Here is a 240,955-nt window from a genome sequence, read left to right as displayed (position 1 = left end):
TCTTAAGGAAGGGGAAATAGCCAGAGAATGGGAAGCTCCTTGAAGTTCAGAGGAATTCTACAAGTTTCCCAAACCGGACTGCCTGCCCAGAGTTTACCCATGATCTTGAGTGGTCAAGGACATTCCTCTTGTTAACCCCTCAAGTTGTTTTTATTTTATTTTTTTTTTTTCATATAAAAATCCCTCAAGTTGTTTTTAATAATCAAGGCATGATCCAAACATTAGGAGCCAAGTGACTCCCAGGTGCAACCTTTCAGCCTGTGACCTGCCTTGCTATATTACATTACTTAGACAAGGAAAATTAACAAGATGAGTGCAAAGAAGGGGAGACAGTCGTGTGAGTTACTTTTGAAAAAGCTTATGTAGAAATCGAAGAAAGATAAGTTGGCTGGAGGGCACTGTGAAGTAAAGAATGGATTTCTTTCTTTTTTTTTTTTTTTCTTTTTTTAGACTGAGAGAGGTTTAGGTATGTTGACACACTGGAGGAGAGATCTCCCCTCATTCCAAAGCTTTGATTCTTTCATCTGGGGGGAAAAGGGAGAGGTTTCTATGGAGATTAAAATTAAATGAAAATCAAATGCATGGTGGTGGCATTTATACCACAAAGCCCTTTACACATGCTAATTATTTTAACTATCATCATCTAGCGTTTGTACAGATGAGTAAGCCCTGGTCACAGCTGTTCTGTCTCAGGTTTTTCTACCCTATATGATGGGCTATGAGGTGGAGATGGGCTCTTGAGTAGATAGAGCAAAGACCAGGGACAGGCTAATAGTGATGTGACTTGTGTCTTTCATGCTTGCATTTTTGGGAAGTGGTGTGTGCACGAGTATGTGTGTTTTACTAGATACAGTGAGTTGCCATTATATTATCTAACTTGCCCTGTATTCTTATTTTAAAATTCTTACTTAAAAAATGGACACATTTCAGATCCAACATATCTCTAAAAAGTTTAAATGTAGGGAAAACATTTTTAGAAACTAAAAATACTCTCCTTGAGATGCAAGAGATGTACAAATAGGATTATAAACATGAGGATGCCTGGGTGGCTCAGCGGTTGATCTTCTGCCTTCCAGCTCAGGGTGTGATGCTGGAGTCCTGGGGATCGAGTCCCACATCGGGCTCCCTACATGGAGCCTGTTTCTCCCTCTGCCTATGCCTCTGTTTCTCTCTCTTTCTCTGGATGTTTCTCATGAATAAATAAACATCTTTAAAAAAGAAGATTATAAACATGGATTTATGCTTAGATAAAGAAGCAGTTTCCTATGAAACGCCGGGACACCTGCACCCCGATGTTCCTAGCAGCAATGTCCACAATAGCCAAACTGTGGAAGGAGCCTCGGTGTCCATCGAATGATGAATGGATAAAGAAGCTGTGGTCTATGTATACAATGGAATATTACTCAGCCATTAGAAACGATGAATACCCATCATTTGCTTCGACGTGGATGGAACTGGAGGGTATTATGCTGAGTGAAGTAACTCACTCGGAGAAGGACAAACATTGTATGGTCTCATTCATTTGGGGAATATAAATAATAGTGAAAGGGAATATAAGGGAAGGGAGAAGAAATGTGTGGGAAATATCAGAAAGGGAGACAGAACGTAAAGACTGCTAACTCTGGGAAACGAACTAGGGGTGGTGGAAGGGGAGGAGGGCGGGGGGTGGGGGTGAGTGGGTGACGGGCACTGAGGGGGACACTTGACGGGATGAGCACTGGGTGTTATTCTGTATGTTGGTAAATTGAACACCAATAAAAATTATTTTATTAAAAAAAAAAAGAAAGAAAGAGAAGAAAAAGAAAAAAATAAAAAGACCATGACACTGAAAAACAAACGTTTAAAAAAAAAAAAAAAAAAGAAGAAGCAGTTTCCTAAAAGTTACCTCATGTCAATCCACAGCTTTGTAAAAAGGCTCAACACTTTATATCATTTCTGGCTATTTGCAGAATGGCATTATAATTGTGCTTTGATACACATTTAGCAACTGCAACCATGATTCCTGTTTTCTAATTGGCTACAGTGTGCACATACTTTTACAGAGTAATTTCCATCAGCTCTACACAGCATGATATACACAAGCGAATCAGTGAAGTCTTTATTCCTTAATTATTTGCTTTGCAGTTTTGCTTTGAACCATGCCACCTCTATTCCTGTAGAGTAAAGATACCCTGCAGATTCCGCTCCCACATTTCCTCTCCCTTTCCCACCTGGCTTTCCAACCTTAAGACGATTTATGTCTTCATTTCTGAGTGCATCTCTGCCTATCCCTTACCATCCCTCCCTCATCCCTTATTCTGTCCTCCTCCTCCCCTGGCCCCTTTCTGTCTCTACCTTTTATTACTGGCAACACTGTAGGCCATCCCATAGCATGTTCCTTCATGCATTACATGAACTGATTTGTTAAGGGCATTGAACAGAACGATGTGGTGTCATTTTCTAAGAACAAGCAGCCACTTTTTACAAAGAGCTGTACTGAGATAAAATGTATATACTGTTAAGTTCACACATCTAAAGTATACAGTTCAATGAGTTTTAGTATATAGTGTTGTGCATCCATCACCTTAATCAATGTTAGAACATTTTCATTATCTCAAAAGAAACTTGTACCAGTTAGCACTCACCATCTCCACTCTTCCACCCCACCCTTTTGCTCTCCCTAATTCTAGGCAGCCACTAATCTACTTTCTGTTTCTATGGATTTGCCTACACTAAACATGTTATATAAATGAGATCACAAAATAGATGGCCTTTTGTGACTGGTTTCTTTCACCTAACAAAATGTTTTTGAGGTTCAACCATATGGTAGTATGTATCTGTACTTAATTTCTTTTTATTACCAAAGAGCATTCCACCATATGGCTATATCACGTTTTGTTTATCCTTTCATCGGCTGGCATGCATTTGGGTTATTTCCTTTTTTTATTATGTGAATAAAGCCATGAACATTCACGTACAAGTTTTTGTGAGGACATAAGTTTTCATTTCTCTTCGGTAGATAACTAGGATTGGAATTGTGGGGTCATATGGCAACTCTATTTTTAGCATTTAGAAGGACTGTCAAACCATTTTCCAAAGTGGCTACACCATTTTGCTTTCCCATCAGCAGTGTATGAGTTCAATTTCTCCACATCCTCACCAAAAACTTATTTTCTGCCTTTTTTTATTTAGCCATTTTAGCGGGTGAAATTGCATTTCCCTAATAATTTTCTGTGTGATTATTAGCCATTTGTATATTTTCTTTGGAAAAAATGTCTATTATAACTACCCATCTTTAAATTGGATTGTCTTTTTATTATTAAATTTATTATTAAATTTAAGAGTTTTAAATATCCTAGGTACAATTTCCTTATCAGATTTATGATTTGGAAATATTTTTTCTCATTCCCTGGGCTGTCCTCTCAGCTTTCTTCATTGTATGTGCCCTCTGAACACCATAGTTTTTAATTTCGATAAAGTTCAACATATCAATCTTTTATTTTATGTCTTGTGCTGTTGGTGTTTATCTAAGAAATCACCGCCCAACCCAAAGTCACAAAGACTTACTCTGAAGTTTTCCTCTAAAAGTCTTATAGTTTTGGGGTGCCTGCCCAGTGGCTTAAGTGTCTGCCTTTGGCTCAGGTCATGATCTCAGGGTCCTGGGATGGAGCCCACATAGGGCTCCTTGCTCAGGGGGAGTCTGCTTCTCCCTCTCCATCAGTCCCTCCCCCTGCTGGTGCTCTCTCTTGCACCCCCTCTGTCTCTCTCATTCTCTCTCTCAAATAAATAAATAAATAATCTTTTTTTTTTTTAAAGTCTTATAGTTTTAGCTGCTACATCTAGGTCTATGATCCATTTTTAGTTAATTTTTGTGTATGATGTTTATTAGAGGTCCAAATTAGTTTTTTTGCTTGTGGATATTCAGTTGTCCCAGCACCATTTGTTGAAAAGGCACCCCAAAACTATAAGACTTTGAGAGGAAAACTTCAGAGTAAGTCTTTTCCTATTGAATTTTCTTGGTCTCTTTGTCAAAAATCAACTGACTATAATTGCCAGGGCTCATTTTTAGATTCTTAAATCTGTTCTATCGATCCCAATGTTTATCTTTGTGCCAGTACCACACTGTCTTGATTGCTGTCGTCTTTCAACATGAATCTACTAACTTTGTTCATTTCCAAGATTGTCTGGCTATTCTGAGTTTCTTGCATTTCCATATGAAATTTAGGAGCAGCAGCAGTTGACAAACTGGTCCTGGAATCCATAAGAGTGCCTCTGTCCTTAATAAATCACGAAAACATTTTCTTCCATACTTAGCATGAAATTGGATAAGGAGGACTTTGGAGTTGTAGGAAGCAAGGGGATCCTTTGACAGGGGACCCAAACGGATGGGGGAGGGGAGCAAATGAGTCAAAAAGTTTGTGAACTTCCCACCCTGGTGAGAGGAATGTTTGTTCAGGGGAGGCAGTTTGATCTAGCACCAGGGGACATTGTGAAAAGATAATTGAAATTGTGAAGTCCATTGATGTCCCCAGAAGAAAAAAAAAGGGTCTCGGTCAGCAGTATTGTTAGTTTGTTGATTCTTACAGAAGAAGATTCTCATCTAACTAAAGGAAGCAGCTGGCCCTTTCTCAGGGCTGTAAGACCCTGAGGGGGGAAAAAATGAAGAAAAAAAAAATGAAGAAATCCCTCCTTGTCTTTTCTTACCTCTGTGGCCAGCACTCAACTTTGTCTATCTTTGTTACCCTTCCCCTTTACTAGTTCCCCAAAAGGGGAGGGCGGAGAGGGAGAAAAAGAAGAAAATCATAGTGGGAGAGAGGGTGAGAGGTGCTAAGGATAGGAAAGGAATTCCGGAACATTTAAAATGAAGGATCTTTCAGGTCCTGCTGGTGGAGCCTAGGAAAGAAGATGACAATATGTAGCAAGAGGAATAAAGACGATCCCATTCTTTGGCTCAGTGATCTGGCTCTTGTAGTTTACCCTAAGGGAAGGAGATATGCAGAGTGCGAGTGGCAATGTTAATAAGAGGATCCTCTATTATGTGCCGGCTGGGTTAGCCTCAACCTCCACTATAAATGCTGTCGGACACCACAGCACGCTCACAGTAGGCTTCATACTGGCCCCACTGTCAACATATACCCTGCTCATTGTATCCTCTACTACCCCGGGTCCTGGTCACATCGTCTCCCACCTGAATTATTGCTGTGGCCTCTCAACTCGTCTTTCTGCTTTTGCCTTGCCTCCCATCCCCCAGTCTACTGTCAACACAGTAGTCCTAGGGACCCTTTAGAAAGGGAGAACAGTTCAGGGCTCTACTCACAAGCTTCCACGGCTGCCTCCTCATTCAGGAGAAAAGCTGATGTTTTTGTTGGTCCCAGGCCCTACTTCTTCTGGCCCCCATTACTCTCTAACTTCATCTTATACTACTTTCCCTCTTGCACCCTCCACTCAGGCTGTACAGTCTTCCTAACTCTTTTTGAACACACCAGGCCTTCTGCTGCGTCAGTGACTTTGAACTCGCCCTTCCCTCTTCTCCCAGGTATCCATTTGGCTTGTTCCCTCACTACCTTCAGATCTGCTCAAATGTCACGGATGAGACTGACCATCACGTTTAAAATTGATGTCTTCCCCAACCCCTGGCTCCCAGCATTTCCTATTCCCTTTCCTTGTTTCATTCTCTACCTCTGCCCCTTGCACTTAACACCTTACCTGACATATTGATTTGGTCAATTCTCCCTGTAGAATTTGTGCTCCATGAGAGCAGGGATTCATGCATGCTGCTCACTGCCACATTGCAATAGCCTCAGAGTCTTGATTGTACCTGTACATGGAAAAGCTGTTTAATAAATATTTGTTGAATGAACTAATATGTTCACAAAAGTAATACTTATGAAAATGAGGTTGTACTTTTGAAACTACAAATATGTAAACTGTGGCATGCACAGTAGCCATGCAACATGGCATCATGCAGCCTAGAGGCTGCAAGATTGGAGAGATTTGAATTCAAATCCTGACTACCACTTTTGAGTTGTGTGACCTTGGTCAAGTGTGTTTAACCTCTTAGTTTCATTCTATGTGAAACAGGCATAATAATGCCTCCTCATGGTATTGTTGTGAAAATCCAACAACAAAAAATGTAGTGACTGCCTCTCACATAGTAGGTGCTCTAGGAACATTAAATCCCTCTCTTCTGAGGAAGAATGTATATCCAGTGGATGAGAACTGAATAGGAGCATATAAAAGTGGGAATAGTTAAATAGGGTGCTTAAAAATGCTTATAAACATTTTCTTTCTGTTTTCTGTTCCTCCCTATGCATGAAAAGAAAGAGTGGCAGATGGGAGGAAGGTTCTTCCAGTTATCTCCTGGGTTCTGGCTTCACCTCTGATACTTACAAGGTATGTGACACTAAGCAAGTCCTAACCTATCTGTGCCTGTTTCCTTATTTAAATGATGAAGAAGTTGAGTTTGGTAACTTTTAGTGCTTTCCAGGCTTAAATTCCGTAATTCAAATAGGCAGGCCATTCTTACCTGGCTTTGCCCTGCTTCAGCCCAGTCTTACTCAAATGTGAAGTCCAGATGTTTCTAATCTTAGGCATAAAAGACTCGATTCTTTGGTTTTCAGAGGCCAAAAGAAACTGGAAAGTTTAGGAAAAGCTTTAAGCAGATGAAATTTCCTTCTCTCTGACTCCTAAACAGCCGCATTCATACTGTTCAAACTTAAGAAAACAAGAAAAGCAAAGCAGAGCAAATATGCACCTTTGGGTTTGAATCAACTATGTGAAGCTTTAAGCCATGAAGGAAAGTGTACGTGTGGTTTTTGTTTTTTTGTTTTTTGTTTTATTTTTTTTTTTAGGCAACAACCAAAAAGGAGACGTCAGCAGTTCTCAACTTGTAACTGTAACCTTGTACCCGTGTGGCTCTGAGCCCAGGGAGGAGGCAGTGGCTGGAGACTCCCTGCTCTGGAAAGCTAGCGGTTTTGTTTTCTTCTGGTTGCCACCCTGAGGCAGAGGAGAGGAGGATGTTTGGGTTTGCAGGCCGCCTGGCCACTGTCAGCAAGTTTGCAACCCTGGCCTCACTTCCCTGAAGCTGGGGGTTGGGGGGGGGGTCAGCTGCCCTGGCCTCCCTCCAATAAAGGAGCCGTAGAGGATTCAAATACCCCTTCCGTTGCAAGGCTCTGACTTTACCCTGAAAACTGACGATCTCATCTGGGAAGGGTCAGTTTAAAAAAATGACCGAATGGCCCAAAATAAACAGAGGGAACAACCACAACAAAAACTTTCTCTGCAATGTTTCCTTATAATTACTGGCCCAGCCCACCAGAACTCTGGCGGGAGTCCCCGTCCACTGTCACTGTGGCCCCCACATGGCCTTGTCTGAGTGAACCCCAGCTGACCCGAGCAGTACCCTGCCCTGTTCGCCAGCCCTGCTCCAGCACCTTCCTCGGACAGCAGGGAGAGTCCAGACTGCAGCATGTTTTGAGGATGGAGTTTGGGAACAGTCAATAGAAGTACAGCTCATTTACTAGGATCCCTAAGAGACGAGTAAACTCAGCTTAAATGATGTGTCCAAATTCAGAGAGTAAGTGTGGGGCAAAATGGGCCTCCTTATTCTTTACCTGGTGCTCTTTCCAGATTCATACACTGTTGTAGAGGGATCCAACATAGGGGGGTTAACTTTAAAGTTCTGTTTCTCCACCTTTTCTTTCCAACCAAATCCTACTTTGTTGACCAGGGCTGTTTCAAAAAGCGTATTTTGAATTTTGACTTGAGGACAATGACTAAATCTTACACAATGTGTAATGGTACCTTGTGTGCACCTCAGAGTTTGTGTTACCTAGTTGCCCCCTAGAGCAGCACTGTGAGGTTAGCAGTAAGCAGAGTGGGTAAGGTATGGGCTTAGTTTCCATGCCTGCAAAATGGGAACGGAAATGGCATCTACTTCATTGTGTTGTCATGAGGATTTCATGGAACAATACATGTAACGCACAATGAAAATCCCAGCAAATGTTAGAAATTGTTAATATCCCAGGAGCCTTTTTTTTAAAAAAAAAAGGTTTTATTTATTTATTTGAGAGAGAGCAAGAGATAGTACCAGTGGGGCAGGGCAGAGGGAGAGGGAGAAGCAGGCTCCCCCCTGAGCAGGAAGCTCAATGGAGGACTCAATCCCAGGACCCTGGGATATGCCAAGGGCAGACACTTAACCAACTGAGCCACTATCCTAGAAAGCATTTATTATTCCTTTTTATAGATGAGAAAATTGAGGCTCAGAGAAGCTGAGGGACTGTAGTCATACAATTGGTTAGTTCAAGAGAGTCAGGATTCTGCTCAGTGTCCTGGCTCCATATCCAGGGCACTTGCTGCTCCTCTGTTGATAGTGTGGATAGTCAAAGGTGGTTCTGTGCCATGTGTCAGGCATGTCTGCCCCTGGCATCATGGGATGACATGTTTTTGTTAAGCTCTTACATGCCTGAGGTGCTGGGAAATGGATGCTTCAGAGGTGATGGAGGCTCTCATGTGCAGCCTTTTTATCAAGCAGTCACTGTACAAACACCAGTCAAGGAACCGAAGTGTGAACTAATCCCTGGCTCAAGTTGGACTCAGAAGCAAAGTCAGAAGCCTTTGAATATTCTCACCTTTCCTTTCTTTTTGCAAGGCTTCCATGAGGCTCTAAGAATATTCTGCTTACTCTGATATGAGAGCCCTCTTCACACTCTCCTGTGTTACAGTATTTTGGGGTATCCATCTGGTTCCCCTGTCGGAACTGTGCTCATGGGGGCCAAAGATGAAACACTGAGGTGTGGGAAGAAAATATGTGAGCACTTGTTTTTATTACTCTTTAAGATTCTAAGAAAATTAAGCTTTACCAATGCTTAAAAATCAGTACAGTAGAGCTTGTATAATTTTTAATAAATATACAGTTGTTGGGAATGTGAGTTTTTTTATGGAGTAGCATGATGAAGAGTTTGGAGCAATTGTTCTAGAAAGTAAGCTTCTAGAGGGCAAGAAATATATCTAGTTCTGATTTGTATCTGATCCTCATTATCTAGCATTAAATGACCATTCCCCAAATAAGTGAATTTAGCAACTATATGAACTTGTCTTTCTTTGTTTCTTCTGGTCCTTTCATTATCCATCTATATCTTGTTCAATATTTTGCCAAGATATGAGCAAGTAATAAACCCATGTTTAAGAAATAAAGAATACAAATTGCCATGAGAAAATTAGAAAGTGTAAGACTGGTAGTCCCAAAAAAGAGTTAATGGGATATTACTCAGCCATCAAAAAGAATGAAATCTTGCCATTTGCAACAACGTGGATGGAGCTAGAGAGTATAATGCTAAATGAAATAATAAGTCAGTCTGAGAAAGACAAATACCATATGATTTCACTCATATATAGAATTTAAGAAACAAAGCAAATGAACAAAGGGGGAAAAAAGAGACCAATCAAAAAACAGACTCTCTTGGGTGCCTGGGTGGCTCAGTCGGTTAAGCATCTGACTCTTGGTTTCGGCTCAGGTCATGATCTCAGTGTGGTGAGATTGAGCTCTGCATTGGGCTCTGCACTGGGCATGGAGTCTGCTTCAGATTCTCTCTCTCCCTCTGTCCCCTCTTTTTCTAAAACAAAACAAAACAAATGAATTAATGAAACTCATAATTCTAGAGAATAATTAGATGGTTACCAGAGGGGTGGTGGGGTTGGGTGGGTGAAATAGGTGAAGGGGATTCAGAGATCTCCTGGATAATCTCCTAGTGCCTATCTTGATGAGCACTAATATATGGAAGTGTTGAATCACTAAATCGTACACCAGAAACTAATGTAACACTGTAGTTTAAAAAAAAAAAAAACACTGTAGGTTAGCTACACCGGAATTAAAATTTAAAAAGAAAAAGAGTTAAAGGAGGTTAATAAGGCATTCATGAAGCAGGCAAAAGTAGGCAGACCTCATGGGCATAAAGTCAGGCATGGAGCACCAGCATTGCTGTCTGAGAAATCAAGTGTGCTCTGAACATCTGAGTGTTTTCAAAGTGAGCACTGCCCCCGACCTTCCTCTTAAAGTTGCAGAAAGGAACACAGTGCAATGAACAAGGGTCTTAGAGAAAGATGTACCAGCTCAATTACTCTCATGGCTTGGTGACCTAGGGTGAAGCCCCTAACCACCTGTTTTCCCCAGCCCCACCCCAGAAAATAGTTCTTGACCTGAAAATGAGGTTGGATTAGATGATTTTGGAGGTCCCTTCATGCTTTGAAATGGCCCTGAATATAGATGAAGTTGGTAGTCGACAGTGCTGGAGGTTCTAGCAGCAGGGAGGGGCATCCAGACTTGGGGTGTCCACTGTCCCAGCAGCATTCACATGGTGTCTTCATGCACTGTTCTGCAGCATAACTCTAGAAGTCCTTTCTGGCCAGCCTCTAAACCTGGGTTTCCAGTCCTTCTGAAAGGCTTGTGAACCATTCAATACCCCTTAATAAATTCATCTTCTGCTTCAATTAATCAGAGTTTGTTTCTGTTGTTTGCAACCAGTGCATCCATTATTTTTCTAAAACATGCACTTTGTTGAAAAAGAAAAAGTGAAAAACAATATTTAGGACAGAAACAATAGCAACACCATCTCCTTCCCTTTCTTACCTCTTCTTGAGCCACTTTGCTTCTCTAGAGGTAGCCATAGTTGATAGTTTCTTACATATCCCTCCAGAGACATTCTCTGTCAATGTATCCAAGAAAAGATACTTTAAAGACCACCATGCAGACCAGTGGGGTCATTCTCTGGGAGTAGTTCCTTATCCTGCTCCTAAGCCTAATATATGTTGGAGGCAATTCCATAAATATAAAGGTGCCTTATTCTTTCTAATGGCTGCTTAGTATTTCATTGAATGAAGATTCTGTAATTAATGTAGCCAGTCTTCTGCTGTAAACATTTGGATTGCTTATGGTTTTTATGGCTACCAAAAAAAAAAAAAAAGGCTGTAATGAATATCCTTAAAATTTGCCTTCAATATGTCTTAATGCCCAGAGCAAACATAGTCATAGGACAGATTTTTGGTAGTGAAGTTGTTGAGTTAAAGGGTATAACTTTTATTTTTAAATTTTTAAAAAGATTTTATTTATTTATTTATTTATTTATTTATTTATTTATTTATTTGAGAGAAAGAGAATGATAGGGAAAGCACGAGCAGGAGCAGAGGCAGAGGCAGAGGGAGAAGCAGACTCTCTGCTGAGCAGGGAGACCGACTTGGCATTCGATCCCAGGGCCCTGGGACCATGACCTGAGCCAAAGTAGATGCTTAACCAATTGAGCCACCTAGGCTCCCCAAAGGGTATAACTTTTACGTTTTGGACAGATAGTACCAAATCATAATACAAAGAGACTTCACCAAATTTTAATCCTACTAAAAATGTCTTAGTTTCCCTGTCTTCCTTATCCTCACTTCATCAATTTGTATTATGAAATTTTGATAATTTTGTCATTCTGGTAGGTGAAAAATGGTTTCTAGTTTTAGTGTTAATTCATTAAACCATTCATTAATTGTTTTCAATTGGATTTTGATCTGTTTTTAATTCTTTTGTAAGAACTCCAGACTTTAAGAAAACTGTATCTTTTTCATATTTGTTGCAAATATTTTTTTTGATTTGTATTTGGTCATCTGACATTATTTATTTGATTTTGTTTTGGGTCTTGCAGAAGTCTTTAATTTTCACAAAGTCACATTTGTCTATATTTTTCTTATTGCTTCTGAACTTGCTTAGAATGGCTTTTGGATGGGAAGCTTTGCACGGTCTCAACATTGAACATGTTAATTTAGAGAAACAACACTTGAGACTTCTGGTTAAAGAGAACAGATTAAACACACACATTGTGATCCATTCCCTCCTAGAACTTAACCCAAAATTAAGTTTTGATGAAATAATATATTCACAAACCAAAAAGGTGTAAAAAGGCACAGAGCAAAAAGGTTTCCCTCATCCATGTCTCCCATTGGCCTGGGTCCCATCGTCTTCCTGTCCATTAGTAAGCTTTGTCACTAGTTTGTTATGTGTGTATCCAGAGTTTCTTTATGCATATGTAAGAAAACAAGAATTGAAGTAAGTGGATTTTTTAAAAGGCTAAACCTATAAGGACAAAGAGAATATGAAAAGGATAAGAGCAGGATAATTTTAAAAACCGGAATGTAGATGAATGCTTGGCAACTGAAACAAGAGATCTAAGTGAGGTGAATTAATTCTAAGCCAGCAGATGAGAAAGCTAGTGTCACTTGCTTTACACTTCAGAATTCTCCACATGCTCAGCAATTTGTGGCACTAGATACTTTGGTATTTTGTGTATAAGGCTGTGGTTAAAAACACTACGACAAGTTGAAAGTCAGTTCAAGAAAAAAGGGGTCCCCAGACCCCCTCTTCCCTTTGCATCTGTCAAGTGGACTGCTCGTTCGCCAGTGACCAAAGAATGGAGCTAAGACAAAGGGAGAACCAAGCATAGTTGTGTGAAGGATAATATACTGAAGAAAAAAGGAGATTACTTACAGACCCCCTGTATTCTTCCTTTACATAGGTTGTAACGCTGACATCCAGTCTGGAGATTTTCTTGGAACCCAACACATTGGGGAGAAATGCCCTAAAGATAATTTGGAAGTGGCAGCATCTTTGAGAGAAAAAGAAAAATGCAGGGCTCTATCGCAGGACCCTGGGATCATGGCCTGAGCCAAAGGCAGATGCTTAACTGCCTGAGCCACCCAGCAGTCCCAAGTCTATCACTTTCTAAGCACAGCAAAACAGCTGTGGGAATGAGGCCTCCTGAAAGCACACTTAGTCCCACCTTCTCTTCTCATCTTCCATGTCTACCCACTGGATCCCTCTCCACAGCCTAGAAAAATGCTCAAAAATACCCCCATCTAAAAGAAAAATAAACAAAGCAATTCTCCTTTTAACCAATTGCCCCCATTTTCTCTTCTCCTTCATCATAATGCTTCTGAAAAGAATATATGCTAACTTCCTCCTCTTCCTTTACTTCCTCCCCGCGTGCTACTTTTTGACCCTGTGCAATCTACCTTTCACTCTGACCAGCACGGCAACTCAGACGACTTTTCTGCTATCAAATCCATTGGTCCTGTTTAGATCTCATCTTTCTCTCTGAATCCTCCTATCACCCACCAGCCATGTCACTCTTCTTCCTGGTGTTCATACCTCTCTCACCTTGTCTTTGCCTCTGCCGTGTGGCCCCTTGGCAGGATAGGCATCCACAGAGATTCCCTGACTCCCTTACAAGATTTGGTATCTGCCTCGGTCTCCAGCCTCAGGTGTGCCCTGTCCCGCTTGCTCACTACACTCCCATCACACTCAGGTTCCACTCAGTTCCTCTTAGACACTCAGCTCTAGTTGCCTTCAGGCTGATTCCCTCTACCTGGGACCCTCTTCTCTGACCCACACCCCAGCACTCTGGCTATTTCCGACTTGACTTTCAGATTTCAGTGCCACCCAGGCACTCCTCATATCACCTCATTTTTATTCTCATGGCAACTCTGTGAATAGGTACTATATTATTAGGTCCACTTTCGGCTGAGGAAACTGAAACTTAGAGAGACTGAGTAATAATGCCCAAGATCTTACAGAAACATGAGAGTCAGAGCTAGAATTTGAAAATACATTTCTCTGACTCTGTGGGACTTTTTATTTACCATATTGTAGGGCTTCCTAGTTGACAGATCTTCTACATTCACCTTCCCAAACTTTCCTCCCCCTCATTCCCTCTCTTCTGTCTCTCTGCAGCTCTTCCAGGCAGGATGATGGTATGGGGCAGGCAGCTGAGGAGGTCCTGGCAGCTTTTCTTTTCTAACACCTGTTTCGGAGAAGTACTCAGAAAATCTGTGAGGTAGGCAAACTATGATGGTGGTCAATGTTCTCATAGTTCTCCTGCCCTTTCTATATGCTCTTTCTATTTCTTGCCTTCACCCATGGCTTTGATCGCTCCGCAGTGTGATGTCCTACTCAGGCCTTCCACCCTGCCCACATATGCCCTAGGCAACTTCCAGTCCCTTTCCCTGACAAAAATGTACCTGGCACAGAAAAATGATCACAACAGAAAAGGAACTGATAAAAAACAATAGAGATGAAATATTGTATAAATAGTTGTTAAGGTTTGAACTGTGTTCTTCCCACCCCACTTCATATGTTAGAGTCCTAACCCCCAGTACCCCGGAGTGAGACCTTATTTAGAAATAGGGCCCTGTAGGGGCACCTGGATGGCTCAGTGGTTGAGCGTCTGCCTTTGGCTCAGGTTGTGACCCCGGGGTCCTGGGATTGAGTCCTGCATCAGGGTCCCCACAGGGAGTCTGCTTCTCCCTCTGCCTGTGTCTCTGCCTCTCTCTCTCTCTCTCTCTCATGAATAAATAAAAGTCTTTAAAAAAAGAAATAGGGTCTCTGTAAATATAATTATTGAAGTTAAGATGAGGTCATGATGGAGTAGGGTGGGTCCCTAATCCAATACAACTGTTGTCCTTATAAAAATAATGTCATGTGGAGAGAGAGGAATGCATGCAGACAGAAGAGCAGCTGAAGATGAAGGCAGAGATTGCAACAATGCAGCAGAAGCCAAGGAATGGCAAAGATGGCCAGAAAAACCACCTGAGGCCAGGGGAGGGGCCTGGAACACGTTCTCCCTCGCAGCCCTCAGGAGAACAAATCCAGCAGACAGACACCTTGATCTCAGACTTCTAGCTTCCAGAACTGGAGATAATCAATTCCTATTGTTTAAGCCACTCCATTTGTGGTGCATTACTGTGTTGTGGCAGCCCTAGCAAACTAATAAAAGGAGTATGATCCCAATTTTGTAAAACAGAACAAACCCCATATATGTTATAGATTATTCTCTCTCTCTCTCTCTCTCACACGCACACACACACACACACACACACACACACACAATGAAAAGAAGTATATAAAAAAAGCAAACAGTGGCTCTATGGGGTGGGTGGGTGATGGGTAATTTTGCTTTGTACTTTTCTCTGCACCTTTGGGTTTTTTCTCAGTTCTCTTATATCCCTACAAATGTGAGCAAAACCAGAAGGGGAATTTCAGACAGGGAGCATGTACTGGATTACCCAATTTAGAATGTGGCCCAGGTACAAAGAAAGTAACATGGAAGAAAAAAACCCAAAATTATTAATAAATTAATAATAGTTATGTTACAAGTAATAGGATTTTGGATTTTTTTTCTTATTCTCTATTTCCCTAAACATTTTCATGTAATGGAAAAGTACTTTTATAATTAAGAAACAGGCTTACAAAGATAAGGTAAGAGGCAGAATGAGTAACAAAGTTTGACACATTTCTAGGCTTCAGTTTCCTGATCTGGAATTTGAAAATAGCCATACCAATCCTCCAGCATTGTTGTGAGGTGTAAGGTGCCTAGCATGCCTGGCTGCCGGTCAGTTGGTGTCCCTAGAGGAGGGAGAGCAGCTCTAAAGAAGTAAATAGCCTGTGTTCTCCTATCTCTCCTTAGAGGATAGCTCAGTTCTTACAAGAAGGCTTCGCCCTGGCTGCTAAGCAGGGCATGTGGATGCTGCTTGGCACTGGCATCTGTGTGTGGTACGTGTGGATGTGGAGAGGGGGCTGGCACATGGGCACTGGCTGGAAAGGCGACGGAAAGCAAGCGAGATTGGAAGGTTGATTGGAGAAAGATTGGTTAAATGAAGGTAGCTTGATCTGTTTGGAGTAACATTTCTTCGTTTGGGGTGGGAATCTTATGGGGCAACTGGAAAGGAATGAGGAACCACGAGAAAGTAGAAAACACAGCCAGGAAGCCAAAAAATTCCCTCTGGTCAGAATAAAGGGATGCCCTGCCTCCTCATTTCTTTGCTGAAAACCCTCCAGGAATGGAATGGGTAATGTAACTTAATATGATAACTTCCCATAGCCTATGGGAAAACATTCTTTCCTGAGGAGCAGTGTTCCCCAAACATCTCTCCTTCTGGCCATATCTGTGTTAAGGTGTTCTTTTCTGGAGAGTGTCTAGGCAGAGACTACCAGAACATTTAGCCTTGCCTCTGACTTACCTCAACAGGAGAGTTCAATTCAATTGAATCTGGCCATTTGTGACTACAAATTATTCCTTGCTCTCCAAAAATTCTGGGCTGCTTTGCTTTTTTGTGGTCAGCTATACCTTCTCCTACCCCCATCTTTTCTTTTTAAGATTTTATTTATTTATTCATGAGAGACACAGAGAAAGAGGCAGAAACATAGACAGAGGGAGAAGCAGGCTCCCTTTGGGGAACCCAATGCCCAACTCCATCCCAGGACCCCAGGATCACAACCTGAGCCAAAGGCAGAAAGCCAAAGGCACCCCTTGTATCCCCTTCTTAAACCCCAGCAACTAGGGAAGAACTGTGTCCCCACAAATGATATTCACTATCCTTTCCTTTATGGGAGGTCACTGATTGCCCTCCCCCCATCATCCCTAATGCCAAAATCTACATGTCTCCTTTCATTTTATATCTGCTAGTTATGTAGCAGATTATATTAAATGAATCTTATATATTAAAGATTATATTTAATATAATTTTTATATATTTAATATAATATTAAATAGTGAAAAGAAGAGAACACAAGAATTGCATGTAAATTATGATTCTGGCTATGTAAAAACAAAAAATATATATACACATGTACAAAGAAAATAGCGTGGAAGAAAAAACCCAAAATTATTAATAAATTAATAATGGTTGTGTTACGAGTACTAGGATTTTGGATTTTTTCTTATTCTCTATTTCCCTAAAAATTTTCATGTAATGGAAAAAATACTTTTAGGGACACCTGGCTGGCTGAGTGGTTGAGCATCTGCCTTTGGCTCAGGACGTGATCCCAGGGTCTGGGGAATGAGTCCCACATCAGGCTCCCTGCAGGGAGCCTGCCTCTCTGTGTCTCTCATGAATAAATAAAATCTTTAAAAAACAAAAGTAAAACAAAACCAACGGTTCTTGGGGCGCCTAAGTGGCTTAGTAGTTAAGTGTCTACCTTCCATTCAGGTTATGGTTTCAGGGTCCTAGGATGGAGTTCCACGTCACATTCCCTGCTCAGCGGGGGAATCTGCTTCTCCCTTTCTGTGTCTCTCATGAATGGATGAATAAAATCCTTTAAAAAAATACTTTTATAATTAAGAACAGACTTACAAAGATAAGGTAAGAGGCAGAATGAGTAACAAAACTTGATAAAATAAATAAAACAAGTAATCTAGTTGTAGATAAGGTTTCCTGGAAGTAAATATACATAGTTCTTAGCCCAATGTGTATTAACTGATGGAGAAATAAAACCGCTGAATGCTTATGGAAGACATTTAACCACGTGTCACCCTTGTCTACTCTAAGAATGACCCAAAGGAAGAACAGCATGGGACTTCAGACTTGTTGGGCATTTGAGGTAATCTGAGGGGCTGGGAGTCCAGGCACATTAGAGGTTTGGGAGCTGCAGGGAGACTGTGTAGACTTCACCAAATGTGGGGGTTTCCGGGAAGTGCTTCAAGCATGACATAGTGAGGCTCTGATACTGTTTATTTTTAGAAGTCCTGTTGAGAGGAGTATCTTTCACCTCTCACTAAATTAACCGTGCTCCTTGGAACCATGGACATCTTTCTGCTGTAGCAGCAATAGGATCAAAGCACGTGTTTAGAACAAGAAGTGAAAAACACCAGATGTGAGCAAAACCACAAGGGGAATTTCAGACAGGCAGCATGCACCGGATTACCCAATTTGGAATGTGGCCCAGGTCCCAGGACAGACAGACCCTCTTAGGATCAGGCTGGAGAGACAGAGGTTATTGATCCTGATTTAAGCCAAATGCCGCTAACTTGACCTGTGACCTTGCTCAAGCCAATGACTTCCTCCAAACCACTTTCACTGTCTGTAAACTGGAAGGAGTGGCTCATTTTCTCTCAGGAAGAGCTAATGGAAACCATGCTAAAAACTAGAGATACAGAATGAGGCATGCTCTTGAAAACTGATGGCAGATTACATAGGAGGACATTAAATATCACACCATATACATGCTTACGGTGTGTAGATATAAATATTTTGTGGGAAGGATATGAGTAAAGAAACCATGGGATTAAAGATTGTGTCACAATTCACAGAGTCAGTAACTGGAGGGGGTGTGACAGGATATATGTTTTCCTTCACCCGTAGCTCTTTAGCTCTCCTGGGGTCACCCCAGATCTAGACAAAAGCATACTACCTAGTACAGACTGCTAAGTAAATGTCAATATAGAATAGAGCTGAAACTTCAAATTGCAGTTTTCTTTACCACTTACTTGTACGCAACCTTGGATAAGTTACTCCACAATTTTATATCTTGGTTTCCTCATCTGTAAAGTGACTATAATACTAACGTCTACCTCGAAGAGGTTGTGAAGATTAAATAAAGTAATACATCTAAAGAGCTCAGAAGAGGGCTGCGTGGGTCATATTTGCTCTTTAAAAATTATTCTTATCATTTTTTATAATATTTGCTCTTATTATGTCCCCAAGCCTTCAGTATGGACCTAAAGGCTCTCTGCATTTCTTCATTTTGTCTCAGTTTCCTCATCCAAATGTTTCCCACATTCTTGTTCCATTCAAGAATATTTCCTGCTTGTCTTATTCATCTACATAGTTCACTGCTCCCACTGGGCTTTAACCCAGCCTTACTCACCCCCTACAAAAGCCATTAATTTATTCCTATTCCTACTGGCTTTAAGTCAGTCTCTAAGCTGACCCCCCTTCCCCGCCAGAAATCTATGAAGCATCACTAAGTCCTCTGTTCGTCCCCTCTTGAGCTCTCTTAACCAGGGGAGGTGCCCCACTAAAGATTAAAAAGTGTGTTTCACTCATTTTTAACAGAACTAGTTGCCAACTATGGCAGTCACAGTATAGAACAGGGAGTCACCTTAGAATCACTAAGTATGGCCATATTCAGGAATCATGGGCATAGTGACCTCCCCACCCCCACCCCCTGACCCTTTGGTGAGAAGTTGTCACTGGAGAGGAAGAGAGATGTTGTACTAGGTCCAGGAAGACAGATGCTGGAATTCATCCTAGTACTCATGTACTCCAGAAGTGGCTGCATATGAGAATAGGGAAAAGGAAAAAATAAACTGAAGAGCGAGGGTTATGATATTTTGGGCCATTGGAAGATGATGGGGCACTGCGGAGTGGAGTATTATATCGGGGAATCACTTTTATTAGAGTGCCAATGAGAATGGGCTCTACTTTGGCACACATGGAGCAGCAGAGAGAGGACCCAGCCACCACAGCCCTTCCCTGGACATCTTTGTCACCAGCTCTAGCATCATTCCTTCCCACGAGTGTCCTTGCTGCCCCCAACCATCAAGTTTGATTATGTGATCACTGTTATTGTTATTACCACTCTCAACTTCAAATCACTTAGCCTTTTCTTCATCCCTCCACCATATCGTTCTCTACGATGTTTTTATGACAAGATCAGAGGGATCCCTAAAGATGATTTGATTCCAGAGAAATGTTTGAGCCCCTATTACACAAGCCTAAAATCCTAGGGAACACATAGATGAGTAAAACACGGTTACTGCTCTCAGGGAGCTCATATCAGGATATCACATGGTTTAGGTGGGTTTGCTAACTAACAATCCAGCGATGGCCTAGCTTCCCCTAATTATCTTCCCTATTGACCCTTCGAGTCACGTTCATTTACTTAACACGCATTTATTAAGCACCAACTATGTGCTAGGCACTGGGCTAGCCTTAGGATGCCACAACAAATAAAACAAACATCATCCTTATCTTTAGAGAGCATAACTACAATGTAAAAGAATTAGGCTCAATGATCTACATGGTTGACTACAGAAGGAATAGGTAAGACTTTGTGTCCCTGTCTCTCCTCCCATACAGTGGGATGCACTCCACCCTACTTCCTTCTCCCAGTCATTATGCAGTGAAGTTACAGTTGAAGCATATTGTTATTTGAGTTGGACTTCAGGGGCACCTGGGAAGAGGAGGGAAAAGGACAAATCTCCACTACAACAATGCATAGCTGGTTACTCCATGTCCTGGGCTCCTTCCTCACCAATATTCTCATCATCTCTCTTCTCAGCAAGCATCTTTCTTACTACCTCCTGAGTCTGTATGGGTTAGAATCTTTCCAATATACAAATATGAAATATCTTTGGTTTGTTAATGAACAGTCTTCCATCATTGAAGGTAAAGTCAACTATATAAACATTAAGTTTCCAAGGAAGGTGGGGCACCTGGGTGGCTCAGTGGTTGAGCGTCTGTCTGCCTTTGGCTCAGAGCATGATCCCGGGGTCCTGGGATCCAGTCCCGTGAGGAGCTTGCTTCTCCCTCTATCTATGTCTCTGCCTCTCTCTGTGTGTCTCTCATGAACAAATAAATAAAATATTTAAAAAAAAAAAAGTTTCCAAGGAAGGAGAAGTGAAGGACTTCCAAGGAAATGTTTCCCTTATTGGAAGAGGCATGTAAGATGGAGGCAAGCATCAAATTTCTCTTGATGGCAATAAAACTACTTCTTAGAATGTTAGGAGGGCTAGCTAGTGTAAGAGTGACCAAATAAGGGATGTAATAAATCTCCTCAGGGCCACTGACTCTTCAGAATAAGACCCTAAAGAATGAGTCACTGTAACCAACTCAGCCAACTATTGACAAACTGTGCTATCAAAAGAGCATAATATTGGAATAGAAAAGAAGCATTATAGGTTGTATTGGATTACTAGGAGTACAAGTATAAAGTTTGGAATCAGGTGGTCCTAGTTTCAAATTTCAGTCCAGGTTCCTCTTTGCCACCCGAGCCTAGGGCAATTTATTTAGCTTTTAGCTTCCCCATCCCTTTATTTTCTCATTTGCAAAATACAGACAAAAATTCCTATTGAGAAGAGGGTTTTTTTTTTTTAAAGGACTATATAAGGTGACATAATTGAAGGCCCTTGGCACAGAGTAGTCACTCTGAAAATGCTCCTCTCTTCTTTTCATTTCACAGATTAAAAACCAAAGGCGAGGGCCCACGATGAACCAGTGTCATACCTGGACTAAAGCCCTGGCTTCCTGACTTCTCGTCTCACTGTCTTTCAGTTGTTTTCACAGTGGGAGCAAAGATAATTGAAAACACATTTATCTCTCTGGTTTTCTAAAGCTTGAGGGGGTTGACATTTTTAAAATGTAGGTGGGGTGAGAGGTGTAAAAAGCAGATTTACTTTGTTGAGTTCACATTGCTTGAGCACACACCTCACATGGTAGAGGGAAGTGGCAGGGCATAGCCAAGGAGGGATTAAAGATTGTGTTACATTAATCCACAAAGTAAATAACCCACATGTCTACAAGTGAGAGGGGGGTGTGACAGGGTGTCTTTTTGTTTCTCACCCTTTGGGTCTCCTTCAGGCCACCCTAGATCTAGGCTAGTTTTCAGGAGGTCCTATGTAAATCTTTCCTTCAGAGTTCTGAGTTTGCTAATGTGTGGATTTGGCAAGGAAGTGCAAATTAAAGTAGTCATGCATGAAAAATCACTTGTAACCTGCAAATTATTTCAGTATGGGATTGGCAATCCACGTGTTTGAGTAGAAAGAGCCCTGGGCCAGGGATGGGATGCCTGGCTCCCCTGGCACCACCACTAACTACCAAGGGGACCTAGAAGAGGAAGCCAACTTCTCTGGGCATCTGTGTTGTCATCTGTAAAATACCATCAAGTACTGAATGCAAAACAATGGCCACATTTTATTTTCCCTCACCCTTACAAGAAGGCCATGCGGTAGATAGTACTCTCTCCATATCAGAGGTGAAGAAATAGAGGCATAGAGATATTGCGATTTGCCCAGTGTCTTTCAGCTAGGGAGTAGTAGAATCTGATAGAGCTGGGTATTGAGCCCAGAATGTTCTCTTAACCTCTAAGACAGACTACCTATATCGGGAAGGGGAAAATGGATATTAAAGCTCAAAGCACTTTAATGAAGTTTAGACAAATGTTCATTACATCATTTACAGGGTATGTAATCCCTAGGCGGTGCCTGTGTTCAAGTCATTTTCAGCTCATTGACTTTCTTATTCATCGCTTCTCATCTGATCTGAGAGCATCAAACCACAGTTATTCTCTTTCACCTCATTTGTTTTGGTGTGAGGTCTCCTCCCACACTGGCCGCATTCGGGGGAGCCCGCACCACTTCTCGCGAAGTGGGAGAGTGTGAGTGTAGGAAGCCACTCTCACCCACACATAAGCTTGTACACAAATACCCCCGCACAGAAACACACGCGTATTCATGTTAGTTTGTTATACGCATCCATGGTTTGAGAAACTGACAGTTTAAGAATCTGTCCTTACGATGCCAGTGCATACACCAGGAATAAATAATGTCCCACTGTTGAGGTTTGGAGTGAGAAAACGCTGTGGTAAAGTAAAAGGAAGTAGAGACACACGTACTAAGGAGAATACCAAGAGACTCAGACCCATTGGCTTCAGCTCCAACCCTGAGTCCTGCAATAAGCTTATGAATTTCTGCCAGTGCATCTAGGCTCCTGAAAAGCCCTTACTCTTGGTGAGCAGTAAGCTTGACACAACCTCAGTGTCTCTTCGAGAACCGATTCTGAGCTTTTACTCAGGTATCTGTGTATGGGTTCCAGGCGGTGGTGGTCATCAGACTGTAAACTTGGGAGGTTCAGGGTCACATCGATGGGATTCTCTCTTCAGTGGTTTGCCATCACATGCAATTAGCAATTTCGTGATGACAACACTTCACTCTTTTTTTTTAATTTTTTAAAAATTTTTATTTATTTATGATAGTCACACAGAGAGAGAGAGAGAGAGGCAGAGACACAGGCAGAGGGAGAAGCAGGCTCCATGCACCGGGAGCCCGACGTGGGATTCGATCCCGGGTCTCCAGGATCGCGCCCTGGGCCAAAGGCAGGCGCTAAACCGCTGCGCCACCCAGGGATCCCCAACACTTCACTCTTGCCCCTGCTTTTTGTCTGGTTTGCTCAGGAGACAGATACAAATGAATTTATTTATTACATGTGTACTTATCAAACACCACGATGAAGCCATTTCATTTTTGCATTAACCCTTAATGGTGACAGAGCACATTCATGATTAGGATCACACTCAGACTCCCAAGAGTCCTTTGGAATAAAATTATTACCTACTTCATGATGTTCGTGAGGATTAAATGCAATCCACTGCAAAAAGCACTTAGCGCTGGGGGCTGGCACAAAGTAAACATTATTAAATGTTCCTATTAGCATGACTATAGACATGATTAAGTATTATTGGCCCTGTTTACTGATGAGGAGCCACAGCTCAGGGAAGCTAAGTCATTTGCTTACGTTGTAGAGTTGAATGGTAGAATTCAGTTAAAAATCGAAATCTTCAGGTTCTAAGGCCATTTTAGGAAATTATCAGTTGAGATTGCAATCATAGAAGGAAGAAAGCGGAGCCTCAAAGAGCTTACATGACAGGTTTTATGGTTGGTGAGTAGGCAAAAGCGTTTAGGGAGAAAGAACTGCTTAAGGGGGAGGGAGAGGCCCAAGTGACAGACCACAAGCAGCTGCATAATTCATTTTTACTTCCACAAATGCTGTCTTCCCTCTGTCTCCTCGCATACACCGTCCTCCTGCTGCCTTTCCCCTCTTCTCACCCCTTCGCCTGAACAATGGTCATGTGTCCAGGTTCAACCCAAACATCTCTTCAAGGAGGCTTTTCTGAGCCTGGTGTCGGTTTGTACCTTCTGATATCAGCATCCACAGCACCCTGACCTCTTTCAGGAATGCTAGTCTATTGTCTAGGACGTAAGCAATGAGAAGTCAACTTTATCTTCCTTGCCAGCTGACGCATCCTCAGCACCTTTACGGCGTCTGGCACACTTGTTAAATGCGGAGCAGATGTCAGCCAATATAAAGATGCGGAAGACTAAGGAAAAAAAGTGGGAAGACACGAATGAATGCGAACTTGAAATGCTTTCCCATTTTGCCACAGAATCACTCCTGTGTGGAGTAACGAACACAGGTGTTCATCCTGTAGGGCCCGTAGCTAGGCCGAGCCCCCTGCAGACGGAGGAAAGGGGGCTACGGATGAGCCCTTTCTCCCAAACTGCCTCGTAGGCGCGGAAGAGCCCCGGAGTCCCCGCTCCCTGCAGCTGCCTCCCCAGGAAGCGGTGTCGGGACTACAGGGATGGACCTGCCCAGCGCAGCAGGGAGGCAAGGAAGGGCTTCCGCGGGGGGGACGCATTTCTGACTCTGTCGTGTTGACAGTAAAAAGAGGCAGTGATGGAGCTTTTGGCAGGAGGTGTCCAGCCTTGGGGAGTCCTCGTGCGGCCCGGGCCGGCCTGTGGGCGGCGGCGCTGCGGGGAGGACCTGCCGGGCCTGGGGCCTCGGGCTCGCTAGGGCAGCGCCCGGGGAGGACGCGGGGGCGCAGCTCGGGCCAGGGTCGTTTTGTTTACGTTCCCACCTCGCAGCCCTGGGAAGCCCCGAGTTCCCACACTCATCGAGGCAGGAAGGTCGCCACGGACACCTCATCTGTCAGGGTCGCTGAGTAACTGCAGATAAGCAGCAGCTGCCCATCGCTGTCGGGGTGGCCTCCCAGACTGCGCGCCGCCGCCCAGGGCCCCGGGGTGCGCCGTGGGGAGGCCCCGCGGGAGTCGCGGGGAGGCGGGAGGTGCCTCGGGTCTGCCCAGAGCCGCTGCCCACCCGGCCCCGGACCCACCACCGCGGCCGAGCTCCGCGTCCTGTCCCAATGCTCCGCTGCGCTTTCTTTCTCACGTCGCTCTGACCACCAGCCGTGAAGAACGTAGAGCAGGTGTTTTTGTGTCCATTTTGCAGATGAGTAAACAGCCTCAGGATGTTGGGCAGACTCGCCCAGGTTCTCACAGCTAGTCACTGCACAGGCCTTTTGGCCACCTCCTTTTCGGTGGGTCTTTCTGTTACAAGAAGCCAACAGGGTAAGTTCCAGTTTTTGTCGCTGAAAAAGAGCTCTTGCTCCCAGGTTGAACCTGGCTTTTTTTTTTTTTTTTTTTTTTTTCCCCCTCAAAGAGTTTATTTATTTATTCATGAGAGACACGCAGAGAGGGGCAGAGACACAGGCAGAGGGAGAAGCAGGCTCCATGCAGGGAGCCCGATGTGGGCTCGATCCCAGGACTCCAGGATCACGCCCTGGGCGGAAAGCAGGCGCTCAACCACTGAGCCACCCAGGTGCCCCTTAACCTGGCTTTTAAACTGTCTTCCACTCAGGCTGGGGTGTCGTGGGAAACACTCTGATCTTGGAGTTTTGTTTTGTTTTTTTTTTAATTTTATTTATTTATTCATGAGAGACAGAGAGAGAGAGGCAGAGAGACACAGGCAGAGGGAGAAGCAGGCTCCCTGCAGGGAGCCTGACGTGGGACTTGACCCTGGGTCTCCAGGTCCTGGGTGGCTCAGTGGTTTGGCACCTGCCTTCAGCCTAGGCCCTGATGCTGGAGTCCCAGGACTGAAGGCGACACTAAACCGCTGAGCCACACGGGCTGCCCTGATCTTGGAGTTTTGAATCACGATTCCTCTTTCTTGCCAGCCATGTACTTTAGTAGCTGTGTGATTCTGAACTTGATTTCTCTGAATATTCACTTCCAGATGCATAAAACGGAGGTAAAGTCCGCTAAGTTGCAAAGTAAGAATAACAGTAAACACTGTTTTTTATATTCTAGACTCAGTTCTCAGTTCTAAGCACCTTATGTGCATTGGCTTGTTGAATTCTCAAACAAATCTGTTATTCCATATATGCTATTTCATTTCATTTTATAGATAATGATACAATGGCAGAAATAAAGAAACCTGCCTTGGGTGACACAGCAAACAAATAGCAGAGCCAGGATTCCAACCCAGGCTGTAGGACACCAGAGCCCAGTGCTTAACTGACTATGGCATGTTATACTGACTATGCCAGTTGTATTTACCATCTACAGTAGGTACTCAATCAATAGCTATTACTAGGAATTAGGACAGGATTGACTTGATTTATAAGCATAGTGCTAACTATCTGAACTAATTAGGTAAATCAAAAGGTTGTCCACTCAAAAATATCTTCAGTTTAACATGTCATGATTTCTAACTTCCCACCACTAGGGTGTCCCTTTGTGGCAGTGAAGACTCCTCCGGGACATTTTGGCAATATCGGGAGAAATTTTGGGTTGTCACAACTGTGGTAATGCTACTGGCATCTAATGGGTAAGGCAAGGTATGCGACTGAACATCCTACAATGCACAGGACGGTCCCTACGACAAAGAATTATCTGTTCCAATATGTCAACGTGTTGAACTTTAGAAACTGCTTTAGCATTGATGAAAGCAGTCTTGAAGGATCCTGTTAATATACACATTTGTCACATAGAATGGCAAAGTAATGCTCTGTTAAACATCTATTAATATGTTAACACAGTTCGATATATGCAATTATTTATTATTACCTATTGTTATTGTTACTGTTGTTGTTGCCAAACAAAGCAGATGTGCCCTAGAAATGCTCAGGCTGATTTAGGGCATGTGGTAGAGTTAGAAAATTGAGGCCGTTTTTTTCTGTCAAGCGATGTCACCAACCCCCAAATTGCTGACATTTCTTCCAATATGTTGAAGTAGGTCATAAATAAGCTCACAGCAATGCCATTTCCTTTCAGCATGCAACTCTCTGAATTCCTGATATCTCTTGGCTCAGTCAGCTCTTGTTTTAGTCACCGCCCCCCCCCCCCATTTACGTAAGTACCAAAGATGTATTTTTTTTAAGGTCTGATTTTGTTGGACCCTTCTGGAAACTCCTTTAGCTACTGACATCTTCAATATGGTAAAAATTTACTTTACCCATCAGAACTTTGGCCAAAAGATGAATCTTGGTACCTTATGCAAGTATGAAATATCTGTAGTGCTTGGCAGCACATCTGGATCTCTTACTTTGCTGGGGAACACTGTGCCTCACATCATTGTGACTCATTGATTTCCATATCATCATACATTAGCTTCAAAGACTCTATGAATAATCGGGAAAGGAGTTGTATCAGTTAATTTAGGCTAGGTTATGATGCAGTAACAAATGATCCCAATATCCTAATAACAAAAAAGATTTATTTCTTGTTCATATTGCATGTACAGCATAAATTGCTGCACTGTTTCATCTTTTTCATTCACAATTTAGGCTAAAGGAGCAGGCCCTATTTGGGACATGTGATGTCATAGCAGGGAAAAGAGCAATGATTGAATCATATGATGACTCTTACAACTTCCATTCTATTCTACTTACTTTCATTCTGTATTTACTTAATTGCTTACAACTACTCAGAACCGGCATATGTCATATATTCTTACATTCTACTGGCCAATGTAGATCAACAGCCAAGCCAGATATCAATGGGGCAAAGAGGTATATTCCTCCTATAGGCTTCATAGGCAGGGACAGCAAATATTCTCAATAATAATATCATCTATCACAGCAGTCTCTCTTTGCCACCAAAGTTATGAACTTCTTCAGAGGTCTTCAAGGTCTTAGCCTTGAATTGCTACCTTTTCAAGAGGTTTTTATTCAATATGTGGGGAAGAATATAAAGTGAAAGAGTTTAGGCAAAATATCAGATTATAATGACTGAGATGATGAGGGTCAGAGGTAAGTGATAAATGTTAAGGAAAGATAGTAGTCAAAAATGACTCGGGGATTCCATCTTGGGTGACTGATGAATAATAGTGCCAACAATTGAGAGTAGAGAAGGAGAGAAGGCTTAGAAGGAGAAAAGACCAGATTTGTTTTGATCCAGTGAACATGAGGTGTCTTTGGAACAACCATGCAGAAATCTATAGTAGACAGATGAATATATGGATGTGGCTCCTGAGAGAGTATGAGCTACAAAGATCTAAGATGGAACAGTATATAAGTATTAATAAATAATAGCTATTATGATTATGTTTATCAAGCAGTTACTATGTCAGGCACTGTGCAAAGCAATTTACATACATTTTCTTATTTAATTCTCATAACAGTCCTCAAGCTAGTTCGTGTTCTTTATCCTTATAATGTAGGTAAGTCTATTAAGCCTAAAGACGCTTAAAAAAAAACCCCAAATTTCTTTCAAGTCTCACAGCTAGGAAAAAAGGACCCAGGTTCTTTGTCTTCCCAACCTACATTTCAACTACTTATGCTTAGCTGGAACAATGATGGCAAATGAGAACACCCAGGTGCTATGGAAAGAAAGGAAGAGAAGGGCAATGGGTCAAGGGCAAGACTCTGAGAATATGAATACTTAAGGATCAGAAAGAAGAGCTCTTGAAGAAGGCAGAGAAGCTCTTGGAGAAAATCAGATTACAAAGCCTCAGAAGCCATATGTATAGAGTGTGAACCAAAAAGAGTTTCTAATAGTTAGGGACAGCTGAATAGTTAAATAGCAGGACTGGGAAAGGTTCACTGATGTTGACAGTTATGCCCAGTCCCTGACAATATGTCTAACTTCACGGAAGTATCTGTTACCAGTATATTCCTCACTTCGGATGCCAAGAATGAAAAATGAACCACTGTTGGCGAGTCACATGCTGACTTTGGAAACATCAACCTGTTGCTGGTTCACTCTTTTTGAACTCTGCCTCCAGAGACTGCTTTGACTTTTTGACCTGTTTGGGTAGTTCTTTGTTTCTGGGTCTTGGTGACCTGGATTTTAGACTCTGTACATATGTGTACTTGCCTGAGGTTCTGGACTATTCTCCCAGCTAAGAAAACCCAACCTTACACCACGTCCCTACTTTTGGTTACTATCTATTCCCATCTTGACAGAGTGAGGTTGAACACTGTCCCTCAATTCATAAGTCTGTGTGTCTTGCTAATTTTCTGCAACTTGGCTTCCAGAAAGGAAATGAGGATTTGTGGTCTCAGACAGTGGCCTCTATATCTGCTCTGCAGATGTGGCAACTTACTGTCAATGGGCTACTGGCTTTAAGATCATAGGATGCTGGTCAGACCTTGCCAAACCTTGCAATGCCTGTTGTTAGAGCAGGCTTTTTGTCTTCAGGTGAGCACCCCCCTCAGTTGCCATGCTTTTTAATCCAGCTCCAGCTATATATGGAGATATAAGATTTATATGTGGCCACAAGAAGACACTTATTAAATGAGATTTCTCATTTTTGCTCGGAAGGCAGGATGCTGGACAACTGTGCATCTGTGGCTGTGAGAAAGTTCCAGTGGGTCTATAGAGTGGCTCTTTACCTTTTCGTCCAAGGAGCAAGCCAACTACAACATTAGAGTGGGTGAGTAAACAAACCTGCCTCACTCTCAGAGACTTGAACTGAATGAACCTCTCTGAGGTGAGGGCACAAGAATCCTTTAGTATCCTTGCTCGTTGCCGTACGCTGGAGGTTGCACATATCCATCACCCTTCTTGACCCCACTTCCCCCGGCAAGTGTTATCAGATTTATTAAATAAAAATATAGAATACCCAGTTGAATTTGAATTTCAGATAAACAACAAATACATTTTTAGTATCAGTATATGCCACACAACATTTGGGGCATACTTATACAAAGATTCGTTGTTTATTGGAAATTCAAATTCAACTAAGTGTCCTATATTTTACCTGGCAACCCTATGGACCCCACAACATCCATAATCTGAAACTCAATAGGAATTCATAGACCTTGGGATCCAAAGGGCCTCTCCTTCTCCCAAGATGGTACTGGGGCACTTTATGAAAAAGAGAGACAGGAAATAGGTCTCTGCTAGGACTACTGGGGTCCTGACCCTGTCTGGACTTCTCATGCTCCAGGATCAGCTCTAGAGGTCCCTAAAATAAGACATTCTGAGTCTATAAATAAGCCTATAACCTTGTTTGCCTTTTATCAGCTGCATTTGGAATATGGCTTTCTAGAAGTGTTCAGAAAGTTTGGAGAGATCATGATGCCACTTGACCTGTGGTAGCACCAAATGATCGGTATCCTGCATGACTTTCTAGAGGAGGTTTTTATGCTTCCTGGACAATGTCTTAATATATCCTCAGACACCTCCACACATACCCTGCCAAACTTTGCCTCATATAATCCTCTAGCCCAGCAATCCTGGGATATCTGAGGCATTGGCACCTCCAAATCAGTCTTCAGACTATTCCAGTTTGCTGTAGCCAGGGGTCTATGACTCTGGAGTAAGAGATCCCCTGGTTACGTGAGGACACCTAGACATTCCAAAACATGCTTGGTAGCATTTTGTTCTTTTCTGTACAACTGACCTAGTAATGACCTCATAAAAAAAGAGAAGGATGGGCAGCCCGGGTGGCTCAGCGGTTTAGCGCCTGCCTTCAGCCCGGGCGAGATCCTGGAGACCCAGGATCAAGTCCCATGTTGGGCTCCCTGCATGGAGCCTGCTTCTCCCTCTGCCTGTGTCTCTGCCTCTCACTGTCTCTCATGAATAAATAAATGGAATTTAAAAAAGAAAAAAAAAGAGAAGGAAGTTGGAAGATGTGCTGAGCTAGACATTATTTTTTGGACAACTCAAGATTCCCTTTACCTCTGCTCCATTATAGCACCAGCAGGCCCTTTACTATGAGCTAGATATTCTTTTAAGGACTTTACTTATATTAACAAATTTAATGCTTATAATCACCATACAAAGCACCATTATTTTTTGCTGTTTTAGAGTTGAAGAAACTGAGACAAAGAGATAAAGTAATTTTTCTAAGGTCACACAGGTAAAAAAAAGTCACTCAGAAGTAGAAGCCAAGATTTGAATGTGGGCAATCCAGCTCCAGAGTCTGTCCTCTTAACCTGTGTGGCAACACTAGCCAGCCAACTCTAGTTTAACCTTACCCTGTTGGGACCAGTGCTCCAACATGATGGAGGGAGCCATCCAGCCGAGGAGGAGCCCTAGCCTGTCCAGTGTTATCCCTGTGGCTTACAAGATGTCTTCAAGGCCTGGGGGGGCCTAATGCATGATAGTCTGCATAGAGCTCAGTCCACAGTAGCCTGGAATAGCTAGTACCAACCTAGAAACTCAGCTTGTGCTATGCAAGGTGGCTTGCCTTATCTTATGAGCCTTGGGCGTTCTATGAAGCAACACATCCAGCAACAGGAACCACAGAGCAGATGGTCTATATTTTAAGATAGACCTTGGGTACAAGGGAGCAGCAGAGAGACTCAACCTTGGAAAATTCTGGCTTGAGTATTTGTCATTCAGTCCAAACTGTCTTTCAGACATCTGCATATGGTCCAAATCTACTGGGAGCAAAGCATAGAGATGTAAAATACTAGGAAGACCTCTATATGAGTACAGTGGTGCATAGCCCACTGGAAGGCCTGAATGCAGCATTAGCTTAGCCACCTCTCCGTTCTGCCACCAAAACACAAGCTGTGGCCTTGTCCGGCATGTATTCTGGTATGCTACCACGACAACACCTGGACCTTGAGCGAGAAGAAGCTGGGATTCCCAAAGAGCAGCTGTTATTGTCACTGCTGTAGACTGCTTTCAGAATTTGTTTCCCTACTTCCAGGACTGCATTTCTGTGCAACAGTAGTTTTCATCCTTACCATTTTCTTGTGTCCTTTTTCCCTTACAGTAGAGAGAACCTCGGAAGGGGTGTATGGAGCTGAAGGAAACTCAATGAGCATATGATGTTCTGGCTGGTCGCAGAATTCAAGAGGCTTGCCTATAGGATACCTCCCATTTTTCCCTAGCGTATTCATCCTATCTACTGAATGTGGAAGCTAAAGGACTGCTAATAATAAGAACCCCAGCAACAACAGCTATCATTTACTGAGCACTTACTCTGTGCCACTTATGGGGTTAAATGCTTTGCCTATATCTTCTGACTTCATCCTCACAATAATGCAATAAGGAGGATATGGTTTACCTCCAATCTATCGCTGAGAAAATTGCTTTGCCAAATAAGTAAATGGTAGAGCCAAATTTCCAACCCAGTTAACCGAAAGCCTGGCATTCAGCTGTTCTGCTCTCACTGTCATATATTGGTATTAGCTGACTTCCTCCGTGGCCTATCAGATTCTTTGATGCTTTTCTCTTCTAATTCTCCAGCCACTACCCCAATGACAAAGGAGGGAGAAGCATGAACTGTCTTCCTAAGAGGGAGTAGACTCTTTATGATACCACTACTAACCTCATCAACTGGGCTATGGGAAGAAGTGAGGGCATGAGGAATTGTTTTAATTTGGCCCTTTGAAACAGAGACCCTACTCGAAGTAATAAGGTGTTTGTTATAACTACTTTCCTATTTTGTTTGCTGTTCAATCCCAAACACCTAGAACCATGCCTTGCTAATAGTAGGTGCCCAACAAACATTAGCAAGGAAATACAGGAAGTTGGGGGTTGCTTGGTTTACACAGGAGCCTTAGTAAATCTGGGTAGCAGAAAAGTTGAACCAGATGACAGGATCTTCATAACACTGATGTACTATTTCTGAGCCACCCTTTGCAGTTTTCTTTCCTTCTACTTATTCCAACTAACAAATTCTGTTTACTATCCATGTATTTCTTCTATTGCACGATTGCTGCTTATTCATAAATTCTGCTTTCTTATCATACTGTTCTGCTTCCTCATAGATTTGGGTTGTATGACCCTCCACTGCCCTTACTTCAGTTTCCATGACTAACTGTCCTCATTATTTCCATGTTTCCCAATTCAAATCCTAGAAGAAGAGAATCTGATACACCAAATTCATCTCTTCCATTTGAGCCCTGATTTTTAGAGGGACAGCCTTAATGTCAGAAGCCAATCCCTGGTCCAATCAGGAGTCATCCTTGGGTAAAGAACAACCTAGCTCTGCTTCTCAGAGCAGGGGGCTGTGGGTGGGGCAGTTTCATCTTGAAGAGGAAGTTGGGTGTGGCAGGCACTTTGTTGACATATCCAGTATAGGAGTGCTCCTGGGAGCCCATCTCTCATCTCTGAGAAGTGACTTTGTAAGTTAAGACTTTTCATCAGGCATTCCCAGGAAAGCCAAGTCAAATGCAGCTGGTGACTTGCTGAGTTTGGAACTCCTCTTGGCCTGCCATCTCCTTGCACTCTTCCTTCTGGAACCACCTTGGTTTGTCAGCTTATTACTTGTTTGGAGTTGGCTTGTTTCTGGACTCTTTCTTCTGTTTAGGTGAGTTGGCTTACAACTAGACTGCTTGACTATTGGATATGGTGAGTGCTTCGATTCAAATCTGGTTCTGGATCATGCTTTTAGCTTGGACGTAAATTGCCTCACTTCTTGCTCCCTTGCCCCCTCCCTTCTACCCAAATTCATGGTGCTAGAAATTGTCATTTACCTGAGGGTGCCTTCCTTTCCCAGCCCACCAAAATATTCCTGAGGGAGTGACATTAAGAAATAGTTGGTGGCTTTGGTGAGAGCAATTTTAGAGGAATGGTCGGGGCAGAAACCAGACAGAAGCAAGTTGAGGAAGTGGAAATAGTGAGTATATGACTACTCTTCTGAGAAGTTTAGATGAAAAGGAGGGGAAGAAAACAGGTGTCAAGAGGGTTTTTAAAAATTATTATTATTTTCAGAATTTGCTTCTAATTATATAATACATAATTTTGTAACACATTTTGAAAAATTAAAATTATAAAGAATAAGTTTATAACTCCCCATAATTTACTACCTACAAAAAAAATTTACTACCTACATAACTATGATAGTTATTAATTTTTGAGCTCCTACTAAATAGAGGAATTCTGCTAATCACTTTATAAATAATGTTTCTATTTACTGTGTAACACAAAGTCCTAGCTGGGCCAGAATTAAGACAAATGTGTCTGTGATGCAGAGTAAGATAATATCCTTTCCCTTCAAGCAATCATTGGTATTCATTGATTTATAAGAGGGCTGAGAGGTTTGGTGGAAAAACTCAAATCCTTCAGTAGAGTTTTAGTCATGCATTGACATGTCCAGGGGGAGTTCCAGAGGTAGGCAGCTTACTGGCAGGTAGAGTGGGGCTCCCTGGGAGAGCATAGCCTGTTGAGGCAGGAGTCTGCAATGGTAAGGCTAGGCTTTAGTCCTGGAAGGTCATGGCCAGTCTGGCTGTCATGGGGTAAGGCCTAATTCAGCTTCCCTGTCTGTGTCTTCCCAGAAGAAAACAAAGAAGGGCCTCTGTGTAATAGAAAGAGTCATTTAGTGAAGTTCATAATGCCCTAGGGCCTATCACCCAGGGGGTAACTGGGTGTAGCATCTCCAGGAAGAGAGCTTTTCCTTTCTCACTTTGAAGGAAGATGTTGACAGGCATCACAGGGGTTATCCAGGCCCTTAATTTCCCACAAAACTGGCATCATGGGGCCAATCATAGTGGCAGAAAAAAGTTTTTACTCAATTTATAGAAAGGTAGTGGTACCTGACCTCTGTAACCTCAGTAACACTTTACCTTGAACATTAATTACACTGAAAAAAAAATGGACTCTCTTACTTCCTGTTTTTCAAAGCATCATTGATTAGGGGAACAATGCAGGGCTCTAAGTGAGGTACTGCTGTGGGCTTCTAGCTCAGTGTGGTGCTGCCAGAGCCAGAATCACGGCGTCCAGCTAAGCTGTGACAATAAATGGTTCAAGAACATCTGTGCACTGATGACACACTCAATGTCTTTGCACAAACACCTTCTCAATGAGACCACTCTACAAAAATGAACACCCTCTACCCTCACTGTCCCACCCCGCCCCCGCCCCCGCCCCGACGAGCCACCCCAGCCTTCTCTCCACAGCACTCATTACCATTTCACATACCTTAGTTTTTCTTATTTCTTCTCCTTTTTTTCTTTTTTTTGAGAGAGAGAGAGTATGTGAACAGAGGGGAGGGGCAGAGGGAGAGAAAGAATCTCAAGCAGACTCTACACTGAGCACACGTGGGGCTCAATCTCTGGACCCAGAGATCATGACCTGAGCTGAATCAAGAATTGGTACTTATCCAACTAAGCCACCCAGCACCCCTCCCTCTTCTTCTTTTAAAACAAATTATCCCTAGGGCAGCCCCGGTGGCGCAGCGGTTTAGCGCCGCCTGCGGCCCAGGGCGTGATCCTGGAGACCCTGGATCGAGTCCCACATAAGGCTCCTGCATGGAGCCTGCTTCTCCCTCTGCCTGTGTCTCTGCCTGTCTCTCTCTCTCTCTCTCTCTGAATGAATAAATAAATAAATCTTAAAAAAAAAAAGAAAAGAAAACAAAGTATCCCCTTTCCTATTCTAGGATGTAAACTCCGTAGAAGTAGTATCCAGGTGTTTATTGCTGTGTCCCTCAGAGCCTAGATCAGTGACTGGTGCAGAATATTCAATAAAAATATTCATTGAGAATTGGGCAGACCGGGTCGTTCAGTGGTTAAGCATCTGCCTTCCGCTCAGGGCGTGATCCCGGAGACCCAGGATCGAGTCCGACGTCCGGCTCCCCGCATGGAACCTGCTTCTCCCTCTGCCTGTGTCTCTGCCTCTCTCTGTGTCTCTCATGAATAAATAAATAAAATCTTTTAACTGTTTTAAGATTTTTTTAAATAAAATCTTTTAACTGTTTTAAGATTTTTTTAAATAAAATCTTTTAACTAATTTGATTTTTTTAAATAAAATCTTTTAACTATTTTAAGATTTTTTAAATAAAATCTTTTAACTATTTTAAGATTTTTTAAATAAAATCTTTTAACTATTTTAAGATTTTTTTAAATAAAATCTTTTAACTAATTTGATTTTTTTAAATAAAATCTTTTAACTGTTTTAAGATTTTTTTAAATAAAATCTTTTAACTAATTTGATTTTTTTAAATAAAATCTTTTAACTATTTTAAGATTTTTTAAATAAAATCTTTTAACTATTTTAAGATTTTTTAAATAAAATCTTTTAACTATTTTAAGATTTTTTTAAATAAAATCTTTTAACTATTTTAAGATTTTTTTAAAAGATTTTATTTATTTATTCATGAGAGACACACAGAGAGAGAGGCAGAGACACAGGCAGAGGGAGAAGCAGGTTCCCAGGACTCGATCCTGGGTCTCCGGGATCACGCCCTGAGCGGAAGGTAGATGCTTAACCACTGAGCCATCCAGACATCCCTATTTTAAGTTTGTTTTGTTTGTTTGTTTTTTAAAGATTTTATTTATTTATTCATGAGAGAGAGAGAGAGAGAGGCAGAGACACAGGCAGAGGGAGAAGCAGGCTCCATGCAGGGAGCCCGACATGGGACTCGATATCAGGTCTCCAGGATCAGGCCCTGGGCTGAAGGCAGCACTAAACCGCTGAGCCACGCGGGCTGCCCTCTATTTTAAGATTTTTAATTAGCATTTGAATTTATAGCCTGGGAGAATTTAGGATATTTGTTTACATTTATAACAAACTTGTAATATATGCACTATAATATGCCTATTTTATAGATGAAGAACGAATTAAAGCAAAAGCAACTTGCTCAGACCCTGTAAATAGGGAGGGCAAAGGCCTTATTAAAAACTGGGATAATGAGTAAGAAGACCATATAAGAGGTACTCCTATAGCTGAGGCAAAAATTAAAGAAAGCCTTAATCAATATGGTAGAAAGGGGATTGGAAAACAAAGGTATGGAAAGTAAAGAAACGGGCAGCCCAGGTGGCTCAGCACTTTAGCGCTGCCTTCAGCCCAGGGTGTGACCCTGGAGACCCGGGTTCGAGTCCCACGTCGGGCTCCCTGCATGGAGCCTGCTTCTCCCTCTGCCTGTCTCTCTCTCTCTGTGTCTCTCATGAATAAATAAGTAAAATATATTTAAAAAAAAGAAAGTAAAGAAACTGTGCCAATTGATAAGAAGCATGGGAGAGAATATTTAATACACTACTGGAAGGAGCCCATAAAATCAGATGAGGACAGGAAGATTCTTCTAAGAGGGGAGTAACTTCAGTTTCTTTCAGAAAGAGAAGATTGGCTAGTTGAAAAACAAAAAGAAACAGCCTGAGTAAAGTGAAGTCCTTGAAGCTTTGAGCAAATCCGTAAAAAATTATTTTAATGTGGATTTCATATTTGGATTTTAACTACAAAACAGATGAGAGTAAAATGACTTATGGTGAAAAGAGTCAAAGTTGAGTCATGACATGGAGAAGACTGTGGCAATCGTGTCCAAGGAATGAGTCAGAAAGCAGTGCAGAGCTTTGGGGAGAGGGGTTTCTCAACATTGGGACTCAGGGTTGTTAGTCAGCAGGTTCCTGGTCAATATAGACCCTTGAAACAGGCCTTGGTGGGATGCCTGGGTGGCTCAGTGGTTGAGCATCTGCCTTCGGCTCAGGGCGTGATCCTGGGTCTGGGGATAGAGTCCTGCATCCCTGCAAGGAGCCTGCTTCTCCCTCTGCCTGTGTCTCTGCCTCTCTCTCCGTGTGTCTCTCATGAATAAATAAATAAAATCTTAAAAAGAAAAGAAAGAAACAGCCTTTGGTTTAGGGAGAAGGAGCTATAGAACACAGATAAAGAAAGTCAGGCCACCCCCAACATCCCTCTCACCCCTGGCCCATTAGCTGGTGTTGTAGGCTACAATGTGATCCTCCCAGGGCTTTTGGAAGAGAAACTGGGACACATGACTGGATCAGGAGGGCCAGCCAGGACGGTTGGTCACACATGGTGAGAGATAGTTAGGGAAACTAAGGATTAATGAGTACAAGAAGCCTCTGGAGGATGAGTTCATCTCAAGTCACTGGATACTGGCTATTGGGGTAGCAGTCTATTGGTTCATTTGAGCAATATTTGCTGAATGTTCTTTATGTGCCAGGCACTGTGCCAGGCATTGGACTAGGTGCTGGGAATTGAAGTATGAATAAGCTATTTCCTGATTTCTATCCTCTCTCTTCTATGCTGGGCTTGATACTCTTTACTTATATTTGATAAATAAGTTAACTACTTTATGTCTCCTTAAAGTAATTTCTAGATATACAGTTATGACATTGTATGAGGGAGAGAGCTTTTGATTTCTAGTCCTAAAGCAAAAATGTGCCTAAATTGCTGGCCTTGATGATCACCTAAAACAAGCACATTTCAAATCAGCAGCAGAAGCAGCAAGAAAGGGAAGGCATGATCCCTTTCTCTTGGATTATAAGGGCAAACCATGAATCACAGTGGGGAAGCCACAGTAGAGTGTAAGGATTGTAAATCACTGCAAGAGTAGAGATCAGTGTGCAGATGTCTGGAGAGATGATCCCACCTGTTACCCTTTAAGACACAACACTTGGTAACTAAACTTATCAGGGCAAGCTGGCAATGAACTTCCCAAGTTGGTGTACGTGGCCCATTTCACTCAACCTGCAGGTAGGCCCACAAGATCAGTCCTGTTTTCCCAGGTAACAATCTTCCTTTCAATTAATGGAAGGAAATTGAAGAAACAGAACTGGTGTCATCAACAATCCTAGGCTGTTTACTTAATAGAATGGAGCTGAACACTCAATTTTTTGCCATTGTAAAATGTGTTTTCCCTGGTAACAATGTTACACACAATTAGAAGTTTTCTGTAATAGTTTCTCTAACTCTGTATATGTAGTTGACTATACTATAGCACCTCGCCCAGCATCTTTACTACAACTGGAACTCAAATTATATTAATTGAAAGAAAATGTTACACCAATAGAAAAAGGGGACAAGAGTAGGAAAATAAACAAAATGAGGGGCCTAACTGGAAGTTCATTTTTAAACTGTTTTAAATTTTGGCTATATGATTATAGGTATGTGTTCTAGCTGAAAAGATTTCAATCTCTGCTTTAATGTCAACAGTGAGGATTCCAGGAGACAGAAGACTTTAGGAGCCACTTTTAAAAGTTTCTTGATCAGTGGTCTCTATTATTTCAGTCTCAATCTTATACCCTATTCAAAATTTAGATCATCATTGCTAGAAAGAATTTTAAAGCAGAATCGATCAACATGATTCAATCTTAACATTTATTTTAAAGATTTTTATTTATTTATTCATGAAAGACACAGCAAGAGAGAGAGAGGCAGAGACATAGGCTGAGGGAGAAGCAGGCTCCGTGCAAGGAGCCTGATGTGGGACTCAATTCCAGATCCCGGGATCACACCCTAGGACAAAGGCAGACGCTTAACTGCTGAGCCACCCAGACGTCCCCACAGTCTTAACATTTATTTATTGCTTATTCTAATTCTTTTCTATTTTCTATTGCTTTCTTTTTCTTTTCTAATAATTTTGCAGGTACTAACTCATTCAAATCTCTTAAAACTCTATGGGATGGATATCATTGTTATTTCCATTTTACAGATGAGGAAATTGAGGCAGAGAGTAGGTAACTTGTCCTAGATCTCACAGCTAGTGAGCAACAAGAGTTCATGCCCAGGATTCATGCCCAGACAATCTGACTCTGGAGGCCATTCTTGCAGCCACCATGTTACATTGGCTCTGCAGAGTATCTCCAAGTAATTGATTTGTTAAAACAGCTCTTAGATGTTTAAATGTTTTGGATGATTACCTATTATTCTGGGAGGTTGTTAACCCTGTTTCTAAAAATGACAAGCTTAGTTTTAAAAATTATCTTTTTCTGCCCTCCTTTCTAAAAAACATAGTTGTTTGGATAGTAACCTTCTCAGAAACAAAAGAAGTGCAGTTACTTTTGTGAGAAAAAATGGCAGAGGACCATTTTCACATAAGCTGGGCCAGTATTGCAATATCTTGCTCTTAACAGGTATTAGTTCCCAGTATGCGAAGGCAACCTACACACCAATGAAAAAAAGATAAATTTATTTCTATGCACTAAAATTATATATGAAAAATGGTATCTTTCATTTTTCTTTTTTAAAAAAGATTTTATTTATTTATTTGAGAGAAAGAGAGCACAAGCAGAGCGGGGAGGGGGGAAAGGCAGAGGGAGAGGGAGAAGCAGGCTCCACACTGAGCAGGAAGCAGGGAACTGGACATGGGGCTGGACCTAGGATCCCAAGATCATGACCTGAGCCAAAGGCAGATGCTTAACCAACTGAGCCACCCAGGTGGCCCTCTTTCATTTTTCTTGTCTGCCATTTTTCTCATCAGTACATAATTTCCTCTCACTACTTCCAAATTTGATGTAAGACTAGCCTTTACACATTTGATACCCTTAGGGAAAACTAGGAAAAATAAATGGATGGGAAAGCATTCAGACATTATTTAATAATTTATGATAGTTTAACATTGCAGTAACTTTTATCATGCTCTTTTCTCCAGCTTCTGTGTCTATTATTAGGAGGAGAAACTTAACTCCAGCAAAAACATTTCTTCTTCCCATTATTATTTCTTGCATAGGGTACTAAAAATTGTCTTGTAGTCATCTCACTTTGGAGATAGGAAAGGAACAGCAAGTTCAGCCTGTATATTAGGAGTTTTTCTAAAGAATGTTATCTTGACTTTCTTAATGACATAAATTATACTCTGTTTAAATTTTAGATAGTATATTTTGGTTAGAAATTTGCTATGAATTTTAAAACTTGTTGTTGTGTCACGATGACCCAGCCAGAAGACTTTGATTCCTAAAGACTATTAATCTTATGCCCCCAAATATATTTCATATGCAGCTCAACAAAAGAAAATCAGATGTTCTTGATGGGTAAATGAACCAATGAGTATAAGCCTCTTTTTAAATAACAGCTTTAGATGCATTTTCTATTTAAGAACAATTCACGGATGTTTTGGACCAGTCAGGGACAAGAGGGCTGAGGCGTGGAGAAAGGAGCACTTCAGAAGGCGGAGAATAGAGGTGGGATTGCTACACTACGCATCTTGTTTGTGTACATGAGATCCCAAGCCCCCAATTCACCCTGTTAGCTTAGTCTCTAAGAACAAGCCAAGCAATGAAAACAGAGTCCTCACTTAGCTAAGTCAAAGCCCAAGGGGTTACTGGCCTCACAGGCTTCACCCGCCCACCTGGAGCATGAGAGTGTCTGTGAGAGAAGGGAAGGGTGGTGCCACCACTTTGTGTCCACCAAACTAATAAACACGCCTCTTTTCCTCTTCTAAAGGCTTCTTATAAAGAAGGTACAACTCAATTGAAGCATCTGTAGCTGGTTTATAAGCCACTCTATTAAATGACGCCCTGGCACAGATTTATCAGCCATATTTTAGGGTAGAAAGAAGCTCAGGAACATTGTTTATTATGAGAATATAGTCAAAGTGAGAATTTTTTTCTATTTATGAATAGTGTATCAAGAAATTGAGTAATTTGTGTATTTTGAGCTTAATATTAGACAGTAAATTACTTCTTAGGAATTAAGCTAATAAGACATTAAACCTTAAAATTAAAAAAAATCAAAATCTTTAATAAATTAAATTTAAATAACTATATTACAATATCAATGGTAGAAGTTTCCAAAGATCAAGGTAGAGAAATACAATTGAGGAAATTTGTTCTATAATTAAAAAAAAAAAAAACTCTAGGTAAATGACAGTAAAATTGTATCAGCAAAAAAAAAAAAAAACAAAACCAGGTATTTTATGAGAGTTGAAGGCTATTATAGTCCCATCAAGATAAAGATCAAAGAATAGAAAGACTAGGAGAAGCCTTTGTGTTTTGTTGTTGTTATATTTTCGTTAATAGAAATTGACTCTGTTGCTAGGATCCTGAATTTTAAATTATGGAACTCAGTATTACATTGATGAATTGGAAATGTCAGAGCACATTCTACTAAGTCAAAGAGATACAAAAATTATGAAAAGGATGTGGAGAATCTGATAGAGCTCTGTGTATTCTGCTAGGCTAATAACTAAAGGACTAACTAATTTGAAGTAGATAAAACCATTAGGTTTTCCTCAAGCTTCTAATGTTTTCAAAATGTATTTACCTTATCACTTAAAGACTTATAGTAATAATAATTTACGTTCTGACTCTTTTCCTTAAAAAAGGAACATACATTTGAGGACATAATTCTGCCCTTCTGCAACAGGAAGAACCTATTCTTTTACTGTGTGAATAATTTAACTAGAACCATTGCCCACTGTTCAGAGAGTGATTTATACAATCTTTGGCTCAACTTGAGCTTCATGGTGCACTAAGCTCTTGACATTCACCTCTATAAATTGGAGTCAGATTTGTTATTTGTATTGCCAAATATTGACTCAAACTTAAAAAAAAACTTCCTTATAGCATTACAGAATATAGAATAAAAGAGAACTGAAAGATGATCTTGAGTCAACCACCATTTTATAGATGAGGAAACTGAAGCACAGAGTGACTTGCTGATGTCGCATTAAGCCTGAGCCAGAGCTCAGTTGCCCTATCAGACTGGCACTGCAGCACCAACAACTATGTAGTCTCACATTGGTGAATGAGTATGTTTGGCACTGAGAAGATAAAAACGGAAGAGACATAATACTTAACATCAAGGAGCTCAAGATCGAATAGGAAAAAAAAAATGCATTATGCTGCACTCATTGTTTCTAGAATGATCTTTCTAAAAATACTAATTGGAACATTTTGTCTGTCCCTGCAGTGGCTCCTCTTTGCCTGTGAGGAAAATCCTCCTCCTTGTTCTCCAACTTCTTGTCTCACTGCATCTATGCTGAAGCCCAGATCAGACACAGAGGACCAATAGCTTCTCCCTAAACAGCACATTCTTTTTTTTGTCCTACCAGCCCTTTGCTTATGCTGTCCTCTACCTGCAAAGCCCTCCCCTCATCATTCTCCAGGAGGGTTGTCTCCTTTATAATCTATTTCTTTAGGTTACTGTCCTCCAATCTCCAAGCTCACAGTTAGAATTGACCCTTCCTGCCACTGTGTGCTGCCTGTACCTCTCCTACAGCACCTGTACCACTTGTAGTATTTTTTAAAAGATTTATTTATTTATTTATTTATTTATTTATTTATTTATTTATTTAAGAGAGGGAGCATGAGTGGGGGTGCAGAAGGAGAGGGAAAAGCAGACTCCCATTGAGCAGGGAGCTGGATGCAGGGCTTGATCCCAGGACCCTGAGATCATGACCTGAGCTGAATGTAGACATTTATCCAACTGAAACATCCAGGCATCCCTGTACTGTTTGTAACATTGACTTCTTAAAAGTAAAAATATATTTGCTATTTACACTTTTGTCTTCCTCTACTAATTGAAGGTAAGCTCTTTGACGGTAGGACCATCCATCTTCTTTGTACCGTTAGAACATTGGCCAGCATCTGGCTCATAAAAAGTCCATTGAAGAAACTACCCATAGAGGACCTTGCTAAGTATTATGGCAATGTGATGAAAGGTGTAGTGGTCGTGCTTGGAGGAGTCATCCCAGGGGAGAAAGCATAGGTGCCAAGTCTTAGATGATCAGTACCCCATCAAGGCAGAGAGCAGGGATTGGTTCCCACCTGATGGCAAGAATAGGAAGGTACAGAGGCCTGAGAAATGGTGGAAAAGGTGGCACTTTTGATACATGGTGAATCGTTAAACTAGATGAAAGTCATTTTGAAATGAAAGTCATTCAGGACCTGTGGAATTCCTTCCATTCAAAGAAAGGAATTTTTATTGTGTTACAAGGAGCAAAAGAAAGAAGAATGTCAATGAACATCAATATTCCAGAGTATGAATGATTTTATTTGCCTTTCAAGAGAAATGGCAATGCAGCAACTGAGGAGAGGTTGCTCTAGAAAAGGTGGGACTGGAATCTCTGAGTCTGGGTGTGACATTGTTGATCTGAGGGTTTGGAGAACTGAGAATGGTCCTGGGGAGAAGTGAGAGCACCTGAAGCAAGGCAGTGAAGGTGGAGACAAAGAGAATGATTGGGCAAGCACAGCAGTGTTGGAACAGTAAGTGGTGACTGGTTGAAGATGAAGAATGAGGGAAAGGGGGGAGTCAAGGATGCTTTCAAGCACTTATCTTGAATATTTAAATGGATGGCAGTATTCTGATATGGAATGCAGGAAGAAGAGGTTTTTGGAAAATAACATTAAGTTGAGTTTGGGACATTTGTGAGATACTTACATGAAGATGCTGAGAAAACGGTTGGAAATACGAGTTTTATCCTCAGGAAATCATGAGCATATCTAGTTGATTACTGAGTCCACAGGAGAAGATGAGATCATCACGAGATCATGAGAGGGAGGGAAGAAGGTCTAGGGTGAGGCCCTTGGGAAAGAAGGAGAGGAAGAAGGAGATTTTAAGGACTGAACTGCAATAGACCAAGAAGTAGGAACAAATCCCATGCGGAGTCATGGAAGCAGGAGGCAAAGAGAGTTTATTCACAGGGAAGAAAGAATTAATGGTGTCAAAACCAAAGGATAAGGATAAGGAGATTGAAAAAGAGTCCTCAGAGGACCGTAATATAAGGCTTTAGAAGACTGGCTGGGCTGGAGGGAGTCCAACATAAGCTGGCATAAGCATTGGGGCAGTGAATCAGGACAAAAGGCTCCTTCTGTTTCCTAGTCTCATCCAATTCATAAGGCTGAAGTTGAATTAAAGTAGGATTTATGCTAAACAGTTTCATTTATTTAGGGCTAGTGAAATTGAGGTGGTTGAGTCATCTCCACCAAGAACTTGATAAAGAACTGAAGAGCTTTCACATTTTCTTCTTTTTATGTGTAAGTTGGGAGTAGATTAAGGAAGTAGCTGATGAAAGAGGAAGAGGTAAAAGGAAAACACAGAAAAGAAGAGGAAATAAGTATGTACCAAATAGCAGTCCCAGAGCTTTTCATTTACTTACCTCCACATACTCTAGGGTCTATTCATAGGAAAACTATAGGTTAGCATGGCCAATATAGGTTTCAGCAGACAAGCAAGTAATGCAATCACCATATAATTTGCTCCAAATTCCTCAAATCTGTTTTACTAAGGGATTTAGTAAGTGTGGTGACTTGAAGTGTGTGCAGGTAGTGTTGAAATTGAAAGTATAGAAATCGAAAGGAAGTACTTAGACATTTTTAGAGCAAATAAAGAATGCTCTGACATACAAGCATATCATCAGCAGACTCATGTCACCAAGCAAGATATAGATAAGTTTGGGTGTTGTGGAATTCGCACAGGGAGTCACATGGATCATGACCCTGTGCACTAGTCATGTGCAGGAAGACCAGGTATCAGATCAACAGTTGGGAAATCTTTAAGAAGCACCTCCCTCCCAAAACAAAACAAAACAAAACAACCCCCTCCCCCCGCCCAACAAACAACAGATAGTATGAGAAGCACTGCATTAGATCACAACCCATTTGTGAGTCTTCTTATAGTTAGCTTGGGACAAGCTAGTTGACAGCTTGAACACACACCAAAAAATTTAGATATAAAGTCAGAGGAAATTAGAAGTCATTGTAGATGATGTGAATTAGTGCTAGAAATGTCCAAAGTTACCTTCTAAAAAGATCTTCTAGATTGAATGTGGACTAGTTTATTTTTTAAATTGTTTTGTTCATTATAATATCTCCAAGGTCTATGACAGTCCTTGGCACATGGTGGACACTAAATAAGTGTCTGTTGAATATTGAATTAGTTGTTCTGACTACAACATATAGAATTGAGGAAGAGAAAGGTTAGCATTAGAAATTGTGGCTAGGAGAATTTAAAGACTGTCTAAATATAGATTGATGAGACTAATCAGCCTACTGCACATAGGAATAAGGAAAATATGAATCTAAGAAATAATGAGAAATTCCTCCAATTTTCCCATCTCAGTAGGTAGCTTGGCTATCCACTAAGGTCCAATTCAAAAATTTGGGGCTATCTTTCAATCTTCCTTTTGTCTTTGTCCCCAGTATTGTGTCACTCTCTGAGTCTTAAAAATCTCTTTATTCTGACTTCTCCTATTTACACTGCTTTAGTCCAAGTTGTGGCACTTTCCCCAGGACATTTGCAATAGCTTCCTAAATAGTTACCCTGTCCTGGCCTGTTTGTTTGTTTCTTTCTTTCTTCTTTCTTTCTTTTTCTTTCTTTCTTTCTTTCTTTCTTTCTTTCTTTCTTTCTTTCTTTCTTTCTTTCTTTCTTCTTTCTTTCTTTCTTTCTCCCTCCCTCTCTTCCTCCCTCTCTCTCTTTCTTTCCTGAAGATTTTATTTATTTATTTGAGAGAGAGTGCATGCGCTTAAGAGAGCAAGAGAGCAAGAGCAGGGAGAGGAGCAGAGGGAGAGGGAGAAGCAGGATTCCCACTGAGCAGGGAGTCCCACTTGAGCTCAATCTCAGGACCCTGGGATCATGACCTGAGCTGAAAGAAGACACTTAACTGACTGAGCCCCTCAGGCACAGTCATCTGAGTCACCCTCATTCACCCTTTCTTTCAAATTTTAAAATCTGGTGTTTTTACTTTTTTGTTTAAAACACCTGAATGGCTCCTGACTTACCTTCTAAACTTAAGCAATACTTAAACTCCATGGTAGGGCAGCACCTTACAAGGTCCTATATCATCTGGCACTTGTGCCACATTCCAGTCTTTTCTTCTGGTCTTTGAACCTAAGCAACAACACTAAACTACTTATAACTCTAGCCCCAACGGTGTACATGCTAGTTAGTGCCTCTGTGCCTTTGCTTATGCTATTCCTTTTGCCTAGAATGCTCTCCACGCCTACATCCTGCCTACTGCTCCATCTGTGGTAGTTTCCTTTTACCGTGGTAATAAGCTACCACAAACTTAGTGGCTTAAAAATGACACAAATTTATTACTTTGCTTTTTTGGAAATCAGAAGTCTGAAATGAGTATCAGAGGCTAAAACCAAGGTGTTGGCAGGGCTGTATACCTTTTGGAGATTCTAGGAAACCATCTGTTCTTTGCTTTTTCTAGCTTCTTGAGGTCTCCTGTATTTTTTGGCTGGTGGCCATGTCAGTCCAACATATGCTCTCATTGTCACATCTTTTCTGCCTCAGACATTCCTGTCTCCCTTTTATATAAAGACACTTATGATTATCTCAAGTCTACCTGGATAATTTGTAATCTTTCCATCTTCCCTGAAGTTTTTTCTAATATTTTATCTATTTATTTGAGAGACAGCATGAGAGAGAGAGCATAAACAGGGGGAGGGGCAGAAGGAGAGGTAGAAGCAGACCCTCTGCTGAGCAAGAAGCCCCACGCAGGGCTCTATCCCAGGACCCCAGGATCATGACCTGAACCAAAGGCAGATACTTGACCAAATAAGCCACCCAGGCACCCCTTGTCTTCCCTGAATTTAATCACATATGCAAAGTTCCTATCACTAATCAGGAAACATATTCATAGATTTTAGGATGTGGGCGTATTTGGGAGCCATTATTCTACCTACTACACCATGCACCTCTAGTTGATCTCTTAAAACTCAGCTAAGATATCACTGTTTTTCTGAAGTGTCCTCTGCTAATCCTTCAACTCAGAGCCAGTCACTCTCTATTTTGTATCATATACATGCTACCATCACTGCGTGGATTAGCTTGTATTGCATATATTAATTTTTTGAACATGTCTATCTTGCTACTATACTTGAGCTCCTGAGGGAGCAGCTTATTTATCTTTGTATCACCAGCACAGTGCATAACATACAGGAAATATGAGCTATGTTTATTTTTAAAAAGATGAATGTGCTAGGCATTGTGTTGACCTGTCCCTATTTCGCCTCAAGTCACATGGGCTTTCTAATACTTCTCGATCATGCATTCCTTTCCATCCTCATCTCTCTATCTGTAATGCTCTTCTTTCAACTTTTCTGTTCTATGAATCCTTATTCATTCTTCAAGATACAAATTAAAAAAAATTATCCCCTGTTATGGCTTCTGTGATCTCAAGACTGAATTAATCATCTCCTCATTTGGGTTGCTAAAATATTTTGTAAATATCTGTATTTCATATCTCACATTGTGTTTTGCTTGGTTATATATACATCTGTTTCTCCACAAGGTATGCAAGGACCATATCTTATTTATACCAGTCCTAAGCACATAACAAGGGCTCAACAATATTTATTAAATTAATTGAACATGTGAACAAATGACCTTGGAGAGGATGGGCATGGAAGGCAACAGAAAAGAACCAAAGATAAAGCATGCCCTGGAGTAAAGGAAAGAAGGGAGAAAGAGACCAAGAAGACACTTGCAAAGCACATTCAGAAGACTCAGGGAAGCAGAGTGTGATGGAGACCAGAGTCAGAATGATTGACCTCTAATTAAAGAAGAGTGTGAGCAAAAGTACCAAATGCCACTGAGATGCTGACCTGGGACATCAATTAAAAAGGCTGTTGGACTTGACCTTTAAGAGATCCTAAAGGCTTTAGAAAGCACAGCTTTTTTTTTTTTTTTAATAATTGGAGTTCAATTTGCCAACATATAGCATAACACCCAGTGGGAAGCACAGCTTTGAGAGTGCTCAGAGCTATGGGTCTGTTCCTGTTTTTAGGTCAGGAGAGGATGGATCTCCAGAAGATAAATGACTTGAGGAAAAGGAAAACCAGATCTCCTGATGAATGCCTGAGGACATGAACACTACAGCACAGTTCTAGGTCAGGTTGAAAGGCTTGGTTGGTTCTTTTTTTTTTTTTTGTAGGTTCTTTTATCTGATACAGAAGATTCCAACTGGTAGGAGATATGGGTACTTCTCAAGAAATACAGGGACCAACTTGACATGTTCCCTTAAAATAACCAGAAATTTTCATCAATAGGGCACATTCAGCATGGCAGTCTAAGGACATTTAGAATTTAAGGAAAATGTCTAGTCTGGCTACAGATCTGAGAAGAATTTCCTTTCCACGCAGCTTTTCTGGATATTGGGATTTCCTATATGAGTCATTTTCTGACCTAGTGGACCAATATTCTCCACATCTCTGCCTGCCTTGAACCATGCTCTCTTGTTTTCTACCAAAACTGCCTTTTCTAACCTATGTCCTATTTGGCTAAAGTTTATGGCCAGCTGTTTGTCCTGACCCATACTAAGCTTAATCTAGACAAACTCTTACGCCTGCCATCTTCCTGGATTTTCTTCCCAAATGGATTTCATCTAGCTTTTTCTTCCATGATCTGTTTCTGTTGTGCTCTAAATCAATCTACTCTGGGCTGACAGGTCATTAATTCTCAATAGGAGTAAGAATGGTTCTTAGGAAAAAAAAAAAAAAAAAAAGAATGGTTCTTAGGGGATGAAAGACAAACTTAATTTTTTTTTTTTTAATGTATAAGGTCCACATTTAAACATAAAGAACACCAACTGATAAAACAATATGTCTGTGGAATTAAAACATCATGGAGGAGAGCAATTTTAAAATGTCTGAAAAGTCTTCTTAGGAGGGCAATAATGAAAAAAAAAGTTCAGAAGCATTATGTTAGATAATGAAGCTGAGATTCAAGCTATAAGAGGAACACAAGAAGAATGGATAGTGAGGCGCAGAGGCAGTCAAGGTTGGTTACTTGACTGAGTAGATCATGGAGAAGATTCCAACCTAACAAATAAATTTTGAGCATTTATTATGTGCTGTGAGCTATGTGAAATCCTTTCACATTTATTAGCAGGAAGCTTCTCCTTATTTGAGTCTCAGTGTACCTGTTTCTTACAGGAACAATGGCAACATTTTCCATTGAGATAGTAGCCCACCTACCTCCTTTCTGCTTCAGCACCTTTTATGCTAATCACACACTTGGAGGTAACTCCTCATTCACATTTTGCAACATAAGAGAATGAAAAACAGTTCAGCTTGTGTTTGTAGAAGCTCCTTTCATGGCAGCATTTCAACAGGTTGGGCAATTTAAAAGATGCAATTGTAATCATGACTAACTCATTAAGATGCTTGAGTGAAATCTGAACATCCTTAACCTACTTTTGAAAAGAGAGGCAAGGAAAATACAGGATTGGGAATAATCCAAGGAAAACAATTTCAAGTCTTTGAACAATAGATGGACTCTAAAACCTCCTTAGCTGGGCTTGAGGTAGGCTAGGACATGAAATAAAATATTGCTCAAAGGAAGCCCAGCAATCATTTGTATCTATTTGCTCTCCTAGAATATAACCTTTATTTGGTTGATTGTTTTGACTTTTAAAATATTCTTTGTTTTCTCATAGCATTCATTAAGAATTTATCACCTAGTCTTTGCATTTTATCTTTATTTATAGTCAGTTTGTCTATACTATATACTCATCTCCTGTGCTTGACTCCTAAGCTCTCCTCTCCTGCTTTCCCTCTCTTGTCATGAGTGCTGAAGCAGGGATGATGCTTGGGGTGGGAAGCTGACGGGGGAAGATGGATGAGCCACAGTGTCCACTTAGAATCCAGAGCAAACTCTTGGCAGCTTATCCGTGGTAAATCTTGTTTTCAGCTTCTTGTTGACTTTATCACCCACTTTGTGTGCTTAGCTCTCTGATGGATGTTATCGTCAGCTCCGTTTATTCACAATGCCAAGAGCACCAGTTGAAAAGAGAAATATTCAGGAAAACCTACTCTTTAAGTGTCAAGTTGACCAGAAAAAAAGAAACATCATTGTTTTATTGGATTTGGCATTGTTTTATAAATAAACAATCATTTATATTTTGTCAAAGTAGTTGTGCCTGTGGTCATGGTCTTATTCCTCCTTTTTGCTTGTACTCTGTGCTCCAGAAGGGAAAGAAGAAGGGAAGGGAAGATTTTTGAAACGTTTTAAGTGAAAGTCTGAACCACAGGTAAATGCATAACTTTAGGGGATAAGGAAGCGTGTCTGCTTAGGCGCCCACAATTGAAAGGGACCACTGACTACAAGGAGAATGGAGACAAGGGACACTGGTGGGTAATTAGACAGCTTTTCCATATCTGGGTCATATGTACACCATAGCCTCAATATATCTTTAAATTTTTGTAAATTCTTGGAACTTTGAATATATGCATTTGAACAATTCTTTCAATATAGTAGATATCTGCAGGCTGCCTTGGAAATAGGACACTCTGAACTTAATCCCTGCTGTGACATTGGCTGACTCTATAACTTACAGCCTTTTCATTTCTCCAAGAGGGCATAAATAATGGAAAGCATAGAGACGTTGGAACTGTTACAGTATGGATTCATCTATCCCTACCACTTATTAGCTTGTTGACTTTGGATAAGTTAACTTCTTTGAGCCTTGGTATCTTTATTTGCATGGCTTAAAAGAAAATTTTTTTAAAGTGTAGTTGACACACAATGTTACATCTTTATTTGCTAGATGGAGATAAAAGACACCTACCTTGCAGGAATGTTGTGAGTATCTAAGGGAATCATGTATGCAAAACACCTAGCACATACAAATCTCTGAAAAATGGCTACTTTCATAGGGATATCTGCACCCAGAAATGGGAAAAGGTTAGGCGACAAAAGGCCTGGGGGTTCTGAGCTCATTAGTTGCTAGATGTTTCCTTAACATTATGGTATCATTAGAGAATGAGGAGAATGCAACCTGGTCACATAGAAATCCAGGCCTGTTTTATTTCTGGTCACCACAGCCATCGGAATGTACAGAGGTAAAGCAGAAAGAGAGGGAGATGGGGAGAGAGAGAGGGAGGGAGGGAGAAGGAGAACAAGAGCAAGAGAAGAATGGAAAGGATCTGTTCTTCCCAAAGGCAGAGAATCTCCAGCATTCCTTTAGCAGTAGGACAGGAATAAAAGGTAAATAGTTGCCTGGTGGTGGTTTGCTCCCCAAGCCAGGCAACCAGAGTTTCCTGCTCAGTCTCTACAGATGTTGATCCTTAGCTCTGGATAAGTCCCTTGGAGAGTATTTCCCTGAAAACAAGAAAGGCAGCTGCATAACTGCCCAATCTGTGGAGCTGACAAACTGGTGTGTCATCAAAGAAAGAGAGAGTCATGCAAAATAAAAGACTGTGGTTCAACCTCTCAGTCAGAGAGTCAGGTGGCTATGAGGCGGCACGTTGACTCTTGCTCATTAATAAAGTTTGTCTTTATGTCCTCCCCCTCTTTGCCTGTCTGCCCACTGCTAGGCACTCACTGCCTACCTAAATCACTGCTTATCTATCAAGTGTGTCTTATGAACCCAACATTCATTCAACACATCTATATCAAATATCTTGTATGAGAATAACAAAAATAATAAATAGATTTTGACCACGCACTTGGGAAGGTCCCAATACCACAGTCATATGTTCAACTAATTGTTAAATCATATGTATAGTATGCAGAAATCAATGGCAGAAGGACTCAAGGAAAGACACAACAAATGTAAAGAAAGGTTCACAGAGGAGATGACATTTGGGCTAGGCCTTGGGCCAGGATTCCACTTATCAAGGGGAAGATGGGGTGGAGGAGGGAAGGGAGTAAGGCAATGCCAGGCAAAGGAAATACATGTGTAGCGGTGAAAAGCACATGAGCCCACAGTGCATCTGGGGACCAGCCTATTGTCTGATGTTCTTGGAACATAGGCTGTGCAACACAGGGGCAGGGAGAGGAGGTATATATGGCCAGATGCCAGGAGTTTTCTGTGTCAGCATATGGTGTCTGGGTGCTGACTACAGGGAATGGGACCCACTGGTGGGTTTAAAGTACAGAGTGATAGGATGATACTTAGATTTTGGACAGTCCTATGGGCTGCAGTGTAGTGAATATAGGTGAGCTGAAAGCTGGGAGATCAGTTGAGAAAAGCATCAATTGTGTCAAATGTGGAAAATGGTCAAGGAGAATAAGGACTGAGAAGGAGTTCATTGCATTTGGCATTTTAAGGTCTTTGGTGACACCTAAAAGTAATTTCGCTAGAATAATTTAAGCAGAAGCCAAATATCTAAGCCAGTGGTTCTCAAGCTGTTGTCTCCAGGCCAAAGGCATCAGCATCACCTGGGAACTTGCTAGAAATGCAAACTACCCAGCCTCATCCCATACCCCCTCACAAAATTCTGGGAGTAGAGTACCCTCTGGGTGATTCTGAGGCATGCCAAAGTTTGAGAACTACTGGCCTGGACAAATCTTTCGCCCTCTCTTCTCTAAGCTGTCCTTATCATGAACCAACTCTTCCAAAACTGAGCTGATGCCCTCAATACTCATCAATATCATGGTTTCTCAGCTATCCGAGTAAGTTCTTACCTTTGTCAGTTGTATGCTCTTACCAACTCTCTCTCTCTCTGTGTATACACACACACACACACACACACACACACACACACACACAATCTTTACCTGGCAAAATTGAACTCATTCTTCAAGGCCTAACTCAAATGCCATCTCCCTAGGAAGTCTGTCTAATTTTCTCCAGGCAGCCCTTCTGTGGATCCTTTCACACATATCTCTATTATTGCATTTATTCTATTGTGTTGTGTTGTTTGGTTTACTGTCTTCCCCACTAGATAGGAGCTCCTCAGGAGCAGGGACTGCCGTGTTCATCTCTATTTCCCCATTGTTTTTACATAGTAGATGCTCAATAAATGTAGAAACAGAAAGCTGTACTGCGTTGAGGAAGTAAGAAAAGCCAGGGAGAAACTACTGATTTAAGAGGTTTATGAGTGAAAGGAAAGAGAAATTTGTCTGAGCCTACAATTGAAAGCAATTGTGTATGTGCACACATGTGTGCATTAAGGCTGGAAGAGAATTGTTGGCCAAGAGGATTAAGCCTGTAGAGGGCAAGAAATGAATGACAGTCAAAGTGGGGGCAGATGGATAATGAATGGCAAGATGATTTGGAAAAGTCAGATGGGGATGAAATCAATGGCCAATGCAGAAGGATTAGCATTGCAATAAAGAAAAGACTTTTCTCTGAGATATATGGCAGGAAGGAAAGGTGGGAACATAAGAGCTGAGTTGTAAGGTTAAAGGAGACAGGTTGGGGGAGCCCTTTGTTGGTCTACCAGTATAGAAATGGGGAAGGCTAGGGACAATTTTACAGGGGAGGGGATATTTGACTTAGGAGATGTCTTTATTGAAGTGGGAAGTGAGGCCTTCTGATGGGGAGGAAAGAGGGAACAGAAAGAGGGAAAGAAGCCCAAGGAGAGTGGTAAAGGCCTGTGCATGCCTTAGAAGTAGGGGGTGGGGTATTGAGGTTAGAGAGCAGCAGTGGGGGGTGGGAGCCGTTCTTTGGTGCTGATGCATTATAGCTGCACCCATTCATTCCACTGTCTTTGGTAATGGAAGCAGTATGGGTGGAGTGTCTGCAGGGGCTGTCTCTGCCCTACGATGGGTAACTCTGGATACAGATCCCAATATCAACATAGAAATCATTTTAGTTCTACCTATCATCTATGCTGGAATGTGACACAGACAATAACAATATTACAGAGGACAACCATGTAGCAAGACAGGTAAAGATTTATGATATATGACTTAACTGAGAAAGCAGGATACAAACTATATGTATGTCATGATTACAACTATTTGAAAGGTATGCATGAACACCTGAACAAAAAACACCAAAATGTTATCAGCAATGCTATTATAGGGGATTTTTCCTTTAATTTTTAAATACATATACAGTTAAAAATATGGAAATAAATAGAATTGGTTCTTTCCCTACTGCCTTTGTCTTTCCATCAGGTATTTTCAGGAGAGATAATTTCAAAATAAGAAGTTGTAGTGTAGAGCCAACTTACAGAGTGCTTGAGCTTCTCTTATCTGAATGGCAGAGGCAGAGACATGAAATCCTTGAATTGCTCCAGGGTTGGAGGCTGGGAAGTAAGAGATTGGGCATCACGCTATAGGGGAGCACAAAGAAGGTGTGTGATCAAGCCCTTGTTTCAATAAACTTGGGAGATCAAGCCTACAATAAATGGTTAGTGGACAACCTATCCCATGCTCAGGTGAGGAGTCCAAACAATGGGTGGGATTGAATCTCTGAGGTAGCGAGACCTGTGGGCAGGCATACATACTTTTGCAAAGGTCACCTGTATGCCCCTGGAAGTGGTCAGATGGACCTGGGCTGTGCCATTGCTTAGCAGCTATGTGCTCTTGGGCAACCTCCCAGGCTTTGCTTTCTGCCTGTGACGTGGCAGTAATAATACGTACTGATAAGCTGGTTGGAGCTTTACAAACAATAATGCAGGTGAAGTGCCTAATACAGTGCCTAGCAGACAGTGCCCCATTAAGGTTTCCTGCCACTATCTTTATTAATGTGATTAATGATTATTATTCATCAATATTTATGACAGAACTGATTTGCACTGGGGGCACTTTTTCGTTCTTTGAAGGGAATTCAGGAAGGTGTCCTCAGCGTGCTTCTCTCTCACCTCCTGAGCGATGCTATGGGTTCACTCCAGGCCTTCAGGAGGGAAGAAGGAAATATGCAAGGAGGCACTCCACATTGGTTCTTGTTTTGCTAGTATTTGTGCTACTTCCCCCCTTCTAAACAGGTGCGTATTACTCCAGAGTACGCTTTTACCTTCCTCTCCCACTCTTCTGTTTTTCTTCTTTTCAGCTCTTCTTACTTCCCTTTTCTCCCCTAAACCCGAAGTGGTGGATGAGTAAGGAACTACACTATCTTTTGCATGTTCCAAGTTGGCTTTTTGAAAGTTGAAGGCTTTCTCTCAGTTGTAGCACTTTGAGTTTACATCAGTCTGTGTTCCTGCTACTCATCCCATCACTTACATAGAAAAGGTCTAAGCCTCCAACTGCTGCCTTTAGTAAATGCTTTCAAATGATAGTCGTTTGTGGACAGGCAAGCATTCCAGGCCATGAAAGTTCAATTAAGGAAGGCTCTTTTGAGATCACTGTATTTTGCAAAAGAAACCAACAGGGGTGTGAACTGTCCATAGGGCCCTTCTAGGCAACAAGGTGTATTTTCCAGGACTCAGATGTAGATCTTAACGTGGGAACCATTCTCTGTCCTGCTAGTATCTGTTCTTTTCTTGCTTAGATGTTTAATAAGTGGGATAAAAGGGGAAAAGTCAAAGTTTTGAAAGAGAAATGCTTAGACCAGTGGTTTGAGCAAAGAGAGCAGAGGAGTCATATCGCATTATTCTTAACAAAAATCAGAATGATTGAAAACAAAAAACACCTTCTGAATTCCAATTTTACGTTCTGTCCCACATTCATGAGTAATCATGACGTACTTTCAGCTTTATTGGAAACCCTATTTGTATATTTTCCAAGGTCATTACCTTCAGCAACAGATACTTGCTCTGAGCCCAACAATTACCACCTCTGTCTGCGCACATTACCACACATACACACCACTGATTTGTACTTTCGTATAAAATTATTCTTTCCCTTTTTAATTAGAATGCTTTCAGGAGCAAACCCTGTTGTTAAGGCCATGTATGCTTCCATTATAAATACCTGTTCCTAGCCATTAATTATCTCCTGATGAATTACTTAAGAAGATTTTTAAATATTTACTTTTAAAAGTGAGATTTCTTTTCCTTACTTGGGATACCCCCATCTTCATACTTAACCACTTTGAATTCCACATAATAAGAAAATGTTCCCTTTTCTTCTGCTTCAGGGGACTTAGATTTGATCTGTACTCAGTATGAAGGTTTTTTTTTCATACTTTAAGGTGGAAACTTTCTGTATTCCTGGACCTCACTGCTTAAGAATTTATTGGCTAATTGTGAGGGAAGAATATAAGAATGTTGGGTAGAAACAACTGAATAGTCTCTGAGAACAAATGCCTTAACATTTCATAAATATCTACAATTGCATAACCATTTTAGTGACTGAAGCACTGCGAGTCATCCAATAATATTGTGGTTTGATAATTACACAGTTGTGGATTGACACTGCTTTTGAACTGAGGAGACATCCCGGTGCATGCAGGCCAATCCTTTTTTGTGTCATTTTACATAAAGTGTATACATCCATTTAGTATTTGAACTGTAATACTTCCCAGGAGAAAATACTTCGAAATCTTTAAGTTAGGTAGTGCTAAGGTAAGCATTCCTGTACTAACTTTTCTGCTTATCTCATGGATAGTGAGAATTTTGGATTCCTAGTTAAGATACCATTCATCATGTAGTACATGCACATGAGGAACAATTCATTATACGAGGACTATTTTCTTAAATTTTCCTCTTCTTGACATCAATTAAATTGAAATAGCCACAGCCCTAAAAGGGCAACAATTTATCAAGAAGCCCAAATTATAATTTCTTATGTTATTTATACTCTAATCAGATGAGCAGAAACAATTAGTTGAAAAGTCTGATTGGCTCCTAAGTGTCAGAACTAGTTCGAAATTTGAGATTAGCTCCTGCCTTCTGGAACTTGTCCTCTGTTTGAATGAACCTGGTCGACCTCTCAGAATGTGGGTCTTTATTGTGCACTTACTCCATGTTCTATGCAGGATAGCCAACCACCATGGAGTTACAAACATGAACGAGAAACAGTTCCTGTGCTCAAGCTGTTTACAGTCCAGCTTTATAGGCCACCTCAGTTCATTTATATCTCGTAGGCTGGGGACAGGATGAAATGAAAGTGACCTTAGAATTAATCAGTGCTCTCTACTCTCCTACAAGCCCCATGCTTTATCTCTGTTGTAGTTATGTTACTCTGGTTATGTTGGCCTTCCTGAATGCACTGCAATCTCCAGAGAACAGGGGCTGGGTCTGATACATGTCTGTATTGCCAGAGTCAAGGATGCACTTTGCAGAGGGTGAGATCTCAAAAAAATGTGTTTAAATCAAAGAATATATTTGCTTGCTTGGACTTCCTAATTACACTGAGTCAGTTTGTTTTGTAGCAATATGGCAGACTTGACCAATAAATGGTGAGGCTGGTGGACCTCTGCTCAGAGGTGCCCACACTAAAGATGCTCTTGGATGTGCTTCATTACTGTTGTAGGAGGAGACAGTAGAATGAGACTGAATAAGTCAGAAACAGCAGGAGTTTTGTCTCAGATGTTATTAATTACTTACTTGACCTTGGGCAAGGCATTTAAACTCTATCTCAGTTTCTTCATCTGTGAAATGGGTATAATAATGACTAGCTTGGCTGTTTCCCATGACTGCTCTATGAATCAAATGAGATATTATACTTAAAAGTGTTCTGGAAAGCACCGTACAAATGCAAGGTATTATTTTGCAAATAACTCTTCCTTTTTAATTCTTGCTTCCACTAACGCTTTATCATGCATCTCTGGGTTCCTGAGTTATGTGCTGAGATGTGTGGAATAGCTCAAGCAAAGCCTGATACGTACCCTAGAATCTCTTCTTCAACATCCACAGCATTTAGCTGATTCAGCCTAAGATTTTCCAAAAGACCTAGACAGTTTTGCATCTCTCTCCCATTCATGTAGATATATATGCCCCTCATTCAGCATTTATTCAAAACATATAGTATGAGCACTTATGTGTACTACTGTGCTAGGAACCGGGGCAAAATGGACAACATAGGATTTCTGTCTTTGAGGAGTTTGGTAGTCTACTGGGTCTGAGAGAACAGACTTGGGAACAAATAAATGCCTAATTCAGCATTTGTTTTGGGAGGATATTTTACCTGTTTTTTTTTTAAAATTCTTTTTTCTTTATGATAGTCACACTAGGGAGAGAGAGAGAGGCAGAGACACAGGCAGAGGGAGAAGCAGGCTCCATGCACCAGGAGCCCGACGTGGGATTCGATCCCAGGTCTCCAGGATAGCGCCCTGGGCCAAAGGCAGGCGCCAAACCGCTGCGCCACCCAGGGATCCCTTTACCTGGGTTTTAATTAGTAAAGACATCTATGTATATTTTTAGTTTTGATGAAAATGAAAACTAGTGCTGGTCCTTATTCATGTTTTTCTACTGCTAGGGGTCTGTAGATTTTAATTGGGCCCCAGAGACTGAGGTTCTTCTGTTTATTTGTTTTCGGATGAAAGTTTGTGGGCTCCCATTTTTCTTTGATTCAGTAACATTACGAAACTTCAAGAAAAAGCAATAACTAATTAGTTATAGGATCACCTGAGTATTTTCTTGCCAATTTCTCCTATAAAGTAGGATTTGCTTTGATTAGAAGTATGGTCCTGGGAAAGACCATTCCCAAGTCCAGCTGAGTAATTAAACTGCTGAGTAGTTTGGGGCTGACATCTCCAGGCAGATTCTGGCATTTCATGTCTTCGGCTGCTGCTCAAGTTTTGAGACACCACCAACCACATGATCCCCTGTCTCCTGACAGTCACCTAACTGCACACGATGGAATTTCAGCATAGCTTTGGGGAGAGCTCAACAGGAGAGAGTGTATTTCAGTGCACTTCCATCCTGCTAATCAGTCAGGGTTCTAAAGTCATCAATAGTTGCCTGGCTGCTCCACCCGAACATAGCTTTCCCTCTTTCAGCTATATTAGTCGCTTGTCTGTTTTATCTACTCTACCAAACCTTCTTTTCCTTCTCTTGTATTTCCTATATCTGAGAATAGCTCATGATGCTTTAAAATACTGAGGCCATTGCTGATTCTTTGATCTACATTCCCTCTCTCATCTCAACAATTACTGGCCTTGGGAGCCAATGCCCATCTTTTCTGCATCCCCACAGCTCCTAAGTTCCTATTTTGCCAATATAGGGGACAGGCGCAGGTCTTTATTGTTTGCCTGCCTCTGTACTTGCTCCCCATGTCTGAAAAAGCCTTTAGACCTCTCAACATGAGAAACCTTTTCTTCCTTACCAGATTAATCTTTCCATTCTTCAGTTCTCAGTGCAGCTGTTGAGGTCTTCCGGGAAGCCTTCCCTGCCCATTCCTAGGCTAGGAAAGGACTCCTAGACTGTCAGCTGTGAACACACAACATTCTACTCGTCATACTGGATTTTCATTGTTGGTTACTGGTCTGTCTTTATTCCTCAGCTACTCACACAGCATTTGGCCTATGGCAATATTCACCAAAATGCTACCTGATGAGTCAGACTGCCTTGTTCTCCTCTTCAATTTTTGTCAACTCCAGTTTCCCCTTGATTTTCAGCTCCCATTTTGCTTTGACTATTTTATATCCATGGCTTCCTTCAAAAGATGTCTTTTAAAACACCTCTTTGATCATATCCTTCTGCTACTTTCATTCATAACATCTAATCTTTTTCCTCTTACCTGTGTGGGAATGTATGCAACATTTAAAATTATAACAAATTCAACCAAAGTTATATGTGAACATAGTAATTGTTTTTCTTAAAACAGTCACCTTGGGAAACTGCATACCTATTTTCATTAGTCATAGCCACAGTCAGTTCTGGAGACACTCTTTGGGGATAAGTATCTTCACATTTTTATGAATATATTTTAATAGTGACAAATCCAGTCTTTGCAGGTGATGTTTAAAATTTGTATAGAGCCAAGTCACCATGAACTATATTTAGTGAGTAAAGAGAATGCTCTAACTGGCAACTCTATGGGTCAACTACTAAAAAGTAATGTTATTATCATTCTCTGAACATATTTGCACAAGGGAAATTCCAAAGCTATTTTGACTGATGATGTTATTTTTGAAAAGAGTTTCTAGCATCCCAAGGTGACTAGTCTCAATAATAGTACTTGCTAATTTACTGAAAAGTACTTATTCAAATCCAGTTTGGAACTTCATAAGCCTCTAATCATACCGACTTGCACTTGTTTACTGTTATTTTACATTCTAGTTCAAAATATATTATGTGATAGACACTGGGAATAAATAAGGCCATGGCCTTTGCCCATAAGGTCTTCTCCGAATTGGTTGAGGAGACAGAAATATCAGCAGTCCTGTGTAAAAAAAAAAAAAGAAAAAGAGAGAGAGAGATATTTTAATAAGTTAAGAGCAGTACAGTGGAAAGACTGTCTGTTGAGGGGCAGGAATTTGTTACAGTGTCAGCAAAGCCTTCTCAGGACTGAAGTATTAATGATGATTAGAAGTTCACTAAGAGAAGGAGGGAAGGGGATGACAAGAGTCCTTCCAAACCAAGGGAACAGAAGGTATAGAGACTGAAATAAGAAGATATATTTTGGGGGTAATCTCAAATTGTTCAATACTGTTATGGTGTAAAGTTCACAATGGGGCAGAGAGGATGAAAGATGGGGCCTAGTGAAGTAGAGGCCTTCTATTTACTGCTTTTAAAAGTTTGGACTTTATCCTGTCAAGTAGGGAGGGAGAGGCTCTGTGGGTAGGATTTTCCTTCCCAGTAGGATTGTAAACTCTCACATCCAATTAGTTACATAGGTTTGCACACACACCACCCCCCCCCCCCCATTGTCTCAGATCCATCTCTTCCTTTCCATTCTGACATTTACCTCATTAGTTCAGGCCTTCATCTCCCCACGCCTGGAGTGTTTCACTAACTCCTGACTGGTCCTCAGATTCCAGTTCGCCTTTTGCTCCTGACAATCAATTTTACACAGGATTATCAGAGGAACTTTCCTTTCCATCAAGTCTCACCCCTGTTCAAAAGCCTTCAGTGATTTTCTATGATCTGAGAGATAACTACTCTTCCCCCCCCCCACCCCTTTCAGCTTGCCCTTTAAGATTTTACCAGTCTGGTCCCCACCCCCCTTCCCTCCTTGACTCCTGTCACTGCAAATAGTAGCAGAACTCACCTACTTATTCCCTTATCTGTACCTTTATTTTTATGGTGGCTATCCCCTGGAGTTTTACAACCACACAAATCTTTCTGCTTGTTTTGTTTTCAGCTCTTTTCTTTCACAATAGTAAGCCCACAGGTGCCCATGGAAGTATTTCCCACTCTCCTGCCCTGGAAGTAACCACTATCCTGCTTATATTCTATTACTCTATGTTGTGTGTCGTGCATCCATGGGTGGGATTTAGGTTGTTTCCAGTTGTCGGCTTTTACAGGGATTCAGAGTGTCATAGATGCTAATTGTCCGCTTTTTACAAACAATGTGACCACGAATATCTTAGCAAAACCTTCCCTGAATCCTGCAGGATTTCCCCTCAAAAGTAGCTTGTGCAGGGGCATCTGGGTTGAGCGTCCGCCTTTGGCTCAGGTCATGATTGAATCCCGGGGTCCTGGGATTGAATCCCGCCTCAGGCCTGCTTCTCCCTCTGCCCGTCTCTCCCTCTCTCTCTGTGTCTCTCATGAATACATAAATAAAATCTTAAAAAAAAAAAAACAAAAAACCAAAAAACTAGCTTGTGCATCCTGCATCTTCCGTATGATCCCTTTGTGCTGAGCACACTGCTAACTAAGAAGTATTTGCTGAACGAATGGATGGATGGATGCGCGGTGCAGCACGGCCCAGTCGACGGCCCGGTTCCTTTTCGGTGGGCTTTGGCCTGAGCCCCCACCCCGGGCCCTCCCTTGGCGGCGCTGGCCCTTCCTTCCCTGCCGCATTCCTGCAGGCGGCCGGGGGCGTGCAAGTGTGGGTGTGCGGGGGCGAGCCCCACGTCCCTGGACGACTCCGTCTCTCCGCGCAAGTTCACGACGGCCGCCCCGGCGTCTCAAGTTCAGGGGCCTCTCGGCGCCTCCCCCCGCCGAGGCCGGGCTGGCCGCGCGCCGACGAGCCAGGGCGCCCGGGGACCGCCGCGGGGGGAGAAGCGAGGGGAGAAGCGGAGGGTCCGGCGGCGGCCTCGGCGGAGATCCCTCCGCGCGCAGCCCGGGCCGGCGCTTCTTCCTGCGGGAAACCCCTGGGTGCCGCGGGCGGCGGGTCGGGCCCGGCGACAGGGGGCGGGGCTTGCGGGGAGGAGGCGGCCGAGGCGGAAGGACACACGAGGCTGCTTCGTCGCTCTGCCGAGAAAGTTTCAGCCGAACTTCGGGCGGCGGCTGAGCGGCGGCGGCGGCCCGGGAGCGGCAGGCGGGCGCGGCGGGGCGCGGGGGGCGCCGAGCGCCCGATCCTCGGCGCGCAGCGTGAGGCCGGGAGCCGCCGGAGCGGCGGGAGGAGAGGAGCGTGCGGGGGACCCTCTTTGGGGACCCCCTCCTCATGTGGATCTGCGCGGGCGGCGGCGGCGGCGGCGGCGGCGACCGAGAAGATGCCCGGCCTGAGCCCCGCTCGGCTGTGGGCGCTGCTGGCGCTCGGGCTGAGCTGCGCGGCCCCCGCGCGCGGTGAGTATGGGGCCGGGGTCGCTGTCCGCTGCGCCGAGCCACCTGGGGCGACCGTGCCCGCGCTCCCCACCCGCTTCCCGTCCTCCGCGCTGGGGAAGGCCGGGCCCCGAGGAGGCCCCTCGGTCCCCCGAGGTTGGACACCGCCGGGGCCGCCTCCTCCGCACTCCCCGCTGCCCCCACGCCCCTTGGCCGCCGGCCCCACTCACGCCTCCGCGGTGGAAGGGGGGCCGGGCCACGAGCCTTGAGACTCGCTCTCCAAGTTCTTGGGTTCGGGCAGTTGGGCTGTTGTGCCTTGTGGTTCCGCGTGTCCTGGGGCCGAGCAGCCCGAGACGACCCCCGCCCCCCCGGCCCCCCCGCCCCCCATCCCAGGCCGGGGACCGCAGATGGGCCGAGCAAAGGAATGCGGGCTCCGGCGTGCAGGGAGGGGGCAGGGCCTGGAGCGCAGCCGCTTACACCTTCCCTGCCAGCCGGAGGCACCCCCCGGGTGGGTGGGCTTGCTTCGGGCGGGGGCAGGGTCTCGTGGGGCGCCCGGGTCCTGACACCCCAGTCCCCGCTCTCGGTCGGTCCGCTGTGTTTTGCCGGAGTCTTTGAAAGGTGGAGGCAGGAGCCGTAGGGAGGCCGGTGTGGCTGCATGCGGAGCCACATGATTTAAAAATCTCAACTGCTGTTATTCTTTCCGAGGCGCTGAGCTCGGGCGCTGTTTGAGAGTCTGTGTTCGGCCCCAGGAATGTGGTGTGACGATCACCAACTCCTCCAACCTGGCAGCAGCGTTTGCTGCTCTTCTGGCGTGGTGGGGGTGGGGCAGGGGCGGGTGAGGAAAAGTGGATACGTCGATTCAAAGTGCTTCCTTGGAAAGCCTCTCTATGGTTGGATATTAGCAACCATCTTTCTGAACACGGTTGGACCAAGGAAAGGAAACCGAATCACGTCTTATGCATCCCACCCACGATCTTAGATTCCGAATTTCTTCAGACTGTTCAGTAGAAAGAGCGCGGCTTTTGCAGCCCTCTGCAATCCTGGGTTCAAATCCAGCTCTGCGGCATGAACTCACCAATCAAGTGAGAATGAAATTACCCAGCTAATAGGATTAATTAACAGAATGTATATTAAACCCATGGCAGGCAAAAGGTACTCAGAAAGTCCTTTCAGGGCAGGACCGTGCTTTATTTTTTATGAACTCTGCTTCCAGCGGGATGGTAGCTTGTGCATGTGATAGGGTCTTCTTTTCCTTCTTTTCCTTCTTTTCAGCTTCATCTGAAGGAAGATTTTACCTTTACTAACACACACACACACACACACACACACCACAAAACAAAAAAACAGCCGATCCAAGAGCTAAGTCTTTGCAAAGAAAAAGTTAAGAGTTTTAGAAACGTTTGCTCTTTGTTCATTGTTAACAGATAGTTGGCATGCCAATCACAGATGTTTAAACGAGAACAAGTTTTTTTTTTTTTTTTTTAAATCGCGGTACTGAGTTGTTTAGCACCAACCAGATCCGTCTTGGAAAGCTCACATCCCATGCACCTCTGTGTCCCTAAGAATTTCAGAAGTGGACCAGGAGGCTATGTGATGATGAACCAAAATCATTGTTTTGGAAGAGTTTAACAAAACAGGATGACATTTTTGCCTTTGATTTTTCTTTTGAGTGGAAAGCTTGACTGCAAGTGTAGATTTAGAATAAAAAGGAGTATAAACAGTGGGCTAGTCTGAGGATTACAATCCTTGGTTTCTACCATTAACTTGCTTTAGTAAATAACTTAATCTTCATGATCAGTAGTCTCCTTACCTATGAAAAGAACTAAAGAAGTGATCTCCTTTAGAGAGTTGCAGGGAATAATAAATATGATTGCAAGGCGATTTGCAAAATTAGGTGTTAAATGGTTAAGACTGATGTCAGAAATAGGATTTCTCTGGCAATGTAGGGCTTCTCACATTCTAGGACCTCAGTACATAGAATATCCTTTTCTATACTTCTATACTGATGAGGTATTGCTATTACCAGCTAGCTCTTAGGTGGACAAGTTGAGAGTTACCTCAGAGGACTAGATATGGGTATTTTTTTTAGGCAGGAGTTCTTCAGATACTAAACTACTGCAATAAAAGATATTTAAAAACCTGTTTTTTGGTACAAATCTTCAGTCTTTTCAGAGTCTAGCGGTGGAGGCTTCTTCAATCTTCTTAATCTGTTATCATTGTTTTTGTCAAAGTACTGCACTCTTTCAAATTTTTGAGTGTTCCTGTATTTGGAATTATGGCCAATTGTTAATTTAAATGTCACTTGAGTTTCTAAGGCAAGAAGCAGTCAACCCAGTTGTCATTGTCAAACAGCTATCCAAAACCACCTCTTGCTCCTTGTTTTCTTTTACTTTGCAATGGGAAGTGTTTTCCGGGTTTTGTAGCCTGCTAGATAATTTCTCAGCCGAATTCTCTTGCTTTATAAAAAAAAATCACAAAGAGGAATGTTTTTTCCCTTTCAGATGAAGATGAAGTTTAGACTATTTTCCTTTTTCTTTCTTGTTCTTTCTGTATTATTAGTCTCTTTTGCAGGGGCAGTGGGTGGGAGGAAGGAGAGTGATTATCTTTTGTCTCTCTTCTTTTTCCTGATGTTTTGTTTTTTAAAAATATTTATATACATCTCCTTGGCATCCCTCTGCACTATTCCCATACTACTGTGTCTTCCAGAGGCTTTCTGTGGTATCGAGGAGTAATTTCTGGTTTACCTGAATTGTATTTGCTGACTTCAGGACCTTTAGAAAATGTTTAAATTCAGTGGGATATGCTTGGATGCTTCAGAGCAGCCTTACAATACATTTTAAAAATATCACACCCACAGAAATTCTATTTTGCCCACAAAATTTGCATCAATCTAGTTCCCACTCTGATGCCATTCCTAGTGGTTCTCCTTACCCCGTCCCCTATGATAGAACAAAGCTCAATATCCTGGTTGCATCAAAATCAGCTGAGGCAACTCTTGGACTCAACACTCAGTGATTATGATACAGTAGGTCTGAGAATCTGTATTTTTCAAGGTTTATAGTAACTTGTTGGAACCCCACTGATAGTTCATTATTCTGTCTTCAACTGTGTATATGGGGATCTTTCCTTCTTAATTTTAATAATTGACAGAATTAATCTAACCTTAGTCAACTATTCCAGTATCAAATATTCCTCCACTGTCAAAGATTTTTTAAATCGTTAATATAAAAGCTATTGAGTATAATGCTATTTCTTCTTGTTCATCTGGACACAATGGGTCCCCATTGTCTCTTTAGAAGGGCTTCTTATATTTGAATGATATGTTATAAATCCTCTCCCTGATCCTTTTCTTCTGTGTTGTCTTTTTTTCAAGCTTCATTCATATATATAATTTTGGACTCCCTTTATTTGTCCTTAGTGGTTTTAGAGTAAAAAATCCTAAGCCATGATTTGAATGAAAATGTAAGAGATTTTACATTACCCTTATATTATGTTTCCACTTGTTATTTAAGTGCTTTCTTTCTTGACATCTCTACGTGGATGCCACAACTTGAACCTTTCATTTTCCTACTATTTTTCCTTATTCTCCTTCTTCTCCTTCTCTGCAAATGATTTGACACCAAAGGTTTTATTTTCTTCTACTCTTTTTTTAAAGATTTTATTTATTTATTCATGAGAGACACACAGAGAGAAGCAGAGACATAGGCAGAGGGAGAAGCAGGCTCCCTATGGGGAGCCCAATGTGGGATTCAATCCCATGACCCCAGGATCACCATTGGAGCCAAAGGCAGACCCTCAACCACTGAGCCACCCAGGCATCCCTGTTCTACTCTTCTATTTTTATTAGTCTAACATATGTATAATATTTTGGAAAGATCACTGGACTGGGAACCAGAAGACCATCATTCTCCTCCAGGTCTGTATTTGATTAGTAGTATAATCTTGTGGGAGGGATTTTGTGCCTCCATTTGCTCAGGTATGTTGTCCATAGTCACTGAGCCAATTAGAGTCAAGTAGAATTTCTCTCTTTTGGTCTGCAGTCCATGCCTCCTTCACACTCCACACCACTTCTGTCTTTTTACAAATGAACTCATGTACACGGAAACACTTAGAACATCCTCAAGTGCTTATTGTTAATATGTACTTCTTGAGGAAGAGAACTGTGTTTTCATTTATGTGTTTTTTTCTAGTATATTTACCCTGTACCTGGCACAGTGCCTTGGCATCTAATAGATACTTAATATTTGTTCAATTGAACAATTACTTTTAATTATTTTCCTTTTCTTTTTAAAAAGATTTTGTTTATTTATTCATGAGAGACATAGAGAGGCAAAGACATAGGCAGAGGGAGAAGCAGGCTTCCTGCAAGGAGCCTGATGTGGGACTTGATACCAGGATCCCAGGATTACAACTGAGCCAAAGGCAGATGCTCAACCACTGAGCCACCCAGGTACCCCACTTTTATTTTCTTATTCTGAACTACTATTGTACTCCAAGACAGTTATTTATTTATTTATTTATGATAGTATTTTCCAGATACATTGCTTATGTTACATTTGGGGAAAAAACAATTGTTTCCCTTCCCCTGAAGTTTGATTAAACTTGCCATTTTGAATTTGTGTGTGTGTGTGTGTGTGTGTGTGTGTGTGTGTGTATGTAGTTTCTTCTTTCTCTTTTTTTTTCTGATCACTTCTGCAAATCATAAAGGTCACTTTGACTTTGGAATTTAACCTCAAAGGCACTGGCATCCACCCCCTGCCTCTTACTTGAGCTGTTTCTACAGTTTCCTGTATTACTATATTATGAGACCAGCAATTTCTGTTATTTTGCTCAGAATTGCCACACTTTATTGTAATTTGGTCATTTGGGGGATTATTGGAATAGTTTTAAAATTAGAGTTAACTAAGTTTATGCTTGTTTTGATGATTTTTTTGAGTTTTTTTACATTATGAGCTGAATATTGCAAACTAGTATTAGACTAAGAGGATGCATACATTTAATAAAGTTTGTTTTTTTTCCTACCAGAGAAGTTCCCTAAAAACCACTACCACCAACAAAACTCTAAAGATGAGATGTGATAAATGAAACTTTGAGAGAACCATATAGTGCATGAGCTATCTCTGCAACACGATTTGCTCCTTGAGGGTAGACACTGTCACACACATCCCTTCTCTGGTACATAAAATTTGTCTGGCATATGCCAAACATGTAGAGTCATCCAAGCAGCAGGTTGGCTTTGTCACAGCACCTGTGACTCCTGCTCTGTCCTCCCCACCTTTGGGACATTCTAGAGAAGAGGCTGATGGTGATCAGGGGTGTGTCTTTATGCTCTTTTCTCCTTTGAAGAGAAGAGATCAGTTGAAAGCTGACCTCACCTACAGACATTTATGCTATCTCTTTTTGTTAATTAATGGGTAGCTGAAATTTTCCTCTTTGTTGACCTATGTGTTGGCAGAAACTTTAAAATTCATCTAGTCCTTCTATCCTTTCCTTACTGGATCTGCTCCTCTTACAACATCCTGGTCAAGAGGTAGCCTACCTTCTTTATGCTTTAACAACTCTTGTGGTATCTCCCTGCCTTTGGAGGCAGCTTCGTTCATCTCTGGACAACTCCGATTTTTAGAAAGATTTTCTTATATTCAGTTGTAATCTGTCTTCATATGACTTGTGCCCATCGGCATCTTCTCAGGAATTTCCCTTATAGAGTTCTGAGACCTGCGCGAGTGACAAGGATCCAAAGGGGCACTCTTTACTGAACTGTTACCTACACCTCCATAAAAGGTTAGACCTAGTAAGGAGCACAGAGATGATTCCATCTGGAGTGTTTTCCTGGAGATTCTGATTCAATGGGTCTGAATAGTAACTGGGAATGTGTATGTTTAAGAAATAGCCAGTTAATTTTTGTATTAGGGAAGTTTGGAATCATTGCAGAGTGAATCTGGAGAAATAGGATTTTTTGGTTTAATTTTTGTTTGTTTGTTTGTTCTATGATGGTACTTAGAGATAGGTTGCTTTGCCTGGGTCTTGTGATCATTTTTTACCCTTGAAAGTGCTTGCTTCTTGCTAAATGCCTAGCTTGCTGGGGGTTAGCTCTGATATCCCCAAAAGGCTAGTAAAGTTGTTTATTTTGTCTTAAAAAAATAATCTACAAACTGTTCAGAATCTTAGGGCTGCTGTGTATGTGTTGTGTGTGATTTGGCCTCCTTATCCCTTCATCAGAATGTTACCAGAGATGTTCCATGGTCTTTTTGGAGTCCACTAAGGAATTCTGTCCCTAGTCCTTGTGAATGACACTGCCTTTGAGGATGTCTGCTTTGTTAACCTATGAACACACATCTGGTGTCAGGGATTTCCTTCAGATATGTTAGCGCAAAAAGATTTAAAAGTCACTTATTTCAGGCAGTCCTGCCTTTGGGCTGTCTGGGCAAGTTGAAAAAGGAAGGAGAGTGAAGAAGGAACCTAGGATCTCTTGGGCAGAATAGAGCATTTTGTAAGAAGGGGCCCAGAAGTGCTCCTCTAATAAAGATGCTTAGTATTGCTGTCTTTTGTAGGAACTAGAAAGTGGCTTCAAATCTGAAAGGATAGGCTCTTGGCCTCTGGATGAGACAAACTGCAGTGTTCTTTTGTTAGGGGAAGGGGGTTTGCCGTAAATCTGTTCTTTTTGCCCTCCTCTCCTTTCTGAGGCAAACACCAGTTGTGTGGCAGAAAATACATTGTGACCTTAAAAAGAAGAGTAAAACCAAGAAGGGGCGGGTAATAAAAACCATAGCTTGGAGTGAGAAAAGTGAGGTAATCATTGTATTAATTTATTTATATGTGTAAATATGGAAGTTCTATATACAACTCTGGTAGGAACCCTAATTATTGGCTTTGAGATTTGTTATCTTTGTAGCTCTCCTGTCCCAGTCATGTATTAAGGAGGACTGTGGTATGTTGTTATCCTTAATTTGTGTGTTTCATCATGTGGTAGGGAGTAAAGGGTATTCTGCTTTGGTAGATGTGGGAATCATTGACCAAGCAGAAGATAGGGGCCTGCCCCCAAGGAGCAGACATCATCATGGAGATAAGACAGATGAGCACACAATTAGGAATATGAAATACAAGTCATTTAGGTCACTTATCTATGGTCTCAGAAAGCAGCTTCCTGCAGTCAGGGTGACTAAGAGCTGTAGGGTCTGGGGAAGTAAGCTGCAGGTCTATTAGGACACCCCTGCTGGGAGTCTGCTATTCTCCCCTTTCTCTTTTGTAATTTAGAAGTATCAAAACTTAACTTGGGGAAAAGATAAAGACCTCTTTGTCTATTAGGGGGTCTAAATGTAAATTTGGGACTGGTTGTGGTATGTATTATGTCTGTCAGTGGGTTTGTGGCAGAAGAGAGGGCTGTGTTTTTAGTCCTGGATGTCAGGCCTGATCTGGGATGAGTCAAGGTAGAGATACCTTCCTTCTTTGGAAGCTCTAGTTCTCAGTGGCAGTAGCTGAAGGAATTTCTTGTCATGGCCAGGCAGTGACAGAGGTTCAGTATGGACACACCCAGAGCTGCTGCCTCAGGTGGCATTGATTAATCACCCCCTCTGCTTGTCTTGGCAAAACCCTGTTCTACCAGCTCCTTAAAGTTTGTGTTTTACTAGATAATGACTGAACAAAGTCTTGGGGGTCATTTTACTGTCCCTTGCCACTCTTGAATGGCAGACCAGTTGCCGTGGTTCAGCTCTGGTACCCTTGGTCTTTGGCCGTTCAGCAAGGGGCCTTGGTCTTTCCTCCCCTTGACTGAAGCACCTTCCCTAGAGGTCTGCTTGAGGCAGTTTCTGGTCTTCAAGTCAGTTCCTCTCAGAATATTGGCGCCTAGGCAGTAACTCCAGTTCTTTGAACACATCAGCCAAACATCATGCCAAGATGGACTCATCGCTTCACAAAGACAGGTTGGATTTATGGGTGTTGCAGAACCTGTTTCTGTGTTAAGACTAGCTCCCCCACCCTTATATACATTTAATCATATGAAGAAAGCATCTGTGTATCTTACAAAGTAAGGAGAACATGACTATAATATTTTGATTAGAGTTGGATATCGCCCCCTTAATAATATGTTGTCTTTTAACAAGTAGCATCACTTTAAAATACAACTTTGCTTGCTGGATAAAGTGTTGTACAAGAAGCTGTGGTTACATTCTCAAGTATACTATCTTGTTCAGAGGCAGGTGCATTTTAAAATTGTTGTTTGCTTCTTTTTCATTTCTTTTTACTCTCATGTGTCTTGTGTTTTTTTTTTTTTTTAACGATTTTATTTATTTATTCATGAGAGACACAGAGAGAGAGAGAGAGAGAGAGGCAGAAACATAGGCAGAGGGAGAAGCAGGTTCCATGCAGGGAGCCTGATGTGGGACATGATCCCAGGACTCCAGGATCATGCCCTGGGCCGAAGGCAGGTGCTAAACTGCTGAGCCACCCAGGGATTCCTCTCATGTCTTTTGAGGAGATTCTGAAGTTTTTAAACCTTGAAGATTAAATAGTCTTTTTAAACTAGACCCTAAAAGGGAAAGGATTGCTAGACTGGCATATTTATTCAACATTCAAATAAGAATAATTGAATAGTGTTTATTCACTAATATTTTATGTTGAATTTCTGAATTTGAATATTCAGAAAACTAGATAGTGCTAATGTGTTAACTTCTCTAAATGGTAATTGTAATAAGCTGCAAAGAAATTAACTCTGCTTTCACATGCTTTTGTCTGTCCAGAAAGTGTTGAGACTCACTGAAGTTTGAGGATGTGTATATTTTGATTATGATATTTTATTATATTTTTCTTTGCTATGAACATGCTTTTATTTATTTGCTAGGTCTTCTTTAATTGGAGATGTTAAGGACATTTACTTAATTACATTTAAAGCACTTTCTAATCTTTATGAGGATTATTATAGGAAAAACATATTTTGTGAATCATGCAAGTCCTTGGTCGTATGTTAGTATTGAAAGTAAGTTACAATATTTCATGAATCCTATGACATACTTCCTAAGAGATTTAAGAAAAATGGTTATAACTAAAAACAAAGATTGTAATATTTTAAGGTAGGTTTACATAGTAACAATTAATTCTCACGTTATACCTAATTAACTTATACAAGATTTTTTTGGGGGGAGGGGAAGGTTACTTAAAAAGTAATTATATTTAAAAGTAGTTAAAGGCATTGACAAATCTAGAAAAGTGTGAGAAAAATATTCACAATCATACCACTGTTAATATTTTGGTGTACATCTTTTGGTCTTTTTTTTCTACCTTTAGTTTTAAAATGTTGATTCATAATATAAACACAATTTTCTGTACTTTCTTTGATGATTATGAATATTTTTCATATTTTCAAGCACTTTTTATAAATTTTTATTGATTAAATAATGTTCTTATTTTTTAAAAGACTTTTTAAAGGTTTATTTTAGGGGGAGGAGGGGCAGATGGGGAGGAGGAGAGTCTTAAGCAGACTCTGCACTGAGTGTGGAGCCTGATGCAGGGCTTGATCATATGACCTGAGCTGAAACCAAGAGTTGGGTGCTTAACTGACAGTGCCACCCAGGTGCCTCAATAATATTCTTATTAATAGGGTTATGATGTTTTGGCCATTCTTTGGTTTGGTTGCTTATTTAATTGGTTTCATTTTTTTTTTCTGTATAAATGATACTGATCCTCTTCATACAGAAAAAGACGTTCCTCATTAGGATTTTTCCTCATTAAGCTAGATTTGCAGAAGAAGAATTTCTATGTCAAAGAGTGATTTTAAAAAATAGGGATACAGAAGGTAAAAACAAACTGGAAAACATAAAAGAAAATTAAAATCTCCAATAATTCCATCACCTCCAACCAAAACCCATAGTTAATATTTTGATACATTCTAGACAGTTTTTTTTTCCTGTGTCTATCATTGCAATTGGGGGTTTTAGCATACGTATAGCTTTATCATCTGCTTCTGTACTACTTAAAATATTGTGAATATTTTCTTATATATATATGTTCTTTAAGAATATGAAAGGCTGCATATTGTTCTGTCTTAAGAATCAGCTATATATATAACTTAAACTGAAATCAATTCTTAGTTTCTAATTTTTTAAAAAAGATTTTATTTATTTGAGAGAAAGAGTGAGTGAGCATGAGCAGGGGGGAAGAGGCAGAGGGAGAAGCAGACTCCCTGCTGAGCAGGGAGCCCAGTTCAGGAGACCTGAGCCAGTGACAGATACTTAACCGACTGAGCCACCTAGGTGCTCCTCTAATTTTTTTCATAATTATAAATAATGTTACAATGAAATTCTTATATCTAAATTTTGGTAGGAATATTTATTTTGTTAACACTAAGCTCTCAGAAGTCAAGTTGTTGTGTCAAAGAATATGGACCTTTTTGTGACTCTGATACTGCCAAATTCTCTTCCATATAGTTTGACCAAGCTATACTTCCATCAGCAGAATATGAAACCGTCAGTGTTGCCAACTATGTTCAACAGTAGTTTTTATTTTTAAAGCTTTTAACCAATTTGATAAATGGTAAATGCTACCTGACCTTAATTTGCCTTTCTGATTACACAGTGATATTGAATCATTTTTCATATGGTCAATGGCCACTTCTTATTTACTTATTTTTATAAACTGTGTCTTTTACCCCTCAAGGCATTCATTTTTTGGTTACTGATTGAAAAAGCTATTTATATGAAAGATATTAGTCCTTTCTTTGTCTTAAATGTGTTTATGGACAAAAGTATTTATGGACAGGTTAAACTACGTAATATCAAATTGCTACAAATATATATGTATTTTTCTTCCAAATGTTTATTTAAATTCTAGTTAGTTAACATATAGTGTTATATTGGTTTCAGGAGTAGAATTCAGTGGTTCATCGCTTACATATAACACCCAGGGCTCATCATAACAAGTGCCCTCCTTAATTCCCATTACTCATTGCTACCAATATTGATATCAAAAACCATATATTTAATTAATTTTTTAATCCTTTGACTTATAATGAGCTTGGTCAGTTTTCTTTGTATTTGTTAACTGCTATTTTCTTTAGATACTTTAAAATTCTAATCTGACCAAGCTATCAGTTGTATGTGCTCAGGAAATGCACTTTAACATTTTATAAAAAGATACTAGAGGAAAACAGTAAATTCTGGAGCTAAATATGTGATTTTTGGTGGGTTGAGGGTAATCTGTCTATATCCTGTCTTCCTGGATAATCAAGATTTTTGAAGTATGTAACATCCCTGAAAGGCAGGACTAGTGCACTACTAAATCTGACATTTTGACCTAATTGACAGTTGTATTGTGGTCTAGCCAGTCAGTTTGGTCAGACAACAGGATGACTAAGATTCCCTCCCCTCTCTCCTCACCAAATTGATTAGTTGTGGGACAGAGCTGACTGAATCAACCTGTTGTTTTGGCACCCCATGGACACCACCTGTTTGTTCCATTTCTTCCTCTAGCCTCCTACTGCCCTAGTGCAGTGCTGTGTGCACAGTGGGTAGGAGATCAATGTTGTTGCTGAAGAATGTTGCAATAAAGAAGAGTAGACTGCTTGTTTTTCAAGCTTGTATGTTCTTAAGGTACCCTGCTGTTTTGGACATTAAGAGCTCCAGCTGAACTGTTGTATGTGGAAGCCCTGCAGGTCTTCAGTGTTTGATTCAGAGTAATTTCAAGCAATATGAATGCTTTCTTAAGTATCATTGGAATTTACTGGGCTGGTTGTTTGCCAGCTATTGCCATATTTAGCATGAAGAAACCTGGGGAACAGGGACATTTCTGACCAACCAAAGAAGGAAACCTTTCTCAAGTGGATTGGGACTCTTTTTTTTTTTTTTTTTAAGCTGTGGTTAAGAGAATGCCAGTTAGGAGTTTGGGTTTGTGTTCATTGGTCTTTGTTTCTATGCCCCATCCACAAAATTAATTTGAGTGGGAAAAGAGATTTGATAGTGAAGCTCTTTCTCACTCTGGAGTTTTAATACTGTTTCTAGGAGGAATTAGGGAATTCTTAAGCCTCCACTGAGAGGCTTAATCAGCAGGTGAAGCTGCTGATTAAAAACAAGGTAAAAAAAAAAAAAAAAAAAAAATAAAAAAAAAAAAGGTAAAAAAAAAAAAAAAAAAAAATAAAAACAAGGTAATGGGTATTTATTTATTCTCATCTTTCTTTTTCTTTTTTAAACGCTTTGACTCGCTCTTCATCTTTTATTAATTTTTAAAATATTTTTTAATTTATTTATGATAGTCACACACACACACACACACACACAGAGGCAGAGACACAGGCAGAGGGAGAAGCAGGCTCCATGCACCGGGAGCCTGACGTGGGATTCGATCCCGGGTCTCCAGGATCGCGCCCTGGGCCAAAGACAGGCGCCAAACCACTGCGCCACACAGGGATCCCCTATTCTCATCTTTCTTCTTGAAGGCTTGTTCATTTTCTGCTTTGTCATGGTCTGAATTTATTTTGGCCCAGTTCTTTTCTCCATCCTTCTTTTGGAACCATCAGCCTTCCCTCTATGGCTTAAAATTTCTCTGCCTGTTTTTCCATTTTAAAGATGAAGATAGTATTTGGAAGGATCAGTCAGTATAACTAACATACAACTCATTTTCATAAAGTAAAACAACCTCAACATTTACATAGCAATGTAGAGTTTACAGAACCTTCTTATATAATTACCTCCTTTAATCTTCACAAAACTTTGGTGGAAACTGAGCCTCAGTGGAATACTGGCTTGTATACCATTGTTTAGCTCTAGATAGTAAGTGACAGAGCTTGGACTTAAACTTGTGGTTTGACTTTTTAAACCTCAGGTTTTTTTTTTTTTTTTAACACTGTTGAATTCTTACTATGTGTCTGTCATTCTGCTAGGGCTTTACATATATTTCCTCATTTAATTTACATGGCTATCCTTTAGGGTAGACAGTATATAACCATTTTACAGATAAGGAAATTGGAACTTAGATTCATAGCTTTGGGTGTTGGGGTGAATAATGCAGCTAATGAATAATAGAGCCAGGATTCAAACCTCTATCTGGCTCCAGAGTCTCTGCAGTCAACTATGGCACTTTATGTACGTTCATACAGTTATCCTCACAGCAACCCTATGAGATGAGGAGTAGTAGGCTAAGTGGGGAAACTGAAGCTTATTAAATACCCAGGATAATGCAGTTAGTTAAGTGGTAGAGTTGAGATTTAAAGGTATGTCTATCTGTCTCAGAAATCCTTACTCATTCCAGCATACTAAAGATGCATGTTTTTATGGTATGTATAACTAAAAATTAGTTCATGAAACTGGCAGTTCTTTGAATGTAGAGGTCACCTATTAGGAATTCTTTGTATTTTCTGAATATAAAAGAAATGGATGGACATTAGTTGACGCATGGCCCTTGACTTACTTTAGTTGATTTGAGTTACTGAGGATTCAGTAAATTAATGTGTTTAATGTAATAATAATTCATAATACAATGCCTGGCACATAGTAAGAGTACAGTAAATAGTAATTGTTGGTGTTATTTTATGTTGCAGTATGGACCTTTTTGTTGCTTTCATTTTAATCAAAAGTGGATGAGTTAGGTAGAATATAAGAAACAGCACGGAGGATCATAGGGGAAGGGAGGGAAAACTGAGTGGGAAGAAATCAGAGGGAGACAAACCATGAGAGACTCTTTTTTTTTTTTTTTAAGACTTTATTTATTTATTCATGAGAGAGAAGCAGAGACACAGGCAGAGGGAGAAGCAGGCTCCATGCAGGGAGCCTGAGGCGGGACTTGCTCCCGGGACTCCAGGATCACACCCTGGGCTGAAGGCGGCGCTAAACCTCTGAGTCACCCGGGCTGCCCCCCTGAGAGACTCTTAACTCTGGGAAACAAACTGACGGTTGCTGGAGGGGCGGGGGTAGGGGATGGGGTAACCAGGTAATGGGCATTAAGGAGGGCATGTGTTGTGATGAGTACTGGGTGTTATATACAACCGATAAATTATTGAACATTACATCTGAAACTAATGGTGTTCTATATGTTGGCTAATGGAATTTCAATGAAAAAAAGAGTGGAATAAGTTATTTGGACCCTTGGTGAGAAATAGGAGCTTCACCTTTTCAGCATGTAGATTGTTCACTGGTTTTCAGTGATCCTGTTCATATTTAGGGGTACTCTATTGGAGTCTATTAATGGAGTGTATTTCTAAATTGAAGCAATTTTGTCTATTACACAAATTTCACTGATAGATGTTAACTTATTTCCCATTTTATTTATTTATTTATTTTTAAATATTTTATTTATTTATTCATGAGAGACACAGAGAGGGGCAGAGACATAGGTAGAGGGAGAGGCAGGGTCCATGTAGGGAGCCCCATGTGGGACTCGATCTCGAGACTGTAGGATCATGCTCTGAGCCAAAGGCAGACAGTAAACCACTGAGCCACCCAGGCGTCCCCCCATTATTTATTAATCAGACATTTGTGGTTGGATGTTATGCTTACTACAAAAACTGTGATTTTTCTGAGGTATATCTTTAAGGATAATATCAGGTCCAACTCCATTGTTCCCCAGTTTCATATGATATGGCAAATATCACATGCCATTCTGTGTCACCATGTGGAATACTAGTCTAAACCTAAAATATTTGATGTTTTAATTAGCCTTATAGCACTTTAATGGACTATCTCTCTTAGGCATTCTGAAATAATAGAAATATCCTATGGTCTTAACACCTTTAGAGGCTCCTGGAGATTTTGAGATTCCAGGTGTTTTATAGGTGGAGAAAACTAAAGCCCAAAGAAATGAGTGGCCAAAAGACCCAGAGCTAGGTCAAGGTTGGGGCCTGAATCCAAGCTCTTGTTTTCTAGTCAAGTGATCTTTCCTGTGCATTCACTACTCAAATGATCTATCAGTATGTCAACCACCTTTTTTTTTTTTTTTTTTGAGATCTGAAAAGGGAATAAAAGAGTGGAAGAGTAGGGGAGAGAAGGGGTGTGGCCATATTGAAAATGTCAGTGACAGCAAAGAAAATATTTGACTGTGAGCCCCTGCATGTCCCTTTGGACTTCTCTGTAGTGGTTAAGACAAGCCAGTGGGGCTGGTGTCATTAGTGATTCAGTAATGGATTAGCTAGGACTGGTGGAGTTACTTTCTCAGAAAAGGGTTTCGTATTTTTAACATTTGTTTCCCATGACAGTTTGCTTATTCTCAAGTTTTGGCAGCCTTGAGCAAATGGTTGTCAGGTTTTTTTTTTTTGTTTTGTTTTGTTTTAAGACAAAACTCAACATTTTATTTTGCTGATTTAGTAAACCGTATTCTACCTACCACTCCCTTCTGCTCCCTCTATAATTATTTCTAAGACTTTGTTTTTTGGTTGTGGGAATACTATGAAAGGTTTTCTTTTATGGTCTGAGATATTTATAATTATGTGTAAGCATACTGTTTACAGAAAATGTAAGTGGTGCATATGGTAACTCAAATACTCTTAAAACACTTAAAATATTTTCCAATAATTTAAATCTTTCCAAAAAAGCAGCTGGAGCCACTTATGGTAAAAGAGAGGAGGTGTACACTAAGGACAGCAGCATTCGAATATAATTAATATAGAAAGAAGTGAACGTTACTTTGGAGGAACTGAGAGTATATGCATGAGAGCAGATCGAGGCATGCCTCCTTATTAATAAAGTGAACAAAACAGACCAAAATCTCTGTCCCTATGGAGTTTATATGCAGTAACAATAGCTTTCCTATGTGAAGGGTTTATTATGTTGACAGATGCTTGACAGTACTTGGTGAAAGTACTTGACCTGTTTCCTTTGGTCCTTATAATAGGTGTTTGATTCCTATTTACTGAAAGGTTAAGGGATGGTCATCGACGCTACTCAGCTGATCATTGGTATAGGCTAGCAATTGGAACTTCTCTTGCTCAACTCCAGAGCTCACACACTTACACACTAAGTGACGCCATTGTCAATTTGGTGGAATCCTATGGTCACAGATAATGTAACTTTGGATATAATAATATTTTGTGTCCTAAACTGATTTAAGTTTTACCCTTACCATCGTCTTACTTCTGAATGAACATTTGCATAATATGGGAATTATTTAAACTTCAAAATTCCATTTTAAGGATTTGGAGTCCTTTCTAAATCTTTTTGGAAGTGGGGAGAATGGATTTATGTGTGTCATAATCCAAGAAAAGTTGTTTAGCATTTCTTTCCCTTTTATATCTTGATCCTAAAAGAAATTCTTTAGTAGATTAAGACCAGGAATGAATGGGGAGCTTTTTTTTTTTCTTAATAAAAAACATTTTGAAAGATCGAAAATGGCCATCCAGAGTCATATTTGTGCCAGCCTTTTCAATTACAGATAGCTTATTTTTTCCAGATAGCTTTTTCTTGACCTTGCACATGAGAATGTATTCTTATCGTTGAATTTTGAAAGGGATGTAAGAAACCATGTAAAACAATTGGAATGCTTCAGCTTATGAACAGTGGACATAGCCAATTACTGAAACTACCCAGTGCTAACCTATCTTGGCCTGGGAAGTGCATTTCTACACATATCATAGAAAAAGCACACATTTTTTCTTCTTTACGGTGAACTTTCTCTTTATTATTACCTCCTTTGTTACTGACAATCAAAAGTCATCTGTACTAATAGAAGAGAGAATGTGTCTGACACCAACAGACAATCCTATCTATTTTATTTTATTTTATTTTGTTTTGTTTTGTTTTATTTTATTTTATTTTATTTTATTTTATTTTATTTTATTAATCCCATCTATTTTAAAATACAGCCTGCACATGCATGCTCACACATGTGGGTCCTTTCAGATATGCTCGTCTCTCCTTAGAGTTTAGTTTTGTTAGTTGCCCATTGGATGTTGAAAGGGAAAATGCTCAGGGATATTAAGGATAATGAAAGAGATAAATGACAGTATAGGTTGATTGTTTTTTATTATCTTTTGGAATGACTTTAGATACCCTTTCCCACTACACTTTGATTTTTGCTTTAGCATAGCTGTTAGGTTTTTAGAACTACCTAGACCTGGCTCTGATTCTTAGTTAAGAATATTGGGCAAGCCCCTTAACTTCTCTAAGTCTCAGTTTCCTTATTTATGTAATGGGATTAATAGTAATACCTAACATGCAGGATTATTTGCAGGTATTAGAAACAACATATTTAATTGCATGGTTCTAGGCACAAAATAGACACTCAAGTGTGTGTGTGTGTGTGTGGGGGGGCAAAGTTTAAAACTTCATTGGCCTCATAGTAATTCCCCCCTTTGGAAGATATGATCTGAGAATTCTGTCTCTGATCCTTCCTATTTCAGTTTCTTTCAAGGATTTCCTTTTAGACTCTGCTTCATTACTAAGGCAGTGCATCACCTAAAGAGCAGACCAAAGCACTATTGTCTAGTAATTTCAAATTTGTAAATTAACCATGTAGATATTAAAAGCCTCCCTAACCTTTTGTCTGCTTAAGTTTGCAGCATCTTGCATCTGTCATCTCAGAAATAATTGATGCATAGAAAAAATTATTTAGTATTTCCAATTAAAGCTGGAGAACTCGTTTAATAAGGAGGATCTGTTTAGTTGTCTTATTTGTTTCCATCTTTCACTCCTGAGTCTTAATGGAAATCGGGTTTGAAATATTAGAAGCAGTTGGTTTTCAGCATTGGGAAAGCTTATCTAATCAGGCATGTGAAGTGGCCTATGTTGGATTTCTGTGCCAGAGAAGGCTAGAGGAGGTTGAGGAGATTATCACTCTTGCTTGTTATTCCTGAGCATTGTCGAGACACTGGGAGAGCAGTAGGAAATTAAAAAAAAAATGTTGAACTTAATTACACCAGTCCAATATACATCCTACCCCCATTTGGGCTGGTCTCATAACATAGGTGTATGTGAGCTAATTTGAATCATGTAATAGTTTGTCATTTCTGGGCTAGATGGTGAGGATTTCCTGTTTCACAGAATTTTGGATTGGGAGTTTTATATTAAATAGTGCTTTCTGGCGTTTAGTCACTTTTGTAAACATGATCTCACTTGAGCCACAAAGTTTTCTAAGGAGGGAGGGCTGGTGATAATTATTTTAGTTTTACACATGAGAATAGTAAGTCTCAAATAGCTCAAAGGAATTCCTCTAGATCGCATGGTGAATATGTGGCAAAGCTGGGATTAGAACTCAGGTTCTGATTTCTAGGGCAGTTCTTATTTCATTACACCACACTGCTTCCTGCATAATGTACCTAACTCTGAATTCTGTTCCCCAAGATAGGAAAGGATTCTCTTCCTTTCTGTTTGATTAGGTGTGTCAGAGCATGAGAGCAATGAAGCAGGAGTTGAGGATTCTTTCCCCAGATGATCAGTTAGCTTTTCCTAAAGCTCTTCTATGCCTGCAGTCACCAGTTGTTAACTGTTACCTAGACAGGATGTTGATCCAAAGTGAAATAGGCAGGAGAGAGTGGCTGACTCAGCTTAGCCCATTACAACTCCCATCCCTTCTGTCAATGGGTCTGTAATGTCATGTTCATTTATATGCATTTCATGTGCTCTTATGTCTATTTCTTAGTATTTTTCTCAGCTGTTTTTAATGTCTCAAGCCTTAGTTGTTCCTGAGTGGCCTGAAGTGACTTTCCTGTTCCTTAAAGTTTCCCTAAAATCTCTGAGGAGCAGGCAGCATGGGCTTCCCAACGTAATCTTATTTCGTAGCCCTTGGCAGTTCTTTCCTTAACTTAAGCAGAGTATAAATTGTGAATGCAGATAGGTGTGTCAGTATTGCACTGTCACTTATGTAAGTGCACTTTAGCATTTCTTCTTTCCTTTTAATCGAAATGAGGAAATAGAGAATGTTTTGTTATGGTAGCTTTACACATACACCCACGAGGAAATGCGTAGTTAGCTTCTGTGGGAAATGTAACTGATACATTTCAGGGAACAAAATACATGATGGCTAAGATTTTAAGTCTGCTAAATGTTAATAGGGAAAGAAAAAAACGATCATGCTCTCATATTGCACTTTAGTTTAGCTTATTAATTCTAAGGTCAATAATTTATAGGAGTCTGCCTTGTTTACATCTATTAGTATATGAAAGTATACTGTGCCTTTCCACAAGATGCATTTCACAAATTGTGCTTTTCATTCAAGGGAGCCATTTCAACAAATGCTTCCTTCAGGTGTACAGTGTAGGAAAGCTTTCACTGAGTGGCCAACTGGTTGAAGGTTTGACACTTCAATATCAACAAAATGTCAAGTGGACCATTTTGAACCCTTCAGCAATCCAGCTGGACATTTGGCCATGGCCTGTGGTCAGCTGAGAGCTTCCTGGATGAAGGCCACTATCATCTAGCCATGCACCTTTCTCACTAGGAAGTCTGGCATTGTATGTCCTGAGACCTGGGATTCCCCATTCTCCATCGTCCTGAGGAGACTTTTGATAACCCTGACAGCAGTGTTGCTCCTGAGGTACATAGCTTATTCAGAATGCATATAATTTCTTAATAGAAAATTGGTAATTGATTAGTTTTTCTTCATGACATGTTGAAATTAATAGACTTGTAACATTTACTGCATGCAGTAAAGGAGTATTTATGGTTTTGGTAAAGTGTTGAATTTCAAATTTGATAATTTAGAATTTGAATTAAACAAACATCCCTACTTTAAATGTGTGTGTGTGTGTGTGTGTGTGTGTGTGTGTGTGTATCTGTTTGTCTTTTGGGAGGAGGAATAAACCTTGGAACTGTTAAAAAATTTTTTCTTTTATCATGGTGCCCATTCTCAGTTGGCAGAGAATAGCTATCCAAATGTTGCTCAGGTCTAGTGCAAAGATTTAGGGAAGTTGTAACGAGTTTAATAACCATTTGTGGAGTGACATAGATGGACACACCCAATTACACAAGACCTGAGTCTGAGAACTGTTGATGTGCAATCATCCCATCAGCATCTGCTTGTCATTATCAACAACAATAATGGCTCAACTATTTCTTTGGGGCCACATGAAAAGACAATGTACCCATAGCAAAGGGTAACTCAGACCTGACAAAAACATAGCCCTCCCTAACCGTTTGTTCCCAAACTACTCTTTTTTTTTTTTTTTTTTTTTTTTTTAATTTATGATAGTTACACAGAGAGAGAGAGAGAGGCAGAGACACAGGCAGAGGGAGAAGCAGGCTCCATGCATCGGGAGCCCGACGTGGGATTCAATCCCGGGTCTCCAGGATAGCGCCCTGGGCCAAAGGCAGGCGCTAAACAGCTGCGCCACCCAGGGATCCCCCCAAACTACTCTTTAAACATATCCTCTTGTGAGGTTTTGAAGTATCTCACGTTGTGTCTTGTCATTCATTTTCTTTCTTAAAAATCATGTCTTTCTAGCTTAAATTTTTGCCCAAAACCATGAACGGCCAATGTATTATCCATGATTTTTCTAATCCATTTCTTTGTCATTGGAAAGCCTTCATGTCTCTGGCTTCATGCTGCTTTATGTGTACAGAGGTATCCAGTATCCTTTTTCATTTACATTTTTGTTACAACTGCTGTCAAATCACGTATGAGCACTTTCTAATATAAATCATTTTGATCACTGTGAGTGGGAGGGAGGGAATCAGTTCATAGGAATAAATTTGCATGTTGACAAGATAATATCTAATAGTTTTCAAAGCATTTTTAAAAAAGATTTTGTTTATTTATTCATGAGAGACACAGAGAGAAGGCAGAGACTGGCAGAGGGAGAAGCAGGTTCCCTGTAGGGAGCCGGATGTGGGACTGGAGATCCTGGAACTCCCGGATCACACTCTGAGCCCTGAGCCGAAGGCAGACTCTCAACTGCTGAGCTACCCAGGCATCCCTCAAAGCACTTTCAAGTGCATTATATCTTTCATAAGACCATGTATTCATTTCTGGAGACTGTGACAGAGACCCTCTGAGACCTATGCAAAAGTCACGCTGTCAAGTCCAGGGCTGGCTGGAGAATCAAAGCCAGGTCTTCTTTCTGTTCCTTAGTGTATAACTGGATCACCATTTTATTGGCAGAAATATGGAATCTTTTGGTTTTTAAAAGGTGCTTACTTGGCTTTGGAAGTTATGTTAGGAGTTCTTTCTAGAATGGAAAGAAGATATTTTCCAGCCTTTTGATAAAAAAAAAAATCATTGTGTTATCTCTAAATTTTATTAGAGTCTGCTGGCACTGCAGGGATTCTGACTAAGGTATCTTTTAGAAAATTAAGTTTTTTGTTTTTTGTTTTTTGAAAATTAAGGTTTTATAGAAATTAGCTTTCCTTGACTTTCTGAAGGAACAGACTTAATCTAGTGATGCAAATGTGTTCTTTGATTTATTAACACATTATAAACTTTAAATTTTGGAGATTTAATATTTGACTACCTTCTTTCTGAAGCTTGTGTTTGTGCACAAAATGGATGCTTAGCTAGTTCTCATTGATTTTGGCAAGTGGCCAAAATGCAAAATGAGTATTGGTAGAACAGGGCTGTACAATTTCATTGCCAAGGTTGCTGTGTGCAGACTGGCTGTGAGACCTGATTTATGTTTTGAGAACAAACGTAGATTTTTCAGAACTCACCCAGGAATTTTGGTGTGGGATAGTGTGTAAGCCCAGGGAATGCACTTAGGTGAGAGACCATTTAAGGAATAGGTTTTGTGTTCCTTCTAAGAGTTAGGCCTTGTGCTGAATGTTCGAGTAGTTGTTTCACAGGGTTTTGTTTTGTTTTGTTTGTCCAGTTTAGGCTGCTGGTGGTGAGCTAAGGAGAAGCAAAAGAGGAGAAGCCATTCTTGAGAACTTCCTTGGAGGTTGTAGCTGGCTCTAAAGAGTCTTGGTTGAACTAGATGAGTAACTAGTTCCTATGACTAATGAACTTTGCAGGAGTCCCTTTAGTTGCACATGTAGCTCCCTGGGATTGCTCTAAGATTCCACGCCATCACAGTTTGGAATAGTGGTTTTCAAACTCGAGTGGGCATTTGGAAGGTTTATTAGAACATAGATTCCTGGGCGCACGGCCCACCCCTCAAGTTTCTGATTTTGTAAGCCTAGGGTGGGACCTGATAATTCTCATTTCTGACAAGTTCCCAGATGCTGCTTCTGTTTTAGAAATTACACTTTGAGAACCATTGGCTTAGAGCAACATCAGGTGTTTTTTGGGGGCAAATGGAACTATGTAAGCTTGGCTGGGATCTTTTCACAGCTATTCCAGTGCACAGAGGTGAGCTTCCAGAGGTATTAATTAATTGATCCAACAAGTCTGTGAGTGTCTACTATGTGCCAGCCACTGTTATAGTTGTTAGGGAATACTGTGAAGAAAGCACACAAAAATCCCTTTGTTTGTGGAACTTCAGTGAGCATAGGCTGGGATTAACTTGATATCAGCCCTGCTGCTTATTGATGCTTGCAGGTGAGCCTGTTCCTTTTCTTAGCTCCCTTCTACATATTTTACTTTCTTTTGGAATCTTTGAACTTGGTAATAATGACATCAATATTAATCATTACCACAACTTTTTTTTGAGTGCTTGTTCTATGTCAGAAAAAGTGCAGTTAAGTGCTTTACGTTTATTATCCCATTTAATTTTTAGAACAGCCCTGATGTTTCCATTTCTATCTAAAAGATGAATTTTGAAAGGGTTGGTAACTCACCCAAGATTATATAGCTAGATGGAGCTAGATCTATCTGATTTCAAGGCCATGCTTTTTACTACTGTGCTGTAGTCCAGGGTTTTTAAACTGCAGACTGTGACCACTCGTGGGGTATAAAACAAGTTTGGTAGGTCTCAGACAGCACTTTGGGGGGGAAAATTGGAATTGAAAAGAAAATATCACATAGGATAAGCATTGCTTCTTGAAAGTTTTGTTTTTTTCTCTGTATATATGTGTAAATATTGAGTTCTGACTTAAAATATATTTCTTACTATAGATCACAGTAAAAAATGTTTACAAACTACTGCCTCATTGGCTGTGGAATAGGTTATCTAATCATCATTCTAAAAAAAAGAGATTAGAAAATTTAAGTCTTAGAAAAATAATTTTTCAAGGGCACAGAATAGTCAGTGGCAGTACCAAGACAAAGAAAGATGTTTGAGTTTTTAGCCCCTAGTCCACTGCTTCCTTTCTCACATCATGCTGCTTCCTTAAAAGTGTACTATATTGCCTGGGAATTGAGTGTTATCTTTTCACGTGATGGAAGTATGCTCTGGAACCTTTAGAGATGTTGACAAAACCTGAAAAGGGAAGTTGAATGTCCATGTGTTCTGGGTAGGTGAAAATTTTGCCTTGAAACCTCCAAAGCCTGCAGATAAAGATGTAACATTTCTCCCTTTAGTTCTGGTATACTTGATGGAGTGAGGGTAATGATATTAAGTAACAGTGCCAGGCTCTAAACATTTTTCGTATATTAACTTGTGTAATTACTAATTATTTTGACAGGGTAACCATGGCAGGGACATGAACTCGGTGGTTTGGAGTGAGAGAGGGCATCCTACCAGCATGAGTTAACACTTCTCTGTGCTGTCCCCAGTTCCTCATTTTGTTCTTGTTGCATTCAGGCCTATTTTCCTCATAGCCTGGCTTACCTAGGCCTGGTTTCAAATTCATTTCTTTCTTTCTTTTTTTCTCTATACACCTTCATTATATGGATAATTTAGGTTCCTAATACTTTTCCCCTTAAATCAGTACAGTGCATCAGGGGCAGGGTTGTGGATTGTCAACATGATCAGGTGGTGATATATGTTGGTCCCTCTAGAGAATGCTGCCCTAACACTTTATACCAGAGGACTTACAGTCTGTCCAGGAGTAATGGAAGATATTTGGAAATAACTTGTGAATGCTTACAAACCCTTCCAGCAAGTGCCCTTTAGTATCATACCAGTGGTCTATGAAAAAAAAAAAAAAAAATACCAGTGGTCTATGGAAGCTGAGGAAATACAAAGTCAAGGCCTTATCAGGAGTGAGAGAGGGATGGAAATTGGTGGCGAGGAGAGGCTAATACATTCTAGTTAAAAGAATGACGTGTAGAAGTAGGTAAGGATGGGAAGAAAACCTTAACTTGTGAATCATAAAATTCAAGTGAGAAGGATCCTAAAAGGCCTAGAGGAACGAGGTGCTTGGCTTTCTGTCAGATAGCTAGATAATAAGGAGTAGGCAGGGTACCTAGGTTATCATTCTGTGGCCCCTTTCCTTCTAAGTTCACCAGTGTTGTCTTCCAAAGCACCAGATTACAGGAAAGAGTAACAGTCAATTAACCCTAGAGTGAATGAAATAGAGGCACCAGGAACATGTACCAGGTTTATCTTTGCATTTTCTCCAGTTTCTTTGCATTTTCCCTCAAATGCTATGTACCCTCAGGGCTCTGTGTGTCCTAGTTTGTGAAATGCAGGGGTAAAGCAAGAACCTCCAGACTTTAATAAAATGTATGCCCCAAGAAAAAGTTTTTTTTTTAGCATGGACCCCTCCTTCACTAGGTAAATAAATATTTTCAAATTATATACATTACAACTATTAAACATGCATATATTAAGCTTTATCCTAGTAAAGCTTAATTATGTGTGTGTGTTTTTTAAAGATTTTATTTATTTATTCATGACACACACACACACACACACACACAGAGAGAGAGGTAGAGACACAGGCAGAGGGAGAAGCAGGCTCCATGCAGGGAGCTTGATGTGGGACTTGATCCTGGGACCCCGGGGATCACGCCCTGAGCCAAAGGCTGACTGACGCTCAACTGCTGAGCCACCCAGATATCCCAATTATGTGTGTTTTAAACTGTAAATGTGTAGCCGGTCTTAAAGTGCTTCTGGTGCCCCATGGGATAGTCTTGACCCCTCTGCTTCTAGGATACACACATTTCATTTTGAAGACCACTGGTCCAGAATGAAAATTGAAGAGTTTAATGTCAAAGCTATTGGCACTTTCATTAAATAGATTATATTTTACTCTCAATATTTCCAATGCCCCTCTGCAAAATAGTTTTTGAATGTAAGTTTTGAATTAAAAGGCTATCTTTCCAGAGGGTATTATGTCAGAATGGAGAATGTACATGAACTAAGTTGAATCTCTCCTTGAGAAAGAATGCTGGTTTTGATCTAAGGAAAATAAACAAGTCCCCCTCCCCCTCCTCTCTCTCTTTCCCCTTTTCTTTCTTTCTTTCTTTCTTTCTTTCTTTCTTTCTTTCTTTCTTTCTTTCTTCATTCATTCATTCATTCATTCATTCATTCATGGGAGACAAGGAGAGAGAGGCAGAGACATAGGCAGAGTGAGAAGCAGTCTCCCTGCAGGGAGCCTGATATGAGACTTGGGACTTGAAACCCCAACTTGTGGGATCACGACTTGTGGGATCACATCCTGAGCCGAAGGCAGATGCTCAACCACTGAGCCACCCAAGCATTCCCCCGGCCTTTTTCAGTTAAAAAAAAAAAAAAATTTACTTTTGTTTTTTTAAAGTGAACTCATGACTTGGAGATGGAGAGTCTCATGCTCCACAGACGGAGCCAGTTAGGCACCCCACGACTTTCCCTTTCTTAGTCTGTGTTGGTGCAAAACCCTTGTTTGATGTCATTACGATTTCTCCGCCATCACACTCCATATTAGGGCTTGGTAAATGTTTGCAATGATTTTAAAAAAAAATCTTCAGTCTTAACTGGAGAGCAAACCAGAAATGACAGAGCAATAGAATGGACAGTATACCACATTTGCTATGGAGCTGTTGGTGAATGTATTGGTACTATGCTAAAGTTGTTGATCTGTTGTAGGCCTTCTACAGTATCACCCAGAGTTGAGCAGGACTTATAATCAGAAGAAAATAAATTTGTTCATTTCATTTCAGGATTTAGAAGCCCAAGACTGTGGGAATTAGCTAAGACAAAGATACACTGAGTAAATGTGGTGAGAGATTATTTTGGTAATTAGATGAAATTAATTTTTGTAATGAAGTAAAAACGAATAACACATCATCATTTGTGGAGAGACTGCAGAGCAAATTAGAGAGACAGATAAAACTCATTTTGGCTATACAGCAGAGCCAAACTCAGGGACATATATTCTTTTTATACAGATATTTCCAAGTACTTTTTCCAGTTGTGAGGATGCAAATCATTACACTATTAGAACTGCTTGATTCATTACTGTTACTGGAAAAATGAGTTAAACCAAGCACATGTCCTACTGAGGGTGAGTCAACAGTGTCATTTTGACATAAGGAGGGACAGTACATTAAATGAGTTATTCCAAGTCCTGTGGTTTTCCTCCATCTGAGCAAAGACAGCTCTTGTTTCAGAAGTGGGGCTTATGTACAAAAAAAGAAGTTGCCTATTTCCTTTCTTTCTCAATTATAGCTAGTTTTCTTTTTGCCTGACACTTTTCAAAAATCCATTTTCTCCTTACATTGTATCCTAAGATTTTCTGAATTTTGATGGAGTATTTACTTATGAAAATATATTATTTATTATAAACCAATTGTATTTTAAAGTTTTAGTTCAAATTCATCTGCTAATTCATGGACCAGGATTGGTATATGGTATCAGATATCCTTTAAAAAATGTCATAAGAGAAACAGAAAAATAATCTATTTTAACATGTCATTATTTTTCTAAGTTTTTTAGTGACATGGACATGAAATAGGGTGGTTTTTATGGAACATTATACCAAACTGTAATGCTGAAATCTATCCTTTTGACTTTGGAAGAGTCTGGTGTTCTGAGACTTGTGGAAAAGTGACGCTGTGAGCTGTTTGAGGTTTCCTCAAATGGGATCCAATATGATTAAGGTTATGTGTCTGAATAGTTTATTCCTTGGTTTGGGAAGGTGAATTTTTGTCTTTTCTCACTCTCAGTTGATTCCTTTAATTGGGGAGAAGCAGACCAGATGAAGAAAATATTGTCTCTGATGGCATTCTTTGTTTACCAACATTAGTTATTATGTGCCTTCTCTGACTAGCAGGCCACACTTTTCCTGTTTAGAGGTTCAGTTTTCACTAACTTAACTGTAGATATGTTCTTCGGAGGAATGTGTTTCTGATCAGTTGAATTCTGGGTAGCTTGCTCAAATGATGATGAGTTGCTTACTTTTAATGGGATCACTGTTATTAAAAGTAAAATCTTGTCAACATAGGATGTTATTCTTATGATCTAGTTCCAATAATTTCCTTTTGCTTCTTGATGCTACTCTATATTGAAAAGAAATTATATCTAATTATAATTTTACAAAGGAAGAACTCTGTACAATTTCACCCATTCTTTTACTTCATATGGTAGTTTGTTTTTGTGTTTTTCCTGAGAAATGATACATAGCAGTATATTGAATCCTAGAGTTGGCAAGTTTTCAAAAGTGGGGTTCTTATGTCATGGAGTAAGAGTGATATTAATGAATGTCCTTGTTAGGGAATGTGCATGAAGAGTGGTTCTGAAATACAGCATTTGTGGCCCCTCTTATCCTAGGAACTTGGTTTTGTTTTTGACAAGCATGTGGTCATTAGATGGTCTTTGGCACAAATGTTTTTTATGTACATAGCCAGTATGTGGGTATTTATCTATGTAAGAATATTCTGTTATGGAGGTTTGCAGGTTTGGGTGATACCAGGTTTTTCTGACTGCATCTCAATAGATACAGTGAGTGGAAGTATCCTGGGCTGGTAGATAAAAGACTTGTATTCTGGTGCAGGTTCGGCCATCTTGACTTGAATGACTTTGGGCAAGTTCCTTATTTCTTTGACTTGCAGTTTCCTCTTCTGTAAATGATACTAGTACTAATTTGCATGCCTTACAGGGTTGTTGTAGAGATCAAATGAAATCATTTGTATGAAAATGTTTTGTAAACTATGAAGGTATTTTTACTGTAGCATTGCCTTTGGTCAGATTTCTCAGGAGTGAGAAGGTGAGAGTTGGGAGCTGACATTCTGATTTGTTTGGCCAGTGTTCACATTGGTCTTAGAACACCTGTAGGTTTGGGTGGGGGAACACAGATGGAAATCAGCTAAAAAGCCCTGCCCATTAGAAGCTGAGATGTTAATCCTAAATATGTGTTGCCAAGTCAATACCATCTCCCATCTTTAGGTAGAGCAGGTGCTTGTTACTCTCATTTTACTGGAGGGACATGACCAGCCAACTAACTTAGGATGTAACTGACTACTTTCTGAAATTCACATCATTAGAATTACTCCTTGGGGGTAAGATATTTTACTGTAGGAAAGTTGCTTATTTGGGTAAGTTATTTTCTGTGGCATTGAAAGAGCATGTACAGAAGCCCACTGTGTACAAATTTATAACCTTGTTCTACTTAGTTCAAAAGCCAGATCACATGAGAAGGAGGATATTTGGTTCACCTGACATATTTAATATAAAACTTAAAGTATTTGAGACTTTCTGTGGTAACTTTTATTTAGGCTTATAGCCAAAGTGATTACAATGCTTTGGTTTTCATATTTTCGATGAGGTAATGTGTACTTTGGTGGGGAGGAGGAGAAATGTTATTTAATCACCAGCATTATACTAATAACCACATTTGCTAAATCCTTTGTCCCTTTACTTGAACTCAGGGTTACTTGCTTTAATACTGGTTTTCCAAAGGACTTAATCCTGTTATAATACGATGAGGTGATGGTGGGAAGGACATTCCCACTGACCTGGAGTAGTGTAACTGGTAAAACTCCCTTTCTAAATCCCTCTTGTTCTACATGAATATCACTCCCATGTCCCCAGAGTGGAATGGATTTTTACTGAGGAGAGTATTTTAAGAGCGATAAACAAAAGAGATGAAAATATCTCCTCTGCCAGGTCTTTGTGACCTTAGAAAGCTAGAATAAACTATCATTTTGCAGATTTTATTTTTGTCTTCTTTTGTGGGACATTAGGGACTTGTTTATGTTCTCTTGGAGGGAGATAGAAAACTGGCCTGCTCCTTCAACAGTTTGGCTTTGAAAACATTTCCAAACATTTACCATATGCCTAGCATCATAGCTGGGTTGAAGCTAGGTAGAACAGACATGGATAGGTGTTGCTGAGTCCAAAATCTGCCTTTTGCTGGAACCCCTTTGGATTGCCAGGCAGGAGGAGTGACAGCAAGGTAGATGAAATGGGTGGTGGGTTAGGGCACCTGAATTTTTTTTTTTAATTCCTCTAGGAATTTATGACTCATTTATGAGAGTTGGGAAGACTAAACTCCAGAAAGCCAATACTCCTTATAGGATTTACCTCTCAGGTTTTAATTTAATATATTGAGGTTTAGATTATTTTGGGCTCTTTCTGAGGACTCCGGACTGAAGCTGAAACAAGGGAAGTCTCTTAGCCTCTTTAGAACTAAGAAAACCTTTGTCAAAGGCAGCATAAATTTTGGGTTTGCCAAATTAGGTGTTGCTGTAAATGGAGAAACCTAGATTTCCTTCCTGTTGGAAAACACAAACATGGAAAGCTCAACTTCTGATATGGTCATTTATTAATGCAGACAAAATTTTCTGTCTTTGCTGCCTTTCTTTGCTCATCCAGCAACAACTGGATGAACAAGAATGGCCATGCCCATTTGCAGTGTGCTGGGCTGTTTTTATTAAAATGACTGTTACAATTCCATAGAAATCTAAGTATTCTTGGAGATAAATTCTTACTTACATTCACAGTAAAAGAATGTGAGTAGTTGAAAGGTTTGAGTTGGAGGAGAGGAGTTTTAAAGAGGATTTTATTGAACATTGAAATTATCAGCTCTGCATCAAATATCTTTAAGTATACATCATTATTACTTTTTTCTGTTGACCCGGGAGCCCAAGTCGTGTTGGTGTGAGGTGGCATTGATCTGTGTTTGAACAAACAAGTGAAAAGAAGAGAGCAAATGAAAACAAAACGAAGTTAAAATTAAAGTTTGAAGCTATATTACATGTTTTCTTCCTTCAGTAGTTAGTAAAGATTTGATATGTTCCTAGTGTCAACCTTCCTGTACTCCAAAGTTGTTGTCCTAGACATGTTTTCTGCAAATGGGAAGTATTAATATACATTTACCATCTCCAGATTTAGACATTTTCTTCACAATGCTGGTTTCTGTGCTTATCTGGAATATTCTGGTTACAAGCCCAGAGTTTATGACCTTTTGAGCTCTTGGGTTTAGACAGTTTTCAGTGATGTGTGTGGGGGTTTTGCATTGAATATTGTCCACAAGTGAATAGGGATTTGGTTTTGGTTGATGGTTAGAACCTCTGTCATCTGGGTAATAACATAGAAGTAATCCAAGTGTTAGGACCTTAGCTTCTGCAAGCCCTGGCTTCAAAATAGTTAGCTATAATGTAGTGGTGCTTTATGCTGGACTCAGATTTTTTGTCATACAATGACAGTCTATGATGTTCTGGTTACTTGATTCTTGAGAGTAGCCTTGATTGCTACAACCAAAGTTCTTTAAAAAGACTGTGGGGAAGGATACTCATGAGAAAGTCTGGGGCTGTTCTCTGGATTTTCCCCATTTGTTTTTGGGAAGTCTCCTTGATTTTATTTATTTAAAGAATTTGATTTTATTTAAATTCAGTTAATTACATATAGTTTCAGAGGTAGAGTTCAGTGATTCATCAGTTGCATGTAACACCCGGTGCTCATTATATCATGTGCCCTCCTTAATTCCTTGATTTTATATAGTAACAATCTTAGGTTTTTCCATTTTTATTTTTAACATAATTTTGTCCCTTGTTCGTTCTTATTGGGGTCTGTCTCTAAATTAACAAACAATAGAATTTGTTTACTCCACTTAAAAAGTTTTTTTTTTTTTTTTTAAAGATTTATTTATTTGAAAAGAGCAAGCCAGCAAGAGACCCACAAGCAGGGGGAGAGGCAGAGGGAGAAGCAGACTCCCTGCTGAGCAGGGAGCCCAGTGCGGGTTGGGAGATTTGGGGGGTGAGGGGGTGAGGCTCAACTCCAGGACCCTGGGATCATGACCTGAGCGGAAGGCAGACCCTTAAACAACTGAGCCACCCAAGTACCCCACATTTAAAAAGTTTTCTGAACAATTTAAACTAAAAGAACACTTCATTTCTTTTGAGTGGGTAGCAAGAAGATTATATATATTTATAGAATTCTTTTCCAGCAAAGGCACTTAAAAGTATGTATTTAAAATTAAGAGCTTCTTAAAAAAATGAAGCTGTACTTAACACAATTGTCTTTAAAAAGCTTTAAAAAGGGAGCATTTACTAAGAGCACAGGAAATTAGTGACAGGCCGAATTTGTTTCTGATAGAACAGATATAGATCTAGAGGAGATAATAGAAGATAGAAGACAATTGAATATCACCTCAGATTGGCCTTTTTTACTTTTTTTTTTTAATTTTTATTTATTTATGATAGTCACAGAGAGAGAGAGAGAGAGGCAGAGACAGAGGCAGAGGGAGAAGCAGGCTCCATGCACTGGGAGCCCGACGTGGGATTCGATCCCAGGTCTCCAGGATCGCGCCCTGGGCCAAAGGCAGGCGCCAAACCGCTGCGCCACCCAGGGATCCCCAGATTGGCCTTTTTTGACCATTATATATACATATGTGTGCAGAGAATAATTTAACTTCTAGATATGATAGAGCTTCTTCCCCTCTTGGGTTTTATTATATTGAGATCTTGAAACTTTTGGATATAAAAATCCTGTAATCATTTTCGTGTTAGATACTTAATAGTGAAGAAATACATTGAGGTTATTTTGGAACAGATTGACCCTTACTTTTCTGTGGATGTGGACCAGTGAACCTTCTCATGGAGAAAATGGTATTGTATAATGGAAAAATACCATCTTAGCTTTCTATTCACTTAGAATTTTTAATACTATGTTTTCTGCATTTGCTGTTTAGATGAAATTACTTTGGCTTCTGTTCAACCCATTAATAAATTCTTACCATAATACACATGGATTTAGATTCATGGGGAAGACTGGGAGTGTGTATCTTTATGCAAATTTTAAGGCAGGAACTTCCAAAATGTTTCAGTTTTTGAAGATTAGAAAAGTATATTCCACTTTCTCAACTTCTCATCTCTGTTAAAGGCCAGGAAATTTGCACCATTTTTTCCTTCTCATTTTACTTTTCTGCTTTTACAAAATGAAATTAGAATTATTAGGCGCAGTCATATTTGGGTATCACTATGCTTATTAAAATTGGAGCCCTAGAAAATATTAAACACATTAAGTGGTTGTTGACTTTATTAGGTTTTGCTTTAAAGATAATTCCTTGAATATTTTATGAGTATTGACCGTACTTGCTATGGTCTAGGCACTGTGCTAGGTCCTGGGTATACGAAGATGAGCCAATCATGTTCAGTGTCTTTAGGGAATTTGCAGAGAGGTGGGGGAGAGAGACAGGTGAGCCAGCACTTTTATTAAATCTGCCTAGGGTGTAATGGGAGTACAGAGGAGGAATGTGTTAATCAGACTGGAGGGTCTCTGAGGATTTCTTTAGGAAGGTAATGTTTTATCTATGATTTGACATATAGTTGGGAATAAGCGAGATGGATAAGGAAGAAAGTGAGGGGAAGTATTTTCCAAGTGAAAGGATGTACATGTGTATAGAAGTACTTACTAACAGATTTGCCACATCTGATTTATAAATATATTTTTATAATTTTTATCTTATTTAACTCATAAATTAAAGTGTTTCTGCCATCTTTAAGAAGACAAAAATAAAGAAGGAAATAACACAATGCATAGTATATGTGAATATAGCACAGCAAATATTGATGCATTTTGTTCTTTGCAATAAATCCAGTAGTATAAAGTAGGACAAAATTGGAATTTTTAATTTTTTAATTTTCTTTATTTTTTAAAGATTTTATTTATTCATGATAGAGAGAGAGAGAGAGAGAGAGGGGGGCAGAGACACAGGCAGAGGGAGAAGCAGGCTCCATGCCGGGAGCCTGACGTGGGACTCCATCCCGGGACTCCAGGATCGCGCCCTGGACCAAAGGCAGGCGCCAAACCACTGAGCCACCCAGGGATCCCCCAAATTGGAATTTTTTAAATCAAAGATTATTCTAGACTCATCAACTCACTAGGACAGTTGTCTTTATAAACTAATTCTATTAGTAATGTCAAAAACACTCATTTATAACTTCAGTTTTTGTTGGTTATATTTTCTTTAATCAAGGTATACCTATTTTTGAAAAGTAGTAATATTTTGCTATGAACTGTATAGCCTAAGCCTTAATCTCTGTGGGTCTGAGATCAGCATCTCTTAAGTAGGAAACACATTTTCTATTAGATGGTATCTGTAAAGGATAGAGAAATTCTTGCAATACTATCAGGAAAATAAAATTGGTATCTCCCTTGTTGCATTTATTTTTTAATCAAGACAGATTTCAATGAGGAAGACAGATGTTTCTCTACTTTGTTTTTATTTAAATGTACCACTTGGGATTTTTAAGCTTCTGCACTTCTGTTTGTTTGGATTTTTTTTTCATGGCTTGATCCCAAAAAATGGAATAAAAATTCAGTGGAAGTTTGTTGTTTGAAATCACAGGGTGCTGTGAGAATTATTGCAAATCCCTGATGTCTCTCTGTCTGCCCTCAATTCTCCTACTTTTGGTAATAAAGCAAGCAGTCATTTTAGAGAACTTTGCTTTGTTCATTTACTGAGCCTCTTCAGACACCATGTGCCTGAAGCAACAGCAGCCAGCTGTAGCCAAGGTTCTAGGGCGTAAACTCAGACCTCTTTCTGAAATGCTGCTACTTGAAATTTGCATAAACGTTGAAGAGAAAACTAAAAGGGCCCTGTATACCTTCTCTTCACATGTTTTAGGAACCTCACCCATTTAAGATATTAAAACATCTTTTGAGTGAGCAGTGGATTGAACACATATACTGCAGACTGACAGAGCAGGATATGAAAAATAAAATCATGTGAGATAGACAACAGACAGGCTTATTTGAAGAGGCTACAAAGCAACAAGTAATGCCAATTTACACCCATTACATGTTAATGCAACAAGTGAAACAAATTGAAGGCTGCTCAGATTACAGCCGGCTGGGGTGCAGATTTAATTACTCATGTTAGAGATTCCTAAAACAAAGGGAAGCTTTTAAACCAATATGTAGCTGGCATGATACTGAAAAGCCCTGAAAAACCTAGGCAAATGCCTAGACGAAATTTTAAGGAGGATTCTATTCTATCAGGATACCTTGGGCCAATCCCTGAATGAGCCAATTCCTGAGGCACTGGAAGTGGTTAAAGTCAATGAAAATTTATTCTTTTATATGCAGTATTTATAGACAAATGAGCCAATGAACTTGAATAAATACCAGAACCTTGTTCTGGACTGAGTTATACAGTGCTAAACACAAGGATTTGGGTTGTACTTCTTAGAGGTTCTTTTTGGAGTGGTTCTGAAATTGATGTTAAGAGGGTCTTCTAAATGTATATAATAAAAGCAATTTTTATTTTGTTTGTGTTTATCTTCGAGTCAGTTAGGTAAATGATATTCTCTTTGCCCCTACCCCTAACTTCCCTCCAGTACACTGAATATGGACTATGAGGATAGGAATTGTTTTACTTCTGTTTGGTTTCTATGCAATGCCCCGTAGAGGCCTATGCTCACAGTAAATCTTTAAAAAAATATAGAGCTGTATTAAAATTAAAAGGCATTTTTGTTTATATATAGTGTTTATTTTACCTTTAGTGTTTCATTTCTCCTTATTCCTGCAGTGCTACACCTTTTTTAAAGCAGTGGCCTCTGATTTTCTTTTTTGTCATAGTAATAGTTCAGTATTTCTTTTGTTAGACTGTTAGTGATGGCAACTGTGAAGAATGTATTTCACTTACTGATATTACATCCTAAACTGCCTAAGACTATTCTATTTTTCCAGATTCTCAATTTTGTTTAAACTGGGGTTTGATTGATGTAACAAGTTTTCCTAGAGGCACCATTTATCATGCATTCACTTACCAAGAATTTAAGAACCTACTATGTGAGCTAGGCTTTTTTGAGCTCTTACTCATTATCAGGCACTCGAGGTTGTTTACATGTATTAATTCAGTTAGTTCTTAGGAGGGCTCTGGGAGATGATCTTACAGGTGAAGAAACTGAATCATAAAGAGGATACAGCTATAGATGGGAAATGATGGTGCTAGAATCCAAACTTAGAACCTGATTTTGGCACCTGTGCACAAAACTATAGTTTCAAATATACAGAAAAGAAGAAATGTTTTCTATCCTTTAGGAATTTAAACATGGAAAAGTAGAGAGAAGACAGCATAAAATTAAGTGCTAAACTGTAAGTGGGTTCTGAATGTCCTAAGAATTAGGGGCTCTGAGGATGAGGGAGGAGTTGGGCTGGGCCTCAGCAGAATGAGTAGTGTCCATGGTGGAGGGAAAGTGGCAGCTGAGGAAGCTGAGATGGGGATAGGCATGGAACTGAGTGCAGTGGTGATCCATTCCAGCTAGTGACTGCATTTATTATGGTGGGAGGATCCCGGGCAGGGAAGGTGGGCTGTAATCTTGAAGGAGTCTGAGAGTTTAGACCAGAAAAAATAAGAAATGGCTTGTTCCTGGAAGAAGTGACATCTGTGTCATTGTGTGAAGGTACTGCATAGACCTCTCAGCTGGTTCTGAAACCAAACTGAGAGTAAGTTCTGAGAATTAAGAACTGAAAACCAATGTAGATTAGAGAGTGCTGTACCAACACTTTGCAAGTGAGGCTTATGGGAGGTTGGATGAGATTAGAATAAAATCCTTACCACTTTTGGGGAGCTGAGAAAATAGATGTCTTCAATCTAGCCTAAAAAGGGATGACTTGAGTAAGCTTATGTAAAAAAGAAAAAAAAGCTCCTTCACTCACTGGAACATTTTATAATTTATTTCTTTTCTTTATTTTTTTCTCTTTCTTAATTTCTTTTTTTTTAAAGATTTATTCCAGTGAGAAAGAGAGAGAGAGAGAGAGCGCGCAAGCAATGACAGCAAGGGAAGGGCAGAAGATGAGGGAGAGAGAGAATCTCAAGCAGATTCCCTGCTGAGTGTGGAGCCTGACTTGGGCTTGATCTCAAAACCCGGGAATCAGACCTGAGCTGAAATCCAGAGTCAGATGCTGAACTGACTATACCACCCATATGCCCCTACAATTGTGACTGTTTTCAAACACAAATCTGATTGTGTCATTTTCCTTGCTTAAAGCTGAGCAGTACTTACCCACTCACTTGGACCAGAAGCCGGGGTCTAACTCCTTACTACCTCCTGTTACTCACCCTTCCTTGCCTAATAGTCTCCAGCCACATGAATCTGGAATATCAGTCTCATTCCCATCTCAAGGCCTCTACACTTTCCTCACTCTTTCCTCACTCAGTTTGGAATTGCTCTTTCCTGCATCTTCATGATTCTTGTTCTTCTAAATCTTAGCTCAAAGATACCTTCTGAGAGAAGACTTTCCTAGTCACCCTATCTAAAGGAGGTCCCTATACCTCCAGCCTTTGTGATTACTCTGTCTCCCATATCTGGGTTCTGTTTCCAACAGAATCTATCACTTAAGCAATGTCTAAAATGACATTATTTATTCATGTATTATCTATCTTTCCCTAATAGAAAGAAGGTTCATGGGGACAGGTACTTTATTCTGTTAAGCATGGAATCCCTGACATTAGAGCCCGTACCTCATGGAATAGATGCGTTATAAGTATGTTCTGAATATTAGAACCCTTGTCCCCAAATACATTGAATAGAAAGTGTATGAAAATTAGAAATTGGTCTCTAAATTTTGTGTCACATTGCCAAGTGATGGAGTGATGAAATTGAAATCTCTTGCTTCTCTTTGCTTTTATCCTTTTTTGGGGAGTGGGAGGCACGTACGCGTGCGCGCACACACACACACTGTATATGAGATTGATTCCAGTCAACAGTATTTATTGAGTGATCATTATGGCTTAAGATGAAAATTTGGGAAAAAGTCACTCTTTTTGTGAAGGACTCATTTCTCTGAGTCTACAAAAGCATCAGTTAAGCATCTGTTCTCTAAATGGTATATTACTGAGCATTTTGTTTTTTACTTTACAAATATAAAGGTGCTTTCAATTTCACTGTTAAATTTAAGTGTTTTACATTGGAAAGAGAGCAAATTGAATTTTTAAATGAGGTCTTTTCTTGTCTCACTGTAATTTTTTTTTGAGTTATCAAAATTTTACCTTCTCTTTGAATGACAAATCATTATAGTATTCATTTAGAAATACCCCTGACCAAAGTCACAAGTCTCAAATTTTACTTTATTTTTCTTTTGTCTATTCAGGCAATACATTACTGTCTAGATTATCCAAGACCTCAATGGATTCTATAGTAGTAGAGGATTCCTTAAAGTGGACACTCATGTCTTAGTTGCTATTAAAGTCTGGTTCCACAGACTTGTATCATTAGCATCATATAGGAACCTGTTAGGAAGCAAATGTGCAGGCCCCTGCTAGAACTCCTTAATCAGAAACTGTGGGGTGGTGGGGGGTGGGGGGGTGGCAAGCCCTCTACTTGATTCTGATGCACATTTTGAGCACCATAGCTTAGTAAATGTTATAGGGTCAAGGTAGTATGATCCTACAGATTAGCCAAATGGCATTAATTATTAGCCCTGTAAGCCCACCTCTTTTTTGGTCACTAAATTTGATTGGTTCACTAAGGCTGGGCTATAAAGTTATTTGCTTGATGGATTGCCACATGTTGACTTTGGGTTGTTTGTATTTCTTTGAACCTGTCACTGTAATGATTTGCCAGGACACTTAATAGGAACAGAATGTAATTTTTTTGCACCCATGGCTTTCTGAGTCATGGGTGGCTAGGTCCTTAATGTCCTTCTGCATAGATTTCTCCAGGTACCAGGCATGCCATTCACATACTTTAATGAGAGAGGTGTCACTGTTGGATCACAGGAGACCTTCAAGAATATGTAGTTTACCCCAGTTTAGTTTACAGGTAGGGAAATTGAGCCACCATGAGGTTGTGTTTTATTTGCAGTAGCACAGCTGGTGGTAGAGGCAGGATTTCAGGATTCCTGCAGGAGGAGGACAGAGCTGCAGCTTAGCTTGCTCTGTGCCTACAGGACATTCCTTTCCTACTGACAGGTTTTCCTTATTTAAAGAAAAAAAGCAAATAGAAAAAAGTCAGGAAGTCCTCATTGAAACTAATAAAAGTGTCTAAAGAGAATGAAAAAAGCAGTTTGAGAACTTTGGTATGGAGGAAATAACCTGACATTAACTGTTTTAATTATAGTTGTTGCATTGGCCTTATCAGTGTGGGAAGAGGGAGCATTTGAGCCCTACAGGGAAGTGGGATGTGGACAACAAGATGACCCTCTTCCTGAATCTGCCTGTTCAGGCTGCAGTTTAGTGACTCTGTGATCCCAGCAGCTGTCATAGAGATGGGGCTGGACTTAGTAAGAGACTTGGGTCTCAGGCCTAGCACTGCCACAGCTAGTGGTGTGATGTTCCATGAGGTCACCTAACCTCCCTGGCCTTCACTTTGTAGTAAATGTATAACAAAACCTATCCTGCCCATCTGAGAAGAAAAATGTCAGGTAGTGGGAAGTAGTGTATCACTGTAGTTAAGAGCACAGACTCTCTCACAGGTTCCAGACTCCCTGGGTTCAAATTCTGGCTCTTTAATTCACTGGTGTGGCAGTAGCAGGTCACTTATCCTTCTTGTGGAACAGATATAATGAAATTAACTGCCTCACAGCGTTGTGGGGAATGTTGAATTAGTCTATGTAGAGTGCATAAAATAGCATCTGGGATTTAATAAGTGCAATGTGTTAGCTGCTGTGATTATTACTATTTTAAAAATATTGTTATTTTAAGAGATGAGATTTCTATAAACATGTTGTCAAATAGTTCCATTACTTGGTGATGGTACCGGGCAAATAGAGGATTCTTATGCAGTAATTGTTAATGGAGGAGTTGTTCTAACACCCAGCTCGTGCCTGGGCTCTCCCTGTGAAAAGAAGGTGATTTTGATGCCTCAGAGGGGCAGGCCTAGAGCCTGTGATACTGAGCAGTCTAGTCATAGAGTGGTATGACTGGAGGAAACTCAAAGGTGGAGACTTCTCAATTTTGCTTTCAGGTATTTGTATACAAACCATCCTAGGAGGTGGGCATGTAATCTTCCAGAAAAAGTTCATGAACTTTAATTTTGGTTTTTGTTGTTTGACTAGGTTTCTTTCTGTCCTGCCTTCCCAGTTGTTATTAGGATTCTTGACAAGGATTTTGGTGATGAAAATTCCAACTCTTAAAGCTGAATAATCAGGTTATCAGCTAGTGAGTGGTAGACTTTAAGGTCCTTTCTCCTCTTGTGACTGAAATGAAAATTTCTACTATTGTTATTTATTTCTGAGTACTCTGTTTTGAGGAGGGATTATGGTGGTGAGGTAGGTGCCTTTTCATTGTCTTGAAAAGGACTGGAGTTTAAGAATTTGAGAGTTATTATTTTATCTGCGTATATAAAATTAACTTTTTATTTTCTTTACTTTGACCCATCTACTCCCCCATCTTTCTTTGTGTGAGTCCCTTAAACCTAGAGATTATATTGTATTTATTTCTTATGTATTACATTTCCCCTTTTCCTCTGGATCCTAATATTGTGCCTAGTATATACTAGGTTCTCAATTACAGTTTTTTCAATGAATATTGTTGATGTTTCTGATTACTTATTAAAGTGACTTGTTCTGAAACTTCACTTGAAGGCTTAAGTAATTCATTAATATCATGTGACTTAGTATCTACCCAGGTCTTCCTAAATATTAATTGATGAATCTTTACATTACTTATCTGAAGGATTCAAATTTCAAGATGCTCATAGTATGTCATGGATGTTAGAGTTTTAATTTTCTTGGTATTATTGGGAGATAGGGATGCAACATCTGGGAAGATAGAGAAGCATAGAGAATTAAAAGCATCATTCAAGACTACAAAATAGTTATTGTAGGAAGAGACTCCTAGGATGAGCTTCCATGCTTCTATGACCCTAGAAGCAACAGGACAAATACAAAACAAAACAAAACAAACAAACCTGATTAAAACTCTAAAGAGAAACCCAGATCAGGTTGGATATGGGAACTAATGTTGACCTGGATTGAGTAAAATTTCTTTGCTAAGGGTTATGATTAGTGACTTATTTCTAATGTGCGTTTGTTTTTATTTTTAGCATTGCAGTGTCGGGATAGCTATGAGCCCTGTGTAAATGAAGGAGTATGTGTTACCTACCACAATGGCACAGGATACTGCAAGTAAGTTTTTCGTTTTCTTTTTCCTTCTTATATATTTTATTTTTCCTCTGTATAACACTAGACAAGATTTGGTCCTGCTTAATTCTGTTTTCAATACTTCTATGAAGTATTACTGGTTCTCTAACTTTTCTGATAAAGTCTTTGTGGGGGATGAGAATGGAAGGATGCAGATGTCAGATAAATGGTTAACAAGAACTTCTTATTATCTTATCACTATCTTTTTCATTATGAAAAAGACTTTTCAGTGAGTGGCTAGTTAATGTATATCGAGTGCATTCTTAGAATCACTCCTCAACATGTTAGTTATGATCTTGTTCTTAAGTCAAACCACAATAGATATCAACTTTAATTCTGCCTAGTGTAAGTAAATATTATAGCGTGAAATTATTTTTCTGGTGTAAAAAAGTCCAGTTCTGAAAGAGAGACCGTGAGAAAGATGCATATGCACCTGTAGGGGTGGGACATGGAGCAGGCACTGTGGAAAATGTCATTATATGGGGTTATAAAAGGAAGGCTATGGGACAGGACTAGGGGGTGTAGGCTGGTTCTCAAGAGCAGTTTTTCTTTTTCTCCAACCACCTAATTTAGCTATACTTTTTATTTCTTTGAGGAAGCCTGTGAGATTATCTCATAAATAGTTCCTCTCTGTGTCCTGTGGACCATATGGTTTTCCTTCTGCCTCTGGCTCAGTTGAAAATTTTTGACAGGAATGTGTATTCATTGTATTTATATCACGGAAAATAAGATTGGTAATATAACTTTTCTTTAACCCTTGTATGGGCTGTACTTGTCCTCTGCTTAGGTAACAGTACTTGCTTTATAAGCATTTTACATGAGTTTACCCAACATGTTTTTATTTCTTCTTTGGATATTTAATTGAATGACATAAATGTAATGATAACATTGGTTCCAGTCAAGTCCATTCTGACATCAGGATCTAAGTTCTTTTTTTTTTTTTTTTAAGATTTATTTATTTATGATAGAGAGAGAGAGAGAGAGAGAGGCAGAGACACAGGAGGAGGGAGAAGCAGGCTCCATGCCGGGAGCCCGACATGAGACTCGATCCCGGGACTCCAGGATCGCGCCCCGGGCCAAAGGCAGGCGCTAAACCACTGAGCCACCCAGGGATCCCAGGATCTAAGTTCTTTCTTTCTTTTTTTCAAGATTTTATTTATTTATTCATGAGAGACGGAGAGGCAGAGACATAGGCAGAGAGAGAAGCAGGCTCCCTCCAGGGAGCCTGATGCGGGACTCGATTCCAGGACCCTGGGATCATGACCTGAGACAAAGGCAGACACGCTCAATAACTGAGCCACCCAGGTGCCTCATGATCTAAGTTCTTCAGTGTTGTGAGAATTTTTGCAAGTCAGGAAAGATGCTCTTCAGCAGAAGGACAATATTTTAAGCTATGATGACATAAAGTTTAATTGTAGGTTATTTGGATTGGAATAATAATACTGGAAATGAAATGTTTTTTATAACTGATAATGAGCTGCTCACTTAGTTTGTCTAGCTGGAAAACAAAAAGCAAGAACATGTGATGTAGTCTTCTTTCAGAATGGTAACACAGCTGGAGATAATAAAGGGGAGGAACTTAGAACTTCGGGGTGGCCTTAGAACTGGCCACCAAAATCTTCAGTCCCTTTTTGGTACCTGGTGTCATAGTTACTTGCTTTATTCCATTATTCAGCTCTCTTGTGGTTGTTAACCCATTAAATTATGATCATTTTTGGATTATTTGTTTCTCTTACTGAATTTTGAGGTCCTTGTCTTACGCATTTTTATAGAGTTAATGCCTAATATGGTGCTTGATATGTCACTAGAGCTTAACAATGTATGTTATTTCTTGAACCAAAAGGTGTTCAGTACATTTCATCATTCACATGTTTTTTTAATCTATGTCTTAAATAAGAAGATACTGTCCTCTCCTCTGAGAATTTTATCTGCTTCACACAGCACCTAGTATGGTTGTACTTTAATTCTATTTGGACATAATTCAACTTGGTAACTTATATAAGGGGAATTTCAAATAGGTTCTAAGTGTTGGCCTATGTATTTGTGGTCGGCTATGAGAAGAGAGACTAGTCTCTGAGCACTTACCAGGAGAGGACACTAAGGGTCACTTTCAGGAGAAAAGAGATTTGTGGTCCGTTAATCTCAAACTCTCCAACCAAGGTGAGAGAGACGAAGTTGCCCATGGTTTCTAGAAGCACTGCTAGGGAACAGGAGCTTACTTTGTGGTCAACAAAAATGGAGCTGCCCAAAACCTGTCCCTGGGTGCTTGATAACTGTCAGTGGAATAGGTTGCTTATGGATATAGTTCTTGTCAGGCCCTTCAGGTGTCCTTCAACCCTTTGTGATGGAAACAAGCCCCCTGAGAAGGTAGAAGTAAGGAAAAACATGGGTGAAATTGTCCTTTTGGGAGAGCAATATGAACAACAAAACTTGTTAAGAGAGAGTATTTCTCCATGTCAGTAAAAGAAGTATTAGAATCTTCAGGAGTGGCAATGTCAATGTAACTGGACACAGGAAAAGCAAGAACAATATCAGGGAGGCCGAGTCAATCATCCCTGCAAGGCCACAGGATGGTAAGCAAAATTTTAAGCAAAAATAACATTTACTTAGCAGACCTTTCAGTGTATCTTCACCAACTTTGCTGTTTTCCTTGGGTAAAGAAGGGAATCCAGCTTGTTCAGTAAATATTATTTTCCCAAAATGGTAAATGGATATTAGAACACTTAGAAGTTCTATAAAAATTACATCAGACGTGCAGGGCATATGATTATCTTTTTGTTCATGAGATTGTTTAGTGGATTAAGAAAAGAAAGTTGAAGCCAAATTCTTTTTACAGGGGGTGGGAGGGTGGGAATTAATGGAAAATGTTTTAAAGTAGAAGGTATCTGACTGTTTAAAGAGCATAATGCTACTGATTCAGCTAAAATATAATAGTTGTTTATAGAAATTATAGAAATCCTTGATAAGATCACGTTGGCAGATGAGGATAAGTACTTCCAAAGGTTAGTTTTGTACACAGCTCAACTGTTTTTTTCTCACTGTCAGGAGCTTAAGTACTCTATCAGTCTATGATTAGATTGGGATGCCAGACAAGGAGAACCTGTGTAATCTTGCATAAAACTCAGTTATTGCCCTTAAATAGTTGTTAGATCTTAATAAAGCCCTCTCACTATAGAGAGATAAGACATTTTATTCTCTCCCTTGTCCTACTGGGAGGGGTAAATATATACTTAAGTTTGGCTGTCATTAATCACTTTCAAGTTGTTTGTCTCAGGCTTTCAGAGATAAACCATTCCAAATCCCAATTTGATTGAAAATCATGGGTAACTCAAGTTCACTAGAATGTTGGGGGAGGGTATGGTTTCGACTTGTAAAATTCACAAAATGTGCTTTTTTAAGGACATATATATCATAGTTGTTTAAAGTCCCTATCTGTCAGTTCTTAACTTCTGGATTGTCTTTGGGTATGTTTGTATCAACAGCTCTTTCTGTTGACTCTGGGTACAGTTTCCCTTTACTTCTCACTTATAGTAGTTTTTGTTATTTATTGGACATTGTGAGTGATGCATTTTACTGTTTATATTTCACTAAAGAATGGTGAGTTTTGTTACAATGGGCAGTTACATCATTGGAAGATCACCTTGATTATGTGAAAGCTTGGTTTTAGGCTTTGCTCTGGCAGGTCTGTTTTGCCTTTTGTCTGACAGCATAATTCTTAGTCCTGAAATGTGATCCTTACTCCCCAGGGTATGATCCTTCGAGGAGATAAATTGGAAGTATAAGGTGCTTGTCAAGCTCGGTGTTTCCCAACCCCTCTAATTTAGTAGGACTTGAATTCAAACTTCTGACTCCCTTCATACTCAGCCTTTCAGCCTTAGAGCTCTTACTTTCCTTTGGGTTCCTAAATACCTTGTTCATGCACAGCCAGGAATCATTTATGCTTTTGAGTGGAGTAGTATACATATTTTGGAGCTACCTGCTCTATGGTTCTGTCTTCCAGGATTTCTCCTCCTCCAGATTCTAGCTATTTCGACAGTCCCAGATAGCTTTGACTCCTCAGCTCAGTAAAACTTCCATTTTCTGCTTGCATTTTGTTCTTCTTGTGCTGCACGGACTGAGGAATACCTTCAGGGAAAAAGCTATGTAAATGTAGGTTTCATATAGTTTGCTTTTCTTTTTTTGGAAACTTGTATCCCAGTTTCTGCCTTTTGATTACTCATTGGTACCTTTAATATATTGTCTGCAGTGTCCAATTTTTCTAAGCAAGAGAGTTAATCTGATATAATTACTCTGCCATTATTTTTATTTATTTTTATTTTTTTATTTTTATTTTTATTTTTAAAAATATTTTATTTATTTATTTATTCATGAGAGACACACACAGAGAGAGAGGCAGAGACACAGGCAGAGGGTGAAGCAGGCTCCATGCAGGGAGCCTGACGTGGGACTCGATCTTGGGTCTCCAGGATCACACCCTGGGCTGCAGGCGGCGCTAAACTGCTGCGCCACAGGGCTGCCCTCTGCCATTATTTTTAATGATAAAAACTATCATTATAAAGGATTCTTTCATAAATTTCTACATGCTTCCTAGGAGGTAACTAGCACAGTGTTTGTTAAGCACTGGAAAGTCACCATAAGTTACTTAGGTACCTGTGGATGGGTGATTGCATTTGAGAATCTCTATTTTTCACCAAAGTACCTAACTAGAAACTACATTTTAAAGTAATCATTATCAAAGGGAATTATTTTACCTTATATTATCAAAGTAAATCATAAATATAAAATGTTATAAATTATAGCTTTGTTTCACAATTTACCTAAAATTTGTCTACTAGCTGTGAGAAACCGTAAACATTAACAACTAACAACTTTCCTTTTCAGAATTAGGAATGATGTTGGTAGTCCAGGCCTCCTAAAGCCATCCAAAAAAACTAGAGCCATTGCCTTCTTTGTCTTCTTGATGTGTTTCTATACAGTCAGGACAGAAAAGACTGGAATCCTCCAGGTTGGAATCTTCCAGAGCCTGGCTTAGAGTAGAGGATGTAGTATCAATATTTGTGTTGTGGTGGTGCTCTCCTAGAAAGGCATTTTCAAAAGTCAGGGCTGACTCAACATTTTCCCCTTTCACTTACCTTGTAAGTGCGTTCAGTGCTGTTCAGGGCAATATCAGATCAAGGAGATACACTGGGAAAAACGTCAACTGTTAAATCACTTTCTCTTTCTTCTCTGCAAAACTGGTTCTGCCAAGAAGATTCCTTCAAGTGAAGTGCTCTATTTAGCAGAACATCATATATACAGTTTTTCTGGCCAACGCTATTAGAAGACTGGCCATTTTTCCATAGTTTTTAAAAATCTTTACCATAAAATGAAGAATAGTGTCTTTTGTTCACTATATACTTTTCAGAGTAATCCTTTTTTTTAATGTGATGCTTCAGAAGATATTAATTCAGGAATTACTTTTTTTTTTAATTTTTATTTATTTATGATAGTCACAGAGAGAGAGAGAGACAGGCAGAGGGAGAAGCAGGCTCCATGCACCGGGAGCCCGATGTGGGATTCGATCCCGGGTCTCCAGGATCGCGCCCTGGGCCAAAGGCAGGCGCCAAACCGCTGTGCCACCCAGGGATCCCAGGAATTACTTGTTATGTGCTGTTTATGAATACCACATATAACAGATAACTGAAGCCTGTGATAGTAGTTGCAAGTAATCGATAGTGTTATCACATTATTTCACAGTCTTTGGGAAGTCATAAAATAATTATCGATTCATTAACCTGGACTTCTTAAAGGGGTTCAGAATGAGTCTTACTAGACTAATGCAAAGTGAATTGTGAAATGACTGAAATGTTAGAGCAGAAACTGTTAGTGACTGATAGGGCTGGGACCACGGTAAGGTAACTGAGGCTTTCATCTCAGGTGTAAGATTTAAGAGGGTGTCAAAAAACCTGGTTACCAAGATAAATAATATTTTAATGCAATAGTTCAGAATACCAAAATTAATGCAATAGTTCAGAATATCAAAATTAAAAAAACTATGACAAAAATATTTAAATTTTAAATAAAGAGATCAGTGTAACTGAATTTTTTCTTTTGCTTCAGGCTTTAGTATGGTTCATTATAGTATTGGTGTGTGGATCAAAGGTATCTAAAAGATCCCTGCCTGGTAACATGGAGAGGGCATAGGTTTTTATGCCAGATAGACTGGAGTCTGAATTCTAATTCTTGTTAGCAATCAGACATTTGGCAAGTTAAAGAGTATATGCTAGCCAGTGTTTATTGAACACTTTTTATATGCCATATTCTGTGCTTAATTAACCTTTTTATATGTGTTACTATAGAACTCATGTAATTTACATGTCTTAATATCCCTGTTTTACTGATGAGTATATATGAAAACTCAAAGAAGTTAAATAATTTTCCCAAGATCACATAACTTTTATTTTTAAAAATTTTTATGGTTTTTAAAAAAAAGTTAACATATAGTGTTTTATTAGCTTCAAGTATACAATATAGTGATTTGACACTTCCATGTGTTGCCCTATGCTCATCATGTACAGGTACACTTATTAATCCCCATCATCTATTGAACCCACCCCTTCCCTCGCCTCTGGTAACCATCAGTTCGTTCTCTACAATTAAGGGTCTGTTTCTTTAAAAAGAATTAAAAAGCGTTTCTGATCTCTTTCTCTCGCTTCCTTTGCTCATTTGTTTCTTTTTTTTTAATTTTAAAAGATTTTATTTATTTATTCATGAGAGACACAGAGGGAGAGGCAGAGACACAGGCAGAGGGAGAAGCAGGCTCCATGCAAGGAGCCTGATGTGGGACTCGATCCTGGGACCCAGGATCACGCCCTGAGCCAAAGGCAGACGCTCAACCGCTGAGCCATCCAGGCACCCCTCATTTGTTGTTTCTTAAATTCCACATATGAGTGAAATCATATGGTATTTTTCTTTCTCTGACTGACTTATTTCACTTAGCATTATCCTCTTTAGCTCCATCCAAGTCATTGCAAGTGGCAAGATTTCATTCTTATGGCTGAATATTCCATTGCATATAATACCACATCTTCTTTATCCATTCATCAATTGCTGGGATATTTGGGTTGCTTCCATATCTTGGGTATTGTAAATAATACTGTTATAAACATAGAAGTGCATGTATCCTTTTGAATTAATGTTTTTGTATTCTTTGGATACATACCCAGCAGTGCAATTTGCTGGATCATAAGTTAGTTTGATTTTTAACTTTTTGAGGAAACTCCCTATTATTTTCTGTAGCAACTGCACCAGTTTGCATTCCTACCAATAGTGGAAGAGGATGCCCTTTTCTCCACATTCTTACCAACACCTGTTGTTTCTTGTGTTGATTTTAGCCATTCTGACAGGTGTGAGGTGATACCTCATTCTAGTTTTGATTTGCATTTTTCTGATGGTAAGTGATGATGAGCATCTTTTCATGCGTATGTCTTCTTTGGAGAAATGTCTGTTTATGTCTTCTGCCCATTTTTTAATGGATTATTTGGTTTTGGGATGTTGAGTTTTATAAGTTCTTTATGTATTTCGAATACCAAGCCTTTTGGATACGTCATTTGTAAATATCTTCTCCCATTTCATAGGTTACCTTTAGCTTTTTTTTTTCTTCTCTATGCAGAGGCTTTTTATTTTGATATAGTCCCCGTTGCTTATATTTGCTTTTGTTTCCCTTGTCTCGGGAGACATCTCTAGAAGCATTTGCTTAATGTACAGTGTCAAAAAGGTTAGTACCTATGTTCTCTTCTAGGATTTTTATGTTTTCAGGTATTACATTTAAGTTTTTAGTTCATTTTGAGTTTACTTTTGTGTGTAAGAAAGTTTCTTTCACATGTTTCTGTCCAGTTTTCCCAGCACCATTTGTTGAAGAATCTGTGTTTATCCCACTGGATATTCTTTCCTGCTTTGTCAAAGATTAATTGATCATATAGTTGTGGGTTCATTTCTGGGCTTTTTATTCTGTTCCATTGATCTCTGTGTCTATTTTTGTGCCAGTGCCGTACTGTTTTGATTACTACAGCTTTATAATATAACTTGAAGTCCAGAACTGTGATCCCTCCAGCTTTGCTTTTCTTTCTTAAGATTGCTTTGACTACACAGGGTCCTTTGTGATTCTACAAAAATGTTAGAATTATTTGTTCTAGTTCTGTAAAAAATGCTGTTGGTATTTTGATAAAGATTGCCTTCAATGTATAGCTTGCTTTGGGTAGCATAGACATTTTAACAATATTTGTTTTTCCAATCCATGAGCAGGGAATTTCCATTTCTTTGTGTCATCTTCAATTTCTTCCATCAGTATTTTGTAGTTTTCAGAGTATAGGTCTTTCACCTCTTTGGAATGGTTAATTCCTAAGTATTTTATTACTTTTAGTGCAATTGTAAATGAGATTGTTTTCTTAATTTCTCTTTCTCCTGCTTCATTATTGATGTATAGAATTGCAACAGATTTCTGTACATTGATTTCATATCCTGTGACTTTACTGAATTTGTTGATCAGTTCTAGCAGATTTTTTGGTAGAGTCTTTCAGGTTTTCTGTATACGGTATCAGGTCATCTGTGAACGTTGTACTTCTTCCTTACTGATTTGGATGCCTTTTATTTCCTTTTGTTGTTTGATCGCTATGGCTAGGATTTCCCAGTACTGTGTTGAATAAAAATGGTGAGAGTGGACACTGTTGTTTTGTTCCTGACCTTAGGAGAAAGGTTCTCATTTTTTTCCCATGAGGGATAATGTCAGCTGTGGATTTTTCATAGATAGCTTTTATTATATTGAAGTATGTTCCCTCTAAAACTACTTTGTTGAGGGTTTTTATCATGAATGGGTGTTGTACTTTGTCAAATGCTTTTCCTGTATCTATTGAAATGATCATATGGTTCTTATCCTTTCTCTTATTAATATGACATATCATGTTGATTGATTTGTAGATATTGAACCACCCTCGCAACCCAGAAATAAATCCCAGTTGATTGTGGTGAATGATATATTTTTTTAACATATTGTTGGATTTGGCTTACAGTATTTTGGTGAGAATTTTTGCATCTGTGTTCATCAGGGATATTGGTCTGATCACATAACTTAAAAATTTTTTTTTAAGATTTTATTTATTTATTTATTTATTTATTTATTTATTTATTTATTTATTAAGATTTTATTTATTTAGTCATGAGAGATATAGTGAGAGAGGCAGAGACATAGAGGAGAAGCAGGCTCCTCGCAGAGAGCCCGAGGCGGGCCTTAATCCCGGGACCCCAGGATCACGACCTGAGCCAAAGGCAGACGCTCAACCACTGAGCCACCCAGGCGTCCCCAGAACTAGCTATTAAAGTGGGTAGTTCAAACAGGAGTTTCTGAAGGAAATGTGGGACATTTGAAAGACTGAAAGTGGCTCCTCAGATCAGGAATGTGATTAAAACTCTACATAGTTCCTGATTTTCAACAGAGACAATATTATTAAGTAGACCTGGATAGCTCACATAATGTTTGAGTATGAAACCTGCTTGTAGCTCTGTGAGTGTACATGGGCCAGGCTTTGCTAATGCTGCGTTTCTGAGAAGTGGCCTTTGACTTGAAAGCTTCGTGCAATTACTGCAGAAGGCAGTGAAGGTGGGGATAGAGAATACTATCTATTGAAATGTTCTTTGGTAGAGGAAACTAAATTGAAGAACTTGAAACTTCTTTTTTTTTTTTTTTTTTTCCCTAGTGGAAAATGAACAAGTCCAGACAGATTTTATGCAGCTATGGAATTGAGACAGGTCAAATTCAACAACTTCTGATAAATGTTGCTGCCAGCTCAAAAGTTACAAGTTGTTAAACATAGTGCCTTACATTTGCATAGTGAGTTACAGTTATATAGATGCATGTCCCGTGGGACTTTCCTTATTTAAGACTTGAGATCTGGGCACTTTAACAGTACCATTCCTAAGTGATTCTTCTTCTTAACACTATGTTTGAAGAATCCTTTAACAAATATATTTGGTGTTCTCGAGGAATTTTTTATAAAGTAAGTGTTAATTATCAGCTTGATTATAATACAGAACAATGAGATTCCCATAATGTTTTCAACTAATCTTTATTCTTTAGATTGGAACCTTTATAAACTTCAGTGTTAGATAAAGAAGTAGGAGAAGGTGATTCTTAGATTCTGTCTATATCCTTTTGCCTGTTGTGGGTGATTGCCAGTGAGTTAAGTCAACTAATTTTGGCCTGCAAACTTGGCATATTGAATAGATGTGAGTTTAACTAGGTTTCTTTCAACACAGTCCTCAAGTTAACCATAATCCTCTGTAAAGTTTCTTTCTTATTGTTCCATTGTGGCATGTCAGCACCATTAATTTCATGTAGGAATTATTTTCTCCCCCTTTTTCTTGTGACTAAGCAGGATGAGAAATATTTTTCTTCTAGTATCTGGAGTAGTTTAATTAAATCCTTAATTTTAAATTTTGGCTGTCTATCTTTGATTGAGGCTAGCAAATTGAATACAGAGGCATGGGGATATCAGAGTGTAATAAAATGTAATTATCTAAAAATCTCCAAATACTTTTTTTCTTCATTAAGCTAGCATAATTTGGGCATGAAGGAGGTTTTCTTTAAGTGCTCTTCTAAACGTCCCATAGCTAGGAATTTTGTAACTAGGAATAAAGTTTATTGTCTCTTCCATCCCTGTTGTTGTTGTTGTGTGTGTGTGTGTGTGTGTGTGTGTGTGTGATGTAAGTTTTTTGTAAGTTTTTTGTTTTTGTCTTAGTTGTGTTTTACTTTACATTTCGATGTAAGGTAAATTATAGTTTCTCAGGGCTTCTCAAAATTTTCCATGTTCTATTTACCCATTGTCAGTAATCTTTGCTAGTACTTCATACTCTGTGTCCAAAAATGTCTTACTGTTTTTTATATTGATGCCTTCAGCTTTCCCTTATTAATGCAATTACCGGGGATCCCTGGATAGCTCAGTGGTTTAGCGCCTGCATCTGGCCCGGGGCATGGTCCTGGAGTCCTGGGATCGAGTCCCGTGTCAGGCTCCCAACATGGAGCCTGCTTCTCCTTCCTCCTGTGTCTCTGCCTCTCTCTCTCTCTCTCTCTCTTTCTATCATAAATAAATAAATCTTTAAAAAAATGCAATACCTTCTGTTTAAAGTGGTCCTCTTCTAAACAATTACTTGGGTCTTTATCAAAAGGCTTTTATGAAAGAAAACTGAAAGTAAAGACTAATAAAGGCGATATTTCAGTGACAGGTGGTATTACTCAGTGAACCCATCCAACTGGAACATCATATCCAATTTTTTCTCTTCACATAAGTTATGAAGAGAAGGTTGATATTAATGAAAAAATAACATGATTAGGACTTATGTAGGATAGTGGCATTTAGAGTACTGAATCTCTATAGATTCTCTATCTATTCTTGCTCTATCTTATTCTAAACTGGTTCTATCTATGATCCTACATACTGAACACTGAAAATCAGATAGACTGAAGCACTGAAGATTCTTAGTCTTTGTCTTAGCTCAGGCTGCTATGACAAACTACCACAGACTGGGTGGCTTAAAAAACAGACATTTATGTCTCAGAGTTCTGGAGGCTGAGAAATCTTAAGATTAAGGTATTAACAGATTCAGTTGCCTGTGAGGACCTTCTTTCTGGTTTGCAGATATCCACCTTCTCACTATATATATTTTCACATAGTAGGGTGAGAAAGTGCTGGTCCCTTTATCTCCTTATATGGGCAATGGGCACTAATCCCATCATGAGGACCCTACCCTCATGATTTTATCTACCAAATTACTTCCCAAAGGCCCCCCCTCCACATACCATCATTTTGGGGATTAGAGTTTCACTATATGAATTTGGTGGGGGCACAAACATTCATTCTATAGCACTATTCAAAGAAAAGTTTAATTTTCATCAAACTATATTTATTGAGCCGGCTATACTGACTGAGCACTGTGCTAGGTGTTCTGAATAGACATAAAGGCCCAACAGGCCTGTGCTCTCTGACTTAATTATTTAGAAGTATAAAATACCTTAGGAGTGTCTGCTAAAGAGTGTTACGTTTCTCTCACATAAAACATAGTGGCAGTCTTCTGACATCTTGCCATCTTGTTAGGAACATGAAGCATACAGACATGTGTAAAATACAGTAGTCTATAACTACCAAATGTGTTAGCACAGGTGATGAGAACTATAGTGATTCAGACAAGAGAACAAATACTAAAGGACAGAAGATTAAAATCAGAGGATTTTTTAGTGGATCAGTTATATTATAAATCTGAGCATATTGATGGAAACGAGTGATAGAAAGATGGAAGTAGAGAGACTGAGAGGACCAGAAGGGCTGTTGTTTTCTGGAATAGTCATTACCAATATCTTCATCATTTTGTTTTTAATGACATAATTTTAAAAATTTTCTACATCTTAGTTGCTTTCTTCTGTCTATACTTTAGTATGTGTGAGGTTTTATTAAACCAGTATGTGGATTCATCTGGTCTCATAGAGATACATAATTGATCTTAAAAATAATTCCTTTAACACTTGTTGGCTTGAGTGCTTGAAGTGAAAATGTCTAGAGTGTGGGGTAGAGGGAAAGAGCAGGGGACAGGAAGGGAGAGACTGTTAGGAGCAGTCACATCTCCTAGTCCTACAGAGCAGCCAGGTAGACTTGTGGACACCATTTGCAAGGAAATTCAGGATCCAAGAATGTCTGAGACAAAAAAATAAGATAGGAGAATAATGGAAAAACAGATACTAAGAACAGGATCAGTTTTCAAGTATGGCATAGTTCATTCTCCTAGCTTGAGAATTCAGGTATCCCATCCTCAGACCTCTTCTGTCCAGCATATCATTGGCCTGATCTAGTTTGTTACAGGGATCCAGAGTAAGGAAGCATCTGTTAGCCAAATCTTTGGTTAGCCCAAATTAGCTCATGTCCTTTACTGCTTGTTTCCTCTGATTGTATAGTACATATCCAAACCATCAATTATCCAGAATAAACCAGGACTGCCTATTCTGTGTGGATAACATTTGACAATGGTTATGATTCTCTTGGCTAGACCATGGTAGCGCCGTAGCCATTTAACTGCCTGTCTCTTTAAGATTTTGAAAATGCCCATTCTTGTGTAAGCCAGACATGTCTCCTCTATGAATTATTTTACTAGGCCCCTTCTGAAACCTCAGTCATCCTGAAAAATACCTCAGGAACTTCGTTGACTTTAATTTTCTGTCTTAGTCCTATTTGTATATAATATTTGTGGTATCTGCTTCTCATATTGCTAAAACTCATGGTCTTGAATTTCTGGGTCACTCTTAAAAAATGGACAGAACTTGATTACTCATGAAAAGTTGACTCATTTCCTTCCAGGCAAAGGCTGACACTGAATATCAAAGTTCATAATTAGTCTCCACAGAAGCAATCTTTTGAATTATGGGACATCACTTAATCTTTCTTAAATTTTATTACTTAATGAGAGCATCATGAGTGGGAAAAATGATTAAGATAGGTATTTATGCTGTGTTGAGAGGGTATATAAAAGTGGTATCTGGGAAAAGGTCCTATGTGAATTTAAGTGGTTTATTCCTTGCAAGTTTAAATTTGGATTAGATCTTCCCAGGCCATAGTTTTACACACACATCAGTCATTTTTAACCTTGTGAAATTTATCAGCAGGTCAAATTCCATAAAGAGACTTGCAGTGCCTACCACTACTCTGGTCTGGAGAAAACAGGCTCTCATGTTTTGGTCACTTGTTTTGGAGAAAATAGTAAGGGCTTTCTTTCCCTTTTAAGTTCAGGATTCTTATTTATTCTCTATATCTTGTTTTAAATATATTGTTCTTTTTTTAAGATTTTATTTATTTATTCATGAGAGACACAGAGAGAGAGGGGCAGAGACACAGGCAGAGGGAGAAGCAGGCTCCATGCAGGGAGCCCGACATGGGACTTGATCCCAGGTCTCAGGATCACGCCCTGGGCTGAAGGCAGGTGCTAAACCACTGAGCCACCTGGGCTGCCCTCTAAATATATTGTTCTTTGCTTCTTTCTGTTTCCTGTGAGCAGTTAGCTCAAAGTGTGAGGTGCGCAGCAGGTTATTTTACGCCAGTGAATATTGAATTGTCTGTGCACTTAGAACAGTGATTGGTAGGCAGTATGGAGAACGTAAGAGACACAAGCACAACATTTGGACCAGGAGCCCCAGCTTGGAGTGGATCAGTGGTCAAGGCACACAGAAGCACTGACTCCAAGCATGAACAGTAGCAAGCATCATTATCCTTGGGCAGTATTGCCCAAGTAAAGCCAAAATTGTAGAGTTATCATACTTAGGAGGTTAGAAGGAGTTTGGCAAGCACTCGTACTCACTTTGCTTTATATGTGAGGAGCCTAGGGCTTACTATGACTAAGTGACTTACCCTGTATTATATAACTGCTTAGGATGTAGGCTGGAACTAAAAATTGTTCCTCAGACCCCTCTAGGTGATCTAAAGATTCAGCATTATTTCTTTTCATTCTTGGTACCAACCCTCAAGGAACTAATGTGAGTGAACATGTATATGCGTGTGTGTGTGTGTGAGAGAGAGAGAGAGAGAGAGAGAGATGTATCTATATTTCCAACTAGAGATATATATGTATGTACCTAACTATATATATAGAGAAAACTAGAATTCAGAAAAAAACTTTAGTTTTTTTGTGAGGGAGTTTTAAAGACCAAGAATTTTAACTCTCGGTATACATTTTATTTTTTAACATTCCATGAAACAAAACAGTGTGGAAATTCTTTTTGAGTTCCTCATAAGGGAGGTCTATCCTATATTGATATCTGAGGAGCCATGGAATATACCAAAAATAGAATCATACAATTTTAGAGATAGAGGGAATATTAGAGGTTTTGGCTTAGCATCTTGTTTTAATACACAAGGAGACTGAAGCTCAGAGAAGTAAAGTGGGCTGGTACAAGGTTAATACCTAGTGGCAGAGGCAGAGCTGGTATAGAACTTATGGGGAGCCACTCTATCAAAAAGATCTGGGAACAGGGATCTCTGGGTGGCGCAGTGGTTTAGCTCCTGTCTTTGGCCCAGGGCGCGATCCTGGAGACCTGGGATCGAATCCCACGTCAGGCTCCCGGTGCATGGAGCCTGCTTCTCCCTCTGCCTGTGTCTTTGCCTCTCTCTCTCTCTCTCTCTCTCTCTCTCTCACTGTGTGACTGTCATAAATAAATAAAAATTAAAAATAAAAAGATCTGGGAACAGGTTAAAGTCTTAGGTAAGAGATTTGTAAAACAATATACTAATTACATTTTTATTTTTATTCAGATAAAAAAGAAACTCATGACTTTATATGTATATATGTGATACACACATTAAAAAATATATATATTTGTTCAAGTTTGCCCTAAATACATCTCACCTGCCACTAGACAAGGATATTTTAAGCAGATTGATACAGGAGTATGTAGCCACATCAGGTATCACTTTGCCTTGACTCGGTTAGTTACTACCTAAGTACTTCCCCAGAGTTAGTGTGAAAACATGGGTTAGGCTGTGATTTATATTATTGTGTCTACTATAATGCTGTTTTTTGTATACATTTGGGAGATTTTATTTAGAGCTTCAACTTGATTGCTAAGCACATGTCCAGCCTGGGCCATTTCAAGTTCATAGTGTCTGCTTTGCTGATACTATGTATGAAGATACATTTATCTTCACCTTGAGTAAACTTCAGTGTACACTTTCAGGATGCATGTTTGATACTCACTTTCTCTGGTTTGAAAGGCTACAAATCATTGTAATATCTAAGGATTTTTTTGATCCTCTGGGCCATGGTTCTCTTAAGTAGTGGTCTTTGTCATGAGTTCATATTAGGGTTATGCACCATAATTTTTCCCGTGATGTTCATTATTTATATTATCTTTGGTTCTAATTATGCAAAGGTGTGGGAATTGACGATCATCTTTTGAGCATTTGACTGTCTTTCTGAAATTAAACATACTTCATCACATGTTCTTCTACAGTGGCCTGACTTCTAGTAAACAAAAAAATTACCTAAATTTCAAGCACATGTTTTGAAAGTGTTTTTGCATACATATACTTTAATGCTGTTATGGCCTTAGAGCAGGGATCAGTAAATTTTTTCTTAAAGTTCCAGATGGTAAAGTTCCAGATGGCTTTGCTGGCCAAGAGGTAATTGAAGATATAATGTAAGTACTAGGTGTAACCCTTTAAGATGTAACCATTTTAAAAAATGTAAAAGCCAGCTCCTGAGATGGAAATCTAAAACCAGGGCAGGGGCAGCCCGGGTGGCTCAGCGGTTTAATGCCGCCTTCAGTACAGGGCCTGATCCTGGAGACCCTGGATCGAGTTCCGCATCAGGCTCCCTGCATGGAGCTTGCTTCTCCTTATGCCTGTGTCTCTGACTCTCTGACTCTCTGTCTCTCTGTATCTCTCATGAATGGATAAATAAAATCTTAAAAAAAAAAAAAAAAAGAAGATATAACCAGAGCAATATTTGCCGACCTTTACCTTAGAGCATAATAGCTACTTGAAACATCTTCCAAGTATGTGTGGTACAAACTGGAAGAACCATTCTTTGTGGTCAGGTATTTATTTATTTATTTATTTACCATACAAAAGAAGTTTTTGAAGCAGATGATGCTGAAGTTAGAGCAAAGAATTGTATCTGAATCCTCCTGTGTCAGTTTTTGGTTGCTGCTGTTTTTCTAGTTGAGATGAGCTATACTGGAGGTCTGCACAAAAGTTAGATCCTGTTAAATTAGAGTGGTATTAATAAAATAAATGAAAACATTACATTTTTTTCTTTGACAATAACTGTTATTTTTTTGCTATAAAAGTAATAAATGTTGATGTCATTAACTTTGTGAAAGTTACCCTTTGTGTGGGAAAGATTTTGGGGTGATTACCATGATGGTGATGGTTTAATAATCATTTGTTCTCAAAGGCTTATAACCTAGAAGAAAACATAAATAAATCAACCCAGTCCCAGTAGTATAGTTAATGGTAGAGTATGCTTCCAAGTATAGGCATCAGCAGGCTAAAATGCACTTATGCTGCTAGTATCTTCTATATGATGAAGGTTTGTGGGTTTTGCTGTTGTTTTTGTTTATTTAGAACCTATGAAGGAATATTTCTTATCCCTTTAAAAGTTTAAAGAAATGCAGATTTTTCTCCAGCCTTCTCTTACATTCAGGTTCGGTTTGAGAGGATTTGGTACAATTATTATTACTGATTTTCTTTTTAGAGAAGGGAGGAAGAAGAGAGTGATGCTCAAGCAGACTCCACGCCCACTGAGGAGCCCCGTATAGGACCCAGTCCCACTACCCTGAGATCATGACCTGAGCCAAAATCAAGAGTCACATGTTCAACTGACTGAGCCACCCGGGCACCGTTGGGTACAATTATTTTTGAACTAGGGATCTTTTCAGACCAAACCATAAACTTTTGGAACTGTTTCACTTTTAGATGTTTTTGTGGACTTAAGAATTTTTTTTTCCAGAGTTAAGAATAGCGATTCCAAGGAACCTCCATAGGTTCTTTTTTTTTTTTTTTTGTATATTTTTTATTGGAGTTCAATTTGCCAACATTTAGCATAACACCCAGTACTCATCCTGCCAAGTGCCCCTCTCAGTGCCTGTCACCCAGTCACCCCAACTCTCTGCCCACCTCCCTTTCTACCACCCCTTGTTCGTTTCCCAGAGTTAGGTGTGTCTCATGTTCTGTCATCCTCACTGATATTTCCCACCCATTTTCTCACCTTTCTCCTTTATTCCCTTCCACTATTTTTTATATTCCCCAAGTGAATGAGACCATATAATGTTTGTCCTTCTCCAATTGATTTACTTCACTCAGCATAATACCCTCCAGTTCCATCCACATTGAAACAAATGGTGGGTATTTGTTGTTTCTAATGGCTGAGTAATATTCCATTGTATATATAGACCACATCTTCTTTATCCATTCATCTTTTGTTGGACACTGAGGCTCCTTCCACAGTTAAGCTATTGTGGACCTTGCTGCTATAAACATTGGGGTGCAGGTGTCCTGCCGTTTCCCTGCATCTGTATCTTTGGGGTAAATCCCCAGCAGTGCAATTGCTGGGTCGTGGGGCAGTTCTATTTTTAACTCTTTGAGGAACCTCCACACAGTTTTCTAGAGTGGGTGCACCAGTTCACATTCCCATCAACAGTGCAAGAGGGTTCCCCTTTCTCCACATCCTCTCCAACATTTGTTGTTTCCTGTCTTGTTAATTTTCCCCATTCTCACTGGTGTGAGGTGGTATCTCATTGCGGTTTTGATTTGTATTTCCCTGATGGCAAGTGATGTGGACCATTTTCTCACGTGCTTGTTGGCCATGTCTGTGTCTTCTTTGGTGAAATTTCTGTTCATGTCTTTTGCCCATTTCATGATTGGATTGTTTGTTTCTTGGGTGTTGAGTTTAATAAGTTTTTTATAGATCTTGGATACTAGCCCTTTCTCTGATAGGTCATTTGCAAATATCTTCTCTCATTCTGTAGGTTGTCTTTTAGTTTTGTTGACTGTTTCTTTTGCTGTGCAGAAGCTTTTTATCTTGATGAAGTCCTGATAGTTCATTTTTGCTTTTGTTTCCCTTGCCTTCATAGATGTATCTTGCAAGAAGTTGCTGTGGCCAAGGTCAAGTTGCCTGTGTTCTCCTCTATTATTTTGATGGAATCTTGTCTCACATTTAGATCTTTCATCCATTTTATTTATCTTTGTGTACGATGTAAGAGAATGGTCTAGTTTCATTCTTTTGCACATGGCTGTCCAATTTTTCCAATACCATTTATTGAAGAAACTGTCCTTTTTCCAGCGGATAGTCTTTCCTGCTTTGTCAAATACTAGTTGACCATAGACTTAGGGCTCATTTCTGGGTTCTCTATTCTGTTCCATTGATCTGTGTGTCTGTTTTTGTGCTAGCACCACACTGTCATGATGATCACAGCTTTGTAGTACAGCTTGAAATCCGGCATTGTGATGCCCCCAGCTATGGTTTTCTTTTCAATATTCCCCTGGCTATTTGGGGTCTTTTCTGATTCCACACAAATCTTAAGATTATTTGTTCCAATTCTCTGAAGAAAGTCCATGGTATTTGATAGGCATTGCATTGAACGTGTAAATTGCCCTGGGTAACATGGACATTTTCACAATATTAATTCTTCCAATCCATGAGCATGGAATATTTTTCCATCTCTTTGTGTCTTCCTCAATTTCTTTCAGAAGTGTTCTGTAGTTTTTCGGGTATGGATCCTTTACCTCTTTGGTTAGGTTGATTCCTAGGTATCTTATGCTTCTGGGTGCAATTGTAAATGGGATTGACTCCTTAATTTCTCTTCCTTTAGTCTCATTGTTAGTGTATAGAAATGCCCCTGATTTCTGGGCATTGATTTTGTATCCTGCCACACTGCCGAATTACTGTATGAGTTCTAGCAATCTTGGGGCAGAGTCTTTTGGGTTTTCTATGTACAGTATCATGTCATCTGCTAGAGGGAGAGTTTGACTTCTTCTTTGCCAATTTAAATGCCTTTAATGTCTTTTTGTTGTCTGATTGCTGAGGCTAGGACTTCTAGTACTGTGTTGAATAGCAGTGGTGAGAGTGGACATCCCTGTCGTGTTCCTAATGTTAGGGGAAAGGCTCCCAGGGTTTTCACATTGAGAATATTTGCTGTGGGCTTTTTGTAGATGGCTTTTAAGATGCTGAGTAATTATCCCTACACTCTGAACAGTTTTGATCAGGAATGTATGCTGTGTTGAACTTCAGACTTTTGAAGGCTGTCATCCACTCGTGGTGGGGAACAGAAAGCAGGCATTTATACTTATACTCACTTTCTTCCCTGAAATCTTGTTTGATTTTTACTGTTCAGTCTCTTAGGTCTGTAATTAATGTTTAACAAAATATTAATTTAACAAAAATTGATAAAAGTACAAGAGAAAAAAAGACTTTCTGTGTGTGCATGCACATGTGTGTTAGTTTACTTCATATTTAGGGCGAGTGTGTGATTAAAAAAATCTCCATGTGGGGTTGGCTAGCCCATTTTGAATGATTTAGGGGTGAGTGAGGGTTAAGAAGTCCTTTCCATATTAGGAATCTTAATTAGGCTTGATAATCCTTTGGATAAATAGTTCAACCTGATGGTTCCCAAACTCTGAGAATAATTAAAGAGCCTTTTTATGATTCCATGGACCCATGCATTTTGCCCTTTTACTTCTGTTAAGAATGTGAGCATTGCATAGTTGCAGTAGTGAACAGATCTTAGTCTGTTGGGAAAACAAATAATCAAAATAAAGGGTAATGAGTGATATGATATATTAGGGCTATGGGAGTTTGCCGTGGAGGAATCAAGCCTGTTTCTCAGAGGAAATAACATTTAAGTGGGAGTTTGAAGGAATTTTAGGGCTTAGTTCTGAGAAGAGGATCAGGAAAAGTTTTTTGGGCTGAGTGACCAGCATGTACAAAGGTCTGGAGATGAAAAGTGGTGCACTGTAGCACATTCTGGAAGTTGAAAGAAGGGTATACTGCATAATGGAGACGTGATCTTGAATTGAAACCATTTCTCCATCTCGTTTGAAATGCAATACATAATACCAAAATCCACTAAAAAAATCAATAGCCACTTTATAATACCTTTTATATTTTAATAATTGCAACAGTATTTGCAGTCCATTTAAATACGGACACAGGACATTTTTTAATAGTTTAGAGAGTGCTCTGTGTTCTCAGATTCCATGAGGTAAATGTACAGTGCATACCTTGGGAACAGCTGGCTTAACTCATTTGTTTTTGCCTATTATTGTGGAGGGTTATTTTTTGTAAACTCATGTTTAGAGTATGTTTGCCATGCTATATTCAGAAGTAGACAGTTTCTCAGGGTCCAGTGCGATAGAATATGGTAAGGCACTGAATAAGTGCTAGGAGACAGAGGGAAGACCACCTTCTGTTACAGCAGCAATGAAAGTCTTTCAACACTGTTTGTGTGCCCTTGCCCAATCTTTCAAGTGATGATTGAAGAGCCTGGGTGCTTGGTTCGGCTTTTGAGTTCTGATAAATGAACCCCAACTGTAAACTGGAAGATAAGGGTGTTTGCAAATTCTTGTGTAAATAAAGCATGGTTTCCCATTGCAGTGGGTACTGATTTCATAGTCTCTGATGAAGATGAATGATGCTGTGAATTAACAGCTTTAAAACTAGTACTACTGCAGCTTCCTTTTTGGTTTGAATTTATTAAAATACATGTGTGTTTATTGCTTTGTTTAAATGGGAGAGAGGGTGAAAAACCTGAACACATAGAAACCAAGTGAGGTACAGTTTCAGAAGATAATTCCCAGCCTCACAATTCCCTGTAAAATTCCTTTCCTGTGGGAAACTTTTAATTTGGAAGCATTCAGCCTAATGTGGGAACCAAGATTAACATTTTCTGAAATACTTCTACAAGAAAAGCAGAAATGTGCTGTTCAGGAAGCTGAATTTACATAGTAGAAAAGTGGGCTGTCCTACAGTATTTGGTAGTCTTTGTTTATTAGTTGGGGTAAAAAGTTGTGTGTGAGAGAGAGAAACAGACGGACAGACATACAGACACACAGAGAAAGATATTGATTGTATATTTGTCTTTGTTTCCTTTAAATCAAACCAGCAAAGCCCTAGAAAGTGTGTTTTACCACAAACCAGCCCAATACTGGGCCCTAACTATACACAAATACCTTTTTTTTTTTTTTTAAAGCTCTTTTTGTTTTCTTGCTGAGTAAGCTGTAGTGTTTCTTTCTTTCTCTTTCTTTTTTGGGGGGAGGGGAGTGAGTGTTGGAGTAGGAATGGCAAGAAGTTAACATGACAGAGCTTCTTCCCTTTTCTTCCCCTCTTTACCAGGAAGTTAACTAGGAGTCTTCGTGTGTTGTTTTTTAATACTGAGTCAGTAATTAGCATAACCCAGTTAGTTATCTTTACCCAGAGTTATTACAGAATTAAAAATTTGACACTCTGATGAGATATCAAACTGGAGGCATGGGAGGAGGGGAGACAATGAGGTTACACTAGTCGGATGGTCCCTTGAATGCCAACCTCAGACTTGATTCTGTAGGCTCTGGGACATCTAGAAGTTTGTAGCTGGAGCCTTGGGAATTAAATGCTGTAGAGGAACTTTCACTGGTTACAGTTAGCCTTGGCTGTTAGCGATTATTTTTATCTACTCTAACATGGGGAGTGGGGGAGGGGGCAGGAAACTAAACTGGCATTATGGTCACAGGAAAGAACAGACTGATTTGGGGCCTTTTCAAACTGCAGACCTTTGTTACTGACCAATGCTTAATTTGGTTTCTGGGTTTTGTTATTTTTTTTTTTCCCTTGCCTTTACCTCATTTACCTTAACGACAGTCCCCCCACCCGCCCCCATCTAGAGCTCAGCTAGGGCAGGCTGCCACTGCGGATTGGGGGGCCGAGAGGTCCAGAGCAAGAAGAAAGTGGGTTGAAAGCAGAGTTCTGTTTAAAGAATTTTCTGCTGGAAACTAGCCCAGAGGGAGTAAAGAGGCGCTTTAATGAGGAGCAGCTGCGGGGCCGACGCAACCCACATGAGACATTTTTTTCCCCTCCATTCCACATTCTGTATAGTTTTTTTAAAAAAAAATCATGATTTTGAAATAGCTGTTTTGTGAAGCACGCCTCTCTTTTTCTTCTTCTTGTATGTGGTGGGGTTTTGCTTTGTTGTTTTATTTTCTTAATGACCAAATCCTCACCAAAAAAAGCTAAGGCAGAGCAGCAGCGAAGCCCTGGATACAATTTGGGCTAACCCTGCTGATACAGAACATTCGGTGGAAAAACAAGGGGAGAGAACACTGGCTTTTATTTGGAAAAGGGGGCTTATTTCCTGCTCAGACTTCAGTCATCTTGGAGCTGACACAAGCTGCTACAGTGTTTTTTAAGCTTTTCTCTAGATGAGTGGCTATTCAGTTAGGGAACTTGAACGAACAAAATTTTCTGTCCTGTATTACTAGGGAGACTGATGCTGAACTGCAGCCATTGCCACATAGATTGGAATTGCTATTCATATCCCAGCTTCATTGAAATCTGTAAAGTGGCTACATGTAAACTCATCCAGGCTGCTGGTGACATGTAAGAGTTGGGGTCTGTTTCTCATCTGTTTCATTGAGGGGGGACGGTATGGGCATCCTTCCAGTTGGAATGCTTTCTAGTTCCACGAGGAGGAATCTCTTGTTTTTCTCCCTCTTTTCCTCCTTTCCCCCACCTTGTCCCCATTCCCCATGTGTATCTGAACAGTATCAATGAAAAGAGTGGGCTTCTTCATGTCAGAAATGGCAGACTTTTTCAGAAAAAAGGCATATATCTGTATGGGCCTGATAAATATTCAGATAAGTTCATGGAATTATTCTATAGGGTAAAGCCCCCTAAAACTTTTCCTGTCTTCACAGCCTCTTCTGTTAACTGTCTTCTTTCAGAGTTCCAAAGCTAGAGAAGAGGGACAAAGTAGGAGGAAGTCACTGAGAGAACTACTAAAATAAGTGATAAATTGCCTTCAGAAGGGAGGCATTCAGACAGTTTTGGGAACAAAAGGCAGCTGTTAGATTTATTTGTTGTTTTATTTTTAAGAAAAACTTTTAGCACACACCTCTATTTGAAGATATAGGCTGTTTTCCAAAAATTGAACTGAGGCAATAGCTTAATGGAACTACAGATTTCTGAGAGAATTTGGATGATTAGCCCATGTTTCTGGTCTGTGACCAAACTCAAACTGAGCCATCTCAAGAAGGGAGCTATTTAAGTTATTTTCAGGCAGAGAGTCTTAATTTCTGTTCAGACTACCAGGGTATATGGTATACTTGTATTACAGTTAAACAGGAACTTGCAAAATCTGAAGGTCTCCTGCCTTAGGAAACAGGGGTCCTTTACTCCTATCTGTCTTACTTACCCATTTACCCCCTCTCTTCCTATGTCCATAGTTCTCCTTAGCCTCCTGGGGCATGAGGGATAATCTTGTACCTCAGGATGATTCTTGGGCTTGGTTTGGCCTGTGTTCTTCTACCAGGCAGAGCACAGTGTGGAGTTGGTAGGGAAATTGGGAATGTATTTGGATTGAGACTGATTGTATGTATCCATCACATAAAATTTAACCCTTTTTGAAACTGGTTGCTTAATGGCATATGGTGCTCATGGTATTCAAGGTACCTGGACCAGTGTGTTTCAAGACATCCCCTTCCCCACATGATATCACATGGGAGTTCAAGAGAAGCTCAGAAAAGACATAACATAACAATAGCTTCAACAAAGTAGTGCCATACTGGGAGAAATAATGTAGTACATAACATGGCACTGTATCTACTGTTCAGAGATGGGTGAAATGGTTTGGAGGGGGCTTAATGGAAGACATAGATTTTGAGCAGATCTTTGAAGCAAGGTTGGAAGAAAGGAGCTAAAATTAGAGACATATAAGATGGGAAAGTTTTAGAAGATTTTTATGTAGGGAACAGTAGACAAAATTATGAAAGTAATTTGGAGTGTTTTACTAAGGAATAAGGGAACTGACGATAGAAGCAGGGCAGACAAGTAGACCATAGATTCCAAGAAAGTTAGATTGGAAGAGCTGGATGCTAGTGCTGGTTTCTAAGCAGAGAAGTGACATGATCAAATTATGCTTGAAAAGGTTTATTCTGAAAGTATTATGCTTAGTTTTAGGAAGGGATTTCCTGGCTGTCCTTATGGAGAGATGTGAATAGGATGCTGGTGCAGCTACGATGATAGAGCTGACTGAATAGATGCCAGTGTTGGGGCAATACCTAATAGAATACTTTCAGTTAGTACTGCTTTATGCTATAATCAAAGATCTAGGTAAAGATAGAGATATAGCTATATATGGTACAAAACTGGGGGAAATTGCTAGATTCACAGACAGCAAATTTGGGGCAGGTCAGTTAGCTTTGGTGTTCTTATCAGTAAAATAGGGGTTCAGACCAATTGATTTCTGAGGTATGGTGCAGTGCTGAAATTCTGTGATTATAGAAATAAAGTGTAAAAGTTATCTCAGTCAAAGAAATTTGGGGGTAAAGATTCAGCGTGGTGACAGGTCCAATAATTGGGTTAAAAAATGTGTAGTACAAGTACAGGATGCAAGAAATACAGCAGAGTAGTTCACGTAAAGAAAAAAAAAACATCTGGCATTTTAACTGAGCATTCTGTAGCTTATAATAGCATTTTGTGGCTTCTAAAAAAGTGAACACAGCTTTACGCTGCAATAGTAAAGCTATAGTGTCCAGATAGTCCAAAGCTCAATGCTGTGCTGGTAAGATCACATGTATTATGTTTTCTTCCCCCTCGTTTTGGGGCCCTGTTTTTTTTTTTTTTTTTTGAGAGTTTATGTATTTATTTATTTGAGAGAGAGAGAGGGAGAGAAAGAGGGAGAGAGGGAGGGAGAGTGTGCACACAGTTGGGAGGAGGTGCAGAGGGAGAAGCGGACTCCCCGCAGAGCAGAGAGCCCAACGCTGGGCTCCATCACAGGACCTTGGGATCATGACCTCAGCCAAAGGCAGATAGTTAACTGACTGAGACACCCAGGTGCTACTGGGGCTCTGTTTTAAAGAGGTATTTGATGAACTAGAATCATCTTGTAGGAGGAGGCAGGCTAGCCCAGTATTTGGGGTACATGGGCTTTGGAGTCATTTGTGGGTTTGAATCTTGCCTCTGTCATCTCCTACCTGTGAAATCTTAATCCTGCTAAGCTTCAAGGTCCTCATATATAGAATGTGGATGATAATATACTAATACTGTTATTGGGAGTAATAAAAGAGATAATAGCTGTAAAATGCATGGCAAATACATAATACACAGTAAGTGCTTTAAAAATGTTGGTCATTCTTATCCCTGTTATTATCTAAGATTAGAACAGCCTCCAAAATGGTAAAAAAAAAAGTCTGGAAATAATTTTATACTAAGGCATAATCCAAAGTACTGAATCCTGTAAAAAAGAAATGAAAGGACCATCATAATTGTCTTTAAGTTCTTAAAGGGATGCATGTTAGATAAGCAGAAGGCTCGTTTTTTATTCTAGAGAATGGTGATAGCTACTAAATGGAAATTTTAGGGAGACAAAATAATTTCTTAAATGAGATATAATTCACATAGTATTAAATTTACCCCTTTAAAGTGTACAATTCAGTGGGATTTAGTATATTCACAGATACGTGTATCTAGTTTCATTTTTAAAATATTTTTATTTTTAACTATTTTTTTAAGATTTTATTTATTTATTCATGAGAATACACAGAGAGGAGAGAGAGAGGGGGGCGGGCAGAGACACAGGCAGAGGGAGAAGCAGGCTCCATGTAGGGAGCCTGATGTGGGACTCGATCCTGGGTCTCCAGGATAAGGCCCTGGGCTGTAGGTGGCGATAAACTGCTGAGCCACCCGGGCTGCCCGTGTATCTAGTTTCAAAACATTTTTATTATCCCTCACCCTCAAGAAGCTCTGTATTCCTTAGTAGTTTCTCTGTTTTCCCCTCCTCCCAGCCCCTGAGAACAATAATCTCTTTTCTATTTTTATAGATTTGACTATTCTGGATGTTTTGTAAAAATGAAATCATACACTGTGTGGACTTTTGTGTCTTCTTTCACTTAGCATTATATTTTCAAGGTTCATCCATATCATAGCATGTATCAGATTTTCATTCCTTTTTAATGGCCAAATAATATTTCATTGTATGGATATACCACATTTTATTTATCCATTTATCAGGTTATGGACATTTGGGTTGCTTCTACTTTTTGCCATTATGAGTACTACTACTATGAATATTCTTTACAAATTTTTGTGTGAACTTACATTTTCAGCTATCTTGAGTATATACCAAGGAAAGAAGGCAGAATTGAAGATAACAGAAAGAAAACTTTCTGATAATGAGATCCCCCACACTGAAGACTGTTCTGTTGTTGAAGTAATGAGCCATTCATTTTATTTTACTTAGCAAATGCATGGTGTTTACTATGTGCCAGATACCATTTTAAGTGCTTTTCAATTACTTAAAGACCCTATGAGGTAAGCACTATTATTAAATCCATTTAATGGGATGCCTGGGTGGCTTAGTGGTTGAGTCTCTGCCTTTGGCTCAGGGTGTGATCCTGGGTTCGGGGATCAAGTCCCCACATCAGGCTCCCTGTGAGGAGCCTGCTTCTCCCTCTGCCTATGTCATTGCCTCTCTGTCTGTGTCTATCATGAATAAATGAAATCCTTAAAAAAAAAAAATCCATTTTACAACAAGGAGGTTTAATAACTTGCTCAAGGTCACACATCAAGTAAACGGGGAGCTGGAATAGAAATCCATGTGGTCTGATTCTAGAATTTGTACTCCTAATAGCAAGAACAATAATGGCTCCTAAACATTTATTAAATTCTTACTACTACTCAGGCACCATGCTTAATTGCTTATATTCAAGTGCAGACTGACATTTATTTTTTAAGGATATTTGAGAAAGAATTATCTCATTAGGTAGAAATTACCTTAGGGTGTATTGAATCCCAAGATTCTGTTATTCCAAGGATAATATCTAGCCTGAGGCTTTTAAGATGATCACAATTTTTTTTTATTTTATTTTATTTTTTTTTTCCAATTTTTTTTTTTTATTGGTGTTCAATTTACTAACATACAGAATAACACCCAGTGCCCGTCACCCATTCACTCCCACCCCCCCGCCCTCCTCCCCTTCTACCACCCCTAGTTCGTTTCCCAGAGTTAGCAGTCTTTACGTTCTGTCTCCCTTTCTGATATTTCCCACACATTTCTTCTCCCTTCCCTTATTTTCCCTTTCACTATTATTTATATTCCCCAAATGAATGAGAACATATAATGTTTGTCCTTCTCCGACTGACTTACTTCACTCAGCAGATGATCACAATTTATATCAAAAAGGAAACTATGAATATGAATGATAAGTATTATAGGGATTCACTCAATAAGACTTATAAGAATATGATAGTGTTATATTTAACTTAAAAGCATTAACCAAAACTGACTTTTGAGATTGTGAATGGAAACTTTAGAAATATGGAGGATCAAAGTTTCATGGGAAAATGATCCCATTTTTCTAATGTTCAGTTTCAAATACTGCAGAGTATATTAGGGTAAGTAGATGACTTTCACTAAACTTAACATATGAACTGGAGCTGTTTATGTGGATATATGAAGGTAGTTGTTTAAAGCCAAATGAACAACAATAACAGTAACAAATGTGAATGAGAGGAAAGAGCAGTGCAGCTCAAATGTAAAGTTGGCCATAATTGATGGGGAAGAAGTAGAAGAATCAGCAATCTAGACTAAGAATTTACCAAGCTTTGAGATAGAGGGAGTCCTAGAAACTGAATGTAAAAAGATTAAAATGATAGAGACAACTCCTACAGGAAAGAGAATTTCTTTAAATAAGTATTTTTAGGTTTATTTTAAATTAATTAGTTAATTAATTTAGAGAAGGGGTGTGGCAATGGGTAGCTGCAGAGAATCTCAAGTAGGCTTCACACCTAGCGTGGGTCCTGATATGGGGCTGGCTCTCAGAATTCTGAGATCATGACCTGAGCTGAAATCAAGAGTCGGACACTTAAGCAGCTGAGCACCCCAGGTGCCCCAGGAAAGAGAATTTCTTTATGATGAAATTTCAGACTGAACTTGACAATGGGAAAATCATTGCTCTTAGAGCATAATTTCTGGGAAATAATTAGAATGAAAGTTTTGTTGCAATGGGACAAGTAAGAACTAGATGGAAAAGGAAATTATCTGTGAAATTAGGCCACAGTTAAAGAAGTTTGGTTGTGATGGAAGAAGAATTTGGAAAAGGGAAATAGGGCTTAGTGAAAAATGGAGGTTAAAAGAGATTTGTACATGACTTCTGTCCTAGCCCTCTAGAATATCTTAAATAAGAAATTAAGTATTATGTTAAAAGTAGCTCTAGTTTCACATAAAAATAAAATGTAGTTTTATATATTGATTTGAGGAGAGTAAGTCAGTTGTAAACATTTTATTATCTCACCTAGAGTAAAAACCTTAAGCTTTTTCTTCATGGTGGTCTACAGGCCCCTCATGATCTGCCTAACAGTATGGCTCTCATGTATTTTCTGCTCCTCTTTTTTGAAATCCCTTTGGTAGAGCCACAGAACTGGCTCTGATTCCTCAAACTCCAGAACTGTTTCCACTGTTTTAGGTCCGTTGTATTTGTTGTTCCCTTCTGCCTTGAAAACACTTCCCCTCAATACCTGCATGGCTAGTCCCGCACTTCATTTATGTGTTGATTCAAGTTTGCCTTCTCATTGAGGCCTTTTCTGATTTTCCTATATAAAACCAAAATACCTCATTTTATCTACTCCTGACTATTCCCAATTCCAACCCTTCCCATTCCCCCCTTTTCCTGTTTTATTTTTTTTTCATTGCACTTAACTCTACCAAATTATATATTTTATTTACTAATCTTGTATTTTGTCTTCCCTTACTAGAATTTAAACTCCACAAGTTCAAGGACTTTCCTAGCATTAGAACAATGTCTGGTACATAATAAACATTTACAATGTTTGTTGCATGAATGAATGAGTGCAGTATTCTTTTCAGAAACTGATGTGAGAACATTCTTCTTCACTATCATTAACATCATTATTTTTTTTCATTAACATCATTATTAATGAGCATGTTGGATGCTGTATATTAGAATTGGGCTTCATGTATTTTCTTATTCAGAAGTTGGCAAACTTTTTCTATTAAGCGCCAGATAGCAAATATTTATGCAAGCAAAATGGTCTCATCACAACTACTTAACCCAGTTATTGTAATGCATAAATAGCCATAGACAATCCATAAGTGAATGAGTATGGCTGTGTCCCAATAAAACTATTTATGGACACTAAAATGTGAATTTTACATAATTTTCAAATGTCACAGAATAATATCTTTTTGGGTGGTTTTTCCAATCATTCAAAAATGTAAAAACTATTATCAGCTCATGGGCCATACAAAAATAGGCAGTGGGCCATAGTAGGTCTCCAAGCTGTATTTGCCAACCTCTGCTTTAATGGTTTCTTAAACATATCTTGGTGGAAACTTATTTTCCCATACTTAGTAGGGAGCAACAATGCAGATTAAACCCCAGTGACACATAATTCAGGAATACTCTTCTTTAGCTGCAGAAATTTTCATATTGTTTCATTTTTGTTTTCCTGGGAACCTTATGTTTTCTTTACATGTTTAGGATACTAATACTTAAATGAATTTGCATTCTCTGAGGAGATGCCACATGATAGTGTTGGGAAAGTGGTGGTGGTGTAATAGTCCAGGAGTAATGCTGGGCAAAGCCCACCCAGGTTTAGAAGTTTGCCTTATAATTATAAATATTTATAATTTTCGTATGGGTGAATCAAGAGTTGTCAGCCAGGCTTAAAGTCCATAGGACTGCCACTGTGAATGAGAATTATGTTGCAGTTTTTAACATCATCCATAACAAACTTTTAAAATAAGTTACAAATGCTTTTAATAATACAGCTCAGGATTAATTTTAGCTGTGCTACATTGGCAGTTTTTGTTCTACTTGAAAAAGAATCTGAAAATAACCTATTCTCAAATCAAGCTGTGATTTGAATAAAGCATCATATTTTCCTCAATAAGTGCAAAGAGAGAAAAAACAGTTTTCATTTGCAAAGCTTTTTAACATAAGGCTTTTTGCATACTTGATTTTGTTCAGTTCTTAGAATAATCCTACAATGTAGGTAACCTTATTAACTATTTAAAATGTGAGAGAACTGGGCAGCCCAGGTGGCTCAGTGGTTTAGTGCCACCTTCAGCCCAGGGTGTGATCCTGGAGACCTGGGATCGAGTCCTGTGTCGGGCTCCCTGCATGAAGCCTGCTTCTCCCTCTGCGTGTGTCTCTGCCTCTCTCTCTCTGTGTGTCTCTCATGAATTTAAAAAAAAAAAAAAAGTGAGAGAACTAATAATGAAATTAAGCAACATGTCCAAGGTCACAGCACCAGAACTCACTCCAAACAGGCCTTCTGACCATATGAGGTACAGAATCCTCACAGAAACTTCAGTCAATCTTTGATTTTCGTGCTGTGCCCTCTCCTCACTGCCTCTCCATTTTTAGCTTAATCTGCTCATGAAACTACTGAGAACTTGAGCTGCTCCTTGCTCTGCCATGCTTACTGTATTCAGGTCTAGGAAGAGGGGAGCAGGCTCTAGAGCCCACAGGCACACTAGAGCTACTCACCAGCTCTGTTTTCTCCTCCAGCTATGATAGCTACTGCATAATTTTTCTGGGCATGTTCTGTCTTAGTTCCTTAATATCTGGTCTTCCTCCTTTTCTCAATAACTGGGAGATGTTACCTTTCCAACCAGTGCCTAACAAAACATCTTAGATGTTGCTGGGCAATGAGAAGAAGGAGGAAAACACAACCCCAGTGCTTCAAGCTTCAAGTCTAGGTGATAGGGAAAATCAGGACACAGAATCTGCACTTAGGGAGCCGAGATGGGGGCTGAGGGGGCGCGGGGAGTTTTATTGGTTTAAGCATGTCAGCTCTGAGGTAATGATGGAGCAGCCCTGTAGGCTTAGTTTTCTATTCTCCAAAGAGTAAAATGGAGAAATAGGTTTAAACCAAATATATGAGTCGATAGCCAAATGGTAAAATTTATAGTTAGAATCAAAGTCTTTGTGTTACTTTTGAATGCTTCTTAGAGGTCTCATTTAAGCAACCTCTGTATTAGGAAAATGGAGACTACCCATACCTTTTTTATTTTTTTAATGCTGCTTAGAGAATGTAGAATTGTTGTAAAAACTACACACAATTTGGTATGGGTGTATAGCTTATGAATCAATGGGTGGCATATAAAAAGATTTCTGAACACACCATGTGGAGACTATTATAGAATGTTATTCTTGAATTGTTTGGTCTTCTTCACTTTGGCGTTTATATGGGACCTCAGGTATTTTTATTTTATTTTAATTACATTTTGTGCTTTTTTTATTTGGTTAAAAAAGTTGCCTGCTATTTATATCTTAACAAATTTAAGTTTTGAAAAAGCCCCTTTAACCCTTCTCTATTCCTGTACCTCCTTTCTCTTTCTCCATCACAGAAAAATGTAACCCCTGAACATAACCCAGAAATCTAGATATAGACCAGTTGATGTCTCAGTGGAAACAAGAAGAGCTTGTTATTTCTTAGTGCTTAATTGAGAGAAAGCACATGATATTTTATTTTTTTTTAATTGAAGAGGGCAAGAGGGTCAGTCCATGCATTATCATGTGAATGTCTTAATCCTGTCAAATGGCTTAGTCAAAATGAGAAAGTTAATGAATTTAAACAGACAAGTATCAACAATATTGCATTAAACAGTGCTGTTACATCATACCATCCTGTACCTACATGAGAAGAACTGTGGTTACATTTGCCTTTGATAAGGGTCATGCTGGGTCACCCATCAGGTATTCTGTCACCTAAGATTCAAAAGGACACGAGGTTGTGTGGTTATCTAAGCACTTCTGAGCTAAGGCAGTCTTATAGGTTGTGCTTTTAGATTTCTTATTTGACAGTCTAGTGTTTTCTTGAATGCACTACATTATCTTGTAAGTTTTTAGATTTACAAGAAGTCAAGTGTTTTCATGGGCTCCTCTTTTTTTGCCACACAGATGTCCAGAGGGTTTCTTGGGAGAATATTGTCAACATCGAGACCCCTGTGAGAGGAACCGCTGCCAGAATGGTGGGACGTGTGTGGCCCAGGCCATGTTGGGGAAAGCAACATGCCGATGTGCCCTGGGGTTCACAGGTGATGATTGCCAGTACTCAACCACTCATCCCTGCTTTGTTTCTCACCCCTGCTTGAATGGAGGCACCTGCCACATGCATAGCCGGGATGACTATGAGTGCACCTGCCAAGTTGGTTTTACAGGTAAGAAATGTGACTCAGAGCTGTTTTTTCCTATTCTCAGTGGATATTTTTCTTTAGCGTCTCTTAGATCTTGACATAGCGTCAAGATGTGCACTTGTGCACATTTAACATTATGATAAGGAACTGGGTATTCCAGACAATTATCTTTAACTTTGTTTTGAGAGTTCTAAGAAGGGAGAAAGAGAAAGAGGCAGAAGTATTTGCCTAAAGTCTGCATGTCAAGATTGGGGATCAGAACTATACTTCACTGTCAATAGAAGAAAAGCTATCTGTGCTGTTGGATTACCTGCTTCTTGAAATCTCTCTCTAGACATTCAGAGTACTGGCTCTTCTGGTTTTCTGTACTCTGAAAGTTCTTTTTGCATCTGCATTGCCTTGTCCTCATCCATTAAATTTTTGTATTCCTTGGAACTCTGTTTTGAGCCCTGTTTTGAGCCATATCACAGTTCTCCCCAGGGAATCTCAGTATCTCCAGTGGCTTCAGCTGTCATTATCTTCATCAGTTGCTGGTGACTCTTATAGTCATCCTTTTCACTCCACCCCCACCCTGACATTCAGGCTCCTATTTCTAACTATCTGTTGCATATTACCCTTGGAAACTCGACAGGTACCTCACACTCAACATGTTGATGTAAATAGGTGATAGTGATGTACAGTCCAAGTATTTCAAACTATACTCCCCTCCTCCCTTACCTCACTTAGACTCAGGCACCTAACTCAGCCCCTGCAGCACCTCTCACCTGACTACTCCTCTCCATTTCCTCTCCTGCTCTGCAGTTGAGGTCTATCCTGTCCATGACAGCTCAGCCCTCACCTTGGCTCCTACAGGTGTTTTCCTAACTAGTTTTCTTGCCTTTACTTTCTCCCCATCTTGTTTACCTGTCCCATTGCCACATCTTTGATCATAAATACCAATCTTCTCACAAACTCACCTGCTTATAATGCCTAAAGACTTTTCATCATCTATAAAGTACAAACTCTTTAACATGGCTTCCATAGCCCATCATGGTCTAGGCCTTACGTCTTTTTATAGCTTCACTTCCCACAAACATCTAGCTCTAGTGACACCAATAACATTCTCATCATTTCCTGAAAATGTCATACTTCCTGTTGCCTCTGTGCCATTGCACACCACTTTGCCTGGAATGCCCTTTTCTACAGTTGGTGATTGCCCAATGTTATTTAATATTCTGTCTTAGTGACTTTTTTGTGATTCCTTTAAGCAGTTATTTTCTATGTTCTATTATCTTATGTGTCACATTTATTGTAATAATTTTTTTACATGTTTCTCATCTGATTAGATTATGAGTTCTTCAGAGGTAGGTCTAAGCTTATGTGTCTTATGTGTCACATTTATTGTAATAATTTTTTTACATGTTTCTCATCTGATTAGATTATGAGTTCTTCAGAGGTAGGTCTAAGCTTTATTCAAAATAAACTGTAGATGTTTATTAAGTTAGACGAGGAAAGCAGAACCATTCACTATTTTGTCCCCTACTAGCCAGCAATTCTGTAAACCTGATAAGCAAAAATTGAAAACATACTCAATAAACTAGACTGGATCAGTTAGTTTGGAATATTTGTTCTACTGACTTTTCATTAAAAAATATTTGTTGATAGGGGTAGAGGATAATTAGAATGGTCTGTTATCTTCATCATGACCATGGCAGCATTGTTATGGTGATTCATTGAAGAGATTTGGTGGTTAAAAGAATACTTTTTTCCTGATTGTCAGTTTTGAATTGTTTTGCTCCACAAGCAAAGGGAAGGCATATCTATTTATTTATTTTTATTTTTATTTTTTTAGGCATACCTATTTAAGACATTTTAATCCTAGTAGTGGAAATGTACACAGTGGTGTCTTCTTAATAATTAAAATGTTACTCTGAAATGCTCCCCAAATTAAAACTTCTTCCTTTGCCATTAAAAGGATCTCTTCTTGGTGTTCTGCAGGATTCTGATCATTTTTGCACATCTGCTACTTTTGTCTTTCTTTAGTAATTACAACAGGTTAAGTTTGCCTTTTTGGTTTTGTGGTAGCCCTTATACCCCACCTAGTCAGACCGTCTTAGCTTATCTCCACTCATAGTTGAAGAAACAGAGGTGGGAAGTGAGTGCCTATACGTAACACAGATTCAGGACCTTTCTGTTTCAGTTGTAGGCAAATAATCTATACACACGGTTGCCAGAAAGAACCATTTTTATCTCTTCTCCACTGTAGGTGAGTTCCTCTCAGAGGAATGAAAAAAAATAGGAAGAAAAATTTTAGTTCCTTCTTTTTCTCTCTGCTTAGCATTCTGAGATACATGTGCTATGCCCCAATTAAAAAAATTTTTTTTTGTATATTTTTTATTGGAGTTCAATTTGCCAACATATAGCATAACATCCAGTGCTCATCCTGTCGTGCCCCTCTCAGTGCCCGTCACCCAGTCACCCCCAAGCCCCCGCCCACCTCCCTTTCCACCACCCCTTGTTCATTTCCCAGAGTTAGGAGTCTCTCATGTTCTGTCACCCTCACTGGTATTTCCCACTCATTTTCTCTCCTTTCTCCTTTATTCCCTTTCACTATTTTTTATATTCCCCAAATGAATGAGACCATATAATGTTTGTCCTTCTCCGATATGCCCAAATTTTTATTGCACCTTTCCTCTTTGTTGTGACATTCCTTGTTAGAGAGCATTTCTGTATGCTCATGTGTCATTTCCTTCTTCCTTTTAGAAAAGCTGTCGTGGCTCTCATTTTTTTTTCTATGGGCATCAAATATTTGGATATTTGCTTAGACAACCAGTTGGAATACTAACAAGTTCAAGGGGTTCTCATAATCTTTAGCTAAAAACAAAAAGCTTAAGGCTAATTAAAACAAAAGTCCATATGAACACCAGATTTACAATTTTTTTTTCTGTCTTTCTACCTCAAAGAATTTGCTTCCTTGGAGTCATGTCTTAGGATCCAGCACATCAGAGTCTTCTGGCTTCCTCTTATATTTTCCTACCTGAGAGTCTACAAGATTTACCTTTCTAGACTTTTATTGTCATGACAACTTCTATTTTCTTTTTTCATATAGAAGTAGCCAGAGATTCTTCATCCTCTTCAAACACATCAAGCAATATTTATAGTGAGGCCACAATTAATAAAATGTTTCCCAGAATATGTGTGGGTTGTGTTTAAAGGAATTAGAAGTAGCATTGAATTGTTTCTATTATATAAGAGGTCTGTTTACTAAATGTATATTGTAGAAAAGATCAATGCATTTCAGGCATACAAAAGACATGATTTGAGAGCCTACTATAGGGATCCAGCCCCTGCCTGTGTGGTGGGTGATATAATAAAAGGAAACAGCAAATTTGAGTTATGTCTATACATGTGTAGATGATGTGTGTGAGAGAGTAACTTATGAGTAGAGTTGTCAAGTGGGAGTTTATTAGCTAAACAAAAAGGAAGATGGAATTCCAGAGGAGCAGCTTATGCAAAGACAAGGTGTGAGACAGTAGGTAGATCCAGACCATCTTTGCCTCCAAAGGGATGGATGCAATCCTGCAAGGATGGACTTCAATGACTAGCCTATAGTCCCTTCCATGTGCTCCACTGAGTCTTTATATTTGGGTGAGGGCCCTAGGGAGTGCCTATGTTAGATGATCTTGAGGAGGCTCTGTTTTTTGGACTTTCTGTGAAGTTCGTAGAGCTTGGGGATTCTCCATACAGAAGCTGATTTTGGATGGGTGGGAGATTGTGGGATGTTGAGGATGGGGCTGGCTCCCACTTCAGTGGGAAGCACTGAGTTCTGTTCTCTGTCCTTAGGTAAGCTGTGCCAGTGGACTGATGCCTGCCTGTCTCATCCCTGTGCGAATGGAAGTACCTGTACCACTGTGGCCAACCAGTTCTCCTGCAAATGCCTCACAGGCTTCACCGGACAGAAGTGTGAGATTGATGTCAATGAGTGTGACATTCCAGGACAGTGCCAGCATGGTGGCACCTGCCTCAATCTACCGGGTTCCTATCAGTGCCAGTGCCCCCAGGGCTTCACAGGCAAGCACTGTGACAGCCCCTATGTGCCCTGTGCACCCTCCCCCTGTGTTAATGGTGGCACCTGCCGGCAGACTGGTGACTTCACATTTGAATGCAACTGCCTTCCAGGTAAGGAGAGTGCCTAGTGTGCTGGGGCTGGAGATGTACCTCCAGCACCAATGGAAGGTGACGGCTGTGGCTCAGTTGCTCTTTTAGGAAATAGACTTCCCAGTGGGGAAGAGGGGAAATAAGAATTTTGTGTGGGGTGGGTTGCTGGTGAGAGAAGAGTTTTATGGACTAATGGGGTCCATAAACAATAGAGGGTAATTTAACATGTCAGAGTTTATGAAGATGAGTAGCTAGGAAATTTCTTATTGTCCTTTTTCGAGGAACAGTAAGAAATGAAACAGCTCTGAAAAAGAGATAGGTCTATGGAATGGAAGGGAACACAATGAAAATTAGATGTTGAAAAATATGTGTGATTAGTAAAGTACTTTAAATTGACAATAATAGTAGGTGATCAGCTTTCCTATATGCTTTCACCTCTGGAGGAATAATAGATTCTTTTCTGCTTACCCTTTTGTAATATTTCCTGGGCTCCTTGCCCTTTCCACGTAACCTCTGTGACTTTGGGTAACCTTGCCCTGACTTGAAGCTAGAGAATTTTGGAATTAGGGTGGTGCTGTGTTTGCTCAATGGGCACTCATTGATACATGCTGATAGATAAGGTATGGCACAACCAGACAAGATAGAAGCCAAAAGAGGAGCAGCATATGAGACCTTGTGGCCTTCTAAGGGTTCCATAGAAAGGGAGAAATGAAAATGAGCAAGCCTGGCCAATTCACTAACCCCTTGTAAAAACGATGAAGAAGCTGAAAACTGAGAATTTTGTTTGGGAACAGAACATAAGCAGCTGGAGCAGATGAATTACTAAGCAACAAAGATTCTGTTTTTTATACAAATATCCTTAGTACAAAAACAAAAGAAGGAAAACTGTAGTGGGGAGTAAAGTGCTAAGTAAGCAGAATTGCCTCAAAAAGTTGTTATAGCTACTCTTTCAAAATGGGAATCTTAGATTCTGGTGTTGTGGATGTGGTTCACATATAACGGGATTGTGTCTTTTATCTTTTGGGGATTAAAGGTCATTTGTTGGTCCTTGATATAAAGCCAAATGGTAATTAATTCATTTCATTCAGTAAAAATTTATTTACTGTCACTTGTTTTCTAGGCACTGTGCTATGTGCTTAGAAAAGAGCGTTACGAGACACTGCCACATAATAAAAAACTCCATACCATTTAACTGTAAGCCACAAGAACAAGCTATTAATTGTATTGTTTTCAGTTTCTCTTCAACGAAGAATAATGAAGATAATGCAGTCATTCTAGACACTAAATTTTATTGACAGAGTATTACTGTCATCTATATTATCTTGAAGAAGAAATAACTAAAACGTATCTTTCTTCACTCCCATATTTCTTGGCCATATTCTAAGGGTTAAAAAGGAGACAGAAATGTAAACAATTTAATTTTATGCATATTCTAATAATCTAATAGCCTAAGTGGCTAATAATTAAGGTTAGCATGATTTATTGTTGAAAGCTAAATGTATTTTTTTCAATTGTAAGAAAATTATTTTTAATAGTTGCCCAGAACAAGAAGTTGATTTGGCAGCAAAATACTGACGGGAAGTCAGAGAAGTCAATAAAGGAAGTTTTTAGCTAAGAGAGAGTGATTGTTCACTCCTATAGTCTCTGCATTGTTCTCCATTAGCCACGATAAGAACCTTAGGGAATTCTGAGAGTGTGTCCAGGAAAGAATCTGTCAAACCAGAATAGTATCTCCTCCTTGAGAAAGGAAATAACCAGGGATTCCACAGCTGAAAGGCTGCCAGAGCTCGTGGGATGGAGTAAGGAGATCTTGGCTGTCTTTTACGCTCTGCTTGTAATTTAAAGCAAGACATTTGTTTACTCACTCATGAAGAGAGAGAGAGTGTGTGTGTATGTGTGTGTGTGTGTGAGAGAGAGAGAGTGTGTGTGTGTTGGGTTTGGGATGGAGTTGCAGGGGGCGGGGAGAAGATTTGGCAAAGAGAAAACTAACATTTATTTAATGCCTTTTATGAGTTAGGCACTGTGCCAGGTACTTCTACATCCATTAGTTCAATTACACAAAAATCTTGGGGATAGGTATCATTTTCCTAGTTTTCCCAGGTGAAATAGCTCAAGTTTGGAGATTGGTAAGTGATTTACCCAAAGTTGCACAGCTAACATGTGGTTAGGCTGAGTCCTGAGACCCAGACAGGTTATTTCCAAAGCCTGCGTATCTTACTGCCTCACACTGCACTGCTCCTCCATACTTTGAAAATGTATGAAACTTTTTAAGTGCTTTGAGATGTTTTGATTAAAAAAAAAGTAGGAGATACTTCTAATTATGATCAAATACTCTATGTACATATCAACCTATGTATGACACCATGAAGACATTTAAGATAGTTAAATAGACTAGTTCTTGCCTTTTGGGGTCGCATGATCTAAAACAGATGACATCAGCTTAGACAAAGTATAAAAAAATTAAAAAAGAATTCAAAACAATAGACAATGCAGTAACACTGAATAAATATGTATTTACACAATTTGTAAGATTTTATGCTCATTGTTTTTATGTCCCAGGTGGAGTTTGGAAAGTATTAACTTTATTTCCATATAGGGAAATAGTGCCTGGAGATTATTTTTTCTGAGAAAGTCCTTTTCATAATGCAATACCATTCTCCTTGCTCCTCCTTCCATTGTGCTCTGCACTATTCAAGAGACTAAAATATCACTTAAAATAATAATGACTGTCTCAATGTAAATAACACCCTTATTTGAAGAAAATCATTGTTTCAGTTCTAAAAATGGAGAAACCAAGTCAGCAGGAGGGAAAAGGCTTGTTAGGGTATTCAGCGGCTCCCATGTGGGAGCAAAGTCTTTGCACTTTTAATTGAGGCCTACCCTAATCACTCTATTTCAGATAGTAACCAACCCCTTTCCGCCTAATTATTGGCCCAAGTCTGCTTTTTCTTTTCTTTTTCTGTAAGTAACACTTATCATCTGCTCAGGATATAATTCACTTCATTATGTCTATTGTTTATTGTCTGTCTTTTCTGAATTCTGCTGCCTCTTCCCCTCTTCAAGTGAAAGTTGGAGTCTTTGTTTCTGTTTAGTGACGTATCTCAAGCACCCCAAAACAGTGCCACATTCATAATAGGCACACCAATATTCATTGACCAAGTGGATTTACTATGCTATCAGAGTACTGAGAAGGTAATTTTGGTCTTCCCATCTTCTTTCTGGTATCATACATCCTAGACTTAGTTTGAGTTCTCTGTAGTTCTTGTGTACTCTGGTACTGGAGAAGAACTTCAGAGTCCTTTGCAACTCTGAAAGTCGCAAGTTAGTGACTACATTCAAATGGCCGAGTTATAGTTCTTTTCCTGCAAAGGACACTGTAGTTACAGTGAGTTAATTTTTAGACTTTTGTTATTGAAGTATAGTTGACATATGATGTTATATTAATTTCAGGTGCACAACATAGTAATCGACAATTTTATATATTACTCAGTACTTAACACAGTAAATGTGTTCTCTGTCTGTCCCCATACAACAGTATTACAGTATTATGTTCCCTAATGCTGTATTACGGACTGTGTTCCCTAATGCTGTGCTTTTCACCTCCATGACATATTTATCTTATTACTAGAATTTTGTGCCTCTTTATCCCTTTTACTATTTTGCCATTCCCCCATCCCCCCACCTCCTTCCTGGCAACCACCAGTTTGTTCTCTGTATTTGAGTCTGTTTTGTTTTTTAGATTCCACATATAAGTGAAATAATACGGTATTTGTCTTTCTCTATCTGACTTATTTCACTTAGCAAACAGTACTCTCTAGGTCCATCCATTTTGTCACAAATGGCAAGATTTCATTCCATTTTATGGTTGAGAAATACGAGTTTAATATTTGAGTATTACTGTAAGACTCATGGAGAGGGGATTAAAACTGGAAAGTGACTCATCTTGTATAACAGAAAGAAGTATTTCTCTACAGAGGGAAGGAAAAATATATTGAGTATATTCAAGAGGGAACTAATAGAATCAAACCAAGGAACCATATTTCATCTTCTCCCTGAATGATCAACTGTTAATAATCCAGATCCTTCATGGGATAGCATTAAATAAATCTTTAGTGGCAAGAAGCTCTGAAAAGGGACATTCAGCCAGAATAATTTTAACATAAGAAAAAGATAGAAAATAAATTAGTGAATTATTGATTCCCAGTATTTTTGGGTTAGGACCAATTAATGGGGAGAGAATCAGTTAGGGTAGTCTTGTGTTTGTGGATATTTTAAAAAGTAGCACAGGTTATCAGAGAACAGTGGGTTGTTTGAATCTATTGGCTGTGCCTTGTGAGTTCATAGTTGGATTGGCCAGTCCTCAATGTACTTTCCTTTTCTTTTTCTGCCACACCTTTCTATTCCTCTATGATTTTTTAAAAAATTCATAAGAAGATCTCTGATTCGTCCTTTCCAAACAACGGAGGCTTATTCTCTGTGAACCACCTCTGTATTTCACAGGCTGATTATATGTGATATCCCTATATCATTAAAATAAACCTTAGGCTCATTTTGTGGCTTTTGTGTCTGAGCTTTAAAACTATTATAAATAATTCCCTCCTGCATTCTCAGATGCAAGGGCATGTGACTTTCTCTTGGGTATTATACTAATCATAATTTGGCAGGTTTCTTTAGAGCAGATGAAGAAATGATTATACCACTTTCCAGGGTACATTATTTTAGTTCCAGTTTTAGTTGATGTTCCTGGAGGTCTTTCCTATTCTCCTATGCTCAGTAGTTTGGACCATGCCATCTCCTTAGCTTTCTGTTACCTTCCCCTGCCCCTCTTGCCTTTTTATATAGAAATTACTCTTTAAAAAAATATTTAATTTATTTAAAGAGAGAGTGTGAGTGGGAGGGGCAGAAGGAGAGAGATTGATTTTCTAGCAGACTTTGTATTGAGCCTGGGGCCTGACTCGGGGTTCTATCCCATGAGATTGTACCTGAGCCAAAATCAGAGTTGGATGCTCAATCAACTGAGCTACCCAGGTGTTGCTAAGGACTTATTTTTTATGATGTGTCAAAGGAACTATTTCATTGAAATGCCTTCTATGTTCCCAATCCCCAAGGGCATTAGAGACCTCCCTAAGGTCTTTTGCTAACTTGTATACCTCTAGCACAGCACTTATCAAACTGATGGTTTATTTGTTCATCTTTTCTAATAGACACTTTTTTTTTTTTAACTTTTCCTCCCAGTACCCAACTTAGTGCCTGGCACAAAATTGAGACCCAATGAATGTTTGATAAATGAATGAATTAAATGTGATAGAAAAGAGAATTATTATATTCTATAATTAAAAATATATTTTATACTGAATTTCTTTCTTTTATTTCAGCTTACTCATTTCTTTGACTTTTTCGGTGATGAAGTAAGAAGAGTGGAATCATTAGGGAGATATTAAGGGAGGTGTGTAGGAGCAGCAGCCTGGGTGGGTGGTGGGGCTGGGGGATACATGGCCAGTCATGAAGGTCAGTGAGAAAGGAAGATGTATGCCAAGAAAACTAACTGGACAGATATGGGGCCAGTTTGCTTTTGTGACAGATTTTTTTCTTGGGGGGTTGTGGGGGAAAGTAGCCTTGTAGCTCTTTTTTGCCTTTGTCTAGTTCCAGGTATTCCTGTTTTTTTTTTTTTTTTTTCTCATTCTTTCATCCCTATGGACTAAAGCTCTTCTGGATGACTTTTAGCCTGGTTTGGGAGAATCTTAGTTGTGTCATTTCATCTTCCTCTTTCTGCTCTCTTCTTTGTATCTCTCCACAAGCCTTTCTACCCTCACACATCCCAACATCTGAAAAATGGAAAGATATGGGTGCTTTCTTGAGAGATGCTGTTCTCTGTGTGGGATGACCAGGTCAAAAGATTCTTTTATGCTCCCCTGCCTCATGTCATCATTTATCAGTTACATGGGCCATGGTTTTATAATAGCACAGTCTTAAAATGTTCCTTCTAAGTTTGATTTCTCTCTTTTTGGCCTTTTAAGGATGTGAATTGGCTTTAAGCAGTAGACTCCTTTTAGTACGGTCATGTGAGCCTCTTTGTAAGTCTGTTACAACCATCCCACCCACAGGTCTGGAGACTTGTCTGTTTCCCTTTCCCCTAGAACCTTAAAATACATTTTTAAGAAGTGATTGCACTGTAACTTATTCATATAAGCCTTACCACCACCTCCCCTCCTTGGATGGACTTTCTAACAAGAATTTGCTAGCTGTTTCCAAAAAGAGGTTTGTATCTTTATTTTTATAGCATAAATTCTGTCTTAACTCTGGAGGAGAACTGATTTGGTTTGAGTTTTCTCAGACATGGGAACTTTTAACCTACGTCAGTTTTTCAGATTTTTGCATGGAACTCTGGGGTCCCAGACAGCGTAATGATTGAAACTAGTTCAGTACTGACTCCTACCTACTAGCCATATAAACTTGGATAAGTCAGCCACATGGTTGTCAACCTCTTCATCCGTAACATAAAAGGATTAGAGTAGATAATTTCTGTGGACTACTTTTATTCTGTTCATACATAATAGTATTAGCTAATATGTATAGATCAGGCACTGTTTTAAATGCTTTCCCCTTTATAATAGCTTTATTGAGATCCAGCTTGCATACCATATAATTCACTCTTTAAAGTATACAATTCAGTGGTTTTCAGTGTATTCACAGATATGTGTAACCATGACCACAGTCAATTTTAGAACATTTTTATCATTCCAAGAGAAACCCTATACCATTAGCAGTCACATTGCCTTGGTCACTAATTCTCCCCCAGCACTAGGCAACTACTAATCTACTTTCTGTTTATAGATTTGCCTGTTCTGGACATTTCATATAAATAGAAACATATGTGGTCATTTTGTGATTGGCTTCTTTCACCTGACGTTTTTGTAATGTTTTCAAAGTTCATTCATGTTGTAGGAGATATCAGTACTTCATTCCTTTCATGGCTGAATAATATTCCATTGTAGATTTGCCACATTTCCCCCTACTTTTTAAAAATTAAAGTATAATTAACATACAATGTTATATTAGTTTCAGGTGTGAAATATGATTCAAGAATCCCAATCATTACTCAGTGCTCACCACATTTTATTTATCCATTCATCAGTTAATTGACATTTGGGCTCCTTCTGCTTTTTTGGCTATTATGAACAATGTTACTGTGAACATTCTTGTACAAGTTGTTGGGTGGACAAATATTTTCATTTCTCTTGGGTGTATATTTAAGAGAGGAATTGCTGGGTGATGTGGTAACTGTTTAACCTTTTCAGGAACTGCCAGACTATTCAGAGTAGTTGCTCTATTTTACCTTCCAACCAGCAGTATATAAAGGTTCCAATTTCTGTACATCCTCACTAATGCTTGCTATTGTCTGTCTTTTTGATTATAACCATCCTAGTTGGTGTGAGATGACATCTCATTGTGCTTTTAATGGGCATTTCTGTGATGGCTATTGGTATTGAGCATCTTTTCATGTGCTTATGGCCATTTGTATATCATCTTTGGAGAAATATCTATTCAGGTCCTTTACTCATTCTGTAATGGGCTATTTGCCTTATTATCATATTATTTATACTGTATTTTTATAATTGCTGTAAGAGTTCTTTATATATCCTGAATACAAGTCTCTTATCAGATACATGATTTACAAATATTTTCTCTCATCCCGTGGGCTGTTTTTTTACTTTCTTGATGGTATCTTTTGAAACCCAAATGTTTTTAGTTTTGTTGAAATCCAAACTTACTAATTTTTCTTTTGTTGCTTATACTTTTGGTCATATTTATGAAAACTTTGCCTACCCCAAGTAGGCATGAATCTCTGTAGATTCACTCCTGTGCTTTCTCATGAGAGTCTTATAATTTTAATTCTTAGGTTTTAAGTTAATTTTTTGTATTATGGAATGTGAAAGGGGTCCAATTTATTCTTTTACCTGTAGATATTCAGTTGTCCCAGCACCATTTACTGAATTAAGTTCTCTATGTATCTAATTAGTTTATTCTTTACAGTAATCCTCTGTAGTAGGCCCTGTTAATTACCCCATAGAGGAAAAAAAGTTCTAGTATCTTACCCCTGTTCACTCACCTACTGCATGGAAATGTTGAAAGTTGAACCATGGCCCCAAAGGCCATGCTTTAATCATGAATTAACTCTTACCAACCTGCCTTCTTATGTGCTTACCTTTGACAGGGGAAAACTACCTTGAAAATAGTCAATTATAAAAATAAAACATTTTATTTCTTATAGTTGTGGTTATGCTGAAATGCTTCTGCTTTCTTTGTGGTTGGTGAATTCAGTTAGTTGTAGCATCAGCTAATGTATATTCAGGGTCACAGTTTCAATTCCTAATAGTTTGGCTATAAGGGCTTTATCACCTCCCTGATATTGTAGTCAACCATATTAGTCTTACTCATCATAAAGATCAAGTTACCAGTTATAAAATACCACTAGACCATGCACGTTCCAGCAGTGGTGGGCCAGGAGCCCTACTTTCCTCCCACACTCTAAAACTGTATCTTTTACTTTTCTAAAGAATGTTTCCATTAAGAGCACTACAGTAGGAGCAAAGACCTCAGTTATTGTTCAGACACTGCTACTTGGTGGATCTGTAGATTTGTGCTTACTTTGTCTTAATTATGGGTGGGCTTAAACCAGTATTTTCTGACTCCATTCATTTGTAAGACTTTCATACAGTTAAACAGATCTATGAGTAATAGGATAAATTTTTAAAAATCTGAGTCTATAAAAAATTTTATGGTCTCTCTTAAGCTTACTTAGTAATTCATCTCCTTGAATGGACTGTATACCAGATGCCTAGAGAAATATAATTCTCTTTATCAAGCTTTCAATTATTCCCATCTTCCATGACATGATTTCCTTTGGTGTCGGTAATTTTTTTTTTTTTTTCCTGCTTGGTTTATACCTGTTTACATGACTGCCACTTTATTTAGAGAAACCAGCCATGTTGCAGCCAGTGCAGATGTAGAATGTCACAGTAGCTTGTGGTAGGAATGAATAAAGCAGGGTGTGATTGGTATCAGTCCCATTCACCAGGCTGTAAACACCTCCAAAGCAGGGACATTCTGTCTTTTTTACTCACAGTTATATCCCCATTGCTTAGCATAAGACCCAATAAGTGTTTTGAGTGAGAGAAGAAAAACCTTCAGGGACATTTTGAAGAGCCAAATACTTAGTCATACTGTATTTCAAATGGGAATGTTCAGTTGAACATTCAATTTTAAAGCTGGTAGTCTTGGGATGCTTGGGCAGTTCAGTGATTGAGCATCTGCCTTCAGCGTAGGGCATGATCCCGGGGTCCTGGGATCGAGTTAATTCATCGGGTTCCCTGTGGGGGGGCCTGCTTTTCCCTCTGCCTATACCTCTGCCTCTCTCTCTCTGTGTCTCTTGTGAATAAATAAAATCTAAAAAAAAAGCTGATAGTCTTCTATTTCACTAGCTGTGGAATTTGGTAGCAAGGAGAAAGAAAGGAAAAGCTCAGTATATGAATTACAGAGAAACACACTATGGGTAGTTAAGTTGAAGTTTGGTGTGCTGGTTTCATTTTTTATTAAAGGGAAAAATTAAAAGGAAGGAAGTAATGCTTTAAATGTGGAGAGAGGGATGAAGAATTTGAAGGGTTGGTAAGTTTAGTTAATAATAATGCCACCCCATTTTCGGATACGTTTTTATATTTATAATATAAATATATTTTACTCATGATATGGCACTTATAACAACCTAGAAAGACAGGTTGGGCAGGTGGAATCAGCCTCATTTTACAGATGAGGAAGCTAATTCAGAGTTTGTAATTTAGTATGTGTTAAATAGCTTATAGGTAGTCAGATTGGAACTTGATCCATATCTTCAGACTGTGAGCTCAATATTTTTTTTTATGTTCTGCACCCCCACTTAGTTTTCCCAGGCATCCTAAGAATAAAGTAAATTATTTTAAATTTAATTAGGTGATCTTTTATCTGTTCTCCTCATTAAAAAAAAAAAGATTTTATTTCTTTATTTGAGAAAACGAGAGAGAGAGAGAGAGACAGCACGAGCAAAGGGTAGGGGCAGAGGAGAGGGAGAAGCAGGCTCCCTGCTGAGCAGGGAGCACAACGGAGGGCTTGATCCCAGGCCCCCGAGATCATGACCTGAGCCGAAAGTAGGTGCTTAACCCATTGAGCCACCCAGGCACCCCTATTCTCCTCATTCATCTAGCATGGAGCTGGGGAAAATCTAATATCCTCCCCCTTCCCTTTTTAAGAACCAGTGAATAGTTGTCTAAGTAGACATTTTTCTTCACTGGGATTTTATTTCACAAAAACACTTTGAAATACTTGTGAGGTAACTATGAAGGCATGTTATTGGCATAACGAGTCACTTTAACTGTCTAGCATCTCTCAAGGCAAGATAAGACAGAAGATTGGGGGATTTTTTTGTATGGTGAGTCCTGGGTTGACTGGCTGCTGGCTACTGAACTGAAATAATGAAGTAGGTCTGTTCTGATGACCATGTTCTGTGGAAGAGCTGATCACTTACTTCTGCATGAGAATTCATTGTTTTCTCTTGTTCTTCTCTATCCAGGTTTTGAAGGGATCACCTGTGAGCGGAATATTGATGACTGCCCTAACCACAAGTGTCAGAATGGAGGGGTTTGTGTGGATGGGGTTAATACTTACAACTGCCGCTGTCCCCCTCAGTGGACAGGTATGCACACTGTGGTAAATTAACCAGAACGGGGCATGGATTGGTAAGGAGAGGCAGGCTGTTTTTCAAGTAGACACCTTTTACAAGGGTCTCTGTGTTATATCATTGGGGATAGTGCTAACCCCAAATGTTCTTCTCTGCTCATTTAAAGAAAAATATTTTCACAGGTTATTGGGCTGGTGCTCTGAACTCAGCACTTCAGCACTATGCTAAGGTACTATGGCAGATACGAAAGAAGAGCAATTACTGACAGACTGAGGTCTGGGAAAAACAGCACATTGTGTAGGATATAGTAGATACTTAACACATATTTGAGAGGAAAAGAACATAATTAACTATGAAAATATAAATGTTCTCACCACACTTACAGAGAAATGGTTTATGCTTAGTAATGGTGTGTTAACTAATCTTATTGTAGTAATAATTTTGCTACACACACTATAAATGTGTATCAAGTCATCACATTGTATGTATACTTTAAATTTATACAATATTATGTGTCAACTATATCTAGTAAAGCTGGAAAAAAACCACTGCAACTTAAGTTTTGATGTAGTATCAAAGAATAATCATAATTATATGAAAAGGCTATTAAAATACTCTTCTTTCAACTAAAAAATGAAAATAAAACTTATACAGACTACAAGAGTTCAGAGCTTATTCATGGACAGAAATCCATCTCATATTATTGCCATGTCCTATAGTTATGCAAAGGGTTGGGCAGACAGCCTTGATGACATACTTTTTATGACACCCCTCTACACTTCTTTTTCCTTTTTTGTATCCCTTTTTGTACATTGGACAAGAACAGATTTTTCAGGCTCAGACATTAGTCTTGTTTAATTTTACAACCTCTTGGAAGTGTCTGATGTTGTCTTAGGCAGATTTTCCACTTATTTTTGAAAGTTAAGTGATTTTATGCAGACATTTGGTTCTAATTTCTGTTTATATCTATTTATCTAACTGAAAGTGGAAACAATTAAGAACTGATTAAGTGACTAAGAACTAAGCCTTTTTGAGAGAACTTGATGATTTAATATGGAGACCTAAGAATAAATTAGTGTTACAAGGAAGAAATTTCAGGGGCGCCTGGGTGACTGTTGGTTAAGTGGCTGCCTTTGTTGCAGGTCATGATCCCAGGGTCTTGGGATCAAGTCCTTCATTGGGCTCCCTGCTCCATGGGCAGCCTGCCTCTCCCTCTCCACCACTTGTGCTTTCTCTCTTTTTCTCTGAAATAAGTAAATAAAATCTTAAAAAAAAAAAAGAAACTTTAGCACCAGTGAGAGTTTTTTGCCCAGCAAAGAAGTCTTAATGTTGGATTGCTGCCATTACTACCTGATATTCTTTAGAATCTCCAAATTGCTTTCCCTTCTTTGTAGGAGCTAATTATATAGAGTACCCTTTAGAGCTGTACACTAATAATAGAAAAGATTAAAAGGGTTTAAAACTTTAGTAACATGATTTCCTAGAATGGCACACATTTCTGATTTTAATCCCCAACTTGTCCTTTTTTTTTTTTTTTTTTTAAAGATTGTATTTATTTATACATGAAAGACACACACAGAGAGAGGCAGAGACACAAGCAGAGAGAGAAGCAAGTTCCATGCAGGTAACCTGATGTGGAACTCTATCCTGGGACCTCAGGATCACTCCCTGGGCCAAGGGCAGGCATTTAACCGCTGAGCCACCCAGGCGTCCCCAACTTGTCCTTTTTAATACTTTGTACTGAGTTTCCCCAGAATTGGTGTCTTGGTGTCTTGATCCTAGGACTTCACTCCCAATACTCTGCTTTTTCTGTCATATTCTCTCTTCTCCTTAGCTTTTGCTGTTTCTCTGGTAGATTTTTTCAGATGCCATTTTTCTTTTCAACTCAAAAAAATTACTATGAAGTTCATTACATGAGAGAACTGGAAAGATTTAAATTTTTCTCTTTTTAATGATCCTTAGAGTGGTTTTGGACAGGATAAGATGCTTGTTAGGAACTTGGCGCTATTCTAATCTCTCTTTGCTCTGTGGGAGAGTGGCTCTTTGTTGTACATGGTACTAGGCTTCTGATGCCAGTGAAGATTAAATGATTTCTTTGATGCTGTACTCTATTTTATGCTTTGATATTAATTAGGAAGGTGCAATCTTGGGAAAGCTCTCCCAGTGAAGTGATATTTTATCAAAATTTCTTGCTCCAGGACGTTTAATAAGTACCGTATATCTCTTTCTCCATGTGCTTTTGTATTTTCTAGAAAGGACGACGGATTTCTAGAGAAGTTTAGTATGACAATATTTATTTCTTTTGATCTGCTGTCATTTAAAATGATTCTCAGTCTTTGATTTCCTACCATAGGTTTCCTTCCTCTTTTTCAGTCATCCGATTCTTTGATTTCTAGTGGCCTTGTTGTTCCAGCCTTGTTTTTTGCTATCCCCATTACTAACAGGATCAAGTCCTAGGTCCTTTCTCTGCTGTATGAATTCCTTCAGGTCTCAGCCTTGTTGGCTTCTCCGGTATTCTCATGCATCTAACAGCACTTTATATTCCAGCAACAAGAACTGCCTCCAGTTCTCCCATATCTACTACATCTTATGTCTTCACTCACATCATTCCTCTCCCACAGATTTCCCTTCCCTACTCCTCTGCCTGTTGTCCTCACCAATTTTGCCTGCCTGGCTCAAGTCTCATGGTTCCCTCCTTCTGGGAGCTTTCTGTGACCTCTCTTCAGGCTGAGCTACATATTTTTCTCTGGGTTCCCTTACTACACTGTATGTTCATGCCTCAGAGATAATGTTCACCATGTTAATTTTGGCATTATTATATGCTTGAGGTGAGGGAAATACCAAGTTATAGGGTTACTGAACTGTTGTTGATAATACAGTTACTAGAGCTCTCTACACACCTTTGTTCTCAGTAGCATACAGCTGAACTGTTCACCTTCTCAGCCCTCACCTCAGTCTGAGAAGAATAGAAAGAAAAATGGGAGTCAGATACTGATATCAGAGCTATAAATTCAGATTAATATTTTCTGCTTTATACAAATTAAAGAAATGAATGGAGCTGGGAGTTGACTAGTGTTTGTTAGTAACCAAATACTGTGCTAATTACAATGTTTTGTTTTGTGTAATCTTTGTGATAACTGAATCAAGGGTAGAGTTTATTAAATATCCTTTTTACAGATAGTAATGGATATTCAGAAGGGTTAAACAGTTTACTCAGGGCACATAATGGTTGGGTTAGGGTTTGAATCTAGGCTTGTTGAACCCTGGGTCTGTGCTCAAATCTGTGGTCTTTTTCTATACAAATTGACTCTGCAGGTTCCTTTTTATTTTTTAAGGATTTTGAATCTTTTAAGTAGACAGTGTTCAATTTACAATTTTATTATTTAAGGATGTGGTGATTTATTGTTTTTTTTCTATTTTAGAAATTTTCCTAATTATTTTGAAATTAGAAGTCAATATTGAGTGAATATTTTATATTCGGGCAGGTGATTTTTTTTTCACTATATCCAGGAACCTTATTGCAATTTTGTTCAGACTTCCCCCTACAATTTGCAGCAAGAGTTGAAGCACTTGAGTGTTTGGTCTGGGTTTTGACAAAAGAGTAAAAGGAGTTTGGAGTAGTCTACTAGGAGAGGAAATGAAGTTGCCAGGTATCTGAAAAAGAATGGATGGAAAAAAAAAAAAAAAAAAAAAAAGAATGGATGGAATTGGGCAGCCCCGGTGGCGCAGCGGTTTAGCGCCGCCTGCAGCCCAGGGCGTGATCCTGGAGACCCAGAATCGAGTCCCATGTCAGGCTCTCTGTATGATGCCTGCTTCTCCCTTTGCCTGTGTCTCTGTCTCTCTGTCTCTATGAATAAATAAATAAAATCTTTATTTTCATTTTTTTTAATATTCTTTTTTACTCTTTTTAGTATGAATGGTATTTTTGATACATTCACTCTTTTATTTTTTTAATTTTTATTTATTTATGATAGTCATACAGAGAGAGAGAGAGAGAGAGAGATTGGCAGAGACATAGGCAGAGGGAGAAGCAGGCTCCATGCACCGGGAGCCCGACGTGGGATTCGATCCCGGGTCTCCAGGATCACGCCCTGGGCCAAAGGCAGGCGCCAAACCGCTGCACCACCCAGGGATCCCCTAAATAAAATCTTTAAAAAAAATGGATGGAATTATATAGCTGAAGAAACTAGATATCAATTTGAAATAAAGGAGATTATGAATTTTGCATATTTTTTTAAATTGTTTTTTATTTTAATTCTAGTGTAGTTAACATACAGCACTATATTAGTTTATAATGAAAGGAGCCTGATACTATGTTGTTTTATAAATATGCATACAGAGAAGGTTTGGTCTTTAGTAGCAAGTTCTGGGCTTTAAGATAACCAGAAATTTTTTCTGAGCCTTTTCATGGTTTGATTTGGGATAAATGAATCAGCTTCCTTTTCTTCAGAAGGCTTTATTTTGCTATCCATAGAACTCTAACATCTCTTAGTTACTTTACTGGGATATTAGGGGAATAAGTGGTATAATAAAAAAACCTTTTGAGCCTTTCATTTATCATATAGATTACATTTAATTGTAATTGTAAATTACAATTACAGCTGAAAATTGCACTTATGTAAAACATTCCAGATCCGTGCTGTTTGATATGGCAGACATGAGCCACATTTTACTATTGAGTATCTGAAATGTGACAGGCCTAATTGAGATGTGCCACAGCTGTAAAATACCCAAGTTTGAATGTCTTACTAATAGTGTTTTAAATATTGGTTTAGATACCTAAACGATAGCATTTTGGATATAGTGAGTTAAAATATAATATTAAAATTGATTTCATCTGTTTCCTTTTCTTTTGTTTAAGTGCTACCAGAAAATTTTAAATTAAATCTGTGTATCTCATGATATATTTTTTTGGACAGCACTCCTTTAAGTAAGACGTTAAGTTCTGTAGGTATTACAACTGCTGCTACTATGTAGGAGTATCCTCTCTGATCTGGGCTGGTAAAGGGATAGACTTGTCTATACAGGGGGCCTTGGGTTTGTCTCACTAGAAGAAAGCATGTTGGCCTGTTCTAATGTGGTTGCCACATCAGTTGTGGACAAAACTGTGTTCTAATCTAGTCTTCTCACCTGACATGTCCATCAGGAACAGTATTAGTTTGTACCTTCAAAAGGTATCATTCTTCTGGATGAACTGAAGCCCAGGTAGAAGAAAGAAATTGGTCTTGGGATTTGGGCAAATGGTTTACTTTTTATAGGAATTTTGTTATAGAGATAAGCCTGAATAGTTGGATGTTCCTTTAGGAAAATGGAAATAAACCTAAGGATTTGGTGAAGCCTGAGCACAAATGTTTTTACTATTACCATATTTGGCCCCAAGCCATCTTATGAAAGAAGTTCTGCTCTGGCAGGTATCCACTTAAGGAAAAAAAAAAAAGTTATAAATGCTCCCAAATTAATTAAACCAGTGTAGATTGATGTTTTGTCTACACAGATTATTATTTGAATTTTCTTTTTAAAGGTTCATTTCCTTCAGAATTAAAGTTGCCTCTAAACTCAACTCACAAATTCCTCTCTGGCAGCTTTTGGTTTGGGTTCACTCATAGGGCAGACGTGATTTATTTTCTTGTGCTTGTTATTAACCCAGAAATGTAATTTCAGCTTGGGCTTGGAATAGTGCTTTGGGACGTTAAGCAGAAGTGAACAGTGGAAGTTAGGTGGACATGAGTCAAATAAAACCAACCACATTTTCTCTCAGCTCTCCTTTTATAATAGATGAGCCCAAAGAATTGTTTAAAACTCCCTTTACTGTCAGTTGTTCCAATTTCATTAAAAATTTTTGGCATGAATCAGCAAGTACATACTCCTGGAGGTGGTGCCGTAGCTAGCTCCTGTGTTTAGGAGTGGAGTCTTTTCATAGCAGTATTTTGATTTTGAACTAGATGCCTCATTTCAGTCTAGCCTCTAGTTGGTGACAAGCTGTTCCCTAGGGTGAGGGTTTTCTCACAACCACTTTTCTGTTTTTTAAATACTATAGGGATGGAGGTTTTTGGTTGAGAGTGGGAACTGTTTATATCTGAGGCTGAAAAGTATTCTCATTTGCATTCTACATGAGGGAATGGGAAAATGCATCTCCCATTTCAGTTCTCTGCTGTGAACCTGATTGTAAGGACTTGATAAAAGCCTGTTTTCTGGAATTCTGCTTCACCACCCAATTTCAGTTTGCTATCTGTTGGGCAGATTGCCAGAGTGCTAACCTGAAGCACCCTCATCCTAAAGGTATCAAAGTTGATGAGTGGTCACATTGGTGTGAACAGGGGAGGGTGGTTAGGATAGCCCCCCATACAACATAGGAGGTAAGACTGAGGGATCTTTTTTGTCCTTGTGGTTCATGACTCAATGTCTGGCTTTGCCCACATCCCAGGCAAGATATAGTTTCTTTCCATGGCTTTTCAAGCCCCCACAGAATTGTTGTAAGGTATCTTCAATAACATATTTAATAACAGTTAACAGTAACTCACTGTTATATCAAATGTATTATGCTGATGCTGTAAGAGACACACACACACAAAATTCTTATCTTTTAAGGATGATCAAATTCACTAGGAAAAAAGAAGAAAGTCTATACATAACCATAGTAGAAGGTAGGAACTATAAATGAACATGAGTTTGAGAGAAGACATGGGTAGAAATTGGGGGTCATCTAAGTACTTGGTTGGTTGAAGGGGGAAATAGAGTAGATTAACTTCTGTTTTGAATCTGTGTAATGAGAGAATGGGGGTTCTATTAACAGCGATAGAGAAATGGGCTAGAAATGCTGGTGAGTTTGAGGTGAGTTTTCCAAGAGAAAAACACTTAAAGACCCAGGAGGTCAGATGAGAGGCAGGAGCTCTAGACTCCAATTTTGAGTCTTGTTTTTGGTTGCCCTGGGGATGTATCAGATCTGTAAGGGAAAGTGTGTGATGTGAGAAGAACAGAGAGTTTGGACCTAAATTATGAGAAAAGTCCACATGTCAGAAAATGGAGGAGGCAAGGGATCCAAAGACGGAAGGTGGCAGAAAGGGATGTGTGTGAGTTGGGAAGAAGCTCTGCCATGACAATAAACCCTGAGCCAGGGGACTCCATTTTAAGACTGTGCCTTTGCCTCAACTCTGCATGCCTCTGTGGAGCTATCTCTGGTACTTACCACTGTTCCTGATTTATATATGCTTATCTCACCTGAGAGATTCTCAGCCTCTGAAGGATGGGGATAGTGTTACTTATTTTGGAATTCTTGGGACCAGTTTTGACATATAGTAGTTATTGAATGAATGACAAGAGACTGAAATAAGAATGATAATTGCAAAGATTTAATCACAATTTTTAAGGTCATTGGAAATCTTCTAAAATGTAGTTTTAATATTAGGGAGGGAAGGATGCCAAATTGCAAGGGGTTAAATTAGGGAAAAAGTGGGTATTGAGGAGGGAGGAAAGGGAGGAGTGAATATAGATCACTTATTCAAGATTTTTTACAGCTAAAAGAGGGAGAAATGCAGGGCAGTAGCTAGAGGGGACAGAAATTTCATTCGATTGACTGACTGTAGAACCTTGTCTAGACTGAGTTGGGGCAGCTAGAAAGGGGTTGGTTAATGAACTGGATTATTTAGGAGGGCTTCACTCTCACGAGTGTTAATGGGGGCTAGTTCGATGAAATGGTTGTTGGGAATGGGGAAAGAGGAAGATGGGAAGTCAGAATTGAAGTACCAAATTTGAGATCCTGTGGTTGGAACAATGAGTGTCTTGTAATGAGATCCAGAATGTGAGTGTGCTTGTGATGTGGAGCGGAGGTGGTGGCTGTTGAGTTGAGAAAAGTAAAGAACTCTTCATTTGGATGACCTTATTAGTTCTCAACCAGGATATTAATTTCATGGGAGATAGGAAAGGAAAGAGTGAGAAGATCGTAAGTCATGTATTTAAGTCATTCATGGAAGTGGAAATTGGTCCATGAGGACAAGAGATAGAGGTGAGATTATTTATTTATTTATTTATTTATTTATTTATTTATTTATCTATCTATCTATCTATTTATTTATTTATTTATTTAGGTGAGATGATTTAAATTATAGTATTTAGTGTTTTTTTTTTTTTTTTTTTAAAAGGTATACATGGGCAGCCCTGGTGGCTCAGCAGTTTAGTGCCACCTTCAGCCCAGAGCATGATCCTGGAGACCCGGGATCGAGTCCCACGTCGGGGTCCCTGCATGGTGCCTGCTTCTCCCTCTGCCTGTGTCTCTGCCTCTCTGCCTCTCTCTCTATCTCTGTCTCTCATGAGTAAATTTGTTTAAAAATCTAAAAAAAAAAAAATTGGGGTTTGAATCCATCTCTACTTTTTAGCGTCAAAAGTGAAACAGCATATACTAATTGCCTCTTCTGTAAGATGAGGAATAAGCATACTCTTGGTTCTCTGTATCTTCTCTCTGGATTTTGTTTATATGATCTAGGATTTAAAAATTCATACCGTAGTAATGCTATTGAATTTGAAAAATCTTAAGCATTTTCTTTAAAAATTCTTCTTTTTTTTATTTTTAAAGATTTCATTTGGGGATCCCTGGGTGGCTCAGCGGTTTAGCACCTGCCTTTGACCCAGGGCGTGATCGTGGAGTCCTGGGATCGAGTCCCATGTTGGGCTCCCGGCATGGAGCCTGCTTCTTCCTCCTCCTGTGTCTCTGCCTCTCTCTATGTCTATCATGAATGAATGAATGAATGAATGAATGAATGAATGAATAAATAAATCTTTTAAAAAAATAAAGACTTCATTTATTTATTCATGAAAGACACAGAGAGAGAGGCAGAAAAACAGGCAGAGGGAGAATTGGGCTCCATGCAGGGAGCCCGTTGTGGGATCCATCTTGGGACTCTGGGATCACTACCTGAGCCGAAGCTCAGACCCTCAATTGCTGAGCCACCAGGCATCCCTTTAAAAATTATTCTTGATATTCACATTGCTTTATAGTCCAATTTATAATATTTTGGACTTAATTCTGTATGTAACCTGTTTTGTGTTGATCTGCCAGTACCTTAGATTTACAGCCTTTTCATTCCGGGATTCTTTATTTTGATTTATTTTTTCAGTCAAATGAGTACATCTTGGAGTAATTTTTTTTTTCCAGAAAAGCTGCATGTTGGCATATCTTCAGAGCTCTTAGATACTTGAAAAATAGCTTTTGATTTAGTTGCTTTCATATGCAAATGGAATCCTGTTTAGATAATGAATTCTTGGGTCACAAATCAATCTTACAAGGTTCCTAGTATTGTTCCGTTGCATCTTGTGAGCATTATAGGGAAGTCCAGTATCAGACTCCACCTCTCCCTTCTTCTTCTTTTTTTAAAATAACATATTTAACCGGTATTGGTAAAGGTATATCCTGATAATTTTTTCTCCTAGTACTTTTGAGCCCTTTGGATCTGGAGACTTAGGTCTATTCTCACTTCAGAAAAAATTATTCTTTTCATTTGCTTTTGTATCTTCAGGAACACCTATTATCTTAACTAGGTCTTCATTCTTCCCATAGCTAAGATCTTGTGTCTGATATTTTAATTTTCTTTGCATTTTTGAGAGCTTCTTGAGCTTTTTCTTAAAACACTGATTTATTTTTATTTTTCTTCATTATCAGTTCTGTCCTTCATGGCTTCTGATTATGATTTTATTTGAATTACATTTTTATATTCTTATATATTTATTCATTGCACCTAGGTCCTCTATATTTGTTTTTTTTTTCTCAGCCTATCTCTCTTCATCAGAGTCCAATGTCCTGTATTATTTTTCATTTCTTTTTCAAACCTACATTTGTCTACATTTCTTGAGAATACAGAGCCAATTCTTTCTATCCTGAAAGGGAACTTTTTTCCACAGGTGTGCTCTTCATCTACATCTTAAGGGATACCTTCTCCATCTTTCCTATTGCAGAATGTTTTAATAGGTCCCATATTGTTGTTGTTTTTCCCATTTTACTCATTCTGCTCATAGTAACTGCTTACCCATAAATAGAATCGGTTGATTTTCTTTGGAACCCCTGCTGCAGTGAGGTGAGGGGCTCTTTATGTAAACTGGTTTAACAGCCCAGCAACCCAAGAAGGTGGCAAGAGAACCAGTGTGTTGGCTTCCTAGCAGGGGGATTGAAGCTTGGCACTGTTTTCTTCTTGTTGTGTGGAGAAGCCTTTGTGCCAGGGGTCAGCTTTGTGAACATCCAGCACTGGCACAACATCCATTGCTCTCCATACAGTGGCCGAGCCTGTATGCTCTTTGGTGCTGCTGCATCCGGAATTTGCCCCAGATTCACTGCAGACTCTCTTGTTGCTCTAGCGGCCACAGGAGCCCTGGGACTCCCCAGTGCTTTAAATTGCTATTGACCTGGAGGGGTGAGGTGGAGTTCAGTCCATTCTCCTCACAGCAACAGAGTGGGCTTTCTGAAACACAAATTGGATTGTGTTATTTCTTTGCTTAAAATGCTTCAGTGGGTCCTCCTTGTCTTTGGATAGAGTTCCAAGACTGTATATAATTCCCTCTCCAGCCATATCTTCCCTGATCCATGTCTTATAAGTGAACCACACTGAGTTTTTTTCATGGACTCAAATGAGGCGTGCTTTTTCTTCTGTTCAAACCAGTACACATACACTTACTTCTCTACCTCTACCCTCTTCCTACACACGCTTCCACACACATACACACTCATACAAACCAGTTAACATATAAAGTTACTTTTTCTCTCTCTTGTTAACAGTAGTTTAAAGTTTATTCAACTATGCTGCAAGTTATTCCAACTTTAAGGTATCATCAGATGGCATATTTATGAGTTTATTCTCAAGATATTCTGTTGTGCTTCTATCTCTTTTATAGATCTATGCAGTCAGTCTCTGGTACGAGGGAGTCCTCTGGGTTTGGATCACATAGCAGTGAACAAATGGATAAAAAACTTTAGAAGTAGTTAAAGCAGGACACTACTGTGATCTTCAAATGTTGAGACAAAGGCTGCTGTTACTGTTAATATTTGGATGATAAATTCTTGTTGTAAATGTAACCTTAGGTAGCTTGAAGGGGTAAGTTTGTAGGGAAATAAAATTCAAAAAAACTTACTGACTTGACATGGGCTACCATTAGGTCCCATAATTGTGGCTTGCCAATGAAACATACCATCCCCAACTGGATCTGCAGAACATAGTTTCTCTGTTCTCCCACTTTATCCCCCAAGGCAACCTATATCTATTAGAGCACTTAGCACACTCTGTCATAATTGTGTGTTTGGTTGTAAAATCCCTATTTACAGGGTAGAAGCCACAACTGTTTTCTTTACCATTATAATTTCAGTATATATAGGTCAGTGCCTGGCACATGGTATGTGCATATTTGTTGAATGAATGGATGAATGAATGAATGAAAACATTAATTTTTTCAGTTGTTGCTGTCCCAACCTCTTCCTTCCAAATTCAGGGCTGTTACTGAGTTCTGTCAGGAGCTCTTCTCCCTACTTCCTGAGATACTTTAGTATCTTTCTTCACTGTGGACCAGGTCTATACTTTATCTGTGAAACTAGACTAATTGTGTGAGAAGATTACATTTGACAACAATATAAGCACTTATCACAGAGTGTGGTACCTAGAAATTGCTTAATAAATATATTTTTACTATTTGAAGGTGGTAGCAGCATTAGGGAATAAGGAAAACATTGATTCTTTGCCTACTTACCCTCATGCAAATGGAGACAATTAGAAGGGGAGAAGAGACCTCTATTGAAGTGGACTCACTAGTGTACAGTTATTAGGGAAATCTTAGGTTTCAGTGAAAGAGGGGGAGGGTACCTGCCATAGTATAGAATTATCCCTTGAGACATAGTTAGGGTTAAAAGGCGAGATGAATTGGATGTGGCATACATGGGATGGAGTTCAGGGAGATAAAATGAAAAGTTTGGGTATTGACTGATGAATGTCAATTAGGGGGAAATGGAGACTTTGAGGATATGAATAGAGTAGAGATACCCAAAAGGTGTGAAGGAGATGAGTTGAAAGATGATTATTATTTTGGGATTAGAATGACCTCAGTAAGAGAAGACTTAGATATAGATAAACTTGCTTAACAAATATTTTTGACTACTTCTTAAATATTATTAGCTGGGAACTATGTTTAAGTGCTGTGGATTCACCAATGAAGTAAATAGCTACCACCCATTTCTTCATGGAATTTACAGTCTAGTGAGGAACACAGACATAAATCATATACTTATCTATAAAATTTTAAACTGTAATAAATGTCTTCTGGAAAAGTAGAGGTTATTAGGATGGCATATTAATTGGCAGAACTAATTGAGTTGGGGGTGGGCATGTAATGTGTCTTTGAGAAGGTGACATTTCAGCTGTGGATAGTGAGTAAGAATTAGTTGGTAAGAGTGGAGATAAGAGTGCTCCAGAGCCAGGGAACAGCATGTGCAAAGACCCTGAGTGGGGGGAAAGGTTCTGATCCTTTTGAGAAATGGAAAAAAGCCAGAATGGCTAAAGCCAGTGGTGTTTCCAAAGGAAAGACTAGAGAGATTGGCAGAAAACATGGATAGGCCTTAGAAATTGATCCTAGGTGTAATAAAGTTACCAAACCATTTGTCATCAAAGGTTTGATCAGGCAAATGGCATAGCCCACTGTATATACTGGGATCCTTTTGGTGATTCTTCAGGAAATATATTGGTCAGGATACAAGGAAACCAGGCTTTTGAAGAGTCCTAGAAAAGATGATGGTGTCTTGGGTTAGGGGGAACATTCATTGAGATTCTTGCACTTATCCATATGTATATCCTCTAATCGCACATTATCCCCTTAGCCACTTGCATACCTCCAGGCCTCGTGCTCGTGCACAAGTGCACACACTTCCTCATTAGGCAGACCCTGTAGACTCCAGGTTTATACAGAATGTTTCAACCAACTCTAGACCCGGGAGGATAGGATAATCAAGCTTGTTCTCTATTCTTTCACTTCAGCAATAGAATAGATCATCTGTGTGTTGAGAAGGTTCTGTAGGGCAGAAGTTATAAAAGTGCTCTGCTGTGATATGAAAAGATTGAACTCCACACCCAGGAGCTTGGGTGACTGCTGGCTGGAAGGAGATATTGGAGGTTGAATTCTCTTGATTTAACCATGGAAGAGAAGGTAGCAGGGTTAGGACAAGGGCCAGGCAAACTCATTTTTTATATGTTCCTCATGTGTTGTTGCAATGAGAGTTGACCCTTAACAGGGCCATTGATGTGATAAAAGTTTTTCCCACACACTTCACAGTTGAGAGATGACCAGAAGGATAAGGACTTTATCCCGAAGTGCTAAGGCTCAGTGATCATTTCTTTTCTTTTCTTTTTTTCCCCCTCCTCTCACTTCCCAGTCACTTGTAATTCCAAGTCAGATTGATGGTTTGTTTGTGGTACCTTGGGGGAGCCATAATGAGCTGTTTGTATCCTGGTGTGTTGCAACTCATAAATGATGTCTGTTTAGTGGTCCACGGCTCACTGGGCTAGAGCTTGTTGCTAATGAAGCCTAGGTCACTGTTTCCATTTCAGTACAATCCTCTCGGGTTACTCTGTTATATTTACTGCCGGAGGCTGTGCCCATAATCTTACGTATTTACCCTTTCGTTTTAAGACCATAGGATGAGTTAGTAAGAAAAGATCAACATGAAAACAACCTACTCTTACAAAACTGATACAGTATTCTCATTTTTCCAGTGGTGGGTTATTAGTATTGTCTTCATTAATAGCACTACTGAAGCGTCTTGCTCGTTCCCTGTGTTTTTCAATCCTGCCCTGTCTCTCAATAGCCAGGTCCGAGTCCCCTTCCTTATTTAGAAGACTAACTTGATCTGCTATGACCTCACACCCCCAACATCCTTTTTAGAACTTAATGATTTCCATTTTTAATTTTGTCAATTTCTAACATTCTTCCAACTAGCTGTGCAAATGTGGACAAGTTACTGAACCTCTCTGGCCCTAGTTTTCCTCATCTGTGAAATGAACATGTTAGATTAAATCTGAGGTCTAAGTCTTTCACCTCTCTTACCAAGTGTCTAGTGAAGTGCCACATATGTAAACTGAGGTGAGTGGCAGACACAGTTTCTATCTTCAAGAAACTTAGAGTCTAATGGGGGCAGGGACTATAAATAATAAATAAATAAGTACAACTTCTGATGTTGGCAGGATGGATTGAATGGAATAGATGCAGTGATGGAGAAAATTTTGGAGATGTGATTTTGGAGATCTAGTTAAGTTATAAGAGAAGTCAAAGGATGAGAAGTTACTAGCCGTATAAATAAGAGGGGAAGAATATTTGAGGCTGAGAGAATAGGATATGCAGAAATTTCTAAGTAAGAACTTAATGTTTAATTAACCAGCAATAAGCTACAGTATCTGGAGTAAAATATATGAAGGAAAGATATGGATTTGTGATATAGTTAAGAGACAAAAGTGATCAGCCAGAAAGTTATCAGGAGCTATGGGTGGCTCCAAGTATTTAAGGTAGCAGCCAAGGATTTGGTACCAAGTCAGCCCAAACTCATGGTGGCAGTAGAGAAAGTAGTTACTAAAAACAAGTTATTTCTTTTCTCCTTTGCTGATAGGACATGGGAAGGGCCTCATAGCCCACTGCCTTAGTCTTCATGTTAAATGGCAGTAGCCTGCAATATCTGGCAGGTGGCAGTTACTAAGAGGGATAATTGATGTCCTGAAAAACTTGCCTAACTGAGCATTGTGCAACATATTTTGGGAGTTCACCAGCAAAGTTTATGTGTTGACACAGATGATATCCATGCTGAGACTTGTTTGGGTGGAAGATTTAGTAGCTGAGGAGGACATGGATCCAACACAGCTCTCCCTTTTTACCAGATGTGTTTATATGCTAGGTAGCTCATAACAGTACTCTCTCATCTTCTCCCTACTAACAGAGAACCATTTGCTTTTAGTCTCTCCTATATACTACTTACTGGCAGACTAATCTTCAAATCCACTTTTGATCATGTCTTCCCCTATCCCTGAGCCTATAATAACTCCCCTTTGCTTGTTGTATCACGTTAGAATTCATACTAGAATTCAAAACCTTAAATGATCTCCAACCTTTTCTCCTTTTAAACCCTACCCAGAGAATACCTTTTAGTTGTTTTGATGTCTTCAAAACCTAGCTCTACCACCCTCACTGTGCCTGCCTTCTCCCTGGAGCCCGCATTTATGCTTTCTTGTTGTGGAGTAGTGGGAAAGCCCAATGACCTCAGACAGTGCACCCAACCCCTCCAGATGGTTGCCATAAGCTCCTTCTATTTCAATATGTAGTGATCTTCTGCCTTTATTCACTTGTACCAAGGATGTTCTTTAATTTTTGCATGCTTCTGTGCCTTCTTGGTGTGCTTTAACACCCTAGGATCAGGGACCTTGTCTGCAGATCTTACTGATCAAAACCAAGGCTTGGAAACTTAACTGTGCTACAGTGAGAAGGGCAGTAGATTTGGGAGTCAGGCTGGTCTGGGTTTGAATGGCAGTGCTCGTATTTACTAGCTTATGACCTTAGGAAGGTTACTTCACCTTTCCAGCTCTTATATTTCTTATTCTTAGGCTTCTGCATTGATTTCCTCCTGTGCAAGAAGTAGTGGCATGAATTGCAGTATCTTAGCAGACATTCCCCTGGGAATTTTGGAGCATACACTTGTGGTGGCCACCCAGGTTACCGTTTTCCTCATTCTGGTTGATAGAATTGGAATGCAGAGAAAAACATTCTGGCAGAAATGAGCCTGGAAGGGAATATTTTTTTGGAGAAATGTGCCTGAATCTTAGAGAAAAATGATCCACTTTGTAGAAAATAACTTGTGAGCCAGTCAGTATGCTTTCAGCTATTTAGATTTGATTTCTCTAACAATCCGTATCTAGCAGATACACAGTTGTCAGGTGTTCTAATCTTTAAGAACAATATTCATTGAAAAAGTTGTGAACTGTACCTAAAAGTACATTTTATTTTTGGATAGTAATTTTGAGTCCTAAGTTTTTCCAGTAATCTGATCATGTAATGATTTTAATCCTCCCCTTCCTTCTTTATCCTCTCTACTTCCTTAGGCCTTCATGCACTTGGGAAGCCATGGTGCACAAAGATGGTTTTCATATGGTCAGACTCACACTTCAAGTATTTATTAAGAGTTTTAGAGGCAGGCAGCTCTGTTTTAAATACCACTTCTCCTGCACTCCCTGCCGCATGCTAGGCAAGTTTTTGTTTTGTTTTGTTCTGTTTTGTTTTTGTTTTGTTTTGTTTTTTTACCTCTCCAAGCCTATTTCCTCAACTATAAATGAGATAAGTTTTGTGACAGCTCAAGCACAATGCCTGGTTCATTGCAGGTAAGCAATGACTCTTGGTTTCCTTTCCCAGGGGTGCCAAATTCCCATTCCAAGCATTATTTTTGTTTTGTTTTTTTGTTTTTTGTTTTTGTTTTTGTTGTTGTTGTTGTTGTTTTTACCTAGTCTGTCTTACTATAATATTTAAGTGTCTGGATATTATATTGCGTAAGAAATACATGTAAGATATTTTTAAACACTCAGTGTCTTAGAGTTATCACAGAGCCAGTCAAAAAGAAAAATAACATCAAATTGCTCACATTCAAGCAAATAAGTTTGGTTTGATGGTAGCATAGATATTTGAACAAAGTGTAAGAGACAAAACTCAGTAATTTCCAGGTTACAGCCACTTTTCACCTACTTCTTGGGCATGTTTTCATTTCTAAATCCCATCTGTATCCTAATTACACATCTGTTTTTACTCTGAGGTAGCATTCTGCCCATATAGTAAGGGAGCAAAGTGTTCTGTAATAAATGACATCATCTGCCTTGGGGGAAATGATTGCCAATGCATGTACTCACTCATTCAGTCTGTATTAGTTAATACTGTGAGTTGCAGTTGACAGATCCCCATCTGGAATTAGGATACCTGTGGGAAGGGCCATCTCTCATTAGGAGCGGTTGGGCTTCAGGAATAACTGGAACCAGTAACGTGAATGCCACCATGATTTTGTTTTTCTGTTTACTTCTGATTTTACCCATATCATTTTGTCTGTCACCAGCCCACTTATCATTTTGGTCCATGTGGCAAAGAGTCCCTAGTCCAAAAATTTAGAAAAGGGACACAGTGATATAGCTTGTATCAGATACCCATCCTGGATCTCTCAGCTCAAGTAGGAGAGCACGATCATGTAAAAACATGGTGGCTCCTTCAAGAATTATTGTAAAAAAAATAATTATATGGATGAAGTGGGGTTGAGGAGAAGCACACAGAAGGAAGGTGATGAGCACAGAGTTCCAGAGATGCCCAAATTCCCATCCTGCCATCCTGGGCAGTGAGATCTTAGTTACAAATACAAAAATATATTCTTGAACTGAGGTTGCTTGTAGGCAAATGATGGGAGATGGATGTGCAATCAGATAAGTACAACAGAGTGATACTAGTTCTATAATAATGGATGTATATATTAGGGGTAAAAGATAGATGGTCAGTTAGGTTAGATCAGACACAACTAACTTCTGTTAGCAATGATGGCTATGCAGCTGGGTACATTGAAGCCCTTCTGAAAATACTTGAGCCACTTGAATTATTATTTGGTATTCTGAGGACTAGGGATAGCCTTGGCATTTTCTGAGTATAAACATCATGTGCTTTTTCATTAAGAGGTCTCTTTACCAGAATGCCTTTTTGAATTATTCATTGAGTTCTTTTACAAAGAATTAAAGGACACCTTGAGATTTTTTAAAGTTTCAGTCACTTGTCCTGTTGTGTTTTAGAGAATTCAGATGATCTGAATATGAATTCCCTTTCGTAGCTCTTGAAACTGGTATTAATAAGGACGATTCATTAACTTGTTTTATAACTCAAGTGATCTGGCACTAAACTGCTTGTTAATCAAAGATGCCTTGATTATAAGTTGAAGACATACTTTTGTTCCTTTGTCCAAAGGCCTGAGAGTCTTTTCCATAGTCCTCCATTCTTTGCTCTTGTAGTGGCCTGCATTATATCCATAAGCAGTCTGGTATATCATCCTTCAGTTGGCTCTTTTTCGGGCTGATCAGCTTGATCATTTTTCTATCTTCTATTACCCTGTGTCAACTTTCTGTGTTTTACTCCACAAATCCATGTTCTTGAAGGTTGGATGCCTTAGGCTATGCACAGTTTGCTCCAGTTTCATCATCTCAGTGTTGCCTTTCACCTCCACAGTTTACCAAGGCTTTTCATTGTCCTTCATCTCTTCTCTCTACCTGTGCTTGCCCTTCTTTTGTTTTTTAATTAAACCTTTTATTTTGAGATAATTTTAGTCTCATATGCAGTTAAAAGAATTAATACAGAGAGGTATCCTATACCAAGGCTCCCGCAATGGTAACATCATCTTGCAAAACTATCGTATAGTATCATAACCAGGATGTTAACATTGGTACAGCAGGGACATAGAATAACTGCCCTGACATTTTGATGTGTAAGGTCCTTCTCCTCAATCTTTCTTACTCATCTCATATGCTCTTCTTCCCTCACTCTTCTCACTTACATATTCATTGTCTCAGGGATTTAACTGAATCAAGGATGCTACAAGACTAATCTCCTTGATAGGTTGGCTCAATTCTCATGTCATAATTTCTAGGGATAGCAATTTCCATTCTTCTTTAAGTTATTTGTCTGAAATAAATATCATTTGGATGAGCCATGGTAGCCTTAAAATTCATTTGGAGACCTAGTCTGCAGGGAGATCTGCTTGCCTTAATTTCAGGCAGGTCACATGAGGGTGAAGAATGTGTGGGAGCTAGTATTGTATTAATCCTTTGAGACTTGAGAGCCCTAATCAAAGACATTTTTCCCCCAAAGGACAGTTCTGCACAGAGGATGTGGATGAGTGTCTGCTACAACCTAATGCTTGTCAGAATGGAGGCACCTGTACCAACCGCAATGGGGGTTATGGCTGTGTATGTGTTAATGGCTGGAGTGGAGATGACTGCAGTGAGAACATTGATGACTGTGCCTTTGCCTCCTGCACCCCGGGCTCCACCTGCATTGACCGTGTGGCCTCCTTCTCTTGCATGTGCCCAGAAGGAAAGGCAGGTAAGGCCAGCAGCACAGAACTGGAGTTCAGGGAAGGGGCCAGAGAGCATTCAAGATCTCTTTGACTCCCCAAGTTGTGTCCTTTTAATTAGCATCTGTAGGAACATATTACTCAAGAGTGTTCTGGAAATATAATTGCTAGCCGAAGTACTATGAAATTAGTCTTCTTCTTGAGGACTTTTGGCTCTCATCTCAAATCTGTATACCTCAGTTTTTCATACCCTAAAAATGGAAGTTAGTGGCTATTGCCTTAGGAGCATTTATTGACCACCTTAAGATCTGAGAGAGAAAAGCACCTCAGAAATTAAGATAAACTTCTCAGAAATTAAGATAAAATTACTAATAAATGGATTTAGGGACTTCATTTTGAGAAGGAACTTTTTACTTTGAAGGAGTTAGGAGGAGAGAAGCATTTGAATGCATTCCAGCCCTCAGTGTCTATGGAAATATTCCTGTAAGGGAGGAATTTTACTGACTGCAAAGTTAATATTGCTCTAGACTCTCAAGTTAACAGCTCCCAGTCCTAGGAGTAGAGAGCAGTGAAGGGGAGGACCATGGAGGAAGAAGTTAGCTTAACTGAGAGAACTTTGTGCCCAGGACTTTTCATATCCATGCCTTTCTGAAAGCCCCACCCCTAGCTTTGTAGAAGAAGCCTTGGTTACCTGTTCTTAAGCTAATTGCAGACTGGAAAATCCAGTTCCCATGTGAACTACACAGAACGTGGGGCCTAGTAATACCTTCGGAGTGCTGAGGGCACTTGAGCCAGGAATGTTGACATGATTAAAAGGCTGCCCTAGTATAGGCTGATGATGTTCAGCTATTATTTTCCTTCCTTTTAAGGTGGCCCCTGATCATCAGGTAGCATAATTTGGGGGAAAGTAGATTGCTAAATAAAATATAAAGTGAGTGCAATATTTAGAATATATAGTAAAACATTGTTTATTTGAAATTCAAATTGAACTGGGCATCCTCTCTTTTTATTTGCTAAATATAGTAGCACTGTCAAAAAGTTATCTTCATCGTCTAACCATCTCACTTTATGGCCTGTGGATGACTTGACCCTTGAGGAGAGGTCTAGCTGAGGGCTTAGGGTCAAAGCAGCAAGGTTGTCTGCAGAAACTACTGGCTTGCTGCTAGCTGTAGCATGTCCCTAAGGTAGGATTAGGTAAAGGGGAAGTTGCCTCTAAATCTCCATATTGGATTTTGGTGAGGTGACCATAAGGTTTTCCCTCCTCCATGAAAGAGAAAACTCTTCCTCAGGTAAGAGACATTTTTTCTTTGTTCTTTTTGCCCCATCCCAGGTCTATTATGTCATCTGGATGATGCATGCATCAGCAATCCTTGCCACAAGGGGGCACTGTGTGATACCAACCCCCTGAACGGGCAGTATATTTGCACCTGCCCTCAAGGCTTCAAAGGGGCTGATTGTACAGAAGATGTGGATGAGTGTGCTATGGGTGAGTACGTGGAACTTTTCCTATTCCTCGTGGTATCTATAGAGCTCAGCAAGCATTCAGACAGAAGCAAAATCTCAGATCTCTCCTGTTACATGCCCACTGTTAAACAACCTTTCTGTGTGAACATATACTCTGTTCTGAAAATTGAATATATGGAAGGGCTGTACCTGATTATTAATAGAAAGCCCCACCTTGACGACACTTTGGGCAGAAGAACAGCAGAGATGCACGAGAGTTGAGATTACCTTAGTCTGTCCTGTCCTCCCCTCCCCTCCCCTCCCCTCCCCTCCCCTCCCCTCCCCTCTCCTCTCCTCTCCTCTCCTCTCTCCTTTGTCCTTTCCTCTCCTTTCCTCTCCTCTCCTTTCCTCTCCTTTCTCCTTTCTCCTTTCTCCTTTCTCTTTCCTTTCCTTTCCTCTCCTTTGAAAATACGAAATTGAGAATCAGATTATTAAAGGCCTGGCCCTAATGCTGTAACAATCAGACCTACTTCTGTAATCCACATTTGTGGAAAGTCCATCAGGTGCTTTGATCCCAATAATCAGTGCTTGTGTTTTCCAGCCAATAGCAATCCTTGTGAGCATGCAGGAAAGTGTGTGAACACAGATGGTGCCTTCCACTGTGAATGTCTGAAGGGCTATGCAGGGCCTCGTTGTGAGATGGACATCAATGAGTGTCATTCCGACCCCTGCCAGAATGATGCAACCTGTCTGGATAAGATTGGAGGCTTCACATGTTTGTGCATGCCAGGTACATGGGCCCATCAGTGAGTGGGGTTAGACAAAGGGCACTGCCATGCACTTTTCAGTTTAGGGTGGGCAATTCTATGAACTCTGTCAGCATTTAATTCCCAATAATGGCGGCATTCCCAACCAAAGGGACCTCTAAGGAGTAGTGCTCCTTAGAGCACTACTACTTAGAGTACGCAGTGCAAGAATTCTTAGAGCTATGGAGACCAAATTAAGTAAGTCCTTATATCAACATCAGTTTCATGTAAGAAAAATTCGGAAGTGAGTGTTTTTATGCAAGTACTCTTTGATTTAATAAAGGATTTACCATAAGAATCCTTTAAATAGTAAGCTTTTCTGATCTCTTGATATATTATAAATACTTTACTGTTCCATTTATATAAATTATTTTACCCGTGCTTCTGTAGGAACTTGCCATTTATCCGTAGTAATGTGCATACAGTTTTATATGTATGAAATAGTTTCTACAGAAACTTTCTTGAATCCTTAGATAAAAGACATATGGCAGTGGCTGCTTTGCCAGATTAAGGTGCTTAGCTCCTCTAGCATTGGGAGGCCCTCCTGATCTTGACTTGTACCCTGAGAGCAGTTGCATCTCCAGGTCAGCTGGTCTTTGAGAACATCAACTGGCGACCCTGTGGGCCTGGTACAGCTCTGAAAGTGAAACAGGGACAGGTCAGAGAATGTGGGACATGCTATGTTTTACCAGTGTCTTTGGAGGTAACCTCTTCTCCCTCTTCACAGTGACATGGGTATCTCGCAGTATTCTCCTATCTTGCTGATACTTGCAATGACTATTTCCCATCATGGCAGAGTCCCCTTTGACTTCTGCAGAAATGTTCATGCTCATAGAGGAAATAGTCCACTCTGCAAATTTGTGCTTTCTTGGCTAGAATATGCCTTTCTGTCTTTCTAAGCCACTTGTGTGGTCCAATTTGTTCAAGGTTTCAAAGGTGTACATTGTGAATTGGAGATAAACGAATGTCAGAGCAACCCTTGTGTGAACAATGGTCAGTGTGTGGATAAAGTCAATCGCTTCCAGTGTCTATGTCCACCTGGTAAGTGCCCACCACCTGCCCCAATTTTCTTTGAAAGCACAAAGCTGAGTGACCACAGGGAAGGGAGGAGGAGAGTGTGTGTGTGGGCTGTACATGAGGAAGTCATTAAAGTGAGCACTTTGGGATAGGAGTGTGTACAGAAATGAGTTTGTTTCAGCTAGTGTATCATCCAAATCCTTTGTGGCCAGAAGTCCAAGTCTATTCTGTTTGGCCCATGACCTCTCTGTCTGTGTATATATTTCAGAAAGTTCATACCTCACCGAAGCCTTGGTTGTAGGCTATTCAGGATTTTTTTCCCTCCCTATGGGTCATATTCTTAAAGCCCCTCTGTGAGATTTTTATTTTTAGATATTTCACCCTGGGTCCAAAAACAGACTGCACAAGTCAATTTTTTTTTTCCCAAAGAATGCTCTGTGTCTCCTTTTGCTATGCCAGTTTTTCTTCCAGAAATGATAGCCTCTCATGGTGTTTCTTCAAAGAAGTTCCAGTTCCTCTGAAGCTGTACTCACTTGTTTGAGGGCTCCATGTATAACCATTTAGTCCCTACTTCAACTAGAAGTGAAATCTGTACTGGGAAAAAACAAGTGGAGACACATGCATTTGCCTCTGATGCCCTGAGCTTTATTCAGTTATCTCAGTTACCTGTTTGGGAGAATAATTTTATGTTTGCTGAGCCACTGGTTTAAGCTCTGCTGGTAGTGTAACCCAACCCTCTTGGGCATCCTTCTCATGGGACATCATAGGTAGACCTTAGATAGATAGACATAGGATAGTCCTTTGACTTATGTCATCACTCTGCCCTTTCAAGGTTTCACTGGGCCAGTTTGCCAGATTGATATTGATGACTGTTCCAGTACTCCATGTCTGAATGGGGCAAAGTGTATTGATCACCCGAATGGCTATGAATGCCAGTGTGCCACAGGTAAGATTGTCCTCACTTTTTATTCCCCTGGTAGGTCCATGTGAACAAAATAGGAGACTGTCTTCTAGCTGCCCTACCAAGCCAGTCCACTAATGGGCTGCCCCTCTGTTAAGAGAGAGCTGCTTCTAGCATATTTTTTTTTTCGCTGCTCTCACTGTTTTCCTTCTACAACACCTGCCTCCTTCTCCACCACAATAGTGGCCTGGCTTGGACATTTCCATTTGGTGTCCATGTCTTTCTGGGACAAATTTTGGCAGTGATGAGTTTCTGGCTGGCTTGACTTACTCCTTTGGGAAAGGGAAGAATTCCAGCTGAGAGCTATTTTTCCCTGGGGCTTCTCAGCAAGAGACCTGTTTCTGTGTTTCTTGAGGCAAGTGATTGAACAAAGGCCTAGAAATCTAAGGGCCATTGTGTGCAAGTGCAGAGGTTTTCTGCATTAAAGACTGCTCAGGCCTTGACACTCAGGTGTGTATCTGAACGGGAGAGAGAGCTATGTCTGGGAAAGTTTAGGTCCTCTTTCCTGATTTCTGCTACTACAGTGACAAAGAATCTGCTTACAAATATTCTACATTTCTGATCTGTGGCTGTTTCTCACTTGGGAGTGGATTTGAATAAACCAAATGTCCCTTGTTATACATTTGCTCCTACACAGACCAGTATTATAGAGAAAGACTAGAGATTATTAGAAAAGATGATTTCCCAATTTATTTTTTATATGACCGCTTGAGAGAAAAAGAAGTTATGGGTATAATGCAAGACCTTTTTAGAAGATGGGTTCTTAAAGGATTTTAAACATCATGTGCACAATTCCTTTCTGATGACAGAAAAGCAAACTAAATGACAAAAATAAACAGAGAATTAATATTTTGGTAGTACTGGGACATTACCATTTACTAGGCCTCCTTAGATTAGGTCCTGTCAGATGAACCACTTAACTTCTTTCTCTTTTCATGAAATGTTGTCCTTGGTTGGAGAAGTTCCAGATTTTGTCCTCCTCTGGCTAGATTATTCTCAGAGATAATCTTCACTGGAGAGAGTTTAAAAACCTTGAATTCATGTTTAAAAGGAAAGAGAGCCCCTCTTCCTTTAAAATTCTTTAAAAGAATGAATTGAATGAAGGAAGCTTTATTTGCCCCTTTTTCTTTTAAATAATAAGTTTTCATTCATTTTATTTAACAGGTATTTATTAAAAACCTTAGTATATAAGCATAGTACTCTGGGAGGGTCTGAAAGGAATAAAGAAAAGTTCTCTGTCCTCTAAGGTCAGAATTGGGAAGATAAGGTACGTGTTAGCATTAATATAATATCTGTATGTTGGTTTTGGGAAGAAAGGAATATAGAAATAAATGTATAATGGAAAAATATTGAGAGCTATTCCTCATTGAAGCCCAGTATGAAATGAAGCTGCAGTTAAAGTATCTCTGCAATGAAACCATTGATCATTTAGAAAAAGGGATTTAAATTCTATAAATTTTATTTGAAAAACTTTATTTTAAGCACAACTTTCTAGGCTTGCCTTGTAAATCAAATAGTTGACTTCTCATTGCTATAGTATAAACTGTTTAAGACATGAGGTCTGTAGGATAAATGGATGCAGCCACATTTATGTTCAGGTGTGGATGTCTAACTTGATTTTAAGCCTTCTTGATAAAATTCCTTCCCAGGATTCACTGGTGTGTTGTGTGAGGAGAACATTGACAACTGTGACCCTGATCCTTGCCACCATGGCCAGTGTCAGGATGGGATTGATTCCTACACCTGCATCTGCAACCCGGGGTACATGGGTGCCATCTGCAGTGACCAGATAGATGAGTGTTACAGCAGCCCCTGCCTGAATGATGGTCGCTGCATTGACCTGGTGAATGGCTACCAGTGCAACTGCCAGCCTGGCACATCAGGTAAGCTGCTCTGTCTGTGTCTCCTCTGGGGTTTCACTGTTCCCCCAAAATAGTTTACACAGATATCTCACACTGTCATGGCATATGCTCAGATACCTGAAAAATAATCCTGATTCTGAGATGCACAGTCAAAGCTACAGCCAGAAACATCTCAGAGGCAGATGTCTCTAGCCACTGGAGAAATTAGAGACAATAGCTTTGCAAAACTGATGATTTTGGGTGTGTGTTTTTCATTAGAAGGAGACATACCACTTCAAAACACTGAAATTATTATTTAAAATTGGGAACCCTCTTGGCTTTGTGGCTTGATTTGGTTGTCCTTTTTTCTTTAGCCTCCATCACACTCAAATTTAATGAAGCTGGCCCTTTCCCCTCTCCCTCCCTCCTGTCCTTCTATTCCTTTCATGATGAATCAGCATTGCTGTGTCTAAAGAGTTCAAAGTAAAACAGAAACTTGACAGATATCTGGCTAATATGATCATAGAGAAAATGAGTTATTTAGTGCATGAATTTCTCCATTGCCAGTCCAGTTTTCAAGACACATTCATAGATAATTTATTTAAGCTTTCAGTTTTTTCTCTATTTAAGAATCCAGTATCTTTAATGTGACACTTTTCTTCCACTCTGTGTCTCTGGTGGGCTTTGGGCATTTAGGGGGATTCACAGGGAGAGGAGAGACTTTTTAGCATGTCCCAGTCATTGTAAATTAGAATGCAGATCCGCTATTTCCCACTCCACATTCATTGCTGTTTCTCAACTCTGGTTGAGTGACTGCTTGTTAGTTGGGAAGGCATGCTGCTCCTTACTGGGGGAATGTTGAATTATTTTCTCAGGCAACGCATTTCACAGGTTTCACTGGAGTCTGTTTTACTTATTCGAGGAATAATTATGGTCACAACTGTGGTTAATGGACAGAGAAGTACTATGTCTCAGATCAAAGAAAATGTATTAGTGGAAGATTAACTAGAGTGCACCTTTGTTAGAAGGGAACCTACCAATACATGGGAGTAATTTATTGAGAACTCATTCTAGATTTAAAGAAAATGGCCTGTGTTGGGGGCAGAGGTGGGGGAGGTGGTTAACTACCCTCGTTTTATTTTGTTATTTCCAAATCCATTTCTTCAAACTTGTCAAAGGCCCTGGTCTTCATCCAGGACCTCGTACATGCCAAGTTTGAAAACAAAGTCCTTTTTGAGTTGCTCAGGCATACGAAAAACATCCCATGCCTTCACAGTTGAAAATGCCTTTCCCCTCCCCACATTTAGATAACTTACTAAAAGGGCTGAATAGATCTTTGTTAAACCTTCCAAAAGCAATTTGCTTCCGGGCTGGTCCCCAAGACATGAGAAATTGCAGTACGAAAAGAAATTTGAGAGATTTACAAGCAATTGAAAGGATGCCTTTAGAATGGTGGGGCTGTTTTAGGCTTTGCTATCATCCCCATTATAACAAATGTACTGGAAACCTGGGTGAGTGGTGGGTTGGCAAGCACTTTGTTTTCTCTGGAATTCTATCATTATGCCAGGATGTATCAGGTGTATTCCCTGGGGAGGACAGAGAAGACAAGGTGTAAGTAGCTGTCACTGAGAAATGCAAGAAATAAATATGAGCAGTTTGCAGGAAGCATAGAATGAAGATCCAGAATTTTTCAGAAAACTATCAAATCCTTTCCTGTGGCTCTTGGGAGAATTAAAGCAAAGAGATGCAGACATGATGAAAAAATCTTGGTCTGTAGTAGGTGGAGAAAGACCTGACATGTACTTAGGGGTCTGGATGAATGGGTCTATTTAATTAGTCATTATGAATAGACTCTTGAGTTCTAGAGGAGGAATCCATGACCCATTCATAACATGGTCCTGAGTTGGTAGGTTGGGGTTTGGATGAGTATAAACAGAAGGGATACTTTACAATGTGCTGGTTATAATTGTGGTTCTCATTTACTGGGTACTTAAAATGAGATATACCACCCAGAGTCCCTTCTGAAGCTTCTTTTACCCGTGGTCTTATGATGGGTAGCTGTTGTCACAGAAACCAATTTGACTAGTTTAAAGAATCTTTAGCAAACAAACAAACAATAACTACAAAATAGACAAAGAGTTTACTGAAAGCACACAGAAGTATCTTACAGATTCCAAGTGAGAATTGTCGATAAGGCTTTGCAGAGATTAGCAGGAAGCAGAGCCATTTGTAGACCATGGGTCCCACAGTTCATATTCCAATGTTGCAATGAGTAAATCTCATTGGCCCATCTTGGGCAGGGTGTCTGTTCCTGCTTGAATGAAATATAGCCTCCTATGACCTGCTGTGGTCAGTTTTGGGTAATTGGGGGGTTATCAGCCAATGGCTAGACACATGTAAAAGTGTCCACTTGTATACAAGGAATAGGGAAACTCTTGCCTCATTTGTGGCTTAGTGAGGCAACATGGCCTCATTCATCACAGAGTGACCAGTATGGTGTGGCAGAGTGTAGAATCCAAAATGCCTGGCTCACATCCTGGTGGTGCAAGTCCATGATAGAATGGGTGTAATGCAACTTGATGTGCCATTTGAGTGAGAGGACTCAAGAAAAGTTATGTAAGGTAGGAGGCAAAGTACTTGCACATAATAAATTCTTAATTCTTAATTATTATTAATAAATATTAATACAAAGTGTGAGTGAACCAAAATTTCCACATTTTTTCATGGAAATTTTGTTAGTTTATATCCTTTTTACCAGGCTTTATTTTTAGATTTTTTTTTTAAAACTACCAAGGCATTTTTCTATGAATGGGAAATAAAACATCACTAAATTCATGTTAAGTAAATGACAGAATATCTTGAGTATTTTTATAAAATGATGGTAAAAATTATGATTGGTATATCCCTACTGTTTAGTTACTCATTATTGTCAATTAAGCCTTTCTTAATATAGCCAAACTCTACCATTCATCTGGGGAATGGGCCAGAAGGAAGGCAGCACTGAAGAATCCCGATCCTTTAAGATTTATCCTGAAAACTTATGTCCATAATAATGAGAGTTTCAAGCTTCTGGCAGTGGATATAAGTTCAAAACTTCTAGTTTTCATGCAAGAGCTTACATTTTATTTTTGGAACACAATACTGTCAGTTGTTTTTCTTGAAAGGACAGGTTTACTTCTTTCACTTAATGTTTGCTAAGATATTTAGATCTGAATAGCCCTGGCTCCTCTGTGAGTTGTTCTCTCAACTAAAATGGGAGTCCATGAAAAAAGTATGTTCAGTTCAGAACTCACACAAACAACTGCTTTTCCTGGAAGTAACTGTGTATTTTGGCATGCCACAAAACTGCTTTATTTCCCATTTCAGAACACAGAGCAGTAGATGTATATTCAAGGGTCAAGATACAATACAAATACAAAGTTAATAATTTTGACTTCTTCACCAAAGTCATTCTTAAGTGAGATGTTTTGTCTGGTTTAAATTGTGAGTGCATGAATAAATTAAAAAAAAAAAAAAAGGGCAGCCCCGGTGGCGCAGCGGTTTAGCACCACCTGCAGCCCAGGGCGTGATCCTAGAGACCCTGGATTGAGTCCCACTTCGGGCTCTCTGCATGGAGCCTGCTTCTCCCTCTGCCTTTGTGTCTGCTTCTCTCTCTCTCTCTCTCTCTCTGCATCTCTATGAATTAAAAAAAAAAATTGTGAGTGCATGGAAGTTAACTACTATCTCAATTCCTGGATTCCTGCTAACATGCCAGCAATCCTACCCCTGTTGGCTTTTGCACCATGAGGGCAGATGCCAACACTGAAACAGGCAGATAGTGGTTTAGTATGATTAATAAAATAGTTTTGTCCTGATAATCACCCTGATAGGGTCCAGAAGACTACACTTTGGAGAACTGATGCTTTACTCTATCCAGAGTTGGCCAGATACTCCTTAGATTTCTCAATATACTATTTTTGTGGTAATACTGCATGGTTTCTTTTTGCTCTTATTTTTGCAGGTGTTAATTGTGAAATCAATTTTGATGACTGTGCAAGTAACCCTTGTGTCCATGGGGTCTGTATGGATGGCATTAATCGTTACAGTTGTGTCTGCTCACCAGGATTCACAGGTAACAAATGCCCATTTTGTCAGGAGGTCCCTTCTTCAGTCCCATCACTTTGGGAAAAGAGTATCTAAACGAAAATCATGTTTCAGATGTTTCATATTTCTCTATCTCTTCGAAGGCTAGACGTTTGTTTCTTTACTTCTCTGGCCCAATTTTCTACTTATAGTCCTTCCCAAAATTGTAAGCATGAAGCTTTTCATTAGGTAGGGTTTTTAGACCACGTGTTGTATCTACCTGAAAAGCATTTCTTGTCAGACCATGTGTTTTTGTCACTGTACTTGAGTTACATAGCATCTCTGTCACCTTTAATTTGCTACACTTATTAGTGAATGCCTTCCATAAGAATATAGCCAAGATAAATTCTATGAAAACACTAAATGCTTTTTTCTGAGTACTTTATCTTGCGGGAGATTGTTGGATGAGGCCAGAATTTGGGAGGACCAAACTAATTTGGCTAGTGCAGGGAGATCTTTTCTCACTAGGAGGCAGAAAGTAAATGGCTAGAAAAAAAATTGGCTCTAATTATTATAAGTAGCTAGAACATTTATACACGCATGCTTGTGTGCACACACACAAACACAAATCTCTCTCTTTTGTTGCTTATAAGATTGCCTTTATCTTTTACGCTCCTGATCAAAAAGTGCTAAGGGCTACTGAGAAATCTGAGGTACCTTATTGACACATCTCTTTGTTATGGCACCATCAGAGGGCATTTATGGTATCTATCTTTTTCTTTCTAGACAATGCCACATGCAAGCAGGCACTTATGTAATAATGTTACCATTTAATAAATACCATGTGGTCATTTGCGACCAGTGTGAGAAATTTCCCTCAGAACTTTTTAAACCATGATGTCAAAAGGCATTCAGTACCAAGTGAAGTGAATGTCTGTCTCTCACTTGCCAGCAACTTACTTTCCTTTGTATTTCACAATCCCTTTTCCTGCTTGGTATGATTGTGGATGCTAGGGAGTAATGTTTGTGGCTCACATGGGTCACTGTAATCTCTGCTCAGTGGAAGATTGCTCAGAAGACAGGTATCATGAAAGCTGTCATATTTAGTGGCCAGCTGTACTTCTGGGTCCTGGAACTTTTGCTACTCCAAGATTATGTGACAGCCAACTGAATACACAAAAAATATCCTGCTAGCTAGGATAATAGGTGCATTTTCGTTAAATAGGTAATAAGAGAATAGTGATCATTTATTAAGAGCTTATTTTGAACTAGGTGGTAGGCACCTAATCTCATTTAATTATCACAGCCATTATCATTCCTATGGTATTGATGAGAAACCCAGAGCTTAGAGAGGTTAACTAACATTACCAATGCACTATGGCCAGGGTTCCAGCCCAGGTGGTCCTGCTCGAGAGTCCATGCCCATTCTCACCTCACCAGACAGCCTAAGTGGGTGCCTATTGTGGTTTCTTTTTAGATATGTAAGCCTTTCACTAGACTTTTTTTTTTTTTAAATGCCAGTAAATCATATTCTCTCTCTTTTTGACATTCAGCAAACCGAGGAGGTCAAGGAAGGAGGACATAGGCTAAAAATATTCTAAAATAAACCTAAGGTAGCATGAAATTACAGAACCAAGAACTGGAATATTTGGGTTACTGGATGGTATTCTATTTTTGGAATGATTTTGTCTACTTTTTTTTTTTCATTTTTTTTTGTTTTTTTTAATCTGCTGCTGAAAATATCACAGACAACTGTGGTATTATATATACATGAGCTGTAAATGTGAGGTGTTTTATCCTTTTCTTTGTTTTATTTTAACACTTCTAGTTTGTTTTTTTTTCAACGCTTATAACAGCTTTGACAGACTTAAATGAGTTTTTCTTTTTCAGACTAAATACTGTATTCTCCTCAGACTTCTTTGCACTTACTGATTGGGAAATGAAAGAACTCAAAGGACACCTCTATCACTACTTTTCAATTTTACAAACTACTTTATCAGTTTCACCTTCATATCCATTATTTTGCTGACTTCTTATAAGTCCATAAAGACGGATAGGTTGAATAAGAAACCAAAGCATAGGCAACAAAAACTAAAATAAACAAGTGGGACTTCTTAAACTAAAGTGCTTCTGCACAGCAAGGAACAATAAGTTGAAAAGGCTACCTGTGGGACAGGAGAAAATATTTGCAAACAAAATATCTGGAAAGGGATTAATAATATCCAAAATGTATAAAGCGCTCATACAAGTCAATAGCAAGGAAGCACATAATCCAACTTAAAAATAGGCAAAGAGCAAGAAAAAAAATTTTTGGAATTATGTATGGTGATGGATGTTAACTAGACTTATTATGGTGATCATTTTACAGAATATATAAATACCAAATTATTCTGTTGCATATGTATATATATGTATAATATGTATACACAGGTATATGTATAATATAACTAATGTATATGTATATGTATACAATATGTATAATATGTATACACAGGTATATGTATAATATAACTAATACATTAGTTATATGTATAATATAACTAATGTATTATATGTCAATTATAGCTCAATTAAAAAAAAACACATTAGACTAAACACAATTTTAGAAACTATTGTTGGAAAATTCCCAACAATTTCCAGATAGAGGGTACTAGAAGTATCAACTGTAATTAGAGCTACGTGATTTAACCACAGACGATTGTATTTTTAAGCTGTAAATCATTATTTGTACCTAGAAACCCAATATTATCTGAAACAGGTAAATTTTGAAAGCTTCACCCTCTACCAAACCCTAGTGGTTTTCAAAAAGCATTTGAAAGGCTAATCATGAGTAACAGATCTACCAAGATAGCTAATCCTCATTTTATTTATTTATTTATTTATTTTTTAAAAAAATCCATGAGCAGATCAGTTATTTATTTTTTAACCTTTTTTTTTTTTTTTTAAATTTATTCAGAGGTGGAGAGAGAGGCAGGCAGAGAGGCAGAGACACAGGCAGAGGGAGAAGCAGGCTCCATGTAGGGAGCCCAATGTGGGACTCGATCCCGGGTCTCCAGGATCACACCCCAGGCTTGGGCAGTGCTAAACCGCTGTGCCACCGGGGCTGCCCTAATCCTCATTTTAATGTCATTATAAAACTATATAAAATCAAAAGTCACAAATTTATAAACATTGAGTATGGAATTGCTTTTGGTTCTTTGGCCCTTAGTTAACCTAATAATGGCATATCCTAAATAGGCACACTGCTAAGAACAAGGAATCTTGCAATAATAATAAAATCAGTTCATATTACTTCGCCATAAAAAAGAATGAAATCTTGTCACTTGAGACAACATGGATGGACTTTTAGGGCTTTATGCTAAGTGAGATGAGTCAGAGAAAGAAATATACTGTATGATATCACTTGCATATTTTGTATATATCGAGTCCTATAGTGAGTCAAACAGCTAAGACTGTGAGTTCCCAGAAGACAGAAACCTCCCTAATCATCTTTTTAGCCAGTGTCTAAAATAGTATATAGCATGGAGGAAGCATTCAATAATATTGTTGAGTGAATGACTAGAACTCAGATCTGGGACTTCTGTCATTCAATTCCAGAATCTTTAAGTCTGGACTATACCAGGAACACCTGGGTGGCTCAGAGGTTGAGCATCTGCCTTTGGCTCAGGTCGTGATCCTGGGGTTGAGGATCGAGTCTCACATCAGAGCCCGCTTCTCCCTCTACCTATGTCTCTGCCTCTCTCTCTGTCTCTCATGAATTTAAAAAAAAAAAAAAGTCTGGACTATACCATGCTTTTTTCATTAAACACTAATTTATTGAGTACTTACAGGGTAAAAAACATTGGTTAACTTCTCATTTAATAGTTTCTAATAAGCCCAATAAGATCAATAGCCTTGTGCTGGGCCTTTCTCATACTGGGTGGAAACTCCATAAGGGTGAGACCTTGATAGTGAAGCAGCAGTCACTCCACATTGTAGACTGCACAAGGGGGTGCTTAACCCTCTTGGTTAAAGATGGCTTGAAAATTGACTCTGGGAAGAGTTTTTAAAGCAAATGAGGGTGGGGGTGGATGGGGTAACTCGGTGACAGGCATGGGGGCACACGAGATGAGCACTGGGTGTTACATTTTATGTTGGCAGATTGAATTTAAATAAAAATCTTAGAAACCACAGTAATGAATATATAAAAGAAATGGAAACTAAAAAAAAAAAACCCCAAAAAACAAATGAGGGAAACCTGAGAGGAGTGACTTCTGAGAAAATGCTTCCTAAAAAGGACAGAAAAAGAAGGCGTTTTTCTCTCATTCTCCACTGGATAGGAAGCTAAGGATAGCTGTGCAGTTGAAGAGTTCTGGCTCCTATCTTGGTGCCAGTGGCAAACGTTTTTAAAAAATCTGAGGTTGAGGCTAAGAAAACTTTTTTTTAAATAAGTTATTAATAAAACACTTAAGAGGAAAACAGCAACCACTACCAGATTGTGGGTCTTTGCCACAAGAACCACCAATAATGGTTTAGAGAGCAACGGAGAGTGAAAAAATGTTAATACCCATACTTTAAAGGGGTGTGGATCTATTTCATTTGGAATTTCCTGTTCTAAATGCAAGGTTTCTCTTTCTTAAATAAAAATGCATATTTTTATCTGAATCAGAAAATTATATTCTTTAAAACTTATAAATTCCTTTGCAGCAGTTGCTTGTTGCCACTTATTTACAGAATTATGGGTTGTTTTAAAATTTTATATCATTTTGCAATATATAGTTAAATCTCAATTGTTCAAAATTTAACAAAGCAAAACTCTTATGTAAGTGGCACACTTCATTTAGCTTAAAGCAACAAATGTCAAGGTTAGAGCTGACATCTTTTCAAAGTGCATAGTGCAAAGTGTATAGGTTTCAGGGGAAGAATATATTCATTTAATTTGATATACTTTGAGCATTTACATTATTGCATGATGATAGACTAATAATTGTCTACATCAGAGTTTTTCAAAATGTAATATTTGAACCATCTGCATTATTTAAAATATGGCTTGCTGGACTCTACCTATCACAAATTATGGTGCCAGGGCCTAAGAATCTCCTTTTAAAACAAGTATTTTAAGTGACTCTTTGCACATTAAAGTCTGAGTAGGTTAAGAATCCTTGGATTATTTTCTCAATTATCAGAAGACATTAAAATTATGCTTAGAATACTTAGAATACCTTCTTTCTGAGGCAAAAAGTGGATTAATGCAACTCTAAGAATGAAAGCAAAATGGCTTTCTTTTTCACCAATATTAATATTAAATTAATAGTTTATTCACTAAAGTATTCCGGGTAATTGAGATATACCATATGTAGGAATGTAAGAGATTGACTAACTGAAAAAAATAGTTTGTGGTGAATCAGCTAAAAGCAGTAATAAAAGCTTCTTTTTTAAAATATTTTTTATTTTTTTATTGATGAGAGAGAGAATGAGAGAGAGAGAGAGGCAGAGACACAGGCAGAGGGAGAAGCAGGCTCCATGCAGGGAGCCCGACATGGGACTGGATTCCGGGTCTCCAGGATCAGGCCCTGGGCTGAAGGTGGTGCTAAACCGCTGGGCCACTGGGGCTGCCCCAATAAAAGCTTCTTTAACAGTACTAGAACATCAGCCAGAGGAACAGCCAACTTTGGGTAACATTTGGTGTTTTCTTTTAAAGTTTCCCTGTTTCTAAGATGGAATAAAGAAGAAATATACATCAAAACACTACAGTGCTGTTCCAGCATTTTGTTAACTTGGCTGTGTTATCAAAATCTATACCGTTTGCTACTTCCTCACATCGCGCTAAGTGCTCTTAGGTGTCTTATTATTTATATCTTGACATTTAGGGATGCCTGGGTGGCTCAGTGGTTTAGTGTCTGCCTTCTACCCAGGCCATGATCCCGGAGTCCCAGGATCAAGTCCCACATTGGGCTCCCTGTATGGAGCCTGCTGCTCTCTCTCTCTCTGCCTGTGTGTCTGCCTCTCTCTCTTTTTCTGTCTCTCATGAATAAATAAATAAAATCTTAAAAAAAAATCTTGACATTTAGTGCCCAAGACAACCTGTGCAGATGCAAGGTGTCAACACAGTATCTCTCATAGTTCTGTGTCTATTCCCTAAGCATTTTGAATATGACAAAAACTGTTCTCCTTCTCTACAGGACAGAGATGTAACATTGACATTGATGAGTGTGCCTCCAATCCCTGTCGCAAGGGTGCAACATGCATCAATGATGTGAATGGTTTCCGCTGTCTATGCCCTGAGGGTCCTCATCGCCCCAGCTGCTACTCACAGGTGAACGAGTGCCTGAGCAGTCCCTGCATCCATGGAAACTGTACCGGGGGCCCTAGTGGGTGAGTTGCTGCCATGTATGAATAGTTTCTTATGGACTTGTTATCAAGCCAGTTGGGTTTCAGTATAGACTGTGCCCTGTGGAAAGTCATTTATGGGCTTGAGCTGAAAGTGGGTTGCAGATTTTGGTAGTCTCCTTCAGTCTTCCAAACTGCCACTTCTGTTCTACCTTCCATGACTGAATAGGTAGAAAATAGAGGGGTAATCAGCTCATGGGAGAAATCCAGCATTATTTTATGAGTCTTTGGCAATTGTGCTTTTAGTAATTATTGCAGGATTGAGTTCTGAGGGAGGTTCTATTTTATCTTTCCCCCTGCTTAAAAACTCCATTCTTATCTGTCATGGTGCCTCGGTGTGCCACTGTAGTGGAGTTGGTCTCTGCTACTTTATACACATGGCCCTGATAAAATATTCATGGTTTGTAAGCCCCTGAGAGTTGTGTGATGTGTTGCTAGTTACTTTTGTAGAAACTCAGAGTGTGAAGTTAGGTCACATAAGATAGTCCTATATGCTTGCTATGCCTGCCAGAAGATAAGGCTCTGGGGATTGCCATTTGCCATACTTAAAACATGTGAAAGAATAAAGAATGTATTTAGAGGTGAAGGAAAATCAAGTAATTTCCAAATGAATTGCCTCAATATTCTTGTGTCAGAGTATGACAGCCTGCAAAGCATTCCAACCCATCTACCTTTTTCCTAAATCTCCAGACAAGAGAGCTTTTATTTCCTAATACCATAATCTAAGTGTTTATGATGTTCAAATTGTGGAGAATGTACATATATTTCAGATACCTTCATTTTTGTTCCCTTTCCTACCCAACATACTTTCTGAGGCAGGGTTCGGGAGAGACAAAGTATGTCTCAAAAGTCATACATCCCAGGAGCTCCTCAGAGTAGCTTAGAGTCTCTGATATGAACCTACTTCTTGAATGTCTGTCTTGCATCAGAAACAAATGATCCTAATGTTTGCTTTACTTTAATTTCCTGTATAATAAAAGTACAGATTTATCCATGTTTGTACCAACCACTGTTTACATATGAAAGCTCACTATAATTTAATTAATTTCTCTAGTATCTTTGTGAGCTAGGAAGCACCAGAAAAAAACCTTTTTACTGAGTACTCCAGATGGGACCACACAATTCACACTGTATCTGCAGTGATCCAAGTATAGGTTCCCAGAAGAGTAGAAATGAGATTAGCTTTCCCATGAGCTCCTCTGTTCCACATTTCTTCACTAAGTCCTATATTTTACCTAAGATTCAATTGTACATTCATCCCCCCACACTAAAGAATGCTATCTCTTTTCAGATACAAGTGCCTTTGTGATGCAGGCTGGATTGGTATCAACTGCGAAGTGGACAAGAATGAATGTCTTTCTAACCCATGCCAGAATGGAGGAACTTGTGACAATCTGGTGAATGGATACAGGTGTACTTGCAAGAAGGGCTTTAAAGGTGAAAACAAAAATGCCTATTTCTATCTCCCTTCATGCCTTTTTCTTATTGCATATTCTTTGACTTCTTTCCCTTTCTTTGTTCCTATGCACTCTTATGGCAAACATAATTTGTAAACTTAGTATTTATAAGAACTTAATATTTTACACTTTGGGAATAAAAACATAAATAAATATAGATTCTACTAGCAAAGAGGTGAGGTGCAGAACTATTTAAGGTGGGCAGCTAGGACTTCACTTAACACAACTTTGGACAGGTATTGTAATTGTAAGCTCCCTGGTGCTGGTTTGATTCTATGGTAATTCAAAAGAGATTTGGGGAGTAAAATGAGAACTTAGTTACTAGAGAATCTTGTTTTATTGTAATTATGATAGCAATCATGCCATGGAAGAATCCATGTGTTCCAAACCCTTCTAACAAATTATCTTACACATTGAGATAAATATATAGTGTACCTATGGCTTTCTAGAAAAATGTATTTCTAGAAAAATGTATTATAGTGAGGATTGTGTAAAAATAATTTTTTGAGTTGTCATTGTATTTCTACCATCAGTTTTCTCTTAGAAACTCATGAAAGTGAAATTTGTGGGGAAATCATTTATTTTGCACTCCTCTATCTACTTAGTCATTGATTTCCCTACTCAAAAATTGTGCCAGACTACCATGATACATCAAGATGTCCAGAGTCAATTTATTGATTATTTGAAAATTTTGAGACTATATTTTAGTCATTAATTTTCTGATATATTACATTTGCATCGAAATTTAAAAGTGCTTTTATGTGTTTTGTCTCATTGAGACTTGCTGATCAGCGAACAAAATAAAATCAAAATGTAAAATACAAAGCTGTATGGCTGGTGAGTAACAGTATACAGTTTGAACCCAGACCTCTGTACTCCCAGACAATATATATATATATTTTTATTTACAGTGCTTATAGTTCCTCTATCTTGAGGCTCTGTGTCAGGTACTGTTGAAAATGCAAAGGTGTATAATATTTAGGTACTATCCTATCCCATTAATACTTCCTTACTTTTCTATTTTTCATAGTGAAAATAGATTCCATGTCTTGAATCAGGGGAAAACAATTTTATGACTTCAGGAAGTATTACTACATTATTAGTAGAGACTGTGCATATGAAGAGTAGGCATAAACCAGAGGCTTTAACTAATGTATTAAAAAACTATTATCCCTTGGGGCACCTGGGTGGCTAAGTTGGTTGAATTGGCTGACTCTTGATTTCAGCTCAAGTCATGATCTCAGGGTCCTGGGATTGAGCCTCAATTTGGCTCCACGCTCAGCAGGAAGTCTGCTTGAGATTCTCTCCTTCTCCTGCTGCCCCTCTCTTCTGCCCATACTCACACTCACTCTTTTCTCTCTCTCTAAAATGAATAGATCTTTTAAAAAAAATTACCCCTTGATAAATTATACCCCTTTTTAGGTTCTGACCAGCTACTTTGTATACAAAGAGCTGATATTTAGATTACAGTGGCAAAATTTTAACCTTAATGAGCTTCTTGGTCCATTCTTGAGGAATCACTTGTATTTGGAGATGCATTCAACCTTTAAGCCATTAGAATATACTTCTTTCATTCATCTTTTTGACTGTCTTTTACTGACTGACTGTATGTCAGGGACTTGCCACTGAAATGAATGAACAGGTGTTCCAATGGCCTAAAGAAATTCAATTTCTAAAGCAGTTACTATTTAGCATGAAAAGAATTGCTTATTCATTTAGGTAATAAAGAGGCTAACAGGAAGTTTCACTGTTTTGGGATTTTCCCCTTTTCTGTCTATAGGCTATAACTGTCAGGTGAATATTGATGAATGTGCTTCAAATCCGTGTCTGAACCAAGGAACCTGCTTTGATAACATAAGTGGCTACACTTGCCACTGTGTGCTGCCATACACAGGTGAGTTCTGCAGGTCAAGGGACCAGAGAAGATGTGTGTTCTTGCCTTGTCATTCTAAACCTCTGAGTCTTGGAAATAGTGATGCTGCTCTGAGGAGTTGCTCCCTGGTCACTCATCCTGCCCTCACTGACTAGATCTTGAGCTCTGAGGAAACACTGTGGCCTACCTAAATGCAACCAATAGGGGAACTCATTTGCCTTCTTTGTAACATGTTTTTCAAAATTATGTATGGCTGCTGGTTTCATTCATTATTTGAATAGACCTAGTATTGTCATGGCCTGTGTTCTTCATCTTAGTTCAATAATACAACCACCACTTACTGGTAATTTACTATATGCCAGGTACTTTGTGTACTTTGGATTCCTTAATACAGTACTCAAAATAATTCTGTAAAGTAGAAGTTCCTATGACCATTTTATGCTGAGGCAAAGAGAAGTTACCTGCTGAAGGCCACATAGGTAAGTGGTAGATCTAGGATTTGCCCGTAAGTCTCTCTCAATCCAAAGCTTGTCCTTTTAACAGCCCTTCTTCTCCTTACATTCAGTACCACTACGTCTCATTCAGAGAGGTATTGCCCCTTGGATGGCGATTACATACACAGAAGACATGGGTGTGACTTCATTTCGTATCAAGTGTTCTTTGCTTCAGGTGGTATTTTAGGAGAATGTTTGGACATTTATTTCTTCTTTATACCCTCCTGCCTCATTACTGCTGTCTTGTGATTGTATTTGTGTGGTTGTATTTGTGTGGCTTGTTTACCTCTTCATCCATTTTCTTCATCTGTGGAGAACAAAACAGGAAAATGGATGATGGCTTGCATGCTTCTTCAGTATGCAGCATGCAGACAGGAGCATGGCTGAAGTCTTACTCCCCTAGTGTGCTGTTAGTAGTAGCCATTACTAGTGACTCTAGCTGTTTAGAGTGGCAGAGTGGCCAAAACCATAACTCTGTTACCTGAAAGACTTGATACTACATTGTTACCTTTGTTCCTCTTTGAGAGAAATGTTCATGGAGACAAACTGCATTTAGCCAGCCTCATAAATAAAATTAAAGTTATTGGAGATCCCTAGCTATCCCCAGACAAAGGAAGCCTAAAAAATACATTTCATAATGACAGTGCTGATCACATTTGTTGGTAGTAAGAAGAACATCTCACAGCCAGAAAGACTGAGACTTGATGACTGCAGGGAGATATAAACAGGTGTCACTATGCTCAGGCATCATAGGCTTACTTGAGTGTAATTTAGGTGCGAAAATATTTATTTTGTCTTCTTCCTATTCAGATACTGTAAGAATATTTGACTCTCTGCTGGCTACTGATTTTTCTTCAGATTACGATCCCAATAAGAGAATTTACTGTGTGTGTACTTTGGGAAATTATATTATACTGAAAGCCTAAGCAGATTAAAATTTTAGTGTTGAGTGTAACTAAGGGTTCTGTCATTGGGCTTTTGCCAGCATGAAGGGAACTAACCAAAATTGCCTTCCCTTGTGAGCCACTATTCTAACCAGATACCTTAAAAACTGGTTGGGTATGTTGGTAAACATTTGTGGTAATTTTTTTCTTTTGAATATGAAATTTTAGGATAGAATTTTAAATTGAGTTCATTGTAACTTGATTTTTAAAAATCCTCTTTTCTTTTTAGTAAAAGCATTCCTTTTTCTTTTTTTTTTTTTATCCTGTGCTGGAAGCTTAGATTCAATATGCTAAGGGAGGAAATATTGGTGTGCAAATATCAATGTCATATTGTTGATATAAGGAGACATGTTAGCAGGAAATCAGAATTACCTCACTGTTTCCTGCTTCCCATAGCCTTCTGATCAACTCCATTGCCTCTGGAACAGGCCAGCAGAGGTTATGAGGAGTAGGAGACTGTGTTGTTGCTTCTTCCTGGCTCACATGAAGGAGGATCTGTGTGTGGCTGAGCTTCTGAGTGGCTGACTCTTAGCTGTGGAGATGCAGAGTTCCAGATCCATGTAACCACCCATTGTAAAATATGTGCTGCTGAAGCAAGCACAACCACCCATTATAATAAAGTTGAGAGCAGCCCAGCAGTTGTTGAACACTCATTTTGTGTGCCAGGCTCTATGCTAATAAAGTCTTTATAAATGTTTTTTTTCATTTAACCCTCAATGAGTTATGTATCATCCTAGTTCTCATTTTGCTTATGTGGAGGGCTCTGGGGAGATAAATTACTTGCCTGAAGTCATACAATTAGTAATCAAGTTAGAGCTAAGTCTTAAAGGACTATAGGTCTCTCAGATTCCAAAGCTACCTTTAGACTTGAATTCAAAGAGCATCCTTTGGTATAGAATTTGCAAAATTTCAATATCCGTGGCTCTTTCTCTAAATTCTGTCATTTGCTTTACAGGCAAGAATTGTCAGACGGTATTGGCTCCCTGTTCCCCAAACCCATGTGAGAATGCTGCTGTTTGCAAAGAGGCACCCGATTTTGAGAGTTACACCTGCCTGTGTGCCCCTGGCTGGCAAGGTAACAACACAGAAGTTAAGGAAACCAAGAGCTTTAAACAAAGTGGTCAGATCATCAGATTAACATGGAAGGCCCAGTCTTCTGAGGCCTGCCCATGGTCAAAAAACACCAGCTTTGTACAGGAGCTGCTAACTGGAATGATTTAGAAAGCCTTTTTCATTTTCATGCCTTTGGGGCCCCCTAGTGGCTGGAAGATTCCTATGATGTTCTCCGGGCACAAAGCCTTTTACAAGACTTTCTAAAGCGGTAGACCAATCAGAATATCCCTATTTACCCCAGCTGCAGCTCGGATTCCCCGTACATTTCTGTGGAACTCACCTTCCAAAGACAGGACCATTCATTGTGCCTGTATTTCTAGGTCAGCGGTGTACAATTGACATTGATGAATGTGTCTCCAAACCCTGCATGAACCATGGTCTCTGCCATAATACCCAGGGCAGCTACATGTGCGAGTGTCCTCCGGGCTTCAGTGGTATGGACTGTGAGGACGACATCGATGACTGTCTTGCCAGTGAGTATGCCAGCCAGTTCCTGAGCCCCCTGAGGCACACAGGGAGCAGGGCAGTGCCGAGGCTCCATCTGTGTTGTTGCTAATTCCAAATACCTTTTGTTGCTGGTTCCTTCCAGGTAGTTTTGTTTATTGATATCTAGTTTAATTCCATTGTGATCAGAGAATGTACTTTGCATCATTTGGATTATTTTTAAATGTATTAAATCATGTCTTACGGCCTAGTCTGTGGTCTGTTTTGATAAGTGTTCTGTGTGCACTTGAAAAGAATGTCTTTTGCTGTTTTTTGGTGGAGTTCCATAAGTGTTAATTACTTCAAATTGGTTAACAGTATTTTTAGATCTTCCCTGATTTTCTTTCTGCTTATTCTATAAATTATTGACAGAGTGATATTGAAATCTCTCACTTTTATTGTGCACTTGTTTACTTCTTGTAATTCTATCAGTTTTTGCTTATGTCTTTTGAAGCTCTGATTTTAAATACATGAAAAAATATTTAAGATTGTTGTGTTCTCCTGAAGAATTGAGTCCTTTGTCATGAAATGACCCTTTTAACTTGGTAATATTCCTTGCTCTGAAGTCTCCTTTGCCTGATATTAATATAAGTACCCTACCTTTCTTTTGATTATTGTTAGATATTTTTTCCATCTTTTTTACTTTTGGCCTATGTCTTTAAAGTATGTTTCTTTTAGAGAGCATATATTGAGTCTTGCTTTTTCTCTCCAATATGACAGTGTCTAACTTCTAATTGAGCTCTTCATGCCATTTAAATTTAATGGTTGATGGTGATATGACTGAGTTCATCTTGCATGTTATTTGATCTTCCATCTCTTTACATTTTGTTCTTTTTTTGGGCCTTTTTTTGGAATAATTGAGCATTTTTATGATTACATTTTATTTATCCACTGGCATATTAGCCATATCTTTTTTTTTTTTAACATTTTTTCTTTCTTTCCTTCTTTCTTTTTCTTTTTCTTTTTGGTGGTGATTTTGGGTTTGCAGTATGCAACTTTAATTCATTACCTTCGACTATACCACTTTGTATGGCACTAAAAACCTTATAACAGTATACTTTTATTTACACTCCTGTCCTCTGTTCTGTTGTTGCCATATATGTATGGCAACATATAAACCACCCAAAATACTATTTTTGCTTCAAATGGCCAATTAATTTTTCAAGAAATTTAAAAATAAATTAACAGTCTTTACACTTAACAGCATATTTACAGTTTCTGATGTTTTTCATTCTTTTGCATAGATCTACATTTCCTTCAAGTATCATTTTACTTTGGTCTGAAAAAATTCCTTTAATGTTTCTTGTGGTGCTTATCTCCTAGGGATTAATTCTTTCTCCTAGTGATTAATTTTTTTCTGAAAAGGTTTTTATTTTGCCGTAGTTTTCAAAGATAATTTCATAGGGAGTAGAATTCTAAGTTGACTTTTCCCTCCAGCACTTTCATATAATCCTTCCATTGCTTTCTGCCTTGCAGTATTTCTGAGGAGAAATCTGCTATGATTCTTATATTTATTTCTTTATGTTCTTTTCTCTCCTTTGACTACTTTTAAAGTATTTTCTTTCCACTGTTTTTTAGCAATTTAATTATAATGCCCAAGTTGTTCTTCATGTTTCTTTTTGTGGTGGTGGTGGTGGTGGTGTGGGGTTCATTGACCTTTTTTTGGATATATGGACCCAAATGTGGAAAATATTCAAATTTTTTCAGATTCTTTTTGCTTTCCTTTTTTTTTTTCTTCTTTTTGCTTTCCTTTACAACTTTCATCATACATCTTTTAGGTTGATTAAAGTTATCTCTGTTCACCAATGCTCTGTTTTACTTTTTTAAAGTTTTTATTTATTTATTCATGAGAGACACAGGGAGAGAGGCAGAGACATAGGCAGAGGGAGAAGCAGGCTCCATGCAGGGAGCCTGATGTGGGACTCAGTCTCGGGTCCGGATCACTCCCTGAGCCAAGGGCAGGTGCTCAACCACTGAGCCACCTAGGTGTCCCTGTTTTACTTATTTTTTAGGGTTTTTTTTCCTCAGTGTTACATTTTAGATAATTTTATTATTTGAAGATATTTTGATATGGGATGCCTGGGTAACTCAGCAGTTGGGCATCTGGCTTCAGCTTGGGGCATGGTCCTGGAGTCCCAGGATTGAGTCCCACATTGGGCTCCTTGCATGGAGCTTCTTCCTCTGCCTCTGTCTCTACCTCTCTTTATTTCTCTGTCTCTCATGAATAAATACATAAAATCCCTAAAAACTAAGAAGATATTTTGATATATCTTCTAGTTCACTAATCATTTCCTCTGTAGTGTTTTGTTTGCTGTTAATCCCATCCAGTATATTTTTTTCTCTTCATTGTATTTTTATCTTTAGAAGTTTGATTTGAGTCTTTCTTATACCTTTATTCCTCTCCTTGTCATGTTCATGCTTTCTTCTTCTTGAACAGAGTAGATTTATCATAATTGTTTTTTTTTTATCATAATTGTTTTATTGTCCTCACATTAATTCTACCAAATGGAAAATTCCTAGGTCTGCTTCTATTGTTGATTTTTATCCTCATCAGGATATATTTCTTGCTTCTTTGCCTACCTGGTAATTTTTTTATTAGATGCTAAACTTAAAAAAAAAATCTTTATAATATGTTCAAGCTTTAAGGATCATGTGGAAGCAGTTTGATCCTTTTGGATCTTTTCTTCAGGATTTGTTAGGTCCAGAATGGCCTTTAGACTAGGATAAAAATGGCTCACTACTGAGACAGAACTCTCTGAGGATCCTACTTAGTGCATAGTTAGGAGGTCTTTTTGTTTGGACTGTCATGAACATGAGCTATTCTCAGCATAATGTAAACTCTTGGGATTGATCTGCCTACTTCTTTCTGATGGTTCTTTCCCCAGCTTTGATGGTGTCATTGTATGCATGTGATATACCTAGTTACTTATCAGTGCTCACTGCTTATCAGTACTCAGTTATTTGTGTGGTGATTAAATCATTGAACTTCAAACAAGGTTATCACGATGTGTTAAAAATAATGGCACCTAATTCACAGCATACATAATTTCAGATCACCATATGAATGGTACCAAACTAGGTCCTGGCAGTGCCAAGATAGATAAAACCCAGTGCTTACTTACATTCATGATACTCATAGTCTATTATCAAAGAAAGATATGTAGACAAATTCAACATTGTGTAGCAGTAGTGAAGAAAAATATGTCCATAGCAGTTGATGGAGAATTTAAGGGAGTGGAATTAAATTATTTGGGTTTCTTTTCCACATTAGTTATGTAGTCAAAATTTCCAGTATTTAAATTTTTTCCTATTTGAAGTAAAGCTAGCAATATTTATAATTAATTTAAAATAATTCAGTAAGCTATAGTGCGTTTCTTGAAAGATGCTATGGAAATTACAGTGTGCCATTATGCACTGTGGATAAGAAGAAATAATGTGATTTTTACAGTTTTTCCAATAAAGATTGCAGATGAGCCTTAGAATGGAATTAGCTTAATAGATGATTAAGGTTTTAAATAAGCCTCTTATAAAATCAGGACTATGTTACCCACCTGATGTTTTGTTCTCTTTTTATGTAGATGACCTGTCTTTGCAGATTATATTTTAAGGTCCTTAAGAGCAAGAGCTGTCTCTTATTTTTCTTGTTCTGATTTATATGTCATTTATATTTTGGAGGACTGTGCCATGATAGTAGCTCAAAGTTTGTTGATTTATTGCTGTGAGCCTAGAGTGTTCTAAGATTGAGCTGTGTGATACTTAAAACGTTTTAAATGTTTCTTAATTCTTCTTAAATCTAGAAGCAAAAACAAAAAAGAGAAGAGGGAAGGAAAGGAAATGAAAGATGAAGGGAGGGGAAAAAATAGGAAAGAAAGATCAGCGCGGGGGGTACTTAGTATATATCCTATCTTGCCTCACCCACTCATACACCTTTTGAAAATCTTTACTGATATTTTTGAGATTCTGTGTATTATAGGGGGCACATATTTGCTTAGCAAATGTGGGGGATCATTGTAAGTTTTAGGACTCTTAAGATTGCAAAATTGCTAGTGATGTATGCATAGTTCATTCCAATTATCAAATAGGCTAGGAATCTCAGGCAAGTGTTACTGCATTCATTTTCATAAATGGAGGAGTCAAAGCAAAACAGATGTAAAGAAAAGTACAAGTAGAGAGAATCAGAATTATTACTGTTCTTAGTGTGATTTAGTTCAGGTCACTCACCTTTCTTTATAGGTCTAAAATTAAACTAATGCTTTAGTTCAGAGCTCTAATTCTTGTATGTAATGACTTAGATCCTTGCCAGAATGGAGGTTCCTGTGTAGATGGAGTGAATACTTTCTCCTGCCTGTGTCATCCTGGCTTTATTGGAGATAAGTGTCAAACAGACATGAATGAGTGTCTGAGTGAACCCTGTAAGAATGGAGGGACTTGCTCTGACTATGTCAACAGTTACACTTGCAAGTGCCAGGCGGGATTTGATGGAGTACACTGTGAGAACAACATCGACGAGTGCACTGAGAGGTGAGCAACACATACACTCAGGCACCATTGTCTTCCTGGAAAAAGAGGGAAAGGAGGGAAAACTACAGAGCACAGTGCTGGGATTGCAGGACGGGATAAGGTATCCACTTGGGTCCCATTCCATCGTCTACTCCTATTGCCCACTTCCTGATTCCCTGTAGATGTGTGGTTAGCAGGTCAAAGATCAGAGGTTGAAAAGCTTAGTGGGATGGACCACCATTTATTTCTAATGCTTAGGGAACAGGAAGAGTTATAATTCTGTTCCATTCTCCTCTTGGTCTCTTGTTCATTTCAGTTGACAATTTAAAAATTCCTTTTTTTTTTTTACCCCCAGATTTGTCATCACTTTTTAGTAATTTCTAGGTGTTTTTTTTCCCAACAAGTTTATTCTATTTCTTTTTCAGAAAGAAATCTAGAATTAAGAGCTATTTACTTATCACTTTTCTTATAAATTAAATTGACTTGAGGGATAAAATGAAATGTGATACATGGAAACCCACTGAAGGACTGGGTAAAACCTGGAAACCTTCATTTTCTCTGGGAATCTCTAATAAACTCAGCCTTTTAAATACTCTTGTAACCTTTTTGGTTGTAGAAAGGAAGCTGGGACTCAGGCTGGTTGGCACCCAGTCTAATTTGGAAAAAGAAAATTTACTGGGTCTAGGAGTTTAGGATGCTCAGGAGTTTTTGCTTCTATAACATGTTAGATTCTAGGAACCTTACTTTTAAATAGCAGATCAGAGGTACCAGGTTACATAGCTGGCATTGTTCTCTCTGCTTCTCAGCTCCTGTTTCAATGGTGGCACATGTGTCGACGGGATTAACTCCTTCTCTTGCTTGTGCCCTTTGGGCTTTACTGGCCCCTTCTGCCTCCATGAGATCAATGAATGCAACTCTCACCCATGCCTAAATGAAGGAATATGTGTTGATGGCCTTGGTACCTACCGCTGCACCTGTCCCTTAGGCTACACTGGGAAAAACTGTCAGGTAATTAAATTTCGTCCTACTCAGAATAGCTGAATATTATATATATTATATATTCTCTTGTAAGCAGAATAAGCCCCTCCTAAAAGAAAATTCTGGGTCTCAGGGGGGATGTCCCTGAGATAAATCTGCATAACTTCTTAATAACTGGTAGATTCCAAAATGGTGGCACTGGCAAGATTATGCAGATTAACAAGCATGAGATTGTTGTAACAGCTAACCAAGAACTGCAGAGAAATACATATGGGAAATAAGCACATAGGTAGTATTCATGTTGGAAATACAAAAAAAAAAAAGAATAATCAAAATAAAGTTTTTAAAGTTTGGATACAATGTCTAAGGGAATAATAATAATTATTATGTTTTGCAGTGTTGTAACATTCTCAAAATCAAGCTGGTCATATGTTTTTCAATTTCAAATATGTAAATGTGCATTTTTATAGACTCTCAGAGCTAGCTAGGGCAGCCTTTCATTTCATGGAAAAAGAAACTGAGTCCCAGAGGGCAAAGCAACCATTCCAAGGTTGAATACCAAACAGCATGGTATTTAATTATTTTTTATTTTTTTAAATTAATTTATTTGACAGAGAAAGAATGAATTAGTGAGAGGTGGGGGGCAGAGGGAAAAGCGGACTCCCGGCTGAGCGCAGAGCCTGACATAGAGCTTGATGCAAAGATCAAGGTGGGGCTTGATCCCAAGACCCTGAGATCATGACCTGAGCCAAAGACAGACACTGATTGAGCCCTGCAGGTGCCCCACATTGTACTTAATTTTATGCTATTTTTACTTCTTAAACAATGATAGAATGATAGAATAACAGAACTCCAAAGAATTTAGGACTAAGTGGCCAATAAGGCTTTGGCTATATTGAATGTGCAAATAACTACCTCTGTATATTAAACACCTTGATGCTGATTCTGTGGATCAGAAGGACATTCTTCCTTGGGCTCTTGCTTCTTATCACAGTGTAAGGCTACATGTGCCAAGGGAGTGCTCCACCCATAACCACTGGCCCCTTCTTTGGCAAACGGTCCAGGAGTATAACCTTGCTCTCCCTGGGGTCAGGGCACCACATGTGAGTTATGGAGAAAGGGACTAGTCTGCTCAGATTCTTTCCCTCGTGTTTTGCGTAAGCCTGATTTTCTCCCCTCTAAATAGGCTCTGTGATAGCTTTTAGGTTTATTAATAGGCTGTATATCCTTTTACTCATATTCACATGGACAGATTTGATTGAGATTGATGTAGATTTCTCCCAGATGATTAGCACAGGTGTTATGGACCTCTCTGACAGCAATAATTTCTTTCTTTTCTGGCTGTCTAAGGTGCCCACGGAACAGGACATAATCATAACGGAGGGAATAACTTTAACCTATTAGGCTCCCTCAGACTCTTAAAACTTCTGTGGTGAAAACTTTAAATGGCTGAGCTAAGAAGATTTAGAATAAGTAAAATAATTGGATTACTGAGAGTGTTGGACTATTTTAAGACTTGACTGAGAGCTCTTTTTTATTGTTTTTATATTAGTGTGCTTTCTCTTGATTCTTAAAATGTAGTGTGATTTATTTTATTCTTTTCTGATACTTGGATGTTGATGTATGCTTCTGTTTCAGACACTGGTGAACCTCTGTAGTCGGTCTCCATGTAAAAACAAAGGTACTTGCATTCAGGAAAAAGCAGAGTCCCGGTGCCTGTGTCCATCAGGATGGGCTGGTGCTTACTGTGACGTGCCCAATGTGTCCTGTGAGGTGGCGGCCTTACACAGAGGTGAGCTCTGCCCTCTCAGACTGGGGTCACTCTGCCAAGTTTCAGCCAACTAATAGCATTTTAGGGCAGGTATTGTTACCATGGGAAGAGTGGACAGTGGTGGGTGAGTGAGGCTCTACAGAAACGGTCCCGAGATAGAAGGTGAAAGGGCAGAGGCACAGGCTTAGAGATTCCAAAAAGAAATGCATGTAAGAGGAAATGAAGACATATTTCACTTTCAGGACTTATTTTTTTTTTTAAGATTTATTTATTTTAGAGAGAGAGAGAGCGAGGGAAGGGGAGGATATAGGAGAGGGATAAAGAATCTTAAAGTAGACTCCACACTCAGTGTGGAGCCCAACAGGGGGCTCCATCCCACAACCCTGAGATCACCACCTGAGCTGGAATCAAGGGTTGGACGCTTAACTGACTGAGCCACCCAGGTGCCCCAGGGCTGGGTTTATTTTCAACATATATCTGGTTCTAAGGGTTGTGAAGTAGATGAGAACACACTTAGTTGGTCTGAACCTGACATGCTGTGTGTCTTCTGTGATGTTTCTTTCTGTACTCGGCTTCCTAGGGGTGTCCACTGACCACCTGTGCCAGCACTCCGGCATCTGCATCAATGCTGGCAACTCGCATCACTGCCAGTGCCCCCTGGGCTACACCGGGAGCTACTGTGAGGAGCAGCTCGATGAGTGCTCATCCAACCCCTGCCAGCATGGGGCCACCTGCAGGGACTTCATTGGCGGGTACAGATGTGAGGTAAGATAAGCCCCCAGAGGTCAGAGACCTCCCGAAGATGGCAGAACTGTCGTGAGCACTAGCATACTGATTTAGCTGCTTGTGACTTTTTATGAGTCACCATTTTTTTTTCTTTACCGTCACCATTACGCTATTTACCACCACCATTCGTTTCAGTCCCCTTGTGTAATAAGTTCACAGGGCTCCAGTAAGGTATTTCTATAGAGGTCTAGAACCATTCCCTGAAGCCAACATTCACTGCCAGAGTGAGTTTCACAGGCCAGCAGCTCAGTGGCCCCTGGACATCCCTGAATAGCAGCTGATATAGGAGAAGCCACTTTGAAGTGTGTCCTGAAGTTGTCTAGCCTGTTCCATGTAGCATCACACCAAGTATGATGTGTATATATTTGAGGAAGTGTGTATCTTTTAAGGAACATATTGCTCTAATGGCCGGGCTGATAATGGTCAGAGCAAGATGTCAACAAAACATTGGAAACTTGAATTTGACACCAATTCAGGCCACGCAGGAACACTGAGAGAAGTCGTACTTCTCATAAATGAGCCAGAGTTGGCCTCTTTATATTAGCCCGCAGTTATTCCTTCATGCGGGCTGGGACCTGTTAGTTCAAACACCATCGGTGCCAAACTCAAATTTTCACAGATCCGGTTGTTTTAAAAATAGCCCTAAAAGCCAATTTTTAGCCATTTAGAGCCTTTTTTGCGTTGCATATCCTGCAAAACTGCACCCAGTATCTGCAAACCATAGGTAAGCCGCAGGACTTAAAGACCCCAAGCCAGTGCTGCCCTTCAAAGATCTCTGACCCAGAGACTGGCCTGGCTGCTGAGTGACATCACCGACCACGTTAGTCCCCTCTCAGTTACTCCCTTTCCTTGGAATTCACTTGCGCTCCTCTCCTTCCCCTCCTCTCCACTCTGGACAATCTCATGCTGCAAGGGATGGCCTCACATGCAAACTTGTCAAAGCATTGCCCAATAAAGCCGCTTCATGGTCAAGGTCTTTTTCCCTGACCAGCCCTGAAATCCCTCAAACCCCTATAGCTACCACATTAACTAACACTCCGCCCCCATCCCTTTCTCAACCTGTTTCTCCTACGTATGTGTGGTTTCCTGAATCTAGAGATCAATAAATGCAGTGTGTTGACTACTGTCCACACTTTGATTGGACTGAGTCACAGGGTCCTCATCACACACCAAGGAATGCATATTTTAAAGATGGGAAAACCTGCATTGAGGAGCGATGAAAGTTTTGCACAGGGGTCAACCCTGAAATATCCCTCAGAATACTGAGTCCTTGCCTTCACTATAAAGTGGCTTTTCAGCCGGAAGATGTAAATGACAGTAAGCTGCAAGTTGGCCCTGCGCAGGACGATTGGTGGAGCGTGTGACTGTGCCAGAGAAGCATCCAAGAGGTGCCAGAAAAGCATCCGAGAGCTGGGTGGGGGCAGGGAGTGGGCAAAGGTATATGGCAACCTTCCAGACCTCATTTGCTCTGGTGGTCTGTTTCTAGCAATGGTCCAGTGTTTCTTCCTTTTTGCTTGCTCCTATCAGTGTGTCCCAGGATATCAGGGCGTCAATTGCGAGTATGAAGTAGATGAGTGTCAGAATCAGCCATGCCAGAACGGAGGCACCTGTGTCGACCTCGTGAACCATTTCAAGTGCTCCTGTCCACCAGGCACTCGAGGTATGCAGTCAGCCCTACCCGTCTCCATCTAGGGCATTTTCTTAAGTTATAAGCCAGTTTTTAGGATAGAAGAGATTTAAAAATTTTTTTATTTCAGTACTCCGAAGCTTTGCAACCTGGCCTGGGGGCACCTGCAGTTCCAGGGCAGGGGCTCGCTGTTCTGCCTATCTCTACTGCTTTGCTTCAGGCTGAGGTTGAGCTCGTTCTCACTTGGTAGGTCGGTCTATTACTGCTGGTCCCATGCTGATGGGAGGAGAGGCCTCAGTGTTCATTTGTCTAGCAGTCCCTAATTACCAGATGTTCTGTGAAAGTAGGATTACACAGTGGTTTTGTTTTTTACCATCCTGTTTTCAATTTAGTTTGTAGTTAGGTAATATATGCACAGGCCCAGATTTTACATATAGACACACACATAAATATACATGCAGCAAAAGCATAAGGTGAAAAGTCTGTTTCTGTTCCCCTTCCCCATACCTAGTTCTCCCCTCCCACCAACAAGGAACCTCCACTTTATTTTATTTTAGTTTCTTCTGTATCTTCTAGAGTTTTCTTTTTATGTGTCCTTTAGAGTGTGTTTTTATTTTTTCAAATTCAAATTCAATTAATTAACCTAATCTGTATTATTAGTTTCAGGGGATAGAGTTCAGTGACTCATCAGTTGCAAGATTTCTTTATATGTATTTAGAAGCCAAATACAAAGATATTTTTATTTACCCCACTCCTATTTCTTACTCTTGCACTTGATTTTTTTTGTACTTAATTGGATATGTTTCCATATTAACTTATAGAACTTCCTTAATCTTCTTCACCCAGCAGAATTCCCTTGTAGCTTAATATATTGAACCAATATCATAGTAATAGAAATTTGGGTTACTTGAATCTGTATATATGTAGATAAATTTTCAGAAATGGAATTGCTGGATTAGAGAATTATGTACATTTCTGGTTTTGATCTATATTTCTGTATCATAGCATATGACCATACTGGCTTCTCAGTGTGGATGAACATATTCTCACCTATGAGTCCTTTGATTTTCCTCTTTCAGTGGTTTCTCTATTTGTATCTATATTCTTTTTTCCCATTACATTGTTCATCATAATATTTTACAGAGATTAACTGTGATACAAAATATTCTTGATGTATTGGTTTTTGTCTTTGATTTTCTTTATGATTTTTTTCATGCAGAGTTTTTTTTTTATTTTTTTAAAATTTATTTATTTATTTTGAGAGAGAGCGAGAGAGCATGGGGCAGGGCAGAAGGAGTGAGAGAATCTCAAGCAGACTGCTCTGAGTGCAGGGACCAAAGTGGGTCTCAATCTCATAACCCCGAGATCATGACCTGTGCTGAAACCAAGAGTCGGTTGCTCAACCTACTGATCCACCCAGGCACCCCTGGAGCTTTTTTTTGTTGTTTTTAATCAGATTGGATTTATTAACCTCTTTTAATGGCTTCTGCGTTTTGAATCCTAGTCAGCAATACCTTCTAGACTTTAATATCATTAAGGAATTCTCCCATATTTTCTTCAGGTACTAGAATACTGTTGCACTTTTTCCCTATGGCTACTGATTTGTCCCAACAAAATTTATGGGATATTTCACTTTTTTAAAATATTTTATTTATTTATTCATGGGAGACACAGAGAGAGAGTGAGGCAGACACAAGCAGAGGGAGAAGCAGGCTCCAAGCAGGGAGCCCAATGTGGGACTGGATCCCGGAATTCTGGGATCATGCCCCACGCCCCAGGCATCCCAATATTTGATCTTTTTTACAATAATTGGAGACGGCAACTTTATCAAATTTTACATACCCTTGTGTATTTGGGTGTTTTTCTGGACTTCTTTTGTTTGTTTTGTTTTCTTTATTCTGTTAATTTATCAATCCCACTCTGTTTTAATTATTAAGGATCTTTGATTTCAGCGTTTTCCAGGCTAGGCTTATACTTTCTTTCTTTCATATAATTTTAGAATCAGATTGTCTATTAACAAAATCCTGGTGGCATTTTTTTATTGGGGTCACTTTAAATTTATGAATCTGTGTGGGGAAACTGGCATCTTTCTTTACCATGAGGAATCTCCCTAACCAAATGATAACATCTTTTTATTTATTCAGATCTCCTTTTGTATCTTTCAGGACTATTTTAAAGTTTTCATGTAGGCCTAGTACATTTCTTCTTAAGATTATTCCTATAATTTTGTCTTTTGCTATTGTTATTGAAAAAGAGGTCTTTTCTTCCTTTATTTTTTTTTAAGATTCTATTTGAGAGAGAGCATGAGTGGGAGGAAGAGCAGATAGAGAGGGACAAGTAGACTTCCCACTGAGCATGGGGACTGAAGTGGGGCTCCATCCCAGGACCCAGATCATGACCTGAGCCAAAGTCCAGACACTTCCCTGACTAAACTAGTCAGGCACCCCTCTTTTTCCCTTTTAATAGTCTTGCTTATATTAGTGTATGCTGCAAATGCAAGTGGGAAGAATACAGAACTGTTTTCCTTTTATAATTTTTTGAATCATTCATGGAATCTTCTCTAGAATTGTCAGTTGATTTCTTTTGTACTTTCTCAAAAATATTTATGGATATTCATATTAGGTGACTCATTTACATCTGTAGTATATTAAATAAGTTCTATTTTAAATGGAATAACCTTTGTGTTCTTAACAGATTTTCCCTATAATTTTCAACAGTAAGAAACAAGTACACATTATTTTACAGAAAAGTCAGTGAGTCTAAAACTTTTAAAAAATCCCGCAACACTTAGTCCAGTTCTTACCAATATTTTTATGTACTTATAATCTATGTATTGTTATGATAGCCTCTTTTGAACTGGTTTTTATAGTTTGAATAAAAGGCATGAATTAATGAGAAATTTACTGGGTCTCTCTTGAGCTCCAGTTTCCTTGTCCCTCAGGTGGGATGAATAATGCCAGCTGGTGCACAGGGGACCACTTTGGGGGGCTGTGTGGGAGAGTACCTATGATGACCTGAGCATATTCTTTCCTTCACCCTTACTGGTCACCGGGGATGACGGCAGCTACCATGGATCAAGAGTGTGATTTGCCCCACCTGACCTGAAAGGTCCCATGGCAGGTGGAGACATGTCATCAGCATAGCTGCAAAGTGCCATAAAGAGTGACTCTGTTTTGCAGGAAAGAAGTATTCTTAAGAATGTCATCATTCTCTGTCTCTTCTCTCTTTCCTCCAGGCCTGCTTTGTGAAGAGAACATTGATGACTGTGTTGGGGGTCCCCACTGCCTCAATGGTGGTCAGTGTGTGGATAGGATTGGGGGCTACAGTTGTCGCTGCTTGCCTGGCTTTGCGGGAGAGCGGTGTGAGGGCGACATCAACGAGTGCCTCTCGAACCCCTGCAGCTCTGAGGGCAGCCTGGACTGCATCCAGCTAACCAATGACTACCTGTGTGTCTGTCGCAGTGCCTTCACTGGTGAGAGCTTCTCCAGTGCCCCTGCACTCTCCCTTGGTGGGCCTTTGAATGAGGAAATTGGGCCCTGAGTGTCATGTTCCAGACCCAAGTGAAACTTTTTTTCTTACATTGGAAAGACTAGACCAGATTAATTCAGAGGTCCAATTTTTCCCTAGGCCTGTGCTTCATGGATGTTGTAGTCCACCTCTGCCTTTTTTTTCTCTTTTATTATACATTGATTATATCAGACTAGCAGAAATACAGAAAAAAATTGAATGTTGGGAGTGGTTGAGCAAAATAGCCCTTTTTAATTGGGGCAAAATACACATAACATAAAGTATACCATTTTAACCATTTTTAGTGCACAATTCGGTGGTATTAAAAACATTCACATTGCCGTGCTGCCAACACCAAATCCATCCACAGAAGTCTTTCTTCTGAGGAAAATAATGTCTTGTGTTCAGAAACCATACATCTACTCTGCTTTCATCACCCTATCTCCTTTTGCATGTAATGACCTGGGTTACTGGGTAGTCACTGCCACGGTAACCTTTCTATATCTGGGACCCAGAGAGTATTAGAATCTTTTAGGTCATCTAAGAGGAATAGGTCTAAATTGGGGTATGTTAAAGCAAAAACCAGTTCATGAGGGTATGCACTAGAAAATTGTAGGGGTATGACCTGCACAGGTAAGAGTTGGCCATACTCCTAAGTCCCTTCTTAGGTTTCTTTTTCATCACAGATCATAAAGATGACCAAGTCCTGCTTCAGAATAGAGGCTTGTCCTAGGTCCTTAACTAGTTACCTCTGAAGATGGGCAGCTTGGTGACTTTATGGGACTACAGTAATATCTAACGTTGTCAGGGTCATCAAGATGCTTAGATTAGAAGTTTGCTTGGCATTTCTGGAGTCATTCCAGACCTTATGCTGTAGTAGTATTCCTTAGGAGTCAGATAATAGGCAACAGTAGTCACCTTAGTAGTAATTTGGCAAGTTGGATTCTGCTGTATTGTGACCCCATCTCTAGGCTTCCTTCCTTCCAATTTTAAAGACATACTTTTAAGAACATTGGTAATTTATGAAGAATGGGAGGGATTTTGCACTACAAATGATGCCTGGATGTGATGTCAAAAGGGAAACAGTCCATTATGAACATCATACCTATTGAGACAATTTTGGATAGAATATGAGCAGTCTGTCCTACAGCCTCATATTAGCCACGAGATGCCTGGGAAGCCAGAGAAGCAAAACTGGCTGCTGCTTCTTTCATTGCCTCTGAGGCTTCCTTTATCTGGAAGGACTGACAAGCACTTACAAAGAAAGTGGGAAACAGATGAAGGACTGAAGACCACCTTGAATTAGGTCCCACCACCAGGAAGTAGTGGTGATGCATTTTCCACACTTGTGATTGAAAAGAATCCTTCGAGCTCATCGGTTGTAGTTATTGTAGGATGTAGTTGTTGAGATGAACATTGAGGAGCTATCTGCCCCCTGATTCCTAGGTGCACATGATGGCTGCTCTTGGGTAGTGGCTGCTGCTGTGATTTGAAGAGAAGGTACCTGTAACCCCTGCCTCTTAATTCTGGCTGACCAAAATTATTACTATTTTACTTTCTTTTTGAAAGCCCCTCTTCTCTTTATCAATGGCTGTGGGCCAGACAGGGTCCATCTCCTGCTATTTGCCAGGAGCTGTGTCTCCAGGTCTCCCCTTGGTTTTAGTTGCTTACTTCACTTTATCATGCAGCAGTGGCCTTGAGGTGCCTTCTGTTTTGGAACTGTTCCTAGAGGAAATTAACTCTGCAAAAATTAAGTTGTACTTTAAAGCAGTGCTGATCAGATTACAGAAAGGCTAGAAAATGATTGAAAAGAGATGTTATGCATGAAAATTCTCTGTAAGCTACAAATCACCACTTGGATGTATTGGCCCAGTGTAGACTCTTCTGTGAAGGTGACAGTTTTAACAAAATGCACTGAACAGTTTTAGTGAATATTTCTTTTGGCTTATGTAAGCTAAAGTATCTTCAAAGAAAAGAAAAGCTGAGTCCTTTTTTCCTTTTCTTTTGGTCGGGGTAGAGTGATTTTTAATGTCCACGTACATACTGTTTTGTGAGTCTATTTTTGGAGTGTATGCCACGTACATTTACTGTGTGCACAAGACATATGGGGGTATTGGCCTGAGCCAGTGGCGGTCCAGTAAGTTTTTCTCATCTTCTCATGTTCCCTTAGGCTTAGGACTGCACTCACACCTCTTGCCCCATCCCTCACCGTTTGGCTAGCTCCCATCTCAGCAGCACTCTGTTCAGTAATATGCAGTTACTACTTCTGCCTTTTAAAACTCCTTTCCATTCTCTGCTTTGAGGTCGTCACTGTGAAACTTTCATCGATGTGTGTCCCCAGATGCCTTGTCTGAATGGGGGGACGTGTGCTGTGGCCAGCAACATGCCTGATGGTTTCATTTGTCGTTGTCCCCCGGTAAGTGCCGTGTTGTCTATTTAAGGGGCGTGCTATCTTTCATACGATCTGGACAAAGCCCAGATTAAAACTGGTTTTTCCAACCTCTATCTGGAACTTTCTTGGTGGGGAGATTTCTCAATTTTAGCTCCTTCACAAAAGTGCTGAGGTTTCCCATTTAAAGCTGTCAAGATACTCCCAGACACAGTGAGTTCCCTAACCTGTGACTCTCAGTCTTTGGAAGCACTAAGAGAAATCCACAGGAAGTAGTGGAATGTTCCCTTGAAAACAAGACTACTGTCTCAGGCTTTTGGGTCCTGTGCCAGAGGGTAGTCTTGCCCCTAGATTGGGGCAGAGTTGTTTGGAAATGCTACTCTACTTACATTCCTTAGCAGGGACTATTTGGGAGCAAGCTGTTTGTTACACTAGAAGGAAGCCTGTTTTCAGCCCTTTGCTCTGCCAACTCTTTGGCCTCTGCCAGAGGCTAAAACCTCTCTAAAACAGAGATCACTACGTGTGAGGACACACCAAAAGGAAACCTGTGCAGTACCCTTGGTCTGGCTGAGCAGGAAATACAAGAATAGAGTGACATGGAAAGCTTTAGATGTCCCAGATTCCTGAAATAACTTTCCCCCTACTAAAGCGATTATGTGAATGGTAAGGAAGGTTAGGGAAGGTGCTTATTATGTCACCTGAGTCTTATCTCACCTATGACCTGTGGACTTAATTTCTGGAAGCAAGCTCTTAAAGCAAGAGAATTCTACATTCATCCCGTGGAACTTTCATCTCTGACCTTAGGTTGACTTGAAGAGGCTTCTTCCTAGAACATGGCACAGGAGGCTACATGGAGGAATCTTAGCCATGTGTCTAATCTTTATCTTCCTAGAGGTGTGGCAGAGAAGGGATTAGGAGGAAAAATGAGGCCTGCTGTCCTCATTTGTTCACTGATCTCCACAGGGATTCTCCGGAGCGAAATGTCAGAGCAGCTGTGGACAAGTGAAGTGCAGGAGAGGAGAGCAGTGTGTGCACACGGCCTCAGGACCACGCTGCTTCTGCCCCAACCCCCAGGACTGTGAATCAGGCTGTGCCAGTAGTCCCTGCCAACACGGGGGTAGCTGCTATCCTCAGCGCCAGCCTCCTTACTACTCTTGCCAGTGTTCTCCACCATTCTGGGGTAGCCATTGTGAACTTTACATGGCTCCCACCAGCACCCCTCCTGCCACCTGCCTGAGCCAGTATTGTGCCGACAAAGCTCGGGACGGCGTCTGCGATGAGGCCTGCAACAGCCATGCCTGCCAGTGGGATGGGGGTGACTGTTCCCTGACCATGGAGAACCCCTGGGCCAACTGCTCTTCCCCACTCCCCTGCTGGGATTACATCAACAACCAGTGTGATGAGCTGTGCAACACAGCGGAGTGCCTTTTTGACAATTTTGAATGCCAGGGGAACAGCAAGACATGCAAGTAAGGGTCCAGGGTTCCCAGAAGCTGAGGGAGACTATCACTAACACACCTCAGTTCCTCGTTCTTGCTCCTAACCACTCCGGGGCTTCAGCTCAAGCTGCCTCTGCTTTTCAGACTGGCGCCCTGAGGCCCTCTTCCTGTGTGTCAGCCTTGCCCCGTCGCACGCTGCCCTGTGCTCTCCCTTGCTGACAGAGGTCCAGGAATGCTCACGCGCAGCCACCCTCTCTCTGCCTCTCTCTGCCTTCTCACCTGCTGCCTCTCATGACCTCCTAGGGAAAATAACTTTTGGAAGTCGTGTTACCCATTCCCAGGCAGCTTCTCACATAACCTGCCTGCAGGATGAATGGAAAGGTCTGTACCTCTCTGTGTTCACCCCAATCCTTTCTCTTAAACAGGGTTTCCCCATCTAGATTTATCAGAAAGCATAAGCCAGATCAGGCCACTTAACCCCCCTGGTCGTCACTGGCAATTACAAGGTGCTTTATGGTTTACATAGTAACTTTACATAGCAACTTTCCTAGCAGACATCCCATTTAATTTAACCTCAGTGAGTTCTCAACAACTTTATGAGACATAGATACTGTTAGTGGTCTTTTACGGGTGAGGGAATTGAGAGCTAGGAGGTTAGAGAACTCGTCAGAGTCCATACAGCTATTGCTGACTCCCAAGCTCTTCATTGAGCCAGTGTGGCAAGTCATACCAATAGCAAAACTATCAATGGGTAGGAGTGAGGAGGAGAGTGGAGATGAAATAGTTTGTGCATCTTTTAGGTTTGGGGACTTGATTTCCTTTTCTCAGATTTGAAGGAGGCTGTATAATTTAGATCTGGTGTCTTGTATAGGACACCTACCTACCTTCCAGAGCTAGGATTCAGTCCTGTTTGTGAAGGGAATGGGTCCTCTGTAGAGCCCTGATGATTCAGTTCCTGGAAGCACATTTTACTTCTAAAAGCTCATTGTCAACTCACCAGGCACAGTGGATAAAAAAAGAGAGGAAGTGTGTCCCTGGTTGATTTTTGTTTCAGGTATGCAGCTTTATTTACAAAGCTGACTTAAGATTACCAGCTGCCTGGGGGGCTGGAACCCATGCAGCATACTGGGCACAGTGCAGTTTCTCCTTTGAGGAACGCTCACTGAAAGGAAGTGGTGTAGATTATATGGACTCTGCGCAGTTGGGGATAAGAGATTGGACAAAGGGATCTCATCTGGGCCACAGAAGATAGGTAAGGAAAGCCACAGCAGTTCCAAGTAGAAAACCAAATAGCCCTGTAGTCTATTCTGAACTGTTTCCTTGTTCTCTCCCTCTTCTGCTTCTCCTTGTCTAGGTATGACAAATACTGTGCAGACCACTTCAAAGACAACCACTGTGACCAGGGATGCAACAGTGAGGAGTGTGGCTGGGATGGGCTGGACTGTGCTGCTGACCGGCCAGAGAACCTGGCAGAGGGGACCCTGGTTATAGTGGTGCTCATGCCCCCAGAGCAACTGCTCCAGGATGCCCGCAGCTTCTTGCGGGCACTGGGCACCCTGCTCCATACCAACCTGCACATTAAACGGGACTCCCAGGGGGCACTCATGGTCTACCCCTATTATGGTGAGAAGTCAGCTGCCACAAAGAAGCAGAGGATGACTCGCAGATCCCTTCCCGGTGATCAAGAACAAGAGGTGGCTGGGTAGGTTTTTGGTTTTTGGACCTCTTAAAGCTTAATTCTTAATTTCTCAAAGCTTGTAAAGCCAAGTACTTTGATACACAGAAGTCATAACAACCTAAATGACTAGCTCAACCTAAAAATGCAGAGCTCAAACAAGTAGAACAGCCCACCAAGTACAACAAATTCATTATGCCGGTTACTGTGTTTAAGGGTGAAGGTTTGACTTGGTCTTGGTATCCTAAGAAGTACGTTGGAGCAAGCAGAAGGCAGGATGTCAGGGAGGCCTCCTCAAATGTCAGAACCTGTACCCGTTGCCAGGGTTGCCTCAAATCCCCTTAGTACTTACTGACTCCTCTTTTATATTAATCTTGTCTTCTGTACAAGGCACTGCATTTATTATAGAAGTCTCTGTAATGATCTTGAATTGTTCTGTCACTGCACCCCACTATTGGTTGGTGTGTCCCATGACTTTTGACTCTGTACCTAGCTAGGATCCAGATGCAGAGAGAAAGGAGAATAAGGACCAGCTTTACCCACTTTCCTCACTTGGTCTTGCATTGCTTTAGTCAGAAGGTGCCAGGAATGTGAAACATAGTCCAAGAGGGAATGAGAATTAGTGATTAGGATCTAAAGGGACAGGGTCTTAGTTTCTGAGTTCTTTTGGAGGCACCATCACAGAGGTGGAGAGCCTAGTGTAGAAGGTGAGGAAGGAAGGCTTATGTCATCCTTTCCAACTTGACTTGGTTGACTGACACTCTTCTGTTTTATTCACCATTTCCCCTTTTCCTCTTTCCCCTTGGCATCCTACAGCTCTAAGGTATTTCTGGAAATTGACAACCGCCAGTGTGTTCAAGATTCAGACCAATGTTTCAAGAACACAGATGCAGCAGCAGCTCTTCTGGCTTCTCACGCCATCCAAGGGACCTTGTCCTACCCTCTTGTATCTGTTGTCAGTGAGTAACAGTGGTGTTAAGGAGAAGGTTTGGAGAAGGGGAGGTGTTACTTGAGGGCAGTGAGGAAAGGGCATGCCTTTCAGTGTGCAACTCTGTTTTTCAGGGCTGGTGTGGTCAGTCAGTCCATGCCCTTTAAATGAATTTTATGCTAATGTTGAGAGGTTTATTCAGCACTTTCCCTCTCCCTCTGCACTTCCAGGTGAATCTCTGAATCCAAAACCCACTCAGCTTCTTTATCTACTTGCTGTCGCTGTCGTCATTATCCTATTTATTATCCTGCTGGGAGTTATCATGGCCAAAAGAAAACGTAAGCATGGCTCCCTCTGGCTGCCTGAAGGTTTCACCCTTCGCCGAGACTCCAGCAATCACAAGCGTCGTGAACCAGTGGGACAAGATGCCGTGGGGCTGAAGTAAGATGGTTTGCCAACAAGCTACTATTCACAATAGTAATAAGCAGGGATAAATCAGAAAGGAGATCTTGTTGAATTAGAATTTTAAATTTCAATCTCTGGCCACACCACATTACCATACTTGACTGTGATTCTGAATTCCTGCTGAGTGACTATCAAATAACTATTCTGTACATACTCAAGCGATGGTGCTTGGCTTCTGTGTTGAGGCACACTTTTGTTGTAAGCTCTTGATCCATGGGAAAGAAAAGGATGCCTACTCAGGCAACGGGACATAAAATACTGCCCATCCTTCCTGGGCCAAGGCCCCTGAAAGTCTTTAAGGATAGCCATGGCAAAAAGGATTGAAAACATGATATTAGTTTATAATAACCTGTGTTCTTGTTTTTCCCCTTGTTAATCTTGTCCTATCAGAAATCTCTCAGTGCAAGTCTCAGAGGCTAACCTAATTGGTTCTGGAACAAGTGAACATTGGGTTGATGATGAAGGGCCCCAGCCAAAGAAAGCCAAGGTAAGCTGGCCATGGTACAACCATCATTGTCAGCCACTATCTGGTCACATTTCAGATTTCTGTCCTTTGGTATCTAGAGTCCTGAATGGGAGAAAAGGGTAATAGTCTTTGTATGCCGCCAGGCAATGGCTACTACCCCCAGTTGTCTTGAAAGCCAGGAATCGTTAGGTCATCAGTGGCCTTGGGTTTCCTGCATATGCATTTCATGAAGAACTCTTTAAAAATAATAAAACAAGTGAGCTTACTTCCTTAAGAATCATGCTGATGGTAGCTGAATAAGGATTGATGTGTGTAAGTAGCTATTTCCTTTATTGCTAGATCTCTCCCTTATCCTGTCTGGATACTCCTCCTTCTGGAAAGGAAGGTGCAGTTACACAGTAGAAGAAATCCAGTGACCATTGAGTTTAGAGATTCTGAATCTTGAGCCCAGGAAACTAAAACCATATAGAAGTAAGAGGTAGATCGGGCTGAAGCTGATGTGAAAAAGGAGACAATCCTTCCATAGCTCTACATGACTGGGATATGCATATATCCATGGATAGTCTAAAGCAACTTGAAGATATGCATGCTTGAGGAATACAGGCATGCGGTACGGCATGATGGTTAAGAACATTGCTTTAGTTGCAATCAGAACTGGATTTAAATCCAAAACTCTGTTACTTGGTAGCTGGAAAATGACTTAACCTCTTTGTACCTACTTATCCTTATCTCTAAAATAGGGAGTTGTTGTGAAGATGAAATACGGCAATACATATGAAGCATCCTACCCATTTTCTACCACATAGTAAATATTCAATAAAGGGGAGCTGCTTTTAAAACTATAATAGTAATTATTGCCCAATAGTTATTTCCCTGGGTCCTAGCTATGCGCTGGGCACTGTGTGTTAAGTACAGGTAGGTGATGTTGAACAAGGTATGTTTTCTTGTTCTCATGAACCTATAGCGGTAGAAGTTGCCATGTAGTGCCTTGTAAGCACTTAACACATAGTTAAGTAAAGGTAAGCAGAGGGTGCTTTTTGAGACCCACAAGAGAAATTAAAGTCTAATTCTATTGGAAGGAATGGTAGGAGTTAGACAAAGAATCAGGACAGGACATGGCAGATAGAGAGGGTCCAACCCAGGCACAAGTCCAGAGGAAGGAAATGGTGCTTTGGGAATCTACAGCTTGTATATTTGGTAGGCAAAATAGATGGTATATTAAGGCTGAAGCCTGTAATTTGGGATGGGCAAGTTGGGAGAGTTGTACTGATAGCACAGAAGAGGGTGACAGGAACCACCTCCTGGGAGCAACAGGAAGCTGGTGTGGATGATGCACCCTAAAGGGTAGAGTAGAAAGAGAGAAATGGGTAGAAGACTCTGGACTGGCTTCTTGTCTGCAGCTCCTGATGGTGGTCCAAGTCAACAGGCAGCATTCTTGCATTGTTTTCCCCTGTCAGGCTGAAGATGAAGCTTTGCTCTCAGAAGAAGATGATGCCATTGATCGACGTCCATGGACACAGCAGCACCTTGAGGCTGCAGATATCCGCAGGACACCATCACTGGCACTCACTCCTCCACAGGCAGAGCAGGAGGTGGACGTGCTGGATGTGAATGTCCGTGGCCCAGGTCAGCACCCTCAAGCCTCCCCCTTTCCACCTGCCATGCCTGCCTTTGGTTCTGTGTTGCGCCTGTTCTTGCCCCACTCAGTGATATGCTCTTTGCCAATTGCACAGAATAAATCACCGAGGAAATGAATACTTAGGGAATACAGGCTTGCGGAAATTAAAAACCTATATGAGTAGGGAAGGATTTTGTATTGCCTCATGTACAGCATGCTTGGGAATAGGTATGCTGATTTAATGGAAAAGATTTTAGTAGGATAATATAGTAGAAATAATATCCCAAAGCAGAGGGATAGAAGATTAATTTGGTTGATACCTTAGTGCATATCATTCTGTTAATACTGGACATTTTAAAATATGGCCCCACTTAAAATAGCATAGTACTTAGGAACTTAAACAGAAAGACTCATTTAACTTAGAAGAGAGCCCAGCTTAAAAAGACTTATTTTACCATTACTCTTCACAGAAAGGACTCTTATCAGAGGAAAAGTAGATGGCAGATGTAAAACTAATTGCCAATTACCACGAGAAGCCGGGGGATTTTTTTCCCCATAAGAATAACTATTCAAATGGAACTATTCCAATAGTTTGGTTAATTGAACATTAATATCCTTCTTCTCCTTGAATACTTTTTGAAAAATTCCTTTCTTATAGATGGGTGCACCCCATTGATGCTGGCTTCTCTCCGAGGAGGCAGCTCAGATATGAGTGATGAAGATGAAGACGGAGAAGACTCTTCTGCCAACATCATCACAGACTTGGTCTACCAGGGTGCCAGCCTGCAGGCCCAGACAGACCGGACTGGTGAGATGGCCCTGCACCTTGCAGCCCGCTACTCCAGGGCTGATGCTGCCAAGCGTCTCTTGGATGCAGGTGCAGATGCCAATGCACAGGACAACATGGGCCGTTGCCCTCTCCATGCTGCAGTGGCAGCTGATGCCCAGGGGGTCTTCCAGGTAAAGAACAGGAGTAGGGCTGATTCTCCATGGATCTATAATGTTTTCTCTTTGCTAAGGCACTGAAGATCCAATTACATTTCATTCAAAAATTCTTTGAGAGAATAGGGCAGGTGATGGAGTCATGCTTGCTGGATGGGAAAGCAGGAAAAGAATGGTGGCCAACTGACTTAACAGCCAGATAGCAATAGAGCCAACCAGATCACACCAGTCCTCTGATTCTTAGCCACAGTCCATTTTGATGTGCCAAAATGCCTCCCAAGTGAATGGATCAGATGGAAGTGGTACCTGATATATAGCTTTTGACTACTATCAGCTCTCCCTTTGTAGATTTTTCTGGCTACATGCTGCTCCTTGGTGGTTTTCTTGACATATATTCACAGTGTATTCCTTGATGCCCTTTTATTTTACCCTTGTGAGAAAACTGGAAGCATTCTGATTCATCTTAAAACTATACACCATATTTTCCCACATCCCTCCTTTCTTTAGGAAGTAGAAGACATGAACCATTGTCTCTTGAGCACCCATTTGTTCATTCATTCATTCATTCATTCATCCATTTATTCAACGTTTATTGATTGAGGATGATAGAATCTTGGACACAAAGATAGCAAGCATTCCCTGCCCTCCAGGAACTTACAGTGTAGCATTAGCTCTGATGCTCTTGTTTGTTCACTTAGCTTCATTATTTTCTTCTATCAAGGCAACTCTCTTTTCTGTACTTTCTTATCTTCTAGATTCTGATCCGCAACCGAGTAACTGATTTGGATGCCAGGATGAACGACGGCACTACACCGCTGATCCTGGCTGCCCGCCTAGCTGTGGAGGGAATGGTGGCAGAACTAATCAACTGCCAAGCAGATGTGAATGCAGTGGATGACCATGGTAGGGCCGAGAGGCAGGGAGTCGGATTCTTGCCTGCAAAGCATGCCTTGCTTCTAAGGGGAAAATCATTACACAATCTTTAAAGAGCTGTCCCAGATTTGAATCCACTGCAGATTCTTTCATTCATCTGTTTTTTCTTTCAACATTGTAAGTTCAGAGAACTAAGCCATTGGGAAGTTCCTAGACAAAGGTGGGAAGGGATTTTTAGTGAAGGTTCTTGGATCTCAAAGCCAGTCTGTAAAAGGCTTGCCTCTGTAGGTTCCCAGGCATATCACTCTCGATATGAGGACTTGTGAACTGACTTCCCTAGGGGCTTATGAGCAATATCTTTTTTTTAAATAGATTTTCTTTATTTATTCATGAGAGACACAGAGAGAGGCAGAGACACAGGCAGAGGGAGAAGCAGGCCCCATGCAGGGAGCCCGATGCAGGACTCAATCCCAGGACCCCAAGACCACACCCTGAGCTGAAGGCAGATGCTCAACCACTGAGCCACCCAGACATCCCTTGAGCAATATCTTAAATAGACATTCCGGTGTGTGATAAATAGGTTATTGTCCTCAGTGTGCTGGTTCTGGCTTGTGGAGGACGTGGGTACCATAGACAAATGACCCTTTAACCTATATGTCTTCTGAAGGCTAGGCAGCCTTTTTTAAAAGTATTTTTAGAACTGAATAAAAAGACAACACTTCAGCTTTTTTTCCACAGGCCCCACAGACAACTGGCTTGCTGCTCTCTGGGAAGGTCAAAGTTTCCTTGTTTAGGTCATGATGCTTCCTTATACCGGGAGTAGGACATGTCCCTCTACTCTGTCTTCTTGTAAACATATTTTTCCCTGCAGGGAAATCTGCTCTTCACTGGGCAGCTGCTGTCAATAACGTGGAGGCAACCCTTTTGCTGTTGAAAAATGGGGCCAACCGAGACATGCAAGACAACAAGGTAAAATCTGGGCTCCGAGTTGGAGGTCAGACGGAGTAGTGCCTCAGATTATAAAGCCTTCCCTTTTGTCCTGTAGCTCCTATTGTGAGGAGTATACACATAGAGGGAGGCAGGTTGGATGGAAACTGGCCCCGGAGAGCTGGAGGGGAGGGCATTGGGCTCACCCAGGGAAGTGTGAAGAGTGAGTCCTCTGCCTCCACAATATTCAGTCTGAACCAGGTCATCCTATAAATAACGTCAGTGTCGCCTTCTCTACCTTTTGCCTTTTTCACCCTGGCCTTTCTCCTGGTTATCTGTTCTGTTTACACTCAGTTCCTTTTCTCTTGTTCATTTTCATTTTCTTTGCTGTGGCTTTTGTTTTCTGTCCTGGGACACCATAGCGTTTTGCTATTTGCTCTTCTTCCTCTGAGTCTTAGGTCATGTTTGCCCTCTCTTGCTCATCTTACCTTCTCTTGTTTAATTTCTCTTTTCCCTTACTTTAATTCTTTCTTGATCATGTTTTGTTTCCTTTTGCTTTCTCTTATTTTCCTGCTTTAGGTTCTTCCCCTCCTACCTTTTTTATTTCTAACTTCTTTCTTTTCCTCTTGGAACTCATTTTGACAAGCTCAGTGCCCTTTTAAGCAAATCTTTGTCTCAGGGGCATGCTTTATTTCATACATTACCAACTAAGGAGACATTGGGCAAAATTGATTCTTGGAAGGAAGAAATAATCTTACTCTTTCTATATATATAGCTACATATATCCATTCAGTGCATAAGCAGATAGACGTTTTATCTGTGGTATTAAAATTTCTAACAGGGAGAAAAAAATGTCTACGAGATTATTAATAACAAAAAGTTTGAGAACCCTGGCATATTCTCAAGAGCGTTGCTAATTTTAATTGGCCTTTTCTGTAGGAAGAGACACCTCTGTTTCTTGCTGCCCGGGAGGGAAGCTATGAAGCAGCCAAGATCCTGTTAGACCATTTTGCCAATCGGGACATCACAGACCATATGGATCGTCTTCCCCGGGATGTGGCTCGGGACCGCATGCACCATGACATCGTGCGCCTCCTGGATGAGTACAATGTGACGCCAAGCCCTCCAGGCACTGTGCTGACTTCTGCACTCTCACCTGTCATCTGTGGGCCCAACAGATCTTTCCTCAGCCTAAAGCATACCCCCATGGGCAAGAAGCCTAGACGGCCCAATACCAAGAGTACCATGCCTACCAGCCTCCCTAACCTTGCCAAGGAGGCCAAGGATGCCAAGGGTAGTAGGAGGAAGAAGTCTCTGAGTGACAAGGGTCAGCTGTCTGAGAGCTCAGTGACCTTATCCCCCGTTGATTCCTTAGAGTCTCCTCACACATATGTTTCTGACACCACATCCTCTCCAATGATCACATCCCCTGGAATCTTACAGGCCTCACCCAACCCTATGTTGGCCACCGCTGCCCCCCCTGCCCCAGCCCATGCTCAGCATGCACTGTCCTTCTCTAACCTGCATGAAATGCAGCCGTTGGCTCATGGTGCCAGCACTGTGCTTCCCTCAGTTAGCCAGCTGCTGTCCCACCACCACATTGCTCCCCCAGGCAACGGCAGTGCAGGGAGCTTGGGTAGGCTCCATCCTGTCACTGTTTCGGCAGATTGGATGAACCGCATGGAGATGAATGAGACCCAGTACAATGAGATGTTTGGTATGGTTCTGGCTCCAGCTGAGAGCACGCATCCTGGCATACCTCCCCAGAGCAGGCCGCCTGAAGGGAAGCACATAACTACCCCTCGGGAACCTTTGCCCCCCATTGTGACTTTCCAGCTAATCCCCAAAGGCAGTATTGCCCAACCAGCAGGGACTCCCCAGCCTCAGTCTAACTGCCCTCCACCTGTTGCAGGCCCTATGCCCACCATGTATCAGATTCCAGAAATGGCTCGTTTGCCCAGTATGGCTTTCCCCACTGCCATGGTGCCGCAGCAGGATGGGCAGGTTGCTCAGACCATTCTCCCAGCCTATCATCCTTTTCCGGCATCTGTGGGCAAGTATCCCACACCACCTTCACAGCATAGTTATGCTTCCTCAAATGCTGCTGAGCGAACACCTAGTCACAGTGGTCACCTCCAGGGTGAGCATCCCTACCTGACACCATCCCCAGAGTCTCCTGACCAGTGGTCAAGTTCATCACCCCACTCTGCTTCTGACTGGTCAGATGTGACCACCAGCCCTACCCCTGGGGGTGCTGGAGGAGGTCAGCGGGGACCTGGAACACACATGTCTGAGCCACCACGCAGCAACATGCAGGTTTATGCATGAAAGAGCCTGCCTCCAGTGTAGGGACAGAGCTGCCTATTATAAATGCTGCTGAGGAACAAATGAAGGTCATCCGGGAGAGAAATGAAGAAATCTCTGGAACTAGCTTCTGGAGGCAGGAGAAAGAAGATGCTTTTATCTTTTAGATAATGCAAGGGAAGCAATTTTGTCAGCTTCACTGGCTATCTGCAGGATTGGGGTGGGGGGAACATGGCTCTTTTAATCTTTTACCCATCAAGCCAAGTTTGTGGAAATGCAAAACAAATATAAGACCTGGGACCATGTTTACTCTTTTCTTTTGGAGAAAAGAATGGATGCCTATTGTAGCCCAGACATTCTTGCATCTTGGGCTGCATTTTAAACCCTGGGGGTGTCTGCCATATCCTTGAGAAGACTCTACAGTACAGTCCTTTTGGGCTTGGACCCTGGAATTCTGCCTAAGTTGACCTGTCTCATCTTACCTTCCTTGGAAATTCTTTTGACTTCGTTTGGTGCTTTACATTTTGCACCTCTCTGTGGTTGTGCAGCCCCACCCACCGGCATGTTACAGGACAAGACCTTTGTGCTTTTAATCATTCCTTTTCTGGAAAGCAACTTCACCCTCCTTTCCCAGTGTCCCCAGGAGTCTCACAGGGTTTGCTTTGGTTGTAGTTCTCAGCATATACCTTTCAAGTATGTTTCTTTAGAAAATGAATCTATTGCAGTCTCTTATGTAATATCATTCCTAGAAGAGGAAGGGGAGCAAGATAGTTTTCTTTGAACCCATCCTGGGGACAGAAGACCCTTTGAAAAGACTGCCTTAATTCTCTTGCCTGCATGCAGGGCTTTCTATAAACTTTACCAGGAAGAGGGATGAGAATTTTTTCTTTTCTATTTGTGGACCTAGTCAGTGTGAAGTTTTGTTGTTGGCAGTGCAGGTACTGTGCCCCCCTAAACAAAACAAAACTAAGATTTGGAGTGTCAGAATGACCAAGAGACACGTTAACTCATGGGAGAAGTGGTTACCACTAACAAGACCCTTCCTGCCTACCATTCCACTGTCAGCTTGTGTGAAACGTATTTGTTCCCAGATCTCAGAACCCCCAGCCTGCTTCACTCACTCATCCAGCAGGGGAAGCTAGCCTTAGCTGTTGAGCCTTTCCTTCCAGGTATCTCCATAGAAGACTATGTCTCAAACGATGCTCCCTCGCCACTGAGAACTGAATTCTGCTTAGCTGGAGGGATCCCATGACAGCTGTGTTCCTTTTGTGGTGCGGTTGCAGTCTCCTTTCTGACTGTTTGCCTGCTCACCAGGCTTCCCTCTCCACAGCGTGCTCGGAGTTATTTGTGCAACTAAGTAGGTTCTTGCCAAACACATGGGTTTTCTATGTTCAAGCAAGCTGGCCTGGTTTTCTAGGGTCCTCGCCAGCCCTATTAGAAAGTTGAAACCATGAGGCAGCCTTTGCTGTTTGTTGCTACCATTTTTTTCCTTTATGGCAGTCATGACATTCCCTTTTAGGCAATGAATGTAGAAGCTTATCGGGACATTTTCCTTTCCTAGATTCACTTTCTAGATGATGATGGACAATGAAAGACTTAACTGTCTTTATCATGCTCATGCTGAGATTGTGATTATATTGTACTTGAGTCTGCTTCCTGCATTTGTGGTCTTGGCACCTTCCATGACCCCCTGTCAAGGGCAGAAGCATTCTAGTCAACACTAGAAATAGGAGGAAAAGTTTTCTTCCTCTTCTCCCTGAGTCAGCTAATAGTTGGTCCTGTGATCATACTGTCATCTCTACCTGGTGCTATGATGTCATGACACCTGGGAAATTAGTTCTGCTGGGGCATTTTGTAGATATTGACAGGGAAATTTCCTATTCTGTTTTGGTTTGAATGATGGTCTTTATTCCTTCCTTGGCTAGGAGTGCTCATCAGAGCATCCCACTTAACCTGATTTCTCTGTGGCCTCCTGTATAACCCCTAGATGTCTGTTAACATGACAATCTACAGATTTTTTTTTCAGTCCTGCCCAAGTTCATCAAGCCAACAAAAATAATTAGTTCTGCCTCAATATGAACATACTGTTTGTTCATTCTGTATTTTATTTGTCATGTGGCAACTCAACCAGTCCTTTCATAGTGTGTACCATTTTATCTTCTGAATACCGACTCTCTATCCTTGGACCCATTGTTAATTCAGATGGGGAGAACTTCTCTGCATGGACCACTGTGAACCCCACCACATATGCCCCTCTCTGTTATTCCATCTCATCCCCATTACCTGAAAGTATCAGCCTCTGACCCAACAGCTTGGATCCTCTCTGGCCTCCTCCCTCCCCAGCCACAGTGTAGGCCTAACTTGCTTGTTTCTCCTTCTTGGGATTCTTAGGGCTTTGGGGAAGGGGATGTGAAAGCTGCCATTACATACAACAGGCTTCAGTATTGAGGAAGAAGACACTGCCTTTCAAGCATTTATCAATCCCTTAGATTTTGAGAACCTTGAGTTGTATAGCACCTAATAAAAGAGAAGGTGAGTTGGAGAACCACTTTCTCATTTGGCTTCTGAATTAGAGACTAAGTTTTTATAGGATGTATCTTTTATGCCATGTATAGATCACCTTCCTTCCCCTATCATTTTTGGTTTATTTTTATTTTTATAAATTCTTCCTTTGACTCCTCTTCTGTCTACCTTTGGGGATAGATTTTTCTGTTTGTTTCTTCTGTTTTGTGTTAAGCATCATTTTCTGACTTACATGTTGGTAAGGGAAGGAAAAGTGTAAGGGAAAGAGAGAGTGAAAGACTTTGATGTATGCAATCAACCGTGATGCTCAAGCCCATTATACTATCTTGTTATTATATTTGCTGGTGCACAATTCTTGCATAGAAAAGAACCAAAGGTATGTTTTGTTGGCAGGCAGTTTGGAGATTGTGGTTTTAACCAACACATTGAATGTATAATGATCATTTGAGAGGACACAGTTAAAAGACCTGATGCTCCCACTTGTAACTGTTTGGTACTATGGCGCTCCTTCCTTGTGTACATTTCTCTTAAAAGTGATATTATATCTGTTTGTATGAGAAACCCAGTAACCAAGAAAAATGACTGCATGTTCCTAACTATGACACAGTAAGGAAAATGCACAATGTTTTTACTTTTCAAAGTTTCATTCAAAGTAGTTAAGATGAAATTCATATGAAAACATTTTTATCACAAAATAAAGATTACATGTCAAACTCTGTGGCATTGCAGTTTTTATTTTCCATTCCTGTGTCCCTGGTCTTGCGATTATATACCTGATGATGTCAGAATTTGCTGAGAGATAATTTTCTTTTCATTCTGAATCCCACAAAGCCCAGCACTAGGAATCTTTTTCTTTCTCCAGACAGATTACAAAGAAATACTTTTGAGGAAAGAAACTTCGTCAAACAGAATGCATCACAAGACAGAGTCACTTTTCTGTTTACTAGTTGGTGACAAATCGACACTTGCTCAGGACAGAGTGCCTTCCAGTGGAGATGGAGTGTGTTTGCTAAAGCCAGGATTGAAAAGTGAGGTATGACTAATAATGCTGATGCTACTGTTACCTAAACTGTTAGCTTGCAATATCATCCCTCAAAGTAAATTTTATATAGAATTTAATATATATATAATTCTAAAATAGTATTTTGCCTATAAATATGTCACCAAGTTCTTCTATGTATTTACTTGTAGAAGTCAATCAGGGAGACATTTGAGCACAAATATTTGACATTGGTGATATATATGGCATTAGCAGTCCTGTATCAACTTTAGCATTGAGTTTATTTCCATATTCTGTTAGCTTTGCAGAAACTTCTGAATCACACATATGTAATTCTAAATAGTAGAAATATTTGTTTAAATGACTGGAAATCTTAGGATATGCTTCAATTAAATAGATGTAGGAGCTTTATTCAAGATCTGCACAAATATATTTTAACACAACTGATAGAACATATTGGTTATCCTGAGAGCATTATCATTTCATATAAGATACAATTAAGTCTTCATGTTAACTTTTGTAATGATATAAAAGGAAAATGAATTTGAGAGCTAAGGAGCAATTTGCCCAAGTCTGGTCCTCTGCAGGCTGGCGTCTCAGAGCTGACCTTGCCTCCTCAGACTATTTAGGAGCTAAAGACTTGCTGGAAACCTGCTTTTGTGGATCTGAGCTATGGGCCACTAGCTCGCTCACCACATCCTACCTTTGCAGTTGCGAATCTAGAAACCTGGTCCTTGTTTGTGGCAGAAAGATCCAGGCCTCTCTCAACCATGAAATCCAAGGAGAGAGAGCAGTCCGGAGGCCAGGGGCTGCTACATCACACAGCTGGAATGGTGGGCTTGGACACCGGGCCACAGTCATGCCATGAGAGGGACTGGTGCTTACCTCACAGCGCAAGGACAGGAGGCCGAGCTCCTCTTTCAGAACATGATGGCTACAACAATCAACCTTAATGCCTGTACACAGTCCAGAATGGGATGGGCAGCGGGGAAACTGACTTTGTTTACTGCCTCTGCTTCGGACACTTTCCCAGCAAACACTGCTCCAAGCCAGCTGTGCGTGTAGTTGGCTCAATTGCTGCATCTGCCTGCCAATATTTTGAAAATGAAATGAGACTCAAGTGCTTGTAAAGCCCGGAAGGGAGAGAGGGCATATGCGAAGTATGTAAGTAGGTGAGGAGGAGTAGGTGTGTGAATGTGTGTGAAACAGAAAATATTTTCTTTTGACCTATAGCTTACTGATTATGGTACCTCCTTTCATTGGAATATTACACAGAAATGAAAAAGGAAACATGCAACCACATGAAGAATTGTCGTTGACATAATGTTGAGCAAATTAAGCCAGACACAAAAGAATACATTCTGAATATATGATTCCATTATATACATTCAAGAAAAATAAACCAGTGGTAAATAGGGACCATAATGGTGGATATTCTTCTGGGAGAAGGGTCTTGACTGAGAGGAGGGCAAGAAAAATATTTCTAGAGTCTGAAAATATCTTAACCTGGGCGGTGATTGCAGGAATATATATATATGTACAGATTTGTGTAATTTATGCTTAGGATTTCTGCATTTTACTTTCATAAATTGTACTTCAATAAAACATATCTATAATAACAGAAATGTATAAATATCTAATATAAAATGTTACTTGTTATCATATTTGTTTCAAATGTTTAATGATGATACAAAGACTCCCGTATTTCCCTCTCATCCCATTCCCCTCCCACTCTTCCTCCCCGTTTCCTTTCCCAGTTACTTGTTTTCATAAATGGGTTTGTAGGGATCATTTTATTATTTTTTAATAGTTTCCAGGCTATTTTTTTAAAAAAGATTTTTGTTTATTCATGAAAGACACGGGGGGGGGGGCGATGCAGAGACACAAGCAGAGGGAGAAGCAGGCTCCATGCAGGGAGCCTGACGTGGGACTCGATCCCAGGTCTCCAGGATTACACCCTGGGCAGAAGGCAGCGCTAAACCTCTGAGCCACCAGGGCTGCCCGGATTATTTTATTCTTAAAAACATTGTTAAAAAAAAATTGTTAATGTGCAATAGCCTAAACCACAAGGCAATATATTTTAAATGCAATTGTATAAAATGTGGGATTGCATAATTGCAAACTTAATTATGTGGATGGGGTGAGCCTGCTGTTGGCTACCTGGGTAGGAGTTCTGGAGGCTAGCTGGATAATCCATCTCTGTCTGAATCTTGGCTGCTATTTGGCACTACCCGGTGACACTTGTCTGCCTCAGTACAAATATATTTGGGGTTGATTTTAGCTTCTGAAACCTGACTGAGATTTGCAAGAACCTCATTGCAAATTGTCCCCTTCTTCGTATGCCTATCACAGGAACTGAGTCAGCCAAATACAGGCTATAGGCACCCAGTTCCAGTTTCTCTGTCATGGATTGTCTCTATTTCTCTCTACCTTTTTCTCCTCCATGACTACTTTATCTGTACTCCTTGAAAAGGTTTAAGAACATGAACCTGGCAGAGGATGAACACCAATCACCAATCATGTTATACCAGAATCTGTGTTACTGTGGTTATTATAGGGCTTTATATATAAGAATTGGAAAGGAGGAAGAGAAGCTATCTACATCGGAGGTTAATAAGACAACCCGAGAAAACTTACTGAAACACTTAACCATTAGGAATCCAGTGAATTGAATGATGTAAAATTAATTCACAAAGAAACCTCCGCTATAAACAAAAACCAACTGGGGGATGCAATGGAAGAGAATATCACATTTATAATAGCACACACACACACACCATAACCTTTTAAAAAATTACTTACTACAAATATTACCAAATACATCCACTCCTGACAACTTCAGTGGCTGCTGCCTCTTTAACAATTATAGCTTTAACGCTGCTCTATTCTTCTCACCTGCTAGATAAAAATCATAACTGTATCTGATCATGCCTGCCACCTGGATAAAATTCACTAAGATGCTCATCTTTGAACCCATCTCTACATCACCTAACACAAAGGCAATCCTATAATAAACCCTGCCTTACACCCACTTCTACAAACCCACATCTCCCCTTTGTGTGCAGTTTCCCTGCAGCAAATCTGCAATAACTCCGTCTTTGTTTGACTCTCAGGGGTGCTCCTCATGGCCTCTGGCTGGCTGACATCAACAGAAGCCTGTGCTGAAACTCCAAGCCAGAAAGAATCCCATTTTCACACCATGTTATACACAGAGCATGGACTGTGACAGTGAGCGCTGATGAATTTATTTTAAGAATATCTGGAACATCACAAAAATTGCACATGGATGAAGCCATGTTAAAAATCTCAGTGCTTCAAAGGGTCAGTATTATATAGACAGGTATCACTGAACATAGCAACATCAAATTAGAAAAAAATTGTAACCAACCAGCAGCCCTATGTGTATGAAGAATTTTTTTTTTGTATGAAGAATTTTAAAAGTCATTTATCAACACAAATATGTTAGAAGATATTTAGAAATTGCACAGAAACACTTATCAAATAGTACCACTACTTTTGAAATACCATTGCATACCTGCTGTATTAAGTATTCTATCCACATCTCCAATATTCTTTAGAATTCTCTGTACAGTTTATCAGCAAATCTCTTATTCCTCTAATTCCCTGTTCAAATTAATAACTCTCTATCTAACATTTCCCTCTTCAACTATGATGTGGATTCTTTCTCCTGACTGAACCCAGACTGATACAGAAGGTAACTTTTGCAGAGAAACATTGCTGTGTTGTGCTTACTTTCATCTTAATATCAACAAGTTAGAAGCTCTTCATCTATAATTTTTTAATAATTCTTTTTCAAAAGGGACATAATGAATGATGGCTATTCTAGGAAGGGACAAAATACTCCGTGCTATAAAATTTCAAGACATAAGTTAAAAAGATAGTAGCCATAGTCAGTCTACTGGCACTATCCCTTACCGATACCTTTATGACTCCAGCTAATGTGTCAACCTAAAGATTAATGATTGCAAAGCATATCTGTCTCATCTCAGAAAGTAGAAACAAACTTCTGGGCTATTAAAGCATTTTTTTTTCATTGTGAAATGTAACACACACAGAAATGAGCATACGTTTTTAGGAATGGTTTAACAGATGTGTACAGCAAACCCCAACAGCCAGGCACTCTAGAAGCTACATGAACCATACCCTGCCCCTTCCTCATCCACTCCTGATTACACCCTAGAAGTAGGGTGACAGCTCATCCTCACGGTTCCTGTAATTATTTCCTAGATTCAGTTTACCAAGTGCATGTAGCCCTAAAAGTAACGTTTAATTTCGTCTGATTCTGATCTTTATGTTTGTGTTTTGTTTTTCTTTGTTTGTAATATTTGTCCTCATCATGCATATAAATAACTCTGATGCATCATCTCCATTGCTGTAGTCACTGTTGATGGAAAGCTGAATTGTTTCCAATTTGGGGAATATTGCTGTTTCATGTATCCTGGTGAATTCATGCACACATGTCTGTAGAGTATGTATCTAGGAGTGGAACTGCTGGATCGTAGGGTCTGCATATTTCCAACTGTATGAGATACCACTAAAGAGCTTTCTAATGCAGTTCAGCCTATTAAACTCCCTCCAGAGATGTGTAAGAGTTGTTGTCATTCTACACCCTCATCAAAGTTTGGTATTGTCAGCTGTTTAGAAATCATTTGAATCCCTGACCTCCTCCCTCACCCACCACTCATACTACAAACATAACCACTGGGATGCCTTTCTGGGAGAGCTCCCGGGGTTCTGCTCTTCTGCTCTCACAGGTGCTCTTCTATTCCTAGATTCTGCACCGCCCCCTCCTCCGCCACCCCCTCCTCCCCCAACCTGGCTAGTCCCTGGCACCCAAGGACACACAGCAGAAAGAGCCACTTGACAAAATGAGCTGGAGTCTTTCTCTTGCCGGAAGCCAGGCACTGCCCGGGGAGGGGAGGGGGTGAGACCCCTGGTGGTGTCTGCCTCTGCCGCTCTGCCTAGAAAACACCCACCGAGGGAAACCGTCAGGTGTGTCCTAGGGCGAATGGAAACAGCCCAACCGGCATAGGACGGACTGACCCTTGAGCAAGAGCGTTGTCCTCCTTTCTCTGCAGCCCTTCTTCTCCTTTGTCCAAGCTGCTCTCTGCCCCTCATCCCTCGTGCCAGCAGCCCCTCCCTCTCGCCTGTTTTATTCTCGCGCACCCCTCCCTCGGTTCTCCCTCGTGCGCCCAACGGCACCGCCCAGGAAGCGAACTAGATAGGTAAGTTCTGGGAATGTCAACTAGACCGAGCCTTGGGAGGCTGGGGTTTCCTGCAAACCCTGCTTTGGCAGCTCCGCACTTTGCGCTCCCACTTCTCTAGAGGCCGCCCCTGGACCCTGACTCGCAGGCCAGTTGCAGGGACTGACCTGCTAGGACCGAGATCTGGGGCCATGAGGTCAGGAAGGACCTTACTCCCCCAAGGCCCTTCGCTCCCCACGCTAGTCCTCGTGGCGCTCCTGGTGGGTGCTCTTGGCGAGGATATGATTTTTCACCCTGAGTGGGGATTTGAGTCGTATGAAATCATCATTCCCAAGAAGCTGAGCTTCCGGGGAGGTCAGCAGGGTGCTGTGGAGCAAGTGTCTTACCTCCTGCAGGTCAAAGGCAAGAAGTATGTCCTTCACCTGTGGCCCAAGAGGTTTCTATTACCCCGAAATCTGAAGGTTCTCTCCTACACGGAACAGGAGAAACTCCTGGAGGATCATCCTTACATACCCAGGGACTGCAACTACGTAGGCTCGGTTGAAGGAACTCAGGATTCAGAGGCTACTTTAAGTACATGCATGGGGAGTCTTCGAGGCATATTGAAAATTGATGAGGAACATTACCAAATCGAGCCCCTCAGGGGCTCTTCCAGCTTTGAACATGTCATATATCTCCTGAAGGAAGAGGACAAATTTCAGAATCATACCTGTGGCTTAACTAATGATGTACTAGAAAAACAGCCCAGAATGAGAATATGGCTAGGCGTAGCGACTTTTATAATTCCTATAAGCATCAGAAGTACATGGAAGTGTACCTGTTCTTTGATCACGGTGTATATTTGTTTTCAGAATCCAATGTTACTCGAGTCATATATGATGCTGTTCTTTTGATGGCAATTATGGACACCTTCTTTAAAGAGGTTGGTATGAGGCTACATCTACAAGGTATTGAAATATGGACAGAAAGGGACAGATTAAATTTTGACAGAATGGAAACAAATGATATTCTAAACACATTTTTAAGAGATCAGGCCAAATTTACTGCGGCAAAAGATTGGTCACATTTGTATATTTCAATGCCTTTACATCATGCTTCTGGATGGGCATATATTGGAGGTGCATGTACAACAAACTACAGTGGATCAGTAAGTAGTTATAGAAATCGAAATATTCTTGCTGCCAGCAGAACGTCTGCTCATGAACTGGGCCATGGTGTAGGAATGAAACATGATACAGAATTTTGTCAATGTAGGGGTAGGCGAACTTGTATCATGGGCACTGGGAATAGTGGATTTAGTAATTGTAGTTATTTGCAGTTTTTTGATCATGTAAATTCAGCAGCACTCTGTCTGAATGATATCCCAGCACTGGATACAGGGCTGGTGAGATGTGGAAATAAAATTGTGGAAGAGAATGAAGACTGTGATTGTGGTTCAAGAGAGGAGTGTAAAAAAGACAAGTGTTGCCAACCGGATTGTAAATTCACGGAGGGTGCCAATTGTAGCACTGGGCTTTGCTGTCATAACTGCCACTTTCGTCCACTTGGGTACATGTGTCGAGAGGAAGATAATGAATGTGACCTTGCAGAGTACTGCAATGGAATCTCAAATTTCTGCCCAAATGACAGTTATAAGCTTGATGGAACCCCTTGCAAGCATAACTCCCTTTGTTTCAGAAAGAGGTGCCGTTCCAGATATGTGCAGTGCCAAAACATTTTTGGACCTCATGACAAGGAGGCGCCTGATCAGTGCTATCACGCAGTTAATTTAATGGGTGATCAATATGGGAACTGTGAAATTTTAGGAGTCCGTGCCTATAAAGCTTGTACCAAGGCAAATGCAGTGTGCGGCAGGCTGCAGTGTATAAATGTCAACACCATCCCTGATCTGCCAGAGCATACGATTGTCATCTCTACTCATCTGCAAGAGGAAAATCTCATGTGCTGGGGGGTAGGCTACCACAAAGCCATGATACCCATGGGAATACCTGACATAGGTGTAATAAATGATGGTACCCGCTGTGGTTATAACGGACTATGTATTAACAGAACTTGTGTGAACGATTCAGTCTTGGATTTTAACTGTTTTCCTCAAAAGTGTAACCACCAAGGCATTTGCAACAATAAAAAAAAAAAAACTGCCACTGCATGTATGGCTGGGCCCCTCCATTCTGTGAGGAGGTAGGGTATGGAGGAAGCATTGACAATGGGCCTGCGAGGAAGCAGAAAGAGGAGGCGCCTTCCCCAATACAGATTGTGTCCATTATGTTACTGCGCCTTATTTTCTTAGTCATCTCAGTGATTGTTGTGTTTTTCAGGAGATTGATAGGACAGTATATGCAGTTCAAACAGAAAGAAGCACCACCAGTTAACCCTAAAAAGAAGGCAAAAAATATCAAGGACCCAAACGAGTAATCAGGCGATCCACAGTCATCTCATAACACAGAATCATATATTGAACAAGCTTAGCACTTAGCCAAATGGCACTTTGTTCTTATTCCAATTTTTTTTAATGTAACTTTTCTTCAAGGTTGGATCGGCAAATAAATGATATTCTTGTTTGGGAAATAAATGAGTGCATTTTGCTTTCTTTTTTTAATACTTGAAAGATTTATTAATTAAAAAATTTTTTTTGTATATTTTTTAATTGGAGTTCAATTGCTGCTATGAACATTGGGGTGCCGGTGTCTCATCGTTTCACTGCATCTGTATCTTTGGGGTAAATCCCCCGCAGTGCAATTGCTCTATTTTTAACTCTTCGAAGAACCTCGACTCAGTTTTCCAGAGTGGTTGTACCAGTTCACATTCCCACCAACAGTGCAAGAGGGTTCCCCTTTCTCCACATCCTCTCCAACATTTGTGGTTTCCTGCCTTGTTAATTTTCCCCATTCTCACTGGTGTGAGGTGGTATCTCATTGTGGTTTTGATTTGTATTTCCCTGATGGCAAGTGATGCGGAGCATTTTCTCATGTGCATGTTGGCCATGTCTATGTCTTCATGGTGAAATTTCTGTTCATGTCTTCTGCCCATTTCATGATTGGATTGTTTGTTTCTTGGGTGTTGAATTTAATAAGTTCTTTATAGATCCTGGATACTAGCCCTTTATCTGATATGTCATTTGCAAATATCTTCTCCCATTCTGTAGGTTGTCTTTTAGTTTTGTTGACTGTTTCTTTTGCTGTGCAGAAGCTTTTTATCTTGATGAAGTCCCAATAGTTCATTTTTGCTTTTATTTCCCTTGCCTTCATAGATGTATCTTGCAAGAAGTTTCTGTGGCCAATTTGAAAAGGGTGTTGCCCATGTTCTCCTCCAGGATTTGGTGGATCCTTGTCTCACATTTAGATCTGTCATCCATTTTGGGTTTATCTTTCTATATGGTGTAAGAGAATTGTCTAGTTTCATTCTTCTGCACATGGCTATCCAATTTTCCCAGCAACATTTATTGAAGAAACTGTCCTTTTTCCAGTGGATGGTGTTTCCTACTTTGTCGAATATTAGTTGACCATAAAGGTGAAGGCCCATTTCTGGGTTCTCTCCTGTTCCATTGATCTATGTGTCTGTTTTTGTGCTAGTACCATGCTTTCATGATGACCACAGCTTTGTAGTACAACTTGAAATGTGGCATTGTGATGTCCCCGGCTCTGGTTTTCTTTTTCAATATTCCCCTGGATATTCGAAGTCTTTTCTGATTCCACACAAATCTTAAAATAATTTGTTCTAACTCTCTGAAGAAAGTCCATGGTATTTTGATAGGGATTGCATTAAACATGTAAATTGCCCAATGTAACATTGACATTTTCACAATATTAATTCTGCCAATCCATGAGCATGGAATATTTTTCCATCACTTTGTGTCTTCAATTTTTTTCAGAAGTATTCTATAGTTTTTAGGGTATAGATCCTTTACTTCTTTGGTTAGGTTCATTCCTAGGTATCTTAATGCTTTTGGGTGCAATTGTAAATGGGATTGACTCCTTAATTTCTCTTTCTTCAGTCTCATTGTTAGTGTATAGAAATGCCACTAATTTCTGGGCATTGATTTTGTATCCTGCTACACTGCTGAATTGCTGTATGAGTTCTAGCAATCTTGGGGTGGAGGCTTTTGGGTTTTCTATGTACAGTATCATGTCATCTACGAAGAGGGAGCATTTGACTTCTTTGCCAATTTGAATGCCTTTTATTTCTTTTTGTTGTCTGATTGCTGAGGATAGGACTTCTAGGACTATGTTGAATAGCAGTAGTGAGTATATATAGACCTGATCTTAGGGAAAAGGCTCCCAGTGTTTCCCCATTGAAAACGATATTTGCTGTGAGCTTTTCCTACATGGCTTTTAAGATGCTCTGGAATGTTCCCTCTATTCCTACACTCCGAAGAGTTTTGATCAGGAATGGATGCTGCATTTTGTCCAGTGCTTTCTCTGCATCTATTGAGAGGATCATATAGTTCTTGTTTTTTCTCTTATTGATGTGATCTATCATGTTGATTGTTTTACAAGTGTTGAACTAGCCTTGCATCCTGGGGATGAATCCCACTTTGATATGGTGAATAATCGTAATGGACTGTTGGATCCTATTAGCTAGTATCTTGTTGAGAATTTTTGCATCTGTGTTCATCAGGTATATTGGTCTATAATTCTCCTTTTTGGTGGGGTCTTTGTCTGGTTTTGGAATTAAGGTGATGCTGGCCTCATAAAATGAGTTTGGAAGTATTCCACCCCTTTCTCTCCTGCGAAATGGCTTTAGTAGAATAGGTATTATTTCTTCTTTAAACATTTGATAGAATTCCCCTGGGTAGCCCTCTGACCCTGGACTTTTGTGTCTTGGGAGGTTTATGATAACTGCTTCAATTTCTTCCCTGGTTATTGGCCTGTTCAGATTTTCTATTTCTTCCTGTTCCCGTTTTGGTAGTTAGTGGTTTTCCAGAAATGCATCCATTTCTTTTAGATTGCCTAATTTATTGGTGTATAGCTGCTCATAATACGTTTATAAAATCACTTGTATTTCCTTGATATTGGCTGTGATATCTCCTTTTTCATTCATGATTTATAAATTTGAGTCTTTCTCTTTTCTTTTTAATAAGGTTGGCTAATGGTTTATCTGTCTTATTAATTATTTCAAAGAGCCAACTCCTGGTGTTGTTGATCTGTTCTACAGGTTCTTCTCATATCTATTTCATTGATTTCTGCTTAAATCTTTATTATCTCTCTTGTTCTGCTTGGTGTAGGTTTTATTTGCTATTCTTTCTCCAGTTCCTTTAGGTGCAAGGTTAGCTTCTGTGTTGAGTTTTTTCCCATTTTTTTTGAGGGAGGTTTGTATTGCGATATATTTCCCTCTTTGGACTGCTTTTGCTGAATCTCAAAGATTTTGAATGGTTGTATCTTTATTTTCATTAGTTTCATTAGTTTTCATTGTTCTCTAGTTTCCTGGTTGACCCATTCATCTTTAAGTAGGATGGTCTTTAACCTCCACGTGTTTGAGTTTCTTTCGAATTTCTTCTTGTGAGTTCTAGTTTCAAAGCATTATGATCTGAAAATATGCATGAGACAACTCCAATCTTTTGGTATCGGTTAAGACATGATTTCTGACCCAGTGTGTGGTCTATTCTGGAGAACATTCCATGTGCCCTTGAGAAGAATGTGTATTCAGTTGCGTTTGGATGGAAATCCATCTGGTCCAGTGTGTTGTTTAAAGCCCTTGTTTCTTTGGTGATGTGATGCTTGTAATAGTTGTCATTTGCAGAAAGTGCCATGTTGAAGTCTTCTACTATTAATGTATTATTATCTAAGTATTTCTTTACTTTGGCTATTAATTGATATCCTTGGCAGTTCCCACATTAGGGGCATAAATATTCATGATTGTTAGGTCTTCTTGTTGGATAGATCCTTTAAGTGTGATAGAGGGTCCCTCTTCACCTCTTACTACAGTCTTTGGGATAAACTTTAATTTATCTGATATGAGGATTGCAACCCCAGCTTTATTTTGAGGGCCATTTGAATGGTAAATGGTTCTTCAATCTTTCATTTTCGGGCTGTAGGTGTCCTTAGGTGTAAAATGAGTCTCTTGGAGACAGCAAATATCCAGTCCAAAACCCTGCATCTTTTGATGGGATCATTTAGCCCATTCACGCTCAGAGTAACTATTGAAAGATATAAATTTGGTGTAATCATAATACCTATTCAGTCCCTGTTTTTGTGGATTATTTCTTTGGGCTTCTTCTTTCTTTTACAGGGTCCCCTTTAATGTTTCTTGCAGAGCTGGTTTGATGGTCACATATTCTTTCAGCTTCTGCCTATCTTGGAAGCTCTTTATCTCTCCTTCTATTCTTAATGACAGCCTTGCTGGATTAATTATTGTTGGCTACATGTTCTTCTTTTTTAGTACCTTGAATATATCCTTCCAGACCTTTCTGGCCTGTCAGGTCTCTGTGGAGAGGTCTGCTGTTAATCTAATATTTCTCCCCATATAAGTTAAGAATCTCCTGTCTCTCGCTGCTTTAAGAATTTCTCTTTGTCTTTGGAATTTGCAAGTTTCATTATTAAATGTCAAGGTGTTGAATGGTTTTTATTGATTTTGTTGGGGTGGGGGGCTCTCTATCTCTTGGATCGAATGCCTGTTTCCCTCACAAATTAGGGAAGTTCTCAGCTATGATTTGTTCAAATATGCTTTCTGGCCCTCTGGAAGAGGGACTTTCAATAAGGATAAAAGGATTAACTTAACAGAAAGATAACCACCTTAAATTTGCACTCATCTGATAATATGGCTTCAAAATATACAATATAGCTTTCAAAATGAATGAAATGATTGCTGTATTGTATTTTTAGAAGACTGGCTGGAGACCATTACTAGGATTTTGATTGTTATCTCCACTACAGGTTTTCTACAATCCTTGCTGTCCCCTTGGCCAAAACAGATACTTGGCCAAAGGATATGGTATCCTTGCCCTGGAGGTCTATTTCCCCACCCATTATATGGACCAGACAGACCTGGAGAATTATAACAATGTGGAAGCAGGGAGCTACGCGGTGGGCTTTGGCCAAACCCATATGGGCTTCTGCTCTGTCCAGGAGGACCTCAACTCCCTGTGTCTGACGGTGGTACAGCAGCTAATGGAGTGCATGCAGTTCCCATGGAACTCTGTGGGTTGGCTGGAAGTGGGCACAGAGATGGTCATTGACAAGTCCAAGGCTGTCAAAACAGTGCTCATGGAGCTCTTCCAGGATTCAGGGAATACTGACATTGAGGGCATAGGTACCACCAATGCCTGCTATGGTGGCACTGCCTCCCTCTTCAATGCTGCCAACTGGGTGGAGTCTAGCTCCTGGGATGGTATGTGTTTCCCAAGACCTTATGTAAGAAAGGAGCTGGGTTAGAGGTTTAATCCTCAGTTTTGTTTCTCCATCTCCTAAGTGATTTCATCAGGGAGGGGACGACAACTTATTCACACAGCTGCTGCTATCATCGACAACCACAATGTTGATAACTGCTTAGACTTCTATAGCTTTATACTGTTAATTAGGTAGCATGTTCACAAGTCATTCATTTAGACCCCCCCAACAATCTAGGAAGTAGGTATTATGCCTGATTTATAGGTAAGAAAAATGGAGGATCTGATATCTTACGTATAGTGTGTGGCATTGATGAGACACCAAAACAAAAAAAAAAATCAAATATATTCCTATGTCTCAGAAGTTTCTCTGAAGCCTCTGAGAGAAGGAGATTTAAACAAGTTTAGGTATTAAAGAGAAAACATCCTGGTAGAAATAGACTTAAAGGATCAGGATAAAACAAACAAAAAAAAGAGTCACAGGACAGACTGTTACACAGAGTCTTTATTCTCTTATTCCCTTGTCTGGTTACTAGGAAATTATTTTTTGATTAACATAGTCTTAGAAAGATTTTGTTTATTTATTTATTTATTTAAGAGACAGTGGGTGGGGAGGAGCAGAGGGCGAGGGCTAAGCAGACTCTTTGCTGAGTGTAGAGTCCAACACCGATCATGATCCCATGATCCTAATACCATGACCTGAGCTGAAATCAAGAGCTGGACACCTAACCTACTGAGCCACTAAAGCACCCCATATTTCTTCCTTAACATATTAACATATTAACATTTTCTTGTATCTTTCTTTTATATCCCTTAACCATTTGAGCCTCAGAGTTCTTATTTGGCAACCTGCCTGTACAAGAGATCCACAGATACGTGAATAAATATTATCTGGACTTAGTATGTTTACTAAGTGGAAACTGGAATTTAAAACATTCATAATGAACATAATTTACAATTAACATAATGAACACACATTATAAAATTAATTATAAATTCTTAATATTGGTAGGGACCTTAGAGATTATCTAATCAAATATTCTTTTATTTCAAAGCGAAGTCAAAAAGAATTAGACAGTTTTCTATCTGGTGCAATTCCACACACCTATTCAGTAATTTTTTTTTAAGTAGGCTCCACACCCAGCGTGGAGCCCAGTGTGGGGAGAGAACTCACGACTCTGAGATCAAGACCTAAGCTTAGATCAAGAGTCCAAGGCTCAAACGACTGAGCCACCCAGGCACCTAATTTATTCAGTATTGTTTTTGACTGCCCTGCATAGGCTCACCATCAATTGTTCCGTGATTTGCGATGTTCCAATCTCCACATCATCAAATCTGTTGGTAGAGTGCTTCTCCTACTCGGCACTTAGATTATTGCCTCCTTAGCAACCCCTATTACCATCACCATCAATATTTCAGCCAAGCATTTAGTTGAAGAGTAGAAATGAAGGGCATGGGATACTCACTAGCCTCTAACAGAAAATCAAAACCTTGTTTGGGAATAGCATCATCTTCAATTATGTCATTTTAAAAGAGTAGATTCTGATGAGTGGCAAGATATTCCCTCTTTAACATGATGCCTTGGTAGAGGGGAAATTTTTTTTAAAAAAAACTATTGAGATGTGAATCATTAGTTGTATCAAAACAAAAACCATATTTAAGCTTGAGCCTGATGGCAACCACCAAGACCAGACAAAGCCAATGTTGGTGGGATGTCAGCTTTGACCTGTCCAACCATCCAGCTGGGGTTTCTTCAGATGAGCAGAAGTGGTTTTGGGACTCACCAAGAAGTTCCAAATCACAGTACTATGATGGAAGAAAAAGTGGTACAGCCTCAGATTGTCCAGAAGACGTCATTTTTCTTGTCATTTTTTGGGTTGTTAGTGAAAGTAATTGAAATGTATAGCTAAAAAAATATGCATGCACACAAATGAGTGTAAAGCAAAGACAGAGTTCCATTTTGACACCCCATTACTACTTTCCAGAATTTCACATCAACAGTTTCTATGTATTCTTCCGGAATTTTTCTTTGTACTTACAAGAACACACATACATAACTATTCAATTTTAGTTCTTAACATTGTACATATTATTCCTTATCTCTATGATGTCTTAGAGGTCATTCTATATCAATATATATAAGATTTACTTCCTCTTTTAAAAGCCTTACATTATTCTATTGATGAATATTCCAAATTTTATTTAATTAGTCCCATATTGATGGATATTTAGATTTTGTATATTTTTGCAATTATAAAACATTACATAATATCACATAATAGCTTTGCATGCTTGTGATAATGTATTGTAAGAATAGGTTTCTAGAAATGGAGTTACCAGTTATGCTGATATAAAATTTTGATAGGATGTGCCAAGTAGGGGCACCTAGTTGGCTCATTTGGTTAAGTGTCTGCCTTTAGCTCAGGTCATTATCCCAGGGTCCTGGGATAGAGCCCCATATCAGGCTGCTTGCTCAGCGGGGAGTCTGCTTCTCCCTCTATCCATCTCTTTTGCTTGTTCTCTCTCTCTCAAATAAATAAAAATCTTTAAAAAAAAATATCCCAAATTGTTCTTCAAGATGTTGTACAAAAGTTCATTCCTACAATGCATATTATCAAGCTTTTTAATCTTTGTCAATTTAATAAGGAAAAATAAGGATTTGCTTTTTTTTTCATTATAAGAAAGATTCAATATTTTTAGGATGTTCATTGGCCGTTCCCAATACATATTTTTGGGTTTTTTTTAATGAGACTTCTATAAATGAAGGAAATAGTTTTTTGTTGGTTGTAAGTACTGCAAATACATTCCCAGTTTGCCTGAGTTTGTTTCTGATGATAAGTTTGAATTTTTAGGTAGTCAAATTTACTAATCTTTTCCTTAACGTCTTCTAAATATTTTTCTATAGTTTCCAAGCAATATGTATAACAATGCTTTTTTGTTGGGGTTGGAGGTAGAGTTGTTATAATTCTTAGAAGGTTCTTGGGTTCTCATTGAATTTGTGTTGGAATCCTGAATCTGAATCCTTACCATACCACCTATTAATTGTGTGACTTGGGCCAAGTGACTTAAGTTCTTTGGACCTCCATTTCTTTGTTGATAAGGAGGGAATAACTATACCTGATATATAGACTTATTGTGAGGGAAGGGATTTTTCTTTTTGTTCACTGGTGTATCTTTAGTACTTAAAATTGTGCCTAGCTCACAGGAAGCACAGAGTCTACATGAGATTTGGGTAGTGATCTCGAGTAGAGATAATTACTTCTTGTCTTTCATTACAGGTGGCTATGCAGTGTGGTCTGCAGAGACATTGCAGTCTATCCCAGTGATAGTGACTGGTGATAATGCTCACCCCACAGGTGGGGCCAGAGCTGTGACTGTGCTGGTTGGGCCCATGGCCCCTCTGACCCTTGAAAGAGGTCTGTGATAAACTGTGGAAATGTGGTACCAAGAGACTGTGCACAGCAAATGCATAGCTCCCAATCCCAAGTTAGCATACCCACTACACAGGGCTGAAGTATGGATTTGAAGATGACATGGCTTGCCTTCAAAGGGCTGAACTGGGGAGCAAAGGGCAAGGGGGAAGGGAAGAGAGGGATCTGTGTGGTTTCCTCTTCTGCACCATCATGCATTGGAATAATGATGCATGGAATGAATGACATTGGTGTTGCAGATGAGGCTCTTTAAGGAGCCTGACTGACAATTGAAGGTGAAAGAAGATAATTGCATATAAGGAGAATGGTTCTCCTTTGAGACTTTTGGTGACTATTCCAGATTTTGTTAAGGCCATATATGTATGGAAATGGAAATATAAATCTCATTTATATAAGATAAACCATCTTTTAACTCCCTTTGAACATAGGAGGGATGTTGAGTGGGCTGAGACAGAGAAAGATGAGGAAACTGTTAGTACATGGCTCTCTATCCTCTCTGCTCCATAAGGCTGCATAAAACAGTTCCTGAATCTCTCCATGCGCCTTGCCTGAGCTTAGAGGAACCCACACGAAGAACATATATGACTTCTACAAACCAGATACAGCTACAGAGTACCCAAGTGGATGGGAAGCTCTCCATCCAGTGCTACCTATGGGCCTTGAACAGGTGTTATGCATAATACCATAAAAAAATCCAGAGCCAGTGGAAGCAAGGTACAGGGCTCAGAAGACAGGAGTAGATACTGTATTTTTGTGGCCATGAGTTGGTTCTAAAGGTTTAGACAAGGTTCCTTCTCTCCTCCAAAAATGATCTCAAGAGAATTGTTTCATGTTCCCTTCCTCTTACACCCTTCTCTGGGTCTATGCTAAAGTCCATCTGGAAGCAATCCAAATTCAAGTATGAAGCTGCCTTTAACTTGAGCTAAATGAAAGAAAGTAAACAATCTAGGGCCAAAGCCACCAGTAGGAAACCAGTGGGTGTCAGCCACCTGGAGAGGTACTGTGGTGAGTCAGAATAACCACATCCTACTGGGGCTTGGATTTGTTTCTGTTGAAGTCAGGATTGATTTGACTCACAGTTTGTAATTTGCTACCTTTTAAAGTCTGATCGATGATGAAAAATCTTACTTCTACTCTCAGTGTACTAAAGTGTTAGTGATTTTTCTTTGGATGGTAATGTTATAAGTTAATTTTATTTTCACCTTTAGTTTCTGAGTTTTCCTGCTAAGAAAATATGTATTGCTTTCATAATCAGAAAAGAAACAATATTTTAAGAGTACAGAGCAATCTACTTTAAAAAAAAGAAAACGGTTCTTACCTGCTTAACTATGGCCTGAAGGGCACCTGGATAGGCAGTTTTCAGTGTGGGAAAAGGCATTTGTGGAAGTGTCAGAACATGGATGCTGTAGGGGTGGCCTTAGGAGCCACTTCTTGCCCCTTTCCACTGCACTGAAAGGGATGCCAGCCATCACCACTGGCCCATATGAGTAAGCAGTGGACTTGGACTTCTCTACCTTCCAACCACTCCTATTGGCTAACTGCTCTCACCAACTCTGAATTCCTTCAGCATTCTAATTTTGCTCCTTAACCTCATATGGAATTTGACTGATGCTGCTTTGGCTCTCAGCACTAAAAGAGAGTCTGGGGTGGCTATAGAGTCAGGGACATCAGAACCAAAGTCTAAAGTCAGGGGCACTTGTGTGACTTAGTGGTTGAGCATCTGCCTTCGGGTCAGGGCATAATCCCAGGGCCCTGGGATCAAGTCCCACATCGGGTTCCCCACAGGGAGCCTGCTCCTCCTT

The 240,955-nt window shown here is 39.9% G+C and overlaps 1 protein-coding gene, 1 long non-coding RNA gene and 1 pseudogene across 2 annotated transcripts; 2 read left to right on the top strand and 1 right to left on the bottom strand.

The window, feature by feature from the left end:
* The first annotated feature begins 24,696 nt into the window (after positions 1 to 24,696).
* On the top strand, positions 24,697 to 26,691 carry LOC125752739 (uncharacterized). The gene is made up of 3 exons (XR_007402896.1): positions 24,697 to 24,908; positions 26,065 to 26,176; positions 26,613 to 26,691. It is a non-coding gene; the product is annotated as an uncharacterized LOC125752739 (long non-coding RNA).
* A 35,774-nt stretch (positions 26,692 to 62,465) lies between these two features.
* On the top strand, positions 62,466 to 222,886 carry NOTCH2 (notch receptor 2). The gene is made up of 34 exons (XM_025453351.3): positions 62,466 to 62,596; positions 102,647 to 102,728; positions 135,425 to 135,684; positions 139,483 to 139,818; positions 150,401 to 150,523; positions 169,388 to 169,621; positions 170,923 to 171,078; positions 171,637 to 171,825; positions 172,769 to 172,882; positions 173,691 to 173,804; positions 175,469 to 175,702; positions 179,661 to 179,771; positions 185,884 to 186,076; positions 187,383 to 187,528; positions 189,329 to 189,442; positions 191,815 to 191,934; positions 192,293 to 192,445; positions 196,748 to 196,976; positions 197,762 to 197,963; positions 199,572 to 199,725; positions 200,285 to 200,469; positions 202,018 to 202,150; positions 205,353 to 205,589; positions 207,928 to 208,040; positions 208,977 to 209,482; positions 210,807 to 211,154; positions 211,944 to 212,086; positions 212,286 to 212,496; positions 212,911 to 213,007; positions 214,444 to 214,612; positions 215,263 to 215,564; positions 216,302 to 216,449; positions 217,291 to 217,388; positions 218,286 to 222,886. The coding sequence occupies exons 1-34, from the start codon at positions 62,524 to 62,526 to the stop codon at positions 219,672 to 219,674; spliced, it is 7,416 nt and encodes a 2,471-aa protein (XP_025309136.1). The 5' UTR covers positions 62,466 to 62,523; the 3' UTR covers positions 219,675 to 222,886.
* LOC112664098 (ubiquitin-conjugating enzyme E2 D3-like) lies at positions 161,321 to 161,727 on the bottom strand (annotated as a pseudogene).
* Positions 222,887 to 240,955: the final 18,069 nt, after the last annotated feature.

Source organism: Canis lupus, chromosome 17, assembly GCF_003254725.2.
Source record: "Canis lupus dingo isolate Sandy chromosome 17, ASM325472v2, whole genome shotgun sequence".
NCBI classification, from domain to species: domain Eukaryota; kingdom Metazoa; phylum Chordata; class Mammalia; order Carnivora; family Canidae; genus Canis; species Canis lupus.
Note: the sequence above shows the minus strand (reverse complement) of the source record. Positions and strands in the feature narration are given on the sequence as shown.

Excerpts from the sequence above, each read along its gene's own strand:
- NOTCH2 (XM_025453351.3), top strand. The coding sequence starts at position 62,524 with ATGCCCGGCCTGAGCCCCGCTCGGCTGTGGGCGCTGCTGGCGCTCGGG. Across the intron at positions 135,685-139,482 it reads CTGCCAAGTTGGTTTTACAG|GTAAGCTGTGCCAGTGGACT; the intron begins GTAAGAAATGTG and ends CTCTGTCCTTAG. Across the intron at positions 199,726-200,284 it reads GGTGGCGGCCTTACACAGAG|GGGTGTCCACTGACCACCTG; the intron begins GTGAGCTCTGCC and ends TCGGCTTCCTAG.